At 42.7% G+C, this 271,782-nt stretch overlaps 1 protein-coding gene and 1 long non-coding RNA gene across 2 annotated transcripts; one reads left to right on the forward strand and one right to left on the reverse strand.

The window, feature by feature from the left end:
- Positions 1-32,273: 32,273 nt before the first annotated feature.
- On the forward strand, positions 32,274-202,343 carry LOC106583107 (ephrin type-A receptor 8). Its single transcript, XM_014166932.2, has 19 exons — positions 32,274-32,614; positions 118,982-119,046; positions 151,094-151,291; positions 151,450-151,599; positions 151,778-152,093; positions 190,698-190,853; positions 191,048-191,458; positions 193,180-193,304; positions 193,777-193,939; positions 194,707-194,881; positions 195,712-195,779; positions 196,104-196,229; positions 196,635-196,820; positions 198,372-198,433; positions 198,646-198,855; positions 199,019-199,168; positions 199,403-199,593; positions 200,324-200,482; positions 200,612-202,343. Exons 1-19 carry the CDS (start codon positions 32,518-32,520, stop codon positions 200,724-200,726), a joined length of 3,123 nt encoding a protein of 1,040 aa, XP_014022407.1. The 5' UTR covers positions 32,274-32,517; the 3' UTR covers positions 200,727-202,343.
- On the reverse strand, positions 74,835-75,165 carry LOC123729688 (uncharacterized). The gene is made up of 2 exons (XR_006761371.1): positions 75,056-75,165; positions 74,835-74,894 (listed from the first exon to the last, which is right to left on the reverse strand). It is a non-coding gene; the product is annotated as an uncharacterized lncRNA (long non-coding RNA).
- Positions 202,344-271,782: the final 69,439 nt, after the last annotated feature.

The following is a 271,782-nucleotide window of genomic DNA, read 5'->3' on the forward strand; positions in this document are numbered from 1 at the left end:
AGGCCCTGATGACGGTTTACTGCAGCGGGCTACAGCCGGACATCCAGACTGAGCTGGCCTGACGCAATGAGGACCTCAAGCTGGACCAGCTCATCGCCATGGCCATCCGCCTGGATAATCTCCTGCGTGCCTGTTGTCGCCAATCCCGGGGGTTCGGGTCTTTCCCAGGAACCTTCCCACAGAGGAACGTCAACGTCGCTGTCAACAGAGTCTCTGCTCCTACTGCGGGGAGTCGGACCATCCCTGGAACACCTGTCCCAGAAGGAGAACCAGGCGAGGAAGTGACAGGCCGAGGAGCGCTCCTGCACCTTCCCAGGTAGGCGTGGACGTGCCTTGCTCCTCTCTGTCCACCCAGTCCATCCTCCTTCCTGTCACCTTCTAAGACTATCCTGGCCACCCATTGAGTCCTGCCCTAGTGGACTCAGGTTCTGCAGGCAATTTCCTAGACTGGTCAGTGGCCTTATCATTACGCATTCCTCTTGTCCCTTTACAACCCCCATCCCAGTCAATGCCTTATGGCCTGACAAATGTACACTCGGTGTTTCAATCCTCTATTAACGAGGTGTTTAGAGACATGTTGGGTCGCTGTGTAGTGGTGTACATAGACGACATCTTGGTGTACTCCACTACACGCGAGCAACATGTCTCTCATGTCAGGTCCGTTTTGGAGAGGCGGATAGGGCATGACCTGTACGCCAAAGCGGAGAAGTGCCTTTTCTTCCAGCAGGCAGTCTCTTTCCTGGGCTACCGGATATCCACCGCGGGAGTGGAGATGAAAGAGCAGAGGTTCAATGCAGTATGGTCGTGGCCTGTTCCATCCAACATCAAGGCGATGCCACGCTTCATAGGTTTTGCCAACTATTTCAGGCGCTTCATTAGGGGTTTCAGCACAGTGGTGGCCCCTCTCACCTCCCTCCTGAAGGTTGGTCCTCGACAGCTGCGCAGGACTGAGAAGGCCAACGAAGCCTTCCTTGCGCTCAAGGAACGTTTTATGAACGCACCTGTTCTGGCTCATCCTGACCCGTCGCTGCCCTTCATCGTGGAGGTGGATGCCTCCAAGGTTTGCGTAGGGGCTGTTCTCTCCCAATGCACTGGATCGTCGCCTAAACTCCATGCGCCTTCTACTCACAGAAGCTGTCTCCCGCGGAGTGGAATTACGATGTGGGGGATCGTGAGTTGCTGGCCATCAAGAAGGCGCTGAAAATATGGCGGCACTGGCTGGAGGGTGCTCAACACCCATTCCTGGTTTGGATGGACCACCGGATCCTAGACTATATTCGAGCAGTGAAGAGGCTAGGTGGGCCCTATTCTTCTCCACGTTTGACTTTAACCTCTCCTACTGGCCGGGATCTAAGAACGTCAAGGCCAATGCGTTGTCCCGGGTGCATGTCACAGAGGATCGGAGGGAGAAAGTGACACCCATTATTCCCCTGTCCCGCATTGTGGCTCCTGTCGTGTGGAATGTGGACGGGGACATCCGTCGATCCCTGGAAGATGAGCCCTCACCTGCCCACTGTCCCGAGGGGCATACCTACGTGCGCTCTGATGTGCGGGACCGTCTCCTCGCCTAGGCACACACAACACCTGTGTCGGAGCACCTGGGTATAGCCTGTACAATCAACTGTCCCTCCGCGAAGTACTGGTGGCCCACCTTGGCCCAGGACGTCCGGGTTTACGTCTCTTCCTGCTCCGCCTGCGCACAGAGCAAGACACCGAGACACCTCCCTATGGCAAACTCCACCCGCTGCTGGTTCTCTCTGCATGCTCAAGAAAGGAATGAAGGAGAGAGGAGAGATGAAATGCATGGTGGTGATATTCTGTAGCTAATGGTAATGTGTCAGCTTGTTAATTATGAAAATATACTGCTAAAAAAAATAAAGGGAACACTTAAACAACACATCCTAGATCTGAATGAAAGAAATAATCTTATTAAATACTTTTTTCTTTACAACGTTGAATGTGCTGACAACAAAATCACAAAAATAATCAATGGAAATTCAATTTATCAACCCATGGAGGTCTGGATTTGGAGTCACACTCAAAATTAAAGTGGAAAACCACACTACAGGCTGATCCAACTTTGATGTAATGTCCTTAAAACAAGTCAAAATGAGGCTCAGTAGTGTGTATGGCCTCCATGTGCCTGTATGACCTCCCTACAACGCCTGGGCATGCTCCTGATGAGGTGGCGGATGGTCTCCTGAGGGATCTCCTCCCAGACCTGGACTAAAGCATCTGCCAACTCCTGGACAGTCTGTGGTGCAACGTGGCGTTGGTGGATGGAGCGAGACATGATGTCCCAGATGTGCTCAATTGGATTCAGGTCTGGGGAACGGGCGGGCCAGTCCATAGCATCAATACCTTCCTCTTGCAGGAACTGCTGACACACTCCAGCCACATGAGATCTAGCATTGTCTTGCATTAGGAGGAACCCAGGGCCAACCGCACCAGCATATGATCTCACAAGGGGTCTGAGGATCTCATCTCGGTACCTAATGGCAGTCATGCTACCTCTGGCGAGCACATGGAGGGCTGTGTGGCCCCCCAAAGAAATGCCACCCCACACCATGACTGACCCACCGCCAAACCGGTCATGCTGGAGGATGTTGCAGGCAGCAGAACGTTCTCCACGGCGTATCCAGACACTGTCACGTCTGTCACATGCTCAGTGTGAACCTGCTTTCATCTGTGAAGAGCACAGTGCGCCAGTGGTGAATTTGCCAATCTTGGTGTTCTCTGGCAAATGCCAAACGTCCTGCACGGTGTTGGGCTGTAAGCACAACCCCCACCTGTGGACGTCGGGCCCTCATACCACCCTCATGGAGTCTGTTTCTGACCGTTTGAGCAGACACATGCACATTTGTGGCCTGCTGGAGGTCATTCTGCAGGGCTCTGGCAGTGCTTCTCCTGCTCCTTCTTGCACAAAGGCGGAGGTAGTGGTCCTGCTGCTGGGTTGTTGCCCTCCTACGGCCTCCTCCACGTCTCCTGATGTACTGGCCTGTCTCCTGGTAGCGCCTCCATGCTCTGGACACTACGCTGACAGACACAGCAAACCTTCTTGCCACAGCTCGCATTGATGTGCCATCCTGGATGAGCTGCACTACCTGCGCCACATGTGTGGGTTGTAGACTCCGTCTCATGCTACCACTAGAATGAAAGCACCGCCAGCATTCAAAAGTGACCAAAACATCAGCGAGGAAGCATAGGAACTGAGAAGTGGTCTGTGGTCCCCACCTGCAGAACCACTCCTTTATTGGCGGTGTCTTGCTATTGGGGGTGTCTTGCTATTCCATTTGCACAACAGCATGTGAAATGTATTGTCAATCAGTGTTGCTTCCTAAGTGGACAGTTTGATTTCACAGAAGTGTGATTGACTTGGAGTTACATTGTGTTGTTTAAGTGTTCCCTTTATTTTTTTGAGCAGTGTATAAAAAAGGTCCTATTACTAGGCAATTCAAAATCAAATACAAATTCACAATAATTGTAGGCTAACTCTGTCAGCCACTCTGCACAATCAATCAACCAACAACATGGCCCAGGCCTATACATTCTCTCTAAGACTCATGGATAGAAAGTTTGGAGTGTAGCATCAGGTAACCCGTTCGTCTAGTATGCATAATAATACAGTCCACACTCAAAGGTGATTACTAGAATGTGTTTAATTTTGGAGAATATTTTTAAATTTTTAATTTCACCTTTATTTAACCAGGTAGACCAGTTGAGAACAAGTTCTCATTTTCAACTGCGACCTGGCCAAGATGAAGCAAAGCAGTTTGACACATACAACAACACAGAGTTACACATGGAATAAACAAACATACAGTAAATAATACAGTAGAAAAAGTCTATATACAGTGTGTGCAAATGAGGTAGGATAAGGGAGGTAAGGCAATAAATAGGCCATGGTGGCGAAGTAATTACAATATAGGAAATTAAACACTGGAATGATAGATGTGCAGAAGATGCATGTGCAAGTAGAGATACTGGGGTGCAAAGGAGCAAGATAAATAAATAAATACAGTATAGGGATGAGGTAGTTGGATGGGCTATTTACAGATGGGCTATATACAGGTACAGTGATCTGTCAGCTGCTCTGACAGCTGGTGCTTAAAGCTAGTGAGGGAGATATGAGTCTCCAGCTTCAGTCTTTTTTGGCAGTTTGTTCAAGTCATTGGCTGCAGAGAACTGGAAGGAAAGACTGCCAAAGGAAAAATTGGCTTTGGGGTGACCAGTGAGATATACCTGCTGGAGCGCATGCTATGGGTGGGTGCTGCTATGGTGACCAGTGAGCTGAGATAAGGCGAGATTTTACCTAGCAGATACTTGTAGATGACCTGGAGCCAGTGGGTTTGGCGCCGAGTATGAAGCGAGGGCCAGCCAACGAGAGCGTACAGGTCGCAGTGGAGGGTAGTATATGGGGCTTTGGTGACAAAACGGATGGCACTGTGATAGACTTCATCCAATTTGTTGAGTACAGTGTTGGAGGGTATTTTGTAAATGACATCGCCAAAGTCAAGGATCGGTACGATAGTCAGTTTAACGAGGGTATGTTTGGCAGCATGAGTGAAGGATGCTTTGTTGTGAAATAGGAAGCCGATTCTAGATTTCATTTTGGATTGGAGATGCTTAATGTGAGTCTGGAAGGAGAGTTTACAGTCTAACCAGACACCTAGGTATTTGTAGTTTCTAATATGCTAGACCAATTATGTACCAAAGATATCTTAAATCAATGTTTTTTTCTTCTGCTGTGCCTAATATGCCGTAGGCTAATAGGGTATGTATTGTATAACAGCACAATCATTATTTTAATTCCGTTTTTTTTCAGGCTTGGGCTCATATATAGGCCATGCATATGGGTTTTTTGAGTTAATCATCACGTTAGAATGCACTGTCCATTTCATTGTGTTTGGCTTTGAAACAACATCCACAACGACCATGCTTTCCACTCACTTTCAACCTGTTGTTGAACTTCTTTCTTCAAACTGATTGATCACAATCAGGTGAGATTAAAACCATGATACTGTTTTGATTATCAGTGTTTGATGTAATTTTCAATGGCATTTGTACTGATGTTAGAGTGGTTAGCAGGTCAAAAGAACACTCAGTACCAGGTCATTAGCGACCTGCCGGTCGTTAGCGAGTTGGGTGCTACCAACGCATGTTCAGACTGCATAAAAGGAGATTACCGTGGCTCAACAGTCATGTGGAATTTGACTGCGGTCATGACTCATGACTGCCGGCAGTGTGGCGGTAATACAGTCACCGCAACAGCCCCAGTCTGGACATTTTCAGTTCCACTCTACAGAAAATGTGTATTTACAATGTAAACCAACACATGCAAATCCCATGAAACAACTTTTCACATGAGTAAAAGGACCGATGTTGTTTAAGCATAAAGCTAAAATAGCACTGATCAAGGACACATACAGCACCACTGAAGCGGACAGCGAAGTCATTGGAATTCTGAAGTACAGCACCACATTACAATGGACAGTGACCATTTAAAATGCGGTCAGCCAGTTACTTCCCTTGGGAAGAATACCTGGAAATATATCCAGGAAGTTTTAACCAGGAAGTGAGAAGCATGGAAGCCTGGACTGTGAACTCTGTTTGCTAGCCTGTGTGACGAAAAAGATTGTTATGTGACTGAGCAAAGTAGTCAAAGCATCTGTGAAGTTTGTTTCTGGGCCACATGAGAAAACACTCAAGGTCTCTCCCACTCCCTCTTCCTTTGTCCCTCTCTCTCCCACTCCCTCTTCCTTCGTCTCCCTCTCTCCCACTCCCTCTTCCTTCGTCTCCCTCTCTCTCCCACTCCCTCTTCCTTTGTCCCTCTCTCTCCCACTCCCTCTTCCTTCGTCTCCCTCTCTCTCCCACTCCCTCTTCCTTCGTCTCCCTCTCTCTCCCACTCACTCTTCCTTCGTCTCCCTCTCTCTCCCACTCCCTCTTCCTTTGTCCCTCTCTCTCCCACTCCCTCTTCCTTTGTCCCTCTCTCTCCCACTCCCTCTTCCTTCGTCTCCCTCTCTCTCCCACTCCCACTTCCTTCGTCCCTCTCTCTCTCTCTCCTTCACCCTCCCTCTTCTATTTACTCCCTCTTTTTCCTTCATCCTATGCACACACACATATCTAAGTGTTAAACAGAGTGGGAGAAGCGCTCTTTCATGAGCTGAAATAAAACATCCCAGAAATGTTTCATACGCACAAAAAGCTTATTTCTCTAAAATGTTGTGCACACATATGTTTACATCCTTGTTAGTGAGCATTTCTCCTTTGCCAAGATAATACATCCACCTGACATGTGTGGCGTATCCAGAAGCTGATTAAAAAGCATGACCATTACACAGGTGCACCTTGTGCTGGGAAAATATAAGGCCTCTCTAAAATGTGTAGTTTTGTCACACAACACAATGCTACAGATGTCTCAAGTTTTGAGGGAGTGTGCAAATGGCATGCTGACTGCAGGATATGTCCACCAGAGATGTTGCCAGAGAATTTAATGTTCATTCCTCTACCATAAGCTGCCTCCAACGTTGTTTTAGAGAATTTGGCAGTATGTCCGACCAGCCTCATAACCTCAGACCATGTGTAACCACGTCAGCCCAGGTCCTCCACATCCGGCTTCTTCACCTGTGGGATGGTCTCAGAAGAGCCACCCGGACAGCTGATGAAACTGTGGGTTTGCACAACAGAATCATTTCTGCACAGAAACCTTCTCAGGGAAGCTCATCTGCATGCTTGTCATCCTCACTAGGGTCTTGACCTGACTGCAGTTCGGCGTCGTAACCAACTTCAGTGGGCAAATGCTCACCTTCGATGGTCACTGGTATGCTGGACAAGTGTGCTCTTCACGGCTGAATCCCGGTTACAACTGTACTGGGTGGATGGCAGGCAGCATGCATGGCATGTTTGGGATGCTCTGGATCGAAGTGTACAACAGCGTGTTCCAGTTCCCGCCAATATCCAACAACTTCGCACAGCCATTGAAGAGGAGTGGGACAACATTCCAAATCAAATACAATTTTATTGGTCACATACACATGGTAAGTAGATGTTAATGCGAGTGTAGTGAAATGCTTGTGCTTCTTTTTCCAACGGTGCAGTACTATCTAACAAGTAATCTAACAATTCCCCAGCAACTACCTAATACACACAAATCTAACAAGTAATCTAACAATTCCCCAACAACTACCTAATACACTCAAATCTAAAGGGGTGAATGAGAATATGTACATATAAGTACATGGATGAGCGATGGCCGAGCGGCCTAGGCAAGGTGCAGTAGATGGTATAAAATACAGTATATACATGTGATATGAGTAATGTAAGATATGTAAACATTATTAAAGTGGCATTATTTAATGTGGCATTGTTTAAAGTGACGAGTGATTGGGTCTCAATACAGTATGTGATATGAGTAATGTAAGATATGTAACATTATTAAAGTTGCATTATTTAAAGTGGCATTGTTTAAAGTGACTAGTGATCCATTTATTAAAGTGTCCAGTGATTGGGTCTCAGTATAGCCAGCAGCCTCACTGAGTTAGTGAAGGCTATTTAACAGTCTGATGGCCTTGAGATAGAAGCTGTTTTTTAATCTCTCGGTCCTAACTTTGATGCACCTGTACTGACCTCGCCTTCTGGATGATAGCGGTGTGAACAGGCAGTGGATTGGGTGGTTGTTGTCCTTGATGATCTTTTTTAGCCTTCCTGTGACATTGGGTGCTGTAGGTGTCATGGAGGGCAGGTAGTTTGCCCCCGGTGATGCGTTGTGCAGACCGCACCACCCTCTGGATAGCCTTGCGGTTGAGGGTGGTGTAGTTCCGTATCAGGATGTGATACAGCCCGACAGGATGCTCTCGATTGTGCATCTGTAAACGTTTGTCAGGGTTTTGGGTGACAGGCCAAATTTCTTCAGCCTCCTGAGGTTGAAGAGGCGCTGTTGTGCCTTCTTCACCACACTGTCTGTGTGGGTGGACCATTTAAATTTGTCTGTGATGTGTACCCTCAGGAACTTAAAACTTTCCACCTTCCACTGCTGTCCCTTCGATGTGGATAGGGGGGTGCTCCCTCACTGTTTCCTGAAGTCCACGATCATCTCCTTTGTTTTGTTGACGTTGAGTGAGAGGTTGTTTTCCTGACACCACACTCCGAGTGCCCTCACCTCCTCCCTGTAGGCTGTCTCGTCGTTGTTGGTGATCAAGTCCACTACTGTTGTGTCGTCTGCAAACTTGATGATTGAGTTGGAAGCGTGCATGGACACACAGCTGTGGGTGAACAGGGAGTACAGGAGAAGGCTGAGCACACACCCTTGTGGGGCCCCAGAGTTGAGGGTCAGTGAAGTGGAGATGTTGTTTCCTACCGTCACCACCTGGGGGGTGGCCCATCAGAAAGTCCAGGACCCAGTTGCACAGGGAGGGGTTGAGACCCAGGGCCTCCAGCTTGATGATGAGCTTGGAGGGTACTATTGTGTTGAATGGTGAGCTGTAGTCAATGAACAGCGTTCTTACATAGGTATTCTTTTTGTCCAGATAGGATAGGGCAGTGTGCAGTGTGATGGCGATTGCGTCATCTGTGGACCTGTTGGGGCAGTATGCAAACTGAAGTGTGTCTAGGGTGGCCGGTAAGGTGGTGGTGATATGATCCTTGACTAGCCTCTCAAAGCACTTCATGATGACAGAAGTGAGTGCTACGGGGCAGTAGTCATTTAGTTCAGTTATCTTTGTCTTCTTGGGTACAGGAAGAATGGTAGCCATCTTGAATCATGTGGAGACAACAGCTTGGGATAGGGAGCAATTAAATGTCTGTAAACACACCAGCCAGCTGGACGCGGCTAGGGATGCCGTCTGGGCCAGCAGCCTTGTGAGGGTTAACACGTTTAAATCATTTACTCACGTCAGCCACTGAGAAGGGTGGGGGCGCAGTCTTTTTTAGCGAGCCGCGACGGTGGCACTGTATTATCCTCAAAGCATGCAAAGATGGTGTTTAGTTTGTCTGGAAGCGTGAACTGGGATATCCGTGACGTGGCTGTTTTTGTTTTTGTAGTCTATGATTTCCTGTAGACCATGCCACATACGTCTCGTGTCTGAGCTGTTGAATTGAGACTCCACCTTGTCCCTGTACCGGCATTTCACTTGTTTGATTGCCTTGCGGAGTGAATAACTACACTGTTTATATTCAGCCATATTGTCAGGCGGTGGGTGTAGCTGGTGCATGAAGTCAGGCGCAGGAGAGCAGAGATGAGTGAACAACGCACTTTACTTGAGAAATAGCACACAGTAAACATACCAATGTGCGAACAATAACGCTTGCCACAAAACACAGGTGAAAACAGCACCCAGAAAAAAACTGCCGGAAACGTTCCAACCTGAACAATAAACAATCACACACAAAGACATGGGGGAAACAGAGGGTTAAATACATGACCAGTAATTGGGAAATGAAAACCAGGTGTGTGGGAAACAAAGACAAAACCAATGGAAAATGACAAGTGGATCGGTGATGGCTAGAAGACTGGCGACGTCGACCGCCGAGTGCCGCCCAAACAAGGAGAGGAACTGACTTCGGCGGAAGTCGTGACACATATCTCCAGACCTCTTTCCATGATTAAATGTGGTGGATCGCGCTTTCAGGTTTACGCGAATTCTGCCATCCATCCATGGTTTCTGGTTAGGGTAGGTTTTAATGGTCACAGTGCGAACGACGTCTCCAATGCACTTATTTATAAACGCACTCACTGAGTCAGCGTATATACTCTGTGGCTGATCGGAACATATTCCTTGTCCGCGTGATCAAAACAATCTTGGAGCGTGGCTTCCGATTGGTCAGACCAGCGTTGAATGGTTCTCGTTACTGGTACATCCTGTTTGAGTTTCTGGCTATAAGCCGAGACGAGCAAGATGGCGTCGTGGTCGGATTTACCGAAGGGAGGGCGGGGGAGGACTTTGTATGCATCTCGGAAGTTAGAGTAGCAGTGGTCGAGAGTATTAGCCCTACGTGTTGTGCAATCAATTTGCTAATAAAATGTAGGTAGCATTGTTCTCAAAATTGTTTTGTTATAATCCCCAGCTACAATAAATGCAGCCTCCGATATATAGTTTTCGGTTTACATAGAGTCGAGTGAAGTTCCTTGAGGGCCGTCTTGGTGTTTGCTTGAGGGAGGATGTTCACAGCTTGACTATAACTGATGAGAATTCTCTTGGTAGGTAAAATGGCCGACATTTGATTGTAAGGAATTCTAGGTTGGGTGAGCAGAAGGACTTGAGTTCCTGTATGTTGTTATGATTACACCAAGAGTTGTTAATCATAAAGCATACACCCCCGCCCTTCCTCTTCTTAGAGAGGTGTTTATCTCTGTCGGCTGAACCAATTCTGACAACATATCCTGAGAGAGCCATGTTTCTGTGAAACAGAGAATGTTACAATCTCTGATGTCTCTCTGGAAGGCAACCCTCGCTCGAATTTTGTCTACCTTGTTGTCAAGAGACTGGACATTGGCGAGTAGTGTACTCTGGAGCGGAGAGCGATGTGCCTGTTTTCGAAGCCTGACCAGAAGACCGCTGCCCCTTCTGCGTCTCGGTTGTTTTCGGTCAGCTGCTGGGATTAGATCCATTGTCCTGGGTGGTGGTCCGAAGAGAGGATCTGCTTCGGGAAGTCGTATTCCTGGTCGTAATGTTGGTAAGTTGACGCTGCTCTTATATCCAATAGTTCTTCCCGGCTGTATGTAATTAGACTTAAAATTTCCTGGGGTAACAATGTAAGAAATAATACATTTAAAAAAATACTGCATAGATTCCTAAGAACGCAAAGCAAGGTGACCATCTCTGTCGGCTCCATCTTACAACTTACAACTCCACAGGCCACAATCAACAGCCTAATCAACTCTATGCGAAGGAGATGTGTCGCGTTGCATGAGGAAAATCGGGGTCACACAGATACTGACTGGTTTTCTGATCCACACCCCTACCTTTCTTTTAAGGTATCTGTCGTCAACAGATGCATATCTGTATTGCCAGTCATGTGAAATCCATAGATTAGGGCCCAATTAATGTATTTCCACTGACTGATTTCCTTATAGGAACTGTAACTCAGTAAAATATTTCAAATGGTTGCATGTTGCATTTATATTTATGTTCAGTGCAGCAAAAGATATGAACAATACAAAACAAATTCCAATAATCTCTCAAACAATGACCATTTATCAATATTCTACAGAAATCTTTACATTATAGCTTTAGTCTCACTACTTCCATGCACAAAATTGTGCCTCTCATGTGAAGTCCCTAGTAATAACACACTAATGCACACACATAAGCACACACACACACACACACACACACACACACACACACACACACACACACACACACACACACACACACACACAGTCTTTGACATGCGATGTGCATCAAACACAATCTCTTTCTCTCTTTATGTCTCTTTCTCTTTCTTTCTCTCTCTTTTTCTCCTATGACATAACTACTGGTTGTATCTAGATTTCACCCTTGATGGGGCAGTGTGTAGAGTCACAAATGTGTGAGGAGGTGCCTTTACAAACTGTACCTTGCAGCAAGTTACCACACATGAGTCCTCCCCTTCTCCAGGTCACACACACAAACACACACCCACACAAAGCCGACCCCCTACATTGGGCTCAGCAGGGGTTACACACGCTCTCTCAGACAGCACGAGACCCTTGCACGCCAGACAAGCAGCAAAGTTCTATACACTTAACACACACACAGCCCTGCACACTTGTCAGCAAAATTGCATACACACTCACCCTGCAAACCAGACAAAAGTTGTCCACCCTGCAGCCTTTTAGTTAATCAGTGAAATAGGGCATGTTTAAAGTGTATTGTCTCATCCTTAGCAAACATTTCTTTCCTTTGCACTTACATGTTACATGCTAAACCCTGTTTCATCTGAGCAGCATGGGTTATGCAATGACATGCAGACTACATGCTTCAGGGACACGCTACATGGAGAGGGCAAACATAACAAGGAAAGGTCTATGACAACACGCAAATGACTGTGTGTGTGTATGTGTGTGTGTGTGTTTGCGTGTCTGTGTCTGTGTCTGAGTTTCCGTGTCTCACAGTCAATAACCCCCATGCCACCCCGACAACACGACTCATTAATGATTCATGATTTAGCAGAAATCTGGTCCAACTCTGCACATGCAATCGCTTTTACTCTCCTTCAAACCTCTCTCCCTCATTCCATCTCTCCTTCCCTCCCAGACAGCTTTAGACTTGACTACTTCCTTAGAATTCAATGACAGATAAGCTGCTCTGGTTTGCAGTCTGCAGTGATAAATGGCTACTGGAAATTTTTCCTCAACAATGCAGGAGAAAAGCTTGTGTTTATGATTTTTCAAAAACAAATTTATTTCTGACCTCTCGAAAATCCTCGGAAATCCTTTCAATTAGAGAATGGGGAAGTTCTCCCATTACTGGAAACTCCAGTCTAAGGCAAGTGCAGGCAGAGGCAGGGAGTGGGAGATAATTGGCCAATAAAAATGTAAATAGGGGACTGGAGTAAACCAGCGTGTTGTGATGTGTGTGTGCGTGTGCGTTGGGGGATTGTTGGGCTAAGCCATTTTGACAGGTTTGTTGGTTGCTAATTGGATCCTAGCAGCCCCCTTTTTGCACTATTTCACTAATACTGTACAGACATCATTATTGATAGGAGCCACACAGACGGAAATATGCAGGAAACCTTGATGATGTGTGTGTGTGTGTGTGTGTGTGTGTGTGTGTGTGTGTGTGTGTGTGCGTGCGTGCGTGCGTGCGTGCATGTGTGTGTGTGTGTGTGCACATATATAGGTGGGTGTTGACTCCTGTACAGTTCAAGAGTAGAACTTACAGTTACGTATATGAAGCATGAGAAGTTTAGGTACAATATAAACTTGGTTTCCATAGCTCAGTTGGTAGAATGGTGTTGTCAAAACCCCAGTCTCAGGTGGGACATAATTGACCAATAAAAATGTAAATGGAGGAGTGGAGTGAACCAGCATGTTGTGGTGTGTGTGTGTGTGTGTGTGTGTGTGTGTGTGTGTGTGTGTGTGTGTGTGTGTGTGTGTGTGTGTGTGTGCATGAATGCGTTCGGGGGACTAGTGAGATGGAAGCCCATGCAGCCCCTGCAGCTCCCGAAAGACGGGGGGGGCACGAGCTCTGGGGGCCCATGCGCCCATCATCTTACACCTAAGTCTAAATTGTATTACTTTTATTTCAATAAACAATTTTGACAGTAACTATTCTTTTTAAAGTCCTCATGTAGCAAGTGAAGTGTTTGTGTTGTCCAATTTACAGTACATGGTAGTAGGTGACTCAGAGAGACAATATATAGTTGTCATACTTCTAATTGGCCTATTTCGCAGTGGTGCCGGCGCCAGCCCGCCTCGGACTCATCACCTAATTGGCTAACAAGTTGAAAAAAGTTAGGTGAATCAGGTCGGATTGTATGGAGAGTGAGTGAATCGTTCAATATGGATAAACAAAAGGCAAGACCAAATGGTGCACAAAAACACTGCAAAAAATCATTATCTGATGTGTCAAATTACATAAGATAACCACATCAGCAAAGCTACTGCCTTGTCCTCGACAAACAAAGCACCATCGCAGGGGGAAGCTATTAGACCAACTCATGCAGCAGTTAGCATCAGCAGCCTCCCAGTTCTGACAGAGATCTCACCACATGGGCCCGACAATGACAGTGGTCTTGTTTCTCCTCTTCTTTCTCCCCTCAAATATAGTAACAGTTCCTCTAGTGAGAGTGCCGACCGTCCTTCTCCTCCTCCTCCTCTCCCAGAAAACCAAGATGATGACTGCCAGAGACCCAGCAGTACTCATGAGAGCGACCCCCCTTCTGTGAACACTACAAGTGATGAGACGGATAGCCCTGACAGCGTGGAATCTGAGTTCCAATGTGTAATATAAACATAGATAGGCTAGTAGTCTAGACTGCATTGTCTGTATAATGAAACAATCCCTAGTAAGATATTGTTTTGACGGTGGACTGATTACTTTACTTGGCATTAATAGCCTGATTTTATGCAGCACAGTCGTTCTATCCAAGATGTGAGACAGCACGAGGACAGCTAAGGCAGACTATATTCTAAAAAAATCTATTGGTTACTGATTAGTATGCTATTGCATCGAAAATGTATTTTACAATCTGCAATATTTTAATTTCCCACTTTAATTACTGAACAAGTAAATACATTATTGCCTCCAGCTAGCATTCCAAATATCAGCATTGTGACACCGTAGGCCTATAGCTTCGTGAAACATAAAGAAAATGACAACCAAATAAATGACGACCAACTAAAAATAAACATTTATCAATTAATTAATGTTACGCTACTAAAATATAAATATCATACATTTGTCTAAACCAATCCAATCTGTTACTTGTATTTATTGCACCCGTTACTGAAATGGTTTTTCCAGTTTAAATGCTTTAGGTAGTCTCATATCTTACTCTTTTCAACCCTGGCAGTCATTCTGAATGCAGGTTGCAGGTGAATACAAATTCCCATTTTTGAATATCCACATTCTGGCTGGATTCCAATAGGAATTACACATCATTTTGCAAGCCAACATAATATGACTTTCAGTTCTGATGTGGCCTGTAAACAATGAGTTTCAGACCACTGTATTAGAGTAAAACTAGACCCTCAAAATAAGAATGAAAGTTTTGGTTTCAAGTTTTATTAGTCATATGTACGGGATATGTATGGTATACATCGTCCAATGAAAGGCTTACTTGCAGGTTCCTTCTCGATAATGCAACAACAATAATAAAACATAAGCATACGAACATAAAGTAAATGGCTCAGTAGAATATAATAAACATTTTGGCATAAGTATAATACAGGAAGGAACACTTTCTAGTCGAATATTTACACGTACACTACCGGTCAAAAGTTTTAGAACACCTACTCATTGAAGGTTTTTTCTTTATTTTTACTATTTTCTACATTGTAGAATAATAGTGAAGACATCAAAACTATGAATTAACAAATATGGAATCATGTAGTAAAAAAGTGTATTTGAGATTCTTTAAATAGCCACCCTTTGCCTTGATGACAGCTTTGCACACGCTTGGCATTCTCTCAACCAGCTTCACCTGGAATGCTTTTCCAACAGTCTTGAAGGAGGTCCCACATATGCTCAGCTGCTTTTCCTTCACTCTGCGGTCCGACTCATCCCAAACCATCTCAATTTGATTAAGGTCAAGGTGATTGTGGAGAACAGATCATCTGATGCAGCACTCCATCACTCTCCTTACACAGCCTGGAGGTGTGTTGGGTCAATGTCCTGTTGAAAAACAAATGATAGTCCCACTAAGTCCAAACCAGATGTGATGGCGTATCGCTGCAGAATGCTGCGGTAGCCATGCTGGTTAAGTGTGCCTTGAATTCTAAAAAAAATCACAGACAGTGTCACCAGCAAAGCACCCCCACACCATAACACCTCCTTCTCCATGCTTTACGGTGGGAAATACACATGCGGAGATCATCCGTTCACCCGCAATGCATCTCACAAAGACACGGCAGTTGGAACCAAAAATCTCCAATTTGGACTCCAGACCAAAGGACACATTTCCACCGGTCTAATGTCCATTGCTCATACTTCTTGGTCCAAGCAAGTCTCTTCTTCTTATTGGTGCCCTTTAGTAGTGGTTTATCTGCAGCAGTTTGACCATGAAAGCATGATTCACACAGTCTCATCTGAACAGTTGATGTTGAGATGTGTCTGTTACTTGAAGTCTGTGAAGCATTTATTTGGGTTGCAATTTCTGAGGCTGGTAACTTAATGTAGCTCTTTATTAGCTAGTTATAACTGGCATGTTCACGTGTCTCATACCATGATCAACTGACCATGACCTCACCACCTGAGTGGTCTTAACCAATCATAGCGCAGTATGGTATGACGGTAAAATGCATCCAATTACAATTCAGTATGTTTACACATATGAATATTACATCCCCCTTCTTTTAAAACAAAAATAAAAATGTTTTACATATTCTAAGCGTTTCTTTTGAATACATGCTCTGTAGTTTGAACTCAAGGTAAGTAACCATTTATACTGCAAACTGCACCAACTGAATCAACATGACAGACTCTGAAACAATGATTCAGCATACTGTTACTTTTAGAACAAGGGATTCTCAGCATCTCAGTTTTCACTGTAGCAATGACATCTTAACATTTCAAACAAATACAATACCAATGCATTTCAAGTCAACTTTTCAATAACAAGTTTACAGTCTGGAACTCTTTTAGGGCAGCGATCCGCCTACACCCTTTGACATTTCACAAGTCTACGACAGTTCTGGGCGTGACCTCTCTTCCTGACCTTGTGTGATATGGTGCTGAGCATGCTTCTGTGTCAGTCAACAGTTCTTGTGGTGTTGCAGGTAAGTATGGTGTATGTTGTGTTGTGTGTGTGTTTAGTCCATCACGTTCTCTTTCAGAGGAACAGTTAATCTCGTCAGTGTATTGTTCTTTTGTGTTCAGTAGGTGACGACGATTGCAGCGGTACACCGCTCCTTCTGCGGTGCGGACGTGATATGAACGTTCAGCTGGCTGGATGACGACTGCTGGCTTCCAGAGGCCATGCTCCTGGATTCTAACTGACTCTCCGTCGATCAGTGGTGGCAGTGGTCTAGCTGACCTGTCGTAGTATAGCTTTTGTTGTTGTTGTCTCTGTGCACGTTTTTCATGCATTTCCTTGTAGCTGACGACCTCAGGTTGCAGCTGCAGGTTGGTGCTGGGAAGGATGGAGCAAAGTTTGTGGCTCATCAACAGCTGGGCTGGTGATTTGAAGTTGTCAACTGGAGTGTTGCGGTATACAAGGAGACTGAGGTAGGGGTCTCTCTTGTCTGCTTTTGCTTTGTCCATGAGGGATTTAGCAATCTGCACAGATTTTTCAGCAAGGCCATTACTTTGAGGGTAATGTGGGCTTGTGGTGACGTGTGAAATCCCATGCTTTTGTGAAGGATTCAAACTAATTTTATTTGTAACAAGGGCCATTGTCAGATATTAAAGTCTATACAATGCCATGCCTTGCAAAGATTGCTTTCAGCTTGTGTATCACAGCTGCAGATGTGGTGCTGTGAAGCTTGTCGAGTTTGAAGTATCTGCTGTAGTAGTCCACTGTTACGATGTAGTCCTCGTTGTTCTAGGTGAACAGATCGGTTGCCACAACCTGCCAGGGTTGGTCTGGGATACAGTGAGGTAACATTGGTTCTTTGGTGTTTGATGGGCATCGTTCAAGACAGGTCGTGCATTTACCAACAATGTCCTCTATTTGTTTGCACATTCCGGGCCAAAACAAAATGTCCCGTGCTCTCTGTTTGCATTTTTCCATGCCCATGTGTCCAGCATGGATCTTTGTCAAAATCTCTTCTTTTGAGACTGGTAGGAATTATGATTTTCTCTCCTTTGAAAATGATTCCGTTGATCTGTGATAGTTCATCACAATGGTTCCAGAACTCTGAGATGCTCTGAGGGCATTTTCTCCTCTCCTCAAGCCATCCATCCTGTATGACTTTCCTCAGCTGTGTGAGTTGTGAATCCTTTTCTGTTTCTGCTCGGATCTCCTTCAGTTTTTTGTCACTAACTGGTAAGTTGCTGTACACAGTGTGCACTTGCATGTCCATGCCTTCACTGAGGCTGCTGTCCTTGTAGATAAGAAACTTCCTGGAGAGTGTGTCTGCGACAGGGATGTCTTTGCCTGGACGGTGAGTGATTGTGAAGTCGTATTTTTTGTAGTTGAAGGATCATTCTCTGTAGCCTTAGTGGGGCTGCGGCTAGTGGCTAGTTTCCTCATGATTGACTCGAGGGGCTTGTGGTCGGATTCCACAATGATTTGTCGTCCATATACGTACTGATGGAAATGCTTACATCTGAACAGAATAGTGTAGAGCTTCTTTTCGATTTCAGCGTAGTTGATTTCACAGTCTGTGAGAGATTTGGAAGCGTAGCCGATGGGCTTTCCTTCTTGCAGTAGCACTGCACCTAGTCCATACTTCGAAGCGTCCACTTGGAGTCTGAGCTCTTTGTTGGGGTCTGTAAGGGCTGTCTTCAAGAATGGACCAAGGCGCAGCGGGAATGTGGATACTCATAGTTTTTTTAATACTCAAGTAAGGCATCCACAGGAAAAAACAATAAACAAGACAGCAACAGTTTTGCAGGCTAACTAACGCAGTGCAAAAACAACTACCCACAACCCCAAAGAAAAATACACACTACAATATAGGACTCCCAATCAAAGGCAACTCAACACACCTGCCTTCAATTGGGAGTCCAATCACCAACACAACACTTAACACACAGAAACCCTGCCACGTCCTGACCAAAACTAATACAATTGCTCCCTCTGCTGGTCAGGACATGACAGGGTCGTACTAGGCAAGGATTGGTCCTGGTTCTCTTTCACTCCCTGGAAAGCAATGTTGTGTTGCTTGTCCCAGAGAAACTCACTGGACTGCTTTAGCAGCTGATGCAGGGGTGCATTAGCATTGGAGAGGCTGGGTGCAAACTTGGCTAAGTAGTTGACCATGCCAAGCACTGTTTCCAGCTCTGCATGGTTATTTGGTGGCTCCATTTCTTTTATGGCTGAGATCTTCTGTGGATCTGGCTTGATTACATTTGCTGTGAGAAGATGTCCGAAGTAGCTGACCTCTGCAGCGCCGACTGTGCTCTTCTCAGGGTTGAGCTGGACTCCTCTCTCGCGGGACCTTTGCAGCACCGTGTGGAGGTTTCTGTTGTGTTCCTCTTTGGTTCGACCATAGACAAGGATGTCGTCCACAATTGCCACAACGCCGTCGAGAGGCCTTCATACACTTCGTCAATCTTTCGCTTAAACTATTCTTGGGCTGAGATAATCCCAAAAGGCAGGCGACAGAACCTGTAGCGTCCAAATGGTGTGTTGAACGTTGTGAGCTTTGATTACTCTTTTGTGAGCTTGATAGCCCCGTAGCCTGATCTGGCGTCAATGACACTGAAGTAGCGTGCTCCCGCTAGCTTGTGTGTGATGCCATCTAGCGTCGGTAAAGGGTAATGGGGGTGTTTGATAGCCTTGTTCAAGTCTCTTGGATCTCCACCACCACTAACGAGTTTACCCAATCTGTCGGTTCTGTAACTTTGGTGATTATGTCAGATTGCTCCATGCTCTCTAACTCTTTCTTCAGATGGGCGTGGAGAGCAAAGGTAATCTTTCTCGGTGGGTAGACCACAGGGGTTGCGTCTTGGTCAAGGTGAATGGTGCATTCTTTTGGGAATAGTCCTATTCCTGTAAAACCATCAGCAAACTCCTCCATTACATTTTCTGTCTCTACTGGTGCTGTCACTGATAAAACTAGCTTGATGAGGTCCATGTCTAAACATGCTTTAAGACCTAGCACTGCAGGTGCTCGAGTGTCAACAAAGTAAAAGTCCAACATCATGTCAATTTCCTTGTATTTGCATTTGAAAGTGCATGTGCCTTTTACTGGGAGCTGTTCACCACCATAACCAGTCAGTCTGCACGTGGCGGGCTGTAGCTCGCACTCAGATGTCAAGCTGCGGTACTTATTCAGAGGAATAATGTTTACTTGTGCACCAGTGTCTAGTTTGAACTTTAGCTCTGTGCCTTGTGTTCCTATCTCAATGTCAGCAAAGGCTTGCTCTGTCTCTGATATTTGATTTTCTGTGTCAATGAATCAATAAACAGTTCATCAGCATTTGACTCTTTGATTAACATTTCATCTTCACTCACTGCATGTACTGTTTTTCCATGGTAAGCTCTGCACACTTTTGCAAAGTGATTCCATTTTCCACAGTTAGTACACTGTTTGCCTTTAGCTGGGCAATTTCCCTGTTCGCCATGCACTTTGTATCCACAATATCCACATGTTTTGTGACGTTTTAAGTCTGTGTCGCTCTGTTTTGGAGTTATGTCTCTCTCCGTTCTGAAGCGCGCTCTCTGGGCACTGGCACTGCTTGTTCACGTGATGCGCACGTGCTGCCGCCCAAAATGTTTTTTTATCTGAACCTGTGCTAGCTCGTGAGATCTGGCTATGTCGATAGCTTTGTCCAGCGTTAGTTCAGACCCAACATTCAACATTTTCTCTCTCACTCGCGGTGAGTGTATTCCAAAAACAATACGGTCCCTGACCAACTCATCCTTATTTCCATAATCACAGTCTTTCACAAGCAGATGCAGCTCAGTCACAAACTGTTCAAATGATTCGCTAGCTCCATGTGCTAGCTCATGGAATTTGTACCTAGCAAAGATCCTATTGGTCTTCGGCACAACATATGCTTCAAAACAATCGTAGTATGTTTTCAGTACATTTGATTCAGCCTCGGTAAGTGTCCATGTGTTGTAAATGTCTCTCACTTTTTCACCGATCCAGAGGAGCAGGTAGCTGCACTTTTCCTCTTCTCCTCTTTCCTTCAGAGGACCCGTGAACATTAGCTCCACATGTTGTTTGTCCTTACGCCATGCATCGGGTAAGTTTGTAGACTCCCAGTCCATCCGAGGTGATGGAACTCCAACAAAATCCATCTTTTAGTCCTTTTACTCTGACACCATGTCTTGATTTGCACGCTTTGTACAAAATAATAAAATGCAGTACAACAGGATATTTCTTAATGTAGCCCTTTATTAGCTAGCTATAACTGGCATGTTCACGTGTCTCGTACCATGATCAACTGACCATGACCTCTCCACCTGGGTGGTCTTAACCAATCATAGCACAGTATGATACGACAGTAAAATGCATCCAATTACAATTCAGTATGTTTACACATATGAATATTTCACACACCGCTCGCGTTGCAAAATAAATTTAAACATACATGTTATTCACTTATTGCACCCACACTGCTCGCCCGCGCCAATGAGCATCTGCGTTGCCAAGGGCTGAAATAGAAGTCAGTTCTATTTGTGACGCTGATCGCGGTGCAAGTCCTGCCTCTCCCATCTCCTCATTGGTTTATAGAAGCAGATACCCACGTGCCATCTCCTCATTGGTTATACCCACGTGGGTGATTGAAAGATGAGCTGAGTTCGGTCGCTCGTCGTGGTAGCTATGAGATGCCAATCGCAATATAAAGTCCAAAGAAGAAAAAGCCTGGAAGGAGGAGAGATGTCTAGAAATCATTCGGTTGACCATCTTATGTGTGGATTAATTGTCGGAGTAGAGGAGCTTATGCATTTCAGGTAAAATAACAACTCAATGTTTATTTCCCAGGACAAATTAGCTAGCAACAGCAAGCTATCTAAATTGGACAAATTAGCTTGCAACAGCAAGCTAGCTAGCTAAATTACCATAAATGTTTAATACTTTTCGACCTGTCCCCAAATTAATAGAATTGGTTCAGAGTTTGTTTCGATATTTTAACCTGCGTGTCGTCATTGCGTTTGGTGTGGGGGGTCAAAATTAATTTGTGCACGATGGCGCATGATAGCGCACGTGCGCAGCCGGTTTGGGTACGTGTTATCCTCTGCAGCAGAGGTAACTCTTGGTCTTCCATTCCTGTGGCGGTCTTCATAAGAGCCAGTTTCAACATAGTGCTTGATGGTTTTTGAAACGGCACTTTAAGAAACTTTCATAGTTCTTGAAATGTTCCATATTGACTGACCTTCATGTCTTAAAGTAATGATGGACTGTCATTTCTCTTTGTTTATTTGACCTGTAAAAATATATGGACTTGGTCTTTTACCAATAGGGCTAACTTCTGTATACCCCTCCTACCTTGTCACAACACAACTGATTGGCTCAAATGCATTAGAAGGAAAGAAATTCCACAAATTAACTTTTAACAAGGCACACCTGTCAATTGAAATGCATTCCAGGTGATTACCTCACGATCTGGTTGAGAGAATGCCAAGAGTGTGCAAAGCTGTCATGAAGGCAAAGGGTGGCTATTTGAAGAATCTCAAATATAAAATACAGTGGAGGAAAAAAGTATTTGATCCCCTGCTGATTTTGTACGTTTGCCCACTGACAAAGAAATCAATTTATAACATTTTTGACATGCGTTTATCTGGATTTTTTTGTTGTTATTCTGTCTCTCACTGTTCAAATAAACCTACCATTAAAATTATAGACTGATCATTTCTTTGTAAGTGGGCAAACGTACAAAATCAGCTGGGGATCAAATACTTTTCCCCCCACTGTATATTCTGATTTGTTTAACACTTTTTTGGTTACAACATGATTACATATGTGTTACTTCATAGTTTTGATGTCTTCACTATTATTCTACAATGTAGAAAATAGTCAAAATAAATAAAAACCCTTGAATGAGTAGGTCTTCTAAAACCTTTTACCAGTAGTGTATATTTGGGAATGGGCAGTGTATAAACTGAGCAGTAAGTTAGAGTCTGGTAGCAGCAGTTGTGATGTGTGTATAGCGTGTGTGTGTGTGTGTGTGTGTGTGTGTGTGTGTGTGTGTGTGTGTGTGTGTGTGTGTGTGTGTGTGTGTGTGTGTGTGTGTGTGTGTGTGTGTGTGTGTGTGTGTGTGTGTCTGTGTGTGTAATTGTGTGCATGTGTGCTAAAATGTGGCAAATCAGAGCAGGTCAGTCCAGTTCAAGTATACAGCAGTCTGATGATTTGCAGATAAAAACTGTCTCTGAGCCTGTTGGTATCAGCCCTCATGCTCCAATACTGTCTGCCTGATGGTAAATGAGAGAACAGCTCGTGGCTGGGGTGTGTGGGGTCCTTGATGATGCTGCATGCCTTCCTCAGGCACCGTTTTAAGTAGATGTCCTGGATGGGTAGGAGCACGGTCCCAGTGATGTACTGGGCCGTCTTCACCCCCCGCTGGAGGGCCTTGCAGCCGTGGCGGAGCAATTCTCATACCTGGCCATGATGCAACCAGTCAGGATGCTCTCAATGGTGCAGCGGTATTATTTGGAGAGTATTTATACAGCTGCCTTAGGAGGTAGATATGCTATTGCGTATGCTGCTGCGTACTCGAAATACAGGAAACTGCAAAAATAATGGAAACACTTGAGTAAATGAGGGATACAAAGTTTATTGAAAGCAGGTGCTTCCACACAGGTGAGGTTCCTGAGTTATTTAAGCAATTAACATACTATCATGCTTAGGGTCATGTATAAAAATGCTGGGCAGGCCATTATTTTGGCCAATATTTTGGCTAAAATGGCTATGCCCCAATAGGATGACAATGCCCCCATCGACAGGGCACGGATTGTCACTGAATGGTTTGATGAGCATGAAAATGATGTAAACCATACATATGGCATGGCCATCTCAGTCACCAGATCTCAACCCAATTATACCCTTATGGGAGATTTTAGAGAAGCGCCTGAGACAGCGTTTTCCACCACCATTATCAAAACACCAAATTATGGAAGAATGGTGTCGCATTCCTCCAATAGAGTTCCAGACACTTGTAGGTTCTATGCCAAGGTGCATTGAATCTTTTCTTGCTCATGGTGGCCCAACACACTATTAAGACACTTGTTGGTGTTTCCTTTATTTTGGCAATTACCTGTATGTATTGTATTGTCTTAAAGACTTTACTTTTAATGAAAATATATTCACATATGATCTCACTTGGTGAAAGCCACAGGACTGAATATTTATAAATGCAACAACCCATCCCAGCAAAACAGGAACATTCCCAGAACATTAGCTAAGACTCCCATTAAGTTGTATCTAACATTAGCATGATAACATCCCAACAACATTTAAATAAGGTTTTTGAAAACACATTTTTTTTATTCAGAAAATGTTTTCAATGAAATGTCCTTTGAATGTTCTCCTAACATTCACTAAAATGTTTTGCATAACATCTGTAACAACTACCACAGAACATTCCCCAAATATTCTCATTAGGTTTCCAGGTAATGATAAAACACAATGTACCAGTAATGTTTTTAGAACATTCTGCCACAACGAAATGTGAGAGCAAAGTTCTGGGAATGTTCTTGCAACATTAGGTGAATGTTTTGTACAAACATTGCATAATCATCAGCACAACTGGACAGTTTTCGTGTTATGATAACATTTTCCGCAACCTAACAAATGTTCTGCAAACTTTCATAAAACCAGTGTTGGTTTGCTGGGATTTGTCTGTCACTTACAAATACAGCCATGTGTGGTAACTCTACAATTCACTCGAAAGGCAAGGCAACCTGGGAAATATGCAAATAAGGCTTTACACTTAACAGTGTGTTAATTTAACACTGAAAAGTGTGGACTCGTATAGACACTGGAACAGCATTAAATTTAACGCTCTCAGTGTTGATTTAACACTGAATAATTTGCTGTGTACTTTCCTTGTACAGTGTGTGTCACTAACAGTGTACATCTCATGGTGTCTCTGTCGCTGAGAGTGTTTCTCATAGTGTGTGAGTATCTCTAAGAGTGTGTCACTTGTCGTGTAGTACATCACACCTCTGGCCCAGCACTATGTTTAAGCTGCAGCTACCTGATAAGTGTGTCACTGACCCAGTATTTAAGAAAGCAGCAGAGGAGAGAGGGACAATAGAAAAAGTAGTTTAGAATGACTCCTGCTGAGATTACAGGGGAGAGGCGGAGGAGAGGGGGGAAGAGAGGTAGGAAGATGGGGAGATCAATGGGACCGGAGTAGGGGGAGAAGGAAAGGAGCGGAAAGGAATGTGTTTGATAGAGTTGAAGTTGGAAGTTTACATACACCTTAGCCAAATACATTTAAACTCCGTTTTTCACAATTCCTGACATTTAATCCTAGTAAAAATTCCCTATTTTAGGTCAGTTAGGATCACCACTTTATTTTAAGAATGTGAAATGTCAGAATAATAGTAGAGAGAATGATTTATTTCAGCCTTTATTTCTTTTATTACATTCCCAGTGGGTCAGAAGTTTACATACACTCAATTAGTATTTGGTAGCATTGCCTTTAAATTGTTTAACTTGGGTCAAACGTTTTGGGTAGCCTTCCACAAGCTTCCCACAATAAGTTGGGTGAATTTTGACCCATTCCTCCTGACAGAGCAATTCCTTTTCTCAAGAGCAATTCCTGAGGTGGACACCAAAAGTAGTGCTGTAACACATAGCCTACATTGTAATATGGTAAATGTATATTGAGGAACCAAAGAAATAAGGTGTTTGCCGTACTCCTAACTACCGGTACCCAAAACTACACAACTAATCACAACAGCAATACCATTGCCTTTAACCTTTTGGGGCTAGGGGGCAGTATTTTCACGGCTGGATAAAAAAACGTACCCGAATTAATCTGGTTACTAATCCTACCCAGTAACTAGAATATGCATATACTTATTATATATGGATAGAAAACACCCTAAAGTTTCTAAAACTGTTTGAATGGTGTCTGTGAGTATAACAGAACTCATTTGGCAGGCAAAACCCTGAGACATTTTCTGACAGGAAGTGGATACCTGATGTGTTGAATTACCTTTAAGCCAATGCCATTGAAACACACAGGGGCTGATTAATGTTTTGGCACTTCCTATTGCTTCCACTAGATGTCACCAGCCTTTACAAAGTGTTTTGAATCTTCTACTATGAGATCTGACCGAACAAGAGCCTTGGAACGGTGATGGCCGATTAGACTCTGGCGCGAGGTCATGTTGGGTACCCTCGTTCCAAAACGTTTTAAAAGAGAATGCATTCGTCCACCTTGAATATTATTCATGTTCTGGTTAAAAAGGCACTAATGATTTATGCTATACAACGTTTGACATGTTTGAACGAACGTAAATATATTTTTTCCCCTCGTTCATGAAGTGAAGTCCGGCGGGCTTAGATCATGTGCTAACAACACGGAGCTTTTTGGACATAAATGATGAGCTTTTTTGAACAAAACTACATTCGTTATGGACCTGGGATTCCTGGAAGTGACATCTGATGAAGAGAATCAAAGGTAATGGATTATTTACATAGTATTTTCGATTTTAGATCTCTCCAACATGGCCGTTTGTCTGTATCGCAAAGCGTATTTTTCTGGGCGCAGTGCTCAGATTATTGCAAAGTGTGATTTCCCAGTAAGGTTATTTTTAAATCTGGCAAGTCGATTGCGTTCAAGAGATGTAAATCTATAATTCTTTAAATGACAATATAATATTTTACCAATGTTTTCTAATTTTAATTATTTAATTTGTGGTGCTGACTTGACTGCCGATTATTGAAGGGAAATGATTTCCTGAACATCAACGCCATAGTAAAACGCTGTTTTTGGATATAAATATGAACTTGATAGAACTAAAAATGCATGCATTGTCTAACATAATGTCCTAGGAGTGTCATCTGATGGAGATTGTAAAAGGTTAGTGCATCATTTTAGCTGGTTTTATGGTTTTGGTGACGCCTGTCTTTGAATTGACAAAACATTACACACAGCTATTGTCAATGTACTCTCCTAACATAATCTAACTTTATGCTTTCGCCGTAAAACCTTTTTGAAATCGGACAACGTGGTTAGATTAAGGAGATGTTTATCTTTCAAAGGGTGTAAGATAGTTGTATGTTTGAAAAATTTGAATTTTGACATTTATTTGGTTTCAAATTTGCCGCTCTTGAAATGCACCTGCTGTTGATAGGGTGCACCACGGGTGGCACGCTAGCGTCCCACATAGCCCCAAGAGGTCAAATCTTAGTTCAGTCACCAGTTTAAGCTGATTGTGGGGGTATCCATGGCATTTTCCAATTATGTTCCTATTTTACAAGTAAAAAACATTGAGAACCTTTCATAATGTTGCCAAACAAAGACTCAACAAACTTACCTGAGACTCCCTGTCTCTGCCAGTCTGTCCCTGCATATCTGTCCACAACTCTGCTGTCTGTGTGCCATCGGTTGCCTGCTCTGCCTAATGACATCATTGTGAAACATTTCCATTAGAATTTCATTTATTTCTTATGAACATTTTATCAACTAGTCTTTGAGATATTAGGCTACTAGGGTTCTTACTTTGCGTTTTGGTGTACTGAAAAATACTCTGTCTGTCTATTTTTCTGCCATTTTTCTACCTGGCTGGCTGGCTACACACACACACAGTGTGTAGGTTATTTACAGTAGGAGATGGGCTTCTATCATCTTATCTTTTATTATTCTATTTGGGCTTCGATCTAAAAGGTAGCTAGCAAATGTGAAACGGATTAAAATGACAAGAGTTGACAGCTGTATGAGTTCACCATTTACACAACATATGCTGCAACCTTTTGTAATTTTAATAGTTTGTTTCATATTGGCTGGCTTCCAACAATAGCTGAATTTGCAAAGCTAGCGAGCACCAATTCCGTTTCAATGGTGTTTGCTATAATCTTTGCTACCCGGGTTAAATAAAGGTGAAATAAAATAAATAAATAAAAGTTCCCTTGCGACAATTTAGCTTTTGCAACGAGACCATTAAATATATTTAAGACAATGGTAGAAGAGAGTGTAGTTCTGTTCAGTTTGGACTTCATTTTATCGCTAACCTTATCACAGGGACTTTGAAGCACTAACTTACATCATCTGCATGCTGATCTTGGAATAAATTGACGATAGCAAAGATTCCATCTTTGACGAGGCCACATAAATGGAATAATTACTAGCTAGCTTAATAGTTAATATTTGCCCGCTAGCTCTGCATATTCAGCTAGTGTGTGTGCGCGATTGAGTGCCTTTCAGACAGTGGATAACACCCCTCTGTTACCTTGCCAACTAAGGAACTGGCAGTGGATCAAACCATTGTGAGGCAAAGGGTGGGGGGGTCGCAATCTTTTGAAACTTAAAAACGCGCTATTAAGTGTCTATAATCAGCACAATCGCTTTCATTGCGTATTATTAATATTATTTAAATTACATAGTTATGTTTCAGTGATATATTGGGGGGGACAAATCATATTTTTCCCAGGATGGGGGGGTCGTGTCCCCCCCGTCCCCCCCGGGATTTCCGCCCCTGTCTCCAGGCCTCCATACGTACAAGCTGCTGATGCATGCCTTTGGGACATCTACATTTTAACAAGTCTAATAAATCCTTGTAATTTACACCATCACAATAAATCCATTATTTAATGTAGGTAGGTCTAAAGAAACATTATGATATGAAGAAAATGTATTTCAGATTAACAGAATATGAGTTGGCCAATTATGTTATCCATAGTCTGTAGGCTTGTTCATTTAGCAGACAAGACATGCTTATAAGTCCTGTGCCATTATTTTAAATTCTATGATTTTATAGTAAGATGAATATAATTGAACTGAACTGAATAACACAGAAATTATATTTTTTTCCAGAGCGAGTGTGCTGATGAAAACTATGTTCAGCATAAAATGTAGAATTGGAAACAGGTCCTACAGGCTACGCTATATTTAGTTATTTAGCAACTTTATTAGTTAATGATACAAACCTTAGAATGTCTTAGAAATCAAAACATACAGTATATGGGCTGCAGGGTGTGACTATAGGCTACTGATGATTTGAAAAAGTTGCAAAAAAAGCTTGCGCTCTGTTCCTTGCCTCAGGCAGCACAGCTGTTCTCTCATCAAGTGATCATAGTATCACCCATTAGACTATTCTCAATGTAACAATGTCTTACTAACATGTTGAATTAGTTTTGGCCAATTTATTAAATGGGTAGGAACAGGGGCAGGGGAAAAAAGACATGTCATCCGCCTATGCACACGTATAGGGAATGGAAGCAGCTTTCCCGCTTATTCCTTTTGGTAGGCTACTCTGGTTATTTCACTCCAGGCACCAACCACTGCTGGAGGATCATGAAGCCTCTCGCTGCGCTACGGGTGATATTCCGTCCCAACTCTGTATGTCATGGGCTTCACAACCCTGTCTCGGCAGCTACCAAGTGCTTCATTTTGGAAACCATGTGAAATCTTTTCGGGAACATCAAAAGTAACATGTTTTCACAACAAAACATATTTAATTAAACTGTTGACAGCTCTTCTCTCTGCTTGAGAAAGTGAGGAGATGAGGAGATGGAAATGCACAGTGGCGAGATATTCTGTAGCTAAAGATAGCTTAATGTGTCATCCTATTAATTATGAAATTATAAACATTCCCTTTACTTTGCTATTCAAAATCAAATACAAATTCACAATAATTGTAGGATTACTCTGTCAGCCACTCTGCACAATCAATCAACCGACAACATAGCCTAGGCCTATACATTCCCTCTAAGACTCATGGATAGAACGTTTGGAGTGTAGCATCAGGTAACCCGTTCATCTAGTATGCATAATAATACAGTCCACACTCAAAAGTGATTACTAGAATTTGTTGAATTTTGGAATACAGGCCAGTTCAATCACTTTCTTTTAAAATGTTTTTCTGCAGTGCGTAATATGCGGTAGGATATGTATTGTATGCGGAATGGCACAATCATTATTTTAATTCAGTTTTTTTTTCAGGCTTGGGCTCATATATAGGCCTATGCCTATGTATAAGCTTTAATAAGTGTATGGTTGTTAAGAATGAATCATCACCTTAAAAAGCCCTGCCCATTTCATTGTGTTTCGCTCTGAAGCACTCAGTTTCAACCTGTTGTTGAACCTCTACCTTAAAATTGATCCATCACAGTGAGGTGAGTTTTAAAAGCACAATACTGTTTTGATAATAAAAGTTTGATGTGATTTTCGATTGCTTTGATGTCAGAGTGGTTAGAAGGACAATAGAGCCCTGAGTACCAGGCCATTAGCGAGTTGGATACTACCAAAGCATGCCCTGAATGCATAAGAGGAGATTACCCAGACTCAACGGTCACGTGGAATGACTGATGACTGCCAGTGTTGTGGTAAAATGGTCACTGCAACAGCCATATATTGGATGGAGTACTAAGAATAGCCCTTGTGTTTCCTTAAGTAATATCTTTGTACGTCTCACATCATCCCTAAAAACAAATAGAAACAGTCAAAATACACTGACTGTGTGGTCTGAAAATGGCACATTTCTTGTTTCAAGCAACAATGATTTAAGCTTATTGATACAGTGAATACAGTAAGCATTATGTTAGAAAATCTAAATTTGGTGAGACTGAAATTGAGGTGAAATGAAGAAGAGGTATAGATGAGATGAAAAGAGGCTGAGATGAGTTCTCCTCCAGGTTGAGATGAGTTCATCCTCCAGGGTGAGATGAGTTCATCCTCCAGGGTGAGATGAGTTCATCCTCCAGGGTGAGATGAGTTCATCCTCCAGGGTGAGATGAGTTCATCCTCCAGGGTGAGATGAGTTCATCCTCCAGGGTGAGATGAGTTCATCCTCCAGGGTGAGATGAGTTCATCCTCCAGGGTGAGATGAGTTCATCCTCCAGGTGAGATGAGTTCTCCTCCAGGGTGAGATGAGTTCATCCTCCAGGGGAGCTGTCTTCCTTGAGTTGTAGCCTGCATATCCCAACTCCCCCTGAGAGCCGGGTCATTATCAACGATAACCCTGGACCAATTAAGGTTAAGTGCCTCGCTCAAGGGCACATCAACAGATTTTTCACCTTATCATCTCAGGGAATAGAATTAGCGACTTTTCGGGTACTGGCCCAATGCTCTAACTGCTAGGCTACCTGCCATCCTTGCTGTGTGTGTGTGTTTATATTTGTAAGTGTCTTCCCCTCCTGTATTAAGACGCTGCACGTAGGCACGAGGCACACTAAACATGATGAGGGGGAACCATTGTACCCCCCCCCGTGTCCCTTTGCCTGGGGAAGGGTTTGGCAGGCTCACCATTGCCAGCATTTGGCCATGACGCTCATCTCCTCCATCCCTCCCTCTCTCCATCCCTCCATCCTTCACTCAGTCTCCCTGTTCACAAGGCCAGCTGCATACACACACACACACACACACACACACACACACACACACACACACACACACACACACACACACACACACACACACACACACACACACACACACACACACACACACACACAGTCTTCTACAGCTAACCTTGTGGGGGCACACAATTCAGTCCCATTCCAAATTCTATTTTCCCTAACCTCTAACCCTGAAGCTAATCCTAACCCATACTCTTACCCTAACCCTAACCCAACCTTAACCCAAAATCCTAACCCCACATGAATAGTTAAGCACGACCACACACAAACACAGTTGGTGACCTTTTGATAGTGGGGGTTAAAACAGAGAGACTACATTGCTTTCACCAAGAGCAGTGTCCTCAAAAAACTGTGCTGTGATTGATGGGAAGACAGCCAAACCCTTGATCCAGTCAGCCTTTAGCTTCTGCAATCAGACAAGCTGCAGTTTGATGCCAAGTTTCTCTGCATCAGTAGGATCCATAGATGATAATTGTCCTTGATTCACACGCAGGCCCGTATGCGCACGCACGCACACATCCTTCAGTAATAATGTCATTGCCAAGTGAAGTTTCCCTTTGTCAGAAGGATCAATATCTGATCATTGTCCTTGAATCTAACACTCCCACACTCACACACTCCCACCAGGACGTCTGACTCTCTGAATCAGAAATTCGCCGCAGGGAACATTTAGGATTTGGCTGTTTGGAGCAACAAAAAGCTTACACACACACACACACACACACACACACACACACACACACACACACACACACACACACACACACACACACACACACACACATGGACGCACACACACCTCTAATTATTGATGACCTTCAGTTGAGCATTCTCCTATATTCCACTGTCTCAATCTAAACAGTGTTGAAAGAAATACATTGAATTGTGATTTCCGTTAATATCAATAGGGAACCTTTTTCTAAAAGAAGAAAAGCTGGTGGAATATGTTCTATGTTGTGGAGTTGTCTTGATATCCAAGAACAGACACAAGACTGGGACATTTGTATGTAAAAAGGACAGAAAATATTATGATAATTAGTTACAAGTGTTTCTTAAAGAATTTGTAGAAGAGTACAAAAAAGACAGAGGGGGGAGAGGTGGAGTTGAGAGAGTGAGTGAGTGAGTGAGGGAAAGAGGAGTAAGACAGCAAGCGAGGCAGAGAGGGAGTCAACAGAGTTGGGAGGGAGAGTAAAAGAGGAGAGATCGAGATGTAGAGAGTGAAAGAGCGAGAGAGAGGCAGAGGACAGTCGAAAGTGCATGCAGGAGTGAGAGAAAAAGAAAGAGAGCGAGAGCATCAGAGAGAGAGCGAGAGAACACGTTAGAGATTGAGAGAGAGTCTCTAAGGTAGGATAGGTAAAGGTGAGGTATCGTGAGAGTATTTGGTTAGTGGACCTTCAGAATCCTGCCCTCTAATTGGTTACTGAGAGTTGGAGTGACAGTCTGGTCCCTCCCCTGAGTGTGTATGTATGTGTGAGAGCAGACAGAGAGGCTGAGAGGCACAGAGGCAGTCTCTAACTCTATCCCAGCCCTCAGCCCCTCAGACACACTCTCTCTCACTCACTCACACACACACTCTCAGCGCTGGCTCGGGCTCCGCTTCAACACTGGGACACAGAGAGAGGCAGCAAGAGTCTGAGGGAGAGTAAGAGCGAGGGAGTGAGAGAGAGGAAGAGAGAGGGAGATCGGTAGTGTGTGTGTGTGTGTGTGTGAGTGTGTGTGTAAGCACAATGTCTTCAGACCCAGGGCTCATAGCACTGTTTCTATGGACTATATCACTACAGACACTGGGCACCGCCGGAAACAACAATAACGACAACAATGAAGGTAAGGCAGGAGTTTGAGTCTGTGTGTGTGTCTGTGTGCACATGTATGTGTGTGAAGGTATGAAACTGACAGCAGGGGAATACACACTGGCACTCACACTTATATTCACGTGGACAGGTGTGAATTATTTGTGTCTCATGCCTTCAGCCAGCATTCATTTATCATGTGTGGAGCTCAGCTGAATTACGATGCACATATATACGTACATACGTACATACATACATACATACATACACCCATGCCATCAAACCCTATCTGAACTTCCTATCTGTTAGAATGTTTATCCTGGCAAGGTGATGTGAGTCATAGGCAAGACCTTACGGGGATGCTCTCTGTGTGTATGCTGATGTGAGCCTATGTGGGTGTTTGCGCACATGCTGAGATTTTCAAGTTGCTTGGATATGCATGAGCTAGTATATGAGTGTGTATCTGCATGAGAGAGATTGGATATGTGTGTCTCTGTCGCATGCCATCTAAATACAGTATTTCCTTAACAAAGTGTTATCTTGGAAAAAGCCTGTAAACCAGTCAGCGGTGGGCAGTAGGCCAGGGTTAGAAGATTACAGAGAAGTTGATTGATGTGTTCAGTGACAAAATGACACAGGGACAACATGCAGTGACAATAATCATGCCTCAAATCCACAGTAGTATTTCCCTATGAGTCCTCTGTAGAATAGACCATGCTGATGGTCAAATCCTGTGAGTGGGATCTTTCTTGGTGTTGTTTTTCAGACAGTCTTGTGTTCATGATACAACTGAGAGATGAATCACTGTGTTTCTGAGGGGCCCCTAGACAACAACAGATGCTAGGCAAAACAATACCATCCATAACCCTGTGAGAAATATTAGGGTTTGTTTATGTCCTTCTTCCTGTCCTCCGTCCTACGATCTCGTGACAGCATCCATTTGTTTTCACTTGTTAAGCTCGTGTCACTCATCCTCTGGGTTGTTTGTGTGCATGGGTGTGAGCGTGCCCATTTGACCCAGTGTGTGTGTATATCTGGGTGTGTGTGCGTGTTTGCGTGCGGTCGTCCGTGTGTGTGTGACATGATGGGTCTCTGTCCTTGTCATGGGTCCTGAGACTCAGAGCAGAGTCAGCCTTGGCGTGACTGTCACACCCACGAAAGAGTGATGGAAAGAGAGAGGAAAGGGAGGGGGAGAGATCTCATTATTTATCACAGAAAAGAGAGAAGTAAGCACACAGGACAGAGGGATGATGGGGAAAAGCGAGGATGGCAGTTTATCCTCAGTTTAGCACAGTGAAGAAAGGAGAGAGAGGGAGAGAGGAGTTCAGTGATAGGCTGTAACGAGGGTGAGACAACGGATGAATGTTTCAGGGCCATCTTTTTCCTCCTCACTCTTTCCATTCATATCCCTCTCTAGAAGCTAGCAATGATTACAAAAACATAAGAGACAAATGTGTAAACAGATGTAGGATCTTAATTTGGTCACCCTGTTGCGGGAGAACTTGAAACTTGAAGCTTTGAAACTTGTATCGTATTTGTACTGTAATTTCCACTTTTAGATTTCAGACATTATTTTCCCTTACAAAAAAATATTTCAACCGTCATAAAATATTTCCATTAATTCTAATCCACATAATAATTCATATTTAAAATGAACATCCTACATCTGTAGTTCTACGTTCCTCCACTAAAATGAGACCATACAGTTTAGACTACTACAACTAATCGTTCCAGCTAGTTTCAAGTTCCTGCTTTCAGTTGGTGATGCAGCTTGTGTGATCTAGTCTGAAGTCTCACCACTGCTGATCACGCAACCCCCTGACCCACTCACGCTAGTGGCTGCTACAGTGCAAAGGCATGCTCACTCACACACCAGCCAGGTCACTCAAGATCCACTTCGAAATCCAACATTTGTCCAGGTACCCAGGACATCGAGAGATGCCTTCAAAACTGGCCACTAGGGGCAACAGTGAGTGCTATTACCATCAAGTAGGCTTGGGTTTTGCAAGGTTGTTGTGGACTGGGGTGACAGAGCAGAGTCAGCCTTGGTGTAAACTCCAAGGGTCAAGTGTTCAATCCCAGTGATAGGAGCTAGATTTTTTTAACCCTATTGCAAACCTTAACTGGGACAAGAATTTGGCCCTGGTGCTGTATCCACACCAGCCCACATCACTGCGTGTGCCGCCAACTCACTCTCTCATCACATAGCCTACACCCTGACCTTACACACCCTATTCATACACAGGCAGTAGTGCTGACACATAACAGAGGCAGTACAGTACAGTGTTCCTCAACTATTTCTGTACCAGTGACTGGTGGGACATGGACACCACTGGAGATACAACTCACCACTATAATTGTGGCTCCACTTTTGTGGCAAATTGTGACAAACTTGTAACCCCACATTTGAGAAAATGGCCCGTGAATATTTTGGTACACCTACTGGAGAGCTCTTCTTTGTCTACACCCATTCAGCATCGTTCACACCCTCTTAAGCCTTAGCCCCACCCATCTTTTTCAGGATTCACAGTGTAGTAAACAACCAAAGATTTGGTTGTAGTAGAAAGTAGCAGTAAAAATACCAAAAGTAGTAGTAGAAAGTAGCAGTAAAAATACACTTTAACAAGTTCTTTGCCTATATCCTAATCTTTCTTTGGTGCAGGTCATGTTGTTCTTCACATTACTGTCTCTGGTAAACACACACTATATCAGATACAATCAATGTTTATTTGTCACATGCATAGGATACAGAAGGTGTAAACGGTACAGTGATATGGTTACTTGCATAGTGGATTCTTTTGTTTAGACATGTAGCTAGCTAGCTAAACAATGAACCATAATCCCAACTCTAACTTCTTCCGTGTCCTACAGCAAGTAGTCCATCACAACTTTTTCCCATGGATCTTTGTCGATAGTGCTATTATCTTAACCTGTTGGGGCTAGGGGGCAGTATTTTCACGGCTGGATAAAAAAACGTACCCGATTTAATCTGGTTACTAATCCTACCCAGTAACTAGAATATGCATATACTTATTATATATGGATAGAAAACACCCTAAAGATTCTAAAACTGTTTGAATGGTGTCTGTGAGTATAACAGAACTCATTTGGCAGGCAAAACCCTGAGACAGATTCTGACAGGAAGTGGATACCTGATGTGTTGAATTACCTTTAAGCCTATGCCATTGAAACACACAGGGGCTGATTAATGTTTTGGTTGCTTCCACTAGATGTCACCAGCCTTTACAAAGTGTTTTGAGTCTTCTACTGTGAGATCTGACCGAACAAGAGCCTTGGAACGGTGATGGCCGATTAGACTCTGGCGCGCGAGGTCATGTTGGGTACCCTCGTTCCAATACGTTTTAAAAGAGAATGCATTCGTCCACCTTGAATATTATTCATGTTCTGGTTAAAAAAGGCACTAATGATTTATGCTATACAACGTTTGACATGTTTGAACGAACGTAAATATATTTTTTCCCCTCGTTCATGAAGTGAAGTCCGGTGGGCTTAGATCATGTGCTAACAACAAGGAGCTTTTTGGACATAAATGATGAGCTTTTTTGAACAAAACTACATTCGTTATGGACCTGGGATTCCTGGAAGTGACATCTGATGAAGAGAATCAAAGGTAATGGATTATTTACATAGTATTTTCGATTTTAGATCTCTCCAACATGGCGGTCAGTCTGTATCGCAAAGCGTATTTTTCTGGGCGCAGTGCTCAGATTATTGCAAAGTGTGATTTCCCAGTAAGGTTATTTTTAAATCTGGCAAGTCGATTGCGTTCAAGAGATGTAAATCTATAATTCTTTAAACGACAATATAATATTTTACCAATGTTTTCTAATTTTAATTATTTAATTTGTGGTGCTGACTTGACTGCCGGTTATTGAAGGGAAACGATTTCCTGAACATCAACACCATAGTAAAACGCTGTTTTTGGATATAAATATGAACTTGATAGAACTAAAAATGCACGCATTGTCTAACATAATGTCCTAGGAGTGTCATCTGATGGAGATTGTCAAAGGTTAGTGCATCATTTTAGCTGTTTTTATGGTTTTGGTGACGCCTGTCTTTGAATTGACAAAACATTACACACAGCTATTGTCAATGTACTCTCCTAACATAATCTAACTTTATGCTTTCGCCGTAAAACCTTTTTGAAATCGGACAACGTGGTTAGATTAAGGAGATGTTTATCTTTCAAAGGGTGTAAGATAGTTGTATGTTTAAAAAATTTGAATTTTGACATTTATTTGGTTTCAAATTTGCCGCTCTTGAAATGCACCTGCTGTTGATAGGGTGCACCACGGGTGGCACGCTAGCGTCCCAATAGCCCCAAAAGGTTAAGGGCAGCAATGTTGAGAGCGGTAGCATGATATCTTTCAAAATAAGCTGCGATAGAAAGGATTGTCCACACATACTGAGCAGCTCATGTTATCGAAAGAAGCATGCTACATGGCAGACCAATACTAACTCATCTCTAGCCCACTCATTATCTCAGCCAATCATGGCTAGCTGGAAGGTTCCTGCATTTATTAGTGGCTAAACCAACCAGGCTCATAATTTAACAATTGTATTCATATTTACAGACGACATACAAGTCTGTTATTAACCTGTTATGGATAGGGGGCAGTATTTTCACCGCCGGATAAAAAACGTACCCGATTTAATCTGTTTATTACTCCTGCCCAGAAACTAGAATATGCATATAATTGTTTGATTTGGATTGAAAACACCCTAAAGTTTCTAAAACTGTTTGAATGGTGTCTGTGAGTATAACAGAACTCATATGGCAGGTCAAAACCTGAGAAGATTCCAAACAGGAAGCGCCCTCTTTGACCATTTCTTGGCCTTCTTTAGCCTCTTTATTGAAAACAGAGGATCTCTGCTGTAACGTGACACTTTCTAAGGATCCCATAGGCTCTCAGAAGGCGCCAGAACGTTGAATGATGACTCTGCAGCCCCTGCCTGAAAAACAGTAGCGCATTTGGATAGTGGTCGATCTGAGAACAATGAGACGGGTGCGCGCTTGCACGTGAAGAGTCTATTTTACATTTTCAGTCTTTGAATGAAAACGACGTCTTCCGGTTGGAATATTATCGTTATTTTACGAGAAAAATCGTATAAAAATTGATTTTAAACAGCGTTTGACATGCTTCGAAGTACGGTAATGAAATATTTTGAAATGTTTTGTCACGATACGTCACCCTTCGTTACCCTTCGGATAGTGTCTTGAACGCACGAACAAAACGCTGCTATTTGGATATAACTATGGATTATTTGAAACCAAACCAACATTTGTTGTTGAAGTAGAAGTCCTGGGAGTGCATTCTGACGAAGAACAGCAAAGGTAATCCAATTTTTCTTATAATAAATCTGAGTTTGGTGAGTACCAAACTTGGTGGGTGTCAAAATAGCTAGCCTGTGATGGCCGGGCTATCTACTCAGAATATTGCAAAATGTGCTTTCACCGAAAAGCTATTTTAAAATCGGACATAGCGAGTGCATAGAGGAGTAGAAATGTAAAAAGCTGGTTTTTGATATAAATATGAACTTGATTGAACAAAACATGCATGTATTTTATAACATAATGTCCTAGGAGTGTCATCTGATGAAGATCATCAAAGGTTAGTGCTGCATTTAGCTGTGGTTTTGTTTTTTGTGACATAACATGCTAGCTTGAAAAATGGGTGTCTGATTATTTCTGGCTGGATACTCTCCTGACATAATCTAATGTTTTGCTTTCGTTGTAAAGCCTTTTTGAAATCGGACAGTGTGGTTAGATAAAGGAGAGTCTTGTCTTTAAAATGGTGTAAAATAGTCATATGTTTGAAAAATTGAAGTTTTCGGATTTTCGAGGAATTTGTAATTCGCGCCACGCCCTATCATTGGATATTGGAGCGGTGTTCCGCTAGCGGAACATCTAGATGTAAGAGGTTTTAAGGCAACTGAAATTTCACATGTTCCAGAAGGCATTTCTGCCAAGAATGCATTTTGATAAAAAATTACATAATAATTAAACTGCCTCTCCTGTGAATTGCGACATACGCTTAGCTTCTTGAAACAGGTCACAATTATTGGCACAGTTGTTGGTTTTGATAAATAAACAAGTTGTCGGTGTGTCGAGGCTTGGCCCCTCACTGGCCAATCAGAACGTGCCCCATGGCTAAATATATGGTTGCTTCAAGTTGTGCATTTACAGTCTTATATTTATTGCCTTGGACTCCAATTCCAATGTTAGTCCGTTATAGTTAAACAGCTTACAGAAACAAAATAACAAAATGTAGACCTATCCCATCTTTGCTAAATATGTTAACTTGAATCTGTTTGCAGCCCACATTGTTCTAAGTAATTCCATGGCTTCATTGTTGAAATACATACAGTACCAGTCAAATGTTTAGACACTCCTACTCTAAGTGTGTGCAAAGCTGTCATCAAAGCAAAGGGTGGCTATTTGAAGGATCTCAAACATAAAATATATTTTGATTTGTTTAACACCTTTTTGGTTACTACATGATTCCATATGTGTTATTTCATAGTTGAGATGTTTTCACTATTATTCTACAATGTAGAAAATGGTACAAATATAGAAAAACCCTTGAATGAGTAAGTGTTCTAAAACTTTTAACCGGTAGTGTATTTTACAGCTCATTTGGATTTTATTCCATTAGATTCCCTGATACAGTGTAATGACTCATACATGATAGAGAATATCCAAGCAATAGATATTTTTGAGTTATTGCAAACATCTCGTATGAATGATTTGATGAAAAAAAACAAGAATGGTCTTACTAACAATATGTTAGCATGCATAAGAAAACATATACGAAGATATAAGAATTTTAGAGCTTGTTGTGTTTTTATTTGGGAAAATGAATTGCAACCACGCAAACTAGCATTGAACATGCTTCATACAACTGTGAAGTCCAAGAGGACATCAGAGTGCAAAATAGAGCAGTTGCAGTCAGAACATCAAGCATTCGAAAAATAACATGATTTGACTAGGTCATTTCTACATGACGTGCAGAGAGATTTGTTTGAACAGAGCACAAAAAGGCTCCAAATAGCGGGATGAACGCACAGTCAGTCCAACCTACTGGTGTGGTGTGTGAGTCCATGCTGCTCTGTGGTATGCAAGCGGGTCAAGCTTCCAAAATAGCTAATCCGAAAGCATTGTTGTGATTTCTGTAAAAGGGAAGGGCGTATGGTTAGGCGTTGTTGGAACCTAGGTAGGAGAAATCCTCCTGCACATTTTAGACAGCCTGCTGGCTCACAAAGTACACCCAAATATTCAGTTAGGTTTTGTTACTCTTGTCACAGAAGTGCTCATACGATGCAGAAATGTTGGGATTTAGGTTGAGACAGACTGTCTCGATTCTACTTGCAGCATAGGGTAGATTTTGAGCTTTCTCTTAACAGGATGATGATTATTTGACTATTGTGCATTAATCATTTCTTCCTTTGCAACTCAATAATTTCTATATCCATTTATGATGGTTATATAGGTTACTTATGTGAATGTGCTTTCTTTGATGTATAGAGAGTGTTAGATAAAATGTAATGGCTCCTGTTAAAACACAAAGAATTGTTAGTTTTCCTATGCGTGCATATGGCTAAGCCCATCTGAATGTATGGATGTGCATGTGCTATTTAAAGTCATTGCTTTGTTTGTCACAAAATGGCCTTAGAACTTTCACCATTGATTTTCTATTGTTGGCTGCTTTAAACTGAGATTCTAATATATTTAATGTTCAAATGTGACCCGTTTCAGGAAGCTAGGCGTATCTCGCGGGTCACTACTTCACAGGAGAGCCGTTTGAACATAAATTTGTTTGTTATTGGAAGAAATGCCTTCTCGAACATGTGAACTTTCATGTGCCTTAATAACAAATGTGTATGCCATCTGTAAATACGAATACAATTGTTAAATTACGAGCCTAGTTGGTTTAGCCACAGAAAAAGGAAGCAACCTTCCCGCCAGCCATTTTTGGCTGAGATAATGAGTGGGCTGGACATGCCGAGAGATCAGTTTTTGGATTGTTCTGCCATATAGCATGCTTCTGTCTATTTGAGCTGGTCAGTATGGCTAGGTAATCCTGTCTAACACAGTTTTTAAAAAATGTATCACGTAGTAAAACTGCATAAGTGTTGCTCTCCACTTTCTGGAGGACCGAGTTTTGAAATCAGTGTAATTCGAGTATGATAGCAAACTAAGGGCAACCATGGCATTCGACAGGAGACACGTCCATCCATGATGTATACAGTTTAAGATTGTCTAGCTAGCTACATTTTCAGATATTACACGTTTCTAATTTTGATAGAAAGTGGTTTCCTTTCAAGTTAAAGTGTACTGTTAGCTAGCTAATGTTAGCTGACTGGCTCGCTAGCTAACGTTATGTGTATGATGTTATTATTCGTATCTCAGAGCCATTTGCTTGGCTAGTTATAGCCTAATGTGAGCTAGCTAACATTGAACCTGGTTGGTTAGCTACCTGCAGATTCATGCAGGGTAGTAACGTCATGAGTTGGAATTATGGTTCATTGTTTAGTTAGTTTGCTAGCTAGCTACATGTCTTAACAAAATACTCCACTATGCAAGTATCCATTTCAATAGAATGTCACTGCAAAACCTGTTGATGGATGTACTAGCTTGTAAATTCGCTCTGGCTGTCTACTCCGATTTCAGACCACAGATAAGATAGTCTAGCTAGCTACATTTTCAGATATTATACATTTCTAATTTTGACATAAAGTATTTTAATTTCAAGTTAAAGTGTACTGTTAGCTAGCTAAAATGTAAGAGGGTGTGAACAATGCTGAATGAAAAGAAGAGCTCTACAGTCAGTACCAAAACATTCAAGGCTATTTTCTCAAAGGTGAGGTTACAAGTTTATCAACTTTCAAAGCAGAATTACTTTCCCATTGTTCCTCAAATGCAGTGTATGGTATACCATTTTGTAGCTCTGTGTCTCTGCTATTATCCAATGTACAAAAACACAATTTCAAATTTGCTACATAAGACAGATTTGAGCCGGTCACAAATTGCTTGTGAAACCATTCTGAACTTACATTGTAATTCTCACACATAGAATAGACCTAAAAATGTGTTAGATTTATGCTTGAAAGTTGTTTTGATTTGACTTCAAGAATTGTTCTTGATTATTTAAAAATTCTGGTTATCCATTTTCTCTCAAAGGGAGGAGAGTTTGAGAGTTTTGTCTCAAATATACTGTCTTTGAGATAATGATCTTTGATCATATTTTATGTATATTTGACTGATTTGATAAAACTACATTTGAAGTTGCTATTGACCAATCCAATCAGATAAATAGACGATTGTATGTTCATTGAAATGTTAATTAATCTGTGATATACCTTCAGTTATGTGTTTTGCTTTTACAAAGAAAAATTGAGAATTCCTTTCTAGCTTGCTTGCAGAAATGTGTTACCTAAGGACATTTGCATGTCTAAAGAAGAAGACAATGCTAAGGCACCAAAAAGGACACACCTGAAGTGATGCTGCTAGGACCATGAACTGCTGGTCTGAAGATTGTCTACAGTAACTACAGTGCTGGCCGTCCGGTTTTGAACACTTCTCTCTGATGTAGAATCAGATAAGAACAATCTCTGTGTTGGTCTTGCCAACCCCCATTGTCACACTTCTGAGAAGCAGAGGTTACATCATGTAGGTCTGATTTCTGATTGGAGATTAACTTTACATTAATACTATTGGTCAGCAATTCAGGTTTTGAATCCATACAACTCAGATGCTTATAAAAGGGTCTACGGTTCATTGTTCTTTCTCTTATTTGTTCCTGAACTGCTGTGGTGAGATACTCTTTTTTTCATTCTCTCTCACTCTCCACCCAATGGACTATTACTGTAACTCAAACATGATGTTCTTGCATATTGCTAAATAATCTTTATGGGGTCAGATAAATATTTGAATAGTCTAATTGCTTAGTCTTATCATGAGTCGCATGTGATGTATTTATAATATACACATATCAAAAATAACTGCCCGCTACAAAACCAGGACAGTGAATCCTTCTAATAAGTTTTGTTTTAATAAAATGTAATGAAAAACAAGCAATTTGTTTGTTGTTTCAACAATAAATACATGTAAAATGTAATCATATCACAAAATCGGCAGGATAAAAAAAGATATGACACATTGCTGTTGTAGCAGCCTTCATTATAGTAGGCCTAGGGTAAGTAAGGGTAGCCTATGATGGGCTTGGGTTTTAAAAATATGAAACAGAAAACAAACAATTTATACAAGAAAATAACTTCTAAATATGAGGTTCCCCGGTATTCACCGAGGTTCAAATCTCTTGTTTCAATGATGGGCATGAACACATGTAGCCTACATCATGGACGGGGTTTTACACACATCCAAAGCATGCCTAAAATAATGTAGGCCTTGCTACAATACATAGATAAAAAGGGAACATCAAATCACTGTTTTGCTCCTCTCAAACTTGATCTTTTAATAAAGCTTGGGTGATTAAGATTTATTTCCAAGTGTTCTCACGAGCGAAACACTTTATCAACGATCTTGACTAGCCAACTTGATCACATTGGGCAGGACAAAAAGAAAACAGCCTTCAATGAGAGGAGGGGGAGGCTATCCTTGGTTTTTAAACAAATAAAAAGAAATGGGAAAAAACATTATGTTTCATGTTTCTAAATACGAAGTATACAGGCACCAAAAGCACATCTTGTTCCATGTGCATATGGGCAGTGTGCGTCACGGCTGGATAGGCTGCATTTCCACCGTCCAAATTCATGCTATAACCAACTGCGTTACCAGCTTTTGGTTGGTCTTAAATATTGTCAGAGCAGGAGACATCCTGAAAATTGGTCTTCTCACGAAAATGTCTGTAGAATCAGAATGGTTTGGCCTACAAACTAATAAGGAAGCTCACGAAATATTGTAGTTTTTTGGACGGATTTTAACCTGTAATGACTCTCTGGAAAAAGGAGACTCTCACGAATTTGATGGTGTTCTCCGTTTCGCTCTACAACTCCCACAAGTGTCACTCATCTGACGGTAACCCAGTACTGGCCCCAAAAAATTATGGAAGTATGGAAGTAATTTTGTGCCAGCTAAATAAAGGGGTTGGATATATGTCCAAAAATATTTATTGAGATTTCTTACATCTCTTAGATATAGGACTTTAAAACCTTACTCCTTACGATTGTTTTTTCAACTGTCTGTTTTGCCATTTATGATTGTGTTATTCAATGCTTTTCTATGGGCTATAGTAGTCAAATTGAATATTTTATTTAACAATTGTTTTTGATACCTACAGGGGTCCTACAATTCAAAATAAAATAGCTAAATTATCCATGGTTTGACCATCTTAAAACAATTCAATATGTTAGCTTAGTAGAAGTGCTTATTTCCTTTGAAATGGGATCAAATGAACAATTTTGTATGAGTAAAATAACATGGCATGCTGGCTCCATCCTGACGGTGCAGTGGATTAATTCCATGGATAAACAACAGAAGAACATGAGTTTGAATCTCACTGATGCCACAATAAAAAAAAATGTGTTTGCATGATTAATGCCAAAGCAACTGAATTTCCATGTGCTTGGAGTTCAAAACGGTTAACTTAAGCTAGCAGAGCTATTAAAAGTCTTATTGAAAACATGTTCTCAGGATGTTATTTATTTACTGTGTGTGTGTGTGTGTTTGTGTGTGTGCGTGCGTCCATCAAGGTAAACGTAATGTTAAAAAAAAACTTTGCGGTTGGTACTACCCATGAGAGCTATAGGCCTTACAATAGCCTGTGTGCATTTCATGTGCTCGAAGCCATATCAAATAGCTTTGTTGTGAAATAGTTGCTATATAACTGAATATTAAGTGTTGAGAAATAATAATTATACTTACAGTAAGACCCTCCTCTCCTTGGCAGGGACAAAGGGACATTTTGAAATGTTATATGATCAGAACGCATTTTGCTCTCGGGCACATTGGATCAACCCACGCAACAAAAAAATGTGTCCAGCCCATCTGGCATTTGCCAGAATTTCCAGATGGCCAATCCACCCCTGATTTGGAATGAATGCCTAAACTTAACCATGAACTTGTTTTTGTTTTAACCCTATCACAAACCGTAACTCTTAACTTAACTATTCAGATTGAATGCCTACATTTAACCAGTTCAACCAGTTAACCGGCAATAGCAGAGGTGCAACCTGGGGTGCAGCTGCAGCAGGAGTAGTTCCAAAAAACCACAAAATGTGTAGTTTGTAGCAACAGAAATTTGATGTTTGGAGAAACATAGACAAATTGGCCAAACTGAGAGATCTTGTGCGCGCACTTTTCGCCGCCTCATTATAATACAGGTGTTTGTACCAGGCTACAAGGAATTCCTAATTGCCAGGAATTCATTAATATTATTATTCATAGTCATGTAACTGTGTTCAATTACTTTCCAGTTCTTAATTAATGTTCAATTCAACAAATATCTGAAAAACAAATAAAACTGTCAATTGGAAATATTTAACTTGTTCTTTGAGATAAAATATTCAGATATATTATATAGAATGTATTATACATATGAAAATATAATTTATTCATCAAAAATATTTCCTGTTATGTAATACATTGTTCATTTAATTCTGATAACATTGTATTAACTAATTGTAAAATGCTGAATAGAATGTAAATAATTATTCTGTCATGATAATGTTTATTTGTTATTTTATGCATCTCACTGTAATTCTGTTTAACTCAAAACACTTATAGTGTCAATTGTAATTGTGTGAAATATTATATAGATAATTATGCAAATCTTAATTTTGTATGCAATGTTGACAATGGATTTACTTATATATTTGTTTCATAAACCACATATTGAATCATTAATGCGTACATACTGTACATACAAAGAGAAAACCATAAAACATGGTTTTGCAATTATCCAACAGATTAATATTGTTAACATTCATTCAATAAAATATTTTCTGATTAAAATCTTAAAATGGCACCAAATCCTTATTTGGATAATTGTACATTGATCATTAAAATACAGCAATTAAGGCCTCCGGTGTGGCACAGTCATCTAAGGCACTGCATCGCAGTGCTAGAGGTGTCCCTACAGACCTGGGTTCGATCCTGGGCAGTATCACAACCGGCCTTGATTGGGAGTCCCATAGGGCGGCGCACAACTGTCCCAATGTCATCCGGGTTAGGGGAGGGTTTGGCCAGGGGGGCTTTACTTGGCTCATCCTGCTCTAGCGACTCCTTGTGGCAGGCCAGGTTGACCTCAGTCGTCAGTTGAATGATGTTTTCTCCGACACATTGGTGCGGTTGGCTTCCGGGTTAAGCAGGCGGGTGTTAAGTGCAGTTTGGCAGATCATGTTTTGGAGGACGCATGACTCGACCTTCTCCTCCCGCTCCCATTGGGGAGTTGCAGCGATTTGACAAGATCAAAAAGTGGGTAATTTAAAAAAATTCAATTAATCTAAAGATATGTCCCACTGATAGCAGAGTTCTTTTTAAGCACTTCTGTTGGATGTCCTGAAGGTTTTAACTGAGAATTGCTTGGAAATATGTATTTCACTTCTTGCTGGGGTTTAGCTGAAGGGCAATTACAAATATTACAAGTACACTGGAAAACAGATAATCTTACAAATGAAAGTAATACGAATAAAATGTAGTTTAAAGCTCTCAGGGAAGGTGGATAACACTCAGTCAAGCGTATACCTTTTTCTGATGAGGAGCACAACACACACACTAATCCCAAACCCACACACACTAACAGACACAAACACTCAGACTCCCAAGGACACCGTTATCTGAAGAAAACTGAAAGAATATCTAATGAGTCTCTCTCTCTCTCACACACACACACACACACACACACACACACACACACACACACACACACACACACACACACACACACACACACACACACACACACACACACACACACACACACACACAGTGATAGATGGCAATGAATTCACAGAACATACAGAACAACTTATTCACACAGCATTTTTTGTAAATTCAGTATGTCCACGATCCCAGGCCGAGACTTGGCTGTACTGTACCCATGTTCGATTAGATTGGTCCCATGGTTTTTAATTAAAAAAATTTTATTTCACCTTTATTTAACCAGGTAGGCCAGTTGAGAACAAGTTCTCATTTACATCTGCGACCTGGCCAAGATAAAGCAAAGCAGTGCGACAAAAAGAACAACACAGAGTTAGTTACACATAAACAAACGTACAGTCAATAACACAACAGAAAAAAACACAAAAGAAAAATCTATATACAGCATGTGCAAATGTAGTAACATTATGGAGGTAAGGCAATAAATAGGCCATAGTAGCGAAATAATTACAATTTAGCATTAACACTGGATTGATAGATGTGCAGATGATGATGTGCAAGGAGAGATACAGGGGTGCAAAAGAGCAAAAATAAATAACAATTTGGGGAATGAGGTAGTTGGGTGGGCTATTTACAGATGGGCTGTGTACATGTGCAGTGATCGGTAAGCTGCTCTGACAGCTGATGCTTTGTCACGTCCTGACCATAGTAAGCTGTTATTTTCTATGGTAGAGTAGGTCAGGGCGTGACAGGGGGGTTCTAGTTTAGTTTTTCTATGTTGTTATGTTCTAGTTTTGTATTTCTATGTTGGGTCGTTCTAGTTTTGTATTTCTATGTTTGGCTTTGTTTAGGGTGATCTCCAATTAGAGGCAGCTGGTCATCGTTGTCTCTAATTGGAGATCATATTTAAGTTGGTGTTTGTCCCAACTGGGGTTGTGGGAGATTATCTTTGAGTCAGTATATGTTTCACCTCTGCGTCACGGTTTGTTGTTTTTGTCATTCAGTTTATTTATGTATTGCATAGTTTTACAGTGTAAATAAAATGTGGAACGACACACACGCTGCACTTTGGTTCGCTCTTCTCTACGACAAATGCGACATGCTTAAAGTTAGTGAGGGAGATATAAGTCTCCAGCTTCAGTGATTTTTGCAATTCGTTTCAGTCATTGGCAGCAGAGAACTGGAAGGAAAGGCGGCCAAATGAGGAGTTAGCTTTAGGGATGACCAGTGAAATATACCTGCTGGAGCGCGTGCTATGGATGGGTGTTGCTATGGTGACCAGTGAGCAGAGATAAGGCGGAGACTTATAGGTGACCTGGAGCCAGTGGGTTTGGCGACGAATATGTAGTGAGGGTCAGCCAATGAGAGCATACAGGTCGCAGTGGTGGGTAGTATATGGGGCTTTGGTGACAAAACGGATGGCACTACAAATTAGACTATTTTGTAAATTACATCACCGAAGTCAAGGATCGGTATGGTTGTCAGTTTTACGAGGGAATATTTAGCAGCTTGGGTGAAGGAGGCTTTGTTTCGAAATAGGAAGCCGATTCTAGATTTAATTTTGTATTAGAGATGCTTAATGTGAGTCTGGAAGGAGAGTTTACAGTCTAACCAGACACCTACGTATTTGTATTTGTCCACATATTCTAAGTCAGAACTGTCCAGAGTAGTGTTGCTAGTTGGACGGGCGGCTGCAGGCAGTGATCGGTTGAAAAGCATGCATTTAGTTTTACTAGCATTTAAGAGCAGTTGGAGGCCACGGAAGGAGTGTTGTATGGCATTGAAGCTCGTCTGGAGGTTTGTTAACACAGTGTCCAAAGAAGGGCCAGAAGAATACAGAATGGTGTCGTCTGCGTAGAGGTGGATCAGAGAATCACCAGCAGCAGGAGCGACTTTATTGACATATACAGAGAAAAGAGTCGGCCCGAGAATTGAACCCTGTGGCACCCCCATAAAGACTGCCAGGGCTCCGGACAACAGGCCCTCCGATTTGACACCCTGAACTCTATCTGAGAAGTAGTTGGTGAACCAGGCGAGGCAGTCATTTGAGAAACCAAGGCTGTTGAGTCTGCCGATAAGAATGCGGTGATTGACAGAGTCGAAAGCCTTGGCCGGGTCGATGAAGACGGCTGCACAGTACTGTCTTTTATCGATGGCGGTTATGATATCGTTTAGTACCTTCAGCGTGGCTGAGGTGCACCCATGACCAGCTCGGAAACCAGATTGCATAGCGGAGAAGGTACGGTGGGATTCAAAATGGTCGGTGATCTGTTTATTAACTTGGCTTTCGAAGACTTTCGAAAGGCAGGGCAGGATGGATATAGGTCTCTAACAGTTTGGTTCTAGAGTGTCTCCCCCTTTGAAGAGGGGGATGACCGCGGCAGCTTTCCAATCTTTAGGGATCTCAGACGATACGAAAGAGAGGTTGAACAGGCTAGTAATAGGGGTTGCCACAATTTTAGAAAGAGAGGGTCCAGATTGTCTAGTCCAGCTGATTTGAAGCGGTCCACATTTTGCAGCTCTTTCAGAACATTAGCTATCTGGATTTGGGTGAAGGAGAAGCGGGGGGGGGGGCTTGGGCAAGTTGCTGCGGGGGGTGCAGAGCTGTTGGATGGGGTAGGGGTAGCCAGGTGGAAAGCAAGGCCAGCCGTCGAAAAAACGCTTTTTGAAATTCTCAATTATCGGGGATTTATCGGTGGTGACAGTGTTTCCTAGCCCCAGTGCAGTGGGCAGCTGGGAGGATGTGCTCTTATTCTTCAAAGATGTTACAGTGTCCCAAAACTGTTGGAATTAGTGCTACAAGATGCAAATGTCTGTTTGAAAAAGCTAGCCTTTGCTTTCTTAACCTCTCTAGGGGGTGTGGGACGGTAGCGTCCCACCTGGCCAACATCTGGTGAAATTGCAGAACGCCAAATTCAAATTAAATTAGTTTAAATATTTAACTTTCATGAAATCACAAGTGTATTACATCAAAATAAAGCGTAACTTGTTGTTAATCCAGCCACCATGTCAGATTTCAAAAAGGCTTTACGGCGAAAGCAAACCTTGCGATTATCTGAGGACAGCGCTCAGCACACAAAACATTACATACAGTTACCAGCCAAGTAGATTAGTCACGAAAGTCAGAAATAGCAATAAAATTAATTATTTACCTTTGATGATCTTCGTATGGTTGCACTCACAAGACTCCCAGTTGCACAATAAATGTTCGTTTTGTTCGATAAAGTCCCTCTTTATATCCAAAAACCTCCATTTTGTTGGCGCGTTTTGTTCAGTAATCCAAAGGCTCAAATACGGTCACAAGAGGCAGACATAAATTCCAAATAGTATCCGTAAAGTTCGTGGACACATGTCAAACAATGTTTATAATCAGTCCTAAGGTTGTTTTTAGCCTAAATAATCAATAATATTTCAACCGGACAATAGCGTCGTCAATATAAAAGAAAAACAAGAAAGGCGGTCGGTCGTGCGCATGAAACAGCTCTGGGGACATCCCGCTATCCACTGACTCAAAGTTGTCATTCTCCCTCATTTTTCAGAATAAAAGCTTGAAACAATGTCTAAAGACTGTTCACAACTAGTGGAAGCCATAGGGAACGGAATCTGGGTCCTATCCCTTTAAATGGTGGATAGGCTTTCATTGGAAAAACAGCCATTTCAAAATAATGGCACATCCTGGATGGATTTTCCTCAGGTTTTCGCCTGCCATTTCAGTTCTGTTATACTCACAGACATTATTTTAACCTGTTATGGCTAGGGGGCAGTATTTTCACGGCTGGATAAAAAACGTACCCGATTTAATCTGGTTACTACTCCTGCCCAGTAACTAGAATATGCATATAATTATTGGCTTTGGATAGAAAACACCCTAAAGTTTCTAAAACTGTTTGAATGGTGTCTGTGAGTATAACAGAACTCATATGGCAGGCAAAAACCTGAGAAGATTTCATGCAGGAAGTGGCCTGTCTGACAAGGTGTCGTTCTTCTTGTCTCTGTTTATTGAAGACTGAGGATCTTAGCTGTCCCGTGACACTTCCTACGGCTGCCATAGGCTCTCAGAAGGCGGCAAAACGCTGAATTGTGGCTTTGCAGGCTCTGGCTGAAACAAAGTAGCACGTTTGGGTAGTGGCTGGTTACAGTACTGTGAGACTCAGGCTCGTGCCCGCGTCGACCGAAAGCTTTGTTTTCTTTCCTCTGTTTAGCTAAATGGACATTCCCGGTCGGAATATTATCACTTTTTTACGAGAAAAATGGCATAAAAATTGATTTTAAACAGCGGTTGACATGCTTCGAAGTACGGTAATGGAATATTTAGATTTTTTTTGTCACGAATTGCGCCATGCGCGCGACCCTGATTTACCATTTCGGATAGTGTCTGGGACGCACCAACAAAACGCCACTATTCGGATATAACGATGGATTATTTTGGACCAAACCAACATTTGTTATTGAAGTAGCAGTCCTGGGAGTGCATTCTGACGAAGACAACAAAAGGTAATCAAACTTTTATAATAGTAAATCTGATATTGGTGAGTGCTAAACTTGCCGGGTGTCTAAATAGCTAGCCCGTGATGGCTGGGCTATGTACTTAGAATATTGCAAAATGTGCTTTCACCAAAAAGCTATTTTAAAATCGGACATATCGAGTGCATAGAGGAGTTCTGTATCTATAATTCTTAAAATAATTGTTATGCTTTTTGTGAACGTTTATCGTGAGTAATTTAGTAAATTGTTAGCAAATTCCCCGGAAGTTTGCGGGGGGTATGCTAGTTCTGAACGTCACATGCTAATGTAAAAAGCTGGTTTTTGATATAAATATGAACTTGATTGAACAAAACATGCATGTATTGTATAACATAATGTCCTAGGTGTGTCATCTGATGAAGATCATCAAAGGTTAGTGCTGCATTTAGCTGTCTTCTGGGTTTTTGTGACATTATATGCTAGCTTGAAAAATGGTTGTCTGATTATTTCTGGCTTGGTACTCTGCTGACATAATCTAATGTTTTGCTTTCGCTGTAAAGCCTTTTTGAAATCGGACAGTGTGGTTAGATAAAGGAGAGTCTTGTCTTTAAAATGCTGTGAAATAGTCATATGTTTGAAAAATTGACGTTTTTGTATTTTTGAGGAATTTGTAATTCGCGCCACGCCTATCATTGGAAATTGGAGCAGGTGTTCCGCTAGCGGAACGTCTAGATTTAACAGTTTTAGAAACTGTGGATTGTTTTCTATCCAAATCTACGCATATGCATATCCTAGCTTCTGGGCCTGAGTAGCAGGCAGTTTATTTTGGGCACGCTTTTCATCCAGAGGTGAGAATAGTGCCCCCTACCCTAGTGAGGTTAACTGAGTTTGTACAGTGAGGGAAAAAGTATTTGATCCCCTGCTGATTTTGTACGTTTGCCCACTGACAAAGAAATGATCAGTCTATAATTTGAATGGTAGGTTTATTTGAACAGTGAGAGACAGAATAACAACAAAACAATCCAGAAAAACGGTTATAAATTGATTTGCATTTTAATGAGGGAAATAAGTATTTGACCCCTCTGCAAAACAGGGGATCAAATACTTTTTTCTCTCACTGTATATTGGTTCCTAACTTCCCTGAAAAGTTGCATATCGTGGGGGCTATTCGATGCTAATGCAGAACGCCACAGGATGTTTCTGTGCTGGTCAAGGGCAGTCAAGTCTGGAGTGAAGCAAGGGCTATATACTGTATGTTCTTAGTTGTACATTTTTTGAATGGGGCATGCTTATTTAAGCATTTTAAAGAATGACCAGGCATCCTCTACTGATGGGATGAGGTCAATATCCTTCTAGGATACCCAGGCCAGGTCGATTAGAAAGGCCTGCTTGCTGAAGTGTTTTAGGGAGCGTTTGACAGTGATGAGGGGTGTTCGTTTGACCGCGGACCCATTACGGACGCAGGCAATGAGGCAGTGATTGCTGAGATCCTGGTTGAAGACAGCAGAGGTGTATTTAGAGGGCAGGTTGGTCAGGATGATATCTATGAGGGTGCCCGTGTTTACGGATTTGGGGTTGTACATGGTGGGTTCCTTGATAATTTGTGTGAGATTGAGGGCATCTAGCTTAGATTGTAGGATGGCCGGGGTGTTAAGTTTAGGTCACCTAACTGTACGAACTCTGAAGATAAATGGGGGGCAATCAATTCACATATGGAGTCCAGGGCACAACTGGGGGTTGAGGGGGATCTATAGCAAATGGCAACAGTGAGAGACTTATTTCTGGAAAGGTGGATTTTTAGAAGTAGAAGCTTGAACTGTTTGGGCACAGACCTGAATAGCATGACTGAACTCTGCAGACTATCTCTGCAGTAGATTGCGACCCCTCCCCCTTTGGAAGCCAGGATTCAGACATGGCTAGGACGTCACGGTTGTCGGAGTGTGCTAAAGCAGTGAATGAAACAAACTTAGGGAGGAGGCTTCTGATGTTAACATGCATGAAACCAAGGCTTTTATGGTTACAGAAGTCAACAAATGATTGTGCCTGGGGAATAGGTGTGGGACTGGTGTCTACAGGGCCTGGGTTAACCTCTACATCACCAGAGGAACAGAGGAGGAGTACGATAAGGGTACGGCTAAAGGCTATAAGAACTGGTCGTCTAGTGCGTTGGGAACAGAGAATAAAGGGAGCAGATTTCTGGGCGTGGTAGGATAGATTCAGGGCATAATGTACAGACAAGGGTATGGTAGGATGTGAGTACAGTGGAGGTAAACCTAGGCGTTGAGTGACGATGAGAGAGGTTTTGTCTCTGGTGAGACCAGTTAAGCCAGTGAGGTCTCCACATGTGTGGGGGGTGGGACAAAAGAGCTATCTAAGGCAAGGTGAGCGGGACTGAGGGCTCTACAGTGAAATAAAACAATAAGGACTAGCTGAGACAGCAGTAGACAAGGCATATTGACATTAGAGAGAGGCATATTGACATTAGAGAGAGGCATAAAGCAGTCACTGGTGTTGATCGGAAGAGCTAAGACAACAATGGGTAAATGGCAATGAATGGGCAGAGCGGGTCAGTTAGGTACATACAGAACCTGAGTTCGAGGCTGGGGCCGACAGATAAATAAAATGAGGTACCGTGTTATTGAAACAGTCCAGAGGCATCAGCTGTGTAGCCGAGTGATCATAGGGTCCAAAAAACAGAAATAGGTGGGTCAGGGAGCCATTCAGTAGTCAGTACTACGCTAGGTGAGTGGGAGACACTGCGCTTAGAAAGCTATCGGTCACCAGACTCTTGCAACTGCCCACATAGACAACGCCAGAGGAAATGTGTTGGTATTTTATCGACATGTTACAGTGTTATTTGGCAGCTAATTTTAATTTGATCAGCTATTTTGACAGGTGATTGTTTGAATTCAGCAATATTGTTTTGTATGGTATTTGCCTGGTAGCAAACGTATTGTCAAACGTTTACTTGTGGGAATGCTAATGAAGAGATCATCTGCAAATGGCCTAAGGGTGCACGTCAGGCACAGTGTGTTTCAGTGCACAATGATGGACTAAATGCTGTGTGCTGCATGGGTTTCTGAGCAGTCAGGCACTCTAATAAGTGTGTCCATCAAAGTCTGTAGGGTGTGTGTGTTAATGTTTTGACATCTGCTGACAGTTAACTTCTGTTAAAGCAGGCACAAAGAGTGAAACCCCTCCTTTGCCCTAAGAGAGAAAACAGTAGTAACACCTCTATAGGATTGTAGAATGTCCCTCTTTATTTTTGCATTAGCGAGAGACAGAGGAATGAGAGAAAAATAGAGAGATAGACAGAAAAAGGATGACGTAGGACAAGTAAAGGTTTTTGGAGGGGATGAGAGAGGAGAGAATAAATGGAAGATGGATTCCACTACTACATGAGTGTAGAATCTCCATGCATCTATCTCTTCTGCATCTCTGCATCTCTCTCTTCCTTTGAAATCAGTCTCTGGCCAATTCCTAACTTGAGATCCCAATTTTCTTGAAAATCTCCCATTGACATAATTTCATGATTTACCAATGTCTAGGTGTACCACGGTTTGAATTTAAATGTGGTCCGGACAGGACGGAATGGGATATAATGGGACATGTGAAACTTTGCATCGACATCAGATGAAAATGTCTGTCATGTCAGTCTTTGAGGTGTGCCTGCCTTAACCTGTTGGGTCTAGGGGGCAGCATTTGCACGTCTGGATAAAAAAAATGTACCCGATTTAATCTGGTTACTAATCCTACCCAGTAACTAGAATATGCATATACTTATTATATATGGATAGAAAACACTCTAAAGTTTCCAAAACTGTTTGAATGGTGTCTGTGAGTATAACAGAACTCATTTGGCAGGCAAAACCCTGAGACATTTTCTGACAGGAAGTGGATACCTGATGTGTTGTATTGACTTTAAACCTATCCCATTGAAAAACACAGGGGTTTAGGAATATTTTGGCACTTCCTATTGCTTCCACTAGATGTCACTAGCCTTTACAAAGTGTTTTGAGTCTTCTGGAGGGAGATCTGACCGAACAAGAGCCATGGAACGGTGATGTCCCATTAGACACCTGGCGCGCTACTTCATGTTGGGTACCCTCGTTCCAATACGTTATAAAAGAGTATGCATTCGTCCACCTTGAATATTATTCATGTTCTGGTTAAAAAAGGCCCTAATGATTTATGCTATACAACGTTTGACATGTTTGAACGAACGGAAATATATTTTTTCCCCTCGTTCATGACGAGAAGTCCGGCTGGCTTACATCATGTGCTAACGAGACGGAGATTTTTGGACATAAATGATGAGCTTTTTTGAACAAAACTACATTCGTTATGGACCTGTGATACCTGGAAGTGACATCTGATGAAGAGAATCAAAGGTAATGGATTATTTACATAGTATTTTCGATTTTAGATCTCCCCAACATGACGTCTAGTCTGTATCGCAACGCGTATTTTTCTGGGCGCAGTGCTCAGATTATTGCAAAGTGTGATTTCCCAGTAAGGTTATTTTTAAATCTGGCAAGTTGATTGCGTTCAAGAGATGTAAATCTATAATTCTTTAAATGACAATATAATATTTTAACAATGTTTTCTAATTTTAATTATTTAATTTCTGACGCTGACTTGACTGCCGGTTATTGGAGGGAAACGATTTCCTCAACATCAATGCCATAGTAAAACGCTGTTTTTGGATATAAAAATGAACTTGATAGAACTAAAAATGCATGCATTGTCTAACATAATGTCCTAGGAGTGTCATCTGATGGAGATTGTAAAAGGTTAGTGCATCATTTTAGCTGGTTTTATGGTTTTGGTGACCCTGTCTTTGACTTGACAAAACATTACACACAACTCTTGTAAATGTACTGTCCTAACATACTCTAAATTTATGCTTTCGCCGTAAAACCTTTTTGAAATCGTAAAACGTGGTTAGATTAAGGAGATGTTTATCTTTCAAATGGTGTAACATATAGTTGTATTTTTGGAAAAATTTGAATTTTGACATTTATTTGAGTACTAAAATTGCCTCCCTCGAAATGCACCTGCTGTTGATGGAGTGCAGGGTGGCACGCACAGCGTCCCACCTAGCCCCAAGAGGTTAACAAGGTTGACTCCAACATGAGAAAAAAGACAACACATTGCTGCAATGCGAAATGAACTTTGATAAAATTTCTTCCCTAGTCTCTGACAATAAACCAAAACGTGAACTGGTGTCCCTAGTCTCTCTTTCTCTCTTACTCGATCTCTGGTCCCTATTTGAAGCACACTAATAGCTTTCCCTCCAGCTAGCTTCCCCTCCAGCCTGGTAAACAGCAGGACATGAAAAGCCCAACATAGAGAATGGGCCATACACCGAATAAGGCACTGAGTAGTATTACTACAGTATACTCCTCTACTGCTGGGAAGAGCTAACGAGAGATACATAATTTAAATGAGACAGAGATGCAATGTACTATATAATGTGATGGATATCTGGCGAAGTTATGGTTTCAGCGTTCTACAGAGTTCAGAGCCACGAAATGGGAGTGCCGAAAGGTCTATTGTGACATACAGTTCGTCCACGACTCAAACAGCCAATGAGACTAGATGAATAAATATGTAATAATCAGCTGCCGGACTATCACGGCTATGCGGCTGTGGACTCATATTATATTGTTGAAAGCCTTACAAGGAAGTTAACCAGTGGATAGTCTGGGAAAGTTGTATTCTGAGAGATGCACACTAAATGTGTAATGAACTTCAGACTTGTGAGTGAGAGATACTGATGTCCACAGTGGCGACCCGTCATTCAGGGCAGATGGGGCGAACATGGTCTCTTTTTTGCTTTATTGACTAAAGCAGCTCCAAAATGCAGGTGTTTCATTCTAGCTCAGTGCTTTCTGTGGTGGTGGGGCAGCCAGCAGAAAATACAGAGCATAGGGGTTGGTAATGTTCTCTATTTGCGCCGGGATTGTCTCAGTGTTCTGTCACTCGTGGGGACACTACGTTACCACAAAATCCACAGGGACAGCTAGAAAGTTCAAGCCCCTTGGGTGCTGCCATAGATTTACATTTAGAAGTGCCCATCCAAGATGTCTGAAGGTCATTGGCCACAGATAAAATGACGTCAAATCACGTTAAATCTTCTGTAGCTTTGATTCTGTAGCTTTGATTGGGCGGCAGGTAGCCTAGTGGTTAGAGTGTTGGACTAGTAACCATAAAGGTTGCAAGATCAAATCCCTGAGCTGACAAGGTAAAAATCGGTTGTTCTGCCCCTGAACTTCTTAACTGAGCTGCCTAGTTAAATAAAGGTTAAAAATATATATAAAAAAATTGTACTGATCATGTCAACATCATACTATCAAAATCTTAGCTAGACAAGCAGTCGTCATCATGAATCAATTCGACAATCTACTGGCAAATCCTTTTCAATCCTTGTCATATGAAGAGAAATGATAGATAAAACGTATTGGTGCTCATCGGCCTTTGGGCATGAACATTACACAACAAGTTGGAAATCGCAAATTCAACAATGAGTAGTTTGGAAGGAATCAGTAGCTAACCTCAAGCACTGCAAAGCAATAACTAGCCTGCTATTCGGTGGAGAGAGTGTGTGGTCCAAGTCTGGGTTTAAGGGTCTCTTTTCCAAGCTTAAAAGGATAAAAAATTCACATGCAACACCATGGGCCAGAAAAGGTTGAATACATTGGCCATGCTGTCAATCCAGCATGACTGTCACGACTTCCGCCGAAGTCATGTCCTCTCCTTGTTTGGGCGGCGCTCGGCGGTCGGCGTCGCCGGTCTTCTAGCCATCATCGATACACTTTTCATTTTCCATGTGTTTTCACTTGTTTTTCCTCACACCTGGTTTCAATTCCCTCAATTACTTGTTGTGTATTTAACCCTCTGTTCCCCCCCCCATGTCTTTGTGTGGGATTGTTTATTGTAAGTGCTTGTGCATGTGTTGACTGGTACGCGACGGGTTTGGTACCCATGTCTTGTTATTTTTATGCCGTTGGTTTTGCTATTAAACTGCTCCGGCTATTACCTAGTTCTGCTCTCCTGCGTCTGACTTCCCTGCCACCGGTTACGCACCCCTTACAATGACTTCTGCTGTGTTCAAAACAACTGGAAACTCGGACCTGGGAAACTCAGAGTTCAAGACAAAAAAATGAGCTACAACTGGGAAAATACATTTTTAACGGTCATCCAACTTGGCATTCCAAGTCAGGAACTCTGGATTCTTTATAGAGCTCTGACCTGAAGATCACTGCCATGATTCAAACTTGTTTTTTTGTGAGTTCCCAGTTGTCTTGAAAGCGCCACCTTCCTTTTCAAGTGAGCACAGTACAAGGTGAGTCCAAAAATGTTTTGTATGCTGTTGCATAAATTATGTAAATTATGTAACATAACTTCTGACTTGGTGGTGTACAATACGGACCGACGCTGGAGTCGAGAAGCAGGTACAGGGAGTCAAACATTTAATGAGGAACAGACAAGGAACAAGACAGGAACAGCGTCAGCACATGGGTAACAAAACGACATATGAACGTTAATGCGGAAGCTGGGAACAGAGCTGGGGGACAGACAGATATAGGGAAGGAAATAATGATGGTGGCAGGAGTGCGTAATGTTGGGGAGCCCGGCGTCCTCAAGCGCCAGGGGGGAAGAATGGAAGCAGGCGAGATTGGGGCACATGTAGTCTATAGCCTGATTTAGACAAATGGAATATTGTAAGAGGTTTCATTGTCTGCTTATATGCCCCTTTTATTTATCCTACGGTTCTGACTTGGTGTACAGGGAGATTACTGTAAGAACGGTCCATGTTCCAAATTCTGTCGCTATACATTTCAAAAGTGCTGAACAAATAGTTATATTGACTACGTCCATCACCGCCTGGTATGGCAACTGCTCGGCATCCGACCATAAGGCGCTACAGAGGGTAGTACGTATGGCCCAATACATCACTGTGGCCAAGCTTCCTGTCATCCAGGACCTGTCAGAGGAAGGTCCTAAAAATTGTCAAGTCATAGACCGTTCTCTCCGCTACCGCACGGCAAGCGTACCGGAGCACTAAGTGTAGGTCCAAAGGGCTCCTTAACAGCTTCTACCCCCAAGCCATAAGAATGCAGAACAATTTCTCAATTGGCTATTTACATTGACACCCCCCACTGGAGAGCTCTTTGCCTACACCCATCTCTTTAAGGATTCACATGTGAGGCCATGAACTAAACAACCAAAGATTTCAAGACTAAAGGCAGGTTTATACTACGGGTGTGCTCTTAAATTTAATCTGGACTGCCAGAGTGTGCTCAGAATGCGCTCATGGAATTCGTAAAATCAGAGTGTTGTCAGATTGTCCATTGGTAAATTCAGAGTGTTTCGCTCTCGGGGGATTCAGAGCATACACTGGACGCTCTGGCCGAGGAGTAGGGTTGATCTGAGCGCTCTGACCTAACAACAGCAGTCAAGCACCCAAGCTAACTGGCTAACGTTGGCTAGCTTGCGAGCTACTTCCAGACACAAATGAGAGAACAGCTCACTCTGACCATTTTACTTGCCCTAGCAGAGCTGTTTAAGCTGTTTTCATGTTATCCAGAGTGTTGGTGACTGCAACTGTGCTGCTGGCAACAATTTAATTACACTTTTTTGCCAACGTTTACTGACACCAGCCATATTCAACAGGTGTTGAGTGTTCGCAAATTCGTCAGTTATTCTGCGCTCTGGCACACTCAGATGAGAGTGCACTGAAATCACAGTAGAAAGTTAGAGCGAATTTATCAGCTACTGTACATCTACCGACAGTTGTCGCAGTGACATCATGAACATTCTATTGAAATAGTTACTTGCATAGTGGAGTCTTTTGTTTAGACATGTAGTTAGTTAGCTAAACAATGAGCCATATTCCCACCTCATAACGTTACTACCCTGCATGGATCTGCAGGTAGCTAACCAACCAGGTTCAATGTTATCTAGCTAACATTAGGCTATAGCTAGCAATGCAAATGGCTCTGAGTTACGAATAATATTACTACAGAGATCATACACATAACATTAGCTAGTGAGACAGCCAGCTAATGTTAGCTAGCTAGCTAACAGCATAATTTAACTTGAAATGAAAATGACTTTCTGACAAAATTAGAAACGTGTAGTATCTGAAAATGCAGCTAGCTAGACTATCTTACACATCTTATACATGGATGGACACTTCTCCCTCTCTGTCACAGATGCCATGTTTGCCCTTAGTTTGAAGATGTAATCTGGAGACAGGTGTTTTGTACAACTGTAAGGGCTGTCTGAGGAAGTGGACCAAAATGCAGCAGAGTTAGTGTTCATCATCATTTAATAAAGAACGAACACTATACAATTTACAAAACAAGAAAACTGACAGCCAAACAGTCCTGTCAGGTGAAACACACTAAACAGAAACAATTACCCACACCCACAAGGAAAAACACACACATATAGGACTCCCAATCAAAGGCAACTCAACACATCTGCCTTCAATTGGGAGTCCAACGACCAACTCACACTTAACACAAAAACTCTGCCACGTCCTGACCAAAACTGATACAATTGCTCCCTCTGCTGGTCAGGACGTGACAACAACAGCCTTCTGTGTGTTCTCTTTCCACTCTGTCTGCATATTTGCTATCAAAATCAAATCTCCTTAGCTATCATACTCTAATTCCACTGATTTCAAAACTCGGTCCTCCAAAAAGTGGAGAGCGACACTTCTGCAGTTCTACTATGTGATATCTTTAAAAAAATCAGCGTTAGAAAGGATTACCTACACATACTAACCAGCTCATATTTTAGACAGTGCTAAATGGCAGACCAATCCGAACTCATCTCTCGGCATGTCCAGCCCACTCATTATCTCAGCCAATCATGGCTAGCGGGAAGGTTGCTGACTAACTAGGCTCGTAATTTAATAATCTTTTTTATTTGACCTTTATTTAACTAGGCAAGTCAGTTAAGAACAAATTCTTATTTTCAATGACGGCCTAGGAACAGTGGGTTAACTGCCTTGTTCAGGGGCAGAATGACAGATGGAATACAAGTTTGTTATTAAGGTACATTAAAGTTCACATGTTCCAGAAGGCATTTCTGCCAAAAAATGCATTTTGATTAAAAACAAGTTTATGTTCAAATGGCTCTCTTGTAACTCCCTCCAGTAACCACGAGCACAACCGTTCCTTGATTTTAACTGGCGACTTTATTCTGTAGTTTAGTCAGAATTATCACCTTCCGTGAGAACTATAAAGTAAATGAAAATACAGTTTAAGCACACTCTTACACCTTCTTGTCTTATGAGTGACTTATTAGCTTGGTATAACTAAGTAATTACATACATAAACAGTTTAGCCGGAGCTATAACAGTATCAGATTGAGCACACGAATAAAGGAAAAAATACCTCATTGGCTGCTTATTACAGAAGGGAGGAAATCAAACTTCACACTTATATTCCTGGCATGAATTCACGCTTCATCCTAACATACACATATCAACCTTTACGAACTACACCCGGTAACATGAAAACTTAGCTAACATCGCGTGGGAAAGCCTTCACCCCCAAAGATGTGTTGCTACGATAATGATCCCCGTTACAACAGTTATTAGCCACGTAGTTCCACCTGTCTTATCATTTCCCTCGTATAGCGTATAACAATTCAAACAAAAAACAACGACATAGACTTACAGATTAACTGTCAGTTACACTCCCACCAATCACCTGTGATTTCTGTGAAAGGGTTCTGCAGGGTTTTTGATCGGCTTCCAGGAGGGTGACTGTCTTATGGATGGGCCTCTCCAGATCGGTGGGTTTGGCGATGCGTTTACCTCTCTCATCCAGGGTTGAGTCGCTGATCAGTAACTTGCATCTTCTCACCCGGCCATCCTGTCCCGGGTACACTTCTGTAACCTTTGCCAATTTCCACTGGTTGCGTGGTGCAGTATCATCTTGCAATATGACAATGTCATTAATACTTGCGTTTCTTCTGTCTTTATTCCATTTCTGCCTGTGTTGGAGGTTTAGGAGGTACTCTTTCTTCCACCTTGCCCAGAATTCATTGGCTAAGAATTGTACTCTGCGCCATCTCTTGCGGAGATAAAGATCTTCCTTGATGAACTGTCCAGGTGGTGGTAAGAGAATTGTGGACTTCATTGTCAAGATGTGATTTGGTGTGAGCGGTTCTGGACCTAATGGATCATGATAACATTCCGTATTTAAAATCGCCATGACTTCATAGAGAAAGGTACGCAGAGAAGCGCTGTCGAGTCTTCCGTCTGACTGATCAAGAATGGATGTCAAGACACTTCGTATCGTGCGGATTTGCCTTTCCCAAACACCACCCATGTGACTTGAAGATGGGGTGTTCATGATAAACTCGCATCCAAGTTCCTTCAATCGTTCTTGATCCATTTCCTTCCGGGCGTCCACAAACTCGCGTCTTGCGCCAATGAAGTTGCTGCCTTGATCACATCTGATTTGACGAACATTACCACGTATGGCGATGAATGAACGCAGGGCATTGATAAAGGCATTGGTGGTTAAGTCATCAAGCATTTCAATGTGAACTGCTCAAGAGCCCATGCAAGTGAGTAGGAGCCCATAATGCTTTAACTCTCTTCTTCCGTCCTTGGCATAGAAGGGTCCAAAGCAGTCCATCCCGCAGTATGTGAAGGGAGGCGTGGTCTCCATGCGTTCCTTCGGAAGATCTGCCATCCTTTGCTCTTCTGTACATCTTCTGAATTTCCTGCATTTCACACATTTGTAGATGTGCGAGGAAACTGCATTGCTGCATCCTAGGATCCATATACCGTTGGATCGCAGCTCATTGATCGTTATTCCACGTCCTTGGTGTCGTACTCTTTCATGATAGTGCTTGACGAGCAGCACTGACAAGTGGCTATCTCTTGGCAGGATTGCAGGATGCTTCACGTGGGAATGAAAAGTTGCATGAGCCAAGCGACCTCCCACCCTGAGGATACCTTGCTCATCCAGAAATGGACTCAATTTATGCAACTTGCTTGCTTTATCTTTGGTCTTGATGTATTTCTGGTGCCTAAGGTTGTGTATCTCATGGGAGAAGGCTGCTTCTTGAACCATCCTTATAATGGTGAGCTCTGCCTCTCTCCTTTCTTCTATGCTTGTAGCTTCACTAGACCTCAATTTTAAGCCTATGGCTTCCTTGACACGTCGTTTGAGCCTGGCGATAGCTTTTACCACTCTTGCCCAGTCTGAGAACTTGTGAAGGTGATCTAGTAACGATCTTTCTTCCTTTGCCTGGGTATCATGGACCAGGGATTTCTGCAGCTCTGGGTCATTGTCTGCGAACTCTCCCCCCTTGACTTGTCCTTTGGGAAGTTCTTCTTGCCAAAGAAAGTCTGGACCTGTGAACCAGTTGGAAGCCATGAGCTGTTCTGATGTGAGACCTCTGGAAGCATGATCCGCAGGATTCTCTTCAGAGGTCACATATCTCCATTGTTCGGGATCTGTGCTTTGCTTAATGCGTTGGATACGGTTAGCTACAAAGACGTGGAATCTTCTGGCTTCATTGTTGATGTAGCCAAGAACTACCTTTGAGTCTGTCCAGAAGTATTCCTGTAGACCTTGTATCTCTAGCTCCCTTTTGAGCATGTCACTTGTTCGAACAGCTACCACCGCTGCTGAAAGTTCCAGTCGTGGTATGGTCGTAATCTTGGAAGGGGCGACTCTCGACTTCTCCTGCTGTGCTGATTGTTCTGAGGTATGAGCACTCTCCATAACCTGAGGTACTAGCGTCGGAGAAGTGATGGAGCTCATAACTCTGCACTTCCTTGAAACTTGATGGCAAGTAGCCTCGTTGGATTCTTACTTCCGACAACTTTTGTAGACCTTGGAGCCAGAATTCCCACTGGAAACGTAGGTCATCTGGAATGGGGTCATCCCAGTCGATCTTGTCACGACACATCTGCTGCAAGATCTGCTTCCCTGCCAGGACAAAGGGTGCCACAAACCCAAGCGGATCATATACAGAGGCTACTGTAGACAACACTCCTCTTCTTGTGAGTGGGCGTTCCTTAACAACTACCCTAAAATGGAACTCGTCTGATGCGACACACCATAGTACACCAAGCGCCCTCTCCATGTGTGGTTCACCCAAAGCCATATCCAGGTCTTTGGCACCCTCAGCACATTCTTCCTTGGGAATTGTGGCTATAACTTCCTTGCTGTTAGAGATAAACTTGTGCAACCGAAGTTTGCCGATGCTGCAAAGCTCTCTTGCTTCTTTCACCAGCTGGGCCGCTTCAGCTTCAGACGATACGCTCGTCAACCCATCATCAACATAAAAGTTCCTTTCTATGAACTGGATAGACTTCTCGCTGAAGCTTCCTCGTCCTTCGGCAGCGAGATGTTTGAGACCATAGTTGGCGCAACCAGGAGATGAAGCTGTGCCGAACAAGTGGACCTTCATACGATACACTGAGGGTTGAGACTCTAGATCTCCGTTCTCCCACCAAAGGAACCGCAGATAATCTTGGTCTTCTGCTTTCACATGAAACTGGTGGAACATGCGCTCTACATCACACATGATTGCAACTGGACCCTTACGAAAACGACAAAGGACACCCAGCAATGTGTTTGTCAACTCTGGACCGGTGAGGAGATGGTCATTCAAGGACGTCTCTCGAAACTTAGCTGAGCAGTCAAAGACGACTCGTATCTTCCCAGGTTTTTGTGGGTGGTAAACCCCATGATGTGGGATGTACCATGCTGGATGTTTGTTAATTTCTTCCTTGGAGACCTTCTCAGCATCTCCACAAGCTATGGTCTCTTCCATAAATGCTGTGTAGTCCTTGTAGTACTGCTTGTCTCTCCTCAGCCTCCTTTCCAGGCACTTGAGGCGGTGAACTGCACATGTTTTATTATTCGGCAGGTTGGGTCTTTCTTCCTTAAACGGCAGCGGCATCTCGTAATGTCCATTGTCCTTGCGTTTGATGCCCGCTTTCATTTTTGTCAGGAACCGGATATCCTCTTGAGATATGAGGTCCTCTTCTGCAGCTCTCTCATTGAAGTCGGATTCAAGCGTCTTGATAACGTCCAGTGCTGTGATTACCTCTCTTACGCGTGTTCTACAAACATAGTGTACTTGATTTATGAGGTTGGAAGAAGATTGAAGACTTGGCATCACCTGTCTAACGATAACCTGATGACTAACTCCAATAGCGTCGCCATAGTCGATACATGGGTTTCCATAGCCGACTATGCTCCAGCCAAGGTCTGTTCTCTGAGCAAAAGGCTGATTTCCCTTACCAGACACAATTTCTCTTGGAAGGAGAGCCTGGGAGCAGTTGTAGCCAATTAAGAGACCGACATCACAGCTCTGTTGAGGAGCAATCTCCTCTGCAATGTGTTCAAGATGAGACCATGCTCTTGCCGTCTCTGGAGTAGGAATATGATCTCTGTTTGCAGGAATAAACTCTCTCGAGTAGGTAGTTGGCAGAGGGATTTTCTTCTCCAGGTAAAACCCTCTAACCTGCAAACCAGACAGCTTCTGGCTGGGCACGATGGTATTCCTTGAAGCCATTGTAGAGAGTTTCAGTTGTACTGGCTCCTTCCTTGTATTGAGAGCCTTTGTTGTCTCTTCAAGGATAAAGGTGGTGTCGCTCTGGGTGTCAAGAAGTGCATACACGAGAACTTCACGATCGGGCTCGCTTGTGGTTGACACCCATACTGGAATGATTGTGGAGGTGTGAGTGTTGTTAATGTCCCTTACGACTCTGTTAGATATGGCCTCACTTGACGCACTTGTCCCCTTATCTTGTGGGGGCTCTGTCTTCCTGTCCCTTGACCTTTCTTTAGTACGATCTTCGTGCAGGCAGGATGGATGCCTCCTCTGACACGTGTCACAGGTGTTCCTGTTATCACAATCTTTCGAACGATGCCCAGGCCTTAAACAGCCGAAGCACAATTTATTCTCTTGAACAAACTTCTGTCGCTCTGCGGTGGGCTTATCCATGAACTTCCAACATTTGTGGAGACTATGACCTGACTTCTCACAGAAGACACAACTAGTGATAGTATCTTTCTCATCAGAGTTAGTTGCTAATACCCTTGCTCCAGGGCTTTGAATCCTTGACGTCTTAGGTTTTCCATCTTCGCTTGGTTTCAAAGCGTGAAGGAAGGTTACAGGATTGCAAGCGATCTTGGCTTCTCTCGTGAGAAACTTCACAAACTGACTGAAGCTGGGAAAGGTTTCCGTTTCTTCTAAGATGTCTATGACCTTTCTATTCCATCTTGAAGTTAGCCAATCTGGAAGTTTAGCGAGGATCTTTTGGTTTTCATTACAGTCATTAAGCACCTCCAGGCCCTTATTCTGAGACATAGCAGCCTCACAGCTGCGGAGAAAATCTACAAGGTCTCTAAGTTCAAGACTGTCCTTGGATCCTATCTTAGGCCATGCATTGAGCTTATCTCTGAAGGACTTGGCGATGAGGAATTTGTTTCCGTACCTTTCTTCAAGAATGGTCCACGCAGCATGGTAGGCTGACTCTGTTCCTAACATAAAGTAACTTTCGATGGCTTTCTTGGCAGGCCCACCGACATATTTTCTTAACCTGTTAGGGCTAGGGGGCAGCATTTGCACGTCTGGATAAAAAAAATGTACCCGATTTAATCTGGTTACTAATCCTACCCAGTAACTAGAATATGCATATACTTATTATATATGGATAGAAAACACTCTAAAGTTTCTAAAACTGTTTGAATGGTGTCTGTGAGTATAACAGAACTCATTTGGCAGGCAAAACCCTGAGACATTTTCTGACAGGAAGTGGATACCTGATGTGTTGTATTGACTTTAAACCTATCCCATTGAAAAACACAGGGGCTGAGGAATATTTTGGCACTTCCTATTGCTTCCACTAGATGTCACCAGCCTTTACAAAGTGTTTTGAGTCTTCTGGAGGGAGATCTGACCGAACAAGAGCCATGGAACGATGATGGCCCATTAGACACCTGGCGCGCGAGTTCATGTTGGGTACCCTCGTTCCAATACGTTATAAAAGAGTATGCATTCGTCCACCTTGAATATTATTCATGTTCTGGTTAAAAAGGCCCTAATGATTTATGCTATACAACGTTTGACATGTTTGAACGAACGTAAATATATTTTTTCCCCTCGTTCATGACGAGAAGTCCGGCTGGCTTAGATCATGTGCTAACAAGACGGAGATTTTTGGACATAAATGATGAGCTTTTTTGAACAAAACTACATTCGTTATGGACCTGTGATACCTGGAAGTGACATCTGATGAAGAGAATCAAAGGTAATGGATTATTTACATAGTATTTTCGATTTTAGATCTCCCCAACATGACGTCTAGTCTGTATCGCAATGCGTATTTTTCTGGGCGCAGTGCTCAGATTATTGCAAAGTGTGATTTCCCAGTAAGGTTATTTTTAAATCTGGCAAGTTGATTGCGTTCAAGAGATGTAAATCTATAATTCTTTAAATGACAATATAATATTTTACCAATGTTTTCTAATTTTAATTATTTAATTTGTGACGCTGACTTGACTGCCGGTTATTGGAGGGAAACGATTTCCTCAACATCAATGCCATAGTAAACCGCTGTTTTTGGATATAAATATGAACTTGATAGAACTAAAAATGCATGCATTGTCTAACATAATGTCCTAGGAGTGTCATCTGATGGAGATTGTAAAAGGTTAGTGCATCATTTTAGCTGGTTTTATGGTTTTGGTGACCCTGTCTTTGACTTGACAAAACATTACACACAACTCTTGTAAATGTACTGTCCTAACATACTCTAAATTTATGCTTTCGCCGTAAAACCTTTTTGAAATCGTAAAACGTGGTTAGATTAAGGAGATGTTTATCTTTCAAATGGTGTAAAATAGTTGTATTTTTGAAAAATTTGAATTTTGACATTTATTTGGATTCAAATTTGCCGCTCTTGAAATGCACCTGCTGTTGATGGAGTGCACCACGGGTGGCACGCTAGCGTCCCACCTAGCCCATAGAGGTTAAGTAATATATCTTCTCAGTTGCTGGTATGTTCTTCCTGTCTATCAGAGTCTGAAAGAGACCTTCCAGTCAGTGAACGATAGTGGTTCTCCATTGAATGTCACTGGTGCTGGTACGGGGAGGCGGCTTTCACTGATTGATTCCGCTAGTAACCTGAACATGGTCTTGGTGCTATCTTCATGTTGTGTGCTTGTCACAACATGTTGTGGTGAGAGACTGTGAAATGAGCCACTTCTGTGCATGACTTCTTTCACAGATTTGCAGTTAGAGAGTAGTTCTCTCTTCTCGTCATCTGAGTTTTCATCTTGCTCATACACTTGCATCCGCGCCTTGGCAGTATTTACTTTCTTGAGCACTTCTAGGCGCTCTAACTCTCTACGCTTGTCTTCTAGCGTCCTTCGTCTGGCAGCATTTTCTACCTCTAACTTGACTCGCAGCCTAGCTTCTTCTAAGCTGCGTTTCACAGCCTCAGCTTCTTGCTCCACTGTCCTCTTCTTATCTTCATCTTCGAGTCTCTGAAGCTCTTCTAGTTGGCGTTCTTGCTTAACCATTACTTCTAAAGCTGCTTGGTTAGCAGCAACTTCCGCCGCAGCCTCTTGTCTCTTAACAGATGACACGCTTGAGTGTCTGGAGTTGACCTTTGAGTTGCTTTGAGACTGGGAGGAAGCGCTTGAGGGCTGATAGTTGAGACTTGAATTATGTGAGAGTTCAGACATGCACAAGGAATTGCTGTCCTTCCAGTGCAGCTCTATCTGGTTACTTTGACCTTCTTCCCTGACCTTTAACCTCTATGGGCTAGGTGGGACGCTAGCGTCCCACCCGTGGTGCACTCCATCAACAGCAGGTGCATTTCAAGAGCGGCAAATTTGAATCCAAATAAATGTCAAAATTCAAATTTTTCAAACATACAACTATTTTACACCCTTTGAAAGATAAACATCTCCTTAATCTAACCACGTTTTACGATTTCAAAAAGGTTTTACGGCGAAAGCATAAATTTAGAGTATGTTAGGACAGTACATTTACAAGAGTTGTGTGTAATGTTTTGTCAATTCAAAGACAGGGTCACCAAAACCATAAAACCAGCTAAAATGATGCACTAACCTTTTACAATCTCCATCAGATGACACTCCTAGGACATTATGTTAGACAATGCATGCATTTTTAGTTCTATCAAGTTCATATTTATATCCAAAAACAGCGTTTTACTATGGCATTGATGTTGAGGAAATCGTTTCCCTCCAATAACCGGCAGTCAAGTCAACACCACAAATTAAATAATTAAAATTAGAAAACATTGGTAAAATATTATATTGTCATTTAAAGAATTATAGATTTACATCTCTTGAACCCAATCAACTTGCCAGATTTAAAAATAACCTTACTGGGAAATCACACTTTGCAATAATCTGAGCACTGCGCCCAGAAAAATACGCGTTGCGATACAGACTAGACGTCATGTTGGAGAGATCTAAAATCGAAAATACTATGTAAATAATCCATTACCTTTGATTCTCTTCATCAGATGTCACTTCCAGGTATCACAGGTCCATAACGAATGTAGTTTTGTTCAAAAAAGCTAATCATTTATGTCCAAAAATCTCCGTCTTGTTAGCACATGATCTAAGCCAGCCGGACTTCTCGTCATGAACGAGGGGAAAAAATATATTTACGTTCGTTCAAACATGTCAAACGTTGTATAGCATAAATCATTAGGGCCTTTTTTAACCAGAACATGAATAATATTCAAGGTGGACGAATGCATACTCTTTTATAACGTATTGGAACGAGGGTACCCAACATGAACTCGCGCGCCAGGTGTCTAATGGGCCATCATCGTTCCATGGCTCTTGTTCGGTCAGATCTCCCTCCAGAAGACTCAAAACACTTTGTAAAGGCTGGTGACATCTAGTGGAAGCAATAGGAAGTGCCAAAATATTCCTCAGCCCCTGTGTTTTTCAATGGGATAGGTTTAAAGGTAATACAACACATCAGGTATCCACTTCCTGTCAGAAAATGTCTCAGGGTTTTGCCTGCCAAATGAGTTCTGTTATACTCACAGACACCATTCAAACAGTTTTAGAAAATTTAGGGTGTTTTCTATCCATATGTAATAAGTATATGCATATTCTAGTTACTGGGTAGGAGTGGTAACCAGATTAAATCGGGTATGTTTTTTTATCCAGCCGTGTCAATACTGCCCCCTAGCCCTAACAGGTTAAATGACACCTTACAGTCTTGATAATAGACATTGTAACTGCTTCACATGTATCAACTCTGCGGCGTATATCATTGTCGGGAATGTCAATTTGACGCAAATTTACATAGACAAGGTTTAGCTCTGTAGAGGTATGGCTGATCTTGTTTAAGAGGTCTTCTAGTAGGTGTTCAGAGCAACAGCCTGTCAGTGACAGTTTTGCTTCCTTTACCAGAGCCTTCCACTTCTCATAGCTGACCCTGAAACGATGTTCGAGCTGTCTCCACCTTTTGTCGCGCAGTTCTCTGCCCTTTTCAGTTAACCTGCGGACCCTCTCAGCTTTCCGTGGCTCTTGTTGTGATGTCGCATTAGCAGCTTTTGTATCATCATTCGCTGGCAGCCGTGACTCCACACCAGTCTGGGTCTCTTCCTGCTGCTCTGTTTGTTCTGATGAAGGCTTGAAGTTTGCGAGGTGTTGCTGCAGCTGCTCAACTTGACCCACCCCATCTCTATCTCCTTTAGTGAAACTACCCTTTTCTGACATTCTAAATCAAATCAAATCAATTCTAGGTAAGGTTTGGATAAGTGAGTAGGTAATTTAAACCTTAGTACGTGGTATAAACTTGTATAATGCTTGTAACAAAGGCTTGAACAAACACCTTACCAAACAATTACACTATTAACTTACAGGTGAAAATATAATGAATAGGTGTACGCTGACCCTTAATGTTTTGTAGCAATATATATTGTTTAGTAAGTATCAAATAATATTTTTCCAGTAATCCACATAAAAGCGATACATTAAGATAGAAGGAGCAAATGCATAATACCAGCGTCTTGATGAAATACACAACTATCTCCAGTCCTTACGAATCGTAATCTTAAAGTCTCTTATTAGCAGTTCACAAGGCTAGGGCCACCTTCAAACGCATTGACTTGTACTTGTATGTCTGACTTTCCTGTTAGCCTTGACCTTATTACATTTACATTTAAGTCATTTAGCAGACGCTCTTATCCAGAGCGACTTACAAAATGGTGCATTCACATTAGGATATCCAGTGGAACAACCACTTTACAATAGTGCATCTAAATCTTTTAAGGGGAGGGGGGTTAGAAGGATTACTTTATCCTATCCTAGGTATTCCTTAAAGAGGTGGGGTTTCAGGTGTCTCCGGAAGGTGGTGATTGACTCCGCTGTCCTGGCGTCGTGAGGGAGCTTGTTCCACCATTGGGGTGCCAGAGCAGCGAACAGTTTTGACTGGGCTGAGCGGGAACTGTGCTTCCTCAGAGGTAGGGGGGCCAGCAGGCCAGTGGTGGATGAACGCAGTGCCCTTGTTTGGGTGTAGGGCCTGATCAGAGCCTGAAGGTATGGAGGTGCCGTTCCCTTCACAGCTCCGTAGGCAATCACCATGGTCTTGTAGCGGATGCGAGCTTCAACTGGAAGCCAGTGGAGAGAGCGGAGGAGCGGGGTGACGTGAGAGAACTTGGGAAGGTTGAACACCAGACGGGCTGCGGCGTTCTGGATGAGTTGTAGGGGTTTAATGGCACAGGCAGGGAGCCCACCAACAGCGAGTTGCAGTAATCCAGACGGGAGATGACAAGTGCCTGGATTAGGACCTGCGCCGCTTCCTGTGTGAGGCAGGGTCGTACTCTGCGAATGTTGTAGAGCATGAACCTACAGGATCGGGTCACCGCCTTGATGTTAGTGGAGAACGACAGGGTGTTGTCCAGGATCACGCCAAGGTTCTTAGCACTCTGGGAGGAGGACATAAGGGAGTTGTCAACCGTGATGGCGAGATCATGGAACAGGCAGTCCTTCCCCGGGAGGAAGAGCAGCTCCGTCTTGCCGAGGTTCAGCTTGAGCTGGTGATCCGTCATCCACACTGATATGTCTGACAGACATGCAGAGATGCGATTCGCCGCCTGGTTATCAGAAGGGGGGAAAGGAGAAGATTAATTGTGTGTCGTCTGCATAGCAATGATAGGAGAGACCATGTGAGGATATGACAGAGCCAAGTGACTTGGTGTATAGCGAGAATAGGAGAGGGCCTAGAACAGAGCCCTGGGGGACACCAGTGGTGAGAGCGCATGGTGCGGAGACAGATTCTCGCCACGCCACCTGGTAGGAGCGACCTGTCAGGTAGGACGCAATCCAAGCGTGGGCCGCGCCGGAGATGCCCAACTCGGAGAGGGTGGAGAGGAGGATCTGATGGTTCACAGTATCAAAGGCAGCAGATAGGTCTAGAAGGATGAGAGCAGAGGAGAGAGAGTTAGCTTTAGCAGTGCGGAGAGACTCTGTGACACAGAGAAGAGCAGTCTCAGTTGAATGCCCAGTCTTGAAACCTGACTGATTAGGATCAAGAAGGTCATTCTGAGAGAGATAGCAGGAGAGCTGGCCAAGGACGGCACGTTCAAGAGTTTTGGAGAGAAAAGAAAGGGATAGGGATACTGGTCTGTAGTTGTTGACATCGGAGGGATCGAGTGTAGGTTTTTTCAGAAGGGGTGCAACTCTCGCTCTCTTGAAGACGGAAGGGACGTAGCCAGCGGTCAAGGATGAGTTGATGAGCGAGGTGAGGAAGGGGAGAAGGTCTCCGGAAATGGTCTGGAGAAGAGAGGAGGGGATAGGGTCAAGTGGGCAGGTTGTTGGGCGGCCGGCCGTCACAAGACGCGAGATTTCATCTGGAGAGAGAGGGGAGAAAGAGGTCAAAGCACAGGGTAGGGCAGTGTGAGCAGGACCAGCGGTGTCGTTTCACTTAGCAAACGAGGATCGGATATCGTCAACCTTCTTTTCAAAATGGTTGACGAAGTCATCCGCAGAGAGGGAGGAGGGGGGGAGGGGGAGGAGGATTCAGGAGGGAGGAGAAGGTAGCAAAGAGCTTCCTAGGGTTAGAGGCAGATGCTTGGAATTTAGAGTGGTAGAAAGTGGCTTTAGCAGCAGAGACAGAAGAGGAGAATGTAGAGAGGAGTGAGTGAAAGGATGCCAGGTCCGCAGGGAGGCGAGTTTTCCTCCATTTCCGCTCGGCTGCCCGGAGCCTTGTTCTGTGAGCTCGTAGTGAGTCGTCGAGCCACGGAGCAGGAGGGGAGGACCGAGCCGGCCTGGAGGATAGGGGACAGAGAAAATCAAAGGATGCAGAAAGGGAGGAGAGGAGGGTTGAGGAGGCAGAATCAGGAGATAGGTTGGAGAAGGTTTGAGTAGAGGGAAGAGATGATAGGATGGAAAAGGAGAGAGTAGCGGGAGAGAGAGAGCGAAGGTTGGGACGGCGCAATACCATCCGAGTAGGGGCAGAGTGAGAAGTGTTGGATGAGAGCAAGAGGGAAAAGGATACAAGGTAGTGGTCGGAGATTTGGAGGGGAGTTGCAATGAGATTAGTGGAAGAACAGCATCTAGTAAAGATGAGGTCAAGCGTATTGCCTGCCTTGTGAGTAGGGGGGGAAGGTGAGAGGGTGAGGTCAAAAGAGGAGAGGAGTGGAAAGAAGGAGGCAGAGAGGAATGAGTCAAAGGTAGACGTGGGGAGGTTAAAGTCACCCAGAACTGTGAGAGGTGAGCCATCCTCAGGAAAGGAACTTATCAAGGCGTCGAGCTCATTGATGAACTCTCCAAGGGAACCTGGAGGGCGATAAATGATAAGGATGTTAAGCTTGAAAGGCCTGGTAACTGTGACAGCATGGAATTCAAATGAGGAGATAGACAGATGGGTCAGGGGAGAAAGAGAGAATGTCCACTTGGGAGAGATGAGGATTCCAGTGCCACCACCCCGCTGGCTCGATGCTCTAGGGGTATGCGAGAACACGTGGGCAGACGAAGAGAGAGCAGTAGGAGTAGCAGTGTTATCTGTGGTAATCCATGTTTCCGTCAGCGCCAGGAAGTCTAGGGACTGGAGGGTAGCATAGGCTGAGATGAACTCAGCCTTGTTGGCTGCAGACCGGCAGTTCCAGAGGCTGCCGGAGACCTGGAACTCCACGTGGGTCGTGCGCGCTGGGACCACCAGGTTAGAGTGGCAGCGGCCACGCGGTGTGAAGCGTTTGTATGGCCTGTGCAGAGAGGAGAGAACAGGGATAGACAGACACATAGTTGACAAGCTACAGAAGTGTTGTTTCTTGTATTATTGTCTCCTGTGTCTTTAGAGAACTGTTTCACTTTGATATCCTTTTTCTTCTGTCCTGATTTTCTCTTTCTTTTCTTCTGTTAACTAGATATTCTTTGTTGTTCTTCGTTAGCTAGCTAGCTTCTTCCAAAAGAGTCCCTAGCAACTGCTTAGCAACTGGTAAACAATTCAGCTTGCTAAGATAACTACAATTTTATGAAAAATAGTTATTTTTCAAAAGCCTATCTTCTTTGTTTGTTGCTTGTTTTTTCTCCTATTCAGTCTTGCAGTTTTCTTTTGCTTTTTTCCGATGTACTTCACTCTAAAAACCATGTAAATTTCAATATTTGTAGGAGCTCATTTTTCAGCTGCTGCTGCTCAAATTGGAGTTCCGGAACCTTATGTTGCCTCACGATGCTTCCTTATGTGGAGATTTTCTTCTTAGGTTGCAGGTAGGTGCAAAAACTCTTATCTGGCAGATGACAGGGCCTACCAGGATTTGGGCATCTTGTAGACGTTTACAGCTGGATGAGATTCTTCTTTCTCTCTTGCTCGTGAAGAGCATTGAGTTCTCACTGTAACTCCCTCCAGTAACCACGAGCACAAACGTTCCTTGATTTTAACTGGCGGCTTTATTCTGTAGTTTAGTCAGAATTATCACCTTCCGTGAGAACTATAAAGTAAATGAAAATACAGTTTAAGCACACTCTTACACCTTCTTGTCTTATGAGTGACTTATTAGCTTGGTATAACTCTGAAGTAATTACATACATAAACAGTTTAGCCGGAGCTATAACAGTATCAGATTGAGCACACGAATAAAGGAAAAAATACCTCATTGGCTGCTTATTACAGAAGGGAGGAAATCAAACTTCACACTTATATTCCTGGCATGAAATCACGCTTCATCCTAACATACACATATCAACCTTTACGAACTACACCTGGTAACATGAAAACTTAGCTAACATCGCGTGGGAAAGCCTTCACCCCCAAAGATGTGTTGCTACGATAATGATCCCCGTTACAACAGTTATTAGCCACGTAGTTCCACCTGTCTTATCATTTCCCTCGTATAGCGAACATAAACAATTCAAACAAAAAACAACGACATAGACTTACAGATTAACTGTCAGTTACATCTCTTGTGACGTAGTGACATGCGACACGCCTAGTTTCCTGAAACGAGTCACAATTTCCACACCGCTGCTAGGCCAATTACAAATATTAGTACTGTAAGAAAAGAAAGACATGCATATTCTGATACTGGTTATAGCATGTGGGGAATCATACACTATGCTGGGTCTCGTTCTTTATTCATTATGTTGTTCCAGTGACGAGGCAGGTAGTATATTACTGAAATCCCACCTATCAGACGTAATTCGTAATGCATCAATTTGTCAATTAAGTCTCTCTCTTGGAAAACTATCAGAGTCAATATGAAACACTATTGAATAATATATATAATCGAAATAGAACCGCAATGATCAGGAGATTATATTGGCTAACACAGTCTATAAAGGATGAGTCTATAAAGAGTTTGATCTTAAGTTGCATTGGGAGTGATGGTAACAAAACAAACTATATGCAATAGCTCTGAATTCATTTTTTATTCTATATTTAGAATCACTCGTTATTGATGAAGCACTTTGGGCTGTGCACTTTGAACTGGGATGGCGGCAACTGAATACTGACAATTCGAAATGCCAGAGATTCAAGTCAAGGTTCGGGACAACACAATTTGGAGCATGGTGCTTCTTCAACACAAACGTGTGTGTCAACATTTTACTGAGGAGTTGCTTCTGTCTGGCCACTCTACCATAAAAGCCTGATTGGTGGAGTGCTGCAAAGATGGTTGTCCATTTGGAAGGTACTCCCATCTCCACAGAGGAACTCTAGAGCTCTGTCAGAGTGACCATCGTGTTCTTGATCACCTCCCTGACCAAGGCCCTTCTCCCCCAATTGCTCAGTTTGGCCGGGCAGCCAGCTCTAGGAAGAGTCTTGGTGGTTCCAAACTTCTTACATTTAAAACTGATGGAGGCCACTGTGTTTTTGGGGACCTTAAATTCTGCAGAAATGTTTTGGTACCCTTCCCCAGATCTGTGCCTCGACATAATCCTGTCTCGGAGCACTACAGACAATTCCTTCGACCCCATGGCTTGGTTTTTGCTCTGACATGTACTGTCAACTGTGGGACCTTATATAGACAGGTGTGTGTGTGCCTTTCCAAATCATGTCCAATCATTTGAATTTACCACAAGTGGACTCCAAACAAGTTGTAGAAACATCTTAAGGATGATCAATGGAAACAGGATGCACCTGAGCTCAATTTCAAGTCTCATAGCAAAGGGTATGTATACTTATGTAAATAAGGTACATGTGATTTAGGTTTTAATATATTTGCAAAGATTTAAAAAAAAATCTGTTTTCACTTTGTCATTATGTATATTGATGAGGATTTTTTTTATTTAATCAATTTTAGAATAAGGCTGTAACGTAACAAAATGTGGAAAAAGGGAAGGGTTCTGAATAGTTTCCGTATGCACTGTAAAGCGGAATATGGACAAAACAATGCATTGGTCTTCACAAGTGACCTTGAATATTATTATGAACCCCTCCCCCCTACTCCAAAGTGAGTAGGTGACATTTAGTTTCAAAACAAGCAGTACTCAGACCTTGCCTAAATAACCTTAATGCTCCAATGCAGCCTTTTTAATGTTATTTTTTATGTCTAATAAATCACTGAGTGTTATTTTTTTTAAATGTAACTCCAGAATATATTGTTAATAACTTATTTCCCTTAGCCTCCTTGGCCCACTGAAATGCTCAGTCCGACTGTGAGGGAGTGGGGATGCACGTTTGAATATATTTACATAAAGCCCTGATTGGCTGATGGAATCGTCTAGAGCCCACCCCCTTACCCCTTCAAAAAACAAAAAAACAAAGGCACATATTCAACCTGTCAGTTGCAGCTGGACTCTGAAATTAACAAATTCCACAGGTGTGTAGGCTACTTTGTTTTGTCATCAAAACAAAAGGCATACATCACAGATCTTATTTTGCTATGTCATTGTTGTACTGTTTTCAATAGGTCAGCAGAAGATGCAGGACCAAAACATTCTGTTTGCATGGAGGACCATACTGGCTTATACCCTGTCTGCCATCTATTCATTGCAAAATGCTGATGTGAGATGCAGAGGCCCATGGTATAACCCCAGTATCATCACAAAGTCTATTTCATAATTTCGCAAAATAGACTTTGTGATGATATTGGAGATTATGATTAATTAAAAAATGTCTAATGAGTAAACACTCTAGAATTACACATTTTGGAATGTTTTCTGTCATTGAAAGTAAAGAAATCAGACTGCAATGAAAGGTTGTTGTCATTCTTCGTAAATGCTCTTGTCAGTTCTTTACATAACATAATAAACTAATCGTAAACAAGGTTATAATGAAAGTCAAAATCAAGGCATGTAAGAATCTTTTCAAGTTATTGTTTTACAACTTAAGCTCTGGAAGGTATAACTCATAGTAAACAGTACTTATGTCCTGATGCTTACAAAATATGGGACACCTGTTTAAGTGACTGATGGTACTTAAAATGTTTTATTTGGAATTATCAGACACTTTCTTATCTGGAGAGTAAATAAAACACATAATATTATCTGGACCCCAAAAAATTACAGAAAACATTGAGTCTTACACATGATAAGGAAATACATATACAAGTAATTGAATAGGAATAAACAACGACTTTATTGAAAGAGTAAGGTCAGGGGAATACATTGTTTCATTCAAACCTGAAAACAAAGTCCAACTTACATCACTATCATAATCATAAAATCATACACAACCACTTGCCCTCCCATTCAGGTGCCACACAACAAAACCACGTCATATTCTCCTTTCTGTCTTTCCTCTAAGAAAGCCAACAATTTCTAGAGTAGTCTCACTCTTTCTGTTCTGACAATCAGCCAAATGTTAGCTAGGTATTTGATCTGTTTGTGCTCTGTGGTTAACTCCTATGTATAGCCAACTGCTATGGTAACATGGCATGACAATTATCATACATTAGGATTTAGGGTGACAGAATAAACAGATCTGGGACCAGGCCAGAGCATTTATACACCCTGCACCACCAGCTTGTAAAGCAGCCACCTCTACCAGCATTAGCCTAGGAGGGTTAGGGGGGAACCAGTTCAGCTGCTTCTCTGTCAGTCAATGTTCACCTGTCTGTCCTGTGTGTGTGTCTCATACTCTTTGTCCTCATCAAAATCATCTTCCTCCAAGAAGTCAATGACCTCATGGTCCTCCTCATCCTGCAGGCCTTCCTCAGCAATGACCCAATCATAAATGGAAAGGAATTGTAACTACAAGTTATCAACCTGTTTGCAAGGTGGCAAAGTTAAATGTTATAATCCTAAGGTTTTCACTCTAACATTTGAGGAAACATGTAACATCATTTCATATCTGATTGTCCATATCTAATAATATGATCATGTGTATGCTTGTAGCAAAGTCAAACCAACTAGACCTCTAGCCTGAGCTTTCACAAGTCATATTTGAAGTCTCGTAGATCGATACATTGCACTCATTGTGTTTATAAAGCCCTCCTGCATAAACCTCCGCTGTACCTTACTTCATTGTTACCATATAGACGCACGAGATACCAGACCCGGTGTCAGGGATGGCTAACTCTGGAGATCCCTTCAATCTCCACTGAGTTGGGTAGATCTGCTTTTAGATTTTTTGCATCTTATGTGTGGCATGATCTCCAAATCACTTTAAAATTGGAGGAATTGGTGACTCTAGGGCATTTCAAACGACTGTTAGGGGACCTTTTTTTACTGAAGAATGTGTCTGTTTTTTATGATTGTGTTTTGCTTTTCATGTGTCGTTTTGTATAATAACGTGTATTTGGATGTGTACTTTAATGTGTATATTGTATTTTCATGTGTATGCTGTGCTAAACAGGGCTCATCTAGAAAAGAAACCTTGGTCTCCGAATTGTCTGGCTGTCAAAATAAAGGTTAAATAAAATAGAAATCACAAGGGTTATACATCCATTCTTTCATTCAACAGCCAGAAGGCTTACTATTTTATAGGAATCATATCACAGATAATCATAAGCTAGCTAATAATAATAATATACCCTCTCTCTTTCTTCTCACTGGCAGGCAAGTAGCTATTAATCCAATCACAAGCCAGTTCATTTTAGTTCTAATACCTAATGACGAATAGACTTCAAATTATAAATGTAAGCATTTTATTATGTACAGTCATTAAAAAAAACAGCATAAAAAAGACAGGACACTAGCAAAATCAAGTAGGCTACCTTGGTCGCAGCTTGAACAACAGTCAACAGGCTAGTTAGCTAGCTACCATTAGTTAGCTCACAGACGTTGGTAGTTAGCAATCTAGCTAATATTATTGGTAGCTTGCAATCTAGCTAACATTATCTGAGGAGACACTATAGTGGCCTGGAAATATGATGTCATGGCTAAAGTAAGCAAGTAATTAGTAGGTAACAACTTTGCCATCATTATCATGTATTCAAATTTACTTTAGAGAGATGGCAATTGCAATAGCTAGAAATGTTTGTAAAAAAATTAGCTAGCAATGTTTATGTTCGCTAGCTAGCTACATTCCAGTCCTGTCACTCAATTTTAGCCAGCTAGCTAAAGTTATTGTCATGCCTGCACCTGCTCTCCCTTTCTGGCACTCGAGGGCGCCAGGTGGTCCATCATTACGCACACCTGTCACCATCATTAAGCGCATCTGTGCAATATTAGAATCACCTGGATTCCATTACTTTGTTGATTGCCCCTCTATATCCGTCTGCTCCTGAGTTTGTTCTCTGTGTCAGCATTGATGTCGTTATGTTTTCCCTTGTCCAGACGCTGTCCTTGTGTCACATGACGCTGGAGAGACGAAGCAGGTACTGGGAGTAAAACATTTAATAAAGACGGACATGGAACGAGACAGAAACAGCGTCAGCAAACTAATACTAAAGACAAAAACAATACAATGCAGCAGCGGGAAACAGAGCTGGAGAACTGACAAATATAGGGGAGGAAATTAACTGGTGATAAGTGAGTCCAGGTGAGTCCAATACCGCTGATGCACGTGACGAGGAAAGGCAGGTGTGCGTGATGGATGGCAGGAGTGAGTGATGCAGGGCAACCTGGCGCCCTCAAGCGCCAGGGGGAGGGAAGAGCGGGAGTAGACGTGACAGTACCCCCCCCCCCTTGGGGCGCCACCGGCCTCCCACCTGGGCAAACCGGCCGAGACATGGGCGCTGGGCAAGCCGGGTTGGGGCGTGGAAGCCCGACGAACCGGCAGGAGCGTGAAAGCCCGGTGAGCCGGCTGAGGCATGGGATCCTGACAATCCGGCTGAGGCAAGACACCTGTCGATCTCACTGCAGAGAGGGAGCCCAATGATCCGGTGGAGAGTGACGTAGGATGGGAAGCCGCCAAACCATCCGAGGCAAGGAAACCTCTCGAGCCAGCCAGGGCGTGGAAGCCCCCGGTTCCATCGGCGGCGGAATCCACCCTGACTTCACCAACAAAACAAAAAACTCCTGGATCGGGCTGAGGCCCGACGTGGGATGGGCTCCATCCGAGCCAACCGGGGAAAGGAAACCTCTCGAGCCAGATAGGGTCTGGAAGCCCGACGAGCTGGCTAGGCACCCCCGGTTCCATCGGTGGCGACCCAGAGCCGATGCCACCATACCAACCGGAACGCCAGTACTCCCCGATGCTTCGTATGTTGGCTGCTGCATTCTGTCACATGACATGACGCTGGAGAGACGAAGCAGGTACGGGGATTAAAACATTTAATAAAGACGGACATGGAAAGAGATAGGAACAGCATCAGCAAACTAATACTAAAGACAAAAACAATACAATGCAGCACTAGTGAACAGAGCTGGGGAACTGACAAATATAGGGGAGGAAATGAACAGGTGATAAGTGAGTCCAATAACGCTGATGCGCGTGACGAGGGAAGGCAGGTGTGCGTGATGGATGGCAGGAGTGAGTGATGCAGGGCAACCTGGCGCCCTCAAGCGCCAGGGGGAGGGAAGAGCGGGAGCAGACGTGACGCCTTGTTTGTTTCTTGTATGTTATTCATTTAATGTTCACTCCCTGTACTTGCTTCTCGTCTCCTAGCATCGGTCCTTACAGTTATACTCCATCTAAAGTTAATCTGGCGACATCACAATGATGACAAAAGGTTTTCCTAGTAATGATTTGCCTCATTTAGAAATGTCATTGTTTTTACAAGTCACTATAATGCACTTTAGACTAAATCTTCATCAGCACAATGCTCAGAGAATGCTATGAGTAGTAGAATGTTCATTCGGGTGTCACGACTTCCGCCGAAGTTGGTCCCTCTCCTTGTTCGCTCGGCGGTCGAAGTCGCCGACCTTCTGATCCTCTTTTCATTTCCCTTTGGTTTTGTCTTGTCTTGTATCACACCTGGTTCCAATCCCATTCATTACATGTTGTGTATTTAACCCTCTGTTCCCCCTCATTGTCCTTGTCGGTGATTGCTTGTTTGTAAGCGTTGTGCAAGATATGTTCTTGTGTGCAACGGGTTTTGTACCCACTTATTTTATTTTGTATATTTTGGTTTTCAGAGTTTTGAGCACTTACTAAACTTCTCCGTTTTATTCCAAGTTCATTCTCCTGCGCCTGACTTCCCTGCCACCAGCATGCACCCTTACATCGGGCATCATTCCTCAAGAAAACTTTCAAAACAATATTGTGATGCCTGAATGAAAACAATGAATAGCATGTCCTTTACTTACAATAGAAAACAAATATTTACTGTAGACATTTATTTAATGAATGGTTGCTGCTGCTGTCGCTTTCAAGATCCATACGGCACAACCTTGATGGAGCTGTTGAGAAATCCACTTGTGCGCCTAGCCTGATTTGCAGTGCAGTCCGATGCGAAGTGTGCTGTGCAAATGCAGAGGTTCGGACTGATCTTCTCTGGAGGTTCAGACTGAACTTCCCTGACACTTCATTATGAAAATGAAATCAAAACCAAATTTAGATTGTGATTGTTTGGATGGAAGACAGTGTAAAGACAGCCATACTGCTAAATCTATCTTGCTTTTGGGGCACCAGCACCACGACAAGGAGGATATATGCAAATAAACGATGAACGTTCATTGGTCTTTTATAATCAGATCGCCTTGAGATGTTATGGGGCGGGCCAAAAACTCCATCCCACCTGAACAATCCCATTATTATTTTTCAAACAGCTCTTACACAAAAAGAGCATCATCATAATTTTCACAATTTCAGAGTGTTATTTCAACCTCATAGTGTGGAAATGTCTTTTATTTTACTGGAAAATTACGCTTTTTAGCTGTGCTGGACCGTTAACATTTGGAATGCATAGGACAGCAGATTTATAGTACGACTGCAAGCGATTGCATTGCATGCAACGGATTTGTGTGCAGTTTATTTAAACGAGTTAAATCATTACTGCATTTTCACGAACATGGCACATAAAGCATAAAATATATATTGACATAGAGAGGGCATGAACTTCTCCCTCCAACAGTATTATCTATGTTGTATTTTTAATGCAGGTCGCCTGTCTCCCGGTTCCCTTATTAAGAGATCAGCCTTGTTAGCAGCATGTCAGCTTGAGTATATGAGCCAACTGATCGATACAGCCCTCCCAGTCCCCCAGAGCAATGGCCTCAGCCTGATTCTGACACGTCAAGGCTGGAGGATTCTTTATGGGGACTGATGGATGACTGAGATTGGACTGTGGAGTGAGAGCATCTCTCTGTCTCATAGCACCACAATAAGAATAAGTGGAAAATAGCCAGAGAAAGAAAGAGTGAGAGGGAGAGAGAGTGTTATAAATGAGATGGTGTGAAAGAAAGTAAGAATAAGAATAGGAGAACATGACATGTATAGAGAAATGGATAGAAATTTGCGCCGATACAGGGTATCTGTGCTTCTAGCCCCTAGGCAACTATGCAGCATTTCGTTTTTTTATTAGGCCAACAAAAAAAATTGTGTTATTATATGTAGCCGGGAATAACTTTTTGTTATCAGAGTGGTGGTAACTCACCAGCATTACGACCAGGAATACGACTTTCCCGAATCAGATCCTTTGTTCATAACCCTCAAGGCAATTGAACTGATTCCAGAGGCTGATCCAAAACATCGCCCGCAGAGAAGAGGTACTTGGAGTGGACTTCTAGTCTGACCCAGGAGATGTGCACACCACCCACCGCTTCCGAGTATATTACTCGCTAATGTTCAGTCTCTGGATATTATAGTTGACGAGCTGAGGCCGAGGATTTCCTTCCAGAGAGAAATCAGGGATTGTAACATACTCTGTTTCACGGAAACATAGCTCTCGCGGGATATACTGTCTGAGTCCGTACAGCCAGCTGGATTCTCAGTTCATCTCGCAGACAGGAATAAATATCTCTCAGAGAAGAAGAAGGGCAAGGGTGTTTTATTTCATGATTATCTACTCTTGGTGTGATTGTGATAACATACAGGAAATCAAGTCATTTTGTTCACCCGACCTAGAATACCTCACAATCAAATTCTCTTTGGTTCTAGTCACAGTCGTGTATATTCCCCCTCAAGCCGATACCACGACGTCCCTCAAAGAACTTCACTGGACTTTATGCAAACTGGAAACCATATATCCTGAGGCGGTATTTATTGTAGCTGGGGATTTTAACATAGCAAATTTGAGGAAAATGCTACCCAAGTTCGATAAACACACTGACTGTAGTACTCACGCTGCTAAAACACTCAACCAATGTTACTCCAACTTCCGGGATGCCTACAAGGCCCTCCCCCACCCTCCCTTCGGCAAATCTGACCACGAATCCATTTTGCTCCTCCGTTTCTATAGGCAGAAACTCAAACAGGAAGTACCCGTGCTAAGGACTATTCAAAGCTGTTCTGAAATCCGAATCCACGCTTCAAGATTGTTTTGTTCACGCGGACTGGGATATGTTCCGGGTAGCGTCCGATAATAACATCAGCGAATACACTGATAAGGTGACTGCGTTTATCAGGAAGTGTATAGGAGATGTTGTACCCACTGTGATTATTAAAATTTAACCATGGCAAGGTGACTGGGAATATGGCCGAATATAAAGAGTGTGGTTATTCCCTCCGTAAGGCAATCAAACAGGAAAAACATCAGTATAGAGACAAAATGGAGTCGCAATTCAACGACTCAGACACGAGAGATATGTGGCAAGGTATGCAGACAATCACAGAATACAAAAGGAAAACCAGTTGCGGACACCGACGTCTTGCTTCCAGACAAGATAAACACCTTCTTCGCCTGCTTTGAGGATAACACAGAGCCACCGACGCGGCCCGGTACCAAGGACTGTGGGCGTGTTAACCCACGCAAGGCTGCCGGCCCAGACGGTGTCCCTAGCCGCGTCCTCAGAGCATACGCAGACCAGCTGGCTGGAGTGTTTACGGACATATTCCATCTCTCCCTATCCGTCTGCTGTCCCCACATACTTCAAGATGGACACCCATGTTCCCATACCCAAGAAAGCAAAGGTAACTGAACTAAATCACTATTACCCCATAGCACTCACTTCTGTCATCATGAAGTGCTTTGAGAGACTAGTCAAGGATCATATAACCTCCCCCTTACCTGCAACCCTAGACCCATTTATATTTGCTTACCGCCCCAATAGATCTAGAGAATATGCAATCGCCATCGCAATGCACACTGCCCTGTCCCATCTGGACAAGAGCAATACCTATGTAGGAATGCTGTTCATTGACTACAGCACAGAATTCAACACGATAGTACCCTCCAAGCTCATCATTAAGCTTGAGGCCCTGGGTCTCAACTCCACCTCACCCATGACTGCGTGGCCATGCACGCCTCCAACTCAATCATCAAGTTTGCAGACGACACAACAGTAGTAATCTTGATTAACAACAATGATGAGACAGACTACAGGGAGGAGGTGAGGGCTCTGGGAGTATAGTGCCAGGAAATTAACCTTTCACTCAACGTCAACAACACAGGAGCTGATCGTGGACCTCAGGAAACAGCAGAGGGAGAACCCCCCTACCCACATTGACGGGACAAGAGTGGAGAAGGTGGAAAGCTTCAAGTTCCTCGACGTACACATCACTGACAAACTGAAATGGTCCACCCACACAGACAGTGTGGTGAAGGCACAACAGCACCTCTTCAACCTCAGCAGGCTGAAGAAATTTGGCTTGGCACCTAAAACCCTCACAAACTTCTACAGATGCACAATTGAGATTATCCTGTCGGGCTGTATCACCACCTGGTATGGCAACTGCACCACCCTCAACCGCAGGGCTCTCCAGAGGGTGGTGCGGTCTGCCCAACGCATCACCGGGGGAAAACTACCTGCCCTCCAGGACACCAAGTGTAGTCGATGTCACAGGAAGGCCAAAAAGATCATTAAGGACAACAACCACCCGAGCCACTGCCTGTTCATCCCTCTATCATCCAGAAGGCGAGGTCAGTACAGGTGCATCAAAGCTGGGACCGAGAGAGTAAACAGCCATCACTAGCACATTAGAGGCTGTTGCCTATAGACAGACTTGAAATCACTGGCCACTTTAATAATAGAACACTAGTCTCCCTGGCTTAATGAGTTACAGTCTTGCCTCGTTGGGGCAGAAGTCCATATAAGGCCCGGGTTGGACCCAACGGACTGCCAGATATCTCCCCTCAATCACCACCTTTCCCTGCTGGCTGCCACCATATTTTGCATTACTCATCTCATATGTTTATACTGTTTCTATTCTACTGTATCTTAGTCTATGCAGCTCTGACACTGGTCGTCCATATATTTATAGATTCTTAATTCCAGTCCTTTTCTTAGATTTGTGAATATTGTGTGTATTGTTGTGAAATTGTTACATTTTACTTGTTAGATATTACTGTTGGAGCTAGAAACACAAGAGTTTTGCTACACCCGCAATTACATCTGCTGAACACGTGCATGTTACCCTCTACAATTTGATTTGATTTGATTTGAAAGGGTGAGACAGTTTAAATGAGAGAGAGGGAGAGAAAGGTGAAAAGAGCGGATGGAGGAGTGAGAGAGAGAGACACACAAGTTCCATTCTGTCAGTGTCTTTATTAACAGCGCACGGCAGCGTTTGCCTGATAAGTCTTGACTCCCTCAATTCAGCCCAATTTATTACGGGATTTAAATGTTCATTAAGTTTAATAGAAGCCTAGCACAGGTCTAATACCCTCTGATAAATATCTGCAAACCTGGCTACCTTCTCCAATTGCTGCGATGACAGAGACGTATGACAGTAATAAGGTCAAACAGGACAGCCGTAACCCATCTCAAACTTTCTGTTTGTTTGTTGAGAGCTTTGTCCACTTATTAAGTGCTTGAATATTCCAACAAGCAATATGTGAAGTCGAAGCATGTGTATTGAATAGGTTTAGAGATGCTCTCTCTCTCTCTCTCTCTCTCTCTGGCTCGTAAGCTTACTACTCAGATATGATGTAGTGATCCACAAACCCAGTGTGATCCAGTGTGATAGATTCCTCACTGGGACTGTTTCCATGAGGAACTAATGCATTTTATACCAGTAATCTGTCCATAAATCACCAGGCCAACATAATTAAGACACAGATAGAGGGAGGGGAGAGGAAGGGAGGGGAGTACACACCTCTCCTCTAACAAACACAATACTATCTCTGCACAGTGATATTAATGCCTGGCACACACAACCATTACTCTTAATGTACCCAAAGCATTTATAATGCATAACCTATACAGAGAGAGAGAGAGAGAGAGAGAGATGAATAAATTAAATGGAGGGAATTCGGGGAAAAGGGTTCAATTTCACACTATAAAGTCTATTTCACACTCTTGCATCAGAGCTCGGCCCCTAAGTTACCTAGTGGGCCGGAACCCCAGAGGAAATACTTACTGACGCTCCAGTCATTTGTTACAAAAGAGGACGGTCCCTCCTTCGCTCCACTCATCTATTAGAGGAGGAGAAGATCTAGGATCTGTCTGAAAGCGGAATGAACCGAACTACAGAAGCTTATAAACGGCACTCTCCATTTAACTCTCTGAGACTGAGAAACTCAAAGAGAAACTCAGCATAGCCATTACACTCCCTTACCCCTCGTACTTTCTTTGCTAGTGGTTGAAGTGAAGTGGTGCGATGCTGATCAGTATGGAGAACCAGCACCTCTAAAAAAATGTTTTTAATACCTTACTTTCTTTTATTATATTATTTTAATTCAGTTTCTATCTTTTACACAGAATGCAGTACATTCGGAAAGTATTCAGAACCCTTAACCTTTTCCACATTTTGTTACATTATAACCTTATTCTAAATTGGATTAAATTAAACAAATTTGCTCATCAATCTAAACACAACACCCCAAAAAACTGTTTTTTAGACATTTTTGCAAATGTATTAAATATAAAACGCAGAAGCACCTTATTCACATAAGTACTCAGACCCTTTGCTATGAGACTCAGGTACATCCTGTTTCCATTGATCTTCCTTGACATGTTTCTACAACTTGATTGGAGTCCACTTGTGGTAAATTCAATTGATTGGACTTGATTTGGAAAGGCACACACCTGTCTATATAAGGTCCCACAGTTGAAAGTGCATGTCAGAGCAAAAACCTAGCCATGAGGTCGAAGAAATTGTCTGTAGAACTCTGAGACATGATTTTGTCGAGGCACAGATCTGGGGAAGGGTACCAAAACATTTCTGCAGCATTGAAGGTCCCCAAAAGCACATGGCCGCCCTTATTCTTAACCGATTCTCGTCATGAACGAGGGGAAAAAATATATTTCCGTTCGTTCAAACATGTCAAACGTTGTATAGCATAAATCATTAGGGCCTTTTTTAACCAGAACATGAATAATATTCAAGGTGGACGAATGCATACTCTTTTATAACGTATTGGAACGAGGGTACCCAACATGAAGTAGCGCGCCAGGTGTCTAATGGGACATCACCGTTCCATGGCTCTTGTTCGGTCAGATCTCCCTCCAGAAGACTCAAAACACTTTGTAAAGGCTGGTGACATCTAGTGGAAGCAATAGGAAGTGCCAAAATATTCCTAAACCCCTGTGTTTTTCAATGGGATAGGTTTAAAGTCAATACAACACATCAGGTATCCACTTCCTGTCAGAAAATGTCTCAGGGTTTTGCCTGCCAAATGAGTTCTGTTATACTCACAGACACCATTCAAACAGTTTTGGAAACTTTAGAGTGTTTTCTATCCATATATAATAAGTATATGCATATTCTAGTTACTGGGTAGGATTAGTAACCAGATTAAATCGGGTACATTTTTTTTATCCAGACGTGCAAATGCTGCCCCCTAGACCCAACAGGTTAAACGGAAGAAGTTTGGAACCACCAAGTCTCTTCCTAGAGCTGTCCGCCCTGCCAAACTGAGCAGTCGGGGGAGAAGGGCCTTGGCCAGGGAGGTAACCATGAACCCAATGATCACTCTGACAGAGCTCCAGAGTTCCTCTGTGGAGCTGGGAGAACCTTCCAGTAGGACAACCATCTCTGCAGCACATTATGGTAGCGTGGCCAGACGGAAGCCACTCCTCAGTAAAAGGCACATGACAGCTGGCTTGGAGTTTGCCAAAAGGCACCTAAAGGACTCTCAGACCATGAGAGACAAAATTATCTTGGCCTGAATGCCAAGCGTCACGTCTGGAGGAAACCAGGCACCGCTCAACACTGGCCAATACCATCCCTATGGTTAAACATGGTGGTGGCAGCATCATGCTGTCGGGATGGTTTTCAGCAAGAGGGAATTGTTAGGATCGAGGGAAAAATGAAAGGAGCAAATTACAGAGAGATCCGTGATGAAAACCTGCTCCAGAGCGCTCAGGACCTCAGACTGGGGCAAAGGTTCACCTTCCAACAGGACAATGATCTTAAGCACACAGCCAAGACAACGCAGGAGTGGCTTCGGGACAAGTCTCTGAATGTCCTTGAGTGGCTCAACCAGAGCCTGGACTTGAACCGGATCGAACATCTCTGGAGAGACCAAAAAATAGCTGTGCAGCGACCTGACAGAGCTTGAGAGGATCTGCAGAGAAAAATGGGAGAAACTCCCCAAATACAGTGTCAAGCTTGTAGCATCATACCCAAGAAGACTTGAGGCTGTAATCGCTGCCAAAGGTATATCAAATTTGCAAAAAAATCTAAAAAGTGTGTGTAGATTGATGAAAAAACAAACGATTTAATACATTTTAGAATAAGGCTGTAACTTAACAAAATATGGAAAAAGTCAAGGGGTCTGAACACTTTCCGAATGCACTGTATATAAGCATAAAAAATGCACAAAACAAACCCTTCTATCAGATCAAATAGAAAACAGCTCAAAGCTTTCCCTTTTTAGCATTCACCACAGTACTTATTCTTGACACAATATTGGTCAACTGTTTTACACTGTTTACATCTCCTCCTCCTAACAACCAAACAGCACAATAGCTCTGCATGCTTGGACAGATAATATTAATTGACCAGCATTGTATGACAACAAAACAGAGAAATACATTCTGAATTCAACTTTAAGTTCAAAACTCTTTTGTGTCTGACGAAAAACAAATGCATTAATCTGACATCATGTCAAAACAGACAGGATAAGACTTTATCCTCGGATACACTGCCATGCGTTGTTTATTCCTCCGATTTTTATCAGTCCTCCTAATAATGGATTGTATCTCTGTGTGTCATGGTGTCAGCACACGGACAGCTGGTGGCGGTGTGTCACATGCATGGGCTCAGTCAGGCATGCTACAGCAGGACTTAATACTGCACGGATGCACACACACACACACACACACACACACACACACACACACACACACACACACACACACACACACACACACACACACACACACACACACACACACACACACACACACACACACACACACACACACACACACACACACACACACACACACACACAATGATACAGGTCTTTAAGGGGAACAGAAATAGGCCTATAATGCATGGCACATAGACACAGGCTGAAAGCAATTATTAAGGCTCATCAGTAGACAGGAGCAGAGTGTGTTAGATAATATCTCTGGGCAGGTCGACACGATTAAAGGTCTTTGTTTGACATTTGATTAATTGAACTGATTAAAGGTTTCTATGTGAAATAGAGACATTAAAGTAGACCTTCCCAGGTCTGAACTAACCTGACAGCAGACCCACAGGCTGAAAGTGAAAGAGAGAGAGAAAATAAGAGATAATTAGTTTACTTATTGATGAGGAGAGTAGACTGTGGAGAGGAGCTGAGATACAGTACATCGTTTGAAGGAGAGTCAGGGTTGTATTGATGAAAGATCGCTGGGTAAATTCAATCACTTTTTTGACAGCATCCCTTTTGATTTATGCAAATCTTTCCATACATGTTTGTGGTCAGAAGTGGTCAGAAAGGGACTTTTTGTACCTGAATGCCAAAACATTCAGTAGATACAGGTGCTCAAAGTTGACACATTTTGCAGACCCCAGCATACTGTGAGAAATCCATGTCTTCGTCACTGGAAAAGATAAACAATTGAGTTGGATATAATTTAAAAGCATCCTTTTTTGTTTTTTACATTGAACCTCAATTACCTAAAAACGAGTAAACTCATTTTTTTTTTTACATTCGCATATGTTGTAGCTTAGACCCTACTTTACATCATCTGAGGTTTTTGTGTTGTACCTGCCATTGGTTGAGACACAACATGCTCTTGAATACAGGGTGGGTGTATTTGAAGGAAGACATTTCTATTGTATTCCCATTTTAGTACAATTAACAGCCAAAACATGACAACCGCCCTGTATTCAAGAGCGTCTTGTATCTCAACCAATGGCGGGCACAACACAAAAACATCAGATAATGTAAAATAAGATCTAAGCTACAACATATGCAAATATTGAAATCTGTACTAACACGTTTTTAGACAGTTGACGTTAAACCCGTAAGAGTCTACGCCCCCCAACTTTGCACACTCTTGGCATTCTCTCAACCAGATTCACTTAGAATGATTTCCAACAGTCTTGAAGGAGTTCCCACATATGCTGAGCACTTGTTGTCTGCTTTTCCTTCACTCTACGGTCCAACTCATCCCAAACCATCTCAATTGGGTTGAGGCCCGGGTGATTGTGGAGGCCAGGTCACCTGAAACAGCACTCCATCACTCTCCTTCTTGGTCAAATAACCCTTACACAGCCTGGAGGTGTGTTGAGACATTGTCCTGTTGAAAAACAAATGATAGTCCCACTAAGCGCAAACCAGATGGGATGGCGTATCACTGCAGAATTCTGTGGTAGCCATGCTGATTAAGTGTGTCTTGAATTCTAAATAAATCGCGGTGTCACCAGCAAAGCACACCCACACCATCACACCTCCTCCTCCATGCTTCACGGTGGGAACCTCACATGCAGAGATCATCTGTTCACCTACTCTGCATCTCACAAAGACACGGCAGTTGGAACCAAAAATCACAAATGTGGACTCATCAGAACAAACAACAGATTTCCACCGGTCTAATTTCCATTGCTCAGGTTTCTTGGCCCAAGTAAGTCTATTCTTATTATTGGTGTACTTTAGTAGTGGTTTCCTTGCAGCAATTCGACCATGGAGACCTGATGTACACAGTCTCCTCTGATCAGTTGATATTGAGATGTGTCTGTTACTTGAACTCTGTGAAGCATTTATTTGGGCAAAAATTTCTTAGGCTGGTAACTCTAAGGAACTTATCCTCTACAGCAGAGGTAGCTCTGGGTCTTTCTTTCCTTTAGCGGTCCTCTTGAGAGCTAGTTTCATCATAGCACTTGATGGTTTTTGCGACTGCACTTGAAGGAACTTTCAAAGTTCTTGAAATGTTCCGCATTTACTGACCTTCATGTCTTAAAGTAATGATGGACTGTCATTTTTCTTTGCTTATTTGAGCTGTTCTTGCCATAATATTGACTTGTTTTTTTACCAAATAGGGCTTTCTTCCTTATATCATCCCTACGTTGTCACAACACAACTGATTAACTGTAATGCATTAAGAAGGAAAGAAATTCCACAAATTGACTTTTAAGAAGGCACACCTGTTAATTGAAATGCATTCCAGGTGACTACCTCATGAAGCTGGTTGAGAGAATGCCATGAGTGTGAAGAGCTGTCATGAAGGCAAAGGATGGCTACTTTGAAGAATCTAAAATATATTTGGATTTGTTTAACACATTTTTGTTTACTGCAGGATTCCATATGTGTTATTTCATAGATTTGATGTCTTCGCTATGATTCTACAGTGTAGAAAATAGTAAAAAATAAAGAAAAACCCTTGAATGAGTAGGTGTGTCCAAACTTTTGACTGGTACTGTACGTGTTCGTGACAGTCTGACCTTCATATTAGTGTGTAGCCCAAACTTTCGGAAGCTGCAGACAGAAGTTGGCAGATCGGCTGTACCGACTTGAAACGAGTCCCAAGACGCTTGTGGGGGGTCGTAGAACAAAACGGAAAACACGTCAAAACAGGGGAAGACGTCGTGTTTTTGAGAGTCTCATCTTTGTAATAGTTTGTAGGCCAAACCGTTCGGATGCTACAGATGATCTTTGGGATGTCTCATGGTCTGACAAACACTCTCTGGCTCTGTCACCTTTCACCGCAGATGCGCTAGTGTGACATGGCAGATGCGGTGGATTGAGACGCATCTAGCATAAACTGACAGATGTTTATGGGATTCATTATGCTAATTCGATTTTAGGCTAACCCCCTAGAGTCTATTGACGCACTGGAGTTGCTTACCAAGATGCCATTGAATGTTCCTGAGTGGCTTAGTTACAGTTTTGATTTAAATTGGCTTGAAAATCTATGGCAAGACTTGAAGATGATTGCCTAGCAATGATCAACAACCAACTTGACAGAACTTTAAGAATTTCTAAAATAATAATGTGCAAATATTGTACAATCTAGGTGTGCAAAGCTCTGACAGACTTACCCAGGAAGACTCACAGCTGTAATCATTACAAAGGTGATTCTAACATGTATTGACTCAGTGGTGTGAATACTGATGGAAATGAGATATTTCTGTATTTCATTTTCAATACATTTATAAACATTTATAAAAACATGTTTTCACTTTGTCATTATGGAGCATTGTGTGTACATGGGTGAGAAAACAAATGCATTTAATCAATTTTGGAATCAGACTGTAACACAACAAAATGTGGAATAAGTTACTGTTTTGAATACTTTCTGAAGGCACTGTACATTTTTTCATTAACAGGTTATGGTTCAAGGCTACACTGAAATCTAACAGTACAGCTTTCACAATCTTCTTCTTGTTCATTTCTTTCAACCAATCGCCAGTCATTTGTGTCAGTGCAGTTCTGCCCTTCTGTATAAGGTCTGTTGTTAATTTGTTTACAGAAAAAATAGCATTGTATTTGGTCAAACAAACAGCTTGCTAAGAGCTGGCAACAAGCTGATAGGTCGGCTGCTAGAATCAGTAAAGGCCTCTTTGCCATTCCTGGGTAGGGGACGGACTTTGGCTTCCCTCCAGGCCTGAGAACAAACACTTTCCTCTAGGCTCAGATTAAAGATATGACAGATAGGAGTGGCTGTAGAGTCAGCTACCATCCTCAGTAGCTTTCATCTAAGTTTTCAATGCCATAACTCCCCTATCTTAAATGAATACATTTGTCTGTACTTGGTTAGCTTCTGTAGCTAGCTACACTCCTGCAGAACACTTCTAAAACTTTCCCTTTTACCAACCAGCACCCTCCTAATGTCTGTACATACCTGTATTATGCCAACTTGTATTATGTCAACCTGTATTATGTCTACAATATGTACTGTCTATTTGGTGCGGTTTACTCCCCCTACTCTCTTCTACCCTCTCTCTCTCTCTCTCTCTTTCTCTCTCGCTTGTCTTTTTCTTTCTTCCCAATTTTCTCCTTTCCTCTCACATTTCCTCTTTCTCAATCACTACCTGGTCTATAAATAGTGTTGCATACCTCTCATCCTCGCCTCCACATCTCTGGAGGTGTTCCCCAAGGGCCCAGGCCTCAATGGCAGTATGCCCAACTATACGCTGCTCTCTGGGGACAGAGGGGGCCTAGCTCCCCTGTAGCATCCCCCATCCTCTATCCTGCAGCAAAGCTAATGCCATGCAGCCAGGGAAAGGGAGAAACACCCATAACAGAAGCTCAGTCTTTATCTGCTATAAAATATGCTTACCACTGCTAAAACAGTAGCAGATAGAAGGGCCATATAGAGTTGCATCTGAAATAATATTTGAGTGTTTGTTTGCGTACTCACAGTGAGAGGTGAAAACATGTGTGGTTCTGGTATCCATGTGCCTGTCATCAGCATCCTTGATGCAGCAGTCAGGTCAATAGCAGGTGAAATATTACAAGAAGACCAAAGACTAGTTTGTTGCGAGTCTACAAAATATAATAACATGCAGAATGATATTCACAGTTTACACAGCTTCCGGGACCTGTTTGAATTCACAGATTTTAGCACATTTTTTAATGCAGGGCTGTGAGGTAGGCTTTAGGGCTGGGGTTGTTCATTCTGTTTACAGCTTCACGCCTCTAGGGAATTGTTCTCTCACTCATGACAGAGAGGAGGAGGAGATGAAATGTTAGGGATGAAAACGACAGTTTGGGGGACGTCTAAATCAGAGGGGTAAAAAGCCTCCCCACAGACTCTCCCTCTGTTTCTGCGGCTGTTCTAAGCTAGTGTTCTTATTCCTGTGGAGACAATGCTCCAAGGACAAACATTTATACTAGGAGAGAGGGGGAGGGTGAAGAGGAGGAAGAGTTGGGGGATGACGAGATACGGAAATGGAGAGATGGGGTGAGGAGTGAGAGATAATGGGGATGGAAAAGTAGAGGAGATGATGGGGGATGGACAGGTAGAGGAGTGAGAGGTGGGGTAGATGGATACATTGTGGAGATGGGGAGGTGAGGTAGAGTAAGAGTCACCTGAAAGGCAGTGGTGTGATGTGGAGTTCTCATAATTGGAGAGTGGGGAATTCGATTTGGACTACAGTACAATCATAACACTTTACAAAACAAAAACAAGAGGACAAAAAACAGTTCACATTGCTAACCGTAGCTCTGTGTTTGAAGTGGATGGTAGGATTCCTGTCTCTCATGTTGTAAGGAAGCTTTTATCCTTTTATCCTATCTGGTAGGAGCTCAGCTGATGATAAGTGGAGAGCGAAACTTGTTAGATAGGAGGGGGGTGTTGATGAAGTCATTATGGAGATATTGGTAACGCTTTACAATAAGGTTCCATTTGTAAAGTGTTTATAAAAGGGTTATAATTACGTTATTTTAACAGTTATTTAAAAATGTGTGAATGCATTATAAACCATGAAAAAACTGTTATATTGCATTGGTCAAAATAGTGCAATAAATGGTCAATACTTGCCAAATAGTGAGCCAATACTTACCTCCAGCTATTAACCATTTATAAATGCACTTACAAGGGCTTATAAGATTAATCCTTATGTATCATCAATAAACCTTATTTTCAATGGGTGCACAGTTGAACAATAGTTATTTTCTCACTTTTGGGTGTGAAGCATTGGTGCTCTGTCCAATAATTGTAGGCTAACTCTGTCAGCCACTCTGCACAATCAATCAACCAACAACATGGCCTAGGCCTATACATTCTCTCTAAGACTCATGGATAGAAAGTTTGGAGTGTAGCATCAGGTAACCCGTTCGTCTAGTATGCATAATAATACAGTCCACACTCAAAGGTGATTACTAGAATGTGTTTAATTTTGGAGAATATTTTTTAATTTTTAATTTCACCTTTATTTAACTAGGTAGACCAGTTGAGAACAAGTTCTCATTTTCAACTGCGACCTGGCCAAGATGAAGCAAAGCAGTTCGACACATACAACAACACAGAGTTACACATGGAATAAACAAACATACAGTAAATAATACAGTAGAAAAAGTCTATATACAGTGTGTGCAAATGAGGTAGGATAAGGGAGGTAAGGCAATAAATAGGCCATGGTGGCGAAGTAATTACAATATAGCAAATTAAACACTGGAATGATAGATGTGCAGAAGATGAATGTGCAAGTAGAGATACTGGGGTGAAAAGGAGCAAGATAAATAAATAAATACAGTATGGGGATGAGGTAGATAGATGGGCTGTTTACAGATGGGCTATGTACAGGTGCAGTGATCTGTGAGCTGCTCTGACAGCTGGTGCTTAAAGCTAGTGAGGGAGATATGAGTCTCCAGCTTCAGTGATTTTTGCAATTCGTTCCAGTCATTGGCAGCAGAGAACTGGAAGGAAAGGCGACCAAAGGAGGAATTGGCTTTGGGGGCGACCAGTGAGATTTACCTGCTGGAGCGCGTGCAACGAGTGGGTGCTGGTATGGTGACCAGTGAGCTGAGATAATGCGGGGCTTTACATAGCAGATACTTGAAGATAACCTGTAGCCAGTGGGTTTGGCGATGAGTATGAAGCGAGGGCCAACCAACGAGAGCGTACAAGTCGCAGTAGAGGGTAGTGTATGGGGCTTTGGTGACAAAACGGATGGCACTGTGATAGACTGCATCCAATTTGTTGAGTAGAGTGTTGTAGGCTATTTTATAGATGACATCGCCGAAGTCGAGGATCGGTAGGATGGTCAGTTTTACGAGGGTATGTTTGGCAGCATGAGTGAAGGATGCTTTGTTGCGATATAGGAAGCCGATTCTAGATTTAATTTTGGATTGGAGATGCTTAATGTGAGTCTGGAAGGAGAGTTTACAGTCTAACCAGACACCTAGGTATTTGTAGTTTTCCACGTATCCTAAGTCAGAGCCGTCCAGAGTAGTGATGCTGGACGGGAGGGCAGGTATGGGCAGTGATCTATTGAATAGCATGCATTTAGTTTTACTAAAGCAGTTGGAGGCCACGGAAGGAGAGTTGTATGGCATTGAAGCTCTTCTGGAGGTTAGTTAACACAGTGTCCAAAGAGGGGCCAGAAGTATACAGAATGGTGTCGTCTGCGTAGAGGTGGATCAGAGAATCACCAGCAGCAAGAGCGACATCATTGATGTATACAGAGAAGAGAGTCGGCCCGAGAATTGAACCCTGTGGCACCCACATAGAGACTGCCAGAGGTCGGGACAACAGGCCCTCCGATTTGACATACTGAACTGTATCTGAGAAGTAGTTGGTGATCCAGGCAAGGCAATTATTTGAGAAACCAAGGCTGTCGAGTCTGCCAATAAGAATGTGATGATTGACAGAGTCGAAAGCCTTGGCCAGGTCTATGAATACGACTGCACAGTAATGTCTCTTATCGATGGCGGTTATGATGTTTCCTAGCTAGGTCAGACAGAGGTCCTAGCAAACATTAACTAGCTAGCTACTTAGCAGAGCAGCATGATTAATCATCCAAAAAAACTTGTGTATCCAAAAAAGAAAGTAAATGCATAGTTGAGAACAAGTTCTCATTTACAACTGCGACCTGGCCAAAATAAAGCAAAGCAGTTCGACACAGAGTTACACATGGAATAAACAAACATACAGTCAATAATACCGTAGAAAAAGTCTATATACAGTGTGTAAAAATGAGGTAAGATAAGGGTGGTAAGGCAATAAATAGGCCATAGTGGCGAAGTAATTACAATATACCAATTAAACACTGGAGTGATGTGCAGAAGATGAATGTGCAAGTAGAGATACTAGGGTGCAAAGGAGCAAGATAAATAAATACAGTATGGGGATTAGGTAGTTGGATGGGCTATTTACAGAGTTACCCTCTTTCCTATGTCAACATTTGTATCTTGTGAACAACATTTATTTTGCCAATCTCTTCTGCCTGGCCTTTGCAACAAACGTTAATTAAACTTAAAAATAAACTAATCCTTTAAACGCTGTTAGGTGATTCTTGAATTACGATGGCATTTGGACATGGCGTTTTGAAGAAAGAAAAACAATCTTTCCAGATTTGTTTATTTAAATGTATCGGGGTACGTCTTCCCATTCTAAATCAATTAATATTGTAGCTTAATGATTTAAAGAAATAGTTACCATTATGATATCATTGTGCCACCAGCAGGAGTAGTAACGCCAATGAAGTTAACAACATTTACAGTACCAGTCAAAAGTTTGTGTGCAAAGCTGTCATCAAGGCAAGGGTGGCTACTTTGAAGAATTTCATATATAAAATATATTTTATTTGTTTAACACTTTTTTGGTTACTACATGATTCCATATGTGTTATTTCATGGTTTTGATGTCTTCACTATTATTCTACAATGTAGATGTAACGGCTGTTGTAGAGCGGGGACCAAAGCGCAGCGTGTTGATTGCTCATGATGAATATTTATTTAAACTCAGAACACTAAAGAAAAAACGAAAGCGCACAGTTCTGTCAGGTACATAAATTAAACAGAAGACAACTACCCACAAACACAGGTGGAAAAAAACCCTACTTAAGTATGATCTCCAATTAGAGACAACGAGGACCAGCTGCCTCTAATTGGAGATCATCCCAAAAAACAACAACATAGAAATAGAAAAACTAGAACCTAAACATAGATATACAAAACATAGAAAAACACAAAACACCCCCTGTCACGCCCTGACCTACTCTACCATTGAAAATAACATCTTACTATGGTCAGGACGTGACAGTAGAAAATAGTTTAAAAAAAAGAAAAACCCTGAAATTTGTAGGTGTGTAGGTAGATTTTCTGAAATAGAGGCCATACATGCTCAAATCTAAGGTAATCAATCCTTTAAAAATTATTTACTAAAGTGATATGATTCATAATTTACTCACAATGTTAGTGCTCTTCATTTAAATTGACTAACACCAAGTGACACTTTGGATTTAGACACAACAAATTATCAATGGAATCCTTAAATCACTGGTCACCAACCGATCGACTGGTCGATCTCCAAGGCATTCCTAGTCGATCACCAACATTTCTGAAAAACAAAACAACAATAAAGCCTTGCGTTCCAATTTTTTAAATTGTTTTGCTCTTTTGGCGGTAGGTGCACTTGATTCAGCAGCCCTAGCGCTGGGATGGCAAAGTGTTCCCATTTTGAACCGTTTCATGTGTCTGAATGTAGAACTAGAGAGAGCAATTCAAGTCCACCTATAGGCCTACCGCTGGCCAATCCGATAGCTCAGATCACCATGTATGCACAGTTTCCTCACGCCATAGACTGTAAAAAGAAGCCTTGAACGCACAACAAAGTTGATCATACAAGATTTCAAAACTTTTAAAACCATGATTGGAGAGGGACTCAACGAATACAGCAATGAGCTGCTGTTTGTAAGAGTAAGTTCATGTTTAGGTTGTTATTCAGCACAGTCAACACCTTGTTCAACACTTTATAAGCCATAAATTGTGTTTTCTCCCTAATTCCACTTACGCTACAACCAGCATTGCAGCTGCAATGAATGAGTATAGCAACATGTTTCGATAAGCTTGCTTTGTTATTATTAGGTGCTTGTATCTTTTTAAATATCGAGGAATATTTCACTTTCTCTGGTCATAGGATTAACAACATGAATTGATGCATGAGGTAGAAATAATGCAGTGCAACTTGAGTTTTGCCATCAGCTGGAAGACTGTGTCCCGCTTTCAAATCAAAACAAATCAAATTGTATTTGTCACATGCACCAAATACAACAGGTGTAGAACTTGCAGTGAAATGCTTACTTACAAGCCCTTAACCAACAATGCAGTTTTAAGAAAATACATAAAAAAAGAGATGAGAATAATTAAAGAGCAGCAGTAAATAACAATAGAGGGGCTATATACAGGGGGTATCGGTACAGAGTCAATGTGCGGGGGCACCGGTGTGCGGGGCACCGGTTTTCTCAACGGATTTGAGAGAGAGCGGAGGGATGGTGAGTCGGGTGAGAGGCAACCTCACTGCTGCCCCCTCCATCCTCTCAGACTGTCCATGAGATGCAGGCCATCAGTCCAGTAAAAAAAATATATATATATATATATATATATATATACTGCTCAAAAAAATAAAGGGAACACTTAAACAACACATCCTAGATCTGAATGAAAGAAATAATCTTATTAAATACTTTTTTCTTTACATAGTTGAATGTGCTGACAACAAAATCACACAAAAATAATCAATGGAAATCCAATTTATCAACCCATGGAGGTCTGGATTTGGAGTCACACTCAAAATGAAAGTGGAAAACCACACTACAGGCTGATCCAACTTTGATGTAATGTCCTTAAAACAAGTCAAAATGAGGCTCAGTAGTGTGTGTGGCCTCCACGTGCCTGTATGACCTCCCTACAACGCCTGGGCATGCTCCTGATGAGGTGGCGGATGGTCTCCTGAGGGATCTCCTCCCAGACCTGGACTAAAGCATCCGCCAACTCCTGGACAGTCTGTGGTGCAACGTGGCGTTGGTGGATGGAGCGAGACATGATGTCCCAGATGTGCTCAATTGGATTCAGGTCTGGGGAACGGGCGGGCCAGTCCATAGCATCAATGCCTTCCTCTTGCAGGAACTGCTGACACACTCCAGCCACATGAGGTCTAGCATTGTCTTGCATTAGGAGGAACCCAGGGCCAACCGCACCAGCATATGGTCTCACAAGGGGTCTGAGGATCTCATCTCGGTACCTAATGGCAGTCAGGCTACCTCTGGCGAGCACATGGAGGGCTGTGCGGCCCCCCAAAGAAATGCCACCCCACACCATGACTGACCCACCGCCAAACCGGTCATGCTGGAGGATGTTGCAGGCAGCAGAACGTTCTCCACGGTGCCTCCAGACTCTGTCACGTCTGTCACGTGCTCAGTGTGAACCTGCTTTCATCTGTGAAGAGCACAGGGCGCCAGTGGCGAATTTGCCAATCTTGGTGTTCTCTGGCAAATGCCAAACGTCCTGCACGGTGTTGGGCTGTAAGCACAACTCCCACCTGTGGTCGTCGGGCCCTCATACCACCCTCATGGTGTCTGTTTCTGACCGTTTGAGCAGACCCATGCACATTTGTGGCCTGCTGGAGGTCATTTTGCAGGGCTCTGGCAGTGCTCCTCCTGCTCCTCCTTGCACAAAGGCGGAGGTAGCGGTCCTGCTGCTGGGTTGTTGCCCTCCTACGGCCTCCTCCACGTCTCCTGATGTACTGGCCTGTCTCCTGGTAGCGCCTCCATGCTCTGGACACTACGCTGACAGACACAGCAAACCTTCTTGCCACAGCTCGCATTGATGTGCCATCCTGGATGAGCTGCACTACCTGAGCCACTTGTGTGGGTTGTAGACTCCGTCTCATGCTACCACTAGAGTGAAAGCACCGCCAGCATTCAAAAGTGACCAAAACATCAGCCAGGAAGCATAGTGGTCTGTGGTTACCACCTGGAGAACCACTCCTTTATTGGGGGTGTCTTGCCTATAATTTCCACCTGTTGTCTATTCCATTTGCACAACAGCATGTGAAATTTATTGTCAATCAGTGTTGCTTCCTAAGTGGACAGTTTGATTTCACAGAAGTGTGATTGACTTGGAGTTACATTGTGTTGTTTAAGTGTTCCCTTTATTTTTTGGAGCAGTATATATATACACTCACTCATCTGTGCAAATGATCTATTACCAGTGTGATCATATGCCTACAATTTTGAAATATTATATAAAAAAATGGTCTGAGAAGAACAACATTGGGAGGAGGGTCACGTGACCAACGGGTGTTATGGTCACTAGTCACCAGAGCTCTGCAAACCCAATACCTCTTTTTCATATTTTATTACATTATTTCGATAATGAACTCTTAAAAAATTATCCCAAGACTGACTAACAATGCCGACTACCCAAGGAGGTAAGAAAAATGGCACTTCTCTTACTTTTTCGCCTTCAATTAAGAGTCAGAAGACAGCCCTCAGCACTGAAACTGAGGCCTTCATAGCTGGTGCAATTTCTGAGTTGTTAGCCAAGCAAACAGAACTCTCTCAAGGCTATGCTACAATGGGTGTTAGCTGTGGCGGTGGAACCACTCAACAAAAAACATCAAGAGATTGTAGCGGCTGTTGAAGCTCTAACAATTGACGTTGATAGACGGGTGAAAGTGACTGACAATCTTTCAAAGAAAGTGGACAATCTACAAGGTGGAAATGGGGAAAGCAAACGGAAAATCAAAGTCTGTTCTTCACATCTGGAGAAGATGCAGCTCAAGATGGCTTAAATGGAGGACTGTTCACGTCACTCAAATGTACGATTAATTTCTTTAAAAGAAGCAGACGAGACTGATGATCCCATCGAATTCCTAAAGAGAATGATCTCTAAATGGATCCCATCCATTTCTCACAAGGTTGAGATAGAAGGAGCCCATCACATCTACTCGGGACTTGGGACTGGTAATGCTTCAGACAGACCGAGGACATGGATCTTCAAGGTCCTCCGGTACAACGACTGCCAAGCCATTCTACCAGGAGCCAGAGCAGCAGAGCTCATTTGTCTATCCAGCAACGCTCTGGGCCACACAGAGGGGAGAGCGCCTGTCATTCACCACAGCACAAGACGCCGAGGAGTTTGTGGCATCACTGGGAGAGGACAACCACGAGCACCACAGTGAACACCACACCGCTGGTCCTGTTGTGAGGAGGAAGACTCAACAACGGGGCTACGCAAGCACCGGAGAACCTATGGAATAAGTGAACTCGTCAAGAGGATTTATCCACAACTTCAAGGAACTTTGAGGAACATTTGATCAAATTACTTGTGATCATTATGAACTTCGACAACGGAGCACCAGCAAGGCTAGCTAGCTAGCGAACTAGTTTTCCAGTTAGTTGGGTGATTGGGACCGTAACGTTACAGCTAATGTTAGCAGCTAGCTAAGTAAGTCATCAACACAACTCTTAGCTAGCTAACTGGTTATCTCTTCAGTAGAGTTCAGTATAACCTACATGTTATTGAAGGTTTATCTAGCTTCGATTAACTAAAATTGTATTTTACAACTAAGTCACATTTACAACATTCGTTTGATAACTTTGTCTGGTGGTAGCTGGCTAGCTAACTTGTCTCATGTTGCTATGACAACAACTGCATAGCTAGAGAAGTCAACTATCACGATCACCACTGAATTATTTTGCAAGATAATTCTCCATGTTTGTGCTACATTTAGGCTTAATAATTCAGTCAATTGAGCATTTCTTGCCATTCTCATATCTCCATTGTGCCAGTTAATGCAAGATATTCAGGAAATAGAGTGAGAGATGAAGGGGTGTTGGGAGGGTTTTAGTGATAGACACCGCTGCGTTCAGTCACGGGTATAACATTGAGTGGAGAGGGAGGACTGTTGTGTCCTAACTTGTCAGGGAGTGGAGGGATTCTTTACATTTTGCAGGGTTATTGGGGTGGAATGAAAATCTGAAGGGTTTTGTAATTTTATATATACTTTTAACCAACAATGGATATGTTTACTGTTTTTTTATGGAATATCTGGTTTAAAATTATTTAGTTGGTAGCTGAATAGTCATTTTATGACTATCATAAGTTACACCCCCCCCACCATTATCCATCAAACTGGTATTCACATCACCACAGATGGATCATGGCTAATTTAGTGATCATTTCCTCTAATCTGAGGGGTTCTAATGAGCCAAATAAGTCAATTAAATGTCTTGATTTATTACATAGGAATAAAGTTGACATTGCTCTATTGTAAGAGACACATATTTTAGAGGGTGATGTCCATAGACTTCAAAAACAAATACTACAAACTGGCAGCTGCTTCCGGCTTCATATCTAAATCTAAAGGGGTGCTTATTGTACATAAATGCAATCTACCCCCTCACAATTGAAAAAAGTGGAAATGATAAATAGGGCAGATCTACTTACATATGTTCCACTCTGTATGGAAGGAAAAAATATTTTCTCCCTACTGTAACCAGAAGCCTGCTCAATTTATCGGATTATACACTTATTATTGGAACTGACATGAATGCCATTATTGATTCTAAGCTAGGTGGATGTGGACCTTCTCATAGCTCATCACAAGTGAATGTTTCCAATGCACTTAAACAATTTCTTAAAGATCTCCATTTTAATGACTGTTGGAGAAGTTATAATCCCACAACTAAGGACTATACATGCTTTTCTGCTAGATTGAAAATTTCTAGAGAATTGACTACGTTTTAACATCTATTGAAATTACAGGTAACATGGAATTTATAAAAACATTACCAGCCATTCTATCTGATCATCCCATTCTTTGTAAATTTTAAATCTTCCGAATGAAAAAGTGTGCACTGAGAGGATGAATTATACTTTACTACACAATTCTGACTTCATCTTTCAATTTAGATCCAATTGAAAATATTTTAAAGAAATAAATTCTTATTAATTGGAGGACTCGACTATGGTATGGTTAGCTGTAAAAGGTTTCAGAAGAGGAAACACTACACATTTTTGAAAGCTGCTCTTTTAAATATGAAGAAAGATAAAGCGCCTGTTATTGATGGAATACCGCCTGAACTCATTCTCAACTTTTCGGATGAGCTTGGACCAGTTATTCTTGAATCGCTTAACATTTCTATTGAAAAAGGACAATTCCACAGAGACATCAATACAGCTATTATATTCCTAATCCCTAAGAAAAGAAATACCTGACAAATTTTGATAACTGTCGGCCAATCAGTTTAATCCGAACCTAAATGAAGCTGTATGCCAAAGTTCTAGCCATGCGCCTACATGAAGTTATTAACACGCTCATAAATCCTGACCAAACAGGGTTTTTTAAGGGTCATCAGGCAGCCATCAGGCATTAATGTGGTTGCTGAGGCTTCCAATCTGGATACCCCGTGTGCTGTGTTATCATTAGATGCAGAGAAAGCCTTTGACCGCTTAGAGTGGGAAAATGTATGACTTGTTCTTGAACATTATGGTTTTGGGGCTAGATTGATACATATGATCCGCACCGTGTACAGTTGAAGTCGGAAGTTTACATACACCTTAGCCAAATACATTTAACTCCGTTTTTCAAAATTCCTGACATTTTAATTCTAGTAAAAATTCCCTGTCTTAGGTCAGTTAGGATCACCACTTTATTTCAAGAATGTGAAATGTCAGAATAATAGTAGAGAGAATGATTTATTTCAGCCTTTACTTCTTTCATCACATTCCCAGTGGGTCAGAAGTTTACATACACTCAATTAGTATTTGGTAGCATTGCCTTTTAAATGTTTAACTTGGGTCAAAAATTTCGGGTAGCCTTCCACAAGCTTCCCACAATTAGTTGGGTGAATTTTGGCCTATTCCTCCTGACAGAGCTGTTGTAACTGAGTCAGATTTGTAAGCCTCCGTGCTCACACGCGCTTTTTCAGTTCTGCCCACAAATGTCCTATAGGATTGAGATCAGGGCTTTGTGATGGCCACTCCAATACCTTGACTTTGCTGTCCTTAAGCCATTTTGCCACAACTTTGGAAGTATGCTTGGGATCATTGTCCATTTGGAAGACCCATTTGCAACCAAGCTTTAACTTCCTAACTGAGGTCTTGAGATGTTGCTTCAATATATCCACATAATTTTCCTGCCTCATGATGCCATCTATATTGTGAAGTGCACCAGTCCCTCCTGCAGCAAAGCACCCTCACAACATGATGCTGCCACCCCCGTGCTTCACGTTTGGGATGGTGTTCTTCGGCTTGCTAGCCTCCCCCTTTTTCCTCCAAACATAAAGATGGTCATTATGGCCAAACAGTTCTATTTTTGTTTCATCAAACGAGAGGACCTTTTCTCCAAAAAGTACAATCTTTGTCCCCATGTGCAGTTACAAACCGTAGTCTGGCTTTTTTATGGCGGTTTTGGAGCAGTGGCTTCTTCCTTGCTGAGCGGCCATTAAGGTTACAGTATGTCATTGTTGGACTCTGGTTTTACTGTGGATATAGATACTTTTGTACCTGTTTCCTCCAGCATTTTCACAAGGTCCTTTGCTATTGTTCTAGGATTGTTTTGCACTTTTTGCACCAAAGTACGTTCATCTCTAGGAGAGAGAAATTGTCTCCTTCCCGAGCGGTATGATGACTGCGTGGTCCCATGGTGTTTATACTTGTGAACTATTGTTTACACAGATGAATGTGGTACCTTCAGACATTTGGAAATTGCTCCCAAGGATGAACCAGACTTCTGGAGGTCTCCAATTTCTTTTCTGGGGTCTTGGCTGGTTTCTTTTGATTTTCCAATGGTGTCAAGCAAAAAGGCACTTCGTTAGAACGTAGGCCTTGAAATACATCCACAGGTACACCTCCAATTGACTCAAATGACGTTAATTCGCCTATCAGAAGCTTCTAAAGCCATGACATCATTTTCTGGAATTTTCCAAGCTGTTTAAAGGCACAGTCAACTTAGTGTATGTAATGTTCTGACCCACTGGAATTGTGATACAGTGAGTTATAAGTGAAATAATCTGTCTATAAACAATTGTTAGAAAAATTACTTGTGTCATGCACAAAGTAGATGTCCTAACCGACTTGCCAAAACTATAGTTTGTTAACAAGAAATTTGTGGAGTGGTAGAGAAACGAGTTTTAATGACTCCAACCTAAATGTATGTAAACTTCTGACTTCAACTGTATATGAATCCTTCTATTATATTTACTGGAATACCAATTCTAATCCACTTACCATACAAAAAGAATGTCAAATCAAGTTGTATTGGTCACATACACATGGTTAGCAGATGTTAATGCGAGTGTCGCGAAATGCTTGTGCTTTTAGTTCTGACAGTACAATAATATATAACAAGTAATCACAGTCTCCCTGTGGCTCAGTTGGTAGAGCATGGTGTTTGCAACACCAGGGCTGTGGGTTTGATTCCACGGGGGGCCAGTACAGAAAAAAAAAACATGCATGAAATGAATTGAAATGTATGCATTCACTACTGTAAGTTGCTCTGGATAAGAGCATCTGCTAAATGACTAAAATGTAAATGTAATCTAACAATTCCACAACAACTACCTAATACACACAAATCTAAAGGGATGGAATAAGGATATGTACATATAAATATATGACTGAGTGGCATAGGCAAGATGCAATAGATGGTATAAGATAAAGTGTGTATATATATATGAGTAATGTAAGATATATATATATAGATGAGTAATGTAAGATATGTAAACATTATTAATGTGGCATTATTTAAAGTTACTAGTGATCCATTTATTAAAGTGGCCAATGATTTGAATCTGTATGTAGACATCAGTAACTCTGTGTTAGTGATGGCTGTTTAACAGTCTGATGGCCTTGAGATAGAAGCTGTTTTTCAGTCTCTCAGTCCCAGCTTTGATGCACCTGTACTGACCTCACCTTCTGGATGTTAGCGGGGTGAACAGGCAGTGACTCAGGTGGTTGTTGACCTTGATGATCTTTTTGGCCTTCCTGTGACATCGGGTGCTGTAGGTATCCTGAAGGGCAGGTAGTTTGCCCCCGGTGATGCGTTGTGCAGACCGCGCCACCCTCTGGAGAGCCTTGCGGTTGAGGGCTGTGCGGTTGCCATACCAGGTGATTATACAGCCCGACAGGATGCTCTTAATTGTACATTTGTAAAAGTTTGTCAGGGTTTTAAGTGACAAGCCAAATTTCTTCAGCCTCCTGAAGTTGAAGAGGAGCTGTTGTGCCTTCTTCACCACACTGTCTGTGTGGGTGGCCCATTTCAGTTTGTCTGTGATGTGTACGCCGAGGAACTTAACACTTTCCACCTTCTCCACTACTGTCCCGTCGATGTGGATAGGGGGGTGCTCCCTCTGCTGTTTCCTGAAGTCCATGATCATGTCCTTTGTTTTGCTGATGTTGAGTGAGAGGTTGTCAAAATCACATATCAAAATCAAACAAACTGTCACGCCCTGATCTGTTTCACCTGTCTTTGTGCCTGTCTCCACCCCCTCCAGGTGTCGCTCATCATCCCTGTGTATTTATAAATACACTTATTCCCATCACCCGCACACCTTTTTTTTGTGATTCTGCTGTGGGGATACCATTCTAAGTCTCTCCGGGTGCTCATTGACTCTGGGGTTGATGAAAGTTCTATGGATGCTACCATAGTTTCTAAATGAGGTATTCCCACTCAACTTCTCTCTGTTCCCATGGATGCGAGGGCACTGGATAGCTTCTCAAATGGAAGACTCACCCACAGCACAGTTCCCGTTCACATATAGGTTTCAGGAAATCACAGTGAAACAATACAGTTCCTCCTCATCGAATCCCCCCATGTTCCTGTTGGCTCCAAAAATAAAATCTCCATCCTGGGTTGGAGCCCATTTTGTCATTCCCATTGCCTTAAAGCAGCACAGCCTTCCCCAAGATGTCCTCCTCAGGGCGTAAGCAAGGTCTTCAGTAAGGCACGTGCTACTTCTCTTCCCCCACATCGTCCTTACGATTGTGCCATTGATCTCCTCCCAGGCACCACACCACCTCGTGGTCGACTATATTCTCTATCCAGCCCGGAGACCAAGGCCATGGAGGAGTACATAGAGGAGTCTCTGGCTACTGGAGGCATCTGCCCGTCTGCATCTCCTGCTGGCGCAGGGTTTTTCTTTGTGGAGAAGAAGGACAAGACCCTGCGTCTGTGCATTGACAACCGGGGTCTTAATGACATATCGATCAAGAATCGTTACCCCCTACCACTCCTCTCCTCGGCTTTCGAAATTCTCCAGGGGGCCACCATTTTTTCCAAGCTGGACCTTCGGAATGCCTACCACCTGGTTTGGATACGCGAAGGAGATAAGTGGAAGACAGCATTCAACACAGCCAGCGGACATTATGGGTACTTGGTCATGTCGTTTGGACTCGCCAACGGCCCTGCTGTCTTCCAGGCTCTGGTAAACGATGTTCTCCGGGACATGCTAAATCATTTTGTGTTCGTCTACCTTGACGACATCCTATTTTTTTCCCCCGATCTGCCCAAGAACACATTATCCATGTCAGACTAGTCCTTCAGCGCCTCCTGGAGAACCAGTTGTTTGTGAAAGCCAAGAAGTGTGAGTTCCACCGCTCTACAATCTCCTTTCTGGGATATGTCATCTCTGACGTAAATGTCCAGACGGACCATGAAAAGGTGAAAGCAATGGTGGATTGGCCTCAACCTATGTCCAGGGTGCAGTTACAATGGTTCCTGGGGTTCATTAACTTCTACCACCATTTCATTCGGGGCTACACCACCCTGGCGGCCCCCTCTCTGCACTCACCTCTTGACAGAGCCTTTGTGGACGTGAAGCATCAGTTCACCACAGCACCCATCCTCGTCCATCCGGACCCGTCCCGTCAATTTGTGGTAGAGGTCAATGCTTCGGATGTTGGAGTGGTAGCCATCCTGTCCCAGCGATATGCCCACGACCAAAAGCTCCATCCCTGTGCCTTCCTGTTCCATTGTCTCAATCCTGCAGTGGGGAACTACGGCGTAGGCAACCGAGAACTCCTGGCGGTCAAGATGGTGCTAGAGGAGTGGAGGCACTGGCTGGAAGGAGCCGAAATGCCATTTTTGGTTTGGACCGACCATAAAATTGTGGACTATCTCCGTACAGCCAAGCGCCTTAACTCCAGGCAGGCCCATTGGGCTTTGTTGTCTACCAGATTCAACTTCAGTGGATCAGTTTTCCAAGGCAGCCCAACTACCCTCTGCCAAAGAGATGGCCCAGCACATGGTGCATCACGTCTTCCCGGATCCATGGACTCCCTCTGGACATGGTCTCCGACCGGGGTCCTCTGTTCTCGTCTCAGTTCTGGAAGGCGTTCTGCACCCTTATTGGGTCGTCGGCCAACCTGTCCTCCGGATTCCATCCCCAATCCAACGACCAGTTGGAGCGAGCTAACCAGGACCTGGAAACCACCCTAAGATGCCTTGTCTCAATCAACCCCACTACCTGGAGCCGACAACTGGTCTGGGTGGAGTATGCCCGGATCACCCTTCCCTGTTAGGCCAGGGTGTCTCACAACCTTTTGTCTTCTGTTTCCAGGCCCACCCCTCCTCCCGTGTCATCGATGGCCATCCGGCATACACAGAAAAAAGCCTCATGGGTGTTCAACCACAGGGCAGGAGTTTCCAGTACCTGGTTGACTGGAAGGGTTACGGCCGGAGGAGAGGTGCTGGGTTCCCACTAGAGACATCCTGGATCCAGCCCTCATCGCCAACTTCCACCGCCGTCACCCCGGTCAACCAGGGATGCGCCCAGGTAGGACGCCAGGTGGCGCCCCTAGAGGGGGGGTACTGTCACGCCCTGATCTGTCACCTGTCTTTGTGCCTGTCTCCACTCCCTGCAGGTGTCGCTCATCATCCCCAGTGTATTTATCCCTGTGTTTTCTGTCTCTCTCTGCCAGTTCGTCTTGTTTGCCATGTCAACCAGCGTTTATCTTCTAGCTCCTATTTTTCCCAGTCTCTGTTTTTCCTAATCCTCCTGGTTTTGACCTTAGCCTGTCCTGACACCAAACCCGTCTGCCTGACCATTCTTCCTGCCCTGACCTCGAGCCTGTCTAACGCCTTGTACTGTTTGGACTCGGACCTTGTAACTGAACCCCTGCCTGTCCTGACCTTGAGACTGCCTAACGCCCTGTACTGTTTGGACTCTGACCTGCCTTTTGCCTACCCCTTGTGTTATAATAAATATCGGAGCTCAACCATCTGCCTCCTGTGTCTGCATATGGGTCTCGCCTTGTGCCCTTATACAAACTGAACAAGCAATTTGTCTGTATGCAGATGACATACTGCTCTACGTCGCAAATGCTCAGAAATCCCTCCAGACAATAATGTCTGTTTTCACAGCATTCAGCTCATGATCTGGTTACAAGATCAACTGGTCCAAATCAGCTCTACTACCTCTCAACTCAGCTAAGGGAAGTGTGCAACTACCACTCATGATCCCAGTGAAGAAACAAATCACCTACCTTGGCATTACCATATCCCCCTTTATTCACACTGCTTGCTGGAAGACTACTTAGAAACCTTTAAAAAGATCCAAAAATACATAGAAATATGGTCTGCTATGGCCACTTTGAATGCTGGAATCTCAATTATTAAAATTAATGTCCTCCCTGGTATCATTTTTACGAGTTCCGTTCCTCCTATTGGTCTAAACTTGACTCTGTCATAAAGAAGTTCATTTGGGGGAGAAAGAGACCACAGATTAAATATGCAACCCTACAGAGAACAAAAGCATCAAGTGGACTTGCAGTTGCAAATCTGAAATTGTATCACCGATCATTCCAAATGAATTTCCTGAAGACCTGGGTAAACCTAGAGGCTTCTGTTCCTTGGCGTGCTATAGAAGAGTCAATAGTTTCACCAATTAGATAACAAAATGTATTATTTTTTGGATTGACTCCTAAAAAATTTGCATTATTGTTTGGGCTAATTATAGCATACTCAGTACATGTGTGGAAAGCTACAGAGAAGCACATGAGATCTGATCTTAAATGGCATTCGTGTAAGAAACATAGCGTGTAAGAAACCATTCATATCAGATTCTTGGTCTAAGAAGGGTATTTATACTTTCAAAGACATACACAATGTGAGTGGACACCTCAGTTTCTAGGACATTCACCAGTGTTTTAATTCAGAATTTTGTCTTTACCTTCAACTCCGCCTATCCATGCGAGCCTACGGTGTCCACTTGGGAGCAGAATAACCAGTATACCCATTGGTCAAACTTCTAACAGACAGACGCCCCTCAAAATGAGTTGTTTCTGATATCTATAGTCAATTCATTCTAGCAGCACAAAAAACATCCACTGTATGGGAAAAAAATATTACACTTGCTGACAGACAAATAAATTGGGAGACAGTATCCCCATTATGTGAGTTCTGCACCACCTATGTACTTTTCAGCATGTGCTGTGGAAATGCCCGGGGGTGGTTGAATTCTGGGGGAAAGTCAACAATGCAATCTCTGTACATATTGATCAAATATTGCCATTAGATCCAATAGTGATGTTGCATTGTGATGACTCTGATTTGCACTTGTCAGAACGCCAACAGAGAGTGTGGTTGGCAGGAACCACGGCTGCTTAGAAAATTATTATACAAAGGTGGATTCCACCTCATCAGTTACCATTACAACAATGGCTGCTCACAACAATGGAGCTCTCCACAGCCAAGATCCACAGGGCCAAGGTGTCCACTCTGGACACATGGAAAAAGCAGCAGCAGACATTTCTGGTCTCTTAACCAACAGACCTTTACATCCATGAATGTGTATCAATAATTTGTCACTATTTCTGAGGATATAAGATGTATTGTTCAGTAGATTTACTATGTAAATAAATGTATTTGTTTCTATTTTATGATTTACTTTACGTGCAGATTGGGAGCGGTGGGGACCTTAAAAAATATATTTAGAAATGTATTCTATTAATCCTATGAAATGAAATAATAAAAACTTGATGTAAAAAAAAGAAACAATTTGAAAGAGTTTGAAGAATTTTGAAAAGCATAATGGGCAAATATTGCACAATCCAGAAAGACTCACAGCTGTAATCGCTACCAAAGATACTTCTACAAAGTTTGACTCAGGGTGTGAATACTTATGTAAATGAGATATTTCTGTATTTAATTTTCAATACATTTGCAAACAAAGAAATTATGAAAAAAAAGAACAATTCAAGCACAGCCAATATGCAGTAATAATATATTGCGCCTTTAGCCTACTGCACAAACCCTATTGCTACAAAACTGTTTAAAATAAATTAACGTTGCATAGGCTCATGTTTTTATAAGTCATGTTTAAAAAAAAATCTGAGCAATAGATCTCAGCCTACATTTTGACTCAGAAAGTGATCTTGACGCAGAAAAGGTTGGTGACCACTACCTTAAATATATGACATATTAAAAGGGTGTGATTAGCTAATAATTTTCTTTAATATATATATCCCTCCTCCGATAACAGTTTGCCACAGGATAGAATGATCAAGGTCCTGTACTGTACACTCACCAGCCAGTTTATTAGGTACACCACCCCGTTCAGAAAAATGGGTCATGATTTGCTATATAAAGCAAGCAGACAGGCATCAAGGCATTCAGTTACTGTTTGATTAAATGTTAGAATGGGCAAAACAAGTGACCTAAGCAACTTTGAGCATGGTATGATCGTCGGTGTCAGGCACGCCAGATCCAGAACCTCACAATCGTCCTCCTGAGCTTTTCACGCATGACAGTGTCTAGGTTTCCTGAGAATGGTGCTACAAACAAAAAACATCCAGTCAGCGGCAGTACTGTGGGTGAAAAAAGCTTGTTGATGAGACAGATCGAAGGAGAATGACAAGAATTGTGCAAGCAAAGAAGCGGGCCACAAATAGACAATTAACAGCGCAGCACAACAGTGGTGTGCAGGACGGCATCTTGGAACACACAATTTGGCAATCCTTGTTACAGACAGGCTATACGACCACACCGGGTTCCACTCCTATCAGCTAAAAACAAGAAGAAATGGCTTCAGTGGACACATGATCACCAACAATGGACAATTGAGGAGTGGAAAAATATTGCCTGTTCCAACAAATCCCGGCTCCTGTTGCGTCATGCTGATGGCAGAGTCAGGATTTGGCATAAGTCCATGGACCCATCCTGCCTGGTGTCAACGTTTCACGCTGGTGGTAGTGATGTACCGCCGTTCAATCTGCAGAAACTGCGTGATGCCAGTGCATTAGCATGGACCAATATCCCTGTGGAACGTGTTCGACTTCATGCCCCTGAGAATCCATGCCCCGAAGAATACAGGTTCTTCTGGAGGAAAAGGGGGGTCCAACCCGGTACTATATAGGTGTACCTAATAAACTGGACTGTGAGTGTATATCTTTGTAATCAGTGATTTTTAAGGCGGCAACACCAACGACATAAAACTGAGCGACACACATTATACTAGTAAAAAAAGGGATTATAATTAAATTTTTATTGATCTATACAATATATTAAATACTTCTGCTCACTGTCTAGCATTCAAAATAATAGATAGATATCTCAAAATTCCCAAAACATATCACTACACCTCAACACATGACCAGTGGGACATGCCAATTTACTAGCCCCCAGTAGTTTCTATAATGCATACAAATAGATGTTTTACAGTATAAAGGACTTACATATATGTTCTTATTAAATAACAAATAAACAGAACATTTACTATGGTGCCAAAGTAAAGGGAAAGCATTTATCACCACAATTCACGAATTACACTGTTTATTTGTGGTTATACAAACAATAAATAGCCCATAAGGTGATGGTTGAGAAATTGTGTATTTCTGAGAGGAAAAATTGACTTTCAAAAGTAAAAAAAACCCCAATGATGTTCTGTTGGAAACCTGACCCTATGAGGGAAATTTGATTTTGAACGCTTGCTCTCTCAGGTTATTTTTCCTTCATGTTTACTTTCCCTGTTTGATTTTAAACTTGTTGTTGTGCTGGAGACTGCGTTGCAGGCATTAAACCGAACTTCCTCTCCTTCTGCCAGCCCATAATTCACCTGTTTTTCCTGAGACGCACGCCTCGGCAAGGCCTGCCGTGACCAGTGCTGTTAGAGAGGGAGAGAGAGAACGAGAAAGAGGGAGAGGGAGAAAATGGAGAGAGAGAAATTAAAGAGACAGACGTGTGCCATAGTTCTGTGACCGGGGCTGTTTCAGGCAGTGACCGGTTCGCCTGCTGATTTGATAGATGCTCCTTTCCTGCAGTGTGTAGCCTGAGGACCACACACACACACACACACACACTCATTGAGTGTTGGGGCGAGGGAAAGTAATGGAGGAAAGAATTTGACCACTACCCTGGGAAATATGTTTCATGTCCCTAACAAGCCAAAAGAACTTCAAAAGCTTCATAGACAGCTTTTTCATCAAGCACTTGCACTTAAAAAGAAGACTTACAGAGAGAGAGTAAAATAAAGAGAGAGAGAGAGAGATGAGGGTTTCTTTTTGTGGGTTTCTGTTATGAACAGAGAGCAGTGAAAGATGAACAAACAACATTTCAAGCTGAGAGCCCTTTAGGAGAAGCACTCTGGCCCCTCAAGCAAAATATTTAACTCTTTCATTGCTGGCACTACTGGAGTGGGTGTACTTGGAAAACAGCAATATCATTATATACTGTTATACTATTACTATCTTTCTCTGCCAGTCTGTCAGTTTCAACTATGACGACTTTGTGCAGTCATTTAGGTTTATTGTGGGTTCTTGAATGGCTCAGGAGTCAGAGTTTTGAGGCTCATACTCTGAGAAATTAAGGACACGTGCTTCTGCTGGTGTTGCTGGTCTGATTGTGTGGGAATGACGCTTTGCTCTGGCTGCAGTTAGTTGTTTCTGTCCTGCTCAAAGTTGTCTACTGCTGTGAGGGGTTTGGAGTGCCAGGTGGATCAGAAGGAAGTGATGTCTGTGAGTTGGCTGGTTTGTGATTATACATTTTCGAAGAGTGATAGTTGACTATCTTGTTCTGAGGCTGAGGCCATCCCAATGACTGGCTTGCTTTCTGGATTCTGCTTATTATCTACTGGTCGAGTGAGCCGTCCTTGGAGATGGTGCTCCCCAGATATGTGAAGTGGTCGACATTCTGGAGCTCAGATCTACTGAGGTGGGTGCTGGGGCCACTGGGTTGGACAGGGGTGATAGTTGACTGAGGACTATGCTCCTGTGGCCCCCTGTACTATAACCATATTGAAAATGCACCACAACTGCTACTGTCACAATTAGTGCAAGCGGTAACCTATCCACTCTTATTTACTCTCTCCAGGGTAGTGATAGGTAAACAGTCTGCAGACCTGGCATTGAGTTAGGCTATGCTCCGGGGCATGTCTGGGTGTCTGCACCAGTCAAGGGCTAGCTAATTCATATTACTATCTGGTCTCTATCTAATCACTCTGTGAATACCTGTCTCTTTCTCTCTTTCTCTCTGTCTCTCGTTCTCTCTCCCCCATCTCTTTCTCTCATATATCAGAGAAGCAGACGTGAACAACAACATGCTAATTACTGTCTCACTGCCCACTTCTTCCACATTATCGACAGTATGTCACAATAAAGAGACATCTACAGCACTGATGTATAAGTCCTATTCCAGACAGGCAGAGCAAATTAAATAAATGACTTGTACCATCCTCAAAAACAGGGGACTTTTTTATTTGAGAGGAAATGAAATGAATACCTTTGGGACACCTCTTATGTCTTCAAAGGCTTTGGCGTGATATGATGTATCAAAGTCTGCCAGAGAAACTTGTCTTGTTTTTTGTCCTTTATTCACAATGGCATAGCGGTATTCCCCCAGTGCCTGGCAGAATGACTAAATCCAGTCACATTGGGCTGATATTTTCATTATGTCACTTGAGCTAACATTTAAAGGCGCGTAATAGTGACATCAATTTGTGACCTTGGATTGAAAGAGGGGCTGAACGCATCATCAGCGCAAAATGGTGGGAGAGAGGCACCCTGGGAGAGGGAGAGAAAGATGACAGAGGGAGATGGGGGGGAGGGGTGACAGTGCCATCTGTTTCAGTGTTCTGACCCACTGCCCTCCTCAGCACCAGCACACCCAAATTAGGACCTCCACCATGCCAACGAGAGAGAGAGAGAGAGAGAGAGAGAGAGAGAGAGAGAGAGAGAGAGAGAGAGAGAGAGAGAGAGAGAGAGAGAGAGAGAGAGAGAGAGAGAGAGAGAGAGAGAGAGAGAGAGAGAGAGAGAGAGAGAGAGAGATCCTGAAAAGCTAATTTTAATGTGTGGAACATCAGCTGGTGTGACTGGGAACCCTGGGGCAGACATCAATTCCTCTTGATAAGTTTGTGAGAAGTGAAGGAAGCTGACAAACAAACACACACACAGAAAGAAGGAGAGAGAGAGAAATTGAGAAAAAGCACGAGAGAGAGATGAAGAGAGAGCAAGAGAGATAGATGGAGAGAAAGCGAAAGAGGGAGGTAGAGAGTGGTGTAGCTATGCAGACCTCCCTGAGTATGAGGTGGAGGTTTGGGCTCCCAGGGCTCGGAGGGTAAACTGGGTCAAGGCGACATAACTGCGGTGATGCTCTGCTCCAGGATGCTGTGACAATGGCCCCGTCCTCAGGCATCCCACCTCATCTGTCACACAGGTGTGTGTATCTCTGTATGGTGACAGCCTTTCCCTCAATGTCAGTAAGTCCAAGGACCTGATCGTGGACTACAGGAAACAGGGGGGAGAGCATGTTTCCATCCACATCAACGCGGCTGTAGTGGAGCGGGTCCAGAGCTTTGTTCCTTGGCGTCCACATCACTGAGAACTTAACATGGTCCACACACACCTGCACAGTCGTGAAGAGGGCACGACAGCACCTCTTCCTCTTCTGGGGCCGAGCTCCCTGCCACTTGGACCTCTATATCAGACGGTGTCAGAGGAAGGCCTGAAAAATTGCCAAATACTCCAGCCACCCTAGCCATAGACTGTTCACTCTGCGACAGTCCTGCAAACAGTACCAGAGAACCAAAGAATCGGCAATCGGACTAACAGGCTCCTAGACAGCTTCTACCCCCAAGCCATAAGACTACTAAATATTTAATCAAGTGGTTACCCTGTCTATTCTGAATTGACTCTATCTTGCACTGACTCTATGCACACTCACAAGACTATATATACACTCACTCACACACACTACCCTGGCTCTCTCACACAAACACACACACATACACATGCACACAAACTCTAGATACTGTACACACACACAAACACAACAAACACACACACTTTCAGAGTCATCATATACTGTTAGTCTGTTCTTTATTTTACTCCTATTATTATCGATCCTGATGCCTAGTCACTTTACCCTGCCAGTACATACTATATCTTCCTCAAACACCTTGCACCCCTGCACAGTGATACGGTACAGGTATTGGTACTCCCTGTATATAGCTTCATTCTTGTGTACTTTACTCCTCTTGTGTTAGAGCGATTAGAGCGTTGGGCCAGTAACCGAAAGGTTCTAGTTCACATTTCCATTTCACAACACAGGTGACATTTTACATTTACATTTAAGTCATTTAGCAGACGCTCTTATCCAGAGCGACTTACAAAATGTAAGTCCAATTTGTACGTGTGAAACTAAAATTCAAATATGAAAAGTACAAATATAAACATTTGACCTTTTTGCAAATTTTTTTCTTCAAATTTTTAACTCTGAATCATTAGGAAAGACTCGTAAGTAAGCATTTCGCAGTAAAGTCTACACCTGTTGTATTCGACGCATGTGACAAATAACATTTGATTTGATTTGGTGTCACAGCCCAGTACAGTTTGAGCTGCGCAACATAAAGCAGTGTGACACAGAGATACAAAACCTTCCCAAACAAACTCACATACACCACCACATTTCTCAGGGTCACCGTGGAGCCTGCTTTAACAACCCTTAGCATTACGTGGCTGTCAATAAACGTGGGTAGAGCCCAGAGGATGGATGGCTGGCTGTCTGGGCCCGCATGTTGTCTCCATGCTGGATGGAGGGCTGAGGTTGGGGTTGGAGTGGAGAAGTGTGAGTTTTGGATGGGAGTGTTTGTGTGCTAATCAACTTTATTGATCACCCAGTGAGAAGCTTCAGCACTAAGGTGATTAGCAAGCCTAATACAGTCAGACCCAGCAGCCACACAAATTCTAGCACAGACACACAGACTGTTGCCAATGTTCTGGTAATATTGTGCTGCTGTCCATGCACTCTGTTCATTATAGTGTGTGTGACTGTGAGTACTACACACATGTCATTGACGTTTATCCTCACAGATGTTCTTTCTGTTTCGCAGTGAATCTACTAGACACCTCCTCGATATCAGGAGACTGGGGCTGGCTAACATACCCATCACATGGGGTAAGATTTATTTTGTGTGGGTGCGTGTGCACGTGTGTGTGTGTGTGTGTGTGTGCATGTTTGCACTTATGGTTGTGTGTGTGTAATCCATCTGAAGACAGAGGCAGAGATACAGTGGAGTGGTAAAGTGCATTAACTAGAACTTGTTGAAAGTGCCAGTAAAGGCCCCGTTATTCTCCTATCAGCTTCCTTTCCCACTATCCCATGTCAGTCTGACACATTGTTTGATCTAGCAAAGCGGAGAGGGAAGACGTAGAGGGAGAGAGAAGGACGAGAACAAGGGGAAAAAAGGGGAGACAAGTGTAAAGCGTTTTGAGACGCAGTGAAAAGTGTGAAGAAATCCATTTATATTGTTATTGTTGAGCCAGAGGGGAGAGGAGAGAGGAAGGTAGGGGACGAGGACAAGGGGGGAATGGTGTGGAGGTAGAGGAAAGAAGAGACCAATCGAACTGGGGGAGGGAGGAAAAAGAGACTCTCGCAGTAGAGGGAGGAGAAGTGGAAGATGGAGGAGATGAAAGAGAGTAAGGGGATGACAGGGGAGGACAGAGCTACCCTCTGTTTCCTCCTCAGTAAATGTGCATATTGTAACAGCAGGGGATGATGCGTGAGGTATTGAATTAGCCACTCTCAGAGTGATCAGAGCATAGAGCTGTCACTGTCCTGCCACACACACACACACACACACACACACACACACACATCCATGTGTGTTAGAACTGTCACTTTATTTTCCATGCTCCTGTCAGAGATGTCATCATGGTGATTTACCCAACATGTCTCCCTCCCCTGCTGGGACACAATTACCCAATCAACCAATCAGCTCATTGTCTGGTGATGTGATTGTTAAGACACAGACATGAATGAATAGACTCCTCCGGGTGCAGAGTTTGGCAAACACTTTGAGATGTCAGTTTGAAGTTGACATAAAAGTTTGAAGACGACTACCTGACATATAGGGAGTTCTAATCCGCATCACATATGTTATAGAATTCTCATATGTTCTTGCAGGTAAAAATGCCCTTAATCTAAAGTCTAAGCCTTTAGGGGGAGGGGGGGGGGGTTCTACTAAACTAACATATGGGATTGTTTTAAGATGGTTATACCATGGATCATTTAGCTATTTGATTTGGAATTTTAGAACCCCTGGAGGTATACAGTTTATTGGGAAAGTTTTCAGACCCCTTGACTTTGTTCACATTACAGCCTTATTTTTAAATTGATTAAATTGTTTTTTTCACCCCCTCATCAATCTATACACAATACCCCATAATGACAAAGCAAAAACTGTTTTTATTTTTATTTTGCCAAAAAAAATATAACATTTACATAAGTATTCAGTACTCAGAACTTTGTTGAAGCACCTTTGGCAGTGATTACAGCCTCGAGTCTTCTTGGCTATGACACTACAAGATCCTCTCGAACTCTGTCAGGTTGGATGGGGAGAGTCGCTGCACAGCTATTTTCAGTTCTCTCCAGAGATGTTCAATTAGGTTCAAGTCCAAGTTCTGGATGGGCAACTCAAAGACATTCAGAGACTTGTCCCAAAGCCACTCCTGCGTGTCTTGGCAGTGTGCTTAAGGTCGTTGTCATGTTGGAAGGTGAAGCTTCACCCCAGTCTGAGGTCCTGAGCACTCTGGAACAGGTTTTCATCAAGGATCCCTTTGCTATAAGACTCAAAATTGAGCTCAGGGGCATCCTGTTTCCATTTATCAACCTTGAGATGTTTCTTAAAATGTATTGGAGTCAATTGATTCGACAAGATTTGGAAAGGCACACACCTGTCTATATAAGGTCCCACAGTTAACCTGTTGGGGCTAGGGGGCAGTATTTTCACGGCTGGATAAAAAAACATACCCGATTTAATCTGGTTACTAATCCTACCCAGTAACTAGAATATGCATATACTTATTATATATGGATAGAAAACACCCTAAAGTTTCTAAAACTGTTTGAATGGTGTCTGTGAGTATAACAGAACTCATTTAGCAGGCAAAACCCTGAGACATTTTCTGACAGGAAGTGGATACCTGATGTGTTGAATTACCTTTAAGCCTATGCCATTGAAACACACAGGGGCTGATTCATGTTTTGGCACTTCCTATTGCTTCCACTAGATGTCACCAGCCTTTACAAAGTGTTTTGAATCTTCTACTATGAGATCTGACCGAACAAGAGCCTTGGAACGGTGATGGCCGATTAGACTCTGGCGCGCGAGGTCATGTTGGGTACCCTCGTTCCAAAACGTTTTAAAAGAGAATGCATTCGTCCACCTTGAATATTATTCATGTTCTGGTTAAAAAGGCCCTAATGATTTATGCTATACAACGTTTGACATGTTTGAACGAACGTAAATATATTTTTTCCCCTCGTTCATGAAGTGAAGTCCGGCGGGCTTAGATCATGTGCTAACAACACAGAGCTTTTTGGACATAAATGATGAGCTTTTTTGAACAAAACTACATTCGTTATGGACCTGGGATTCCTGGAAGTGACATCTGATGAAGAGAATCAAAGGTAATGGATTATTTACATAGTATTTTCGATTTTCGATTTTAGATCTCTCCTTTGTCTGTATCGCAAAGCGTATTTTTCTGGGCGCAGTGCTCAGATTATTGCAAAAGTGTGATTTCCCAGTAAGGTTATTTTTAAATCTGGCAAGTCGATTGCGTTCAAGAGATGTAAATCTATAATTCTTTAAATGACAATATAATATTTTACCAATGTTTTCTAATTTTAATTATTTAATTTCTGGTGCTGACTTGACTGGCGGTTATTGAAGGGAAACGATTTCCTGAACATCAACGCCATAGTAAAACGCTGTTTTTGGATATAAATATGAACTTGATAGAACTGAAAATGCATGCATTGTCTAACATAATGTCCTAGGAGTGTCATCTGATGGAGATTGTAAAAGGTTAGTGCATCATTTTAGCTGGTTTTATGGTTTTGGTGACGCCTGTCTTTGAATTGACAAAACATTACACACAGCTATTGTCAATGTACTCTCCTAACATAATCTAACTTTATGCTTTCGCCGTAAAACCTTTTTGAAATTGGACAACGTGGTTAGATTAAGGAGATGTTTATCTTTCAAAGGGTGTAAGATAGTTGTATGTTTGAAAAATTTGAATTTTGACATTTATTTGGTTTCAAATTTGCCGCTCTTGAAATGCACCTGCTGTTGATAGGGTGCACCACGGGTGGCACGCTAGCGTCCCACATAGCCCCAAGAGGTTGAGCAAAACCCAAGCCATGAAGTCGAAGGAATTGTCCGTAGAGCCCCGAGACAGGATTGTGTCAAGCCATTGAAGGTCCCAAAGAACACAGTGGCCTCCATCAAGAAGTTTGGATTCACCAAGACTCTCCCTAGAGCTGGCCAAACTGAGCAATTGGGGGAGAAAGGCCCTGTTTAAGGAGGTGTCCAAAAACCTGATGGTCACTCTAACAGAGCTCCAGAGTTACTCTGTGGAGATGGGGGAACCTTCCAGAAAGACAACCATCTTTACAGCACTCCATCAAGCAGGCCTTTATAGTAGAGTGGCCAGACGGAAGCCACTTCTCAGTAAAAGGCACATGACAGCCCCTTGGAGTTTGCCAAAAGGTACTTAAAGGACTCTCAGACCATGAAAACAAGATTTACGTCTCGAGGAAACCTGGCACCATCCCTACGGTGGAGCATGATGGTGGCAGCATCATGCTGTGCGGATGTTTTTCAGTGGCAGGGACTGGGAGACTAGTCAGGGCCTAGGGAAAGATGAACGGAGCGATGTACAGAGAGATCCTTGATGAAAACCTGCTCCAGAGCGCTCAGGACCTCAGACAAGGGGGCGAAGGTTCACCTTCCAACAGGACAATGACCCTGCCAAGTCAACGCAGGAGTGGCTTCGGGATTGAATGTCCTTAAGTCTCTGAATGTCCTTGAGTGGCCCAGTCAGAGCCCAGACAAGAAACCGATCGAACACCTCTGGAAAGACATGAAAATAGCTGTGCAGCGACGATCCCCATCCATCCTGACAGAGCTTGAGAGGACCTGCAGAGAACAATGGGAGAATCTCCCCAAATACAATTACCAAGCTTGTAGCGTCATACCCAAGAAGACTCGAGGCTGTAATCGCTGCCAAAGGTGCTTCAACAAAGTACTGAGTACTTACAAGTCTGAATACTTACAGTGGCAAGAAATATATGTGAACCCTTTTGGAATTACCTGGATTACTGCATAAATTAGTCATCAAATTTGATCTGCTCTTCATCTAAGTCACAACAATTGACAAACATAGTGTGCTTAAATTAATAACACACAAATTATTTTCTCTTTCTTTTCTATATTTAATACATAATTTAAACATTCACAGTGTAGGTTGGAAAAAGTATATGAACCCCTAGGCTAATGACTTCTCCAAAAGCTAATTGGAGTCAGGAGTCAGCTAACCTGGAGTCCAATCAATGAGACGAGATTGGAGAAGTTGGTTAGAGCTGCCTTGCCCTATAAAAAACACTCACAAAATGTGAGGTTGCTATTCACAAGAAGCATTGCCTGATGTGAGCCATGCCTCAAACAAATGGGATCTCAGATTACCTACATTTAAGAATTGTTGACTTGCATTAAGCTGGAAAGACTTACAAAAGTTCATCAGTCCATGGTAAGACCAATTGTCTGTAAATGGAGAAAGTTCAGCACTGTTGCTACTCTCCCTAGGAGTGGCCGTCCTGCGAAGATGACTGGCGTGATACAACAGGATATAATGTGATGCCTAAGACAAATTTCTACTTACAGTCATTAGTGGCCGTAGACTATGTTCCTTCTTCCTTTTTTGTTGGAATACAACAGGATATAATGAGGACTACATGCAATATGTCTTGCATGTAATGGACATAAAAAAGACACTGGTCTTGTGATTATATTTAGGTTGTTCTTTTTTTTCATATTTTTTTTAACATTTGTTTTACCAACAATGTAATCCAGTGAAGTGAGCAGGCTGGGCTGATATGCTTATAGCCTTGCTAGGACTTTCAAATACGAGCCTGCATGTATAAGATTTGCTGTTATTATTTCTATTAATATGATCTATTGTTACTATTTATATTTTTTCTGACTGTTTTCCATGTTATTTGGTTAGTTCTCTTGGGCATCCTCATAGATAATTATGTTATCATGGGACTGCCCATATTTCCCTCTGGCCAATGCCAATTGGCGGCCAAGTGTTTGCCTTAGGATGCAAAGGTGCGTCATGAGTCAGGGAGACGGTCTGATGGTCTTAGTGACAACAGACCTAGATATAGGGGGAGGTTTTAGTGGGTGGGATATTAGGACAATTGGAGGATTACAAAGTTGCAGCTACAGTATGCTTAACAGTGCAAATTATTTTGGTACAGCTATATGGACACTTAATCATCATGGTGCTTTTTAATGATACGTTTACAAACATTGGTTGTGGTAAGTATAATTGAAACTTGGGTATCATTATGGTAAGTGGGGAAATAAGTATAGCAAGTTATAATTGTAATGGCTTAGCAGATCATCAAAAAAGAAGATACATTTTTACATGGCTAAAAGAGAAAGAATATAATATCTATTGTTTACAGGCAACTCATTCTACAAATATAGGTGAGTTTGGGTGGAAAAAGGACTGGGAGGGAGAAATATATTTTTGTCACGGTCAAAGAAACTCAAAAGGGGTGATTATACTAATTAATACAAATTTTGATCCGATTGTGCAATCTGTGCAAAACAGATCCGCAAGGAAGATGGATTATTTTAAATATGCTATTGGACCAAAAACAGATCTGGCTAATTAATCTATATGGGCCAAATAATGATGACCTACACTTTTTTGAGAATATATATATATATATATATATATATATATATATATTGAGCTCACAAGCAACAAAATAATCTATTATGGTGAGAGATTATAGTACGGTTTTGAGTACCTCAATGGATCGTAAAGGAAATCATTCTACAAACTATCACCCTCAAACACTTAAGGAGATTACAAAGATCATGGATACATTAGAACTAGTGGATATATGGAGGTTGAAAAACCCTGACCTAGTGAGATATACATGGAGGAGGCTTAATCAAGCTAGTTGTCTTGATTACTTCCTAGTCTTGTTCTTGCTGGCATCAAAAGTAAAAAAAGTATTAATAGGGGACAGAATGCAATCGGACCACCATCTAATTGGCCTCCATATAACTCTTACAGAATTTCCATGTGGATGGGGATATTGGAAATTTAATGAAAGCCTATTGGATGACAATTTGTTCTTAACTAAGACAAAATAATTCATAACTGACTTTTTTTGTTCAACATAGGTACAGCAGATCCCCTTATTGTATGGGACACTTTCAAATGTACTTTTAGAGTCCATTCAATACAATACTCATCATTAAAACAAAATCAGTTTAGGTCACAAGAGATTAGACTGATAAAGGAAATAGAGGAAGTAACAGCGCAGGTAGATGGTAATGGAAACTGTACTATAGAGGCACAAAATAGGTTAGAGGAAAAACAAAAAGAAATGGAGGTACTTATTCAAGAACGATTAAGTGTATTGTATTACAAAAATAAAGCAAATTGGATGGAAAATGGGGAAAAATGCACAAAATGTTTCTTGAATTTTCAACACAGAAATTCTACCAAAAATAATTTACAGAAACTTGTTACAAATGATGGAGTCATCCATAATTCACCAAATTATATTTTGAAAGAGGAAGCAAAATATTTTAAGCATATGTTTTCTTTTCAGTCTCCTCCATTTCCACTGAATGATGTTAACTGTAAGGATTTCTTTCCTAATAATTTATAGTGTAGAATTAACAAATTTACCAACTTACAGAAGAGGAGCATTTTGAGGCCATACTATATTTTCAGTCTGGAAAAACACCAGGGCTTGACAGTATACCAGTAGAGTGATATCCGACCTTTTTTGATGTACTCAAAGATCCATTACTAGCATGTTTTAATTACTCTTACACAAATGTTAGACTTTCAGGTACCCAACAGGAAGGTCTGATTTCATTACTACTAAAACAGGACCCAGGTGGTAAGTATAAAGATCCAGTCCATTTAAAAAACTGGAGGCCTCTAACACTTAAGTGTTGTGATGCAGAAATCCTGGCAAAATGCATAGCATATGGAATAAAAATGGTTACAACAGATATTGTTCATCCTGATCAGACAGGTTTTTTACATGGACGATATATTGGAGATAATATACGACAATTACTTGAAACAATTGAACATTATAAAACATTGAAGATACCAGGTCTGGTATCGTCAATTGTTTCATAATGTTCAATTGCTTCAAAAAATTGTCATATATTATCTCCAATATATTGTCCATGTAAAAAACCTTCATAGCAGATTTTGAAAAGGCGTTTGATAATGTACGATTAGAATTTATATATAAATGCCTGGAATACTTTAATTTTGGTGAATCTCTTATATGTACAGCAACCCAAGATGTAAAATAGTAAACGATTGTTACTTCTCAGAAAGTATTGATCTTTTAAGAGGAGTAAAACAAGGCTGTCCATTGTTTCCATATCCATTTATTATGGCCATTGAAATGCTAACTATTAAAATTAGATCCAACAAGAACATCAAATGGTTAGAAATCCAGGGGATAAAAACAAAAGTGTCAATGTATGCTGATGACTCTAGTTTTTTCTTAAGTCTGCAATCTGGATCCCTGCACAGTCTCATTGAAGATCTTGATCACTTTTCTAGCCTCTCTGGATTAAAACCTAATTATGATAAGTGTACCATATTACATATTGGATCATTAAAAAATACAGTGTTTACACTACCTTGTAGTTTACCAATAAAATGGGCAGATGTTGAAGTAGACATACTTGGTATTCACATCTCAAAAAATATAAATGAACTTACCTCAATTAATTTCACTAGAAAGTTAGCAAAAATAGATAAGATTTTGCAACCATGGAGAGGTAAATACTTGTCTATTTATGGACAAAATTATATTGATGAACTCTTTGGTCCTATCACAGTTTACTTACTTACTAATGACATTGCCTACTCCAGATGATTTGTTTTTAAAATCATACGAGCAAAAAATATTTCATTTTATTTGGAATGCTAAGCCAGACAAAATTAAACATGCCTATTTATATAATGAATATGAGTTTGGGGGGCTAAAATGATTAAATATTAAAGCTTTTAACCTCTCTCTAAAAGCTTCACTCATACATAAGTTATACTTAAACCCAAAATGGTTCTCCAGTAGATTATTAAGAAAAGCTTTTGTTCAAAAATTGCTTTTTTGCCTTCATACAGATTACAACTTCTCATTTACGACTAAATTACATTTTGTTTAAAGTATTGCCCTTTCTTAAACAAGCCATACAAGTTGGTTAATTTCAGTTTTATCCTCCAGAAAAGATAGAACAAATGTTATAGTTAAACTCAAATATATTGATTAATAAAAAAACATTATTTGTGGAATTGAAAAAAACAAACATGTTTTATGTTTATTAATGATATTATGAATAGAAGTGGAGGAGTTATGTCACATATGCAGTTATCATTGAGCATGTTGCTCTACCAAGGAGAGGAGGTAACATTGAGATCCTACTACTACAAAGAGAGGTTTACTGGATATCCTCTGTAAAAACATTGACCCCTAGTGATCTGAATATTGACTTTGATCTCAGGTCCTTCTTATGAACACATTTTGTAAATGTAAAAAATATTCTTACAGCTTATTAGCGTACACGCAATATGTTCCCCCTGTTGATGATGTTCATTATATATTAAGGTTGAACCAATATTACATGTAACAAAAATGAAATACGAAATAATGTGAAATTGAATGAAACAATAATGTATGTTGACACTAATATGATGTACAATATTCCATTATGTTTCTATATGATAACAATAGCTTAATATATTTAATATGCCATATACTATTTTTGAACAGTTTCACAAATTAATTTTAATTAACTGAATCATTATGACACACCCCTCACTACTATCATTGGTTACACGAATTGCACTGTTTGTCTATATAACCTGGTTCAAGTTTTCATGACATTACCCTGAGGAAGGCACAGTGATGCTGAAACGTTTGTAAATACCCATTAAATTGCTGGGAGATTGTACATGGAGTGTGCAACTTTCTTTATTTTGATAGTTTATAGTTTATTCGCCGTTAGTCAGCACCTCTACACAAACTATTATTCTGGGTGTGCGCCAGCTCATGTTTTTTTTTATCTTCATATGCAGTTATCGAAAATACATTGGAATATCTACTCAATCCAAACTTACAACCAACTGATTGCAGCACTACCACAAAAATGGAGGAGGCAAGTGGAAAAGGGAGAAGGTAGGGATCTTGTTTGCCTGACATATATTAAAGATACAAATTGGCTGAAAGAAACTGGCATAAATAGAAAAATATACCAGGTTCATCTAAGGACAAAAATGTCCACAGCTGCGCCATACAAGCTGCAAAATAAATGGGAGGAGATTTTCGATGTACCAGATCCATTGCACATGGTTTATGAACTGGTACAAAAACTACACTTGACTCAACACTTAGAGTTTTTCCATTTAAATTATTATATCACATTCTTGCCACCAACAGAATGCTATATACGGTTGAAGTTGGAAGTTTACATACACCTTAGCCAAATACATTTAATTCCTGACATTTAATCTTAGTAAAAATTCTGTCTTAGGTCAGTTGGGATCACCACTTTATTTTAAGAATGTGAAATGTCAGAATAATAGTAGAGTGATTTATTTCTGCTTTTATTTCTTTCATCACATTCCCAGTTGGTCAGAAGTTGACATACACTCAATTAGTATTTGGTAGCATTGCCTTCAGGTTTGTAGGCCTCCTTGCTCGCACATGCTTTTTCAGTTCTGCCCAGCATCTTCACAAGGTCCTTTGCTGTTGTTCTGGGATTGATTTGCACTTTCTGCACCAAAGTACGTTAATTTCTAGGAGACAGAATGCGTCTCCTTCCTGAGCGGTATGATGGCTGCGTGGTCCCATGGTGTTTATACTTGCGTACTATTGTTTGTACAGATGAACGTGGTACCTTCATGCGTTTGGAAATTTCTCCCAAGGATGAACCAGACTTGTGGATGTCTACAATTGTTTTATGAGGTCTTGGCTGATTTCTTTTTATTTTCACATGATGTCAAGTAAAGAGGCACTGAGTTTGAAGGTAGGCCTTGAAATACATCCACAGGTACACCTCAAATTGACTCAAATGATGTCAATTAGCCTATCAGAAGCTTTTAAAGCATGACTTCATTTCTGGAATTTTCCAAGCTGTTTAAAGGCACAGTCAACTTAGTGTATGTAAACGTCTGACCCACTGGAATTGTGATACAGTGAAATAATCTGTCTTTAAACAATTGTTGGAAAAATTACTTGTGTCATGCACAAAGTAGACGTCCTAACCGACTTGCCAAAACTATAGTTTGTTAACAAGAAATTTGTGGAGTGATTGAAAAATGAGTTTTAATGACTCCAACCTAAGTGTATGTAAGCTTCCGACTTCAACTGTATATGGGGCATACAACAATCTCAGCTCTGCGGATTTTGCTGCGAAGAGAAAGAATCAATAGATCGCTTATTCTGGTATTGCCCCATGTAGCTTGTTTCTCATCACAGGTTCAGGAATGGTTAAAAATCACAACATGCACCTAAAATTAACCTTACAAATAGCAGTGTTGGGCGATCTCGAAAGCCATAGCCAATTAATAAATAATATAATAATACTCGTAGGAAAGGTTTTCATTTTTAGCTCACAATCTGTGGATAATATATGATTAGAAAGATTAAAAACTTTGTAAAACATCACAGCACAATTGAAAAATATATGGCACAACCAAACAAGTGTGGTCTATGGTGATAGGTGGGATGGGCTGAGAGTGACTGAGGGTTGGGCTTAAAGAGTTTGTTTGGTTATGTATTGTTATATTTAAAAGTACCATGTATATGTAAAATGTATGTCTATGTAGCAAAAAAGCTGTGAAAAGATATTTGTCCTCCAAAGAGTGTTTCAATTTTTTTTATAAAACTTTTTCTTTAAAATTATGACAGCAAGAGCACAGCGTAGAATGCTCAATGAGGTTAAGAAGAATCCTAGAGTGTCAGCTAAAGACTTGCAGAAATCTCTGGAACATGCTAACATCACTGTTGACGAGTCTACGATACGTAAAACACTAAACAAGAATGGTGTTCATGGGAGGACACCATGGAAGAAGCCACTGCTGTCCAAAAAAACATTGCTGCACGTCTGAAGTTTGCAAAAGTGCATCAGGATATTCCACAGAGCCACCGGCAAAATATTCTGTGGACAGATGAAACTACAGTTGAGTTGTTTGGAAGGAACACACAACACTATGTGTGGAGAAAAAAAGGCACAGCACACCAACATCAAAACCTTATCCCAGCTGTAAAGTATGGTGGAGGGAGCATCATGGTTTGGGGCTGCTTTGCTGCCTCAGGTCCTCAATATCCAGGCCCTATCATTGATGGAAAAATACATTCCCAATTTATCAAGACATTTTGCAGGAGAATGTTAGGCTATCTGTCCACCAATTGAAGCTCAACAGAAGATGGGTGATGCAACAGGACAATGACCCATAACACAGAAGTAAATCATCAACAGAATGGCTTCAACAGAAGAAAATACGCCTTCTGGAGTGGCCCAGTCAGAGTCCTGACCTCAACCTGATTGAGATGCTGTGGCATGACCTCAAGCAAGCAGTTCACACCAGACATCCCAAGAATATTGCTGAACTGAAATAGTTCTGTGAAGAAGAATGGTCCAAAATTCCCCCTGACCGTTGTGCAGGTCTGATTCGCAACTACAGAAAACGTTTGGTTGAGGTTATTGCTGCCAAAAGAGGGTCAACCAGTTATTAAATCCAAGGGTTCACATACTTTATCCACCCTGCACTGTGAATGTTTACACGGTGTGTTCAGTAAAGACATGAAAACATATAATTTTGTGTGTTATTAGTTTAAGCACACTGTATTTGTCTGTTGTGACCTAGATGAGGATCAGATCGAATTTTATGACCAATTTATGCAGAACTCCAGGTATTTCCAAAAGGTTCACATACTTTTTCTTGCCACTGTATGTAAATGTGATATTTCAGTTTGTTTGTTTTGATCAATTCCTCCATTCTTCCATTCATTAGTTTAAACTAGTATTGGGTTACCTTCAGACAGGGCTCATACATCAAAATGAAAGAACACCATCATATTCGTGAGAGATTCATCTTGCCGTAGTGTGGTCATATTAGCCAAACCATTCTGACGTTACAGACAATTTTGTGAAAGACAGATTTTCAGGATGTCTCATGGTCTGACAAACATCGCTGTAGCTCGGCCATCTTCCACCGCAGATGTGGAAGGCCGACATAGGCAGATGTGGTGGGTTCAGACGCAGCCCATGCAAAATTCATATCTCTAGCTTAAACTGAGGGATTTTGATGGGGACATTTAAATTATGTTACTTACTCTTTTGCCCTTAAAAGATATTCAGTTTTAGAAGGCTCTCAGTCAGGACCATAGCAATGGTTAACATAGGCCTCTCTACCACACTTATCTGCAATCAAGACTTTAGAAAAGGTCTGGGTAATACAAAAATTGGAGGTATAATCAAAATGTACTGGATCATTTGCAGTGATAGATTTGACCGAGGTGAGGATTTAGGTTGGCATTCCTCTCTTGGTATTCCTTGAATTTTCTGTGTATGTGTGACGGTGTGCACATCCCTGTAGTGACACGTTTATTGTGAGGCCTCTCACAGTGAGTGTGTGTGGAAAAGAGTCATATAAATATTAGAGGCAAACTGCCAGGATGGAGGGACAGAAAGAGAAGACTAGGCAGAAAATGTATAGTATGGGAATGTATGTGTGTGCGCACGCGGTGTGTGTTGGCAGTAGTGGTAAGCAGCCAGGTCAGTCTAGATCCACTTCAAAATCCTGAATCTGTCCAGGTACACAGGACATCGGGAGATGCCTTGAAAACCAGGCACTAGCGGCAACAGTGAGCGCCATTACCGTCAAGTAGGCTTGGGTTTTACTAGGGCATGTGGACGGGGGTGGCAGATGGGCTTAAGCCGCGAGGGCCTGCTCCGAGGGTCAAGTGTTCAATCCCAGTCTTTTATTTTTTACCCTATCCCAAACCTTAACCCTTAACCATTCTGAATTAATGCCTAAATGTCACTGTGGTTGTTTTTGTTTTAACCCTATCCCAAACCTTAAGTTAAGTAATAACTAATTAATGCCTAAATTTAACCAGCCTCGAGGTGCCGGCAACAGCAGCAGAGCAACCCAGGGTGTCCAAAACACCTAGAAATGTGATGTTTGGATGAACTTCGAAATTTGACATTTGGAGAAACATGGACAAAAGTCATAATCTAAAGTGAAATTGGTGAAACCGTGAGATCTTGTTGCGGTGAGTGGCTGAGCTCTGGTAGCAGTGCCCTTGTGGAGGAAAGGCGCTCCTCTATGGGGTCTGTGATAAACGGGTGTCATGACAGTTTCTGTAACGAGAAGCAGACTGATAGGCCCCTACACATATACACACACACACACACACACACACACACACACACACACACACACACACACACACACACACACACACACACACACACACACACACACACAGTCTCACATACAGACAACACTATGGTCATTTTGCCACTCTGACAGTTTGCAGTGTATGAAATGTGCCACCCCAGCAACACCAGTTTTATATAATGTCTTTACTTTGCTTCAGAAACCCTCTGATGAAGAGAGTGAAAGACATATGGACAGAGAGTGCCCAGCAAACCAAAATATTTTCTGCGAAGGTTCTCAGAACATTTGTTAGTTCGTGGCAAATATTCGCATAACACAAAAAAAATTATTATAGAATGTTTGTATAAAATATTAATCTGATGTTACAAGAACATTCCTAGAACACATTTCATCTGTTAATTTCTTCCTGCTGCTCATCAAGTGTGAAATCCTGGACAGGCCTAGCGAGAGAGAGAATTAATTCCGATGTGTGTGTGGGCATCAGCTAGAGATGAAGGGAAGGAAAGGGGGAGTATGGAGAGAGAGAGAGAGGAAGAGGGGATGGAGAAGACAGTTAGGTTTCTTGTGAATGTTCCAAAGCTTATGGCTGACTGTGTCCAGGAAATAATATAGAATATGTATAGAACAGGCAAAGTGTGAACACTGTCTTACACTTCTGCAGAGAGAGGAAGGGATTGGTTGATGTTCAGTATAGGCTACATACCTGTGGAAAGAGGATAGCCATAGATATTCTCAGAATGGAGATATCAAGTAAATTGCAAAGACTGGGCATAATATCTATTGACAAGAGAGAGGTGTTGAAATAGATTTTATCTGGACTGACCGATGAGACATGAAATAGACTGCTAATTAGCCCTGTGTGTGGTGTGTGTGTGTGTGTGTGTGTGTGTGTGTGTGTGTGTGTGTGTGTGTGTGTGTGTGTATAACAGATTAAGAGGTCTTTATTAGCACCCCTAGCTCTCCCCACTGTCTGCGGCTCGTTTATATGACATGACGGATCACGTCTCCCCATCAGGGGGCCTCCTTCCTTCCAATTTAGTCAGGCAGCACTGAGGACGCCCGTGGGCAGCTCTTTGAGCCCCATAGAGCTGCAAAACTCTCTCTCTCTCTCACACACACACACACACACACACACACACACACACACACACACACACACACACACACACACACACACACACACACACACACACACACACACACACACACACATATGTCAGGAGCCATCAGACAGAGTAGAAAGACTTTCATTATCCTGCAGTCCGGCCCTTGTTGGCCATGACAGGTTCATCCACCAGTAGCCCCGAGATGCGATCGATACCGCTGACAGGAACGTGCGTGTGTGTGTTTGTTTTTGTGTGTGAAGGGGGGGGGTGATAAAGCAGACAGTAGAAACCATGATTTGGATGAGATAATGATGAAAACAAGTGTCAAAAACCCACCCACAACCCCTGTCATCATCACACACGCTGTCAGACACACATACACGAACACGCACGCATAGGCACGCATGCACACACACACACACACACACACACGAACCCCCCAACGGCCTTAAGCAGGTGCAGTTGTCACCCATAACGTTGTGTGATAGATAGGACAGTACAGATGGATCCTGTCGGAAAAACAGCTCTTACACACAGTCTCAGCACAGGCTAGATTCCAGAGAGAGATAGAGATGGAGAGTGAGAGGGATAGAGACCTGAGAGAGAAAGAACATGGCAAAATGAAGGGAAGACATGAGCAAAAAGCTTGTATAACTTTTACATAGCTTCCTGAATATGGTGAATACCTGTGTACTAACGTAAACTGTGTTTTTATTCAATCATCATGCCTGTTTTATAAACCATATTTACTCCATAGAGCAAGACACAGGGTTGGACCATGAGAGCTTCAAGGCATAGATTAGTTGATCCATATCTATAGAATGTGCATGCACACACACACACACACACACACACACCACGGTTGAAATTGGATCTCAGAATAGACACCAATTACACCTTATAACCCATTGATACCAGACCTGTGCAATTAGCACTCATATTCCTGAAAGGTTATCGCTCTCACCACACTCACCCACATAGACACACAAACGCAGACACACTGTTGGGCATCCAGATTATCAAGAGTTGCTGGGTTCATATTCTGATTGTGTGGTGACTGGGTAATGGGTGATATTTCCACAATTATTATAAAAAATAAAAAACATTTTTTTGGGGGGGTAGATCAGCTTTAATATTGCTTCCATCAACGTAATTGTCTGCATCCTTTCCAATCCCCCATTAAATGTTTTGTAAATATACACTGCACTCGGAAAGTATTCAGACCCCTTGACTTTTTCCACATTTTGTTACTTTACAGTCTTATTCTAAACGGATGAAATTGTTTGTTTTCCTCATCAATCTACACACAACACCCCATAATCACTGTCAGGCGGTGGATGTAGCTGGTGCATGAAGTCAGGCGCAGGAGAGCAGAGATGAGTGAACAACGCACTTTACTAGAGAAAATAGCACAAAGTAACAAAACCAATGTGCGAACAATAATGGTTGCCATCCAACACGGGTGAACACAGCACCCGGAACAAACCAGCCAGAAACGTACCGACCCTAACAATAAACAAACACACACAAAGACATGGGGGAAACAGAGGGCTAAATACATGACCAGTAATTGGGAAATGAAAACCAGGTGTGTGGGAAACATAGACAAAACCAATGAAAAGTGGATCGACGATGGCTAGAAGACCGGCGACATCGACCGCCGAGCGCCGCCCGAACAAGGAGAGGAACCAAATGCAAATGTATAAATTAGAAAAAAACTGAAATATCACATTTACATAAGTATTCAGACCCTTTGCTATGAGACTCAAAATATAGCTCAGGTGCATCCTGTTTCCATTTATCATCCTTGAGATGTTTCTACAACTTGATTGGAGTCCGGATGTGGTAAATTCAATTTATTGGACTTGATTTAGAAAGGCACACACCTGTCTATATAAGGTCCCACAGTTGACAGGGCTTGTCATAGGTAAAACCTAGCCATGAGATCGAAGGAATTGTTCGTAGAGCTCAAAGATAGGATTGTGTCGCGGCACAGATCTGGGGAAGGGTACTAAAAAATATCTGCAGCATTGAAGGTGTCGTGGAATATTCTAATCAAGTGAGTGTCCATTTCTTTAACCTATTTAGGATAGGGTGCAGTATTTTCACGGCCGGATAAAAAACGTACCCGATTTAATCTGGTTATTACTCCTGCCCAGAAACTAGAATATGCATATAATTGTTTGATTTGGATAGGAAACACCCTGAAGTTTCTAAAACTGTTTGAATGGTGTCTGTGAGTATAACAGAACTCATATGGCAGGCCAAAACCTGAGAAGATTGCATACAGGAAGTGCCCTCTCTGACCATTTCTTGGCCTTCTATAGCCTCTTTATGGAAAATAGAGGATCTCTGCTGTAACGTGACATTTTCTAAGGCTCCCATAGGCTCTCAGAAGGCGCCAGAACAGGGAATGATGACTCTGCAGTCCCTGGCTGAAAAACAGTAGCGCATTTGGAGAGTGGTCGATCTGAGAACAATGAAACGGGAGCGCGCATGCAGATGAAGAGTCCATTTTACATTTTCAGTCTTTGAACGAAAACGACGTCTCCCGGTCGGAATATTATCGCTATTTTACGAGAAAAATCGCATAAAAATGTATTTTAAACAGCGTTTGACATGCTTCGAAGTACGGTAATGGAATATTTTGACATTTTTTGTCACGATACGCGCCGGCGCGTCTCCCTTCGCATAGTGTCTTGAACGCAAGAACAAAACGCCGCTATTTGGATATAAATATGGATTATTTGGAACCAAAACAACATTGGGTGTAAACTAGAAGTCCTGGGAGTGCATTCTGACGAAGAACAGCAAAGGTAACCCAATTTTTCTTATAGTAAATCTGAGTTTGGTGAGTGCCAAACTTGGTGGGTGTCAAAATAGCTAGCCATGATGGCCGGGCTATCTACTCAGAATATTGCAAAATGTGCTTTCACCGAAAAGCTATTTTAAAATCGGACACCGCGATTGCATAAAGGAGTTCTGTATCTATAATTCTTTAAATAATTGTTATGTTTTTTGTGAACGTTTATCGTGAGTAATTTAGTAAATTCACAGGAAGTTTCGGTGGGTATGCTAGTTCTGAACGTCACATGCTAATGTAAAAAGCTGTTTTTTGATATATATATGAACTTGATTGAACAAAACATGCATGTATTGTATAACATAATGTCCTAGGAGTGTCATCTGATGAAGATCATCAAAGGTTAGTGCTGCATTTAGCTGTGGTTTTGGTTTTTGTGACATTATATGCTAGCTTGAAAAATGTGTGTGTGATTATTTCTGGCTGGGTACTCTCCTGACATAATCTAATGTTTTTCTTTCGTTGTAAAGCCTTTTTGAAATCGGACAGTGTGGTTAGATAAAGGAGAGTCTTGTCTTTAAAATTGTGTAAAATAGTCATATGTTTGAAAAATGGAAGTTTTCAGATTTTCGAGGAGTTTGTATTTCGCGCCACGCCCTATCATTGGATATTGGAGCGGTGTTCCGCTAGCGGAACATCTAGATGTAAGAGGTTAACCTCTCTGGGCTAGGCGGGACGAATTCGTCCCACCTACGCAACAGCCAGTCTAATCCAGTGGCGCGATTTTCAAATACCTTAAAAATCCTATTACTTCAATTTCTCAAACATATGACTATTTTACAGCTATTTAAAGACAAGACTCTCGTTATTCTAACCACACTGTCCGATTTCAAAAAGGCTTTACAACGAAAGCAAAACATTAGATTATGTCAGCAGAGTACCAAGCCAGAAATAATCAGACACCCATTTTTCAAGCTAGCATATAATGTCACAAAAACCCAGAAGACAGCTAAATGCAGCACTAACCTTTGATCTTCATCAGATGACAACCCTAGGACATTATGTTATACAATACATGCATGTTTTGTTCAATCAAGTTCATATTTATATCAAAAAACAGCTTTTTACATTAGCATGTGACGTTCAGAACTAGCATACCCCCCGCAAACTTCCGGCGAATTCACTAACAATTTACTAAATTACTCACGATAAACGTTCACAAAAAGCATAACAATTATTTTAAGAATTATAGATACAGAACTCCTCTATGCACTCGATATGTCCGATTTTAAAATAGCTTTTGGTGAAAGCACATTTTGCAATATTCTAAGTACATAGCCCAGCCATCACGGGCTAGCTATTTAGACACCCGGCAAGTTTAGCACTCACCAATATCAGATTTACTATTACAAAAGTTTGATTACCTTTTGTTGTCTTCGTCAGAATGCACTCCCAGGACTTCTACTTCAATAACAAATGTTGGTTTGGTCCAAAATAATCCATCGTTATATCCGAATAGCGGCGTTTTGTTCGTATGCGTCCAGACACTATCCGAATGGTAAATAAGGGTCGCGCGCATGGCGCAATTCGTGACAAAAAAAAACTAAATATTCCATTACCGTACTTCGAAGCATGTCAACCGCTGTTTAAAATCCATTTTTATGCCATTTTTCTCGTAAAAAAGCGATAATATTCCGACCGGGAATATCCTTTTAGGTAAACAGACAAAGGAAAATAAAGCTTTCGGTCGACGCGGGCACGAGCCTGAGTCTCACAGTACTGTAACCAGCCACTACCCAAACGCGCAACTTTTTTTCAGCCAGAGCCTGCAAAGCCACGATTCAGCGTTTTGCCGCCTTCTGAGAGCCTATGGCAGCCGTAGGAAGTGTCACGTTATAGCTAAGATCCTCACTCTTCAATAAACAGAGACAAGAAGAACGACACCTTGTCAGACATTCCACTTCCTGCATGAAATCTTCTCAGGTTTTTGCCTGCCATATGAGTTCTGTTATACTCACAGACACCATTCAAACAGTTATAGAAACTTTAGGGTGTTTTCTATCCAAAGCCAATAATTATATGCATATTCTAGTTACTGGGCAGGAGTAGTAACCAGATTAAATCGGGTACGTTTTTTATCCAGCCGTGTCAATACTGCCCTCTAGCCCTAACAGGTTAAACAATCATCTTTATTCAATATCGATTAATTATTGCAATAATGAAGCTGTCGACCCCACACTCTTGAGTGTGTTGCCGAGAGCTTAACCTTTACAGACAATGCAGAGTTCTTAGATAGCTGACACTAAAAATGCTTGGTCATGGTTGGTTCAACCCCTCCCATTGCTTATCGGGGGGCAGCACAAGACATCCTGGGTTCATCCTGTGGTCATCAGGTAGCCTAGTGGTTAGAGCGTTGGGCCAGTAACCGAAAAGTTGCTGGATTGAATCCCTGAGCTGACAAGGTAAAATCTTCCATTCTGCCACTGAACAAGGCAGGTAACCCAATGTTCCCTGCTAGGCCATCATTGTTAATAAGAATTTGTTCTTAACTGACTTGCCTACTTAAATAAAAGTTACATTTAAACAATAAATAAAAACAATCTGCACCCGGTGCTGTTTCCCAGATGCAAGAATGATTAGACACAATAAGGGTTTTGTTCTATTCCTCCAGGCTCTTGGTTACACCCACCACATCTTGTCTATGGAATGCCAGCTGTTGGTTTTTATCACCAAGTCATGAATCAATTGTCAGCTCAAGCCATCTCAAGTAAAACCATATTAGGGTGTAGACCATAAAAACACGGCATTAGTTGAACAGAAATGTTGTTAACCTGTTGGGTCTAGGGGGCAGCATTTGCACGTCTGGATAAAAAAAAATGTACCCGATTTAATCTGGTTACTAATCCTACCCAGTAACTAGAATATGCATATACTTATTATATATGGATAGAAAACACTCTAAAGTTTCCAAAACTGTTTGAATGGTGTCTGTGAGTATAACAGAACTCATTTGGCAGGCAAAACCCTGAGACATTTTCTGACAGGAAGTGGATACCTGATGTGTTGTATTGACTTTAAACCTATCCCATTGAAAAACACAGGGGTTTAGGAATATTTTGGCACTTCCTATTGCTTCCACTAGATGTCACCAGCCTTTACAAAGTGTTTTGAGTCTTCTGGAGGGAGATCTGACCGAACAAGAGCCATGGAACGGTGATGTCCCATTAGACACCTGGCGCGCTAGTTCATGTTGGGTACCCTCGTTCCAATACGTTATAAAGAGTATGCATTCGTCCACCTTGAATATTATTCATGTTCTGGTTAAAAAGGCCCTAATGATTTATGCTATACAACGTTTGACATGTTTGAACGAACGGAAATATATTTTTTCCCCTCGTTCATGACGAGAAGTCCGGCTGGCTTACATCATGTGCTAACGAGACGGAGATTTTTGGACATAAATGATGAGCTTTTTTGAACAAAACTACATTCGTTATGGACCTGTGATACCTGGAAGTGACATCTGATGAAGAGAATCAAAGGTAATGGATTATTTACATAGTATTTTCGATTTTAGATCTCCCCAACATGACGTCTAGTCTGTATCGCAACGCCGTATTTTCTGGGCGCAGTGCTCAGATTATTGCAAAGTGTGATTTCCCAGTAAGGTTATTTTTAAATCTGGCAAGTTGATTGCGTTCAAGAGATGTAAATCTATAATTCTTTAAATGACAATATAATATTTTACCAATGTTTTCTAATTTTAATTATTTAATTTCTGACGCTGACTTGACTGCCGGTTATTGGAGGAAACGATTTCCTCAACATCAATGCCATAGTAAAACGCTGTTTTTGTATATAAATATGAACTTGATAGAACTAAAAATGCATGCATTGTCTAACATAATGTCCTAGGAGTGTCATCTGATGGAGATTGTAAAAGGTTAGTGCATCATTTTAGCTGGTTTTATGGTTTTGGTGACCCTGTCTTTGACTTGACAAAACATTACACACAACTCTTGTAAATGTACTGTCCTAACATACTCTAAATTTATGCTTTCGCCGTAAAACCTTTTTGAAATCGTAAAACGTGGTTAGATTAAGGAGATGTTTATCTTTCAAATGGTGTAAGATAGTTGTATGTTTGAAAAATTTGAATTTTGACATTTATTTGGTTTCAAATTTGCCGCCTCCCCGTACCAGCACCAGTGACATTCAATGGAGAACCACTATCGTTCACTGACTGGAAGGTCTCTTTCAGACTCTGATAGATAGGAAGAACTACCAGCAACGAGGTATATTACTTAACCTCTATGGGCTAGGTGGGACGCTAGCGTGCCACCCGTGGTGCACTCCATCAACAGCAGGTGCATTTCAAGAGCGGCAAATTTGAATCCAAATAAATGTCAAAATTCAAATTTTTCAAACATACAACTATTTTACACCCTTTGAAAGATAAACATCTCCTTAATCTAACCACGTTTTACGATTTCAAAAAGGTTTTACGGCGAAAGCATAAATTTAGAGTATGTTAGGACAGTACATTTACAAGAGTTGTGTGTAATGTTTTGTCGATTCAAAGACAGGGTCACCAAAACCATAAAACCAGCTAAAATGATGCACTAACCTTTTACAATCTCCATCAGATGACACTCCTAGGACATTATGTTAGACAATGCATGCATTTTTAGTTCTATCAAGTTCATATTTATATCCAAAAACAGCGTTTTACTATGGCATTGATGTTGAGGAAATCGTTTCCTCCAATAACCGGCAGTCAAGTCAACGTCACAAATTAAATAATTAAAATTAGAAAACATTGGTAAAATATTATATTGTCATTTAAAGAATTATAGATTTACATCTCTTGAACGCAATCAACTTGCCAGATTTAAAAATAACCTTACTGGGAAATCACACTTTGCAATAATCTGAGCACTGCGCCCAGAAAAATACGCTTGCGATACAGACTAGACGTCATGTTGGGGAGATCTAAAATCGAAAATACTATGTAAATAATCCATTACCTTTGATTCTCTTCATCAGATGTCACTTCCAGGTATCACAGGTCCATAACGAATATAGTTTTGTTCAAAAAAGCTCATCATTTATGTCCAAAAATCTCCGTCTTGTTAGCACATGATCTAAGCCAGCCGGACTTCTCGTCATGAACGAGGGGAAAAATATATTTACGTTCGTTCAAACATGTCAAACGTTGTATAGCATAAATCATTAGGGCCTTTTTTAACCAGAACATGAATAATATTCAAGGTGGACGAATGCATACTCTTTATAACGTATTGGAACGAGGGTACCCAACATGAACTCGCGCGCCAGGTGTCTAATGGGACATCATCGTTCCATGGCTCTTGTTCGGTCAGATCTCCCTCCAGAAGACTCAAAACACTTTTTAAAGGCTGGTGACATCTAGTGGAAGCAATAGGAAGTGCCAAAATATTCCTCAGCCCCTGTGTTTTTCAATGGGATAGGTTTAAAGGTAATACAACACATCAGGTATCCACTTCCTGTCAGAAAATGTCTCAGGGTTTTGCCTGCCAAATGAGTTCTGTTATACTCACAGACACCATTCAAACAGTTTTAGAAACTTTAGAGTGTTTTCTATCCATATATAATAAGTATATGCATATTCTAGTTACTGGGTAGGATTAGTAACCAGATTAAATCGGGTACATTTTTTTTATCCAGACGTGCAAATGCTGCCCCCTAGCCCTAACAGGTTAAGTATATAATTGTTAAATGTAAAAAGAATCAGATAAATATGTAATTTTTCTCTCACAAAAGTCCCCAAGAACACAGTGGTCTCCATCACTCTTAAATTGACTCTTCCTAGAGCTGGCCGCCCGGCCAAACTGAGCAATCGGGGGAGAAGGGCCTTGGTCAGGGAGGTGACCAAGAACCCAATGGTCACTCTGACAAAGCTCTAGAGTTCCTCTGTGGAAATGGGAGAGCCTTTCAGAAGGACAACCATCACTGCAGTACTCCACCAATCAGGCCTTTATGGTAGAGTGGCCAGACGGAAGCCACTCCTCAGTAAAAGGCACAAGACAGCCCGCTTGGAGTTAGCCAGAAGGCACCTAAAGGACTCTCAGACCATGAGAAACAAGATTCTCTGGTCTGATGAAACCAAGATTGAACTCTTTGGTCTGAATGCCAAGCGTCACATCTGAAGGAAAACTGGCACCATCCCACCGGTGAAGCATGGTGGTGGCAGCATCATGCTGTGGGGATATTTTCAGCAGCACGGACTGGGAGACTAGTCAGGATCGAGGTAAAGATGAACGGAGCAAAGTATATCCTTGATGAAAACCTGCTCAGGACCTCAGACTGGGGCAACGGTTCACCTTCCAACAGGACAAGGACCCTAAGCACACAGCCAAGACAACCCAGGAGTGGCTTTGGGACAAGTCTCTGACTGTCTTTCAGTGGCCCAGCCAGATCCCGGACTTAAACCTGATCTAACCTGATCTCTGGAGAGACCTGAAAATAGCTGTGCAGCAACGCTCCCCATCGAACCTGACAGAGCTTGAGAGGATCTGCAGAGAAAAATGGGAGAAACTACCCAAATATAGGTGTGCCAAGCTTGTAGCGTCATACCCAAGAAGACTTGAGGTGCTAAAACAAAGTACTGAGTGAAGGGTCTGCAAAAAGCAAACATTTCTAAAAAACATTTTTTGCTTTGTCATTATGGGGTATTGTGTGTAGATTGAGGGGGGGGAACAATTTAATATATTTTAGAATAAGGCTGTAACGTAAGAAAATGTGGAAAAAGTCAAGGTGTCTAATATTTTTCCAAATGCCCAGTATAGCAAAACACCAGTCTCAACGTCAACAGTGAAGAGGCGACTCCGGGATGCTGGCCGTATAGGCAGAGTTCCTCTGTCCAGTGTGTGTTCTTTTGCCCATCTTAATCTTTTATTTTTATTGGCCAGTCTGAGATATGACTTTTTCTTTGCAACTCTGCCTAGAAGGCCAGCATCCCAGAGTCGCCTCCTCACTGTTGACGTTGAGACTGGTGTTTTGCGGGTACTTTTTAATGAAGCTGCCAGTTGAGGACTTGTGAGGCGTCTGTTTCTCAAACTAGACACTCCAATCTACTTGTCCTCCTGCTCAGTTGTGCAGCGGGTCCTCCAACTCCTCTTTCTATTCTGGTTAGAGCCAGTTTGCGCTGTTCTGTGAAGGGAGTAGTACACAGCATTGTATGAGAGCTTCAGTTTCTTGCCAATTTCTTGCATGGAATAGCCTTCATTTCTCAGAGCAAGAATAGACTGACGAGTTTCAGAAGAAAGTTATTTGTTTCTGGCCATTTTGAGCCTGTATTCGAACCCACAAATGCTGATGCTCCAGATACTGAACTAGTCTAAAGATAGCCAGTTTTATTGCTTCTTTAATCAGAACAACAGTTTTCAGCTGTGCTCACATAATTGCAAAAGGATTTTCTAATGATCAATTATCCTTTTAAAATCATGAACTTGGATTAGCTAACATAACGTGCCATTGGAACACAGGAGTGATGGTTGCTGATAATGGGCCTCTGTACGCCTTTGTAGATATTCCATAAAAAATCAGCCGTTTCCAGCTACAATAGTCATTTACAACATTAACAATGTCTGCACTGTATTTCTGATCGATTTGATGTTATTTTAATGGGAAAAAAGGTGTTTTCTTTCAAAAACAAGGACATTTCTAAGTGACCCCAAACTTTTGAACGGCAGTGTACATTTTAAGGGAAAAACATATTTTACAATAGTTATCTTTTATTTATTTTTACTCCTATCCTTCATCTACCCTCAACTCCTCGCATCTATTTCTGATGTCCATCCAGTTTAATTTCTGTTTGCCATATATTTTGAACTGTGCTGTTTCACAAAAGTTCTGAACCTATATACATTTTACGGACACAGTATATTTTACATTAGTTATTTTGTTATTAGTCCCACCCTTCAGCTCCATACAACCCCTCCCATCTATCTCTTAACACCATCCACATTGGATTTCTATTTCCATATATTTTTCAACTGTGCTGTGATGTTTCACAAAAGTTCTGACCATTTCTGTTCTCATATTTTCTACAGATTGTAATTTAAAGGTAAACATTTTTGCTTAAAGTATTATTATATTATTGATCGATTTGACTATGACTTTTTTAATCACCCGGTAGTGCTATCTGCATTTAGCTCCAGGTAAATGCAATTATTCAGTCAATCCTTGACCTGCGAAAAAAAACAAAAAAACAAGCTACATACGGACCGTAACAAAACAAATGATCAAATTTCGTAACAAAATCTGCAAAATATTTCCACCAATATTAATATGCAGGACTTTTACTTCATATAGATACCATCACTGAACATTCCACAGCACAGCATGCCCTAGTCCCAATCAGTTTACCACTTTCTTTCTTTCTTGCTACCTCCCTCTTCTCTCACTTTCTCTCTCTATCAGTATTTCTGTCTCTCTGTCTATCTATCCTACTCTTTTTCTCTTTCTCTGTTCAGACTGACTCAAAGGGTTCTTCCATGCCATATACTAATCTGAAATGAAATCTCTCTAAGAGCAGAGAGTATTTTTCTCTGTGGTTTCTTTCCTCTATTATGGAATGGATGAGTTTCTGCATGCTGTGGGAGCTTTGATGGGACTGAGCAGGATTGTGTTAGGGTTGGTCTTTGGGTGACATGGGTACTAAATCTGACTCTACGCTGTCAACAATCTCATGTTGTTTTTATGATAACTTACTGGCAGCCAGTTAACTGCAAGCTACTATAAACAAAGGTACAGTATGTTATCGGAAATTCCAAATAAACTTTATTTTAACAGTACATTACTGTAAATTGTCTTTGGAAATTGTTTATATGGAATTCATGGTAACATACTATATATACCAATTTTACAGTAACTTACAGGTAACTAACTGGCTGCCAATAAATGATGTTAAAAACAACAAGATTGTTTTGCAGTGTACTCCTGCCTCATCCGGTATGAGGGGAGAGGGGTGTTATAGACAGCCTGCAATTGTTGTGTGATACTTATGCATCATATTCACTCTCTTTCTGACAGTGTATGTAGGTGCTCATTGTCCTTCTGACAATCTGTTATGGTCTCTGTCTCTCTCTGTCTCTCTCTGTCTCCCATTCTTCTTGGTGCATACTATGTATCTCTACCAGTACTGGTGGTCTGTTAGGTAGAGGATGTATTAGATCTCATCAGGGCTTTGTATTGCCTTGGTTACCCCTCATCTCTTTTTCTCAGCCACTTAGACAACACAAGCCCAGCTCTTTGTACTTAAAGGGATTCTTTCACTTGAATGGAAATGTTAAATGACTTGGAAATTGAATAAAACGGTAACACTTTACTTGTCACCCAGTGTCAAAACACTTTTTGACAGGGTCATAAACATGTCATAATATGTCATAACAGCTGACATAACACTGTCATGACCCATAAATGTACAACTCTTGTGGCATATACTGTGTTATTATGGCTGGTTAGGACACCTACATAAGAGTTTCAAAACCCACATTTATTCAAATTAGTTTTTTCCCTGTCAAGAACTTTCCTTTCGTTTATAATTCCTGTGTTGTTGTTGTAATTAATTATTTACAGTCATGTTTTATGACCATCCTGTGTCACTTTACTTGGACTAAGAAAATCCACTTTATGACACTTAAGAAGGATTATGACCATCATAATCATAACAGCCAGATAGGCCTGTCACGTACATGCCCTTATGTCAGTCATCAGTCACAAAGAGGGTGTCTTGTCCTGCTCCTGAAATCTGCTCCTGCACTCATCCCAGTTATCAGCAACAGAGCATTGGGGTAGGTGCATGTCTGACATCAATGTATGCGCAAAAGCAATGATAATTTAATATGGCGAATTAAAAACAAAACATAAACATACTGTTGACACGTAGGCTATGGTGTAATGGAATGGTTTGCCTTGTGTGGTAGGTTTTGTGGGTTTTTACACTCTTATGTAGGTGTCATAACCAGCCATAAAATAACGCAATATATGTCACAACAGGTCAAAATATGTGTCATGACAGTGTCATGACCATATTATAACAAAATATGAAAAGTTATGTCAGCTGTTATGACATGTTATGATTATGACAAATACAACAAAGGCATGAAAGAATACATTCCAAGACAGGGAAAGAGGAAGGATGAATCAGAGACATTTATGATTATGAATCAGATGTGTAATACTTCCTACAAAAGATCCTCTGTGGTTCTGTCTGGTTGTACAGTTGAAGTCAAAAGTTCACATACACTTAGGTTGGAGTCATTAAAACTCGTTTTTCAACCACTCCACAAATTTCTTGTTAACAAACTATAGTTTTGTCAAGTCGGTTAGGACATCTACTTTGTGCATGACACAAGTAACTTTTCCAACAATTGTTTCCAGACAGATTATTATACTTAAAGTTCACTCTATCACAACTCCAGTGGGTCAGAAGTTTACATACACTAAGTTGACTGTGTCTTTAAACAGCTTGGAAAATTCCAGAAAATTATGTCAAGGCTTTAGAAGCTTCCGATAGGCTAATTGACATAATTTGAGTCAATTGGAGGTGTACCTGTGGATGTATTTCAAGGCCTACCTTCAAACTCAGTGCCTCTTTGCTTGACATCGTGGGAAAATCTAAAAAAATAAGTCTGGTTCATCATTGGGAGCAATTTCCAAACGCCTGAAGGTACCACAGTCATCTGTACAAACAATAGTACGCAAGTATAAACACCATGGGACCACGCAGAAGTCATACCGCTCAGGAAGGAGACGCGTTCTGTCTCCTAGAGATGAACGTACTTTGGTGCAAAAAGTGCAAATCAATCCCAGAACAACAGCAAAGGACCTTGTGAAGATGCTGGAGGAAACTGGTACAAAAGTATCTATATCCACAGTAAAACGAGTCCTATATCGACATAACCTGAAAGGCAGCTCAGCAAAGAAGAAACCACTGCTCCAAAACCGCCATAAAGCCAGACTACTGTTTGCAACTGCACATGGGGACAAAGATCGTACTTTTTGGAGAAATGTCCTCTGGTCTGATGAAACAAAAATAGAACTGTTTGGTCATAATGACCATCGTTATGTTTGGAGGAAAAAGGTGGAGGCTTGCATGCCGAAGAACACCATCCCAACCGTGAAGCACGGGGGTGGCAGCATCATGTTGTGAGGGTGCTTTGCTGCAGGAGGGTCTGGTGCACTTCACAAAATAGATGGCATCATGAGGAAGGAAAATTATGTGGATATATTGAAGCAACATCTCAAGACATCAGTCAGAAAGTTAAAGCTTGGTCGCAAATGGGTCTTCAAAATGGACAATGATCCCAAGCATACTTCCAAAGTTGTGGCAAAATGACTTAAGGACAGCAAAGTCAAGGTATTGGAGTTGCCATCACAAAGCCCTGACCTCAATCGTATAGAACATTTGTGGGCAGAACTGAAAAAGTGTGTGCGAGCAAGGAGGCCTACAAACCTGACTCAGTTACACCAGCTCTGTCACGAGGAATGGGTCAAAATTCACCCAACTTATTATGGGAAGCTTGTGGAAGGCTACCCGAAACGTTTGACCCAAATTAAACAATTGAAAGTCAATGCTACCAAATACTAATTGAGTGTATGCAAACTTCTGACCAACTGGGAATGTGATTAAATAAATCATTCTTTCTACTATTATTCTGACATTTCACATTCTTAAAATAAAGTGGTGATCCTAACTGACCTAAGACAGGGAATCTTTACTAAAATTAAATGTCAGGAATTGTGAAAAGCTGGGTTTAAATGTATTTGGTTAAGGTGTATGTAAACTTCCAACTTCAACTGTATTGTCACGTCCTGGCCAGTATAAGGGTTCATTATTATTGTAGTTTGGTCAGGACGTGGCAGAGGGTATTTGTTTTATGTGGCTCGGGGTGATTTAGTATTCCGGGGTTTTTGGGCACTGTTCCTTGTCTACGTATTTCTATGTTGATCTAGTTGGTTGTATGTCTATGTTTGGTTAATTGGGGTGGACTTCCAATTGAAGGCAGCTGTGTGGTGTTGCCTTTGATTGGAAGTCCTATATTAGTTGGGTGTGTTTGTCTGTGTATTGGTGGGAGATTGTTTCGTGTTTAGCGTGTGTAAGCCTAACAGGACTGTCAGTATATCGTGAGTTCGTTTTGTTGTTTTTGTGTTCATTTTGATTTAATAAATGTTCAAAATGAACAAACACAGTCCTGCTGCCTTTTGGTCCTCCTTCACCGACGAAATCCGTGACATGTATTTGCATATCTGTGGCCTCGTTCATCTTTAATAAAACACAAGCAGCAATTGGTGAGTAATACCACTTTAGGCTAAGAGGGTAATATTGTATATGTCTGATGTGTAATAAAATACTACTTTAGTGACCTGACAGTTTCTGCTACCACTATTGTGTGTGTGTGTGTGATAGTGAGTTTGAGTGTGAGCATGTGTATGTGTATGTTGTCTGTGAATTCCACATCTGATGAATCCTGATTGGAGATTGTCTGGGTTGGCAGGCAGGAAACAGATGTGCAATGTACAGCCCAATGAATTCCTCTCTTGCTCTCTCTCTCTTTCTCATACACACACACACACACACACACAGCCACATATCTCTGTGGCCGTTTATATGTGTTGTCGGGGCGATAGAGTCATATCATCTCCATGTCACCCAGGCAAACAAAGACACACTCCTTGGATCCCTCAGTAGAGCTGACAGCAGCCAGTCAATCACTTTAACCTTTTATCCTACTGTCACAACACATTGAAATGCCATCTCATATACCATACGGATCATAATCTATTCAAATCACCAGCTCTCACGTCTCACAAATGTGCCAAGGAACCGTATCAGGTGTGCCTGATTCATTATGTGAACATTTCCTCTCTAACAGGAGTATTACTGGAGCGAAAATGTTAGTTTCCCATTAAAGATGAGAGTGGGAAAGAATATGTTGATGGGAAGGTGGGATAATGAGAGAGGCTAATTAATTCAGGGCTTCATGAGTTCAAGGACAATTTCAATTTAGCAGATAAAGATGAGAGGATGAGCGGTTGACACGGGTGAGACGTCCAAGATCTTAATTACTTCACTGTTTCTATCTCAGAGGGAGGTGGGGATGGGGAGGGGTGAGGAGAGGAGGGGTGGTGGGTCTCTTTGTGAAGCCTCGTCTTCTTAGCTGGGGCCAAGTTCAGTTGGCTCCGGCCAAAAGTTCTTCCCAGGTCATCTCTTTCCATTTCAATAACCCAGACACTCACATAATGCATTTAGCTCAGGAGGAACCCACTAAGCCCCAAGGATGGATACATACAGGTACACACACACACACACACACATACAAACACACACACCTACACACAGACACACACGCATGCACGCATGCACGCATGCACACAGACAAAGTCACACACACACACACACACACAGGCATCCACACAAGCACACAATCGCTCTCTTTTGCTCTTTCTCTCTCCCTCTCTCTTTTATTCCCTACACTACACTGCTCAGTGAAAATAATCATTTTTGATAACCATTGAGGAATTCTATCAAATAGGGTAAAAGCTGCCTCAGCAACCTTATTGCCAATTACTCTATTTGACCTGAGTTCTACATCAGTAGAATCACTTGAAAGTTGTGGAGTTTGATACATTTAAATGTGGACTAGGAATAGTACTTTTGTCTAGCACTGAGTGTGTAACTGTGTTTGTTTGCGGTTACGTGTGAGCCCACTATTCCTGGTCACGGCTGGATGGGGGGGGGGGGGTCATATAAAGGTAATCTATAGAAGTAAAGACTGCTTCCTCAAAGAAGAAGTTTAAGTGTAGCCATTGCTTGTATTCCCTCTAGACAGCTGGGCTAATCACAGCGCACTCATAAAGTTCTCAGCATTACAACAAGACAGCAGTAACACAAACACACCACTTAAACAGTACTGAAGAGAGATTGATGCAATGCTTCAGATATACAATGAAACACACTGCTTTTAGAAGAAACACAGACTGGCATACAGCAAGTAATGGGAATCGAGTCACTTAGATCAGATTTTCAACTGATATAGTATATGCCTGTCGTATAGAGGTCTGTCTCCAGACACTTGTACACTTGGCAGAATGAATGAAGTCTTTATGCCTGACACATTGAGGGAGTGTGTAACCATACTAAGAGACTAATTAAAGCAGTATTCTGTTGTAAAAGGGGTTATGATCATGTGTATCAGTGGTTATTAATGGGTGTTGTGAATGTAAGCATGCTGTTACTGTAGCAGATCTGTATGACTAACCCTATGATGTTACTTAGCCTGTACTGTTTTCTGTAATTAGACAAAAAACATTCTGTCAGAGCAGTTAAGGAACATGTGACACCAAATGTATTTTGGAAACCTTGGATAATCATTCACCACCTTTGATTGCATAGGACCGTCTCTTTCCCCCTTACTGACTAACTTTATTCCCTTAACCCTTTCCTCCATTCCATTTTCTCTCTCTCTTTTCCCCTTATCCTCCTCCCTCTATCTCTCCATCTCTTGCAGTGGGATGCTATAAATGAGATGGATGAGTATTTCAGTCCCATCCACACGTACCAGGTGTGTAATGTGATGAGTCCCAGTCAGAACAACTGGCTGAGGACAGGCTGGATCCCTCGTGACGGAGCCAGGAGGATCTACATCGAGGTCAAGTTCACCCTCCGGGACTGTAACAGCATGCCTGGAGTCCTGGGAACCTGCAAGGTACAAGGGATAGGAGAGAGTGGTTGGGAATGTGGGATGAGGGAGGACGGGAGGGAAAAAGAGAGATGAAGATAAGTACGTGGTTTGCTTCAAAGATCAACACAGACTATTGACAGCTCTGTCTTTGATCATTTCTTTGTGTGTGTTATGATGAGCAGGAGACATTTAACCTGTACTACTATGAGTCGGACCGAGCTGTAGGCACGACCATCAGAGAGACCCAGTTCACCAAGATCGATACCATCGCTGCTGATGAGAGCTTTACTGGAGTGGACTTGGGAGTCAGGAGACTCAAACTCAACACAGAAGTATGCTAACTTATTTGAATATGCCATTCATGTTTTGAGTGAGCAGTGTTCCAGCGATGTGCTTGGTGCTGAAATGAGTGCCTTTCACAGTGCCACACCTGACTTTGCTCCCATTCCACATTTACTGAAACGTTTTGAGATGGATTAGTGTGATGTAATGTCCATTGTCTCCTCCCAGGTGCGAGGTGTGGGTCCCCTCACTAGACGAGGCTTCTACCTGGCCTTCCAGGACATCGGGGCGTGCATCGCCCTGACCTCGGTCAGGGTGTACTACAAGCGCTGCTCAGGCGTGGGCCGCAACCTGGCGGTGTTCACTGACGTAGTGACTGGCGCTGACTCCTCCTCCCTAGTGGAGGTCAGGGGTCAGTGTGTTGACCACGCCGAAGAGAGAGACACGCCCAAGATGTACTGCAGCGCTGAGGGGGAGTGGCTGGTGCCCATCGGGAGGTGTATATGCAGCGCGGGGTTTGAGGAGCACAGGGAGTCCTGCATCGGTGAGTCACACTCTGAATTAGGGACATATTTGGCTCTCTTGTTTTACATTATGTTACTGTCCTGCAGTTTTTATTTAATCTTACTTTACTTTACCTTATCTGTGTGTTTATGGTGAATGTTCAGCCTTGGACATTTTCTGTGTGGTTCAAGTTCTTTCAAACCCATAATAACTAGTCCAGCTATGGTTAGGTTGAATCGCTCATAGTCCTGAATAACCTTTCAACTTTTAAGATGATAAGCTGTGGTGAGTCATGAAAGATACCTCAAGTATTTTTTTTCATTCCTTGTCTTGCTTATATTTTTGTTTTGTTTATTTTCTCTGATGGACTGACTTCATTTAGGGACCTGTGCATATTTTAGGTTGCCAGGGTTATGGTAATTAAAAACGATTAATCACAGGCGCTGGATAATTAAAAGCGTTCTGTCGGCATAATGTGCCAAACGAACGAGGCACGGAACACTGGTTCACCTGCCTTGTTTCACACACACACACACACACACACACACACACACACACACCGTCTCCACTCATCTACATACCTGTTTACAGTACCTGTTTACTGCCTGAAGGAAACACACTCACCTGCGAACAAGGCATTGACGGCTAGTGGCAAACACACACACAGAGTTTTGTTACGTTTTAGATGCTTATCTCATGAATCTCTCCATTTGTCTGTAGTCAAGACATCATCCTAGTGCTTTGTAGTAGCAGTAGTGGCTGTAGTAGAGAGCTGGTGTGTGTGTGTGTAGGACTTGTCTCTCTGTGACCAAACTGTGTCACTGTGCTAATTCACCTCTCTCCAGTCACGCACATCCCAGGACACGACACAAGTCGTTGCCATGCAGACAACCCTGAGCACAAGAGAGAGAACCCGAGAGAGAGAATGATAAAGAGAGAGATGGGTTAAGTGGATAAGCAGTATGTATGCAAGAGAAAATGAAAGTGTGTGTGTTTAAGTAGTTCTTCCCTAACAAAGGCTCACTAGAGCCCCTGGGTTTCACTGTAAGCATGAGATCATCTATCTGAATGATTGCATGATGTAGCATTAAAAGTGTCACAGAAAGGAAAGGGGGGAAATAGAAAAGGGTGAAGAGAAAGATAGAGGGAGGAAGAGGAGAGGAGAGACAGATCCCTCTCTTTGATATAGGAAGCTGGTCGACAGCTCTCTTGTCACGGTTAAAGTGACATTCGAAATAGCGCATGTCACTACTGTGTGTGTGTTTGTGTGTAAGCCCACCCCAGGGCTTTTGACTGCCGGGGAGAATAGAGTAAAATGGCCCATACAGAGAGATAGAGATACGGCGAGAGCGACTGAGGACACACTGTTATGGGCACACACACTTAGGCTGGTTGACTTGAGTGAATGTGATCAGGCTATCTGACCTTGTTACTGTCAGGGCTTTCGGAAGGATTGGACCAATACGCAGCGTGATCGTAGTTCCACATCTTTATTTCAATAGTGAAACTAATGCTATAAACAAACTTGGAATACAAAATAAGAAAGCCATGACGCAGAGCAGGCATACACTACTCACAAAATGAATCACCCACAAAACACCAGTGAGACAAACATCAACTTAATTACGGCCTCCAATTAGAGACAACGACAACCGGTTGCCTCTAATTGGAGGTCATGCCAAACAAAACTAATCCAGAAATACAAAACTAGAAACTAAACATATAAATACAAAAACAGACAAACACCCCCTGTCACGCCCTGACCTACTCTACCATAGAAAATAACAACTTACTATGGTCAGGACATGACAGTTACATAGAAAGAGGTGGGGACACACACACACACACACACACACACACATAGACAAGCAGAGAGAGAGACAGCGAGACAACGAGAGAGCAAGAGAGAGAGACAACGAGAGAGAGACAGCGAGAGAGAGACAGCGAGAGAGCGACAGCGAGAGAGCGAGACGGCGAGAGAGAGAGACGGCGAGAGAGAGAGAGAGAGAGACAGAAAGAGAAAAAGCGAGAGAGACTGACAGACTAAGACACAGAGACACAGAAAGAGAAAAAGCGAGAGAGACTGAGACACAGAGACACAGAGACACAGAAAGAGAAAAGGTGAGAGCGACTGAGAGACAGCGACACAGAGAGAGAGTAAGAGAAAAAGCGAGAGAGACTGATAGACAGAGACAGATCCCTCTCTTTGATACAGGAGGTCGGTCGACAGCTCTCTTGTCACGGTTAAAGTGACATTCGAAATAGCGCATGTCACTACTGTGTGTGTGTGTGTTTGCGTGTGTAAGCCCACCCCAGGGCTTTTGCCTGCCAGAGAGAATAGAGTAAAATGGCCCATACAGAGAGATAGAGATACGGCGAGAACGACTGAGGACACACTGATATGGGCACACACACTTAGCCTGATCACATTCACTCAAGTCAACCAGCCTATCTGACCTTGTTACATAGAAAGAGGTGGGGACATACACACACACACACACACACACACAAGACAAGCAGAGAGAGAGACAGTGAGAGAGAGAGAGAGAGAGAGACGGCGAGAGAGAGAGAGACGGCGAGAGAGAGAGACGGCGAGAGAGAGAGACGGCGAGAGAGAGAGATGGCGAGAGAGAGACAGCTAGAGAGACACAGAGACACAGAGAGCGAAAAAGCGAGAGAGACTGAGAGACAGCAACACAGAGAGAGAGTGAGAGACTGAGACAGAGAGAGAGAGAGAGAGTGAGAGACTGAGACTGAGAGACTGAGACAGCCAGAGAGACTGAGACAGCCAGAGAGACAGCCAGAGAGACAGCCAGAGAGGCAGCCAGAGAGGCAGCCAGAGAGGCAGCCAGAGAGGCAGCCAGAGAGGCAGCCAGAGAGGCAGCCAGAGAGGCAGACAGCCAGAGAGACAGACAGCCAGAGAGACAGACAGCCAGAGAGACAGACAGCCAGAGAGACAGACAGACAGAGAGACAGACAGCGAGAGGGACAGCGAGCGAGAGAGACAGCGAGAGACAGCGAGAGAGAGCGTGACAGAGACAGCGAGAGACAGCGAGAGACACAGCGAGAGACACAGCGAGAGACACAGCGACAGAGACAGCGAGAGAGAGACAGAGAGAGACAGAGAGACAGCGAGAGAGACAGCGAGAGAGAGACAGAAACAGCGAGAGAGAGACAGAGACAGAGAGACAACGAGAGAGACAGAGAGAGAGACAGCGAGACAGAAACAGCGAGAGAGACAGAAACAGAGACAGAGACAGCGAGAGAGAGACAGAGACAGCGAGAGAGAGAGAGACACAGAAAGAGACTGCGAGAGAGCCAGAGAGACAGCGAGAGAGCCAGAGATACAGCGAGAGAGAGAGACAGAGAGACAGAGAGACAGAGACAGCGAGAGAGACAGAGAGACAGGGAGTGAGACAGAGACAGCGAGAGAGAGACAGAGAGACAGAAAGCGAGAGAGAGACAGGCAGCCAGAGAGACAGAGACAGCGAGACAGGGAGAGAGACAGAGACAGAAACAGCGAGAGAGACAGCGAGAGAGACAGCGAGAGAGACAGAGAGCGCGACAGACAGCGAGAGACAGCGAGAGAGAGACAGAGACAGAGACAGAGACAGCAAGACAGAGACAGCGAGAGAGAGCCAGAGAGACAGCGAGAGAGACAGAGAGACAGCGAGAGAGACAGAGAGACAGGGAGCGAGACAGAAACAGCGAGAGAGAGACAGAGAGACAGAAATCGAGAGAGCGACAGAGACGGCGACAGAGACAGCGACAGAGAGCGCGACAGAGACGGAGAGCGCGACAGAGACGGAGAGCGCGACAGAGACAGACAGAGAGAATAGAGTAAAATGGCCCATACAGAGAGATAGAGATACGGCGAGTGCGACTGAGGACACACTGATATGGGCACACACACTTAGCCTGATCACATTCACTCAAGTCAACCAGCCTATCTGACCTTGTTACATAGAAAGAGGTGGGGACATACACACACACACATAGACAAGCAGAGAGAGAGACAGCGAGAGAGAGACGGCGAGAGAGAGAGACGGCGAGAGAGAGAGAGACGGCGAGAGAGAGAGAGACGGCGAGAGAGAGAGACGGCGAGAGAGAGAGAGAGAGCGAGACAGCTAGAGAGACACAGAGACACAGAGACACAGAGAGCGAAAAAGCGAGAGAGACTGAGAGACAGCAACACAGAGAGAGAGAGAGTGAGAGACTGAGACAGAGAGAGAGTGAGAGACTGAGACTGAGAGACTGAGACAGCCAGAGAGACAGAGACAGCCAGAGACAGCCAGAGAGACAGCCAGAGAGGCAGCAAGAGAGACAGCCAGAGAGGCAGCCAGAGACAGACAGCGAGACAGAGAGAGAGACTGAGACAGCGAGAGAGAGACAGCGAGAGAGAGAGAGACAGACAGCCAGAGAGACAGAAACAGCGAGAGAGACAGCGAGAGAGACAGCGAGAGACAGCGAGAGACAGTGAGAGAGAGCGTGACAGAGACAGCGAGAGAGACAGCGACAGACAGCCAGAGAGACAGAAACAGCGAGAGAGACAGCGAGAGAGACAGCGAGAGACAGCGAGAGACAGTGAGAGAGAGCGTGACAGAGACAGCGAGAGAGACAGCGAGAGAGACAGCGAGACAGAGACAGAGAGAGAGACAGAGAGAGAGACAGCGAGAGAGACAGAGAGAGAGACAGCGAGAGAGACAGAGAGAGAGACAGCGAGAGAGACAGCGAGAGAGACAGAGAGAGACAGCGAGACAGAAACAGCGAGAGAGACAGAGAGAGAGACAGAGACAGCAAGAGAGAGACAGAGAGACAGCGAGAGAGAGACAGAGAGACAGCGAGAGAGACATTGAGAGAGACAGCGAGACAGCGAGACAGCGAGACAGAAACAGCGAGAATGACAGCGAGAGAGAGACAGAAACAGCGAGAGAGAGACAGCGAGAGAGACAGCGAGAGAGACAGCGAGAGAGACAGCGAGACAGAAACAGCGAGAGAGACAGAGACAGCAAGAGAGAGACAGAGACAGCAAGAGAGAGACAGAAAGACAGCGAGAGAGAGACAGAGAGACAGCGAGAGAGACATTGAGAGAGACAGCGAGACAGCGCGACAGAAACAGCGAGAATGACAGCGAGAGAGAGACAGAAACAGCGAGAGAGAGACAGATACAGCGAGAGAGAGAGACAGAGAGACAACGAGAGAGACAGAGAGAGAGACAGCGAGAGAGAGACAGAGACAGCGAGAGAGAGAGAGACACAGAAAGAGACTGCGAGAGAGCCAGAGAGGCAGCGAGAGAGCCAGAGATACAGCGAGAGAGAGACAGAGAGAGACAGAGAGACAGAGAGACAGAGACAGCGAGAGAGACAGAGAGACAGGGAGTGAGACAGAGAGAGAGAGACAGAGAGACAGAAAGCGAGAGAGAGACAGGCAGCCAGAGAGACAGAGACAGCGAGACAGGGAGAGAGACAGAGACAGAAACAGCGAGAGAGACAGCGAGAGAGACAACGAGAGAGACAGAGAGCGCGACAGACAACGAGAGACAGCGAGAGAGAGACAGAGACAGAGACAGCGAGAGAGAGCCAGAGAGACAGCGAGAGAGAGCCAGAGAGACAGCGAGAGAGAGACAGAGAGACAGCGAGAGAGACAGAGACAGCGAGAGAGACAGAGACAGCGAGAGAGACAGAGAGACAGGGAGCGAGACATTAACAGCGAGAGAGAGACAGAGAGACAGAAATCGAGAGAGCGACAGAGACAGCGACAGAGACAGCGACAGAGAACGCGACAGCGACGGAGAGCGCGACAGCGACGGAGAGCGCGACAGAGACGGAGAGCGCGACAGAGACGGAGAGCGCGACAGAGACGGACAGAGAGAATAGAGTAAAATGGCCCATACAGAGAGATAGAGATACGGCGAGAGCGACTGAGGACACACTGATATGGGCACACACACTTAGCCTGATCACATTCACTCAAGTCAACCAGCCTATCTGACCTTGTTACATAGAAAGAGGTGGGGACATACACACACACACATAGACAAGCAGAGAGAGAGACAGCGAGAGAGACAGCGAGAGAGAGACGGCGAGAGAGAGAGACGGCGAGAGAGAGAGAGACGGCGAGAGAGAGAGAGAGACGGCGAGAGAGAGAGACGGCGAGAGAGAGAGAGACGGCGAGAGAGAGAGAGAGAGCGAGACAGCTAGAGAGACACAGAGACACAGAGACACAGAGAGCGAAAAAGCGAGAGAGACTGAGAGACAGCAACACAGAGAGAGAGTGAGAGACTGAGACTGAGAGACAGAGACAGCCAGAGAGACAGCCAGAGAGACAGCCAGAGAGACAGCCAGAGAGACAGCCAGAGAGGCAGCCAGAGAGACAGCCAGAGACTGAGACAGCGAGAGAGAGACAGCGAGAGAGAGAGAGACAGACAGCCAGAGAGACAGAAACAGCGAGAGAGACAGCGAGAGAGACAGCGAGAGAGACAGCGAGAGAGACAGCGAGAGACAGTGAGAGAGAGCGTGACAGAGACAGCGAGAGAGACAGCGAGACAGAAACAGCGAGAGAGAGACAGAGACAGCGAGAGAGAGACAGCGAGAGAGAGACAGCGAGAGAGACAGCGAGAGAGAGACAGAGACAGCGAGAGAGAGACAGCGAGAGAGAGACAGCGAGAGAGACAGAGAGAGAGACAGCGAGACAGAAACAGCGAGAGAGACAGCGAGAGAGACAGAGAGAGAGACAGCGAGACAGAAACAGCGAGAGAGACAGAGAGAGAGACAGACAGCGAGAGAGAGACAGAGAGACAGCGAGAGAGAGACAGAGAGACAGAGAGAGAGACATTGAGAGAGACAGCGAGACAGCGAGACAGCGAGACAGAAACAGCGAGAATGACAGCGAGAGAGAGACAGAAACAGCGAGAGAGAGACAGATACAGCGAGAGAGAGACAGAGAGACAACGAGAGAGACAGAGAGAGAGACAGCGAGACAGAAACAGCGAGAGAGACAGAAACAGAGACAGCGAGAGAGAGACAGAGACAGCGAGAGAGAGAGAGACACAGAAAGAGACTTCGAGAGAGCCAGAGAGACAGCGAGAGAGCCAGAGATGCAGCGAGAGAGAGAGACAGAGAGACAGAGAGAGAGAGACAGAGAGACAGAGACAGCGAGAGAGACAGAGACAGGGAGTGAGACAGAGACAGCGAGAGAGAGACAGAGAGACAGAAAGCAAGAGAGAGACAGGCAGCCAGAGAGACAGAGACAGCGAGACAGGGAGAGAGACAGAGACAGAAACAGCGAGAGAGACAGCGAGAGACACAGAGAGCGCGACAGAGAGCGCAACAGAGAGCGCGACAGACAGCGAGAGAGAGCGTGACAGAGACAGCGAGAGAGACAGAGACAGCGAGAGAGACAGCGAGAGAGACAGCGAGAGAGACAGCGAGAGAGACAGCGACAGACAGCGCGACAGAGACAGAGAGCGCGACAGAGACAGAGAGCGCGACAGAGACAGAGAGCGCGACAGAGACAGAGAGCGCGACAGAGACAGAGAGCGCGACAGAGACAGACAGAGAGAGCGCGACAGAGAGACAGAGAGAGAGCGACAATGGTATGATAATTTCAAAGACAAACAAACATATTTTAAATGAGTATAATTGGTGAGGTCTTTTTTTTATTTTTTAAATACCGGTTCCTCTTTAAATGACGTTCAGCTTATAAAGGCTTTATAAAGCCCTTCATTATGCCTTCATCAACACTACGTGAATGTTTTACAAAGCATCTATAACAGTATGTCATGCTTTATAAAGGGTTCATACATTTGGAATAACTGTGTGACACAATTACAAATGTCAAATGTGACATAACCCACTATGATGAATATGATATAAACATGTGCTTTATAAAGGATGACATGTTGTGCTGAAGGACGGCATATGCTCTAAAGTGATGTCATGTAAGTCACATTACACCTAATCTCAGACGCGTCTGCCCAAACGCGCGAAATGTCTGGTGGAACAATACATCAAACTTGGACTTCATTGGTTAGGTTTAAAATCTAATTTTAAGAAGATAAATTATGGAAATGGGCAGGGTTAAGCAATAATTATGACTTTTTGACTGTGTTAAGTAGTGACGATGAGAAATACTTTACTCACTAAGGTCACTCCTATAGAATTCTATGGTCACGCCCACTAAGGCCAACTTTGAATGGCTGATATCCCAGGCTTATATGTGCTGTGTGTGCAATAGCTTGGGGACAATGTTACAACAAAAAACACTTACCTTAATAACCTATTTGAGACACCTTCGGTCATTCATAACAGGTATATTTTCTGGGTGATTAAATATTGACTGGCTTTCATCAAGCTGCTCACTCAAGAAAAAGCTTCAAACTGCAACATGGTTCAGGTTATCAGTCAACCTACCAGGGTAGTTACAAACAGCACTGGAATTAAATCATCAACATCTATTGATCACGTCTTTACTGATGCTGCAGAAATTAGCTTGAAGGCAGTATCCAGATCCATCGGATGTAGTGATCACAATATAGCAGCCATATCTAGGAAAACCAACATTCCAAAAGCTGGGCCTAATATAGTGTATAAGAGGTAATTCAATACGTTTTGTAGTGATTCCTATGTTGTAGATGTAAAGAATATTTATTGGTCTGTGGCGTGTAATAAGGAGCAACCAGACACTGCACTTTCAAATCAAATCAAATGTTATTGATCACATACACATATTTAGCAGATGTTATTGTGGGTGTAACGAATTGCTTGTGTTCCTAGCTCCAACAGTGCAGTAATATCTAAAAATTCACAACAATACACGCAAATCTAAAATTAAATTAATGGAATTAAGAAATATATAAATATTAGGACGAGCAATGTCGGAGTGGCATTGACTAAAATACAGTAGAATAGAATACGGTATATACATATGTGATGAGTAAAGCAGTATGTAAACATTAATTAAAGTGACTAGTGTTCCATTATTAAAGCGGCTAGGGATTCCATGTCTATGTACAGTGGCTTGCGAAAGTGTTCACTCCCCTTGGCATTTTTCCTATTTTGTTGCCTTACAACCTGGAATTAAAATTGATTTCTTTGGGAGTATGTATAATTTCATTTACACCACATGCAAAAAAAAATATGTTTGTGGAACAAACAAGAAATAAGTGAAAACTGAAACGTGAGTGTGCATAACTATTCACCCCCTCAAAGTCAATACTTTGTACAGCACATTTTGCAGCAATTACAGCTGCAAGTCTCTTGGGGTATGTCTCTATAAGCTTGGCACATCTAGCCACTGGGATTTTAGCCCATTCTTCAAGGCAAAACTGCAACAGCTCCTTCAAGTTGGATGGGTTCCAATGGTGTACAGCAATCTTTAAGTCATACCACAGATTCTCAATTGGCTTGAGGTCTGGGCTTTGACTAGGCCATTGCAAGACATATAAATGTTTCGCCTTAAACCATTCAAGTGTTGCTTTAGCAGTATTCTTAGGGTCATTGTCCTGCTGGAAGATGAACTTCTGTCCCAGTCTCAAATCTCTGGAAGACTGAAACTGGTTTCCCTCAAGAATTTCCCTGTATTTAGCGCCATCCATCATTCCATCAATTCTGACCAGTTTCCCAGTCCCTGCCGATGAAAAACATCCCCACAGCGTGATGGTGTTCTCAGGGTGATGAAAGGTGTTGGGTTTGCACCAGACATAGCGTTTTCCTTGATGGCCAACAAGCTCAATTTTAGTCTCATCTGACCAGAGTACCCTCTTCCATATGTTTGGGGTGTCTCCCACATGCCTTTTGGTGAACACGAAACATGTTTGCTTATTTTTGTCTTTAAGCAATTGCTTTTTTCTGTCCACTCTTCCGTAAAGCCCAGCTCTGTGGAGTGTACGGCTTAAAGGGGTCCTATGGACAGATACTCCAATCTCCGCTGTGGAGCTTTGCAACTGCTTCAGGGTTATCTTTGGTCTCTTTGTTGCCTCTCTGATTAATGCCCTCCTTGCGTGGTCCATGCGTTTTGGTGGGTGGTCCTGTCTTGGCAGGTTTGTTGTGGCGTCATATTCTTTACATTTTTTAATAATGGATTTAATGGAGCTCCGTGGGATGTTCAAAGTTTCAGATATTGTTTTATAACCCAACCCTGATCTGTCCTTCTCCGCAACTTTGTCCCTGACCTGTTTGGAGAGCTCCTTGGTCTTCATAGTGCCGTTTGCTAGTGGTGCCCCTTGCTCAGTGGTGTTGCAGACTCTGGGGCCTTTCAGAACAGGTGTATATATACTGAGATCATGTGACAGATCATGTTACACTTAGATTGCACACAGATGGACTTTATTTATCTAATTATGTGACATCTGAAGGTAATTGGTTGCACCAGATCTTATTTAGAGGCTTCATAGCAAAGTGGGTAAATACATATGCACGCACCACTTTTACATTTTCTATATTTTTTTGTTTTTTTTCTCTTTTTTTTTTCCACTTCACCAATTTGGCTATTTTGTGTATGTCCACTACATGAAATCCAAACAAAAATCTATTTAAATTACAGGTTGTAATGTAACAAAATAGGAAAAACGGCAAGGGGAGTGAATACTTATGAAAGGCACTGTATATAGGGCAGCAGCCACTAAGGTGCAGGGCTGAGTAAGTAACCTGATGGTAGCCAGCTAGTGATGGCTATTTAACAGTCTGATGGCCTTGAGATAGAAGCTGTTTTTCAGTCTCTCGGTCCCAGCTTTGATGCACCTGTACTGACCTCGCTTTCTGGATGATAGCGGGGTGAACAAGCCGTGGCTCGGGTGGTTGATGTCCTTGAGGATCTTTTTGGCCTTCCTGTTACATCGGGTGCTGTAGGTGTCCTGAAGGGCAGGCAGTGTGGGCCAGACGGATTGCCAAGGCGTGTACTCAGAGCATGTGTGGACCAACTGGTGTCTTCACTGACATTTTCAAACTTTCCCTGACCGAGTCTGTATTACCCACATGTTTCAAGCAGACCACCATAGTCCCTGTGCACAAGAATGCAAATGTAACCTGCCTAAATGACTACTGCCACGTAGCACTCACGTTGGTAGCAATGAGGTGCTTTGAAAGGCTGGTCATGGCTCACATCACCACCATCATTCCTGAAACCCTAGACCCACTCCAATTCGCAAACCATCCCAACAGATCCACAGATGACACAATCTCGATCGCACTCCACACTGCCCTTTCCCACCTGGACAAAAGGAAGACCTATGAGTGAATGCTATTTATTGACTACAGCTCAGAGTTCAACACCATAGTGCCCACTAAGCTTATCACTAAGCTAAGGACCCTGGGACTAAACACTTCCCTCTGCAACTGGATCCTGGACTTCCTGACAGGCCGCCCCCAGGTGGTAAGGGTAGGCAACAACACATCTGCCATGCTGATCCTCAACACCAGAGCCACTCAGGGGTGTGTGCTTAGTATCCCTCCTGTACTCTCTGTTCACCCACGACGTCGTGGTCAAGGACTACTCCAACTCCATCATTAAGTTTGCTAACGACACAACAGTGGTAGGCCTGATCACCGACAACGATGAGACAGCTTATAGGGAGGTCAATAACCTCTCCCGCAATGTGATCAAGACCATGGAGATGATCGTGGACTACAGGAAAAGGAGAGCCGAACAGGCCCCCATTAACATTGAGGGTGCTGTAGTGGAGCGTGTCGAGAGTTTCAAGTTCCTTGGTGTCCACATCACCAACAAACTATCATGGTCCAAACACACCAAGACAGTCGTGAAGAGGGCACGACAACACCTTTTCCCCCTCAGGAGACTGAAAAGATTTGGCATTGGTCCCCAGATCCTCAAAGTTCTACAGCTGCACCATCGAGAGCATCCTGACCGGTTGCATCACTGCCTGGTATGGCAACTGCTCGGCATCCGACCGTAAGGTGCTACAGAGGGTAATGCACACTCTACCTCCATGTTATAAGACTGCTGAACAATTAATTAAAGGGCCACCTGGACTATTTACATTGACCCCCCCCCATTTGTTTTCACGCTGCTTCTACTCGCTGTTTATTATCTATGCATTGTCACTTTACCCCAACCTACATGTACAAACTACCTTGACTAACCTGTACCCACTCAAATTGACTCCTGTATATAGCCTCGTTATTGTTATGTTTATTTAGTCAATATTTTCTTAACTCTATTTCATGAACTGCATTGTTGGATAAGGGCTTGTAAGTAAGCATTTCACAGTAAAGTCTACACTTGTTGTATTCGGCGCATGTGACAAATAAAATTGTATTTTATTTGATTGAAGTAGCTACAGTACGTAATCTAACTCAACACTTAACTACTACAAACTAATTTAAATTACAATAAATAAAGATTACTTGGCTTGTTTTTTTCAATCCAGTGGAAGCACAAGTGGTGCATTTGATTTGCGAACTCATCACATGATCAACATCTTCTTCGATGAGTTTTAACAACGGTTGGCATCCAATAAATGTTGCATTACCGCCACCTATTAGATTGTTGTATAACTCCCTTATACTTTGCTTGGAAAAATAAAAAAAGAATCAACAAACTATTTAATACCCTACGATCTAACCCTACACTCACTAAAAACCCACCACCCTGCGATCTAACCCTACACTCACTAAAAACCCACCACCCTGCGATCTAACCCTACACTCACTAAAAACCCACCACCCTGCGATCTAACCCTACACTCACTAAAAACCCACCACCCTACGATCTAACCCTACACTCACTAAAAACCCACCACCCTGCGATCTAACCCTACACTCACTAAAAACCCACCACCCTACGATCTAACCCTACACTCACTAAACCCCACCACCCTGCGATCTAACCCTACACTCACTAAAAACCCACCAACCTGCGATCAATCCCTACACTCACTAAAAACCCACCACCCTGCGATCTAACCCTACACTCACTAAAAACCCACCAACCTGCGATCAATCCCTACACTCACTAAAAACCCACCACCCTACGATCTAACCCTACACTCACTAAAAACCCACCAACCTGCGATCAATCCCTACACTCACTAAAAACCCACCACACTACTCCACTATTTAAATATATCTAGTCCTACCTCAGGCCAACAGCCTGAAAGGACGGGACACCAGCACACTTTCTATACTGCCTCAGCATAAGACAGCTTCTGCACTACTCTAACCCTGGAAACCTCTGGGCATCCATACAATTAACACATATCACTACTTTCCCCAATGCTACACATTCCTTTGTCTCATACCCTTCTGCACACTTCTCACAGCTAGGAGCCTCCCTCCTACACACTGCTGCCACATGCCCATAAGCTTGACACCTGTAACAATGTAATGTATTCAGCACAAAAGCTTGTATGGTAAAACGTATATATCCTAACATCACTTTCTCGGGCAAAGACTGAACATCAAAACTCAAAAGAACAGACAACTCTATTGTTTCACCACTCACGCCACCCTGTCTGCATCGCACCAAACGACGAGCATCACACCAAACGACGAGCATCACACCAAACGACGAGCATCACAAACACCGGGAATCTTCCCCTTCAGTTGGTCAACTTTTACATTTACCGCCACCCCAGTAACCACTCCTTTTAGTTAAGCCCTTTTCTTGAGAGCAAAACAATTCATATCTCTTGTCCCCATTCGCTTTAACACGGACCACCTGCTCACTCTGACCATCAGAAACACAAACAATTATCACCAGACCACTTCTGGTTACTTTCACCGATTCCACAGCACCCAACTCTGTTTTCACCCACCCTGAAACGACAAATGGATCAGACAAAGGCAAGGGTCCACTTTTTCCAAAAATGTCACTCCATCCGTCACAGACTCATCTTTATCCTGACCCTCGGTGCAAGCCTTGGGCTCAGAACTTCACCACACCTACCCCCGACGATTCTATTTCTCCTCCTGTCTTCGATCTGGCGTCCAGCTCATTCTGCTTACACTTTCTACCATTCTTCTTTAACAAACCATCTCCCTTTTTCCCAACATTTTTAACCGATTCAAGCTCTCCTGCTTCCTCTCTCTCTCTTTGACCTCCTCGTTAAATGTTATGATGAAGCCTGTTGAATGTTATTAATCACCCTAATGCCTGTGTTTTTATTTGTTTCTATATTTACTGCAGTTTGGTTAATAAAATCCAGATGATTCTAAATATATCTATTGTCCTTGTTACATGGTTGCATACAATGAAATGCAATGTTTTGGGGTAAATCTCGGAGGGATTTTGATAGTAAACTAAACTAGTTTATATGGAAACCGATGTGCCTCTTCAACCCTGTTACAGTATTCAACCCTGTCACCCTAGTCTCAACCCCGTCACATGACAATATTTGTTAAATAAAATGGCAAAGATTAATAAATATGAATTGAATGTTTTCTGAGCTCAGTCTGAAATGTTAAGGACAATCCCAAGAACATTAGATTTATGTCAAAATTCTGAATTAAAAGCATTTTTTTATTTAAATGATGAGCCCGCTGACGTGTCTATTTCAGGGTTTAATATAGCAACATTCTGAGATTTTACAAACATTTTATATTTATAATAATTGAATTAGTTTGGGGGGGGGACATGTGATTTAGGTAAATGTTGATTTTATACCAAGTATCTTTTATAATCATATTCGGGGTTGAAGATGTCCAAATCAGACATAAATGGACAATTATAAAAGCGTTTTAATGCCTGATGTGGGAAAATATGTTTTCTTGAAGGTTTAGTATTTACTTAGTGTTGTGGGGTGTTCAGAAAATGCATTTATTCTAGTAAAAAAAGTTTTTTTTTTTAAATATTACAGCAGCCCAAGAATGATCCATATATGAAAAATGATTGCCTAAACAGTAACAATGATTCATATTTGTTCATATTTAAGTGTCACGTCCTGACCCTTGTAAGAGGTCATTTGCCATAGTAGAGTGGTCAGGGCGTGACAGGTGGGTGTTTTGGGTGGTTTTGGGTTTTCTGTTTATATGTGGGGTTTTTCTAGATTTCTATTTCTAGGTTTTGTTTTCTATGTTTTGGCCGGGTATGGTTTCCAATCAGAGGCAGGTGTCTTTCATTGTCTCTGATTGGAAGCCATACTTAGGCAGCCTGTTTTTCCTTTGGGTTTTGTGGGTAGTTGTTTTCCGTTTTGTCAGTGTGTACCTTACGGAACTGTTGTCGGTCGTTTTATTGTTTTGGTTCAAGTGTCTTCATTAAAAGTTTAAAATGAGCACTATACACGCTGCGCCTTGGTCTACTCATTTCGACGCCAGTGACATTAAGTGACATTTGCATTACATGTGGGTTTTAAAACATGTCCCAAGGTCAAATAAATCTCTCCAATGGAAATCACTGTATATGGAATACATATTGGCTTAGAGCAAGACCTATTCTGGGTGAAACAGTAAAAGTATTGTCAGGAATACTCAGTAGGATCTATAGAATGTATATGATATGGTGTTATTTCATGGGGCTCTGATTAATACGGAGTGTTGCTGCCCTTTTACTCCACCCATTCCATTGGACTCCGAATCACGTCACATATGGCTTAATGCACTACAGAAAACAACAGTGCACGGCATGCTCACTGAATTAAAGGGCAACTACAGTTAAAAATCGAAGTTTATTCGATTTTTCTCAGACCTCAAGTCATCCCCTGACGTGGTTTAAGCATTGTTGTGAAAAACAGAAAATCAAATGTTTTTTATTAAAAAGGTGTGATTTTTTGGTTGTTGAAAAAAACTAATGTAGGCAAACAATAAAAACGGATTTTAAAAGGCCCTACCAAAGTTTCTTTTGTTGCTTTTTACTCTTTAGAGTGTATGCATCCTGCAGCACAGCATTTTGGGGGATGTTGAGGTCAGGTCCAATATTCATTATTCACCCAAGAGGGAAAGAGGTTGGGCAATCCTAGAAATGTTTTATTGTTATATAATATAAACAATTTAGCAGAAACTTTTATCCAAAGCAACTTACAGTCATGCATGAATACATTATTCCATATGGGTGGTCCCATGAATTGAACCCAATATCCTGGAGTTGCAATGCTCTACCAAGATGCATGACAGGGTTAAATGCTTTGTGAAGCCTCAATTTAATATGATTTATAAGTTCATATTTGACATAGTGGGTTGTCATATTTGACATTGGTGGTTATGTCACACATTTATGCCACATTTATGAACCCTTTATAAAGCATTACATACTGTTATAGATGATTTGTAACACATTTATGTAGTCTTTATGAAGGCTTTATGAAGCCGTCCAGTACCATACTCTACAGGAATGTCCATCCAAATCATCTTGGCTCCTGGACTCTGTCCACATATTTCAAGGATGCATTGAAACAATGACTGGTAAATGATCCAAGACCAGCTCAGTTAATCCCTACCATTGTACCAATGAGTTGTCATAATGCTGCATCAAATGTACATGATCTTAGGGGCATTGGCAAACACAATGTAAGTAATTTAATTTATGTACCCCTAATTGCACCGAATACATCTGTTTATCTTACAGATGTTGTAAGCATTAGTCATGATCCTATAAACCAGAGTTACACTGTTAGCACTGAGGTGGTGTGCAATAGTAGGAAGACCACTTTATGCGGCTCACCCTGCACTATCAGCTCCAATGTAAATAACATGAGTAAGTCTACCTCTGATACGCTTCCCAGTAAAGCATTAAAAACAATCAAGCAACCCAGAAAAGTGATAAAATACTACATATTAACATATGTAGCCTAAGAAACAAGGTCCATCAAGTCAATAACTTGCTTGTAACAGATTACATTCATATTCTGACTATCTCTGAAACACACTTCGATAATACCTTTGATGATACAGTGGTAGCAATACATGGTTATAACATCATCTACCGAAAATACAGAAATGCCAACGGAGGCGGTGTTGAGATCTATATTCAGAACCACATTCCTGTAAAGCTTAGAGACAATCTAATGTTAAATACTGTTGAAGTAATATGGCTACAGGTTCATCAGCCTCACCTAAAGCCCATTCTTGTGGGAAGCTGCTATAGACCACCAAGTGCTAACGGTCAGTATCTGGACAATATGTGTGAAATGCTTGACAATGTATGTGATATCAACAGAGAAGTATATTTTCTGGGTGATTTAAATATTGACTGGCTGTCATCAAGCTGCCCACTCAGTAAAAGAATTCACACTGTAACCAGTGCCTGAAACCTGGATCAGGTTGTCAGTCAACCTACCAGGGTAGTTACAAACAGCACAGGAATTAAATAATCATCATGAATTGATCACATCTTTACTAATGCTGCAGAAATTTGCTCTGAAGCAGTATCCAAATCCATAGGATGTAGTGATCACAATATAATAGCCATATCGGAAAACCAAAGTTCCAAATGCTGGGCCTAATATAGTGTATAAGAGGTCATACAAGAAGTTTTGTAGTGATTCATATGTTGATGATGTGAAGAATATTTGCTGTTCTGTGGTGTGTAATGAAGAGCAACCAGACGCTGCAAATGACACATTTATGAAACGACTTATTCCAGTTACTAATAAGCATGCACCCATTAAGAAAATTACTGTAAAAACTGTTACATCCCATTGGATTGATGAGGAATTGAAAAACTGTATGTTTGAGAGGGATGAGGCAAAAGGTATGGCAATTAAGTCTGGCAGCCCAAATGATTGCCAAACATACTGCAAATTAAGAAATCATGTGACTAAACTAAATAAAAATAAAAATAAACTACACTATGAAACAAAGGTAAATTATATAAAGAATGATAGTAAAAAGCTTTGGGGCACCTTAAATGATATTTTGGGGAAAATGGTAAACTCGGCTCCTTCATTGATTGAATCAGATGGCTCATTCATCACAAAGCCCACTGACATTGCAACTAATTTAATGACTTTTTCATTGGCAAGATAAGCAAACTTAGGGATGACATGCCAGCAACAAACGCTGACACTACACATCCAAGTATATCGGACCAAATTATGAAAGGCAAGAATTGTACTTTTGAATACCGTAAAGTCAGTGTGGAAGAAAAATATTGTTGTCTATCAACAATGACAAGCCATCAGGGTCTGACAATCTGGATGGAACATTTCTGAGGGTAATAGCAGACGATATTGCCACTCCTATTTGCCACATCTTCAATTTAAGACTACTAGAGAGCGTGTGCCCTCAGGTCTGGAGAGAAGCTAAAGTCATTCCACTACCCAAGAATAGTAAAGCCCCTTTACTGGCTCAAATAGCCGACCAATCAGCTTGTTACCAACCCTTAGTAAACTTCTGGAAAAATTTGTATTTGACCAGATACAATGCTATTTCACAGTAAACAAATTGACAACAGAATTTCAGCATGCTTATAGGGAAGGACACTCAACAAGCACAGCACTTACACAAATGACTGATTGGCTGAGAGAAATTGATGATAAACGATTGTGGGGGCTGTCTTGTTCGACTTCAGTGCAGCTTTTGACATTATCGATCATAGTCTGCTGCTGGAAAAACGTATGTGTTATGGCTTTACACGCCCTTGTCACGTCCTGACCAGTATAAGGGGTTATTTGTTATTTTAGTTTGGTCAGGACGTGGCAGGGGGTGTTTGTTTCATGTGGTTTGGGCTAGGTATTTAGGTAGAGGGGTATTTGTTTTATATGGTTCGAGGTGTGTGTGTACTTAGAGGGGTGTTGTATTTATGTGTTCCGGGGTTTTTGGTTTATGTTCTTGTTTTGTATTCTAGGTTGTCTATGTTGTGTATTTCTTTGTTGGCCTGGTGTGGCTCTCAATCAGGAACATCGTTGTTTCTGATTGAGAGTCATACTTAAGGAGCTTGTTTTTCACCTGTCCCTTTGTGGGTAGTTATCTTTGCGCTGCTGTTAGTTTAGCCAGCAAAACTGTCATTCTGTCGCTTCTTTGTTTTTCTCGTTTTTTTCCCCGTGTTCACGTTTAAATAAAATAATGATGAGCACGCAACGCGCTGCGCCTTGGTCTCTACATTACGACTACCGTGACAGCCCTGCTATAATGTGGATAAAGTGTTACTTGTCTAACAGAACACTGAGGGTGTTCTTTAATGGAAGCCTCTCAAATATAATCCAGTTAGAATCAGGAATTCCACAGGGGAGCTGTTTATGCCCCTTGCTTTTTTTCAATTTTTACTAATGACATGCCACTGACTTTGAGTAAAGCCAGAGTGTCTATGTGTGCGATGACTCAACACTATACACGTCAGCTACTACAGCAACTGAAATGACTGCAACACTCAACAAAGAGCTGCAGTGAGTTTCAGAGAGGGTGGCAAGGAATAAGTTATGCCTAAATATTTCTGAAACTAAACGCATTGTATTTGGAACAAAACACTCACTAAACCTCAACTAAATCTTGTAATAAATTATGTGGAAATGGATCAAGTTGAGATGACTAAACTGCTTGGAGTAACCCAAGATTGTAAACTGTCATGGTCAAAACATATTGATGCAGTAGTAGCTAACATGGGGAGAAGTCTGTCTATAATAAAGCGATGCTCTGCCTTCTTAACACTATCAACAAGGCAGGTCCTACAGGCCCTAGTTTTGTCGCACCTTGACTACTATTCAGTCATGTGATCAGGTTCCACAAAAAAAGGACTTGGGAAAATTGCAATTGGCTCAAAACAAGGCAGCATGGCTGCCCTTGGATGTACACAGAGAGCTAATATTAATAATATGCATGTCAATCTCTCCTGGCTGAAAGTGGAGGAGAGAAATTGAAAAAACAGATAAACACCTTATGGAACAGCGGGGACTGTGAAGCAACACAAACATTGGCACAGACACATGCATACACACACACACGATAACATATGCAATATACAAACACATGGATTTAGTACTGTAGATATGTGGTAGTGGTGGAGTAGGGGCCTGAGGGCACGCAGTGTGTTGTGAAATCTGTGAACGTATTGTAATGTCTTTAAAATTGTATAAACTGCCTTGAATAAACTGCCTAAACTGCATTGGCAGCAGCTAATGGGGATCCATAATAAATATACATATAAATAAGTTTCAAGTCATTTTAAGCGGTGTCACGTCCTGGCCAGTATAAGGGTTAATTGTTATTGTAGTTTGGTCAGGACGTGGCAGAGGGTATTTGTTTTATGTGGTCCGGGGTGGTGTTTTGGAAAAAGGGTGTTTGATTTAATATTTCCGGGTTTTTGGTTTATGATCTATGTTTATGTATTTCTATGTGTTGTCTAGTAAGTGTGTTTCTATGTGGAGTTAATTGGGGTGGACTTCCAATTGAAGGCAGCTGTGTGGTGTTGCCTTTGATTGGAAGTCCTATATTAGTTGGGTGTGTTTGTCTGTGTGTTTGTGGGAAATTGTTCTGTGTTTAGCCTTGTGCCTTGCCAGACTGTCAGTGGATCGTTCGTTCTCTTGTTTGTTGTTTTTTTGTTCGTTTTTGATTTAATAAATGTTCAAAATGAACAAACACAGTCCTGCTGCATTTTGGTCCTCCTTCACCGACGATAACCGTGACAAGCGGAACCATTTTGGTCAGTTATGTCATTATTTTTGGTTACCCTTGATTTTATTCAGGTACTAGACTGTGTCAAATATGTCTTGAATAAACTATGCTTTCCAAGGGACCAAAAAATATCAGAGTGAAATATTTAGTTTTTCATATTTACATAAATTGTCAGGCAATTCCGACAGTTCCTCTATGAGAATCCCCAAAGCTGTCTGTTTTTGAATTGCATTTTCCCAGCTGTGTGTCTGTGTGTGTGTGTGTGCGTGTGTGTGTGTGTGTGTGTGTGCGTGCATGAGTGTTTCACAGCGGCTGGCAGCTCTTGTAATTTGTCACTTTTCTCTCTTAGACAACAATTACTGGCTCTTCCAGACACTGAGGGATTGTGGGTTTGTTTGGGGCCTCTTTGACTCTCCGGTAAGCGCACATTCATCCCTGTCACTCAGAGAGAAAGAGAGAGAGAGAGAGGGTAGAGAGATGGAAGGGGTAGAGAGATGGAGGTGGTAGAGAGGGAGAGAGAGATGGAGGGGGTAGAGAGGGAGAGATTGAAGGAGTGGTAGAAAGAAAAGGGAAAGAGAAAGGAGAGAAAGAGGGAGACTTTTCCACGTAATGTGATCATTATCTGTCAATGGCCGCTGTAGAAAATATCACAGAGAGGCGCAGCGAGTCAACAACGAATATTTAATTCGCATTTATTATTTATTAAATTCATCACACAAAGACGATCCTGAAAGGGGACTTTTATACTGCCTGTCCTTTCATTGGCCTGTCAACACCTCCCCCCTTCCTCTGTCTCTCTCTTTCTCTCTTTCTCTCACACACACAAATGCCCCAACACACACACACATTCGGAAAGTATTCAGACCCCTTGACTCATTCCACATTTTGTTACATTTCAGCTTTTTCCTAAAATGGATTAAATAGATTTTTTTCCTCATCAATTTACCCCATAATGACAAAACAAAAACAGGTTTTTAGAAATGTTTGCAAATGCATTCAAATTTAAAAACTGAAATAACACATTTACATAATATCATACCTCAGGATAAGACCCAGATGCAGAGGAGTCTTGTTCTGAGCACAGACAGTGCAGGCGGCGACGAATGCTGAGAAATCAGGGACCATGCTGGGCCACCAAAAGGGTTGCTGCACCAAGACCAGGGTCCGACGGGAGCCAGGGTGGCAGGCAAGCCTGGAGGAATGAGCCCATTCCAGGACCGGAAGGCGGGCAGCCCCCAAGCTCATCCTTAACCTCCTCCGATAATCCATGCAGGAATGTGTCGAACAGGGATTCCAGGTTCCAGGCTCTCGCTGCAGCCAACATGCGGAAATAAACCGCATAGTCCGCCACACTGCGGGAGTGAAGCTGGAATAACTTCTGGGCAGTCGCTCTCCCTGACAACGGAGAATCTAAGACCTTATTTACTTCAGCCACGAACTCCTCCAGGCCGAAACACACGGCAGATTGTTGTTCCCACAACGCCGAAGCCCCGGCGAGAGCCCTCCTGGACATTAGCGTTATGAGCTTCAAGCGGTCCAAGGGGACGGAAGAGGGCTGCAGCTCGAAGATGAGGGAACATTGTGAAAGAAACGCCTGACAGGTTCCTGACCCTCCAGCGGAGTGTTCTAGAGGAGGTAAGCGGGGTTCTCGGGAAGCCATTGTGGTCTGGAGAGATGCACTACTGACAGCAGTGTTACTGAGGGGCTGTGAGTTTACTGTTGTGGCAGGCTGCCTTACAGATAATCCACGGACTTGCTCCAGCAATGCATTCAGGGCACGGTCATGGGGTTCTGCCAAGGTCTGGAATCCTTCCATAACACCTTGAAGTAACTCCTCGTGTCTCCCAATGGTGGCTCCTTGGGAGGAGACGGCGTTGCGTTGCTGGTCCGAGTCTACTGGGTCAGTCATGGCCAGTTCGTACAATCAGACCTCAGGATAAGACCCAGATACAGACAGTTTGAAATAATCAGTAATCCAAGGCATAATCTGTAATCTAAGGCAGTGTCAAGAGGTACAGAACGGCAGGCAGGCTCAGGGTCAGGGCAGGCAGAATGGTAAAAAACGGGAGAACTAGAAAACAGGAACTAACGAGAAACAGGAGCACGGGGAAAAATACTGGTAGGGTTGAACGAGACAATACGAACTGGCATTAGACAAACAGAAAACACAGGTATAAATGCACAGGGGATAATGGGGAAAATGGGCGACACCTGGGGGGTGGAGACAAGCACAAGACAGGTGAATCAGATCAGGGTGTGACACATAAGTATTCAGACCCTTTACTCAGTACTTTGTTGAAGCACCTTTGGCAGTGATTACAGCCTCTAACATTTTGGTATGACGCTACAAGCTTGGCACACCTGTATTTGGAGAGTTTCTGCTATTCTTCTCTGCAGATCCTCTCAAGCTCTGTCAGTTTGGATGGGGAGCGTCGTTGCACAGCTATTTTCAGGTCTATCTATGTTCAATCGGGTTCAAGTCCGGGCTCTGGCTGGGCCACTCAAGGACATTCAGAGACTTGTCAAGACAATGCAGGAGTGGCTTCGGGTCGTTGTCCTGTTTGAAGGTGAACCTTCACCCCAGTCTGATGTCCTGAGCACTCTGGAGCAGGTTTTCATCTAGGATCTCTCTGTGCTTTGCTCCATTCATCTTTCCCTAGATCCTGACTAGTCTCCCATTCCTCCCCACAGCATGATGCTGCCACCACTATGCTTCACCGTAGGGATGGTGCCAGGTTTCCTCCAGACATGACACTTGACATTCAGGCCAAAGAGTTCAATCTTGGTTTCATTAGACCAGATAATCTTTTTTCTCATGGTCTGGGAGTCCTTTAGGTACCTTTTGGCAAACTCCAAGCAGGCTGTTGTGCCTTTTACTGAGGAGTGGCTTCCGCCTGGCCTGATTGGTGGAGTGCTGCAGAGATGGTTGTCCTTCTGGATGGTTCTCTCATCTCCACAGAGGAACTCTGGAGCTCTGTCAGAGTGACCATTGGGTTCATGGTCACCTCCCTGAACAATGCCCTTTTCCCCTGATTGATCAGTTTGGCCGGGAGGCCAGCTCTAGGAGTCTTGGTGGTTCCAAACTTCTTCCATTTAAGAATGATGGAGACCACTGTGTTCTTGGGAACTGACAGCGCTTCTTGGGATCTTCAATCTTCAATTGTGAGTGATTGTCTGTTGTATTGTGGTCCGTATTTGTGGGCTTGGTAATTCTCTTGTATTTTGATGACTTTGAGTAAAGTTATTTTTATTTACTCATCTCTGCTGTCCTGCGCCTGACTCCTCTGCACCAGCTACACATAGATCCTTACAAGGAAAAACTCCCTAGAAAGACAGAAACCTAGGAAAAAGAGGAACCAGGCTCTGAGGTGTGGCCAGTCCTCTTCTGGCTGTGCCAGATGGAGATTGTAAGAGTACCACATCATTCTTCAAGATGCTCACTTGAGTGTATCATATAGTTATAATCACTGTCTAAAATAATTGGAGGGGGAATGCAGAGTTGAGATGATAAGAGCCTTAAGAAATTGAATATGAACTCGTCGTGTCCTAATGTGATCGTGTAAACATCTCGTGATCAACAGCAGTGTTTCTGTTGTGAGATGAACGACACAAGGCCACTAGAAAACTCCCACACACACAGTGATACCCTCAGGGTAGGAAAACACATTGACATTTTAGTCATTTAGCAGATGTTCTTATCCAGAGCGACTTAAAGTGAGTGCATTCATCTTAATATTGCTCGGTGGGACAACCCCATCACAGTCATAGTAAGTACATTTTCCCTCAATAAAGTAGCTATCAAGAGAAGTCAGAGCTAGTAAGGGGGAAAAGAGTCAAGTGTGAGTTTTAGTTCACAAAAGGCATTTTTTTTGGGGGGGGGGGGGGGGTCGGGGTGAGCAGGGGGTGTGAAGGGGGGTTGCTGTGGGTTTATTTAAGATACTCTTTGAAGAGGTAGGGTTTCCGGTGTTTTCGGAGAGTGAGCAGGGACTGATGTCCTAGCTTCAGGGGGAAACTGGTTCCACCATTGGGGTGCCAGGACAGAGAAGAGCTTGTACTGGGCTGAGCGGGAGCTGCACTCCCCTAGAGGTAGGAGGGCCAAGAGACCAGAGGTGGCAAAACTGAGTGCTCGGGTTTGTAACGCACAGGAGATGAGAAGCAGGTACAGGGAGTGATCCATTTAATATAGACGGACATGCAACGGAACAGGAACAGCGTCTGGACATAAACACGACACGACAAACAGTGCTACTACAGGGAACAACACAGAGGAGCAGACATATATGCAGGGGCAATCAATAAAGTGAAGGAGTCCAGGTGAGTCCAATGAGTGCAGCTGCGCCTAATGATGGTAACAGGTGAGTATGATGACAGGTAGCCTGGCGCCCCCTCGAGCGCCAGGGAGGGGGAGCGGAAGCAGGAGTGACAGTGTTGGGGTGTAGGATTTGAGCATAGCCTGAAGGTAGGGATACACACACATACATACAGTATGATCTCATTTTCTCAAGTGGCTGTCAACATCTCCACCTTAATGTGAACTCCCATGAAGGAAATGATTATTTCATCAATTCATTGTCATTGTTTAATCATAAACTGATCAAATATCATTAGTTTGGTTGGAACTGTTCAACTCTCAACACTAAACTCACTCACGCAAAAACACAGTCAAGCAAACACTCACTTTCTCTCTCACACACATATATACACACACTCACACACACACACACACACACTGACTTACACACACAATTATAGACATGCCAATAACAATTTGTGCTGTGCCCCATTGGCCGGTTTGGGTTGTGCAAAACAATAACAAAACATAAAACAGTAACAACAACAATCACTATCGTAACTGATAACTGCAGCAGCTGCTGGCAGCGAGAGGAGAGAAGAGGGCATTGGGAGGGTACTTGTGTGTGTGTTGTGGTGGGGAATGTTGTTATTTTGCCAGGACTAATTAGCCGTCTTTGTTTGTTGGTCTGGTCCTGACGCTTTCTTCTGGCCAACATAATAAACTGGGATTAGAGTAGAGGAGAGGAGAGGCCATTATTAAAAGCCTTCTCTCACTTCTGGGCCATTGTAACATAGGCAGTGTAAGTGAGGTGGGGGGGAGGAGGAGAGAGGGGGAAAGGGAGAGAGAGCAGCGAATAGAATGAATCATATCTGGACCAGACGAGGCAACGTCGTGTCACTCAAACTTTCCCCCAATCTCCACTCTGATTGGTCAGACGGATATCTCCACAGCAGGTACGGACGGCTACAATTCACATCATGGCACAAAGCAACAGAGCTTACTCAGAGTGCTGACACACACACACACACACACACACACACACACACACACACACACACACACACACACACACACACACACACACACACACACACACACACACACACACACACACACACACACACACACACACAGGTAGTAAAAAAGTGGCTGGTAGTGGGTGAATTATTAATGGAGTGTGTGCCACCTCTGGCCTACACAACACTGTCCACCCATGACCACGTACAGGCCTGAGCTTAACAACTACAGTGTAAAGACATGAATACAAGACAGGAGATCACTGATACACTGAGGCACTGCCAGCCAGCCTGGGTCTGGGGGGAGTTAGAGGACTTTATTAAATTATTTCCTGCTCTGACTTTACCATTTTGAGTTAAACTGATGGCAGCACAGGAGCTGTCTCCTCTTTCAGACCTCTGCCTGCTGAAATGGCCTGCGTGAGTGTGTGCTGAAATATCATCACAGAAATGGAGGGTGACATTTTGACAACCACTGTCACTATATCACTTTGAATATTCCCTGTAGCCATTTTCAAAACAAGGTTGGGTTGCAACAAGTACACATTGCCCTCCATGGACAATGAAAGAAGTATTGAGTTGAGTTAATTATTGCCGTGCAATGACATGTTTTGAAATACATGGTTGTGCTGTACTGCACGTACTCCTGTAGCAGCTAGATGGTCTTTGCCCTTCGGCCATCAGATTTGCCACCAATGCTCCTTATAGGCAAATCACTGCACTCTATACTCCTCTGTAAACTGGTCATCTCTGTATACCCGTCACAAGACCCACTGGTTGATGCTTATTTATAAATCCCTCTTAGGCCTCACTCCGCCCTATCTGAGATACTAACTGCAGCCCTCATCCTTCACATACAACACCTGTTCTGCCAGTCACATTCTGTTAAAGGTCCCCAAAGCACACACATCCCTGGGTTGCTCCTCTTTTCAGTTCGCTGCGGCTATCGACTGGAACGAGCTGCAACAAACACTCAAACTGGACAGTTTTATCTCCATCTCTTCATTCAAAAACTCAATCATGGACACTCTTACTGACAGTTGTGGCTGCTTCGCGTGATGTATTGTTGTCTTTACCTTCTTGCCCCTTGTGCTGTTGCCTGTGTCCAATAATGTTTGTACCATGTTTTGTGCTGCTACCATGTTGTGCTGCTTCCATGTTATATTGGTACCATGTTGTTGTCATGTTGTGTTGCTACCATGCTGTGTTGTCATGTGTTGCTGCTATGCTATGTTGTTGTCTTAGGTCTCTCTTTATGTAGTGTTGTGTTGTCTCTCTCGTCATGATGTGTGTTTTGTTCTATATATATATATATATATAGGGTAACGAGGGGTAACGAGCAATTGTTATTTAACCTTTAGTTAAATAAAGGTTAAATAAAAATTTAAAATAAAATACTTGGAGTTATACAGTCATTTTTAAGCTGTCAAATAAATAGATACTATAGCTAGATAATTTGATACAGCATGCATTTCTGTTTGATTGTCTAGTTAGACTGGACTGCTCTGGACTCAGACCAGAGATATCTATCAACTATGCCAGTGCTTTTAGAGACTGTCGAATTAATATGAATTAATAAATATGACTTGTTATGCTCAGTAGAGACAGCTGTGACAGGTACAGGCTTCTTGTCTTTGTACCATCTCTCACAGCCCACTTTGTCCTTTTGAATTAAATAAATAAAAACACTTGCTTAATTTCCTCTCTGATACTTCACAGTGAATCATGAAACAGACTCAAAAGTGGAGACAAGGCTCCTCTTTCACTTTCTCTCTCCCTCCCTCTCCTATTTGCCTGCTGTGTGCTTTACACACATTCGTCAACTCTTTCTCCCTACATTTCTTTGAAGGTCTCCTTTTTTGTGTGGTATTTTCCTCTCTCTCTCCGTCTCACCTTTTCTTTCTGACTGTCCTCAGCTCTTACTCTTTCTTTGTATCACTCTCGCTCCTCTAACCTCTTTTCCTCTTTCTTCCTCTCCTTTTGACCCCCCTCTCCCCTCTGTCTCTCCGCTCTGTTCCATCAGACACGGTTAGATGGTGACAGCCATTCAATTGGATAATTAACACCAGTTTAATGCTCATTACCCACAATGCATTTGTCTCGTTTGATTTGTAATTATGAGGCCTTTTCAAAGGATAACATGTTTAGATCTGTGTAGCGCTCTCTTTGTGGTGGCTTTATCAGTGCCATTGATTTAAACCTACAGGGAAAGCAGGAGTCTATTATCATAAATTACTGTACTCTACTTGCCCGTGTATCAGATTATGTCTGTTCATTTCCTCGAAATAGAAATAGAATACAATCTATTGTATTTGCACATCTTCCTTTTGGAGGTTTGCGTTGTCATTTAGACAAAATCATTTCTCTTTCCTTTTTTTTCTAAGCTGTTTGTTTAAATATGTTCCTGACTGTTTGTTGTACTTAGGTCATTTAATTAGCTGGTAAAGTGACTATAAAGACATATTACGGTCAAATTCCAGCCTCTGGGATAAAAAAAAACATGTTCTACTTGGACAACTTCAGATGTGTCATTTGTCTCCAGGGGAATGCAAAGCACTTGGTGAAATGAAGTCATGCTCTGGTGTCAGAGTACTGCTGCCCCGATCTCTTCTAACACTGTTTTAATAGTGTTGGTTTTGTTTTGTTTTCCATCCTTAATGCAATTTCACCACCTGAAATGTAATTTCACCACAGGTAACTGTCAAAATAAAGGAAACGCCCAGAAAAAAGTGTTTAATAGGGTGTTGGGACACCAAGAGCTGCCAGAACAGCTTCAATGCACCTTGGCATAGATTCTACAAATGTCCGCAACTCTATTGGAGGGATGCGACACCATTCGACCACGAGAAATTCTATTATTTGTTGTTTTGTTAATGGTGGTGGAAAACAGTTACATAATTTAATTATATCTGGTCTAAGGTCTAACGTTTATATCCAATGATAAACCATTGAATTAATTAGCCTACTGTCTAATATCAGGACAAAGTTAGTGTGAATGTTTTAAATTTGAATAAGGAGATTTAGTTCAATTTAGACACACAGTTTACTTTTTATCCAGAATACCTTCAGAATTCTCTTGTGCTGTCTCTAGTTACATTCATATTTTAATGAAATGGTCACAGCTTCTTTTTCCTTTACCGACCCCTGTTGAGAAAAAACAATCCCATCCACCCATTCTCTATCACTCCTCAACAACCCATCCCTCCATCCACCACTCTGTCCACAGTCTTCCAGCTCTGAACTCATGTACATAGACACAGTCAGTCAATCAAAGCGTATCTAAATTGAAAGCAGAACATCTCATTTGAGACAACGACTGTGTTTCAAATGACTCAATCTATTCCATATAGTGCAATACAGTACTTACGGCAAGAGCCATAGAGGGTGTAGTGTATCACGCTAAAGCCTCAGCATTGGGTCAAATTAGTAACTCAGATAGTGGGACACAACCTTGTCTAGGAGTTTGGAGAGATTCACACCAGACTAACCCTAACCCATTTCCACTTGACTTTACTGACAAAGTTATCCATCACTCCTACCAGAATGACAGTTCTACCTGCTTATCATTGACCGTTGTTTTGTCCCTGTAGAGAACTATAAAAGTGTGTGTGCATGTGCCTGTGCCTGGCTAGATTTCTTTGAGTTTGGCCACACTAGCTTTTTACTAACTCAATGCTGTCTATAACTATGTATGTCAGTATAGTCCAGGTCATATGTGCCACATTTTAGATGCCGTTAATTTTTTCATAAAAGCATGAAACTTGGTACACTTGTACAGTTTGGGGTCCTGAACATTTTCAGAAAGGGAGCCATTGCAAAAACGCCTCCTGGTGGCTGTGGTGGACATTTTTCTATTCCTGATGTTTTGATGATCAAAGATTACAATGGTGCCATGTACAACATCATAAACTATTCAGGTTATTATATAATGGTGGACTGCCATGGTAGCCATGGAAGGAAATGTCTTTCTGTGGCATAGAGAGCCATACAGTGGTCTGCTACTGTCTTCTTGCCCCTGGTTGTGAAAGTGGGTACTGTGTGTAAATTCACAGAAAACAGGAAGGGCATTTGATTTCTCTGGACCCAGGGACTTGATTTAATTTGTCGGTATGTACCTCAAGTGCTTGCTGGTCCCAAATGCCACCCACCACTCCTCAAATTATATTTCAGAAGGGAACATTCTCAGTTTCGAGCAATTCACAATTCTCCTTTGTGATTGCACTAGCAGTCAATAAAACAGAAATCAAACTCATTTTGCATCACATCAAAATCAATAACTACAAATTGCATTTATTTAGTGATTTTCACAACAACAATTGTCAGAAAGTGCTTTACATTTACCCGGCCTAAACCACCAAAGAGCAATCAGCAGCTGCACTATGTGGCAAGATAAAGAAAAGATGGAAGGAGCCTTCTTTAGCCGTACAGAGAAGATGGTTGGAGTGCAAGCTGTGACACACTGTCAATTTTGGCAAGAAAGTACAGTATATCTGACAACCAGACATTTAGACAAGACAAGTCATAATAAGTTAATGGCATGGATGACCAACAAGGTCATAGTAGATCAGAGTGTACAAGACCCTAGTCTGAGAGTTGCCCACATATGCGTACATAGATCTAATATTCTATACACTGCGTGCACAATTATTAGGCAAGTGAGTATTCTGATCTTATCATTGTTTCTATTCACATTTTTGAACTCCAAATCATATAAACTTGAATGCTTATTGGATTTAATCATTTTCAGGTGATATGTATTAATGAGGGAGGGTGTGGCGAAAGTGAATAACACCTTATATCGAGGTGTGCATAATTATTAGGCAGCCTCATTACCTCAGGTAAAATGGGCCAAAAAAGAAATGTAACTGACACTGAAAAGCCAAAAATGTAAAATGCCTTTCAGACGGATGCGACACTCATTAAATAGCTAAACTATTGAGGTGTGACCACCGGACATTCAAACGTTTTGTTGCGAATAGTCAACTGGGGCGCAAAAAACGCATGGGGAAGAAAAGGCGCAAATTAACTGCAAAAGACTTGAGAAAAATTAAACAGTCAAACTACCAGGAACCCATTATCCTCCAGTGCCACCGTATTCCAGAACTGCAACCTACCTGGAGTGTTTAGAAGTAGAAGGTGTCAAGTGCTCAGAGACATGGCCAAGGTCAAGAAGACTGACACAAGACCACCACTGAATAAGATTCACAAGTTGAAGCGTCAAGATTGGGCAAAGAAATACCTGAAGACAGATTTTTCAAAGGTTATATGGACAGATGAAATGAAAGTGACTCTTGATGGACCAAATGGATGGGCCCGTGGCTGGATCAGTAATGGACACAGGGCACCACTTTGAGTCAGGTGCCAACAAGGTGAAGGAGGGGTACTGATATGGGCTGCTATCATTGAGGATGAGGTAGTTGGACCTTTTCAGGTTGAAGATGGACTGAAACTCAACTCTCAAACCTACTGCCAGTTTCTGGAAGATTCTTTCGTCAAACAGTGGTACAGGAAGAAGTCCTCAGCATTCTAGAAGGCCATGATCTTTATGCAGGACAATGCTCCATCACATGCATCCAAGTACTCCACTGCTTGGCTAGCCAGCAAGGGCCTCAAAGATACCTGAATAATGACCTGGCGCCCTTCCTCACCTGACTTAAATCCTATTGAGAACTTGTGGGCCCTTCTCAAACGTGAGATTTACAGTGATGGAAGACAATACACCTTTTTGAACAGAATTTGGGAGGCTGTGGTTGCTGCTTCAGCGAAAATTGATCGTGAACAGATCAAGAAACTGACAGACTCCATGGATGGAAGGCTCATGGCAGTTATTGAAAATAAGGGTGGCTATATTGGTCACTGAATATTTTTGAAAAGCCAAAAATTGTATATAATTGTCATTTTGTGTTACCTATCTGTTACACTTACTCTTAAAAACTGAGCATAAACAAGTGAGTTGAGAGAAATTATTTTAGTAATTTAGTTGCCTAATAATTCTGCACACTAATAGTTGCCTAATAATTGTGCACACTTATATATTTCCCTGAAAAAGACAAAACTCACTTTTCCTTTGTTAAACATTCAGGTTTGAGGTTCAATAAAATTTTGGATTGACTGAGAGCATTGTGTTTGTTCAACAAAAAAAATGAATCCCGAGGAATACAATTTGCCTAATAATTGTGCACGCAGTGTATACTTATTCAATCCACGTCATCCCAAAATGAGTCTATATGTGGGCATTCTGAGAATGTGGCCAAAACATCAGTCAACTTCTCTTGATGTGTTGTGTGACATTTTTGCAAACGGTTTTCTTGTATTGCTCACTGTTATGTATTTTGTTCAGCCAGAAGATGCAGCATATTCTCCTGGGACATCCACTGCTGAAATACTTAATCCGTCTCATGTCGTTCTTGACAACACGCCAGTAATCCAAACCATACAATAGAACCGATTTGACATTGCTGTTATGTAGGTGGATATTTGTTTTGAGGCTGCTCTGTTCAGACCTCCAGATGGGATGAGTTGGGCAAATGCACAATGTGAGGTTTTTGGCTAAGTTTAGAGATCTTCCAGCTGGGAGAACAGGCTCCACTGAATACCTCTGGGTTTATATGATGTGGTTTTGATCATGATGCAGTCAATGGTAATAAGGAAGAGGATCTGAGAGATGAAGGAACACTGTCTCACTCCAGACTGCACAGTGAACCACTCAGACTTGCGCAATCTGTGTGCACAACCAATAAACTTTGATTTGATATGATTTGATTTCATAATGACGTTGCATTCTAATTGGTCTAAAATGTTCCCTATGATTGTAACAATCTTGAATAGTATACGTTGAATAGTATATAGATCTTCCAGAAAGTGTCACCACTACCAAATGCCTTGAAGTCTATGAAGTGAGAATGGGGAAGTCGGTGGACCATACATCCTTGTGCAAATCAGAATCATGCTTGCTCCTGCCTTAGCTTGGTGTCAATGGCTGATGCCATACATTACCCCCAAACCGAGCTTCACTTTCCAGAATAAAAAATAAAAAATAATTATATTGTGTACATTGTCAGACACAGCGATTTAATTGTATTTCTTCTTACCCACATTCACCAATATATCATAATCTGAACTGTTCATTGTGTTGTACTTGGCGTTATTGTAATCCTTTACCATTAAAACATAGCTGTAGACGTCACCTTTTCTGTGTTATGTTTGGTTCAGCAGATGTGAAGGAAAATGCATTGTCCTGCTACTGTACAGTATATGGTGGGAAAGAAAACTGGCCGCCACAGCCGCCAGGAGGCGTTTTTGAGGTTGTACGTGGCGACATTGTAATCCTTGACCATTAAAAAACATAGGGGTTGACATAACCTTTTATGCGTTATCATGTTTGGTTCAGCAGATATGAAGGAAAATATACATTGCTATATGGTGGGAAATAAAAATGGTTGCCACAACCACCAAGAGTAGTTTTTACGATGGCTCCCTTTCTGAAAGTGTACAGGACCCATAACTGTACAAGTTTCATGCTTTTATGAATAAGTTAACAGAATTTTCAAACATCACCTGGACTAGTAAGAAAATAGCAATATGTGACCTTTTGCCAGCAGACCCTCGTTCCCCCTCAGTCTCCTCACGTGTGTAGGAATGATTTGCTTTTCCAACTCCTCTTTCTATACCATGTTGTTTATTTACCCACTTATTCTGAGAATAAATCAAGGTCAGCACACAAAGCCAACACATAGCCACTAAGATTCATTGTAATGCAAATACTCCTGCATCTCTAACACTAGGCTGACAGACACTGACATGCCAAACAATACACAATACAAACACACACAAACACGCTGTCTCTGGTCTCTCCATTCTCGCTCTCCCGCTCTTCTCTCCCTCATTTCCTCTCTCTATTCAGTGTGTCAGACCAGAGTGAATCAGGATTGAACGATCATCCATCAGGGGTTATCTAAGGCACTGCATCTCAGTGCAAGAGGCATCACTACAGTCCCTGGTTTGAATCCAGGCTGTATCACATCCGGCCGTGATTGGGAGTCCCATAGGGCGGCCCACAATTGCCCCGGTCGTCCCGGTTTGGCCGGGGTAGGCCGTCAATGTAAATAAGATTTTGTTATTAACTGACTTGCCTAGTTAAATGAAGGTGAAATACAAAATGAAAATCTCTACACCAGCCCTCCGTTCAATTCTCCCATATCTGTGTGTGTGTGGGTGTTACTAAGTTTATAGTTTTACTGCTTTCATTATCTGTGTGTGTGTGTGTGTGTGTGTGTGTGTGTGTGTGTGTGTGTGTGTTCTTGAGTGCATGTGGTGTGTGACATGTGTATAGTATTATCGTTATTTCGAACTGTGTGTGAATGCGTGCATGCTCCTGGTAAATCTGTCAGAGACTTCAAAGCGCTAGCCACCTCCCTCCTTGATGAGCGAGCTATTCCGATGTTTATCATGACCAGCTTTTCAACTCAGGAGCCTCACAGAAACATCAAGGGATGGAGGGATTAACGGGATAAAAAGGAAGAGAGAAAACAGTGTGGGAATAATATTACAAATAGAAATAGTTTCCGGTTCCCTGGGGGACACTGACGTGAGAGAGAGGTGCCGTATCAGCCCCGTCTGTTAATCTGTCTGTGATCCAAACTGTCTGTCTGTGTCTGTGTGTTCCAGATGGTACATTCAGCATCAGTATGCTACTGGCACTCTTACTGTCAGGGTTAATTGTTAATGTAGCCCTTTCCTGCAATCAAATGACCTAGTGGCTTCATGGGTGGAATGTTATTAATATTTTTCTGAATTTCAGAATTAATAAACGTTTTTTTTTTTTTACGCCTAAAATCCGGTGTTCCTATGTCAAACAGTTTTGTTATATTTCAGTCTTCTGTGATGTATACAACGTTTAATATTGGGATGCACACTCAAAATGTAATACATCTAAACTCTATATCTGACATGGTACAGGAGGTGTGAGGTGTATACTTTTGTTTCAAAGTACATTTGTTTAAGACTACCAAGGAGCACTCTCTGTGACCCTGATTTTTTTTTTATTTTTATTTTTATTAAACCTTTATTTAACTTGGCAAGCCAGTTAAGAACAAATTGTTATTTACAATGACGGCCTACCAAAAGGCAAAAGGCCTCCTGCGGGGACGGATGCTGGGATATATCAGATAGGGGGGAGTGAGGCCTAAGAGGGTTTTATAAATAAGCATCACTTTTTTTTAACACACTGCAGTAAAATTAAGAGGTATTGAGAGACTTTAGTAAACTACGGAAAGACATAAAGAAATATAATCAACAACATTGAGTGCTGTACAATACAGTAATACAATATAGTAACACACACGTTTTTTTTCCATCCATATTCTGTATTTTTTTAAATAATGGTCTAAATGAGGTTATAGGATGTTCATCCTTCTGGCAGATCGCTCGAGATTGACTTCGAATTTGGACGTCTGCCCATGTCGTGAGGACGTCGGGAAATGCCTTTAAAGCAGCCCACTAGGGGCAACAGCGAGCACTATTACCATCAAGTGGACAGGGGTGGTGGATGGGCTTAATCCCATGACTCCGGATCTGAAGTGATAGACACAAATGTTTTATTTCTTTGTTTTAACCCTATCCCAAACCTTAACTCTTACCTTAGATATTTGGAATGAATGCCTAAATGTATCCCATTACACTTGTACCCATATACGGTTTGAAAATAGCAGATTTGGGCTGTGATAAGCTCCTAAATTGGAATGCAGTGGCTGTACAGTAACATGCTATAAATGATGTCAGGCTCTGCGCTTCACAATGCTGTATGGGTTTTGACTGACGATGTTGCCCCCATCCCTCATGCTATTTGGGCATCTTTTGGTAATGTTTTCTTGTCAAGTGAGGGAAATGCTATAAATTAAGAAGATTCTGTGTATTTTTAAAGATGAGACGTTGAGGAGTATAATAAATACAGTTTTCATGTCATACAAGCAAGCCAAACACCTGTGAGTCCAAATGTGCACTTTACATTTCCATATCATAAAACCATGTCATATACAGTTTCAACATTTATGATCACTATGTTTGATGTACAGTTACAAGATGACATGATGTCATACCCTGGGTTGTTCTGAACAGAATGATCCTGTTTGTCTATTGCAGGTATTCCCAAACTGGGGTACACGCAATGCCGTCGGGGGTACGCCAAATAAAAATGTGATTAACCTCTAGAGGACCCCTTCCCGCTTCCCAATTTCTCAAACAATCAACAATTTTTCACCATTTGAAAGATAAACATCTCCTAAATCCAACCACATTGTCCGATTTCAAAGAGGCTTTACGGCGAAAGCATAAAGTTAGGTTATGTTAGGAGAGTACATTGAAAATAGCTGTGTGTAATGTTTTGTCAATTCAAAGACAGGCATCACCAAAAGCAGAAAACCAGCTAAAATTATGCACTAACCTTTGACAATCTTCATCAGATGACACTCCTAAGACATTATGTTATACAATACATGCATTTTTTGGTTCCATCAAGTTCATATTTATATCCAAAAACAGCATTTTACAGTGGCGGTGAAATTCAGATTTTTTTCTCCCTCAAATGCTTCCGGTGAACCAGCGTTTGTCACAGCTGTCTTCAAAAATGGACCAAAATGCAGCAGAGTTAGTATTCATCCTTCAATTTAATTAGAACGAACACTATATAAGAACAAAACAAGGAAACTGACAGCCAACAGTCCTGTCAGGTGCAACCACACTAAACAAGAAACAATTACCCACAACCCCAAAGAAAAACACACACTCCTATATAGGACTCCCAATCAAAGGCAACTCAACACACCTGCCTTCAATTGGGAGTCCTAATCACCAACAACCATTCTCACACACACACAAAAACTCTGTCACATCCTGACCAAAACTAATCCAATTGCTCCCTCTGCTGGTCAGGATGTGACAGCGTTACAATTTACAAAATTACTATTCGAAAACATTGGTAAATTATAATATTGTCATTCAAAGAATTATAGATTAACATCTCGTAAATGCTACCGCATTGCCAGATTTCAAAATAACTTTACTGGGAAATCACACTTTGCAATAAACAGGGTGCTATGCTAAGAACAATAGGCTAGGATATACAGGTCAGCACCATCTTGGAACCATCTAATATCAATAATACTATTGTAAATAATCCCTTACCTTTAATTATCTTCATCAGAAGGCACTTCCTGGAATCCCAGGTCCACAACAAATGTGGTTTCTTTCGACAAAGTTCATAATTTATGTCCAAATAACTCCAAGTTGTTCCATGTTGTTAGCACGTTCAGTAGGCTCCTCAAAATGACCCACCTGACCCAGATTGCGATTTATAATGGGCCGGAAACAACAACAGTAATTTTAGGATGGCGGGGATGCAAAACAACAAAACAAGAGTGCTTGCTCTAGTCCCTCAATGGCACAGCTAGGAGGGTTCAGTGAAGCACCTTATTGTTGAAGACTCTTCTTTGAGTCGTAAAAATGTATTGGAATGACTTAGGAACTCTTTGGAGATGTGTGTGGTCACTTGGAGACACCACGTACTCCTCTCATTCAGACCCTTGTCATTTTTTTGTCTTATGTTGCACGTACCCCAAATGTATTATGCTACTAAGTGTATCCAGAATATTGTCAGTTTTCGTTATCAACAAACGCAGCAGAAAGTATAGTAAATGTAACATGCACATAAAGTCAACAGTGTAGTGTCCTCATCTTTGGTCTAATAATGTTTCCACTATTTCGAAACTGTTCCATTTCAATTGCTAAGATGCTTATGCATATGCATTTCATATGCATTTCTTCTGTAAGAAACATTTCAATTTATCCCAGTCCATATAGGCCAATTCCCACGAGTGTAAAGGGTTAATGTTTTAACACTATCCAAAACCTTAACCTTTCATTTCTAAATTTAACATTTGGAGCAACTTTACATTTGAGGTTGGGGAAATGTAATGATGCTGAGCAGGAGGAGTCAACCCAGGGTGTGAAAAACACCAAGAAATCTGACGTTTGGAGCAACTTTGAAATTTGGAGAAATGTGGAAAAACATCCAAATCTGAAGTCAAATTGGTAAAACCATGAGATCTTGTTGCATCCTTAACAGAGCAGAGACATGTTGGTAAGCTTTTTTCTTTTTTACTGAGGAGGCACGATGAAACCATGGTGTTGCCAGATATTTCCGTTTACCCTGCCACATAACCCACATTTATCAGTGGAGCCTGTATAATTGAAAGTTAATATGTAGTATGTGTGCTGAATAAGGTTGAAACGTGGTCTACATTTAGATTTTTCCTACGGGAGTATGAACAGTGCACTGACTCTTTGGCCCAAATGTTTGTGTTAAAGTCTAACTTTCTTCTCCCTCCTCTCCAGTCAGTGAGTCTATGCAGGGTTCCAATTACATATTGACTGTTGGAGTTTCCCAAGAAATAATGGGGTGGACCAAAGAATAATATTTTCCAATATTATTATGCGTATTCATATAGATTTTTGTCTCTCCCTTTCTTTCCACTCTCTCCCTTCCCTTCTCAATTAAAATGTTTCAATTCAATTTAAGGGCTTTATTGGCATGGGAAATGTATGTTTACATTGCCAAAGCAAGTGAAATAGATAATAAACAAATGTCAAATAAACAACTAAAAATTAACAGTGAGCATTACACTTACAAAAATGTAATATTATAGTGTTGTAATGATGTGCAAATAGTCTCTCTCTCCCTCTCTCCCTTTCTTTCTCTCTCTCCCCTTTGCACTCTCCTTCTCTCTCTCCCCCCTCCTCTCTTCCCCCCTTCTCTCTCCAACCCTCTCTTTCCCATGCAGCGTGTGAAGTGGGTTTCTATAAGCCAATGGCAGGTGATGGGTTGTGTGGGAGGTGTCCTCTACAAAGCCACTCAGAGACCAGAGCTGCCCTCTACTGCCCCTGTGACTCCAGCCACTACAGGGCCCCTACAGACCCCCCTGCCGCACCCTGCACAAGTACATAACTCACAAATGCACACAGTCATGCACACACACAGATGAAAATAAACATCTGAAAGAGAAAATAGAAGCACATTCCACTGGTTCAGGTGCTAGTCACGAGGAAACACATCAAAATATACACAATTTTCTCTCTCTTCTCCCTTCAAATTTTTCTCCTCCATCTCTTTTTCTCTCTCTCCTCTCCTTAGGCCCCCCAACATCTCCAGTAAACATGATATCGTCGGTTAACGGTACGTCAGTAAATCTGGAGTGGGGTCGACCGATGGACTCGGGGGGTCGCAGTGACCTGGTGTACAGCGTGCTCTGTCAGAAGTGCCCTGGTGAGGGGGGGCAGTGTGAGGACTGTACAGCAGGGATGGGGTCAACCAGTGGGGGAGAGGGGATGGGAGGAGGGGGTGGAGGGACAGTGGACCGCTCTGGAGTGGTCCCGGTGCGGTTTGTTCCCCGGCAGAGCTCGCTGACCGAACCCTGGGTGACCGTTCTAAACCTTGTTGCCCACGCCAACTATACCTTCCGTATCCTAGCGATGAATGCGGTGACTCACCTAAGCAATGAGCCGGTGCCCTTCATATCTGTCAACATCACCACGAACCAGGCAGGTAGGGGACACCTGTATCGATTTAAAACATATAAATGTATGCATGTAGGTTGTTTTACCTGTGGATCAAACACATACAGTTTACACATTCAAAATAACATCTCAACAGCTAGGCTGCATGATACATACAGTGCATTCAGAAAGTATTCAGACCGCTTGCCTTTTTCAACATTTTGTTATGTTACAGCCTAATTCTAAAATGGATTAAACAAAACATTTTCCTCATCTACTTGCAACCAAGAACCGATAATGGCAAAGCCAAAAATGTATTACAAATAAAAAACAGAAATACCTTATTTACATAAGTATTCCGACCCTTTGCTTTGAGACTTGAAACAGGTGCATCCTGTTTCCATTGACCATTCTTGTTTGGAGTCTACCTGTGGTAAATTGAATTGTTTGGACATGACGTGGAAAGGTACACACCTGTCTATATGAAGTCCCACAGTTGACAGTCCATGTTAGAGCAAAAACCAAGCCATGAGGTCGAAGGACTTGTCAGTAGAGCTCCGAGACAGGATTGTGTCGAGGCACAGATCTGGGGAAGGGTACCAAAAAATGTCTGCAGCATTGAAGGTCCCCAGGAACACAGTGGCCTCCATCATTCTTAAATGGAAGAAGTCTTCCGAGAGCTGGCAATTGGGGGAAAAGGGCCTTGGTCAGGGAGGTGACCAAGAACCCGATGGTCACTCTCCTTCTGGGAGAACCTTTCAGAAGGACAACCATCTCTGCAGCACTCCACCAATCAGGCCTTTATGGTAGTGGTCAGACGGAAGGAACTCCTCAGTAAAAGGCACATGACAGCCTGCTTGGAGTTTGCCAAAAGGCACCTAAAGGATTCTCAGACGATGAGAAACAAGATTCTCTGGTATGATGAAACCAAGATTGAACTCTTTGGTCTGAATGCCAAGCGTCACGTCTGGAGGAAACCTAGCACCATCCCTACGGTGAAGCATGGTGGTGGCATCATCATGCTGTGGGGATGGTTTTCAGCGGCAGGGACTGGGAGACTAGTCAGGGTCGAGGGAAAGATGAACGAAGCAAGGAATAGAGAGATCTTTGATGAAAACCTGCTCCAGACTGGGGCAAAGGTTCACCTTCCAACAGGACAATGACCCTAAGTACACAGCAAAGACAATGCAGGAGTGGCTTCTGGACAAGTCTCTGAATGTCCTTGAGTGCCCCAGCCAGAGCTTGGACTTTAACCCGATCGAACATCTCTGGAGAGACCTGAAAATAGCTGTGCAGCGACGCTCCCCATCCAACCTGACAGAACTTGAAAGGATCTGCTGAGAAGAATGGGAGAAACTCCCCAAATACAGGTGTGCCAAGCTTGTAGCGTCATACCCAAGAAGACTTGAGGCTGTAAAGTTGCTTCAACAAAGTACTGAGTAAAGGGTCTGAAGACTTATGTAAATGTAATATTTCAGTTTTAATGTTTAATAAATTTGCCAAAATGTATAAAAAACTGTTTTTGCTTTGTCATTATGGGGTATTGTGTGTAGATTGGTAAGGGGGGGGAATGTATTCAATTTTAGAATAAGGCTGTAATGTAACAAAATGTCTAAAAAGTCAAGTGGTCTGAATACTTTCTAAATGCACCATGTTTTGACATATATTGACGTGTTGTAGTTGTGCTCCATGGAACATTGATGTATGTATGTTCTGTTTTCTATTTAAAAAAAATTGTTTCTGTACTTCCTGTTCCTGCTTTCTGTTCAGCCCCTTCCCAGGTGATCGCCATTCGCCAGGAGAACGCCAGTCAGAACAGCGTCACTCTGCAGTGGCACGAGCCTGACCAGCCCAATGGAGTCATACTAGAGTATGACATCAAATACTATGAGAAGGTAGAGTAGATACATACATACATACAAACATATCTACTGTATGTACTGTACATACATACAGTAGATACATACAGTAGATACATATATGCGTGTATGTGTCTCTCTGTCTGTGTTTATGTATGCTGATGTATGCTGATTGATTCGTGAAAGTGACAGCCTAGCAGCAAAGACAAGTTAATTGCTTTGTGGTTCTGCATGCTCTGACTCACAGCTAATGAGGTAAGAAAGATCTGAGCAACACACACACAGACCAGGATCCCCACAGTGGGGGAGGTCACTGGAGACTTGAGGTTGTGTGTATAGAGTGAAAAGTGTCATACACACACACACACGTCTGGATAGTACAGACAGATTAGTGTGGCTGCTGTGTTGTTATCGTAATCTGTGCAAACTCCTGGGGTTACTACTGGATAAATCTGCAATATAAACACTGCTTGTACAGACTGTCTTTATCACAGCTCTCCTCCACCAGGATAAGGAGCAGCAAAGTTATTCCACCCTGAAGGCAAAGGGGACCACGGCCAGGGTGTCTGGCCTGAAGCCTGGTACCAGGTACATTTTTCAGGTCCGGGCCAGAACCTCGGCAGGCTGCGGACGCTTCAGCCAGAATGTGGAGATCCAGACCGGGAAAGCAAGTAAGAGAATGAGTGGAGCACTATTTTCATTTGTAGAATCTCTCACTAGGTTTAGAAGGTTTAGAAGTGCTTTGTATTCTATTGGTGTCTATTGGTGCCAACCTATCTGCAGTGTTATTACAGACTTTACTGTAATATTTACTGTAGTGTTTTTGCAGACTACTATAGTATGCTATAGTATTTACTATAGTACTTTAGAAAAAACACTGCTGTGAATACTACAGTAAAGTCTGCAAAAACACTACAATAAATACTAACGTATATTCCACAAAAACAATACTATAGTATACTACGGTCATGTCTGCAAAACACTATAATGAGTACTATAGCATACTACACTTATGTACACAAAAACACTACAGTAAACACTACGGTATACTACAGTAATGGCTTCATACACACTGCTGTGAACACTACAGTAATGTCTGCAAAAACACTACAGTGAATACTATAGTATATAAATATAGTAATACTGCAGTATTTATACCATAATATATTATTGTATATTTTCATGAGGGACAGAATGGTGCTGGGTTAAAGAGCCATGAATGTCAGTGGGACCAGGAAGCCTTCAGACAATCCTGTAATGCTATAGATCTGTGCTTTGTGTGAGGGCCACCCCTGTCAGGAAAGCTGCTGCTGCGGGCCTAAGCCTCAAAGAGCACTGAACACACACACACGCACACACACACACACACACACACACACACCACCACACACACACACACACACACACACAAACTGGTTGTGTTGTTGTGTGTGTCCAGTTCCTCTGCGCTACGACACTATGACTATCATCTGGATCTGTATGGCGTTGGTCTCTGGCCTGGTCACCTTCCTGGCCATCGTCATCTGCAGGAAACGGCAAGGCAACCCTTTCTTACACTACACCACTACCCGTGATGTGGATGAGTCCTCTCTGACTCTACGTCACTCATATACGTATGTGGGATATTTTTCACTCTACCTTAACAAGGGTTCAAGTAAATTATACCACTGTCTCCATAGGATTCATTTATTTTATAATCAACATTCATATTAGTATTTTATGTTCTATCCTTAATCTGTCTCTGATGTCGTATACCCATATGCATTGAAATCCGTAGGATGACCTCTAATCCCCTATTGAGGACCTCTAGCTCAGTTGGTAGGGCATGGCTCTTGCCATTCCAAGATAGTGGGTTTGATTCCTGGGACCACCCATCCATAAATAACGTATGCAAGCATGACTGTAAGGTGCATTTGATAAAAGCGTCTGATAAATGGATAATTTTTTTACCCCCATAGGCTCCAGTGCTACAGTAACTGTCTATTTTCAATCCAACAGTCCCACAATCCCTCAGCACAGGAAACCAAGGAGATAGTCTCTCTAACTTTGTTAATGCTTTTAAATAGCCCAGAGTAGTTCTCACTCTAGATTATGGCATGTGTTAGTTAGCAGTGGAAAGTCAGGTCATCTCCCAGAGTTTCTGCATGGGTAATGTTCAGACCCAGCTGAGTTTTGTACTTCTAAACAGTCAGTTTAATTATTATGGCTGTTCATGTTAGTTAAATAACAATGCTAATGTTTTCAGTTATCCCTCTCCTTCTCTCTTTTGATGTCTATAATTTACATCTTCCATAAATAATTTGTGGATTTAATTAATTCCAACTTCGACGCATGTTAGCATTTTCAAGCGGAGTCTGAAAGATAGAATGAGAGGAAAACCGTGAGAAGTGTGGTGTATCCCCGTGTGACTCTAAACTATTCCAAACTACTGTTTGATATACAGACACTGTGGCTATAGCAAGGCCTTCCAGGACTCTGATGAGGAGAAGATGCACTACCAGAATGGCCATGGTATGTTTGGATTATTATATTTTCATCCTCAGTGTACACAGTTCACTTCCTGTTTGATTCAGATTTATTGAGGTACAAAATCTCAGTACTGCAGTCTCTCTCTCCCTCCTCTCCCTCTCTCTCTCTCTCCTAGCCTCCCCTTTCTCTCTCTGTATCTCCCCCTCTCTCTCTCTCTCTCTCTCTCTCTCTCTTTCCCTCTGTGTCTCTCTCCCCCTCTCTCTCTTTCTCCCTCTCCCTCTTCCCTCTCTTTCCAGTGACAGTCTCATGTAGCATATTGTTTCCATCCAGTGGTATGTGACCAGATGCTAATGTTGTCTATTTTAGTGTCATTCCCCGACGTGCGATTCTACATCGACCCACACACCTACGAGGACCCCTGCCAGGCCGTCCACGAGTTTGCCCGAGAAATTGAAGCTTCCAGGATCAGAATAGAGAAAATCATTGGGTCAGGTAAACTGAAAATCATTGGCTGAAGTAAAGGCTGCGGTGTGCAGCGGAGAGGAATGGCACAGTGGAATCAGAGCGTTGCATGGGGCTGTCAATCAAACACCGAGACACACAGGGAATAATAACATCACACTGGCACAGCAGGACATGGTAACACACAGGCATCATAATCATGGCTGTTAACAGTGACCTTTAGGGTTGTAGTTGTTGATAAGACACATTAGACAGAAAGGGAAAGGGGAAGGAATGTAATGATGTGTTCTGTGACTTTTCAAAGCATAAAGCAGGAGATGAGATTAGGAAACAATTTATTTTTGTTCGAATGAATCTATCACTCAATGAATAGATGAGTCTATATTGTGGTCGTCCTGGAGGAGTACACCTAAACGTGTGTGTGTGTGTGTGCAGGTGAGTTTGGGGAGGTGTGTTACGGGCGGATGCGTCTCCCAGGGAAGAGAGACATTCCGGTGGCTTTGAAGACACTGAAGGCAGGATACAGTGACAAGCAGAGGAGGGACTTCCTGGCTGAGGCATCAATCATGGCCCAGTTCGACCACCCTAACGTCATTCACCTGGAGGGAGTGGTCACACGCAGTAAGATTCCATTTGATTTGATTCAACTCCATTTTCAGTTTGATGCAATTCAATGTCTTTACTACGTATGAATTCAATTCAAGAAGTAAGTACATACGCCCATAGAAATAAGAATTAATAGAATGGGCTTGGAAGCTCTAACACTGGGTACACTCGCAATGGCTGACTGGTATTGTGATGCAATAATTTCCATGGTATTTTGGAATGTTCAATCAACTGATGCTGGATTGCCATGGTAATGTAGAATGTTCATTCAAATAATGGTAAGGCTCCTGCAATGGAATGTATTTTTGTAATGTCAGTTATCACAGCACAGATTGAAGGGTACACTTCCTGCTTTTACTTCCTGGCATGGATACACTCAAAATGGCTGCCAGTCCAACCATTATGCCATCATTGACTTGAATGGAGAAGCCCTTTGTATTCATTCTTATTTCTATGCATATGCCGACCTGATGTAAGTTACTCCTGTATAGTTACTGTGGAATAACTCTTCCTCTCTCCCTTCCTCCCTTACTACCTTACACCCTCCCTCCCTTATTCCCTTATCCCACCTTCTCACTTACCCTCCCTCCCTCCCTCACTTACTCCCCCTCCCTCCATAACCCCCTTACTCCCTTACCCCCCTTCATCCCTTACCCCCCTCCACATCCCTTACCTTCCCTTACCCCCTCCATCCCTTACTCCCTTACCCCCCTCCATCCCTTACTCCCTTACCCCCTTCCATCCCTTACCTTCCCTTACCCCCCTCCATCCCTTACTCCCTTACCCCCCTTCATCCCTTACCCCCCCTCCACATCCCTTACCTTCCCTTACCCCCCTCCATCCCTTACTCCCTTACCCCCCTCCATCCCTTACCTTCCCTTACCCCCTTCCATCCCTTACCTTCCCTTACCCCCCTCCATCCCTTACTCCCTTAACCCCCTTCATCCCTTACCCCCCTCCACATCCCTTACCTTCCCTTACCCCCTCCATCCCTTACTCCCTTACCCCCCTCCATCCCTTACCTTCCCTTATCCCCTTCCATCCCTTACTCCCTTACCCCCCTCCATCCCTTACCTTCCCTTATCCCCTTCCATCCCTTACCTTCCCTTACCCCCCTCCATCCCTTACCTTCCCTTATCCCCTTCCATCCCTTACCTTCCCTTACCCCCCTCCATCCCTTACCTTCCCTTACCCCCTCCATCCCTTACCTTCCCTTATCCCCTTCCATCCCTTACCTTCCCTTACCCCCCTCCATCCCTTACCTTCCCTTACCCCCCCTCCATCCCTTACCTTCCCTTATCCCCTTCCATCCCTTACTCCCTTACCCCCCTCCATCCCTTACCTTCCCTTATCCCCTTCCATCCCTTACCTTCCCTTACCCCCCTCATTCCCTTGTTCACCCTCCCTCCCTCTCTCTCTCTCTCTCTCTCTCTCTCTCTCTCTCTCTCTCTCTCTCTCTCCCTCCCTCCCTTGCAATTTTACCCCCCCCCTCCTTACTCCCTTCCCTCCCCCCTCCCTCCTTACTCCCTTCCCTCCCTCCCTTACTATTTTACCCCCCCCCCCCAGGTAAACCAGTCATGATCATCACTGAGTACATGGAGAATGGATCTCTGGACTCTTTCCTGAGGGTTTGTTGCTTTTATAAGGATTTCATCTATTTTTCCCATACCCTCTCACTCTCCCTCTCTCCCACACTCACTCTCTCTCTTTCTTTCTCTTGTAGAGAAATAGTTTTTGAAGCACTTGACATCTGAAATCTCAATCAATATGCCTCTAACTAACACTACAATCTCTCTCAATCTCAATCCCCGTTCTTCTCCTCCTCATCTCCTCCTCTTAGAGACATGATGGTCAGTTCACTATAATCCAGTTGGTGGGCGTGATGCGTGGCATCGCGGCGGGTATGACCTACCTGGCAGACCTAGGCTACATACACCGCGACCTGGCAGCTCGTAACATCCTGGTCAACAGCAACATGGTGTGTAAGGTGTCTGACTTCGGCCTGTCCAGAGTCCTGGAGGACGATCCTGATGCAGCATACACCACCAGCGTGAGTTCACACTTTAATGTTAGATACATTCTAAAACTCTAATATATACTACATTATAATACTGTTGTAGCCCGAGTTCTCTAGTTCTGGTTCTGTTTTCTATTCCGTGGTGATGCCAGTGGTTGTTCTAGTTCTGGTTCTAGTGCGTTTCTATTCCCTTCAGGGTGGTAAGATTCCAATCCGCTGGACAGCGCCGGAGGCCATCGCCTACAGGAAGTTCTCCTCTTCCAGTGACGTGTGGAGCTATGGCGTGGTCATGTGGGAGGTCATGTCATATGGGGAGAGGCCATACTGGAACCTCACCAACAGAGATGTGAGTGGATTGGAGAGGACACACACACACACATACAGTACATGCAAACCACACATACACTCATAAGAAAACATGTGTGTAATGATACCTGCATATCTCTCTCTTTCTGTGTGTGTGTGTGTGTGTGTGTGTGTGTGTGTGTGTGTGTGTGTGTGTGTGTGTGTGTGTGTGTGTGTGTGTGTGTGTGTGTGTGTGTGTGTGTGTGTGTGTGTGTGTGTGTGTGTGTGTGTGTAGGTGATAAAGTCAGTAGAGGAGGGCTACAGGCTACCTGCTCCTATGGGCTGTTCAGGTGCTCTACACACTCTCATGCTGGACTGCTGGCAAAAGGACCGCAACGAGAGGCCCCGGTTCTGCCAGATTGTTACAGTTTTAGACAAGCTGATCCGGAACCCGGAGAACCTCAAGTCCATGGACACGCTGTGCAGGTGAACATGCTGCTAGGCAACCATCGCCGGGGCAACCATCGCTTGGGCAATACATTGTCTGGACAACGCACTGCAAATCCACTCTCAACTTATCTGTCAAACATGAGCTGTGGGATAAAGTTACACCCCAAAGTTTCCCTCAAACTTCCCCGGCTGACGCGAGGGAGACAGGTTGCCTTAAGAGAGCAAGGAACGGCCTTGTTAGTTTTCCAATAAGCTCATCTCTGATAGACATGCGCTCTGTTAAATAAGAGCCTGGCTGTGATATTGACATTGATAGTCCGGGAATCAGAGAGCATCAGAGTGAAGAGCGGCTCGAGTTAGAGTTGGACCTGTGTTAAATTGCTTCTTTCAGATCCATGGTCCCATAGAGTTACTGGTGCATGTCGGGGAGATGGAGGGATGAGGAGAAGAGGAGGAGAGGGGGAGGAGGGGGTGTTAAGGATTTCTCTCTGTATTAATCTAGCCAAACCAGCCATCCTGCAATCAGAGCAGCCACCCCTTCTCTATCATTTTAACAGCTATTGATTTTCTGCCTTAGCTGCTAGTGCATTTCAACACCTTTTTTCCTCTCCACCTCTTTTTTCCCCATCTCTCCCTTTCTTCATGTCTCCCCTCTCCCTTCTGTCTGTGTGTTTGTCCTATCTCCTTTTCTTCCTCTTTTCTCTCTTTCTCACTCTTTCTCTCTCTGTCCCTTCTCTCTCTCTCTCTCTCTCTCTCTGTCTCTCAGGTTAGGCACACCTCCTATTATGGACAGAAGTATCCCAGACTTCAGCAGCTGTAGTTCTGTGGATGAGTGGCTGGACACCATCAAGATGGGCCGATACAAGGACCATTTTGCTGCAGGAGGCTACCTGACCCTAGGCCACGTCATAGGCATGAACCAAGGGTGAGAGGCAAGGCCATAGCATCATTCTCCAATCACATCATCCACATGTCATTGATGCTTAAGAGTAATTTAGGCTGTCTGATGAGTGTGTTCATGTGTGACTCTGTCCCATCTCTGTGTGTCCTACAGGGATATCCACAGGCTGGGGGTGACACTGATGGGCCACCAGAAGAAGATCATGACCAGTGTACAGCTGATGCGTGTCCAGGTGCTCAACAGAAGTGTGCCCTCGGTGCACGTATAACTTCAGCCTCAAGGCTTCTCCAGCCAGCCGATTTTCAAATCTAGCCCCAGGCTTCTGAGGCCTAGTCGGAACTCATGGGAATTGATCTATGACTATCAGAGAAACTACAATGTCCGGGTGACATTTTGGTTAACTTTTCAAGACCTCTTCTTTGAGAGATTGAAACTTCAAGAGTACGGATGAAGGGACTTGAGTACCATAGCCTTTGTTTTTCCTATTCAGATATGTTTCATGTCTTGTTTGTAAAAATGTATGGACTGCCTTAATCTCCACAAATGATTTAAATGTTGTTGTATACAAAGAGAGATTCTATTCATATTAATGTATCAGTTAAGTATACGTTACAATGGATCTGAGTGATAGCCTAGCATACAGTAAGAAAGAGACTGGCAAGGGCTGGAGCACTGAGCTGTGTCCCCCAGCACACAGCTTCTCCTATGGTTCCCCTGAGAACCGGCCCCAGGCCCCTGTCCACTTACGTGGCACAAGAAGACCCTGGACCTGAACCTGACAGTGGACAAACAGCAACAACCTAGTCGACTCACCAGAAATTCCAAGTCTCCTCCACTAAGAAGGAGGCCAGCTCCAATTTGGCTATGAAAGACTGTACGGAGTCACAATCTCACACAGTAAACTTTCGAAGGACCCTAGGAGAGAAGCACTGTGTTCTCTCCCTGGTACAGCTGCGTAGCGCACAACTACTGTAGAACAGATGTATGGATGATGACTCATTGTGATTATAGTGTTTTGACTCTGTGGTGGTAAGGACAAAACAAGGAATAGGGAAAGTGCTGAATGTGGAATGTTTTTATCTAAATACTCTGAAAACAATATTATTGACGATCCTAGTTCCACTGTGCAATCAAGAGAATGGTTTTCTAATGCACCTATGTTTGATTTCCTGAATAAGTGGTCTATGTCTCTTTTTATTAGAGAAGAAGCTCATTATATTCCCTGATTATGCATTGTATAACTATGGTGACATTTCAATAATGTTTCCAGATTTTTCTCCTGAGACACTTTTTAAATAAAAAACTGGACTTCAATAGAAATTCCATATTTTATGAAGGTATGTTTTATTAGATCTATCAATTGACAAACAGCCTTCAGTTTTCTATACCAGTACATACCTACGGTCACTAGAACTGTTTTCTATACCAGTACATCTGTGGTCACTACAACTGTTTTCTATACCAGTACATACCTACGGTCACTACAACAGGATGTACTAACCTCTGTCTGAAATTAGGGGCTCTATTCAATCAGTATCGCTGAATCGTTACAGATTGCTCAATAGATATTTTAAGGACATTTATGATTAAGCCGAAATATGCAGCGTTTAACGTGAACGTCTCCACTAACGCAGGAACATTGCCTTTAAATTTCAATCACGCTGTAACGCTGAACTTCCGCAATACGGATTGAATAGAGCCCTAGGTCTATTTGCTCTCAAACAAAATTCAAAAGACAAACGCTTTTTGCAAAGATTGATGGATCATCCTTGTTTGTCATGTTGAATCATATAATACAAATAGTGACTGAAAAAGCAATACCCCTCTGTATGCACGGCTCAGTGCTGAGTCCACTGCCATGATTCACCTGGGAATAAATAAAATGGGTTTAACACAACTGACCTGTCTCGCCTGGGATGTTGCAGAATGTTTCACATTCCAATTCGGAACACAACACAGTGACTAATGTAGGAATGAATAGAAATTGAACAAAACAGGGTTAGGGTTACAGTAATGGATAGGGTTAGGGTCTATGTGTGTGGACATGAAGCTTGGCTTAGGGTTGTGGTTAGGGTCTATCCAGGATGTGGGCATGTAGTTTGGGTTAAGGTTGGGGTTAGGGTTATGATAATAGCTATGGTTTGATCTGGAGTGTGGCCTTGAAGCTATACATTCCATCCCTGGATTTAGGTATGTTTTAAACCATTTCACCAGAAGTTAATTGAAGCTGGGGTTAAGGTTAGGGTTAGTGTTCGGGTTGATCCATGGTGTGGCCTTGGAGCTACACATTCCATCCCTGGATTGAGGTAAGTTTTAAAACATTTCACTTGAAGTTCACCGAGGCTAGGGTTAAGGTTAGGGTAAAAAAAAAAGATATTTGATGAAAAATTGTATTTGGCCTTACTGCTATTAGCCGATACAAACACATTGAATAACATATTCACTACATGGAACAACAGATAGTCCCAAAAAACAAATCTAAAGGAAGTTTGTTCTGAAGTGTCTGTCCTAGTATATCTGAGAGATATAAGAAAGATCAGGATATATATATATATATATATATATATATATATATATATATATATATATATATATATCCAAACATATTTAACCCCTTATTTTTGGCACTAAACAGTCTCCACACATACTTCCATGATTTTTTTCCACTGGTACCGGGGATCTTCAGACGAGACGTGAGGCCTGTGGGCGTCCTAGAGCAAAACAACCGACATGTACAGTACGTCTTCGTGAGACACTTACCTTTCCACAAACTGTTCAGATGCTACAGACAGAAGTTAGAAGATCGGCAGTACTGACTTCAGACAGGTCACAAGACACTTGTGGGGGTCATAGAGCAAAAGAGATCTTATCTTTCCATAGAGGGATCATAATATTTTTCCTGGGCCAAACCGTTCGGAGGGTACTTTACACCACTGTGTGCTTGTAATAGTTTGTAGGCCAGACCGTTAAGCCAGATCAGAGGCAGTAGGGATGACTAGTTATACTGATAGGTGCGTGAATTGGACCATATTGCTGTCCTGCCTGAGCATTCTAAATGTAACTTGTACTTTTGGGTGTCAGGAAAAATGTATGGGAGTAAAAACAACATATTTTCTTTAGGAATGTAGTGGAGTAAAAGTAAAAGTTATAAAAAATATGAATTTATTATTTATTTATTTTTTCACCTTGATTTAACCAGGTAAACTAGTTGAGAACAAGTTCTCATTTACAACTGTGACCTGGCCAAGATAAAGCAAAGCAGTGCGACACAAACAACAACACATAGTTACACATAGAATAAACAAGCGTACAGTCAATAACACAATATAAAAAAAGGAAAGTCTATATACAGTGTGTGTAAATGGCTTGAGGAGGTAAGGCAATAAATACACCATAGAAGCGAAGTAATTACAATTTAGCAAATTAACACTGTAGTGAGAGATGAGCAGATGGTGATGTGCAAGTAGAAATACTGGTGCGCAAAAGAGCAGAAAAGTAAATAAAAACAATATGGGGATGAGGTAGGTAGAATGAGTAGGCTATTTACAGATGGGCTATGCACAGCTGCAGCAATCGGTTAGCTGCTCAGTTAGCTGATGTTTAAAGTTAGTGAGGGAAATATAAGTCTCCAGCTTCAGCGATTTTTGCAATTTGTCCCAGTCATTGGCACCAGAGAACTGGAAGGAAAGGCGGCCAAAGGAGGTGTTGGCTTTGGGGATGACTAGTGAGATATACCTGCTGGAGCGCGTGCTACAGGTGGGTGTTGTTATCGTGACCAGTGAGCTGAGGTAAGGCGGAGCTTTACCTAGCAGAGACTTATAGATGACCTGGAGCCAGTGGGTCTGGCGACGAATATGTAGCGAGGGCCAGCCGACTAGAGCATACAGGTTGTGGTGGATGAATCAGAATTAGTTGAGTAACATAGATAATTAAGGTGTTTTATTAGTATAATATGCTTATGTGAGATACTTGTCATTAGAAAGTGTCCTTTGGACTCTGGTGTCTTTCACTTGCACCTTTCCCTTCGCTGGGGCTGTCACTTGGGGCCCAGAGAGGGGAGAGGTCAGACTTGTTTTTTACATGTCTCTGTTGCTATGCAGAATATCAGCAAGAGAGGAGGACTGAATGAAACATTGTCTTCATATGTGAATGTCTTTACCTATTCTTAAACCATGTGAAGGGATGGCGTGATTAATGGGGAACCAATTATTTTTCTCCACAATGTCTGTGTGCAAGTCACTCCCCTCAGTGAGCTTGTCCAGGAGTGGGAACAAGAGGTGTCTTAATGAGGATGGGCCTCTATGAGATAGCACTGACAGAGGAGATTTATGATGTATTTTGATAAGAACGCCTAAAAAGCATTCCAGAGGACATCAAATCAAATCAAATGTATTTATATAGCCCTTCTTACATCAGCTGATATCACAAAGTGCTGTACAGAACCCCAGCCTAAAACCCCAAACAGCAAGCAATGCAGGTGTAGAAGCACGGTGGCTAAGAAAAACTCCCTAGAAAGGCCAAAACATAGGAAGAAACCTAGAGAGGAACCAGGCTATGAGGGGTGGCCAGTCCTCTTCTGGCTGTGCCGGGTGGACATTATAACAGCACATGGCCTAGATGTTCAAATGTTCATAAATGACCAGCATTGTCAAATAATAATAATCATAGTAGTTGTCGAGGGTGCAACAAGTCAGTAACACAAGAGTAAGTGTCAGTTGGCTTTTTCATAGCCGATCTTTGAGAGTATCTCTACCGCTCCTGCTGTCTCTAGAGAGTTGAAAACAGCAGGTCTGGGACAGGTAGCACGTCCGGTGAATAGGTCAGGGTTCCAGCAGGTCTGGGACAACAGGTCTGGGACAGGTAGCACGTCCGGTGAACAGGTCACGGTTCCATAGCTGCAGGCAGAACAGTTGGAACTGGAGCAGCAGCACGGCCAGGTGAACTGGGGACAGCAAGGAGTCATCAAGCCAGGTAGTCCTGAGGCATGGTTCTAGGGCTCAGGTCCTCCGAGAGAGAGAAAGAAAGAAAGAGAGAATTAGAGAGAGCATATTTAAATTCACACAGTACACCGGAAAAGACAAGAGAAATACTCCAGATGTGACAGACTGACCCTAGCCCCCCGACACATAAACTACTGCAGCATAAATACTGGAGGCTGAGACAGGAGGGGTCAGGAGACACTGTGGCCCCATCCGATGAAACCCCCGGACAGGGCCAAACAGGTAGGATATAACCCCACCCACTTTGCCAAAGCACAGCCTCCACACCACTGGAGGGATATCTCCAACCACCAACATACCATCCCGGGACAAGGCCGAGTATAGCCCACAAAGATCTCCGCCACGGCACAGCCCAAGGGGGGGCGCCAACCCAGACAGGAAGACCACGTCAGTGACTCAACCCACTCAAGTGACGCACCCCTCCCAGGGACGGCATGGAAGAACACCAGTAAGCCAGTGACTCAGCCCCCGTAATAGGGGTAGAGGCAGAGAATCCCAGTGAGCTAATAGTTCTGTTTTATACCGTACCAGGGAGGGACGGTTCTAGGGAGACCAGACACCGGTCTATATAATGAACACTGTTGAGATAGCAGTTGCTGTCTACTGTGTTTTATAGATATCTTTTCATACAAAACTTAACCTTGTGACCCATTCTATGTATCTGTGGTTCATCATGTACGTTGAGAGGGGTGGACCTTGAGTATAAAAGCTCTTTGTATTGAAGGTGTAGTCACCTTTTCAATGGCATCATTGAAGGTCAAGTGCTTTTGCAAAAGTATCTTAAGTATTAAAGATGTAGTTTAACTCAGACAGGTGTGTTTGTAACTCTCCTCATTTGGTAATGCAGAAATTAGCCACCACAAGGTCGCAGTGGTGGGTGGTATAAGGGGCTTTGGTGACAAAACAGATGGCACTGTGATAGACTGCATCCAGTTTGCTGAGTAGAGTATTGGAAGCTATTTTTAAATGACATTGCCGAAGTCGAGGATCGGTAGGATAGTCAGTTTTACGAGGGTATGTTTGGCGGTGAGTGAAGGAGGCTTTGTTGCGAAATAGGAAGCCGATTCTAGATTTAATTTTGGATTGGAGATGTTTAATGTGAGTCTGGAAGGAGAGTTTACAGTCTAGCCAGACACCTAGGTATTTGTAGTTGTCCACATATTCTAAGTCAGAACATTCCAGAGTAGTGATGCTAGTCGGGTGGGCGGATGCTGGCAGCAAACGGTTGAAAAGCATGCATTTGGTTTTACTAACGTTTAAGAGCAGTTGGAGGCCACGGAAAGAATAGTAAAGTAAAGTACAGATACCCCCCAAAAAGTATTTATGCTTAAGGACTTTACACCACTGTGTGCTTGTAATAGTTTGTATGCCAAACCTTTCGGACGCTACAGACGATTTTGTGAGAAGACTGATTTTTGGGATGTCTCATGGTCTGATATGATATGAATTGTGGACAAGAAGCTAGGGTTAGGTTTAGTGCTAGGGCTGATCTGAGTTGTGGACAAGAGGCTAGGGTTAGGGTTAGGTTTAGTCCTGGGGTTGATCTCAGTTGTGGACAAGAAGCTAGGTTCAGGGTTGCAAAATCCCAACATTGTGGTTCTGAATGCTTTGATCTGACTGGGACTGCTGGAACAAAACTCTGCCCGATTGCAAGGCTGTCACAGGTCGGAAACAATGGACTTCGACTGCTTGACTTATTGTTGCTGAGTGCGTCTGTGCTTCTCTGTGCAATTAAACTTCACTTCAACCAGAGAAACTTAACAAAAAAATCACTGTTGAATCTTGGTCAGGGTGTCTGAGTAATTGGCCTCTCATTCACCTTTAAGAGAGCTAGAGCTAATCCTCTCCTCAGTGAAAGTGAAACGAGACAGAAAGAACACTATTAATCTCATTATGGCCATGTGCTTTGTTACCATGGAATCCCACACCGAATTATCAGTTGCTGACCCATCCCCATGACGACACTGTACCCCTCCTACTCATGATAACTGTGAGTGTTCTAGACTGTCCCCTGGTTGACTTGTCGCTGGGCGACAGAGAGTGGGTCATGATGAGTCATGACAGAGTGTGTTTGCTGTTTGTTATCGCTAATACTCAGGTCCTCATTGCAAAAGAAACCGCCAACATTAGAGATTCATTATAATCCTTAAGCATTTAATGTAAAACTCCCCATCAAAAATACACTTTCATTAAAATGCTTGAGCATTCAATGTAAATTTCATCTCCGCTATATAATGAAGTCTTTTGAACAACCTTGGAACAATGCAACACTACATTTAAATTGTTGTGTATCCTAATGTGCTGCTGTCAATGCATCACATCCAATAAATAATTAAGTTTGCCCTTGACACAGAGCCAGAAGGGACTGTCCAATACTGTGTATTGTTTCCTGGTTGTTTCAGACATTTTTGTCAAGGTATGTGTCTGTGGCAGCAGGGTGTGATTGTGGGTTGGCTGTTGTGTTAATTGGACACAGTAGCCTCGTCTGACATCTGAAGAAAGAGATGGGTTGATTGAGAGCGTTCAAGCAGTACATGATAGAGCGCTGGGAGCCATAGGGTTGTATAAGGTCAGGGTGTGAATCTCCTACCAGTTTAATAACTGCACACAAACTTAGCTCCTACTGATGCCTCCATCTCTCTGTCTTATTCTGAAAATAGGAATCATATATATTCTATTTTTACACTAGCTAACTGACTTCAAGAGACTTTGCTGGCTGCATCAGTGTCACTGTTAAAATACTAGAGACGCATATGCTAGATTGAACTGTAATTACCACATTGAGAATGGGATTGATACACTAGCAGGGCAGAGGAAAGATATAAAAAGAACCCACATACTGTTAAAGCCTTCCGCCAGTTATAAAAGGTGCAGCAAAATACTTATGTGCTAACTCCCTCAACAATTTGACTGTTCGTGTGTATAGGAGTTCTGAGAGTGTGTGTGCTTGCAGTGGTAGAAAAAGTATTCAATTATCATACTTGAGTAAAAGTAAAGATACATTAATAGAAAATCACTCCCTTGCAAGTCACCCAGTAAAATACTACTTGAGAAAAAGTCTAAAAGTATCTGGTTTAAAATCTCTTTAAGTACAGTTGTGGAAAAAGTACAAAATTGTCATACTTTAGTAAAAGTATAAACTAAAAGTAAATACTATACATAAAATGTCTGATATTAAAGCTGCAATATGTTACTTTTTGGGCAACAACCAAATTCACAGAGAAATGAGAGTTATAGATCTGTAATTCTCAATGAAAGCAAGTCTAAGAAGTGGTCGATCTGTTCTATGTGAGCTATTTCTATGCTTCCTGTTCTTACTTTCGGTTTTGTACACCAGCTTCAAACAGCTGAAAATACAATATTTTTGGTTATGGAAAATATATTTTGCAGCGGGTTAGATGGTACAATGATTCTCTACACTATACTTACTGGTTTTGTCACATAAACTGAAATTAGGCAAACTATTTGAATTTTAGCAACCAGGAAATGCATAGTGCATCTTTAAGCAAACCAGATTGCACAATTATCCTTTATTTTTTTATTGATTTACGGACAGACAGGGGCACACTCCAACACTCAGACATAATTTACAAATGCAGTATTTGTGTTTAGTGAGTCATCCAAATCAGAGGTAGTAGGGATGACATCGCGTTATATTGATAGGTGCGTGAATTGGACCACATTGCTCTCCTGTCTAAGCATTTTAAATGTAACTAGTACTTTTAGGTGTCACGGAAGTTGTATGGGAGTAAAAAGTACATGTAGTGCATTCGGAAAGTATTCGGACCCCTCGACTTTTCCACATTTAGTTACGTTACAGCCTTTTCTAAAATTGATTAAATGATTGTTTTTCCTCATAAATCTACACAAAATACCCCATAATGACAAAGTGAAAACAGGTTCTTAGAAATGTTTGCAAATGTATTAAAAAGGAAAAACAGAAATACCTTCTTTATATAAGTATTCAGACCCTTTGCTATGAGATTCAAAATGTTGCTCTGGTGCATCCTGTTTCCATTGATTATCCTTGAGATGTTTCTACAACTTGATTGGAGTCCACCTGTGGTAAATTCAATTGATTGGACATGATTTGGAAAGGCACACACCTGTATATATAAGGTCCCACAGTTGACAGTGCATGTCAGAGCAAAAACCAAGCCATGAGGTCGAAAGAATTGTCCATAGTGCTCCGAAACAGGATTGTGTCAAGGCACAGATCTGGGAAGGGTACCAAAATATTTCAGCAGCATTGAAGGTCCCCAAGAACACAGTGGCCTCCATCATTCTTAAATGTAAGTTTAGAACCACCAATACTCTTCCTAGAGCTGGCTGCCCAGCCAAACTGAGCAGTAGGGGGAGAAGGGCCTAGGTCAGGGAGATGACCAAGAACCCGATGGTCACTCTGACAGAGCTCCAGAGTTCCTCTGTAGAGATGGGAGAGCTTTCCAGAAGGACAACCATCTCTGCAGCACTTCACCAATCAAGTCTTTATGATAGAGTGGTCAGACAGAAGCCACTCCTCAGTAAAAGGCACACGACAGCCTGCTTGGAGTTTGCCAAAAGACACCTAAAGGACTCTCAGACCACGAGAAACTATCTGTTATCAAGGTAAGACCCAAGTGCAGACGGTGTGAAGTAACAATGTTTATTGTAACAACAGGGGCAGCCAAACGACAGTTCAAGGCAGGCAGGGGTCGATAATCCAGAGTAGGAGCAAAGGTACAGGACAGCAGGCAGGCTCAGGGTCAGGGACAGGCATAGGGGTCAAGGGGGCAGGTACAGGATCAGGACAGGCAAGGGTCAAAAACCAGGAGGACGAGAAAAAGAGAAGCTGGGAAAAGACAGGAGCTGACAGGACAAACGCTGGTAAGCTTGACAAACAAGAAAAACTAGCACAGACAGACAGAAAACACAGGTATAAATACCCGGAGGATAAGTGGGGAAGATGGGTGACACCGGGAGGGGGTGGAGACAAACACAAGGACAGATGAAACAAGATTCTCTGGTGTGATGAAACCAAGATTGAACTCTTTGGCCTGAATGCCCAGCTTCACATCTGGAGAAACGTGGCACTATCCCTACGGTGAAGCATGGTAGTGGCAGCATCATGATGTGGGGCTGTGTTTCTGCGGAAGGGACTGAGAGACTAGTCAGGATCGAGGGGAAAGATGAACGCAGCAAAGTACAGCCTGGCTCCCCTGTAGCATCCCCCATCCTCCATCCTACAGCAAAGCTAATGCCATGCAGCCAGGGAAATGGAGAAACACTCAGAACAACAGCTCACTCTTTTTCTGCTATAAAAGATGCTTACCACTGCTAAAACAGTAGCTGATAGAAGGGGCATATAGAGTTGCATCTGAGTTAATATTTGAGTGTTTCTTTGCTTACTCACAATGAGAGGTGAAAAAAAATGTGTGGTTCTGGTGTCCAGGTGCCCTCTGACAATTAACTAAGATCAGTTTTGCAGATTTCCAGGCATAATGGTTAAGGTTAGTGATATGGGAAGGTACACTGATCCTAGATCTGTGTCCCCTAACAGGACTAACAAGAAAACAGATAAATCAAACATGGTTGATATGCACTATTATACACAAACCATATTATGCATTCATGACCTCATGCTATTGTTGGGTAAATATGGCATGTATTATGCATGAGGTACACATAGCCTGACAGTGTAAATATAAATATATAAATCAACATTTAAATATAAATGTGAACACATTAACTTTAGTATGTACACAGTGCTGAGTTGTTTGGATTTTCTGACAGTGTCCTAGGTAAAGTATGTAGATGAGGTGATATCAGGGTTGTAGTACAGTATCAGTCAATACCATATAGAAGATCAAAGAGAAGGGGGATTGAAAGGAGACTTTGTACTGTCAATGTTAGAGCTGCAAGGACTTTTTCAAGACAAACCCCATTCTTTTTAGCCCCACGTTCCATAAACAAAGACGTTCTATCACTCATCCTCTCTGTAAGAGCCTATACTGTAAACACGGTCTCGCCAGCTAGGATATAAGCTGTAGGCTACTATATCTATCTAGTACAGGATGTTTGCCATGAAATGAATAGTAATTGCTCTCTAAATGTTTACTCTATGATAAGTGACCAAATGCTAACCCATTGGCCATGTCCAATCTTTCTAATATTTGTGCAGAACAAATCACATGAACTCATTCAGATTACCATTAAGCTTATTATGACACTCTACATTGTTTTCTCCGTTGGTCAAATGCCACTGATAATTTGCTCACATCGGTGCTGTCATTTCTAGCAGTGGGCATTGAGTCTAAATGGGCAAATTGCTACAGTATTCTATTTTACTCTGTTCTATTCTAGCCGTAGCCTTCTGTATTCATGCGTATTAGAGAGAAATGGTATTAACCTTCTTGACCGGGAAAAAACGATATAAAAAAAATATGTATGAGGCTTTAGGCCAGAAGCACTATCAGTAAGACTTTAAGATGACTTTCTATAATGCTCTGAATTGCTGTGAATTGCGCATAAGCTTAGACAAGAGCATGGCACAAGACAATTTCCTCTTTTGATTTACTTACTTACTTATTCATCTATTTATATAAGTATTTGTGCTGAATGAACTCCCTGGAGAGGAATCCTGATTTCCAAGTCCCTTATCAAACATATTAAACAATTATGAATTATTAAAATGGCAATAAGCAGGACCGTTTCCCTCTCTCCTTAATGGCCTCATTCAAAGCAAATTAAATTAAAGGACGAAGCATCTACTAAATGTATGATTGCTTTGATAGCATAATGTGTTGTTTTTGTCACAGCAGACCATAGACAAGACAAACTATTCTTCACAGACACTAAAGAAGATAAATGATCTGGTCAAAAGCGGCATTGTTTCAAATAAACTATTAATATAACTTTGGAGTGTGACTGAACATTTCATAATTCATGTCCCAGTTGCTAAGGTTTTAGAAGAGACGTCACATTAAAACGTTGACAGGGTAATGATGTGCTTTCAAACACGTCAATAAACCAGCCAAGGTGCTAAAACATCAAAGACATCATTCATATCAGTGTTAACACAGACACTAGCAGAAAATCAATTGTGTGTGTGTGAGTGTGTGCCTTCCTGCCTGCCTGCATGCAAGTGCGTGTGCCTACAGTATGTACATGCATGCACTTTAGTATGTGTAAATCAATGACTTAAAGAAGATTCAGCAATATGTCTGTCTGAGTGTACCCATTTCCCTGACCCTCTCCCGTGTGGACCTTCCTCCCTAAGCATGCAGTCAAACATCATGATTTAATAACAACACTGTCTGTTAATCAGGATTAATTTCCATAAAAGTAACTGCTGCGTGGATGTGAGCAGCCACCTCTCCCCTCATGCCCGCTGTATGCACTCAGCCTGTGTTTAGTGTGTGTGTGTTTGTGTGTGCCCGCTGTGTGCACCCAACTTTCCATTCTGGGGGGGAAATTATCGCTTTGATGTTCCCCCGCGCTGCCTGCCACCGGTGCCCCTATAAGCTAGCACTAGGCTGACGCAAGATATGCTACCCTACACTCAGCATAGTTCAGAGCAACACGGGGCTGACGCAAGCTAACGCTACATAACACAAGCTAGCGTTGCTCTACTTACAGTGATCACACCCCGGGGATATGAGCACACAGAACAAAACACACTCTTTATTTAAGGAGATAAGAGTCTAAAATTAACATGATGATAATGATGATGATAAACCAGGCTTCCAACAGTATAGCCAAGGGGAATGTTGAATCAGAGAGAGAGGGGGAGGAGAAATGGAGAGGAGGGATTGGAGGTAAGAGAGGAGTGGGAATGAGAGGGGGGATGCAGAAGAGGAGGAAGATGGTTGTAAAGAGGTGATGGGAAGAGAAGGCCAGGGAGAGGGGTGGGACAATTGGGCTAGTAGGAGAAGCAGGATGAAAAAGTGGTGGATGAAAAGGGGAGATAGAAAGAGAAAGCTCCTGTTTGTGGATTATTGCGTTCAACACACACACACACACACACACACACACACACACACACACACACACACACACACACACACACACACACACACACACACACACATCCTGACCTCAGATTCAACTTCACGGGGCTTAATCAGAAACCTGATTCTCTTTCAGCAGTGTGGGCGTCGCCATAACAGTCTCAGAGAGAGACGGGTGAGAAGGGGGCGGTAGATGCTTTTTGGGCTAATGTTCTACCTTCCCTCCGTTCTAATCTCTTCTCTTCTCTTCCCTCCGTTCTAATCTCTTCTCTTCTCTTCCTCTCCTCTCCTCTATTCTCCCATCTACTCCTCTCTTCCTCATCCTCTTCTTTCCTTTCTTCGCCTATCCCATTCACTCCTCTGTTCTCCTCCGTTCCTCTCCTCTCCCATCCTCTTCCCTTATCTCCTCTCCCATCATCCCCTCTTCTCTCCTCCTGAAACTTTAGGCACATGCTCGCAACTCAGCCTTTCACATACATCATGTTTTAATGTAAATTAGAGATTTGCAAATCATGTGCAGATTTAGAGTTAGGATTTGTCCCCTACACATTAGGTAGGGACTGTTCATGTGCACAGAATAGTGTCACTAAGCTACAATTAGAGATGAAGGAAGGAGGGGACAGGAGCTTAAATAGAAACAGGCCATGGTGCTGCAGTATGGTAGATAAAGCGTCTTGTGTAGGTGGCTGTTGACAAGAAGCAGCAAACCTCTGACTTCCACCTCCGTGACTTGAAGAACACGTCAAGGAGCATAAAGAAGAAGCGTGACAAAATTCCTGTCTGGCTCTAAGTCACCGAACTATTAATGAGGAGGGGAAAAAACACAACTTCTTTATCTCTCTACCAACCCCTTTACATGAAAACTGGTACATTTGGGCAGACACTCTTTAATGAAAGAAAAGGAAAGGAGAGCAACCAACAACAACAAAAAACTCCACCTGGAAGAATCAGATCTTTTCCCTCAGTATGTCAGAGAAAGTGCTGTGTATGTGAATGCGTGTTTATGTTTATGGAATGTCCCAGTTTAACCGTAGATCTTGCCAATGGTTAGTGTTCACAGCATGCAATAGCTCCCCTGTTGCTATATTAAGAGATAAGGAGAGAGAGCTACCCCTGTCACATACTACCCCTGAATGAGCAGGGGTAGGACAATATAAATAAAACGCTAAAGAATTTACTCACACATGTTTGAAAGCATATCTGCTTTTATGAGAGCGAAACGAGAGAGAGCAGGGGATGTTAAAGTGAGTTGTCACTGATTCACTCCCTATGTCAAGAACTCTATAAATGCAGGAGTGGTGAAGTCAGGCGCAGGAGACCAAGGTACGTGAAAACACGTTTAATAGACACCAGTCCAAAATTGCCAAACACAAGGCAAGGAACAAGGAATCCAACAATAGGCAAAAACACGCAAACCGAGTCGGGACAGCCCAGGAAACCCGTATACAAAATGAATGAAAGGCAGAGAAAAACCAATCCCCAACCCTACGATAGTAGACACAAATAATCCCGCACAACCCTAAACCTAAAAAGACAGACTAAATACCCCCATTAACGAACTAACTCAAAACAGGTGCTAACACAAAACAGACATCACCAAATGAAAATGAAAAGGAGATCGGTGCCAGCTAGTAGGCCGGCGACGACGACCGCCGAGTGCCGCCCGAACGGGGAGAGGTGCCACCTTCCGTAGACGTTGTGACACCCTATTTCTTTTTACCAAACTATAATTCTACCCTTGCTACCAGTGGCGATTTTCTTTTTTACCAGCATGTAAATCTTAGTGGGAAAAACTCAATTTTTTGTTGTTGATGCATGCAAGCAAAGCCACAACACAACATTAATCAATACATTAATTGCACTATAACGGTGACAAACGGTGCCCACAAACTGTTAGGGCCTACATAAAGCTGTTCCAACAGCAGTGTCCCAACAAGCAGTCCCAACACCTTACCACTGCTACACCTGGCTATCAGAGGAGCCTTGTCTGGCAACGAAACATACCTGATATGGCTGACTTGCTTAACCAAATGTGATTTCTAGTGACAATTGAGATGTACAAACTATGGCATGAGGGGACGATGAGTGCATAAGAGGATTTCAATTAAGACATTAATGAGCGAGCTAGGATGGACATAGTCAATATAACTATTTCTTCAGGATTTCTTTTATGTACAGCGACAGAATTCACTTTCTTAGCTACAGTATACATATCTCCCTGGTATATTACATAATTTATGAAGCAGCATACAATACATTTTTGGACTCACTTTGTTGTGCTGTGCTTACTTGAACAGGAAGGTGGCGCGGTTGCAAATTTTGTCATCAAACGTTGTCATCAAAGTCTGGCATTCTCTGGATTTATGGTGCTTTCAAGACAACTGGGGACTCAACAAGGTTGAATCATGACGTCAGTGATCTTCAGGTCGGAGCTCTAGAAAGAGGCCTGAGCTCCCAACTTGGAATTTATTTTATTTTCTCATTTTTTTCTGAGTTCCCAGTTGTCTTGAACTTACTGAATTCTGAGATACCCAGTTCCGAGTTTCCTGTTTTTTTTTACGCGCCAGAAGTCATGCTGGATTGACAGCATGGCCAATGTATTAAACCTTTTCTGGCCCATGCTGTTGAATGTTTATCCTTTTAAGCTTGGAAAAGAGACCCTTAAACCCAGACTTGGACCACACACCCACTCCACTGAATAGCCGGCTAGTGATTGCTTTGCAATGCTTGCAGTTAGCCACTGATTCCTTCCAAACCACTCATTGTTGAATTTACAATTTTCAACTTGTTGTGTAATGTTTATGTCCAATGGCCGATGATCACCGATACGTTTAATCTGTTAATTCTCTTCATATGACAAGGTTTGAAAAGGATTTGCCACTAGATTGTCGACAGAATTCATGACGATGACTGCTTGTCTAGCTAGCTAAGATTTTGAAAGTATGATGTCGACATCAGTCCGATCAAAGATACAGTAGCTATAATGTGATTTGACGTCATTTTATCTGTGGCCAATGACCGTGAGCCTTCTTGGATGGGCACTTCTAATATAACTCTATGGCAGCACCCATGGAGCTTGAATTTCCGAGCTCTCCCTGTAGATTTAGCAGTGACGTAGTGTCCCCATGAGGGACAGAACACTGAGCCAATCACGGCACAACTAGAGAACATTACTAACCCCTACGCTCCGTATTTTCCGCTGGCTGCCCCTTTTGTTGTCAACAATCTACACAAAATACTCTGTAATGTCAAAGTGGATGGAAAATTGTAACATTTAAAAAAATATATATGGTAAAAAAACACTAATATACTGTATCTTGATTAGATAAGTATTCAACCACCTGAGTCAAAACATGTTAGAATCACCTTTGGCAGAAATTACAGCTGTGAGTCTATCTGGGTAAGTCTCTAAGAGCTTTGCACACCTAGATTGTACAATATTTGCCCATTATTCTTTAAAAAATTCTTCAAGCTCTGTCAAGTTGGTTGATTATCATTGTTAGACAGCCATTATCAAGTCTTGCCATAGATTTTCAAACCTATTTCAGTCAAAGCTGTAACTAGGCCACTAAGGAACATTCAATGTCCTCTTGGTAAGCAACTCCAGTGCATATTTGACCTTATGTTTTAGGCTACTTTGCTGTGGAAAGGTGCATTTTTCTCCCAGTCTATGTTGGAAATCAGACTGAACCAGGCTTTCCTCTAGGATTTTGCCTTTGCTTAGCTCTATTCCATTTATGGAATATTTTTCCTTCTTTTCACTCTTTCATTTATGTTAGTTTTGTGATTTAGTGGGCTAAGTCAAGGTCACACAGAGTGTTTCTTGGTAGTCTGACACAAATCTACATTGAAACGAAAGTATAAACCTCACACACATGGTTACGGGTGTAAAAAAAGGACAACACTGTTCCAAACCTTCCAACTAGAGTGCCAATTGACTCTCAAACGTCATGTGGCTCATCCCTTCCTCTATTAATGAGAATGTCTGTTTGGTGGACTTGTTTATTCGCTGTATAAGTCTCTCTGGTAGATGTTATAAAGGCTGTCTGTCTGGTAGATGTTATAAAGGCTATCTGTCTGGCAGATGCAATACAAGTCTGTCTGTCTGTCTGGTAGATGCTATACAAGTCAGTCTGTCTGTCTGGTAGACATCATTTCTCGCTCCATCCACCAACGCCACGTTGCACCACAGACTGTCCAGGAGTTGGCGGATGCTTTAGTCCAGGTCTGGGAGGAGATCCCTCAGGAGACCATCCACCACCTCATCAGGAGCATGCCCAGGCGTTGTAGGGAGGTCATACAGGCACGTGGAGGCCACACACACTACTGAGCCTCATTTTGACTTGTTTTAAGGACATTACATCAAAGTTGGATCAGCCTGTAGTGTGGTTTTCCACTTTAATTTTGAGTGTGACTCCAAATCCAGACCTCCATGGGTTGATAAATTGGATTTCCATTGATAATTTTGGTGTGATTTTGTTGTCAGCACATTCAACTATGTAAAGATAAAAGTATTTAATAAGATTATTTCATTCATTCAGATCTAGGATGTGTTATTTTAGTGTTCCCTTCATTTTGAGCAGTGTATTTGCTAAACACTTACTTTTCAGGGGCTGATAGGCTGTCAAAGGTTCAGTCGTATCAAACTACTACACAATTAAACGTACTATGCTGTGCATCCGCCTTACAGATCCTTCTCGATGAGTCCCGAAGCCAGGATCCCAGCCACCACATTCAGCAATGTGTGTGTATGTGTGTGTATGTGTGTGTGGCCTCACATTTTAGCCTTGGGGGTCTCCAGGGTATTGGGTTGGAGAGCGCTGCACGCATACCCAGACCCAGCCTCACACACTCTCACGGAACACTTTACCTGACTGCTCGTACCAAATAGACACAATGACCCAGCATCACACTCTTTAAGAACAGTACCAATCTCGCGACTACTCCCTCTTCATATTTTTCCTCCTTCTCCTCCTCCCCTTACATCCTGTCATCCTCCACTCTCATGTTGAAAATGCGACTATCGCAATTAAAAATAAATGGATCCTTGTGTGTGTGTGTGTGTGTGTGTGTGTGTGTGTGTGTGTGTGTGTGTGTGTGTGTGTGTGTGTGTGTGTGTGTGTGTGTGTGTGTGTGTGTGTGTGTGTGTGTGTGTGTGTGTGTGTGTGTGTTTGGGTTCTGGTCCTGTCTGGCGTGATTGGCTGGTGTATCATTCCGTGACTGGGCCCTGCATCAGACCAGCAGAGAGCGAGGGGTGAGAGGGAGAGAGAGGGGGGAGAGAGCTGGGAGAACGGGTGAGGCAGGGGGAGTGCACTCATGAATGAAACATAGAGGGTAATGAAACGGGTAGCTTAACACTCAGACTCACACACACACACTATCAGACTCAGCCCAAACACAAACACATGCAAATATACTGACAGAATTCTCACAGCAGAATCAAATGGACGATGGTTGAGAGTAGAAATATCAACAAAGTACTAGGATTGCCACCCCTCCCCCATTAGAATATACAGTGCATAATGTCTGCCAATGACAACCATTAAAGTGTCAAGGAGTGCATACTGTGTAGGTCATAGGGCCATGGGCAGTGGTGCAGAGGTGACATAGCAGGTTATAGCAGGTTGTAGTCTAATGCTAATTAGGTCCGTTTATTGGGTAAATAAGCTAACACTAATTGGCGGTCAGGGACATTTCAGGAAATCTCAACCACTGGCATCTGCTGCACACATACACACACCCTCCCCCTCTTTCTCTCAAAATAAAATCAACCACACACCCACACACACACACACACCCTCTCTCTCTCTCTTTCTCTCAAAACAAAATCAACCACACAAACACACACAATTGGATACACCCCCCCTCCACACACACACACACACACACACACACACAGTCTGTAGACAACAGCAATGTCTCTCTAGTATGTCTCACATTGTTTCATGACAAGGATTCTGCTGCATAAATGAATGGGCCACATTACTGGGAGTGTTATCATGATTTTAACAGTACTGCATTTAGGTAAATGTTCAACTTGCCATGTTGTGTTGACATCACAAACACAGTTATAACGTTCACCCATCTTTGAGTGTGTGTGTGTTTGTGTGTCTGTGTGTGTGTGTGTATGTGTGTGTGTGTGTGTGTGTGTGTGTGGGCATGCATCCACATGTGGCATGTCTGTCTATAAAGAGTGTCACTCCTATCATCCTCCCTACTACGGACTAGACGCTGACCGGGAGGGAAACATGCAGACAGATGTTCGAAGGGGAAAATCATCAAGCACAGAGAAGCCCAGCAGGATAAAAAGACACAATAGCTTTCGCTTTTCTCCTGGCTGCTAAGAGCAGGATTAGGGCTTCTTACCACAGAACAATGGGCAGACTGTTGTGCTGATAACGAGGTGTTAATCAGCAATGCTTTCTCCCTCTCTTTCTCCTTCCCCTTCCGGCACTGGAGGCTCAAATCTGCTCTGTGCTCCTCTTAACTCCTAAATAGGAGAATGGATGATGGATTTGGTCCCTTTATTGAATGTCCTAACTGTCAAAACAAAATGCAATAGCGGTAATCAGGAATTCAGCACCACTGAAGTGGACAGCGACACAATTCGGTTCAGCACAAGTTCAGGACCTGGACAGTGTGGACAGTGACTGTCTCACAAGACTCGACACGGAGTACATAGCAGCTAAAATTTAACTCTTCCAGGGTGCCAGTCTGTCTCTGAAACTGAATTGTCATATGATTTAATCCGGAGACCAGCTATGCTCAGTAACATCAATGACGTGGCAGAGAGAAATAGAAACCAGCAGGGCTGCGGCTGTCCGGGAGTGGGGTTGGTCTATGGGACGTTTTCACATTTGTTTTGATATCCTAGAACTTTAAAGATCAACTCACTCTGTCTACCACTCACCCCCATGCCCATCCCCATCACCATGCCCATCACCATGCCCATCACCATCCCCATCACCATCCCCATCACCATCACCATGCCCATCACCATGCCCATCACCATGCCTATCCCCATGCCCATCCCCATGCCTATCCCCATGCCCATCCCCATGCCCATGCCCATCACCATCCCCATCACCATGCCCATCACCATGTCCATCACCATCCCCATCACCATGCCCATGCCCATGCCCATAACCATGCCCATGACCATGCCATCACCATGCCCATCACCATGCCCATCCCCATGCCCATCACCATCCCCATGCCCATCCCCATGCCTATCCCCATGCCCATCACCATGCCTATCCCCATGCCCATCACCATCCCCATCACCATGCCCATCACCATGTCCATCACCATCCCCATCACCATGCCCATCACCATGCCCATGACCATGCCCATGACCATGCCCATCACCATGCCCATCACCATGCCTATCCCCATGCCCATCACCATCCCCATGCCTATCCCCATGCCCATCACCATGCCCATCCCCATGCCTATCCCCATGCCCATCCCCATGCCCATCCCCATGCCTATCCCCATGCCCATCCCCATGCCTATCCCCATGCCTATCCCCATGCCTATCCCCATGCCCATCCCCATGCCCATCCCCATGCCCATCACCATGCCCATCACCATGCCCATCACCATGCCCATCACCATGCCCATCCCCATGCCCATCCCCATGCCCATCCCCATGCCCATCCCCATGCCCATCCCCATGCCCATCCCCATGCCTATCCCCATGCCCATCCCCATGCCTATCCCCATGCCCATCCCCATGCCCATCCCCATGCCCAGTCGTTTGAGCATAGATGACAGTAACTCGTTTTGGAAGTCTATACCCGAGAGACACATTTAAAGGTCCCACCACTTCAGTTGAAAGGCTTCTAAAATGCCTCTTCTCCCCAATAGTTGCGGCTCAAGTAAGTCATTATTTTGAGATGGACTGACCCCAGCTGCCTTGGAAACGTCTACAGGCAGCTTGTTAGCGCTTTGTAACGATGTACGCTGAGAGTTGGGAAGCAAGTTCAGGGAGTGAATACATTTAATAAATAAATGAACAAAACAAGAAACACGAACAGGGAAACCGAAATGAAACAGCAACAATGACGAGTGGGGAAGGAACCTAAGGGAGTGACATATAAAGGGCAGGTAATCAAGGAGGTGATGGAGTCCAGGGGAGTGTCATTATGCGCATAACATTGGTGACAGGTGTGTGCCATAAGGAGCAGCCTGGTGACCTAGAGGCCGGAGAGGGAGCACACGTGACAGTACCCCCTCCCCGACGCACGGCTCCGGCCGCAGGACGCCGACCAAGATGACGTTCCCGGGGATCAGGAGTGGACCAGACGATCCGGCTGAGGTGTGGGAGCATGACGACCTAGAGCGCCGGAAAGCATACATGACAGTATCCCCTCCCCGGCGCGTTCAGCTCCAGCCGCAGGACACCAACCAAAGGGACGATCCCGGGGATCTGGAGCGGACCGGTCGCCTCCGCTGAGCGCAGAAACCTGACAAACCGGCTGAGGCGTGAGAGCCTGATGAGCCGGCTGAGACCTCCCCGGTTGCCTCGGTCAAGGCACGGGAACCTGTTCATCAGCTGAGGCATGGGAGCCTATCGAGCCCGCTGAGGCATAAAATCAAATCAAATGTATTTATAAAGCCCTTCTTACTTCAGCTGATGTCACAAAGTGCTGTACAGAAACCCAGCCTAAAACCCCAAACAGCAAGCAATGCAGGTGTAGAAGCACGCTGGCTAGGAAAAACTCACTAGAAAGGCCAGAACCTAGGAAGAAACCTAGAGAGGAACCAGGCTATGAGGGCTGGCCAGTCCTCTTCTGGCTGTGCCGGAAGAGATTTTGTCTGTCAAAACAAAATGTAATAGCGGTAATCAGGAATTCAGCACCACTGAAGTGGACAGCGACACAATTCGGTTCAGCACAAGTTCAGGACCTGGACAGTGTGGACAGTGACCGTCTCACAAGACTCGACAAGGAGTACACTGCAACTAAAATATAACTCTTCATTGTATCTACAGTCACAACATGTCTGTATCATGACTTTCTTGTGATAGATATCTGTATAATTGTTTCAGCAGCAGTATGTAATGTGTTCCGGATGTGTGTGTTATGTCTGTTTATGGTAATTAGGTGAAGTCCAGTATAACAGCAGACCAAGCTGCTCTCATCTCCTCCTTCTATCTTCATGCCTCACTGGTCTAACACTGTCTGGAGCACTTCAAGTGTGTGTATGTATGCATGTATGTATGTATGTATGTATGTATGTATGTATGTATGTATGTATGTATGTATGTATGTATGTGTGTATGTGTGTGTGTGTGTGTGTGTGCGTGTGCGTGTGCGTGTGCTGAGGGGGGGTAGGTAGGTAGGTGTGATAACCAACTCTCAGAAATGATAGTTTAGCCCTGGAGAGGACTTGACACGCAATATCTCCCTCCTCAGAGTGACAGGCACACACACAACCACACACACAGCTGACATGATGAGGGGTAAGCAACCACCACCAAGGGCTTTGAGAGACGCCAGAGAAGGAGACAGATCTGTGTGTGTGTGAGGGTGGAGGGTGGAGATGATAACAGAATATGGCCAAGATGTTCAAATGTTCATAGATGACCATCAGGGTCAAATAATAAAAATCACAGTGGTTGTTCGAGGGTGCAACAAGTCAGCACCTCAGGAATAAATGTCAGTTGGCTTTTCAAAGACGATCATTGAGAGTATCTCTACCGCTCCTGTTGTCTCTAGAGAGTTGAAAACAGCAGGTCTGGGACAGGTAGCACGTCCGGTGAACAGGTCAGGGTTCCATAGCCGCAGGCAGAACAGTTGAAACTGGAGCAGCAGCACGGCCAGGTGGACTGGGGACAGCAAGGAGTCATCATGCCAGGCAGTCCTGAGGCATGGTCCTAGGGCTCAGGTCCCCCCGAGAGAGAGAAAGAAAGAAAGAGAGAATTAGAGAGAGCATACTTAAATTCACACAGGACACCGGATAACACAGGAGAAATACTCCAGACATAACAGACTAACCCTAGCCCCCGACACAAACTACTGCAGCATAAATATTGGAGGCTGAGACAGGAGGGGTCGGGAGACACTGTGGCCCCGTCCAACAATACCCCCGGACAGAGCCAAACAGGCAGGATATAACCCCACCCACCTTGCCAAAGCACAGCCCCCACACCACTAGAGGGATGTCTTCACCAACTTACCATCCTGAGACAAGGCCGAGTACAGCCCACAAAGATCTCCGCCACGGCACAACCCAACGGGGGGCGCCAACCCAGACAGGAAGATCACGTCAGTGACTCAACCCACTCAAGCGACGCAGCCCTCCTAGGGATGGCATGGAAGAGCACCAGTAAGCCAGTGACTCGGCCCCTGTAATAGTGCTAGAGGCAGAGAATCCCAGTGGAGAAAGGGGAACCGGCCAGGCAGAGACAGCAAGGGCAGTTTGTTGCTCCAGTGCCTGTCCGTTCACCATCACACTCCTGGGCCAGACTACACTCAATCATAGGACCTACTGAAGAGATGAGTCTTCAATAAAGACTTAAAGGTTGAGACCGAGTCTGTGTCTCTCACATGGATACGCAGACCATTCCATAAAAATTAGAACTCTATAGAAGAAAGCCCTGCCTCCAGCTGTTTGCTTAGAAATTCTAGGAACAGTAAGGAGGCCTGCGTGTGTGACCATAGCGTACGTGTAGGTATGTACGGCAGGACCAAATCGGAAAGATAGGTAGGAGCAAGCCCATGTAATGCTTTGTAGGTTAGCAGTAAAACCTTGAGATCAGCCCTTGCCTTAACCTAAAATCGTCCAACCTACTCAACAGCCAGTGTAATCCCGTGGCGCGATATTCAAATACCTCAAAAATGCAAAAACTTAAATTTTTCAAACATATGACTATTTTACACCATTTTAAAGACAAGACTCTCGTTAATCTAACCACACTGTCCGATTTCAAAAAGGCTTTACAACGAAAGCAAAACATTAGATTATGTCAGCAGAGTACCCAGCCAGAAATAATCAGACACCCATTTTTCAAGCTAGCATATAATGTCACATAAACCCAAACCACAGCTAAATGCAACACTAACCTTTGATGATCTTCATCAGATGACAACCCTAGGACATTATGTTATACAATACATGCATGTTTTGTTCAATCAAGTTCATATTTATATCAAAAACCAGCTTTTTACATTAGCATGTGACTAGCATGTGACTAGCATTCCCACCGAACACTGCCGGTGAATTTACTAAATTACTCACGATAAACATTCACAAAAAACATAACAATTATTTTAAGAATTATAGATACAGAACTCCTCTATGCACTCGCTATGTCCGATTTTAAAATAGCTTTTCGGTGAAAGCACATTTTGAAATATTCTCAGTAGATAGCCCGGCATCACAGGGCTAGCTATTTAGACACCCAGCAAGTTTAGCACTCACCAAAGTCAGATTTACTATAAGAAAAATGTTATTACCTTTGCTGTTCTTCGTCAGAATGCACTCCCAGGACTTCTACTTCAATAACAAATGTTGGTTTGGTCCCAAATAATCCATTGTTATATCCAAATAGCGGCGTTTTGTTCGTGCGTTCAAGACACTATCTGTAAGAGTAAATAAGGGTGACGAGCATGGCGCATTTCGTGACAAAAAAATTCTAAATATTCCATTACCGTACTTCGAAGCATGTCAACCGCTGTTTAAAATCAATTTTTATGCAATTTTTCTCGTAAAAAAGCGATAATATTCCGACTGGGAAAGCGTGTATACGTACAAAGAGAGAGAAAATAAAAACATCTCATGCCCTCGTGCACGAGCCTGAGTCTCAGAGTACTCTGATCGGCCACTATCCAAACGCGATAATGTGTTTCAGCCTGGGGCTGCCTCGATATCATTCAGCTTTTTCCCGGGCTCTGAGAGCCTATGGGAGCCGTAGGAAGTGTCACGTTACAGCAAAGATCCTCAGTCTTCAATAAACAGAGACAAGAAGAACAAGATCTTGTCAGAGAGGGCACTTCCTGTAAGGAATCTTCTCAGGTTTTGGCCTGCCATATGAGTTCTGTTATACTCACAGACACCATTCAAACAGTTTTGGAAACTTTAGGGTGTTTTCTATCCAAAGCCAATAATTATATGCATATTCTAGTTACTGGGCAGGAGTAGTAACCAGATTAAATCGGGTACGTTTTTTATCCGGCCGTGTCAATACTGCCCCCTAGCCCTAACAGGTTAACAGGAAGCCAATGTAGAGAGACTAGCACTGGAGTAATATGATCAAATGTTTTGGTTCTAGTCAAGATTCTAGCAGCCGTGATTAGCACTAACTGAAGTTTATTTAGTGCTTTATCCGGGTAGCCAGAAAGTAGAGCATTGCAGTAGTCTAACCTAGAAGTGACAAAAGCATGGATACATTTTTCTGCATCATTTTTGGACAGAAAGTTTCAGATTTTTGCAATGTTACATAGATGGAAAAAAGCTGTCCTTGAAACAGTCTTGATATGTTCGTCAAAAGAGAGATCAGGGTCCAGAGTAACGCCGAGGTCCTTCACAGTTTAATTTAAGACGACTGTACAGCTATCAAGATGAATTGTCAGATTCAACAGAAGATCTCTTTGTTTCTTGGGACCTAGAACAACCATCTCTATTATGTCTGAGTTTAAAAGTAGAACATTTGCCGCCATCCACTACCTTATGTGTGAAACACAGGCTTCCATGGAGTGCAATTTTGGGGCTTCACCATATTTCATCAAAATGTACAGCTGTGTGTCATCCGCATAGCAGTGAAAGTTAACACTATGTTTCCGAATGACATCCCCACGAGGTAGAATATATAGTGAAAACAATAGTGGTCCTTAAGCAGAGCCTTGAGGAACACCAACATTTACAGTTGATCTGTCAGAGGACAAACCATCCACAAAGACAAACTGATATCTTTCCAACAGAAAAGATCTAAACCAGGCCAGAACTTGTCCATTTAGACCAATTTGGGTTTCCAATCTCTCCAAAGAATGTGGTGATCGATGGTATCAAAAGCAGCACTAAGGTTTAGGAGCACGAGGACAGATGCAGAGCCTCAGTCTGACACCTTCACAAGTGCAGTCTCAGTGCTATGATGGGGTCTAAAACCAGACCGAAGCGTTTCGAATACATTATTTGTCTTCAGGAAGACAGTGAGTTGCTGCGCAACAGCTTTTTCCCAAATTTTTGAGAGGAATGGGATCTTCGATATAGGCTGATAGTTTTTTATATTTTCTGGGTCAAGATTTGGCTTTTTCAAGAGAGGCTTTATTACTGCCACTTTTTGTGAGTTTGGTACACATCCGGTGGATAGAGAGCCATTTATTATGTTCAACATAGGAGGGCTAAGCACAGGAAGCAGGTCTTTCAGTAGTTTAGTTGGAATAGGGTCCAGTATGCAGCTTGAAGGTTTAGTGGCCATGATTATTTTCATCAATGCGTCAAGAGATATAGTACTAAAAAACTTGAGTGTCTCCCTTGATCCTCTGTCCTGGCAGAGTTGTGCAGACTCAGGACAACTGAGCTTTGGAGGAATACGCATATTTAAAGAGGAGTCCGTAATTTGCTTTCTAATGATCATGATATTTTCCTCAAAGAAGTTCATGAATTTATCACTGCTGAAGTGAAAGCTATCCTCTCTTGGGGAATGCTGCTTTTTGGTTAGCTTTGCGACAGTATCAAAAAGACATTTAGGATTGTTCTTATTTTCCTCAATTAAGTTGGAAAAATAGGATGATCGAGCAGCAGTGAGGGCTCTTCGATACTGCACGGTACTGTCTTTCCAAGCTAGTCGGAAGACTTCCAGTTTGGTGTAGAGCCATTTTCCATTCCAATTTTGGGAGCCTATCGAGGCATGTCGATCCCGCTGCGGTATGGAAACCCGTCGGGCCAGCTGAGGCAGGGGAACCCGACAAACCGGCTGAGGCATCCCAGGTAACTCCGGTTCGGAGACCCGGACCTGACATCACATCCAACAGCAAAATGACGACTGGGGAAGAAACCAAAGGGAGTGACATATAAAGGGCAGGTAATCAAGGAGGTGATGGAGTCCAGGTGAGTGTCATTATGTGCGTAACGCTGGTGACAGGTGTGCGCCATAATGATCAGCCTGGTGACCTAGAGGCTGGAGAGGGAGCACAAGTGACACACTTAGTCAGGCTTTGAGTGTTTAACATTACAGATGATGAGAATCCTCTCTGCTGGCTCATTCTGAGGGACAATTTCAACAACACTAAAATATGGTGCTAGATTATAAAATAGCATTCTCTATATTTGTTAGGAAATATCTGCCTACTCCAAAACCAATTATTCTGTGATGTCAGTGTATTGATGATTTATGCAGGTTGAGAATGTACAATAACAGCATGGATATAAGGTTGAGTCACATAATGTTGTATCTTATGTTATTTCAAGAAAATAGATCTAACAGAAACTACACAGGACAGTGAGACAGAGAGATACCCTCAAATACACCCATGCATGACACACACACACTTTGTGACAGAACAGACCCATAGACATCCACCCAGACCCCAGGGCTAGGTGCAGGCCATAGACATCCACCCAGACCCCAGGTTCTGTAAGGTGCAGGCCAGCCAGTGTGGGTGAATACCAGTGTGAGTGAATACCAGTGTGAGTGAATACCAGTGTGAGTGAATACCAGTGTGAGTGAATACTAGTGTGAGTGAATACCAGTGTCAGTGAATACCAGTGTGAGTGAATACCAGTGTGAGTGAATACCAGTGTGAGTGAATACCAGTGTAAGTGAATACCAGTGTGAGTGAATACCAGTGTGAGTGAATACTAGTCCTGTGACTGTATGTTATGAATGGGGAACATTATGAACTCCTTACAGGCCATAAGATGACAGGCCAATCTGCATCACAGAAGAATCAGATAGAGGAGCAGAAACTCTGGTGTTGCCACACACACAGCCCTCAGCTAGTGTCTCCCAACGGTAAAACAAGTAGGTTTTTACTTCAGATTTTTACTGGGTCTGTTTTTTGTCAGACCACATCCTGAGGCAAAGGATAAAACAATTGCTTTTCTATAAAAACTACGCACAGACCCGCACATACACACACACACACCCACACACACAAATACAAATACACACCCACACATACTACACACACTGGTATTATCCTTTAACTTTTCTAATGCGTAATCAGAATGAATTTGCATACATTCTACTTTCTAAATGTAAGCACTGCACTTTTTAATTGTAGGAAACCTTGAGTCTGTGTGAGTCTGAGTTAATCTGTGTGAGGAGACGTGTTTAGCGGAAGGGAGAGCACCTTTGCCGAACGCAGCCCATAGGCAGCTGTCCAACAGATGTGGACACACACATACACACACAGACACACAGCTACTGCAGACCCATTGGGAGAGTACATTCCTTTTGGTATTTCCGTGACACAGGCGATCATAACTAAACTCATTACCGTAAGGCAAACAGACGCCCTGGCGCCTCTGATACACACAGAGAAACAGGATGACACTCCATGGGTTTACAGGGAGTTCATCACATCCTCAAACCCCCTCAGCTACAGAGGCTTCCTGATGATAGTCACTACATGGTAGCCATATCGTCGAGAGAGGAGAGGACAAAAGAAGAGCTGGATGGTCACCTTGGCCAGAGGCTTCGATTAAGGACACCATTAGTAATAATACATAACAATCTGCTCCATAACCCCTCCTGCCCAGGCTCACAGTTGCCAAGGGCACGGATTACCATAGAAACCAATTTGGAGGGAGCAGGGCACCAAAACAGCAATTTCAGACTGGAGGGAAATGAGACCGCAGGTCATTATTCTGCCTGACATTTGTCTGGATGGGCTAAAACAGGAAGTGGTCCCCCAGGTCACTCCTGTGGTATTAGACTGATATATGTAGATATGCATCTCAAGGAAATATTAGGGCATCACAGGCCTGGATTTAGCAATAAGTTCCCATTATTGATGGTCTGATCTGTAATTACAACAGTCAACGGGTGGTGCCCAGACAGTCCTGGATGACTGAGGGGCAGTGTACATCTCTGCAAAACCAAAGAAGATTTTTTTGTCACATTGTGACATTTCAGGTCAAATGTGCTTGTAGATATTTTCTGCCTCACGAGAGAACCAATGGGTTGCAACTTTAACTATGCTACAGTTATTTACAAAACTGTAGACATTAGTGATTGGCAAGTCCACAGCATTGTCACTGGACCCAAAAACAAGTAACAAGGCTGTAGACAAGACTGCTTATTATCCCCAATCACCTGGTGCTTCTACATAGAAATATAGGTTTGATCCTAAAGGCAGGTACATTGATTTCTCTTAAAACACAACTTAAAAGATAAAGTTTTGTTTGCTATTTCAAAGTATGTTGTACAGCAGCATTATCAATCCCTCTTATGTTGTGGTCACGCATTCCCTGGCCCGGTAAAGAGGACCAACCTGCACCAAGTTGAAAAAGTAACAATTACATAAAAAATAGAGAACCCGCTCTCTCGTTCACTCCATTCTCCTCTAAGTTAAAGCACAGAGATCAATCATCTGCTGTGAAGTGGAGAGGGCACCTTGAAAACCCGGTATTTATTTGTTTGAAACATTCCCTCTCTTTCTTGTCCTCTTGCTAGCCACGGGGGATCCGGCCATTGAATTTTACTTCAATGCTTTGGCCTTTAACCCATGGGGGACGTGGCGTCCCTCTCACTGCCGTTCCCAGTCAGGTGCAACTGGGGGAAACTGCCAGCACTCTCACCCACACTGAGTCATTTACATATTTTTTATCCAATTTCTGGGAAAACTTGTTGAGCTGAACTATTGATTGGCTGAATTCTCTCCATGCCCAGAATTAGTTGAACTCTTGTAATATTGTATGTGTGCAAAAGTTCAGCTGTGTTTAGGGCGAGCTAGGGCAACTATCTGGCTGTCAAATAACATGACAAGTTCTCTCCATTTCTTGTGCACGAGAATGTGTTGCGTGAGAGATATCAAGGGCTCTGTACTGTTTGCAGACGGACTGCTTTGCTGTAATTAAGCCAGAGCCTCCCATGGTGACACTGTCAAACAATGCAGTTTGTCAGCAGAACACCAGTCTCTCTGTGCATTAAAACGTGCCTTAGGACAGATAACTTCAGATTACTGAGATACTGGCTTTTAATTGTATTGTCCCATATTTACTGGGCAAAATACACTGCTGTGTACAGGTATTTTAAGCAAGCATCATGTATACCATGAATCATGTTATTATCTGGATAGCTGGAGCTACAGTAAATAAACAGACCCAGCTAAAATATCACTGTAATTGAAATCCCTCCCTCTGGTTCTCTCCTTCTCTGCTCCATCCTGCTTCTTGTGAATGACATAAACTCAGGCCAGAATGTGGCAGATGGGTGCAACCCAGGTGTCGTGGAAACCATTGGTAACTAGGCTACAGCCTCCCCTGACTGTCCTTAGCAACATCAGAAAGTAAAAGTGGATCATAAGTTTCCATCTGCACCGCCAGTGGCATCTTAACCAGAGCACTAATCTGTTTGACATTCAGGATTTTAATAGGAGTCATGGTGGCATCAGAACTTCGAAGACCCTGACATTCTAGCGAGAATGCAAATTAGAATGTTATTGTTGTGTAATGTTTCGTGAAAACATGGAGGAGAGCCGAACTAATATCCCTTTTAGACATATGGAATGTGGAACCTTGAAAGCGCCTCAGCTACGGCATGTTTGTTTGTCTGAAAGGGTACATTACGGATTTTTAAATGCCGCCACGAAACCGTCTCTGGAGTTTAGAAGCGCCACTGAACAGGCATTTAAATTGTCTGTGAAGGAATACCGCTTCTGAAGCGGTGCTAACGTCCATCACTAGGCAACCAGAAATGTCAATCAAAATATATCGAGCTGCCTATGCGCAGACCACTCACTCCTAAGAAAAACACATCAACCCGACCATAAAAACTGCAGAAAAACAATACAAAAATACATCAACCAGCAACGTTTATTATTATCATGGAAACAATACCGAACACTCTATGCCGGAGCAGAATTCTACTGTTTGGAAAGGTACAGCCGCTGCTGATGTGGCACTTTGTTTATTGTCTGAAAGGTTATCAATTGTCGCTAATCAACCCATTACTGTTGTGGCTTCCTATGTTTGAAAAGGGTACAATAATAAGGTTTCTGGGCCAATGTGGTCTACAATCAGTTGCTACAGTAGCTTAATTATTACTTACTGTGTAGTTCTGTAGATATTATGTTGAATAATAAACTACATTCATTAATTTGACTCCATTATTATGTGAATAAATGCAACAGGCCCTGTGCATCTCTGGAGGATCTAGCAAGATAGCGAATTCTTTCATTACTCCTGATGACTATAATGAACATTTCTATTTGCACTTTATGCAATTATTAAGAGGCTAGAAACTGTACAAATAGCTAATCATGGCAACTAATGGTCTAGTATTAATTTATTGAGTCAAGTAGATCAGGGATGTCAAGGTGGAGCCCAAACATATGTTATGTGTAGTTTAAATAACAACTACAAATATACCTACTAAATTATGAACTTATTGTCAATCAAATAATCACTCTGTAAAATGAGGAATGCATTCACTCAATTCAACTAATAGGATTTATTAGTCACAAAATAATTAACACTCAGGTAATTACAGTGTACATTAAATACATGATGCATTACAGAATATACTGAGTAAATGACTATCAACTAAATAAGAATTAACGTGGTTGCACCTGTCTTCAGTTCAGAATAATCTTTAAGGGAAAAAAACTGAGTGTGTCTGATACACACAGGAGCTTGCTAAGAAATGCTCAAAGTATGAACAAATTCACTGCCCTTTTAACTACATTCTAGCTTGGACTCACCCCCAACCTTAATTAAAACTTCTTTGCACTTTTATAGTGAAAACACAAGGCAGGAACCACACACCAACATTCTAATCAACTCAATTTGAATGTTATGACCAAACACCAGTAATGTTCCTGATAGCCAATGTCATGACGTGGCCCTCTTTGGGTATAGCGTGCCTTCCCCCTCTCTCTCTCTCCTACACCCAGGCTGCTGTTATCTCAGGTCGTAAATTCCTGGAGGAAATTCTTCCTCATGGCCAGACAGTATAGTGAGAGAGTGAGTTTTCATAGAGAGAACAAAGGAATTTCTTCCACAGCATAGAACTTGAGGACTGAACAATGTACATGTTTTGGAGAAGGTGTACACGGTCGGGGAAGAATCCAGCTATGACCGGTCCATTTCGTTTAATGTTTGTGAAACTCACTACAATACAGAGGCATTACCATAACCCTGTTTATACGAGAGTCTCAGTTATGAGGCTTGCATCTAATTGTTGTATAAAATGAATGAGTAAAGATGAAACTATTTGTGAAATTATGTAATGTGATTTTAAACAGTTTAATGAAGGAAACTCCAATTCCCTTTGGAGTTTAATTAAATCATTGGCCCGCCCCATGAGCACAGCCATTGATCTGGCGTCATGGGACAGCTCCTTTCTGCTCTTCCGAATATAACCCCCACCTTGGGAATTTATCTTCAGACCAAGCTTACCTCAATTATGAGAGGGCTAAGGTTTGAGCCCAGACCAGCTTACCTCAATAACCATGAGAGGGCTAAAGTTTCAGACGATTGGTGAATTCTTAACCATACTACGTGGTTAAACTCTGAGACTATCGATACCGACAAATAAGAACAAATCTTTGATACTAATTACTAATCTGCAGCTAGGAATTATGTACCCGTGAACGTGAGGACCGACAACCGCTGAAAGATCTATTCTATAACAACATTGCTGAATGTTACTCTGAACTATCCATTCTAACCACGGCAGAGAGAGAGAGAGAGCGGACAAACTCTCCAACAGAAACAAACTTTCCAACAGAGATCACGACGACACACTGAGCGTAAATATATATATTGATTGCAATTATTCCCGAATGAGTGAGTGTTCATGTGCAAAGGAGAAGCATTTCAATTGTTAGAATTATCCACTGTGTAGTGACTCTTTTGTCTTTTGTGGCCTTCTCAGTCCCTTTGTCTAACAATCCGCCATGCCGGTTTAGCCCACTAGGGCACATTCCCCTATCATTTCCTTGTAACCATATGTACTTGTTTGTTTGTGCATTTCTGTGATTATTTAGTTAGTTAATAAATAACAATTAACAAAAGACAATTGATGTAGGGATGACTAATAGTGAAGACTGGGTTCGTGCAGATAACCAACAATTTATGACGTTTGGAATGAGACTAACGTGAGGTAAAGAATAATTCATTAATTAGAAGACTAATTGATCAGATATTAAAATATCTGAAAGTTATATTAGGAAAATTATAACTTTGTAATCTGAATATTTTCCTTGGTGCCCCGACTTCCTAGTTAATTACATCTACCTGATTAGTTAATAACGTAATAATAATTACAGAGAATTGATTTGATAAACTAAACAGTCTTCAGTTTAATGATGCAAAAGACACGATACCAGTCAACCCAACATACAATTTCAATCATCCTGTCACTTTAAAATATGTCAACCAGAAAACATATAATGCTATAAGACATATCAACATTTCGCAGTCCTTTATGAGCTCTTGAAACAAACACAACAATTTCATTCACATTTTCTTTTTTTATTTGACCTTTATTTAACTAGGCAAGTCAGTTAAGAACAAATTATTATTTTCATTGACAGATTTTTAACTTGTCAGCAGGGGGAGTCAATCTTGCAACCTTTCTGTTACTAGTCCAATCCATTTAATCGACTCCAAGTTTTCATCTGTGTTCACACCTCCAACTGTGTCTGTGCTCCCAGGGTTCTGTGGGAATGTCCTGGAGTTTTCCACAGCAAAGGTTTGTTTGACCCATATGATAGCCAACAGATGGTCAGCCATCCAAACAATGTAATAAATCGTAAGATGCATCTTCATCACTGGCCTTCATCATCATTCACATTTGTTCACTAATTTTTTCGACTAAAGTTCCATGTAATTACAGTATTCTATGTCAGCCTTTTTTCCAAAGTGGGTCGCGACATGTCAGAGTACATGTATAATTATTTTATTAATTACTGGAATTGATTTGGCAAAGTGCATCTTTTGTTATTCTTATCTCTTACTTTTATTTTAAATGTTTTACTTTTCTAGGTATTTTCTTAACTGCATTGTTTGTTAAGGGCTTGTAAGTAAGCATTTCACTGTAAGGTCTACACCTGTTGTATTCGGCGCATGTGACAAATACATTTGATTTGGCCAAGTGCATCTGCGCTCTCTGTTCAGTGCGGTCTCTGCTCACTTTTTTCTGCAGTTTTATTGAAGATCACTCTGCGACACACACGATGCAGCGCTGTCAGCCACTGACTTGTCATTCCCACTCGCCATCACTCACCGATGTCATCATATGGACTCGTGCTAGCCACCAGTTCTGACTGATTTCAATTGTCATGAAACGCAAATACAGCGATGTATGAAAGAGAGAGAAACTCAAACTTTGAGAAATAACGAGGAGCGCCCACAATGTGTTTTGTGCGGGAAGTGTTTAGTAATGAGTCTCTCAAAACGAACAAATTAATAAAACGACACATCCTGACCAAACATCCACAGCATGCTGGTAAACCCAGGGAGTTCTTTCAGAACAGGGCAGAATGCTTCAGGAAACAGTGCTTCGACAGTGGAAAAGTAAGTCAGCTAGCAAGGCATTGTTGTCATTTTATAACAGGTGATGATAAGCAGAAATAAGTGAGTACTATCTCTCATAGTAGTAGATGTGAGTTTCACTTTCAAACTATCCCCTGGTATTGTACACAGCTAATAGTTAACATTAGCCAAAGCTAAAAGCTAGCTACAGTAGCTAGTAACAGTAAGAGTACAGATGAAGATGAAAAATTCAGGCCCACTGTACATCTTACTGTAGAAATTATTGTTGAAATCTAGTCTAGCTTGGAACTGTTGCTGTTAAAATACAATAATAATTTTTATTCTGAACTGGAATAAACTGATTGAAGCCAGATGCTTTTTCAGGGAAACAAACACACAGTTCTGGGTTGCTCATCTACAGCAGAAACCGGACTCCTGCCTGACTGAGAAAGCAGTAGATGTTCTGGTCCAGTTTGACACCACATACCTATGTTAGTCAGGGTTCTCAACTCTGACATAATTAAAAAACAAGTACAGATACAGTCTCAATGCTGAGCATGACCTCATTGTTGCACTGAGCCCAGAATAGACATGCTTGTTGAAAACTTCAACCTGCCACACACCTCTCATTAGGACTGTGTGTGTGTGTGTGTGTGTGTGTGTGTGTGTGTGTGTATGTGCATTTTCTGGTCTACATCTGTGTGATGTGATCAATCAGTTTATTCCAGTTCAGAATAAAAAAAGAAGTATTGAATTTTAACAGCAACAGTTCCAACCTAGACTTTTTTCAACAATAATTTATACAGTAAGATGTACAGTATATCACGACTCAGGATATGACCCAGATGCAGACACAGGTGGCAGATAGTACAGTTCTCAGATGATTTATTGTAAACATGGGGCAGGCAAAGGGCAGGTCGAGGACAGACAGGGGTTTGTGATCAGGTCAGAGTCAGACAGGTACAAGACGGCAGGCAGGCTCGGGGTCAGGGCAGGCAGAGGTTCGTAATCAGGTCAGAGTCAGGCAGGTACAGGACGGCAAGTAGGCTTGGGGTCAGGGCAGGCAGAAAAGTCAGTACCGGGAAAACTAGGAAACAGAACTCGAGAAACAGGAAAGCACGCTGGTAAGACCTGACAAGACAAGATGAACTGGCAACAGACAAACAGAGAACACAGGTATAAATACACACGGGATAAAGGGGAAGATGGGTGACACCTGGATGGGGGTAGAGACAAGCACAAAGACAGGTGAAACAGATCAGGGTGTGTCACAGTAGACCTGATCATTTTTCATCTGTACTGTTACTTAGGGTTGCACTATCAAAAAGCCCGTGTGTAGTCTGTTATTCATCTGTGTGATGTGATCAATCAGTTTATTCCAATTCAGAATGAAAATTATTTATTGTATTTTAACAGCAACAGTTCCAACCTAGACATATATGTAAGAGTGTTTTTAATGGGGGGGAAATAAACATGAATAGATATTTATATGGATATTTAATTTCATTGTTATTTGTTTTTGTCCATATTGCATTTGTTTTAGGCATAAGGGCAATGAAATGTACCAATATTTACGTATAGTTGCATATTTTCTTAAGCTTGGGTCCCAGGAAAACACAACATTTCTAATTTGTGTCCCAGGCTGAAAAAGTTTAAGAACCCCTGTTCTATGTAACTACATGGACTAGACATGACAGAGTGTGTGCCTTTGTGATTTCCTAAAACAGCATATAACCAGCCCAATTGTTTTGACCAGTGTAGTGGCGTGAATACTTTGGCCTGTTTGGACATTGGGTGAAATATAACAATGTTAAACAACATGAGCAGTATCCAAAGGGTTATCCTAAACAATGCCATGGCCAGTTGATGCGTCTCTTACAGCTTGGCTGATACCCTCATTTGCTCTCCTGTCCTTTCTGATTGTCTGCAGACAAAAGCGACCCAGTGTAGACATGGTCAGACATTGGTGTGTGTTATTTCAGTGTGACACACAGACACCTGCTAGTGTCCTTCTGGAGAACCCCCCTGGTCTGGCTCAACCATAACCTGGCTCTGGCCCATCCGGCTGCTAAAGACAACATTTACTGAGCAGGAAAATCACACTGGGCTAAGGCTACTGCCTGCCTTACCCTGTGACTAGTCACATCTCTAAATTATAGTACAGCACCGGTCCACAAAATCATCTACGGGTCAGCATAAATTCTGGAAATGTGCTATTAAACTCTTTTGTCTCCACACCCTCCAGGTGTTGCTCATTTTCCCCAGTGTATTTATCCCTGTGTTTCCTGTCTCTCTGTGCCAGATTGTCTTGTATGTTTCCAAGTCAACCAGCGTTTTTCCCGTTCTCCTGCTTTTTGCATTTCTGGTTTTTCTAGTCCTCCCGGTTTTGACCCTTGCCTGTTTCTGGACTTTGTACCCGCCTGCCTGAACATTCTGCCTGCCTTGACCACAAGCCTGTCTGCCACTCTGTACCTCCTGGACTCTGATCTGGTTTTGACCTTTTGCCTGTCCACGACCATTCTCTTACCTACTCCTTTGGATGAATAAACATTGTAAGACTCCAACCATCTGCCTCATGTGTCTGCATCTGGGTCTCGCCTTGTGTCCTGATACATACACCCTAACTGAATAAATATGATATGATTAGAGCTTATTGGAAATAATTAGAGATAGTTAGAGATGAGTGATCTCCTCAGACATGGCCACGACTGAGCAGCAGAAGATCTCAGGTCAGGTGGATGGAACTGTAACTACACGTAGCTTAATCACCCAAACACTCTCACCACTAACATACGGCCATGAGTGGCCTAATGGACTGAGTAACTGGCTTCTCTCTCCCAAGTCCCCTTCCCTCTCACTCCCCTCTCTCTCCACTCAAAATTCATCTGCCTGTTGGAGTGGGTCAGGACATGGGCAGAACAGACAATTTAAGCACTTGAAATCACACACACACACACACACACACACACACACACACACACACACACACACACACACACACACACACACACACACACACACAGGAAATGGAAGCACTAATCATCACAGCAGGTTGGCTGCTCAGAGCCAGGTAGAGAGTGCCATGTCCGTCTATCAGAGGAGATGAGAGGGTGGACAGCATCAGTCTGGACATGAGAGGAAGTGACACGGTCATGACACAGCCCGCCCTTTCCCATCAAACCCCGCTAAACCCAATCAGGACTTGAAGTGTCAGTCACCTCTCACCTAAACACCTTTCACCCCATCTGCCCTGAGAACACCACTTCTTTCTCATGTGTTTTAACTGCTTGGGGGAAATTAATAAAGGGAAAAGTGAAAACATAAAAGGTTGTACTTGTGTGTGTGTGTGTGCGTGCGTGTCTCTGTGTGTTGTGTGCGTGCATCCGGGAGTGCATGTGTGAGAGAGTTTGACAGGAGGCCCTGTGGCATGCTGCTCCAAGGCTCTGACCTGATCAAAGCACAGTCTGTCAGTCTGCAGGTACACAAACACACAACACTGCACCCTGAGAACATACACACACACACACACACACATATTCACATCCAACATCCAGCACTGCATTCTGACAACAGAGGGAGAGGAGGAGGAGGGAAGACAGAGAGATACAGAGATCAGACAGTAGCTGTCTGACTATGAACAGGGGTTATGTGGAGGGCATAGGGCCATGTGGAACACTCCACTTCCCTTTTAGGACAAAAGGAGAGGTTCTAGTCTGTTTCACAGTGGAAGTGCCAGTTAAGCAAATCAGGCCAGTGTAAACATCACACTAAATCAGAGTAATGACACTGACCCACTCTAAGGTCTAACCTGTCCCTGTTTCATTAACCTGTTTAGGATAGGGGGCAGTATTTTCACGGCCGAATAAAATCAGATGACACTCTAGGACATTATGTTATACAATACATGCATGTTTTGTTCAATCAAGTTCATATTTATATCAAAAACCAGCTTTTTACATTAGCATGTGACGTTCAGAACTAGCATTCCCACCGAACACTTCCGGTGAATTTACTAAATTACTCACGATAAATGTTCACAAAAAACATAACAATTATTTTAAGAATTATAGATACCGAACTCCTTTATGCAATCGCTATGTCCGATTTTAAAATAGCTTTTCGGTGAAAGCACATTTTGCAATATTCTGAGTAGATAGCCCGGCCATCATGGCTAGCTATTTTGACACCCACCAAGTTTAGCACTCACCAAACTCAGATTTACTATAAGAAAAATTGGATTACCTTTGCTGTTCTTCGTCAGAATGCACTCCCAGGACTTCTACTTCAATAACAAATGTTGGTTTGGTTCCAAATAATCCATAGTTATATCCAAATAGCGGCGTTTTGTTGTGCGTTCAAGACACTATCCGAAGGGTAACGAAGGGTGACGCGCCCGGCGCGTATCGTGACAAAAAATGTCAAAATATTCCATTACCGTACTTCGAAGCATGTCCAACGCTTTTTAAAATCAATTTTTAATGCGATTTTTCTCGTAAAAAAGCGATAATATTCCGACCGGGAGTCGTTGTTTTCTTTCAAAGACTGAAAATGTAAACATGGAGTCATCTCGTGCACGCGCACCCCAGTCTCATTGTTCTCAGATCGACCACTTACCAAATGCGCTACTGTTTTTCAGCCATGGCCTGCAAAGTCATCATTCAACGTTCTGGCGCCTTCTGAGAGCCTATGGGAGCATTAGAAAATGTCACATTACAGCAGAGATCCCCTGTTTTGGATAGAGATGGCAAAGAAGGCCAGGAAATGGTCAGACAGGGTACTTCCTGTACAGAATCTTCTCAGGTTTTGGCCTGCCATTTGAGTTCTGTTATACTCACAGACACCATTCAAACAGTTTTAGAAACTTTGGAGTGTTTTCTATCCAAAGCTAATAATTATATGCATATTCTAGTTTCTGGGCAGGAGTAATAATCTGATAAAATCGGGTACATTTTTTATCCGGCCGTGAAAATACTGCCCCCTATCCATAACAAGTTAATGCTGCATTTAGCTGTGGTTTGGTTTTTGTGACATTATATGCTAGCTTGAAAAATGGGTGTGCGATTATTTCTGGCTGGGTACTCTCCTGACATAATCTAATGTTTTGCTTTCGTTGTAAAGCCTTTTTGAAATCAGACAATGTGGTTAGATAAAGGAGAGTCTTGTCTTTAAAATGGTGTAAAATAGTCATATGTTTGAAAAATTGAAGTTTTGGGATTTCTGAGGTGTTTGTAATTCGCGCCACTCTCTATCATTGGATATTGGCGAGGCGTTCAGCTAGCAGCACATCTAGATAACATTTTCATGCATGAGTTCCAAATATCTCTAACCTTCGTCCTAGCGTGAGTTTTTTTATGTGAATGATGTCAGAATGCACTCACTGTTCCAAAATGTGATTGTTACGCAACAGGACAGTTAACCCGCGCTGCCCGCAAACCAAGTCATGCTGCCTGCTAATTATCAATAGGCTATGTTTCAATTAGTCCATTTTAGAGTTGTATTTTCTAACAACAGTTTGAATTGAGGTGTGTTCCTCCTTCTCATTAATTCACATAAGAAGTAACCCATTTCACTGCTGCGGACAATTTATGTTGATACTTTACTGAGCCGGACAAACTTCTCTCTTCAACAAGAGCCCAAGCACTTCTCCAGTGTTTCCCCTGATCAAGTATGCAGACATGTGTACATCTCTAGTCAGAACAGGCCTTGAAATAACTGTTTCCCCGTGACATATTTTCTGGCTGGCGCCCGCGTTGCCTTCATTGTTGTTTTCCTTACATATAATAACTTTGGACATGTGTGCGTTCCTATCAAAGTAAGTGCCTTATTTTCTATATATAGTGTGGTCGTTTCTACTGTAGCATTCCGTATGTATGTATGGAATATAATCTACTTACTTTTTTATTCACGTTTTTAAGTACTGATCACAAATCATGCATTCCAATTCTTGCATAGATTGTAATGGACACATGATGTGTGTCACGTCTACTCCCGCTCCTCCTTTCTGGCGCTCATTGTCGCCAGGTTACTCATTATTACGCACACCTGTCACCATCGTTACGAGCAGCTGCGCCTCATGAGACTCACCTGGACTCCATCATCTTCCTGATTGCTCCCCCTATATCTGTCACTCCCTTTGGTTCTTTCCTCAGGTGTTATTGACTGTTTCTGTTTATATATTTCATGTCTGTACACTACTCGTGTTTCTTGTTTTGTTCCATGTTTGTTTATCTATTAAATTCACTCCCTGTACTTGCTTCCCGATTATTAGTGTACACGTTACAGAATAACGTCTCACCAAAGGGAAGCAACATGGATTTTTTTAAATATTTTTTACTGGTGACGTCATTTCCAAGGGCGGCTGCCGAAGCAACCGGGGATGCCTCAGCTAGCTCATCAGGCTTCCATGCCTCAGCTGGCTCATCAGGCTTCCATGCCTCAGCTGGCTCATCAGGCTTCCATGCCTCAGCTGGCTCATCAGGCTTCCATGCCTCAGCTAGCTCATCAGGCTTCCATGCCTCAGCTAGCTCATCAGGCTTCCATGCCTCAGCTGGCTCGACAGGTTCTCAAGCCTCTGTTGGCTCGTCAGGATCCCGTGCCTCAGCCGGCTCGTCGGGATCCCATGCCTCAAATGATAAATTGGGAATTTATTTTTCTGTCAATGATAGCAAGCAGTCCAGGCCTTGAGGCAGCAAAGCAGCCCCAAACCATGATGCTCCCTCTACCATACTTTACAGGGGATGAGGTTTTGATGTTGGTGTGCTGTGCCTTTTTTTCTCCACACATAGTGTTGTGTGTTCCTTCCAAACAACTCAACTGTAGTTTCATCTGTCCACAGAATATTTTACCGGTAGCACTGTGGAACATCGTGCCCTTTTGCAAACTTCAAACGTGCAGCAAGGTTTTTTTTGGACAGCAGTGGCTTCTTCCATGGTGTCCTCCCATGAACACCATTCTTGTTTAGTGTTTTACGTATCGTAGACTCGTCAACAGAGATGTTAGCATGATCCAGAGGATTTCTGTAAGTCTTCAGCTGACACTCTAGGATTCTTCTTAACCTCATTGAGCATTCTGCGCTGTGCTCTTGCAGTCATCTTCACAGGACGGCCACTCCTAGGGAGAGTAGCAACAGTGCTGAACTTTCACCATTTACAGACATTTTGTCTTACCATGGACTGATGAATGTCAAGGCTTTTAGGAGATACTTTTGTAACCCTTTCCAGCTTTATGCAAGTCAACAATTCTTAATCTTAGGTCTTCTGAGATCTCTTTTGTTTGAGGCATGGTTCACATCAGGCAATGCTTCTTGTGAATAGCACACTCAAATTGTGTGAATGTTTTTTATAGGGCAAGGCAGCTCTAACCAACGTCTCCAATCTTCTTCTCATTGATTGGACTCCAGGTTAGCTGACTCCTGACTCCAATTAGCTTTTGGAGAAGTCATTAGCCTGGGGGTTCATATACTTTTTTCAACCTACACTGTGAATGTTTAAATTATGTATTCAATATAGACAAGAAAAATACAATAATTTGTGTGTTATTAGTTTAAGCACACTATGTTTGTCTATTGTTGGGATTAGGGAGTTTTCGCTTGTCAAACATAAACAAACATGGCTGCCATCTTAAAGAAAATTGCTGCTGTTAGCTTAGCTGACACGCATCTCTTTTTTAAACAATATCATATTTCTTCCCGGTGCTCACCAGAGATGTGGTACATCGTAAACAAGTCTAGTTGTCAGGTCAATAACGTATGTTTTGTTTTTTATCAGCGCAATTTTTTATTTTGATTGATTAATGGAATGAGTTTGGCTGTGGATGTGTTCCGTGTGATGCTTGGATGACGAAGTTCGAATTTATTGTTTACAATAAAAGGTGAAATTGAGAAATCAAGTTGTGAAAACTTTATTTCCCATCAGTACAAAACATTGTTTAGATGCTTTACTGAGATCAATACTGTTTAGATGCATGTCATACGTTCTGTTGCAACTGTTCCAATCACATATTTGCGATGGTACGCTGCAGGGACCACTCATAAATGATCACAAATACACTATATACATAAAATTATGTGGACACCCCTTAAAATTAGGGGATTTGGCTATTTCAGCCACACCCGTTGCTGACAGGTGTATAAAATCTAGCACACAGGCATGCAATCTCCATGGAGAAACATTGGCAGTAGAATGGCCTTACTGAAGAGCTCAGTGACTTTCAACGTGGCGCCATCATAGGATGCCACCTTTCCAACAAGTCAGTTCATCAAATTCCTGCTCTGGTAGAGCTGCCCGATCAACTGTACGTGCTGTTATTGTGAAGTGGAAACATCTAGGAGCAACACCGGCTTAGCCGTGAGGTGGTAGGCCACACAAGCTCACAGATCGAGATCACCGAGTGTTGAAGCGCGTAGTGCATACAAATCGTCTGTCCTCGGTTGCAACACTCACTACTGAGTTTCAAACTGCTTCTGGAAGCAACGTCAGCACAAGAACTGTTCGTTGGGAGCTTCATAAAATTGGTTTTCATGGCCAGGCAGCTGCACACAAGCCTAATATGACCATGAACAATGCCAAGCGTCGGCTGGAGTGATGTAAAGCTTGCCGCCATTGGACTCTGGAGCAGTGGAAATGCGTTCTCTGGAGTGATGAATCACGCTTCACCATCTGGCAGTCCGACAGACGAATCTGGGTTTGGCAGATGCCAGGAAAACGCTACCTGCCCCAATGCAGGTAGTGCTTCCAATTTTGTGGCAACAGTTTCAGGTCCTTTCCTGTATCAGCATGAAAATGGCCTATGCGCAAAGCAAGGATCATAAAGAAATGGTTTGTCAAAATCGGTGTGGAATAACTTGACTGGCCTGCACAGAGTCCTGACCTTAACCCCATCGAACACCTTTGGGATGAATTGAAACGCCGACTGTGAGCCAGGCCTAATTGCCCAACATCAGTGCCCTACCTCACTAATGCTCTTGTGGCTGAATGGAATCAAGTCCCCGCAGCAATGTTCCAACATCTAGTGGAAAGCCTTCCCAGAAGAGTGGAGGCTGTTATAGCAGCGAAGGGGGAACCAACTCCATATTAATGCCCATGATTTTGTAATGAGATGTTCAACGAGCAGGTGTCCACATAATTTTGGTAATGTAGTGTATGTGATTGTACGCATCAAAGAGTTAATAATTTATACACATGCCAGGACTATCCAGATCTCCAGAATCATCACTATGGGTTAGGTCAGCATGTGGAGGTGACCTTGGTGAGCTAGATTTAACTAAATCAGCCATCACAATGTGACCACTTCCCTTCTCCCTAACAGAGCCTGACCACATTAAACAGACTTATGGTTTGGAAAGTACATTTATGCACTGTACCTCCATTTAGTATGATATGTTACGTAACAGTAAGTAAGAAGGTTGGTGTATACCGCGACCTTCTAGCAATCCAAAAGTTGCACGTTCGAGTCGTCTGAAGCATTTGAGCTAACCCTTCCCCTAACCCTTTTCCTAACCTTAACCTAATTCTCCAAACCTGCTATGTAAATTCCATTAACCTTTGTCGTTACCACAAATGCTAACGACCCAACAACCAGCCTGGTCTCAGAATAAGATTTATAATACTATACGTCCTCCAAGATACATTACTTATAAATTCTCACATAAGTTTTACTGGAAGTCATCTCCATCAAAGTTCTAAAAGACCTCACAAACATCTCATTTGATTGTCGTTTTGGCCATGGTATGTCTTTAATGTCATGTACAGCGAAAATTGAAAAAAGGGTCCGATCCTTAAGAGGTTTTAATGTCATGTACAGCGATGTCTATGTGTTTCTACTCAGAGACTCATATCTATCTAGCATTTGATTCAGTGAAAGGGTAAAAAGGCTAAGCAGATGAAACAACACATGATGTCTTCCAGACGTGTTTCAAAATGCTGTGTCCCTCTAAAAGTTTAGGAGCCAGGGGGAGAACCATAAAGAACATCAATTGACTGGGAAAATTAGAAAGTTGGTCACTGTCGCTCCTGTCGGAATAAACTATTAAGATATCTAATATGATATTTAAAGCTGTAGGGCATGCTGATAAGCTTCTCTCCCTTGCTCATCTTTGCACGTTAATTCGTTTCTGGGCTGGTTTTGTTTTATCCATTTAAGGCTTTGAGGGAAAAGAAAGACACCTGCATCAATCATAATTATTTTACTGATGCTAAAATTAGCGGGAGAGAGGAAGAACACGGTCTCCTTCACACACAGAGAGAGAGAGAGTGGAGAAAGAGGGAAGACAGATAAAGGAAGAGCGAGAGATGGAAGGTGAGAGTGAGAAAGACAAAGGGTGGATGAGAGAGAGAGGGGGAAGGTGAGAGAAAGAAGAGGGAGGTGAATCGATAAATATCATTCCAGCTGATTGGACCAAATTAGAGACATAGAGAGGCATTCTAGGAGAAGCTGAGTGGAATTCAGTTGGCCAGGTTGTCAGAGCCAATTAGATGGCTGTATTATTGCAATAGAAAAAACACATAGATTACATTAAGTGTGCTGTGCTTGTGCTGTGCTTATTGAGTGTGTGTTTGTGTATTTGTGTTGGAAATAATGTTAGACCTGCCTGTAGAAAGATGAGGACAGGTAGGTACAGTATCTTTGCTGAGGGTCATTGTCCTTGACACTGACACTATGTATTTCTGTCTATGAGACCCTTATACAGAGATTGGACCAGGACACACCCACTCACATACACACAATAAACACTCCAACGCCATAAACGTATAAACCTTAAAGCATACACCATTGCTGTATTAGGGAATACACCTGCCCGTGTGTTATTGACCCACGTTATTTTAAAAATAAATAGTTTTGAAGTTATAGTTTCTCTCTTGGAAGGAGAAGATTATCATAGAAATACCAGGATTGTTGTGGAGGTTACACCAAAGTTTATACCAGTTATAAAACCTCTATTTCATGGTTGCTCCATAGAGAACGATTACTTTATACCACCCATACATTACATGGTATTCAGTTATCATTTACTTATCACCCCGCTTTAAATAAACTTATGCGACTATACACATAAATGGTTATTTTGCATAAATTTATCTGTATTCACATTACACGTAGAGCCTAATTAAAATATTTAAAAAGGAAGAAAAATACATTTAAAAATTATAATAATTTTGAGATATGGCAGACTGGAGCTCTGAGTTTTCTGAGGGGCCGGTCGCAATGTGTCACGTCCTGACCAGTAAAAGGGGTTATTTGTCATTGTAGTTTGGTCAGGGCGTGGCAGGGGGGTGTTTGTTTTGTGTGGTTCGGTGTTTTTGGTTTATATTCTATATTTTCTATTTCTATGTGTTTATCTAGCTTTTCTATTTCTATGTTAGTTTTGGCAATGACCTCCAATTAGAGGCAGCTGGTTGTTGTTGTCTCTAATTGGAAGCCATATTTAGTTGTGTTTGTTTTCACTTGTGTTTGTGGGTGGTTGTTTCTAGTATAGTCTGTGCACCTTACTGGACTGTTTTCGTCGTTTGTTTTGTTTCAGTGTTTTTCCTTTAATAAAATAAGATGAGCACTTTACCCTCTGCGTTTTGGTCCACTCTTTACGACGCCTATGACACAATGAAACCCACCACCCCTGTACAGTTTTTAATTGGGAAATTCCCCACTATGGAAAAACACTTAACCTGGGTTTTCATGAAAAGGCATAATTGGACTAATGACGCCACTGAATATAGATGGCCTACGGACGGGTCGTTTAATAAAACCAAATATCAACATGTGCAGGACATTGTGAAAAGAAGACAGGAAAATAAGACCAAGAAAAAATAATAATAATAAAGGGAAAAAAATCCACCCTGTTTTCTGTGACTGCTTTGTCGATGTTAAAAACTGAGGGTAACCTATTCTGGACTCAACAGCAAGCTACCTGTTTGAAAAAGGAATTTACAAAGATTAAAGACCCTGCCTCCATCAAGACAGAGAAGTTTCCTCTGGAATGCAGCGCTCCACCATGTGCTCCACCACCCCCTCCCTACTGCGGAGATAGGTTTAAAGGAATTTATCCACTACTCTCAAATGAACTAGTAGCTCCAGGCGATAACTCTCCCCCACCACCAGATAGAATGTATCAAGAACTAGGAAAAATATGTAATGATGCCAATCAACACCTCTCTACCCTAGAGTTACCACGGCAAAGAACCAAATGGCAGCTCAAGAAAAGAAGGTGAGAGAAATGGATAAAGTTGTTGAGGTTAGCAGACAAGGTCGTAAGGATGAAGATAAAGAGAAAATTCTAAGTGGTAATCACACAGTGAATGAAGAGAACAGAAGAGAGGAAGAAGAACTGATACGACTGGGAACGGAATATGAAGACAAAATGAAAACTGAACAAGACCGGAGACAGTGGAAAGAAAGGAGGAGAGAGGAGGAAGAATGTGAACTATTGAGAAAATAATAATTTGATGCTGATAATGAAGAGAAGGACTCTCAAGCGCGTGCTGCCGGTTCAAAGAGTATGAAGCAACAAATTGATCGCTTGAGGGACGAACCCAGGCACCTGTCACACCAGGTGAAAAGTGACATTGCAACATTACGGGGTGAATTTAAAAACATGCAGCCCCCGGATATCTCAGAGACTGCCGATGAAAATGACTGAATGGAAGACACAGCCAGGTGAAGATGACCGCCCCGTGTGTACTTACCCTCTGGTGATAAAGACCTAACCATGGAGTTTTGGGGACTTGGACACAGCAGCGAAACAATTGCCCCGCATCACTGCAGAGCCTGGAAAAAGATGAAGACTGAAGAAACAGCAAGGAAGACTGGACTTGACACACATCTCAAGAAGGCCCAGCTGGCCCAGCTGGACAAAGGGAAGGGAAGACCAGCAATCTAATGGTGGCTGTAACCCCAGCTGATCTGCAGCAGCAGCCTCCTCCACCACCTGCTCCACAGTTTACCCAAGCACCTGCTACTCAGTTCCCTCCTCAGCTATACGAGAACCCACAACCATACCTACCACCACTGAGACAACCGCTGGTGTGCTGGTACTGCGGTGTGGCAGGCCATATGAGAAACATGTGCCCTCACCAACCGCAGCAGCAGCAACCTTGGCAGCAGAGTGGAAGAGGTCAATGGTGAGGGAACGCTGGCATAGGGAACTTCCAAGGTGGTAGAGGTGGAAGACCAGCCTACACTGGACAGCCTCAACCTTTTTTCCCCCAGACTCAACCAACGAATGGTCGACAATATGGATGGCCCCAACAGCCTCCTGCGACAAACCAGGCGTGGTTCCCACCGCAGAATAATCAACAATAGGGATGCCCTGACCCCCTTCTCCAGTGTCACCAGTACAGATTTCTGTCTGGTACCAAATAACCAATAATTTCTCTGTAGGTCAACAATCAAGTGGTACCATTTTTAATAGACACTGGAGCTCACACCTCCTGCATTGGATCTACAGGCCAACACCTTGGCTTGGGGCTCACATCTAAGTCAGTGAGGACGATCGGAGTCGCTGGGATATCTCAAAAGCTGTACTGGACTGAAGTTACAACAATTGACTGGGGGAAGGTAATACTATTAAGGCTATTAAGGCTCCCTTTCTGAACTCTCCGGCCACTCCCGTTAGCCTACTGGGTGGAGGCATTTTCAAGTCCAATGTGATTCTAAGGCCTGACCTTTATGATGAACCTCTTGAGCTCCCATGATGTTACTCTCTTTGTTGATGGCTCTGCCTTTATTGAAAGGGAGACTGGTAGGAAACATACAGGGTTTGGTATAGTCTCACTGTTGATTGAACAGCCCTTGTCTGAACATTACTCAGCACGACAAGCTGAGCTTCTAGCACTCACTGAAGCATATAAATTAGGTAGTGGTTTGAAGGTTAACATTTATTCTGACTCTGCATACGCCATTGGCGTTTGCCTGTCTTGGATAGGGGTTTGGAAAGGTAGGGACTTTGTTAACACGTCTGGGACCCCTATTAAAAACCGTATACCGATTGAAGCCCTGCTTGAAGCCATGTTGCTTCCAGCCCAGTTGGCTATTCTTAAGGTCCGAGCCCACACAGGCAACACTGACAGCATTAGTTTCGGTAATGCAGCTGCTGATGCTGCTGCTAAGAATGCTGCTTCTCGCTGTCATACTTACACTGTTATTCTTGCTACCCTCTACACGTCTGAAATTACTGATTTGGACCAACACCAGGCTTCTGATGCACTGAATCACCCCTTGTGGGAGTCTAGGGGTTGCTCTAGGGGCCCTGATGGCCTGTGGAGGCAGTCCCTCTCTGGCAAACCAGTTCTGCCTCTACCTCTCGTCTCTTCTGTGTTTCGCCTAGCCCACGGGGTGGGCCATGCGCCAAGGGGGAGATGATAAGACTAATATCTGACACCTGGTTTTGTCCAAATCTGATTGAAATTTGCAAAACACGTGTATAAATGTACTACATGCATGCAATGCAACATTGGTAAGGGTACCCCCCTGAAACCAGGGAAACTTCCAGCACCGGCTGGCCCGTTCACCCATTTAGCTATGGATTTCATAGACATGGCTGAACGAAAGGAAAGAAAGAGATACTGCCTGGTAATAATTGACCGCTTTACCAGGTGGGTTGAAGCATTTCCATCCATGCGCTGTGATGCTAAAACGGTAGCAAAACTTCTGGTAAGGGAAATTATCCCTAGATTTGGTATTCCGGAAGTTCTCTCCTCAGACAATGGCACCCATCTCACAGGAGATGTGGCTGCCCAATTGGGGATAGATCAGAAGTTTGTTTGTATCTACCACCCACAAAGTAATGGGATTACTGAGAGGGCTAACCAAACCATAAAAGGGGGGCTTGCCAAAGCATGCCACTCCACAGGGAAGTCGTTGGTAGAGTGTCTCCCCTTAGTCCTGATGAAAATGCACAATAGTATAAACCGCGGAACAGGGCTTAGCCCACATGAGCTCTTAACTGGCCGTCCAATGAACGTTCCTTTACACAGACCAATGACTCCAAAACTGACTGACCTGACTGCACTGGATGATGATTTGGGTAAATATATGAAGGAACTAACCCATGCTGTTTGGTCTTTGTATTCCCAATACAGGAAGGCCCAGGAAGTTCCAGAACAGGGTGACCCAGACAGCCTACCTGTTGACGAAGGGGGAATGGATCAAGCTGAAGGTCCACAAAAGGAAGTGGAACCACCCAGATGGATGGGTCCGTACCAGGTCATCGCAGCAACACCCACAGCAGTGAAGGTCCAGGAGCGTCATCTGAATTTTTCTACCTTTAAAATTTTAGGTCAACAAAATATTCAAAAGCAATAGCACCACCTATCGCACTGCCAGAAGACGTCCCAACCATCATAACAGATAAGAGTGCACACCCAGACCCAAATGTTGTTACACATGACCACTATGGTCACATTGTTAAAAACAAAACTTGGGGCAAACCTTTAAGGTACATGTTTTTGGTGCTTCTTATTCTGCCCCAGCAGTCTCTGCTCAGAGGAATAGAGATCCAGGGGAACCAATTGAAAACCAGTAATCAATGGGTAAACATGGTCCAAAATCTGAGTAGATGAGCCACGCCTAGTGGTTTGTATGTAGTTGTTTTAAAAAACCTTCAGAGTCAGAGTGAGTTGTTTGGATCAATTTTCATAGGTGATTGGATTAATAACATCACCTACTCCATGCAGGCCAATATGAATTTGACTATTGCTGGTTTTGCCCTTCTTTCTACTGATGTTCAGAATCTTAAAGCTGTTACAGCCAGGCATAGCCTGGCATTAGACTACATCCTGGCTAAGGAGGGTGGATATTGCAGGGCTTTAAATACTTTTTCCCCCACTGACTGTGTTATGCTTCTCCCTGACTCCTCTGATAATATGACAAATATTCTCAAGGAATTGACTCAGTTGGCTGACACCTACACCCCTACAGGAGATGACTCCTGGTTCCCGTTTGGGTGGTTGAAAGATATACTAGGACATTTTGGATTTAAGTTGTTTTCCATTTTAGTCCCATTATTGCCCCCGTGCTTGTTCTGCTGATTTGCATTTATGCATTCTGTCCAGCTGGCAAATGCGTACTTCATAAGGCTATGCCAGGCATTTTTATGCTTCATGTTCCTCATCCCCCAGACCCTTAATTCTATTCTCAATCTCCTGAGGATTGCTTGCAATCTAATACACCTTTTATGGATGATTCTTATAATTACTATGCTTGAGTTGCTTTGCTTTTGTTGAGGCCTGGTGGCCTCAAAGGGGGTAATGAAGAGGGTTAAACCAAGGCCTCATACCTTTTAGAGGGTTAATCAATTGTGTTATGATAAACTGTAGGAGACCTCTGTGTGTGTGTGTTAAAACATGTTTTGAGTGTTGAGCCCTTCAGACAGTATCAGAAGAAGGCGGAAAACTACAGTACGTTCATACTCCTCCTGTCTGGGCCCCACCGTGGTTATCTGGTTTTCTGAGAACACAAGGCTACTGCAGGCCTGATGAAAACAGCCACCTGTCAGAAGATGCTTGGACTCATTCACCTTGTTATGACCCTATACTTGTGATGAAAGGTCAAGTTTTGGTCAAACCAACTTCTGAGCTTTTAATTGCTGATAAGATGGTTGCTGCTGTCAGGGGGAGGTTAGATTTATTAAAATGTTGTTGCCAGGGAAACTCATGCAAGGAGGACTGCGAGAGGCTATTTGAGTTACAGGATGTCTTAGACATTTTGCAGAACCTGGGGAGAGCTATTATGTACTGTACTCTGTACCAACTTCTGCCTACAAATGTATTACTAAAGGAGTATTTTAATACTTAAACAAAGAGTCTGTGTTTCCTTTCCATTATTAATGTATGTTTGATAATTATATAGACCTGATCATTTGTTGAAGAGATTGACCAACAGTACCCTGTCCTGTGGCTCCACTTACCCCAAACCCAGGGTAAGTTGTGCCAAGATGGCACTTTTTTTCGACAAGCTATGTTTTCAAAACTGCAATGTTTACACAACATCCTGAAATATATGTCGATATCTTTGTTATAAATAATACTACATTTCCCTTGATGGAGTGATGCTGAATGTAAAAAATGTATCAACTTACCCCACTCTCCCCTCTTGCTGTGAACCCACTTGAGTATTGGCAGTGTCACTTCCCGCTCAAGTGAATCATACAATCTATTAGTGTATTACACTGACTTTCAGACATAGGAAATTTGTACTAAGGAGCGTAGAGCTGGGTTTTCTGACCAGCTATATGTGGAGCATAGACAAACACTGCTTTCTACAGGGCATCAGAATAACTCAGTGTGCCACGTAAATAGAGAGATGGCATTTTAATTCAGTGGTAATGAATCAGAACATCTCTACACTGTCTGCCTGTGTCTTTCTCTCTGATGTGTTTCAATATACTATTTGCTGTTTTATCTTATCATCGCTTTAACATAAATATTATCTCAGAACCTTTGAACATTCTTAAATGGAAGAGAATGTCTTAAGGTGAAACACATTTTCCATCAGCAGCGTATCTTTATTTGAGGATAAGCCGAAAGTCATCACCTTTAGCAGTGGGGGGTGGAGAGAGAGAACAGAACTGAGCGGAACGGATGGGGTGGAAATACAGTGGAAGTCACAGTGTTGTGAAGGGAATGCATAGTTAATGTCTCTAGAATCGCAAATTTAACCTTTACATAGCAGGACTCCTGGGACAACCATACACCTAGAACACTTCACATTTTGGTTACTCAGTGTATTCAATGAAAGTAGGGAATTCAACCACCAGTCACAATAAAATGTTCCTTAATAAAGCAGCTATCAGTGAAACGAGTGCTAGTAAGTGTGAATGTTAGTGCAACAATAAGGTGTTTTTGTTTTAAAAGTTAGTCACTCTGCAGGCCAGAAGGACAGGCTTGTGTGGCTCTCTGGCACCCTCTTGCTGTGTGGAAGTGAGTATTGCAGGCCTGCACGAATACACATGCACACACAAATGTGCATACATACAGAAGCACATGCATGCACACACATGCACGCATGCACACACACACTGGGATGACCTAAAGTGCTTTCAGAAAGTATTGACTTGTTCCACATTTTGTTGTGTTACAGCCAGAATTCAAAATGGATCAAATAGATTTTTTTTCTCACCCATCTGCACGCAATACCCCATAATGACAGAGTGAAAACATGTTAATAGCCAATGTATTGATACAGAATACAGAAATATCTAATTTACATGAGTCAATTCATGTTAGAATCACATTTGGCAGCGATTACAGCTGTGAGTCTCTAAGAGCTTTGCACACATGAATTGTACAATATTTACACGTTTTTCTTTGAAAATTCTTAAACTTTGTCAAGTTGGTTGTTGATCATTACTAGAAAGCCATTTTCAAGTCTTGCCATAGATTTTCAAGCCAATTTAAGTCAAAACTGTACTGTCATCTTGGTTAGCAACTTTGGCTTTGTGTTTTACATTATTGTCCTGCTGAAGGTGAATTTGTCGCCTAGTGTCTCCTAGGGCCATCCTAGTGTCTGTTCTCCTAGTGTCTGTTTTCTTCTAGGATTTTGTCTGTGCTTAGCTCTATTCCATTGATTTTTATCATTAAAAACCTCCCTAGTCCTTGCCGATGACAAGCACACCCATAACATGATCCAGCAACCACAATGCTTGAAAATATGAAGAGGGGTACTCAGTGATGTGTTGTGTTGGATTTGCCCCAAACATCATGCTCTGTATTCAGGACATAAAGTTCATTTCTTTGCCAAATTTGCTGTGCCTTATTGCAAACAGGATGCATGTTTTGAAATATTTTTATTCTGTACAGACTTCCTTCTTTTCACACTGTCATTTAGGTTAGTACTGTTGAGTAACTACAATGTTGTTGATCCATCCTCAGTTTTCTCCTATCACAGCCTTTAAAGACTCTAACTTCAAGAATATATGCTTCAAGAGCTTAGCTCAACTGTCTTACCCTATCAGAACAGAAAATATAAGTTTGTAAACATTGTAATTGCAAACAAACACAAGCTTCAAAACAATAAAATGTTAAAATGATCATTTTGATCTGTTTGGTCAGTCCTTAGCATCCATTGCTCTGTCTATGAATTTGAGAGTGGTTAAGTTTTCTCCAGTCCCATCCCTCAGCAGTTAACCAAAAAAGTGTCAGGGTAGACACTTTGTTGTTTGAATCCCAAATTGAAATCATTAAGCATACATTTTAGTCAGACTAGGCTTAATCTGTATTGGGTAAACCGACCTTCAACGATTTCTTGACGTTACAGAGAGCGTAGTTGTCCTTAACCTGTTATAAGCTATGATAGGCACCGGGGTGCGCAGTACCTCACAGAGAAGCATCAGTGCAATTGGCAATACACTATGTATACAAACGTATGTGGACACCTCTTCAAATTAGTGGATTCGGCTATTTCAGCTACACCCTTTGCTGACAGGTGTATACAATTAAACAAACAGCCATGCAATCTCCATAGACAGACATTGGCAGTAGAATGGCCTTAATGAAGCACTCAGTGACTTTCAACATGGCCATGGATGGCGTACCGCTGCAGAATGCTATGGTAGCCATGCTGGTTAAGTGTGTCTTGAATTCTAAAAATGAATCACAGATTGTGTCACCAGCAAAGCACCCCCACACCATCACACCTCCTCCTCCATGCTTCATGGTGGGAACCACACATGCAAAGATCATCTGTTCACCTACTCTGCGTCTCACAAGACACGTCGGTTTGAACCAAAAATCTCAAATTTGGACTCATCAGACCAAAGGACAGATTTCCACCGGTCTAATGTCCATTGCTCGTGTTTCTTGACCCAAGCAAGTCGACCATGAAGGTCTGATTCAAGCAGTTTCCTCTGAAAAGTTGATGTTGAGATGTGTCTGTTACTCGAACTCTGTGAAGCATTTATGTGGGCTACAATCTGAGGTGCAGTTAACTCTAATGAACTCATCCTCTGCGGCAGAGGTAACTCTGGGTCTTCCTTTCCTGTGGCGGTCCTCATCAGAGCCAGTTTCATCATTGCGCTTGATGGTTTTTGAAACTGCACATGAAGAAACTTTCAAAGTTCTTGAAATGTTCCGTATTGACTGACCATGTCTTAAAGTAATGATGGACTGTCGTTTCTCTTTGCTTATTTGAGCTGTTCTTGCCATAATATGGACTTGGTCTTTAACCAAATAGGGCTATCTTCTGTATACCACCCCTACCTTGTCACAACACAACTGATTGGCTCAAACGCATTAAGGAGGATAACAATTCCACAAATGTACTTTTGACAAGGCACACCTGCTAATTGAAAGGCATTCCAGGTGACTACCTCATGAAGCTGGTTGAGAGAATGCCAAGAGTGTGTAAATCTGTCATCAAGGCAAAGAGTGGCTACTTTGAAGAATCTCAAATGTGCTATTTCATAGTTTTGGTGTCTTCACTATTATTCTACAATGTATAAAATAGTAAACAAAATTAATAAAAACCCTTGAATGAGTAGGTGTGTCTAAACTTTTGACTGGTGTGTGTATGTTTGGTGTGATGCTAAGGACCAGTTCTCCTCAGTGGTTCTGAGCTCACAGTACTGGGGGCTGTGGGGTGAGTTTCTCCATGAAAGCATGGTGTGGCTGTTTTGTTTATCCTTTATTTAATTAGGCAAGTCAGTTAACAACAAATTCTTATTTACAATGACGGCCTACCCAGGCCAAACCCGGACGACACTGGGCGCCACCCTATGGGACTCCCAATCAGTTTACAGATGTGATGCAGCCTGGATTCGAACCAGGTACTGTAGTGACACCTCTTACATTTACATTTTTTTTTTTATTTTTTATAATCATCTATCCAGAGCGACTTACAAATTGCCCACTTCATAGTGCATAATCCTATCCAGTGGAACAACCACTTTTAAAAAAGTACCAAATCTTTTAAGGGGGGTTAGAAGGATTACCTTATCCTATCCCAGGTATTCCTTGAAGAGGTGGGGTTTCAGGTGTCTCCGGAAGGTGGTGATTGCTCCGCTGACTCGCGTCCTGGCGCGTGAGGGAGCTTGTTCACCATTGGGGTGCCAGAGCAGCGAACAGTTTTGACTGGGCTGAGCGGGAACTGTGCTTCCTCAGAGATAGGGAGGCGAGCAGGCCAGAGGTGGATGAACGGAGTGCCCTTGTTTGGGGTGTAGGGCCTGATCAGAGCCTGAAGGTACCTCCCCGGGGTCCTCACAGCTCCGTAGGCAAGCACCATGGTCTTGCACTGGGATGCCGTTTCTTAGACCACTGTGCCACTCGGGAGACTGAGTGGACCTGTGATGTCACCATAACCTATCTGGAAGAGCTGCCAGGTGAGACCACACCCACTTCCACCAGCTTACCTTCTAACCCAGTTTCAAATGAAAAAAACAACAAATAAAACAGCATTGGGACTACCTTTCTAGTAATTATACTTCTATGATTCAACCATTAATATTGTTTTAACTGTATTTATGCAACAGACCTTAATAATGACAAATATTTCACAAATTACTACATGTCCATGCAAATGTGCTTAGTTTGTCCATTTGCGATGTTGGCAGCTAGCTAGCCAGATAGTGTAGCTAGCTAGAATGGATAGTTAGCAAGTTTACATTTTTAAACCTTCATGGGGGTGGCTAACATGAAATGTAATATTTATACGTTTTCATTCAGTTATTTGCAAGCTTCCATGCTGTATTTTATTGTGGTTGCATGCAGTCAGTCATACTGAATTAATGCACTAGTTAGTGCCAATGTTTTTTTCTGAAAACTTTATGAAACAGGTGAAATTAGACTACTGCCAACTATCTGTTACTTAAGTTTCTGAAAACTGTTTTACTTTACCCAAATCCACTGCTAATTTGACTAGGTATGTAGGACTTACAATAATAGCCAAGTACTAGAGAGTTTTATGCAACAGGTGAAATTAGACTACTGTCCACTGTCTGTTACTTGAGTCTAAGTCTAGGACTATGCTTATGCAACTGGCCCAAGATCATTTGTGGAACTGATTAGCGCAATCTATACAGTGCTTCAATTACAAAGATATGTGACTCTGTAGACCAGAAGCACAGACTGGTGTGGCTCTCTGGGGACTCTCGCTGTGTGGAAGTGAGTATTGCAGGCCAACACACATATACACACGCGTGAACACACACAAATATGCACGCATACACACATACAGCACAGGGCTCGCTGAAGAACATTGGCAATACTGAGTGGAATATCCTGGCCATAGAAATATAATGAAACAAATGCACGAACAAACTCGCATGACCTACGTTAGGTTGTTTACTCAGCTTGTGGTTGTAGTAATTCTCGTTTGCTGGCTGCCTATCTATATTGAAATCATACTATGGTTGAAACACATTTCAACAAATTATAGTGCTGGTTTGAATCTTGCTGTTTATATGTTTATCTTCTGTTGACCAATTCTATGTAGTCTCCCTGTCATGCAAGTGCATTACCTCCTCTGCCATAAAGCTTGTGACCTCTTGAACCTCTTGGTTTTAATCAGTGTATCAATGTTTGAATGTATCCCACAGGTCTGTTTGGAATAGGGGAGCTGCTGTGGTACGGTGTGGAGACTTTCACCAGATACAAAGAAGAGGTGTGTAACATAACATATATTATGAAATCAAGTCAAATCAAAATGAATTTGTCACATGCAACATTACAGTGAAATGCTTACTTACAAGCCCTTAACCAACAATGCAGTTTTAAGAAAAATATAAAAAATAACAAATAATAAAAGAGCAACAATAGAATAACAGTAATGAGGCTAACAGTAAACAGGGGGTACGGGTACAGAGTCAATGTGTGGGGCCACAGGTTAGTCGAGGTAACTGAGGTAATATGTACATGTAGGTAGAGGTAAAATGACTATGCATAGATAATAAACAGAGAGTAGCAGCAGCGTAAAAATAGGAGTCCTATGGCTTGTGGGTAGAAGCTATTAAGAAGCCTTTTGGATCTAGACTTGGTGCTCCGGTACCGCTTGCCATGCGGTAGCAGAGAGAACAGTCTATTCCTCTGACACCACCTGGTATAGAGGTCCTGGATGGCCAGAAGATTGGCCCCAGTGATGCACTGGGCTGTACGCACTACCCTCTGTAGTGCCTTGCGGTCGGAGGCAGAACAGTTGCCATACCAGGAGGTGATGCAACCAGTCAGGATGCTCTCGATGGTGCAGCTGTTTAACTTTTTGAGGATCTGAGGACCCATGCCAAATCTTTTCAGTCTCTTGAGAGGGAGTAGGCATTGTAGTGCCCTCTTCACTTCTGTCTTGGTGTGTTTGGACCATGATAGTTCGTTGGTGATGTGGACACCAAGGAACTTGAAACTCTCAACATGCTCCACTACTGCCCCGTCGATGAGAACCTTTTCCTGTAGTCCACGATTATCTCCTTTTTTATTTAAAAAAATGTATTTCACCTTTATTTAACCAGGTAGGCTAGTTGAGAACAAGTTCTCATTTGCAACTGCGACCTGGCCAAGATAAAGCGTAGCAATTCGACACATACAACAACACAGAGTAACACATGGAATAAACAAAATATACAGTCAACAATACAGTAGAACAAAAGAAAACAAAAAGTCTATATACAGTGAGGGCAAATTAGGTAAGTTAAGGCAATAAACAGGCCATGGTGGCGATGTAATTACAATATAGCAATTAAACACTGGAATGGTAGATGTGCAGAAGATGAATGTGCAAGTAGAGATACTGTGGTGCAAAGGAGCAAGATAAATAAATAAATACAGTATGGGGATGAGGTAGGTAGATAGATGGGCTGTTTACAGATGGGCTATGTACAGGTGCAGTGATCTGTGAGCTGCTCTGACAGCTGGTGCTTAAAGCTAGTGAGGGAGATATGAGTCTCCAGCTTCAGAGATTTTTGCAGTTCGTTCCAGTCATTGGCAGCAGAGAACTGGAAGGAAAGGCGGCCAAAAGAGGAATTGGCTTTGGGGGTAACCAGTGAGATATACCTGCTGGAGCGCATGCTACGAGTGGGTGCTGCTATGGTGACCAGTGAGCTGAGATAAGGCGGGGCTTTACGTAGCAGAGACTTGTAGAAAACCTGTAGCCAGTGGGTTTGGCGATGAGTATGAAGCGAGGGCCAACCAACGAGAGCGTACAGGTCGCAATGGGGGGTAGTGTATGGGGCTTTGGTGACAAAACGGATGGCACTGTGATAGACTGCATCCAGTTTATTGAGTAGAGTGTTGGAGGCTATTTTATAGATGACATCACCGAAGTCTAGGATCGGTAGGATGGTCAGTTTTACGAGGGTGTGTTAGGCAGCATGAGTGAAGGATGCTTTGTTGCGATATAGGAAGCCGATTCTAGATTTAATTTTGGATTGGAGATGTTTAATGTGAGTCTGGAAGGAGAGTTTACAGTCTAACCAGACACCCAGGTATTTGTAATTGTCCACGTATTCTAAGTCAGAGCCGTCCAGAGTAGTGACGCTGGACGGGCGAGCTGGTGCGGGCAGTGATCGATTGAATGGCATGCATTTAGTTTTACCTGCGTTTAAGACCAGTTGGAGGCCATGGAAGGAGAGTTGTATGGCATTGAAGCTCGTCTGGAGGTTAGTTAACACGGTGTCCAAAGAGGGGCCAGAAGTATACAGAATGGTGTCGTCTGCGTAGAGGTGGATCAAAGAATCACCAGCAGCAAGAGCAACATCATTGATGTATATAGAGAAGAGAGTCGGCCCGAGAATTGAACCCTGTGGCACAACCATAGAGACTGCCAGAGGTCCGGACAACAGGCCCTCCGATTTGACACACTGAACTCTATCAGAGAAGTAGTTGGTAAACCAGGCGAGGCAATCATTTGAGAAACCAAGGCTGTCGAGTCTGCCAATAAGAATGTGGTGATTGACAGAGTCGAAAGCCTTGGCCAGGTCGATGAATACGGCTGCACAGTAATGTCTCTTATCGATGGCGGTTATGAAGTCGTTTAGGACCTTGAGCGTGGCTGAGGTGCACCCATGACCAGCTCTGAAACCAGATTGCATAGCGGAGAAGGTACGGTGGGATTCGAAATGGTCGGTAATCTGTTTGTTAACTTGGCTTTCGAAGACCTTAGAAAGACAGGGTAGGATGGATATAGGTCTGTAGCAGTTTGGGTCTAGAGTGTCACCCCCTTTGAACAGGATGTGTTTGTGCTGGTCAAGGGCAGACAGGTCTGGAGTGAACCAAGGACTATATCTATTCCTAGTTCTACATTTTTTGAGTGGAGCATGATGGTGAGGAAGGCACTTTTAAAGAATAGCCAAGAATCATCTACTGACGAGATGAAGTCAGTGTCATTCCAGGATACCCCGGCCAGGTCGATTAGAAAGGCCTGCTCGCAGAAGTGTTTTAGGGAGCGTTTGACAGTGATGAGGGGTGGTCGTTTGGTCGCAGTCCCATTACGGATGCAGGCAATGAGGCAGTGATCACTGAGATCTTGATTGAAAACAGCAGAGGTGTATTTGGAGGGCGAGTTAGTTAGGATGACATCTATGAGGGTGCCCGTGTTTACGGATTTGGGGTTGTACCTGGTAGGTTCATTGATAATTTGTGTGAGATTGAGGGCATCAAGCTTAGATTGTAGGATGGCCGGGGTGTTAAGCATATCCCAGTTTAGGTCACCTAGTATCACGAGCTCAGAAGATAGATGGGGGGCAATCAATTCACATATGGTATCGAGGGCACAGCTGAGGGCAGAGGGTGGTCTATAGCAAGCGGCAACAGTGAGAGACTTGTTTCTGGAAAGGTACATTTTTAGAAGTAGAAGCTCGAATTGTTTGGGTACAGACTTGGATAATAATACAGAACTCTGCAGGCTATCTTTGCAGTAGATTGCAACACTGTCCCCTTTGGCAGTTCTATCTTGGCGGAAAATGTTATAGTTAGCGATGGAGATTTCAGAGTTTTTGGTGGTTTTCCTAAGCTAGGATTCAGACACGGCTAAGACATCCGGGTTGGCAGAGTGAACAAATGAGAGCACCTGGGGAGTGGGAGTGGAGCTATGCACTGCGTGACCTGGATTAACCTCCACATCACCACAGGAACAGAGGAGAAGTAGGATAAGGGTACGGCTAAAGGCTATACGAACTGGCCGTCTAGCATGTTTGGAACAGAGAGTAAAAGGAGCAGGTTTCTGGGCATGATAGCATAGATTCAAAGCATAGTGTACAGACAAAGGTAAGGTAGGATGTGAGTACATTGGAGGTAAACCTAGGCATTGAGTAATGATGAGAGAGATATAGTCTCTAGAGACGTTTAGCCTCTCTAGGCTAGGCGGGACGAATTCGTCCCACCTACGTAACAGCCACTGCTATCCTGTGGCGCGATTTTCAAAACCTTAAAAATCCTATTACTTCAATTTCTCAAACATATGACTATTTTACAGCCATTTAAAGACAAGACTCTCGTTAATCTAACCACACTGTCCGATTTCAAAAAGGCTTTACAACGAAAGCAAAACATTAGATTATGTCAGCAGAGTACCAAGCCAGAAATAATCAGACACCCATTTTTCAAGCCAGCATATAATGTCACCAAAACCCAGAAGACAGCTAAATGCAGCACTCACCTTTGATGATCTTCATCAGATGACAACCCTAGGACATTATGTTATACAATACATGCATGTTTTGTTCAATCAAGTTCATATTTATATCAAAAACCAGCTTTTTACATTAGCATGTGACGTTCAGAACTAGCATACCCCCGCAACTTTCCGGGAATTCGCTAATATTTTACTAAATTACTCACGATAAACGTTCACAAAAAGCATAACAATTATTTTAAGAATTATAGATACAGACCTCCTCTATGCACTCGATATGTCCGATTTTAAAATAGCTTTTGGTGAAAGCACATTTTGCAATATTCTAAGTACATAGCCCAGGCATCACGGGCTCGCTATTTAGACACCCGGCAAGTTTAGCACTCACCATAATCATATTTACTATTATAAAAGTTTGATTACCTTTTGTTGTCTTCGTCAGAATACACACCCAGGACTGCTACTTCAATAACAAATGTTGGTTTGGTCCAAAATAATCCATCGTTATATCCGAATAGCGGCGTTTTGTTCGATGCGTTCCAGACACTATCCGAAATAGTAAAGAAGTGTCGCGCGCATGGCGCAATTCGTGACAATAAAATTCTAAGTATTCCATTACCGTACTTCGAAGCATGTCAACCGCTGTTTAAAATCAATTTTTACGACATTTTTCTCGTAGAAAAGCGATAATATTCCGACAGGGAATCTCCTTTTCGGCAAACAGAGGAAAAAATCCCAAAGGCGGGGGCGGTCGGGGTCACGCGCATAAGCCAGTGTCCCTTGATCGGCCACTTGAGAAAGGCGATAATGTGTTTCAGCCTGGGGCTGGAATAACGACATTCTGTTTTTTCCCGGGCTCTGAGAGCCTATGGAAGACGTGGGAAGTGTCACGTTAGAGCAGAGATCCTTAGTAAATGATAGAGATGGAAAACAAGTTCAAGAAATGGTCAGACAGGCCACTTCCTGTAAAGGAATCTCTCAGGTTTTGACCTGCCATTTGAGTTCTGTTATACTCACAGACACCATTCAAACAGTTTTAGAAAAGTTAGGGTGTTTTCTATCCATATGTAATAAGTATATGCATATTCTAGTTACTGGGTAGGAGTGGTAACCAGATTAAATCGGGTATGTTTTTTATCCAGCCGTGTCAATACTGCCCCCTAGCCCTAACAGGTACTAGGTGATGTCATCGCATATGTAGGAGATGGAACAACATGGTTTGTTAAGGCATATTGAGCAGGGCTAGAGGCTCTTCAGTGAAATAAGATAGTAATCACTAACCAGGACAGTAATTGACGAGGCATATTGATATTAGAGAGTGGCATGCGTAGCCAAGTGAACATATGGGTCCAGTGATTGGTTGGGCTGACTGGGGACACGGCGATTCAGACAGTTAGCAGGCCAATGCTAACAAGCTAACAGTTAGTAGGCCAGGGCTAAACAAGCTAGCAATTAGCAGACCGGGGCTGGCAAGCTAGCAGTTAGCAGACCGGGTTAGCAAGCAAGCAGTTGGCAGACCGGGGCTAGCAGTTAGCAGACCGGGGCAGGCAAGCTAGCAGTTAGCAGACCGGGGCTAGCAAATTAGCCTTTGGGGGACGTCGCGATGGGGGTAAGTGTTTTTGCCTCTTCATGCGGTGACGTCGATAGACCAGTCGTGGAATTAGTAGGGTTCCAAGTAGCTCTAGATAGCTAGCAGGCCGGTTAGCAGAATGGGCCTTCAGCGGACGTCGCACCTGAGGGGCCAGTTGGAATCCTCGGGCAGATTATGTCGGTATTCCAGTCGTAGAGGATCGGCGGGGTTCCGTGCCCCGTACCGGCAGTAGAAAGGGTCCAGATATTGTAGCCCAGGAGTGGGCTTCGGTGGTAGCACAGGAGCCCTGGCCAAGCTAGCTTCAGGCTAATTGGTGCTTGCTCCGGGATGGAAACGCTAGCCAGGAGTAGTCACTCGGGATTGCGGTTAGCTAGTTGCGAAGATCCAGATGAAAATGTTCAGAGTTTGCGGTAGGAATCCGGGGATATGGGGGAAAAAAATATATAAAATAATAATAGGTCCGTTATGCTCTCGTTTGAGTCACGTTGTTCGAACTGGCGAGAGCTTTCCGAGCTAAAGGTTAGCTTATGACCGCTAGCAATGGTTTGCTGACTGGTAGCTGGTAGGTAGTTAGCTGGCTAGCTACAGTTGAGGGATTCCAGATCCGAAGTAAATAGAAATACTTTAGAAAAAAAAACAGACCAAGTCCCATTGGGTGAGGCGGGTTGCAGGAGAGTATTTAGAAGTTGAGGTTTAGGAAAATATTTCAAAAAGATATGCGAAGAAAAAGATGTAAAAAGATATATACAAGGGACACGACAGGACAAAGACGTCTGACTGCTACGCCATCTTGGAAACGAAGATATGATCTTGATCACGTTGAGGGAGTGGTTGTTATCCTGGCCCCACACTGCCAGGTCGCTGACCTCCTCCATATAGGCTGTCTCATCATTGTCAGTGATCTGGCCTACCACAGTTGTGTCGTCGGCAAAATGAATGATGGTGTTGGAGTCGTCCTTGGCCTTGCAGTCATGGGTGAACAGGGATTACAGGAGTGGACTGAGCACGCATCCCTGAGGGGCCCAGGATCAGGCAGATGTGTTGTTACCTACCCTTACCACCTGGGGACAGCCCGTCAGGATGTCCAGGATCCAGTTGCAGAGGGAGGTGTTTAGTCCCAGGGTCCTTAGCTTAGTGTTGAATGCTGAGCCGTAGGCAATGAATAGCATTCTCACATAGGTGTTCCTTTTGTCCAGGTGGGAAAGGGCAGTGTGGAGTGAAATAGAGATTGCGTCATCTGTGGATCTGTTGGGGCGGTATACAAATTGGAATGGGCCTAGGGTTTCTGGGATAATGGTGTAGATGTGAGCCATGACCAGCCTTTCAAAGCACTTCATGGCTACAGACGTGAGTGCTACGGGTCGGTAGTCATTTAGGCAGATTACCTTAGTGTTCTTGGGCACAGGGACTATGGTGGTCTGCTTTAAACAGGTTGGTATTACAGACTTGGTCAGTGATAGGTTGAAAATGTCAGTGAAGACACTTGCCAGTTGGTCAGCACATGTTCAGAGTACACGTCCTGGTAATCTGTCTGGCCCTGCGGCCTTGTGAATGTTGACCTGTTTAAAGGTCTTGCTCACATCAGCTACGGAAAGCGTGATCACACAGTCATCCTGAGCAGCTGGTGCTCTCATGCATGCTTCAGTGTTGCTTGCCTCAAAGCGCGCATAGAAGTATTTTAGCTCGTCTGGTAGGCTCGTGTCACTGGGCAGCTCACGGCTATGCTTCCCTTTGTACTTTGTAGTATTAAGATACTGTTATAATCATTAGTCCAGTGGTTGGTTTTTCACAGTATCACTGAGAACAACCACTGATTGATTTCTCTTTTTCTGTCTACTACAGGTGGCTTATGGGATACCAGGGATAACATACAGTGCCTTGCGAAAGTATTCGGCCCCCTTGAACTTTTCGACCTTTTGCCACATTTCAGGCTTCAAACATAAAGATATAAAACTGTAATTTTTTGTGAAGAATCAACAACAAGTGGGACACAATTATGAAGTGAAACGAAATTTATTGGATATTTCAAACTTTTTAACAAATAAAAAACAGAAAAATTGGGCGTGCAAAATTATTCAGCCCCCTTAAGTTAATACTTTGTAGCGCCGCCTTTTGCTGCGATTACAGTTGTAAGTCACTTGGGCTATGTCTCTATCAGTTTTGCACATCGAGAGACTGAAATTTTTGCCCATTCCTCCTTGCAAAACAGCTCGAGCTCAGTGAGGTTGGATGGAGAGTGTTTGTGAACAGCAGTTTTCAGTTCTTTCCACAGATTCTCGATTGGATTCAGGTCTGGACTTTGACTTGGCCATTCTAACACCTGGATATGTTTATTTGTGAACCATTCCATTGTAGATTTTGCTTTATGTTTTGGATCATTGTCTTGTTGGAAGACAAATCTCCGTCCCAGTCTCAGGTCTTTTGCAGACTCCATCAGGTTTTCTTCCAGAATGGTCCTGTATTTGGCTCCATCCATCTTCCCATCAATTTTAACCATCTTCCCTGCCCCTGCTGAAGAAAAGCAGGCCCAAACCATGATGCTGCCACCACCATGTTTGACAGTGGTGTTTTGCATTTTCAATTTTGGTTTCATCTGACCAGAGCACCTTCTTCCACATGTTTGGTGTGTCTCCCAGGTGGCTAGTGGAAAACTTTAAACGACACTTTTTATGGATATCTTTAAGAAATGGCTTTCTTCTTGCCACTCTTCCATAAAGGCCAGATTTGTGCAGTATACGACTGATTGTTGTCCTATGGACAGAGTCTCCCACCTCTGCTGTAGATCTCTGCTGTTCATCCAGAGTGATCATGGGCCTCTTGGCTGCATCTCTGATCAGTCTTCTCCTTGTATGAGCTGAAAGTTTAGAGGGACGGCCGGGTCTTCGTAGATTTGCAGTGGTCTGATACTCCTTCCATTTCAATATTATCGCTTGCACAGTGCTCCTTGGGATGTTTAAAGCTTGGGAAATCTTTTTGTATCCAAATCCGGCTTTAAACTTCTCCACAACAGTATCTCAGACCTGCCTGGTGTGTTCCTTGTTCTTCATGATGCTCTCTGCGCTTTAAACGGACCTCTGAGACTATCACAGAGCAGGTGCATTTATACGGAGACTTGATTACACACAGGTGGATTCTATTTATCATCATTAGTGATTTAGGTCAACATTGGATCATTCAGAGATCCTCACTGAACTTCTGGAGAGAGTTCGCTGCACTGAAAGTAAAGGGGCTGAATAATTTTGCACGGCCAATTTTCTGTTTTTTATTTGTTAAAAAAGTTTGAAATATCCAATAAATTTCGTTCCACTTCATAATTGTGTCCCACTTGTTGTTGATTCTTCACAAAAAATTACAGTTTTATATCTTTATGTTTGAAGCCTGAAATGTGGCAAAAGGTTGAAAAGTTCAAGGGGGCTGAATACTTTCACAAGGCACAGTAGGAGCTGGGCAACTCTTTTTGGCTCCCTGCTGGGGGTGTGACCTTCAGTCTGACCTCAGCTGTCACCCTGTTGACCACCAAACAGGAGTGAGATCATAAGACAGTGCCGGAGTGGCCAGGATTGGACTACACCACTGGCTAACATGCCGAGCAGATAACAATCGATAAAAGCTACATATAGATGTGTCCATATTAACAATACAACTTAGAGTAGTGTTTCTCAAATGGCGGGTCTTGTCCCTCAAGGGTCATATAGGTAAATATTGGTAGGTTGTTGTGATTACAAACTGTGTTATATTGAATTGATGGGTCAGAATGTTCAAAGCATGAGGTGATCAGACGGTAATGTTAAAAGCATGAGGTGATCAGACGGTAATGATAGAAGCATGAGGGTTAGTAAGAATAAGTCATGTTTGATCAGTGTGATGTGATGTCCTGGGGTCTGAAATAGGTGAAATCCCATCTGCTCAATGATTCATATGCATGACATTTTCAACCTGACCGCCAGTGGTGCCTCTAATTTGATGGGGGCGATGGTGCTGGTCGACTGGTGAACTGGAACTCCATTCAAATTAACTGAACGGAAACGCTCAACATTCTCCACACATTGTTGCATTATTAACGGTATGCCAACTAGCTGTACAGTAGTGAAAGTTATTATTCTCATCTAATCTGGGGTCACATCTAATTGTGCTTTTTCATCTTGAGGTGTGAGAACACTCTCCAAGATTCCAAATAAATATTGGAACTGACAGTTCTAGACACACACAGTCCTCATTTACTGAGACGCTCTCTTAATTAAAAGTTCATGATGTTATCCAATCAGTCATTCTGACTTGTTCTAACTGGCAAAAAGGGATAGGAAATGTTTCACTGTGACACCCAAGATAAAATAGTACTCAATGTTTTTGTAACTGCATACTGCTGCTCCCTGCTTACTTAGGGGTTTTATTCTGAAGAGTACAAACACACATAACAGAATACAATAAAATACTGAATAAAAACAGAATACTTTAAAAGTACAAATATTATGTTAACTATTCATACTTAAAAGTCATGTTTGCAAAGGACCTTAATGTCAATGCCTGCTTGAGGACAAACATATCAAAGAACAAAACAGACACTTCTGGAGTACATTGGAAGAGAATACAAATATTCCTTATGATTTAAAAACCAACACATTTCAGTATAACAACCTTTGTCAGGCTGTTGAAATAACAACTCAAAGTCTCATAATGGAGAGCAAGTCTCCAGCACATCTCAGGTGTGTGTGAGATTTCACATCCATACTCTGCCCCCACTAACCCCCACTGATCTCTGTGCTTACATATCTGGATTCAGTGTAGTGCTGTGGGTTGGTACGTGCTATAACTGTCTGCTAGATGTAGTGTAAAAATGACTCCTTACCTAATCTAAAAAATTCCATTATATCTTTAAGTTTCTTTATAAAGGTTGACTTGACCAAAAGTTCAATAAATTAATTATTTGCTGAGATGAATGTGTGTGGTAGTAATTTTCATCACTGATAACTGAGAGATACATACACTATACAGTGCCTTTGGCAAGTATTCAGGCCACTTGATTTTTTCAGCATTTTGTTTTAAGTTAAAGCCTTATTCTAAAATTGATCAAATAAAAACAAATCCTCAGCAATCAACACACAATACCCCATAATGGCAAAGTGAAAATAGGTTTTTAGAATTTTTTTGCAAATGTATTATAAATAAAAAACTGAAATACCTTATTTACATAAGTATTCAGACCCTTTGTAATGAGCCTCAAAGTTGAGCTCAGGTACATCCTGTTTCCATTGATCATTGATCATCCAGCTGTTTCTACAACTTGATTTGAGTTCACCTGTGGTAAATTCAATTGATTGTACATTATTTGGAAAGGCACACACCTGTCTATATAAGGTCCCACAGTTGACAGTGCATGTCAGAGTAAAAACCAAGCCATGAGGTCGAAGAAAATGTCCATAGTGGTCCGAGACAGGATTGTGTTGAGGCACAGATCTGGGGAAGGGTACCAAAACATTTCTGCAGGATTGAAAGTCCTCAAGAACACAGTGGCCTCCATCAATCTTAAATGTAAGAAGTTTAGAACCACCAAGTCTTTTCCTAGAGCTGGCTGCCCGGCCAAACTGAGCAATCTGGGGAGAAGGGCCTTGGTCAGGGAGGTGACCAAGAACCTGATGATCACTCTGACAGAGGTCTAGAGTTCCTCTGTGGAGATGGGAGAACCTACCAGAAGGACAACCATCTCTGCATCTGTCCACCAATCAGGCCTTTATGGTGGAGTGGCCAGACAGAAGCCACTCCTCAGTAAAAGGCACATGACAGCCCGCTTGGAATTTACCAAAAGTCACCTAAAGACTTCCAGACCATGAGACACAAGATTCTCTGGTCTGATGAAACCAAGATTGAACTGTTGGGCCTGGAGGAAACCTGGCACCATCCCTACGGTGAAGCATGGTGTTGGCAGCATCATGTTGTGGAGATGTTTTTCAGCAGCAGGAACTGGGAGACTAGTCAGGATTGAAGGAAAGATGAACGGAGCAAAGTATAGAGAGATCCTTAATGAAAACCTGCTCCAGACCACTCAGGACCTGAGACTGGGGGGCTAAGGTTCACCTTCCAACAGAACAATGACCCTAAGCACAAAGCCAAGACAACGCAGGAGTGGCTTTAGGACAAGTCTCTGAAAGTCCTTGAGTGGCCCAACCAGAGCCCGGACTTGAACCCGATCGAACATCTCTGGAGAGACCTGAAAATAGCTGTGTAGCAACGCTCCCCATCCAACCTGACAGAGCTTGAGAGGATTTGCAGAGAACAATGGGAAAAACTCCCCAAATTCAGGTGTGCCAAGCTTGTAGCATCATACCCAAGAAAACTTGAGGCTGTAATCGCTGCCAAAAGTGCTTCAACAAAGTACTGAGTAAAGGGTCTGACTAGTTATGTAAATGTGTTATTTAAGTTTTTTTATATATAAATTAGCAAAAATGTCTAAAACCATGTTTTTGCTTTGTCATTATGGGGTATTGTGTGTAAATTGATGAGGAAATAAAACAATTTAATCAATTTTAGAATAAAGCTGTAACTTCACAAAATGTGAAAAAGTCAAGAGGTCTAAATACCTTCCGAAGGCAATGTACAGTTGAAGTCAGAAGTTTACATACACTTTAGCTGGAAAATTAAAACTTAAAACTTAAAACATTAAAACTCGTTTTTCAACCACTCCACACATTTCTTGTTAACAAACTATAGTGTTTGCAAGTCGGTTAGGACATCTACTTTGTGCCTGACACAAGTCACAAGGCAATGCTACCAAATACTAATTAAGTGTATGTAAACTTCTGACCCACTGGGAATGTGATGAAAGAAATAAAAGCTGAAATAAATCATTCCCTCTACTATTATTCTGACATTCCACATTCTTAAAATAAAGTGGTGATCCTAACTGACCTAAGACAGGGAATTTTTACTTGTATTAAATGTCAGGAATTGTGAAAAACTGAGTTTAAATGTATTTGGCTAAGGTGTATGTAAACTTCCGACTTCAACTGTATGTAGAAACCCCTTCAAATTAGTGGATTGAGCTGTTTCAGCCACACCCGTTGCTGACAGGTGTATAAGATCGAGCATACAAACATAAAATTTCCATCTCCATAGTTGAAACGTCTAGGACCAACAACGGCTCAGCCACGAAGTGGTAGGCCACACAAGTTCACTGAATGGGACCGCCGAGTGCTGAAGCACGTAGCATGTAAAAATTGTCTTTCCTCGGTTGCAACACTCACTGCTGAGTTCCAAACTGCCTCTGGAAGCAATGTCAGCACAATAACTGTTCATCGGGAGCTTCATGAAATAGGTTTCCATAGCCAAGCAGCCGCACACAAGCCTAAGATTACCATGCGCAATACCAAGCGTTGGCTGGAGTACTGTAAAACTCACCGCCAATGGACTCTAGATCAGTGGAAATGCGTTCTCTGGAGTGATTAATCATGCTTCACCATCTGGCAGTCTGATGTACGAATCTGGGTTTGGTGGATGCCAGGAGAACGCTACCTGCCCCAATGCATAGTGCCAACTGTAAAGTTTGGTGGAGGAGGAATAATGGTCTGGGGCTGTTTTTCATAGTTCGGGCTAGGCCCCTTAGTTCCATTGAAGGAAAATGTTCATTGCTACAGCATACAATGACATTCTAGACGAATCTGTGCTTCCAACTTTGTGGCAACAGCTTGGGGAAGGCCCTTTCCTGTTTCAGTATGTCAGTGCCCCCGTGCACAAAGTGAGGTCCATACAGAAATGGTTTGTCGAGATTGGTGTGGAAGAACTTGACTGGCATGCACAGAGCTCCGACCTCACCCCCATCAAACACCTTTGGGATGAATTGTAACGCCAACTGCGAGCCAGGCCTAATCGCCCAACATTAGTGCCAGATTTCACTAATGCTCTTGTGGCTGAATGGAAGCAAGTCCCCGCAGCAAATCAAATCACATTTTGTTGATCTCATACACGCGATTAGAAGATGTTATTGTGGGTGTAGTTAAATGCTTGTGCTTCTAGCTCCGACGGTGCAGTAATATCTAACAAGTAATATCTAACAAATTACACAACATATACCCAATACACACAAATCTTAGTAGGAATGAATTAAGACTGTATACCTATGGACGAGCGATGTCAGAGCGGAACGGACTAAGATACAGTTGTATAGTATAGAATACAGTATATACATATGAGATGAGTAATGCCAGATATGTTAACATTATTAAAGTGACTAGTGTTCCATTCCTTAAAGTGGCAAGTGATTTCTAGTCTATGCCTATAGGCAGCAGCCTCTAATGTGCTAGCGATCGCTGTTTTAACAGTCTGATGGCCTTGAGATAGCAATGTTCCAACATCTAGTGGAAAGCCTTCCCCGAAGAGTGGAGGCTGTTATAGCAGCAAAGGCGGGACCAACTCTATATTAATGCCCATGATTTTGGAATGAGATGTTGGACGAGCAGGTGTCCACATCTTTTTGGTAATGTAGTGTATATGGTGGTGGTGGTTGTACATGTTAACTGATAATGACTCTGAGAATACAGGAGACCTATTGAGGCAGAACTGGAA

The sequence above is a fragment of the Salmo salar genome, chromosome ssa22, assembly GCF_905237065.1.
Source record: "Salmo salar chromosome ssa22, Ssal_v3.1, whole genome shotgun sequence".
Classification (NCBI taxonomy): domain Eukaryota; kingdom Metazoa; phylum Chordata; class Actinopteri; order Salmoniformes; family Salmonidae; genus Salmo; species Salmo salar.

Excerpts from the sequence above, each read along its gene's own strand:
- LOC106583107 (XM_014166932.2), top strand. The coding sequence starts at position 32,518 with ATGTCTTCAGACCCAGGGCTCATAGCACTGTTTCTATGGACTATATCA. Across the intron at positions 151,292-151,449 it reads GAGTCCTGGGAACCTGCAAG|GAGACATTTAACCTGTACTA; the intron begins GTACAAGGGATA and ends TATGATGAGCAG. Across the intron at positions 191,459-193,179 it reads CATCACCACGAACCAGGCAG|CCCCTTCCCAGGTGATCGCC; the intron begins GTAGGGGACACC and ends CTTTCTGTTCAG.